Source organism: Centrocercus urophasianus, unplaced genomic scaffold (genome assembly GCF_019232065.1).
Source record: "Centrocercus urophasianus isolate 14NV4802_14NV808 unplaced genomic scaffold, USGS_Curo_1.0 seq_25, whole genome shotgun sequence".
Taxonomy (NCBI): Eukaryota; Metazoa; Chordata; class Aves; order Galliformes; family Phasianidae; genus Centrocercus; species Centrocercus urophasianus.
Genome location: NW_024884811.1, coordinates 2312141 through 2527334, shown reverse-complemented (window position 1 = coordinate 2527334; position 215194 = coordinate 2312141). Strand labels below are relative to the sequence as shown.

Genomic DNA, 215194 nt, shown 5'->3' with positions numbered 1-215194 from the left:
AAAAAGAAAAAAGAAAAAAGAAAAAAGAAAAAAGAAAAAAGAAAAAAAAAAGATAAACAGCTTTTACTGTAATCACCTCAATCCTGCAGTGCACTTCTGAAACACCATAACAAGTCCCAGTGCAAAGAGATGCTTCAGCTGGAAGGACAGCAAAGCTGGGGGACAGAAAGGACATTTAGGAAGCTCCTTATGGTCAAGTAACTCTGGAAATGTGCTTTTTTGGCCTGAGACCCATAGAGTCCTAGGATGATCTAAAGGATGATCTAATCTGAAGTGAGGTTGAGAGTAGCAGTGCTCCTAACAATTTTACCAGCATCTTGCAGGCAGAGTGCTCATCCCCTGCAGCATGTCAGTAGCAGTCATGGTTCTGCCCAGACTGAGGTGCAGCTGAGGAAGCCATTACCAGTGTTTGAGTTGGCCCTGCTTGCCTGAAGAGGCAGAGAGTCTCAGCGTTTTCTTGAGTTTCAGGAGAGAAGAAATGAGAAAAAATATGGCAGGCAGAGCAAAGCTCTCCCTTGAGTGTCCTGGATGTCAGATTTGACATGATGGCTAAGGAGAGGGACGAGCAGTCAGGAAGTGGGAATTCCCAGAGCAGAGTTACACAACGTCTGTAAAATATGCAACCTTGGTCTGAAGTGTTCTTGCCTCCCACACTGCATGTAGACAAGGGAAAATTGCCAGGAGCTGTCTGTGCTGGAGTAATCTGGCAGAGGATGCAAGACTGGATGCTGGAAAATGGGTACAGAGGCTTCTGACCATCCCACCAGTGCTGGTTTTCAAACAAGAAGTGCTGTTCCAACCTTCCCATGTCTAGCCCCCACTTTGCCCCTGTGGATTTGGTTCTCACTCACGTGAGAGTGTGCAATGCGTTTTTCTCCCTCCTGTCCCAATCCATGCATTAAGAAAATTTGAAAAGATTATCCTTGTTTTCACATGGCATTTCTTTGCTTGATACAGGTACTTTGGAACATATCCAGCATTTGGTCTGAAAGAAGGAAAGAAATGTATAGTAATGATGCTTTGCATTTCCATAACCCCCTGTATTGATCACTTTCAAGGTGCCTCTGAGTGAGATTGAGAGATTTGCTGCTGCACATTCACTGTTCTGCCAAGCAGCATTATCCTGCTATCAGTGCTCTGCAGGCGCACACCCTTGGCTCTTGTATGTCTGTCTCTGCTGAGCACCACCACTTCCTCCCCTCTGTATGGCTGGAGTCAAGCGTAATTATGCAAAGCAAAAATGTCAGCTCATGCAACACCAATCTCTGAAAAATGAAATCCCTACACTTGCCTCTTAGCGGTAAGAAGATCACAACTCCCTGGTGCTTGATTCTGATCTCACACTTGTTTTCCGCTAATGGGATTTCTTTGACTTCAAAGGAGAAGTGATATACAAGGGAGAGAGATCCTTGTATGGCCTCATGCATATAAACTGATCTCAGACAGTCACATACACACTCTAAAGATCCAACGGAGAAATAATCTCTCCAGGATTGTGCTCTTCCTCCTACTCCATGGCCGATATCTCACCAAATGCTTGTTAACAGCAATAAGTAAATATGAATCCTTCATTTCCCAGGGTCTGACATCGCATCAGCATCAATGGGATTAACCAGCTGGACCCAATCATGGCAACAAGCACCATGATGTCAGGTTTTAACCTTGCCCTCAAATGCTGTGAGCTCAGAGGGATGAAAATATGACAACAGAATTGTGTATAATGATGCTGCCACACACAAGGGAAAAATAATTGAACATATTTGTTATGTTTGAAAAGCAGCAGGGAAAATGACTAACAGTTTGTGTGGGGCAGTGTAGTACAATCTAATATGTCTCCAGCTAGCATTTCTGAACAGGATTAAGACAAGTGGCATAAAAGCATCAGATTAAACAGTATGTGTACAATAAACTGCATGTAAATACTACGTACATCAAATACATGTAGATTATATGGCATAGCAGGAAAGGAGTGAGAAATGGATGAAAGTGTAGAACAGCTATGAGGCTTTTAACTTCCCCTTTTCACTTTTTATACAATAGCAGCCCTCTAAGTATCTCATGTAGCCAAGATCATAAATCCAACACATTAGTTACATTTTGTCAGACTTCCCCACTAGTCCAAATTATAGATAAACCCAAATTATATCACTTTCGCCGTTTTCCCACAGTGTCTCCTGGTGAGGGAAAGGAGAAAAAAAAAGCCCAACAACTTTCAACTACAATAGACTTCTCACTTTTTAAATGAGGTTTATGCTGGGAGATGTTACCTGCATGGAACTCAGCTTTCTAATGCTGCTGCAAATACAGCCTCCAGAACCACAGTGCACTGCAGACTCAACTCTCTGTGGAGTAATAATCACAGAATCATAGAATCATTAAGGTTGGAAAAGACCTTTAAGATCATCCAGTTCATCAATCCACCATCACCATGCTCACTAACCATGTCCCTCACTGCCGCATCCATACAGTTCTTGAACACCTCCAGGGTCTCCAGCACCACCCTGGGCAGCCTCTGCCACCACTCTTTCTGTGAAGAATTTTTCCTGATATCCAATCAGGCACAGTAGGTTTTTACCCTAACAGACCTAGAAACCACAGAGAGCCTGTCAGACACTTCTGCAGAGTCTGCAGAAAGCATCTGTGGAATGCAAGTCCATGACAGCAGGCTAATAATTGTTGTACAGGTGTGGGCACCTTCACTGAAAAAAAAAAAAAAAAAAAAAAGAAAAGAAAAAAAGAAAAAGAAAACAACTAGAATAACAGATATAAGCTGTGGTGGGTTTTTTTCATTTTGTGTGCATGCGTCTGGGAGTTGGGTTTTTCCTCCTAAGATAAAACAGTGTTCTGCACATTAGACAGAAAAAGAGGGTGAGGTTTTTTGTTTGTTTGCTCTTTCTTTCTGATAATAATATATGATGCATGTCAGAAATGAGTGCAGGTAGAGGATTATGAAGTGTTTGACTTTTGGTGACACTCCTACCTGTTTTGATTATTTTCAGTGTTTGGAAAGGTATATGAGACCTACCTGTCAGAGAGAGCATGAGCTATGATGGGAGTTCTGAGATTTTAGCTTTGCGCTGGAGTGGCCCAAGTGATCAGAATTCTACCAGTCTAATGTTGAGATGTATTCAATGCTCTAAGAAGGAGAGATCCAGAGAGAATCATAGAATCTTGGAATGGCCTGGGCTGAAAAGAACCATAATGATCATCTAGTTTCAACCTCCCTGCTATATGCAGGGCCGTCAACCACCAGACCAGGCTACCCAGAGCCACATCCAGTCTGACCTTGAACACCTCCAGGCATCCATAACTTCCTTGGGCAATCCGTTCCAGTATGTCACCACTCTCTGTTGAAAAAGTTCCTTCTAATATCTAATCTAAACCTGCCCTGTCCTAGTTTAAAACCACCCCCCCTTTTCCTATGACTATCCACCCTCGTAAACAGTTGTTCCCCCTCCTGTTTATATGTTCTCTTCAAATTTTGGAAGGCCACAATGAGGTCTCTCTGCAGCCTTCTCCAAGCTAAACAAGCCCAGTTCCCCCAACCTTTCTTCACAGGAGAGGTGCTCCAGCCCTCTGACCATCTTAGTGGCCCTCCTCTGGACCCGCTCCAAGAGCTCCATGTCCTTCTTGTGCTGGGGGCCCCAGGCCTGGACGCAGTACTGCAGATGGGCCCTCACAGGAGCTGAGGAGAGGGGGACAATCGCCTCCCTCTCCCTGCTGACCACCCCAGGGTAGATTTATTTACTGTTTGTTTTGTTTTGTTTTGTTTTCTTCCCCTCCATGCTCTATAATGTCAGTCAAAGTGAAGCAGCTTGCTCTCGTGGCAGTATTTGCCAACCAATGCTCCTGTACCAGGCAGGTAATTGCTGAGACCCGTGTTTGTTCTCTGGTTTGCCCCTTACAATGATCCACTCAGCCTGCAGTAAGGTTGTTATGTATTTTAAGGCTGGCAAAAGTGACAAGAGGCAGGAAGGAAAGGATGAAGCGAATGCTGGAATTCATGCCTCCATTTGTTTAAATCCTGGCACACAGCAGTTATCCACACAAATACTTAAAAGCAAATTAAGTATGAGCAGCTACGCAGCACCAGGTAATACTGTATTACCACTAACTGTGTAATAGCACACTATCAGACCATATTAACCCTGGCTGGTGGGTGTCAGAAAGCCATTATGGTCTTTGTTATTATTAGTTTGTGTTTTATGACTTCACCCTTTACCTTACAAAAATATACCTTAATGCACCTTAAAATACAAAATGCCCTCAGAGGCAACGGGTGTGTTTTTCTCATGCAGCTACAGTCCCTGTGGCTCCCCAGTGCTCCTCTCCCATTCTCTGGTGTGTCTCAGATGCTCCTGCTGATGAGAATGAGATAGAGCTTAATGGTGGGGAAGGAGCGATAAGGATCTAACACTCTCAAAGTGTGTAATCTTGCTGTCCAATTCAGTGTGCTACAACTAAGCCAAACTTTGATATGATAATTAGCCTATGGCCCCTTTGTAGCCAGCTCTGCTTAACAAACTGGAGATTCTGAAGATTGCTGCAGTTCTCCCTCTCATTACAGCTGCCGCCTCTGAACACTAACATCTCCACAAGTAGGAGGACAGGGAGAGTCTGGGCATGCAGAGTTAAATCAATCCAAAGATTATTTGTATCACATTAAACTTTTCCTGTCATTTGCTTCATACAAAAGAAGAGGCTCCCAGATGAGGTAATGTGCATGGAAGGCACTGATAATATATTATGACAGGTAAAGTAAATTAATTTGGAGGCTTCTCTAAACAGTGTGAGAACATTGGTTTTATTGCAGTTTCATCTGTGGAAAGATGGCAAAAATATATCTTTTCTTAGTAATTTAAGAGATTGTATTTTCTTCCAAAATGTGTTGATGAAAACTTCAGCTTCTTAGACAAGGGAGACTCCACTTGACTGGACAGAATCCAGAGAAGCTTTAGCAAATTAAACCAGCTGAAACCATGGCCCGTAATACTGTGTTTACACCCTCAGCCCTGGAGAACATTTAAACAGGACAGATCCAAGTTTCTGCAGCCAGTGGAAAGACTAACATTAATTTCAGAGCTCAGCTGAGCGACTAGCCAAACCAAGTTGATTCGTTTTAGACAAAACAGAGGTATATATGAAAACAAGTAAGTCTGATTTTTGGTTTTGAAGTGCAAGTTTCAGGAGGTGAGAGAACTTGTTAGTGAGACTGCTCAGGCGAAAGTTACATGTAAAATGCTTCAGGTAAGGAAGACTTGGAATTTCTTTTAACTAAAAGTTTCAAGAAAATCTCTGCAATTTGAATTACAGGAGGAGGAAAAACCTGCAGGAAAGGGCTGCAGACCAAAATGGATGGAGAACAACATTATAAGTCTGACAAAGTATCTCTTTGGAAGGGAGGAAGGAGCTAATCAGCAAAGAAAACTTCATTTGGAGGCCAGGAAGCATAAGGTTGGAGTAAACATTGCCAAAAGTCAAACTGAGTTAGAAGTCTGGGGAGGAAATTAAATAGGAAACAATAAAGTTATTTAGCTATTGAAACACAAAGATTTTAAAGCAGAAAAGATTTTTTTTATACAGGGAGGATTAGACCTAGCGTAGGTGTGTTAATACAGTGAAACTGTTTTGCTTTTCTGTAAGAATATTACAATCTAGAGAAAAGTGGGACAGATATGGGACGAGTGTCGGAAAACCGAAAATATCTCCTCTAAGGGAGTGGCAAGACTGAGATGTGGATGTGCTCAGCCAATGAGGAGCCAATCCCTCCGAGCAAGACTCCTCAAGACTTGGCAGAAACTCCAAGTAATTTTGTCAAACCATGGTGGGAAGGGATCCACATGACTTGGGAACAGTAAATGTAGTAACAACAATTAAGTGAGTGAACTTACATTGAAAGTCATGCTAGCCTGATGGACAAGGAAATTTTAAAGGAAAAGAATAAATAAAGAGACGATAATCAACCAAAGCCTGGGGAAGGAACAGGCTTGTCCTGCCAGATAGAGGTTACCAGGTCAGCTGTACACCTTTCTTCTGTAAAAGAGCTGATTGCTTTATTGTGCAAAGCAGTCTGGACAATCAACAAAGCGCTTGTGATATGGGCAATCATTAGTTCAAGTGGAAGAGAAAAAAGGGAAAAGCACACAAACGACTGCCAGAAACTAAGAAGTGCCCTTAATGGGAGGTGACAGTGCGTTGTGCTGAAGAAGAACCCTGGGAATTGGGAAAAGGGGCCTGCTCTAGCTGTTTCCATTAAGGTCTGTGACTGAAAAAGAAGCACGCACCAGTGGAATTTGCTAGCAGATCTAGGCAGAAGAATCCTTGGCACAGAAAGACAGTGGAACATGGTAGCATCAGAAAAAGATAACCTGCAAGCTTGGAGTAATATTAAGAGTGAGAAACAACACCAGTTTTCGAGTCCAGTTTTCACGTCCTCTGCAACAGGAGGACTCTGAGGATTCATCAGTCAGAAATGATAGAGAAAAAGCCAGAACTAGGAATTTTATCTGCTCTCACGAGTTACAGTGAATGACCAGGGTGACACAGATGTACAAAATGCAGATGTGATCCTTGAATTTATTTGGGAAAAGTACTACCAGTAGAAATAGGAAAGCGTTCACAGTTTTGTTCAACACACTAATCAGGGGTTTCAAATATTGAGAATTGGACCAGTAACTCACATTTGAGATAGAAACTGCCATTTGAGAAAAGGTTAAGATGAAAATTCTCTTCCGTGTCAGGAGACCTGGAAAATCTAACTTAGCAAATGAAGAATGCTTGAAGTACTGACTTCTTGGCTGAGTAGACTGCATAACATAGTATAATAGCATAGCATAGCATTTCACATAGTAGAATGCACCTTTGAGATTCAAAATCCCAAATATGTCCTCTAGGGATCAGTCCTCATTTTCTAATCCTAGTTTCATTAGATAGCTCTGGGAAGGCATGTAACTGAAAGTACCTATCTCCACCTTTGGTAAAGTATTCTTCTCTACCAGGTTTGGCCTTTCTTACCTGACAAACCCAAAGAAATATGAAGACATAAATTTAAGATTAATGTATGCAGTAAAAATGTATGCAGTAAATTAGAGAGATTGCTTTGAAATTTGCCATCATGCCTGGACTTAGGTACCTTAAATATCCCTCTGGATACATATAACCACAGGCCTGACTTAAGAAGGCTGAAAGTAGGATACATCATTCCTGCTTTAAGGCCTGGATCCAAGAGTATGCATTCTCATTTTCAGAAATGGTGTTAGAGAGACTTCTGGGGTGTTATTGATACAACAGTTTGACATTTAAAGGACTTGCCCAGACAATGAGTGAGGTGAGATCAACCTCTAAAGTTCAAATCTATATTTTCATTTGTCTCAAACAAGAGAGTGACCAAACCTCTAAGCTGTAGGTGTGCTTGAGATATGGGAACAGTGCACCTCTCTTGCTCAAGCCATGTGACTGAGCATCTGAGAACTGAGTACTTGTGAGACTACAGATGGATGAAAAGAAAGGAATGTTGCTTATTAACAGAGCTTGGCTGAGAGAAAGATAGGCAGGCAGAGCAGATAACATGAGTGTTGTTCCCTTAAGAAATTTGAATAAATATTCATAAAAGTGAAATCTGCCCAGTCCTGACAACAGGAATGCAGACTGCTCTGTAACCTTTGTTAGAAACAGATTGTATTGCCTTAAAAACCTGGAAAAGAAATATGTGCATGCTTGTGCATAAGATCACAGGATGAAATGAGAATGGGTCATATCCCTCAAGGTGCTGCATTCAAAGACACAGTTAAAAGGCACCTATGTATTGGGGAAGTGTAAGTGTCTGCAGCACCTCTGATATCAAGCACTTGGGTGGGCTTACTTGATTCAAGCCCTCAAAAATATTACCTAAATTGCGTTAATGGCAAGTAAGGATTCAGTGTGGAATTCGTGTCACCTGATCAACGTGGGGCACCTGGTGGAAGCCAGTTCTGCAACTACCCTCACAGTAAATGAAGGGATGATTCACCACTCCTATCTGGTAAATGCCTTTAGGTGTCTCTCTTCTGGTTACAGGAAGAGCTGGACAACTTGCTTACATGACACACCTTAATGAGAGCTAATACTGTGTGGGACAAATCCCTCCATGTAGAGGGAAGTGGAATAAAGATTCAAGTCACAGACATTTAGGCTCCTTTAGACTTCAGATACTTTTGAAGATTGTACCTGGCAGAAAGAAGGAAGGAGAATGAAGACCGGCTTGCCTGTGAGAGACTTCAGGCCAAACAGCTATGGATCAAAGTGTTTAATAGCTCAGTTGGCAAAGATGATAGATTTTTGTACATTCAGCAAACCTAATCTCGGTATTTAACTTAGAGAATTTACAAGTTCTCCTGGTGCAGTTGGTGGGATTCATAACCTTTGTGATCAGAATAAGCCAACAGAACATACATGTGCCAATTAATTCAGATGTTGCTTTCCCTCCTTGCTCCTTTAAAATGACATGAAAGTAAAAGTAAACAATAGCTTTCAAGATTAAAAAATAGAGCTTTCCAATGACAGGAAATCTCCCAAATCAGAAATCCTACAGTAAGAAGTAATTCAGTCACTCTTATCTTCCTGCTTTCTCTGGAAAGTGTTTGTCATCAACATGCAACAAGAACACAGGAATTATCATTGCCATTCTGTCTGCAGTCTTCATAGTGTCACAGAATAGAATAGGTTAGAAGTGGCTCTTAAAGATCATCTTGCCTCTTCTTGATTTCTCAACCTGATTTTTTTCATTAATGTTAATACTTCACTTTTCATTATCCTCCTATTGGGGAATGACTTGACACAACAGTTAGGAATGCCAGCTTGATGCAGGAGTTTGTTTACCACAAATGTACTCATTTTGCTGTTTGTGTTCCAGGACTCTGCATACATAGATAAACAAAGAAGATCCTGTATGTTTGGGAATAAATCAAATGCAAAGAAAGAAACAGGTAACCCAAGCTAACTCCTTGCTGCCAAATAGATCTGAGTCCACTGGATACATCAGTAGGATAGGAACTGAAGTGTGTTACCAAGAGAAATGCTTAGGTGGAGCACTTTGAGGAGATTATACCTAGTCTGAGCACAGAGAGCTGCTTTGACTGCTTCAGATCTGACAAAGGCAGTGTTCACAAAGGAAGGTACAGCAAAAATCAGTTGTCAGTGCATGTGGCACCTCTGCACTCAAATATCCCCATCAAGTAAGTCTATTTCTTATGCACACCACTGGTACAAGCTACTCATGGACATCCTCTACAACCTGCTTTGAGGTGGGTGAGATTGGGCAGCAAGCATGATTGATTTGGAGACCCTTTTTAAGGCAGTAGGTTGCTTTTCAGCTTGATTGAGAATGGTCCACCTCAAAATACTTCCTCGAGAATAGCAAATAAAGTTCAGCAACTCTTAAAGTAGAAACTCTGGCACCAGCTTCAAAGGCATTTGTGGGGAGAGTCTGAGTCAAAGCGCAAAGTGGGAAGAGATTGGTCACAACCCTTCTTGTGTGGGCAGACGTATCTAGCATTGCACAGGTGCCATCAGAGAAGGAAGCAACTTCTTTCACCTCTTCTCCTTCAACTTTTCATCCTACCATACTTGCGGGGTTGCTTTAACCAGCGCTGTCTTGTGTTTCTGATTCTTGCGCAGGGGTGTAGCTCGTGCTCCAATGAACAATACTCTGAAATATCTTAGGTTAGGCTTAAAATACATTGCTTATCCAAAAAGGTCCCAGGGTCCCAGGGCCATTGCAGTTTCACAAACACCTGACTATCTCAAGAAGGTTAATAAGTATTGGCTCCAGGGAGTCAAGATCTGTGAATGTTGTCTGGAAGTGCAAGTGTGACTCTCAGACCAAGAAGGTCATCGTGAGGAGGCAGCCACAGTTTTAGTGCTTCTCTGTCAACAACTGTGAATTAATTAGTGAAGCAGGGTTTTTGAATCTGGATCTAGATCTGCATCCACATTTTCACAAAATCCAGCACAGTTGGAACTCGGGCTTTGCTTTCAGCTTACCTCCAGAAACCTTTGTCTTCATGTCTAAACTCAGTTTTGAAGCTATTCCACCATTTGTTCTTACACACTTATGCAAACATATGCATACGCACATACAGATTTCCATTCCACCTTTTTGAAAGAGCTTCCATCTTTTTATAACTAAAATTCTTGCTGAATGCTTACATCTCACATCCAGAAAGCAGGCAAACTGGTTATTTTTATGCCTATTTAGCACAATTTCCTAAGGAAACAAGAAACCTTGAAGATTATTTTCTCTGGTGAAGGCAAAGTGCTCAGGGCTACTTGCAGGTAAGGACACAAGAATCATAAAATCGTAAAATCATAGAATAGCCTGGGTTGAAAAGGACCATAATGATCATCTAGTTTCAACCTCCCTGCTACATGCAGGGTTGCCAACCACCAGACCAGGCTGCTCGGAGCCACATTCAGCCTGGCCTTGAATGCCCTCAGGGATGAGGAATCCACAACCTCCTTGTACAGCCTGTTCCAGTGCATCAGCACCCTCTGTGTGAAAAATGTCCTCCTTATATCTAACCTACCTCCCCCCTTCTCAATTTAAGACAACCAGGCTTCTCTTCTCCAGGCTAAACAAGCCCAGTTCCCTCAACCTTTCTTCATAGGAGAGGTGCTCCAGCCCTCTGATCATCTTAGTGGCCCTCCTCTGGACCCACTCCAAGAGTTCCATGTCTTTATTGTGCTGGAGATCCCAGGCCTGGACGCAGTACTGCAGATGGGGCTCACAGGAGCCGAGTAGAAGGGGACAATCACCTCCCTCTCCCTGCTGGCCACCCCTTTTTTAATGCAGCCCAGAACACAGTTGGCCTTCCGGGCTGCAAGCACACACTGCTGGCTCATGTCCAGCTTCTCGTCCACCAGTATCCTCAGGTCCTTCTCCACAGGGCTGCTCTCAAGGAGATTTTCTCCCAATCTGTATAAATACCTGGGATTGCCCCAAACCAAGTGCAGCACCTCGCACTTGGCCTTACTGAACCTCATTATGTTGTCATGGGTCTAGCCTCTCAGGTCCCTCTGGATGGCTTCCCTTCCCTCCAATGTATCAACTGTACCACTCAGCTTGGTGTCATTCACAAACTTGCTGAGACTGCACTCAATGCCATCGTTTATGTTGCGGATGAAGACATTGAAGAGCACCAGCCCCAAGACCGTCCCCTGAGGGACACGCTTGTGACCGGCCTCCACCCTGACACAAAACCATTGATCACGACCCTTTGGCTGCAACCAGCCAGCCAATTCCTAATCCATCAAACAATCTATCCTTTAAATCCATGCCTTTCCAATTTAGTGAGAAGAATGTGGTGAGGGACCATGTCAAAGGCCTAGCAAAAGTCCAGGTAGATTATATATATCACCCTTCTGCCATCCAGCAAAGCCATCACTCCACCATAGAAGGCCACCAAATTGCCCACACAAGATCTATTCTTGGTGAAGTCATGCTGGCTGTCTCAAATCACCTCTTTATCTTGTGTGTGCCTTAGCATAGCTTCTAGGAGGATCTGCTCCATGATCTTTCCAGGCACAAAATTGAGACCCACCAGCCCATAGTCCTCCAGGTCTTCCTTTCTCCCTTTCTTAAAAATAGGAGTAATGTTTCCCTTTTTTCAGTCACCAGGGACTTCATCAAACAGCCAGAAAGAAGAAGGAAGGTGGAAGGGAAGATGTGGGAGGCAGGGGAAGATGCAGGCACTTCTCTGGGGCCTTAAGTGTGAGGCACTGGGCTGATGCTGATCTCACATACTGAAACCACACTTGAGAGTATGCCACATACTGAATTCAATAAGAAACATGCAACAACCCAGCTACACTGAATACAAATTAAATGGTATCTCACTCTCTTCAAAGAGTGTTGATGCACTTAAGCAGTTCTCAGACACTCGTTGGTTTTAGCAAGGCAAACTCCCATTAATATCAGCACTACTGGGAGTGGACCAAGAATGTACCACTTGGAAGTGATTTTTCTTTTTCTGAATGAGGGACAATTTTGCCTTTTCTGCCTCTTCCTCGTTGGTTGGATTCACATAAAAGTACCTGATTCCTGTGGCTAAGCATGTGATTAACTTGTATGCAAGCCATAAATCCCTCTCTTTTTGATATTTTTCTGCAGCTGAAGAACAGAAATATTTCTCACTAGTCCCTTGAATTCAGCTATTTATAAATGAAGGTAATGCAGGGATGTTTTTTGCCATTCTTTTGGAATAGACAACAAGAGGGCATTGCTGACCAGTAAATCAGTTTCAGGTCAAGCCTTTTGCAAATTGTACAATATTAGTAAGATAATGCAGTGTTAGTAAGGTAAATCTTTGTTTGCTTGTTCGTTTGTTTTGTGAGTGCATTCACACTTTCTCTTTGACAGATTCAAACTTCCACTGCTGCTGCCAGCAGTAAGCTCAGATACACACTTAAGCATCAGCTTTAATACAGATGCTCTGCATGCTCCAGCACAAAGTTATTCTATTTCCCATTTCCTGAATCCTGTATACATTTGCTCTTAGTGACCTGGAGTCAAGCTTCGGTCTGCTTTTTCTCTAGCAACATTCTTCTGTTGGACACACACAGTCCTTTCAGAGATCAGTGGAGGAGACCTCTCGTGGCCAGCTGTAGCATTTTCAGCAGGGAAGTGATAAATGCCAATGATGGGTGATGCTGCTAGGTGCTGAGCTGGCCCTCCTTGAAGAACGTGAGAAGGGAAGATGAAGTGATTTGATCATGATCACAAAGTCTTTACAGTACAGTCCTCTATCTTCTTTCTCTCCACTCCACTAAAATTTCATTATTACTTTTGAAGTTCCATCATGTTGATTTTGTTGTCCATCTGGTCTGAACCAGTGGCAGCTATGTAACCTATATGACAACTTCTTTTATTCTTATACATAGTAGCAACTAAAATTCACTACCGTTTTTCCTATCTGTGTCCTCACATCAGGTCCTAAGCAGACCTCTTCCTGCAGCCTCTCAGGACAGCCAGAGCATACACATCTCTGGTCATTCCCATACATGCCACATCATGCCCATCAGAAGCAATCAGCATCAGAAATTAGATCTCAGCACAGCAACAGCCTCCTAAAAACAAACAGTAATTTGGGTATTTTTGGTAAATTTACTCTTTAGGAACTTAGGAATTGCTACGGCTCATTCTTATGGAAGTGTAAGAAGGTCAAATTGCCCAGCTCCTGATTCATGTTCTCCATGAGTCAGGTTCAACCTCTCTGGGAGCCCACTGTTGTCATCATAGCTTGGTCTGGACCCAGGTTGAAGGCAATGAGAAAAGTGCTAAAGGCACATGCTGCATTTTTGTTCTAACCTGCTAGACGTATGAAGGCAAGTGAGATGATGTGGTTAATCTTTACCAGGGAATAGTAGTGAGAGGATCCTGAGCTATCTAGCTGCCAGCTAACTGTGTAATGGGCAATGGCCTGTACTTGAAGGGCTTCAAGAAAAGATGTAATCAGGCATTCGCTATCTTTCTTCTTTCCATTAAGTTCAAAGTACTACATAATCACTTCAATTTTCTTTCAGCAGTGATAAGGCTCAAGAATAAACCACAAAGCCTGAACTCTCAGTCAGCCTCCGTGTTTTATCCAGGATTTATCTCCAGCCATCATCAGGTGCTGTGTTTCTGCCTGACCCATATGGAAACTGGCCTCCAAGGAGGGTCAGGCATTCACTTTCATGCTCCTCTGTGCTGAAATGCTTTTCTTGGCAAGATTAGATAAAGCAATTCCCTTTCATTTGGGGCCATCCCAAGTAGACTCTTCAGAAAAAAAAAATAAAAATAAAAAGTCTACTTTAGACTAATTCTTTTTCTTATTTGCTGTAAGTTCATGGCTTGAGACTACGGCCAGGCTATTTTTGCATTCACTGTGCCAGGAATAAAGCCGAGTAATTTTCTCTGCCTATGGGAAAAAAAACAGATTTTTATCTTAAAAGAGGTATTTAGAGGATACTGTCAAAGACTCTTCTCCTGACCACTACCTGGTCAGAATCTGCAGCATGGCTCTGTGCCAGACCTAGCACAGCTTGGTTTCTTTGCCCTGAAGCCTCAGGGGAGAGAATGAGAGGGCTGCCATTTTCTGCGTCACCTGGAGCATGGACATAGGCTGTGACACTCCCATCAGACATCAGAGATGAGGGTTTGTGCCTCTGAAGGGGAAGTATGAAGCATTTTCCTTTCTGTGCTAACATCCTCAACACTTGGCTGTCACTGAGTCTGACATTTAAGAATGGGAATTACCCTTTTAGAAAGCTTCTACTGACATATGTGAAGTCTGGAGCACTACTGATATGCAGGGACTCATTTACACAGCGTTGCTTCCCCCTGCCCAGATGGTCCCTGGTTTCTCAGGGCCAGAGCTGCTGTGCCCCACAGCTCCTGCCCTGTACCTGCATAGGGCGTTTGCTCCAACCCATGACCCAAACAGGAGCTGGGGCTGAGCAGACGGGCACTGCAGCTTGTCTTATGTCTGGCCACTGGCCAAACAAGCACATGCTGATGTACGCAGTTCACTTCAGCTTAGCAGTAACGCTGCACTCCTAAGTGATGCTGCTCTCCTTTCCCTGTGCTGCAGTGGAGCTGCAGGGCCAAGCTCTGTTGTGAAACTTGTTGAACAGCAGGGCACAGCCATGGCTCCAATGTGAAATCAGTCATGCAGCAAACACCTCCAACATCTGTGCACACACACATGTACTTGCATACACACGCAGGCACACACTTTTCCCTCAGTGCACATGCAGGTCCAATCCAGCAGACAGAGTACACCCCAGAAAAGAAATCTCTCAGAGTATCCACAGATCAGCACCAACTGGGAGCTCTCTGGTGTATATCTGTGTGACAAGCTGTGCAGCAAGGACACAGAGCTCATTTAATCTGCTTCAGACAGGTGAAATAAAACATAACCAGGAGGGCTGGTACCTTCACCCATTCTTAAGGTTACCAGACACCTCTCATTTTAAGACCATGTTTGCAGTTCTTTATATGCCAAATGTTGACCATTTGTATTTGTTTTCATGCGTGCTAGATGTTTGCATCAAGTTTCTGTACTGCTGTTTTCTACAGACGGAGAAAAGAAAGAGTTCAGGCACTTTTGAATAGCAAGGTAGGGAAGACGTGTTGCTTTGATTTTCTTTGAAAAGCATTCCAGTGGCCTTTTCTATGAGCATCTCAGGGTGCCCTGGTACTTTGAGAAAGAATTGTCAAGCTGAATAAAACTGCTTCACTACCTGCACCTGCCTTCTGCCATCACAAGAAAACATTCCCAAATTTGTCCAGACCATTGGCTTAAAAATGATCTCTAGTAAGTGATTTTCTCAGCTGAAGATTTGGGAACTATTCAGACAGGACTTGTCCCCACACATGCTACAACATGCGCATACCTGCAGAGCTCCTGCGTCATCTGTACCAGTCCATCACCTGAGCTGAGTGACCATGCCTAATGGAGGAGCAAAGACAGTTCTTCCTTTTTCTGCCATGACCAGGGAGTGTAGATCAGAAAGCCCCAGACACTAGAGAGAAGCCAAAAAACCTCCCTTCCATCTGTGCTATCTCCCATCATCCCATCTGGAATAAGAGGGACTAGGTGAGACCAAGGAACATGCTTCAGCTGATGCAGGAAGGAGGGTCTAGTGTCTACAGGGGAAAAAGAGAGCCCTATATATTAGGAGCCACAACATACATGATTGTGCTTCCAAGATCTCACCCAACTGCATCTTGAAAGTACCTTTTTTTCCCATTGCACGGGTAGAAGTCTGCTGCATATTTCTCTGATGCTGAAGTTCTTCCTTTAAATTATGGTCTGTAAGTTTTTGTGGGAAGTTTGTAACCGTTTGTTTTCATGCCAATCTATCCTTTAACTCAAAAAGTGGCTTTCTTACTTAAGTATTTTTTCTTGTCCATGTTTGTAGGCTGCTCCAATCTTTGTAGGCTGGGCAAAGACAGAACTATGGTGAGGAACTCTAACCCTAACTCCAAGGCAGAGATGGGATAGGTGGTTCAGGCTGTAAGCCTTGCACTGCAAGCACTCATGTTCCTCCTCTAACAGCTACTCAATAATCTCATATTTTTCTTAGGGGAGGAACATAACCTCAAATCAATGGACTTCATGTAACACCCTTAGCCAGAGCTTGCCAGCTAGGCAGCAATCATAATGTGGAGCAACCTTCAGGTACACAGTCACAATCTTTTTTTTTTTTTTCAATATTATCCAGTGTGCAGAATAGGCCAAACTCAAGAATGAAACAAATGTTTTCCCTCAGAACAAAAGATCTGGGACACAAAAAACTCAGGCTATAAATACTCTACTATCCTGCATACTCAAAACTAAGTATCTAAACTTAGGGAAGACTTTTGATCCTGGTCAGTTTATGTTTCAGCTTGCCAGCTCTGAGACAGAAATAACTCTCACCATCATCCTGCAGAGCTAGGGGGAGGATATACTCATTATTTCTGTGAAACATTCAGGCTTCATAACAGTAAGTACCACAGAAAAGCCCATAGAGCAGTTAATATCTTCATCCTCACAGCAGGATTTACAGGGATGAGTAATAAGTAAGATATAAAGCCTCATATTAAATAGCAAGGACAGAATAAAACAGTGAATAATTGCTCACTAAGGAAACTCTTCACTGTGTACTTACTGAGGTTTGGGTCCGTGGGTAAATTAATATCTGAGTTTCTTAAAATTAAATCATGCTGCATAAAACATAAACTCAACAGTAATGCACAGGAAATCTGCACTCTGGCATTTCCTATGTTTTGATTAATTGATACCATAAATTTGATAATGTGCTTTGACACAGCTTATTGTCTGTGCATGTGTTGTGATACAAATGGAGGAGAAAAGATAGCTGTGCTTTCATTGTGCCATTCACACTGCCTTACCCTCACTACTCTTTTATTATTCTAGAAAGCATTTCACAGGGTTGATGTGTAGCTCAGATTTCCAATACAATATCCTGGTTTTAGGCGCTTGTCCCACAGAAAAAAATGTGACAGTGTCACAGGCTGCTTAGCAAAGCAGAGAGGAGAGCTGCAAAGCTGGAGGCTTTGCTGGAGTTATTAAGACTCTTTCTCATGAAAGTCACATCTGTTCAAAAGATATTTTTCAAAAGCCTCAGAGGAGGATGGACTGTCAGAATTTGCATTCTGTCACTACTTGCTGGGCCAGCAACTTTCCCCACACTCACCCCCATCTCTGTCTGAGATGGGTTACTGGCAGTGGCACTGACATGTGTGCAACTCAGTTCTGAAATCACTCATTTGCCCCCTGCCTGATTACAGAACTGACTTCAGAAACTGCTTCTTAGAAAGCAGTGAGCACTGAAGGTAGCTGAGCTCTGTTCGCAGCCGACTCAGGTGTGGTGGCACCCAGTGGCCTTTGTGCCACCTCTGTGCAGTGTGGCTGCCCTTCTGGGCAGTGCTAGCACAGGCAGGAGAAGGATCGGGGCATGATCTGACCTGATGGCTGCTGGGATCTGCACTACCTGGGGGATGCCCAGTAGCTCTGTGGTGTCTCCTGAGAAGGTATTGCTCATCTGAAGAGAGCTGCTGCACTTCAAACAAAAATTAAAATGAACTGTGCAATTTGTTTTTCAATTAATCGAAACAAATTGCATCAGGCATCACGAAAGCCAGGAGTATAACACTTCATGCATACACACACACACATATATATGTATATATTTACTTAAATATGTCTGAGTGTGTATTTTATGTGCAGGAACATAAAAGCACTTGTGAGGGAGACAGCAAGCTGCCCACAGTCACACAGCCCCCTGAGGATGGTTCAGCCCTGTCCTCAGGACTATCCTATTCAGTATCATGGGAAACCAGCTTGTTAACAGGACTGGCAACCTGCAGCTCCAGCCTCCCATGATAATTACATCGTGACTGTCTACTGCCTTGCAAAAGACTAGGAACTTGGGCAGCACACAAAGAGGAAAAGGCTCAGACTCTCAAGAGCACAGAAACTCAGGAGCAATGATGTGGACACAGTTGTCCGAGTACACAGCCCCAGCTCAGGTTTCCGAGACAATATCCGGCTTTTAATGTGCTGATGTCTCAAAATATAGGTCCCAGGCAGTCTCCAAGTGTGATGGTATAGATTCAGTGTTATGTTTAAGGTCATTTTTAATATACGTTCTTTACAGTTGTTCTTTCCTTTTTTATTTTTTCTTCTGTGCTGGTATACATATTTCATGTGGTTTCTTTGTTGTAGTTCCAAATTTTATAGTTGTGGCTCTTTTTTAAAAAAATTCTTTTTTTTTTTCTTTTTTTTTTTTTAATATTGGTGAACTTCCTGCTCTGTTGCTGCTTATTAAATTATTCTTTTTTATTTTTTTACAGGGTGACTTGCATGGTTTCCGCTATCTCTCTCTGGAGATCAGGGTTTCAATAAATATATTTCAAGCGGCTCTTACATTGTTTCTCCTTTCTTATTTCCTACCCAAGGGATTAAGAGAAACAGGCCTGGAAATCAAAGAACATTTCCAAAGAGATAAGTAAATGTGGGAAAGAGCTCATTTCCTCTGAATCAACAGCATCAGTTACCTACAACTCCCGCAGAGACCTCCAGGACCAAGACAGGAGATAAGGCAGTTATAGCTAACGCCACTCTTCCTTCTTTCTTTAGAACTTGTTGGCTGTGGGCACTTACTCAGGTTTTTCTGAGCTAGTTCTTTCAGGTCTCTCAATAATTTATGCTTCAACAGTGAAAACTGCCCCAATAGATTTACTAATGACACTTCAGCTTTGAAAGCGGAGATCACAAACCCCTTCCAGTGATTTAATGCCATACTTCCAGCAGCTTTCAGAGACTTACATGGGCAATTATAACTGTCCAGCCTGGCTGACAGATCCCTGAGCAGGAAACAGAGCTCCCTTTTAGAGTTCTTCAAAACTCCACCTGAGGGCTGCCAGTAATACACAGTAGGTCGCAGAGGCTTCTCCCAAGCCCTGCGTTATTACCGCCATCATGGTAAGAAGCGCTGTCTGCAGTCACCACTGAATGTATGCCATCTTCTTTTCATTCAGCCCCAGAAGCAGGTGAAGCCAATCCTGGCAGCTGCTGGTTCAGGTGACAGTGGGTGCCGTCACTGCAATGGAAAAGTTGTGAAGGAATAATTCTCTGCCCTCAGGTGTGTGTGAGAGGTATGAAGATATCTCATATGAAATAGGCCTCGTATGAGACCTCTGTGCTGCAGATTGCATGCAGTGTCCAATAAAATATGAAACATTTAATTAGAGTGAGTGTTTACTTTCATTTGCTCAGGACTCCAAGAGCTGTAGTAATTTGATGAAGGAAGATATGAAAAATGAAGTGTGAGAACTGTAATGCCTTCATGCAACACCTACAGGGGTGATAAAAGGGGGAAAAAAACAACACTGCTACCTAAACAAGGGCACTGCAATTTATTTTTTTTTTTAAACTGCAAGTCTTCACCCAAAATAAAGGCATCTCCTTTAAAAAGAACATGACCAAGATACAACAAACAGCCCTGGTTACAGCTATAGGCTTCTCTATGGATTTATTATTTTTTCAAGATTAGAATGAACTGACTGATAAAATCCAGTGGGATGTGATCTTTCTATTAATCAAAGTTATTGTTCACTTGAAAGTTTCCTATGGGACAACCTGATTGTGCATCTTTCTGTCAGCCCTGGACATGCCTTTACAGAATCAGAGTTACAACAAATGCGTGAGAGTTACTTTCTTATCACAAAGACATTTTAAAACAGGCTTAAAGAAGAAAGAGCTGAACAAACCAAAATCACAGGTGCTATAGGGCTGTGGTTCATCTGTTTGGCTGTTGTGTGGAAGGGCTGACTCCCTAATCAGGGCTCTGAGAAGGGTATGTAAGTGGCACAGCAGAGGAGGCACACACATTGCCACAGGAGGAGGGCCATGAAAGGAACTCTCAGAGGATGCTAGCACCACACTCACCCCTCTCCTTCAATGAGTTTTGCTTTGTGGTCTCCCCTCTATCTCAAGATAGCACTACTTGATGGCAGCCACTGAACAGCAGCAGTCTGCTTCTTCACACGCAGCCCCTTGACTTGCCCATGGTAATCTACTGCTGGACAGGCAGTAGTATGGCAAGCCAGGAACACAAGCAGCTGCTTTGCTTATTTAGAAGTAGGATAGTGGTTCATGCTCCTTCAGGAAGCAGTTCTATAAGTAAGACTGGTAATGAGTCATCTATGCAAGGACCGATGCAGCTGTGGCAGGATGTACCCAGATGTCTTTAATGCCCAGCACCCAAATCCTAGGAGATTCAGCTGCTGTGTACCAAAGGGATGTGGATATCTGGGTACCAATCTTTTAACGTGGGGACTCTGGTGTATGGCCAAAATTAGATATCTGTCCAGCAGTCCCCTACATTTTCTCTGTTCCTCAACTCCATTTCTGGCTCCTGATGCTCTCTTCTGAGTGTAAGCACATTCCCTCCAAAAAGGCTGTTCCTTCTGTCTTGCACAACATGCTTGTGAGGTCTGTGATAAAGAGGAGCAAGCACAGATAAAGCAAGCCTTTGCAGAAACTGTAGACTCTGCTACATTCACTTAAAAAATAAAGCACAAGAGATCAGATGTCATTGGCAAAACAGCCCTAAGTCTACCCAGCCAGCTACTGTCTCCTCAGAGGTCCTTGGACCATCAGTCAGACATCTCCAATCCTGCATGACAGCCCAAGTCAGTTTTATTAGACTGAAAACAAGTAAGAAATGATCTGCTCATTCATATCAGGTATCTTTTTGATCTGTAGATAGAAATACGGCCTTTTTGAGCTCTGAAAAAGGCAAAGGGAAGGAATTCATCTTTATTCTTGATGTGAGGTGAGATATTTTTGCCCATAAGCCTGTGCCCAAATAACATTCCCTGTAGAAACCAGCCATTTTCAGGAATAATTTTGAGTCAAAAGTACATTGTCTCTTATGCAAATATAGATCAACAAATCTTCTTGCAGAGACTTTAATGCTGGATTTAGATACACACATTTCAAGTGCATTTATTTGTGCTATTGTAGCATTTGTAAGTTGCTTGATACTTGCTAGTCATGGGCTTTGCAGACCTAAATTTCCTCACCACAAGGAATGTATGTATCCAGACTATTTCCCCCCACTGCTCATCACACACCTAGGCAGACTTCCAGTGCTGGGAGACGCCGAGTTAGTCATGTGACACTGCTTGTGGCAATTAGGAAACAACTCATGCATCTGTTTTCTTGGCATCAGACAAAAAAATGGGCTCACACATCTGAAACCTGTCTCTTAGGAACATTAAAGGTGTGCTTATTGTTTAAACCTAACCACTGCTGTTGAGGCAGCTTTTGATGCTTCGCTCTCTTGGACTTCATGTACAGCTGTGTTATTCCTCTAGTGGAAGGAAGCCTCTCTCCCAGCACCAGTGCCTGCTCCTATTGAAGTCAGAGGAGAGCACGCCATTACCTTGGGCGAGTCTGAAAGGGTGTAAATCAGCATAACGTCTTTCTCCACTATGCTGGAGATGTGCCAGTTTGGGCTGGTTGCAGATCTGCCCTTACAGGTTCATACTTCATCTGCTCTGTGGTTTGCTGATTTCTCAGACTGGAAGTGTGAAGCTCGGAGGACACTCACAGAGGTGATGAGCACAGTCCTAGTGCTGCACAGCATGGCTATATTTACTTTGCAATGCTACACAAGCTGCAAGTTGCCGGACAGAAACTGATGTGATCTGGAAAAAAAAATAATCTGTAGGAACATGCCAGCCTTCTACTCTATCAGAAATAAGGACTTGTACTTCCCTTTCAAGCTCATCTACTCATGACATGCCAATGTTGGTAGACTTCAAAGTCTTCCCTTTTTTTCTGCAAGGATCAGTAGTTTCTTAGCTCAGGGTGGGATGAGTAATCAAAGCTTTGCAAGCATGCCATAGAATTTACAAGGGGCATAATTCATATGGAAATAATATATATATTCACAGTTTTGCTCTGAGCTTCTTGTAGTGCAAGAGCAGTGAAAGAAGAGAATCAACATAAACCTCACCAATCTGATCTGTCATGTTTTACAGAACAAAGCTGCTTGTCCCCAGAGTGTAAGTAACTCCATACATGATACAACCAGGTGAGGGAAATCAGATATGAGTACACTGCAATCATAACTGCCGGCCTAAGTGCTAAGAATGAAGGTCCAGTGGATGAATCAGGCTCTGCACCTGGCTCTGGACAACTTCCTGCTTGCTGCAGTAGCATTTGCGATGTATTTTAAAATACCTTGCAATAATCCATCAAAAGTTGGATACACAGTGTGCTGGCCACATTGTTCCCTCAACACAATGTTTGCTTTTTCTTCCCTTTCTCACTCCACTTCATTTCCCAGCCTTCCCTCAGAACTGTCCCTGCTGTGAATACTGGCAGGAGAAGAAATGCTGCCCTTTCAGTAGCAATTTTTTCAACACATTTCCCCTATTCATGCCAGCCAAGATGATTCATTTTAGGAACCACCTTGTGCTGCTTATTCAGTAATCAATTGTGAATAACAGAGAAACTTTTCAAACTTACTGGTTTGTTTTGTTTTGTTTTGTTTTGTTTCTCTTAACAGAGGTATGTGTAGTGGCAACAATTGAATTACTTCTAACCAGCCCTAGTAAAACTAAATATGAGTATGGTACATGTGAAATTTCATGTCCCGTTCCCATATGTTGACATGTTGAAAAACATAACGTTCATCTTCTAAACTAACAATCAAACACAAACATTAAGCTTTTTGCCATGATGCCACATGAGGGATAAAACTAGGAAGTAGATTTGAAGAATGCTTACCTACAAGGAGAGAAAATTCAGAAGAACGGAACAAGCATGCATGTTGCAGAGAGATGTGTCAGAAAAGAAGATGGGGCCTGGCCAACACGTCCCAGCACATTAGACTCAGATTCTGGCATGCAGAGAACTGTCATTACGGATTTACCAGAGTGGTTCCTGGAGGAAGAGGCCTCTGAATTATCAAGGAACCTTCCCGAGGCTCTCACAGGATATCCCCCACTCAGGAATATCAAGAAAAAATATGCATTAAAAAAAGCAGAAGAAATGCTCTGAAGGCCTGTGATGATTAGATTGCAGTTAAAATTGTCCAGGATTTCTGAGCCTTACAAGTTACATTGGTGAGGAAGGCAAACTGGTGCCAGGCTTTTTTACTAGGTTGTGCTACTTGTGAGGCTTTGCCAGCCCTTGCTACAGTTACCAGAGATGATTCCAGCCTCAAGCAAAACACAGCCTAGTGTCCCAGTAATCAGGGGAACATGAACTAGTGAGATCATCCGTTTACACACAAACATGCATAGCCCCTGATCAGAGCCTCCCCTTCCGCCCTCAGTTGAGCTGGAATTGCCAAAAAGGACTTGTCCCCTCTGTGAGCTACTTCCCACTTCCTTGCAGCTAGGCTGCTGCAAAACACTCGGTGCACCCTCTTTTGAACATTAAGAATGCAGCTACAGCCGTAAGGTTGCAAGGCAAAGAAACATTCAGGTGGCAAAAGAGGGTTGTGAGATGGGACCAAATAGAAAAATTGTCCTTTTGCAGTGTCGTGGCTTAGGTTCTGGAGTGGGGCAATTGAGGCTTTCTTTTGTATCAGGTAACAATCTCATTGCTGAGAGAACATCATAGTCTGTTGTCCCAGACTGATTGTGTAGATGTTATATGGAGGCATGCTGCAGCTCTTTACTCCAGCAATTAATCATGTTCCCTAAATACTGTCGACAGAGGCTTGTTTCTCATTAAACCACCTGAAAGCAGACCTCCTGACTGTCCCAAGAGGAAAATAAAGAAGAAAGGTATTTGTTTCCAGACACAGTTCAAAGGCAACAAAGCTGAGAACTGCTGAAACAGAAACAATTACCATTAAATTTTTTTTCTGCAGCCTGAATGAATTCCCCAAGCAAGATCCTACTGAATGAGAGTTGCACAGCTGTCTGCTAAGATACTTGACTGCTCTTGCATGCTTTCCCCATGGGGTGACAGGAGGTAGCTTGAGGAATGGCAAATTTGTGAGACAAAAAGTTACTTTCAGCTCCAGAAATGTAGATGGGCATTCACAGCCAGAGTGTTGTGCCTGTTCTTGGCTCCTCGGTACAAGAGAGGCATGAATATAACTGCAGAGAGCACAATGGAGGGCCACAAAGAAAATGAAGCATCTTTTCTATGGTGAGAGGCTGACAGAACTGGAACTGTTCAGCCTGGATGAGAGCAGACTCAGAGCAATCTCTTCAATGTCCATCAGCACTTGAGAGGAGGGTGCAGAGGATAGAGGCAGACTTATTTCAACGGTGGTCAGTGTTAGGACAAGAGGCAATGGGCACAGACTGGAACAGAGGAGGTTCTTCTGGGATAACAGGAAACACATACCATAAGGATGCACTGACACATGTTGACCGAGGACACTGTGGAGTCTCCTCCTTGGAGATGTTGAAGAGCCACCTGGACATGGCCCTGGGCACCCTGGTCTGGGTGTCTGCCTGAGTAGAGGCTGGGCAGATAGACTCAGAGGTCCCTGTCACCCTCAGCCATTCTGGGATTCTGGATAAATTCCTTGAGGTCAAAGATACAGTTGTAAGCATGATACAAGTTACACCAGCATGATAAAGGTCCTACAGCAGCTCAGTGTACATTCTCACAAGAAGATACACAGGTGGTTAAACTTTGATTAAGACATAGATAAAAAGACAGACAGACAGACAGTGATGCACTTGAATCTTCCTGCCCCCTCACTGCCAGTACGACTGGTGGACCCAAAGCAATACGATTTGAATCAGCAAAATGGTGAACATCACAGCCAGAAGTGTCAGCCCTTGCAAGTAACAGGTTGAAACTCTTGCAGCTGGTGTACATACAGGAGGCTTCACGTTTGCTGCAAGCCCTTTTTTTTTTTTTCTTTTTTTCTTTTTTTTTTTTAAATTATATTTATACATATTCCCTCCACACAGGTTAAAATGCACCTGATTTTGTGAAATGACAAAACTGCACTTCCTCAGCCTGAACTTTGAGTTCATTGTTTCCCAGAGTGTGTCTTATCTTGATGCTTTCCTGAAAAATAACTGCAGTCTTCATGCCAAAGAGCTCAGTTGTATCCAGGCAGAAAGGAGGATCCTGAGATATGCATGCAGCAAGCATGTCCCGGAAGAATTTCTGGCTGTTAGCTATTTGTTGGCCTTGGCAACTCCATTACAGCTATCCTGGACCCTTAGTTTTCTGATACATGGCATTTTTGGGTGGTCTTGTGTGGAGGCAGGAGTTGGACTTGATCACAGAATCACAGAGTGGCCTAGCTTGGAAGGGACATCAAGGATCATGAATCCTGCCCTCTATGCCCAGGAATATCACAGGTAGTATGATTTTCCAATTTTCCAATTTGTTCTCAGTCTGTCATAATGCTCATGATCTCTTCTTTGCTAGTATTTACAAATCAGCTATGCCTGCCCTTAAAGTCTGTGCTTACACCATCAGCCATGAATAAAGCAATACCCAAACACCGGAGTTTTTGCCATTATGTCCTTAACCCTTAGCAGCATTCCCCAAAGCTGAAGGTGAGGCTGTGGCAGAAGGAATCTAAATTTTTCAGACAGAATATTAGTACTCAGCATGCAGGATTGGCATTCACTCTGAATGGATCCAGCTCTATATCCAGCTCTCAGATTCTGCCTTTCTGCACCATAGCCAGAAGTGATGGCAAATACTCAGCACTCTTAAAGAAACATCCCATACACTGCCTGGATGCTCATCAAATAATATGATATCAACCCCTCTTGCTAGCTCTGACTGGGAGACAATCTCACCAAGGCCAATGAGGGAAACAGATGACCATAGAATGGTTTGGACTGGAAGGGACCTTCAAGATCATCTAGTGCCAACCTCCTGCTACAGGCAGGGAATCCTCCCACTAGACCAGGTTGTTCAAAGCCTCATCAGTCTGGCCTTGAATGCTTCCAGGGAGGAGGCATCCACAACATCACTCGGCAATTTTTCCAGTGCCTCACCACCCTCACAGTAAAGAATTTCATCCTGATATCCAGTCTAAATCCACCCTCTTCCAGTTTCGAGTCATTTCACCTCATCCTGTCACTGCATGCCCATACAAAATGTCCCTCCCCTGCTTTCCTGAAGGCCCTTTCAGGTACTGGAAGGCCATTATATGGTCTATTGGACCCTTCTTCTCCACGCTCTCATGGTCACCCTTGCAGACTACACACCATGTGGTGAGACAGTGGCTTTTCCTCCACTGGTGCTTCTGTCCCTGGTAAGTAAAGGAACAGCTGTGTGTGCCTGGTTGGTATCTTTCCCAAATGCTCCCATCAGTATTTGTTTTGAGTCCACTGAAGCCAATGCAGTTCTTCCCTTTTCTTTAACTGGCCTTAAAAAGCTTAAAAAAATTTTTTAAAGTAACCTTAAACTTGCAGTTGAATCAGTGCAAGTGGAAGAATTTGAAATTAAATCCTTCATATTTAAAAAAATAATTATCAGGATTCAAATTATAAAAAAGAGATACAAATTACTTTGAGACTGTATCATACATTTGTGTGCAAAAATACTTATTAAGATCACAGGTTTTCAGCAACAAATTGCATACAGCATTTTATTCTGTAGCTTTGATAAACTGACACAATGCAGACTGATGTTTATCATGCTTCAGATCCTCTATTGCCTCAGGTATTATTTCTAGACATCGTGTGAAGCCACGGCTTATGTTCTTCAGTCCAAGAAGAATATTTTAAACGAAAGTATTCCAACCCATCTTCTGAGCCCATTGCCTGCAGAAGATCAGCTACATTGAAGATGAAACAAAAATAACCCAGAGAAGCAAAATACTTTTTCAGTGTTGTGTCCAAAGTAACACAGTTTTGTATCATCCTTTGCAGAGAACAATAACTGTGTAATAAAATCCAGGTAAAGAACAGTCACCACTAGAAATACTATCAGTGAAAAACAACTCTGAGTAATGTTGTAATGTGGAATTTGAAAAAAGACTAGAAACTTTCTGTTCACAGTAATAAATTCTGTTATATGCCTTCCAAGTCAGAGCCTGAATGAAGGAGGTGGTAAAAAACAAATGATATGCCAAGACACCAGGAGAACAATACAGACAATAAAGCTTTTATAGTCTGGCAGACAGGATGGGCAGAATAGATGTGGTAGTAATTCCTATGAAATCAGTGGGTGACCTTTTGAAAGAGATCTCTAGAAGTGTTTGCTTCCCTCAAAGCAGGATTATGTTCACATTAAATTAACCTACTAGGGTTCTTGAATATTTGCCACTTCATCTCTGCACGTGTCCTGGCACACATCCTCCTTCCCATCTCATCATGTTGAAAAGCTCTTTCTTTAAACATAGTAGAAATTCCTCTTGCTGTTGTTTACATGTGCTGCTCGCTTTCAATGTGGATCTCTGAGAGAAGTCTGGCTCCATCTTCTCTGCATCCCCTATCAGCCAGGTGAGGGCAGCAGAAAGATTCCAGTGCATCACTCTTTATAGTGGACCAAACCATCCTGGTTGCTCTGTATTCTCCATGTATGACATCCTCTCCATGCTTCTGTAGGCTCCAAACTCCAGTTTCCTGATAACTTCTTGTACTGGTACTCCAAGATAGATCCACTATTCTTGATGTAGCCTCACAAGTACTCAGTCCAGGAAAATAATTGCTTCCTTTGACCTGCTAGCTATGCTTCTGATAACTGAATTTGAAGGTCAACCTTCTGCACTGTAAGAGACTGCTGACACAGCTTCATCTGGTCCACTAGGGCCAGTGGCTATTTTTAAGGTAAGCTAGATGCAAGACTTTACGTTTGTCTTTGCTGTTGGACACCTGACCAATGTAGTTTAAAGAACTGCAAGAGAGACCACATTGAACACTTTGCTAAAGGAGTCATGTATGGAATCATAGAGTCATAGAATTGTTGGAAACAACCGGCAAAATCATCAAGTCCAACTGTGCTGCCATTCCACTGCCACCACAAGCACCAAGCCATATCATGCAGCTCTTCATCCAGACACCTCTTGAACACTGCCAGGGACGGTGACTCCACCACCTCACTGGGCAGCCATTCCAGTGCCTGACCACTCTCTGGGAGAAAAAGTTCTTCCTTATGCCTAACCTAAACCTCCTCTGGTACGACTTGTGGCCATTTTGTTTGTTGCCTGGGAGAAGAGGCCAAGCCTGTCCTCATCAAAACTTCCCTTGAGGAAGTTGTAGAGTGCAATGAGGTTTCCCTTGAGCCTCCTCTTCTCCAGACTGAACAATCCCAGCTCCCTCAGCCGCTCCTCATAAGGTTTGTGCTCCAGACCGCTCACCAGTTTCGTTGCCCTTCTCTGGACACGCTCCAGGGCCTCGATGTCTTTCTTGTAGTGAGGGTCCCAAAACTGAACACAGTACTCAAGGTGTGGCCTCACCAGTGCTGAGTAGAGGGGGATGATCACCTCCCTGCTCCTGCTGGCCACACTATTTCTAATGCAGGCCAGGATGCCATTGGCCCTCTTGGCCACCTGGGCACTCTGTCGACTCATGTTCAGCTGAGCATCAACCAACACCCCCAGGTTCCTTTCCTTTTCACAGTCATGTAGTTAAGTCCAGTTCTAAGTTGCTAGGAAAACAAATTCAGGCATTGATGCAGAACATGAGTTTCTGTTCTTGTCTTGTTTGACAAAGTTTTAGCAATAAACAGCCCCTGAGAGACTTTGGGCTTTTTTGACCTAGAAGATGCAAAACTCCTTAACAGTACCCAAGCTCTATTTCTTTAAGTTGGCTTGGATACCACAAACATCTTAGAAACATCTGTATGGCAATCACTACAGGTCATTTTCCCTGCCAAAGAGTTTAGCACATGCAGAGCTTGAGGTTTCCACAGCTGTATTTTGTGTAGCGTCCAAGCCAGTTGATTTATATCTAGGAGAAGTCTTTTAATGGTGTTGCTTTGTGCAGCCATAGTACAATATCTTCAGATATAAAAGGCGATTTCAAGACTAGTTTCAAATTTCAGTAAGGAAGACAGACAGCTAAGGGCATGTGGGAAGATAATTTAATGAAGAATTGTAGGAGAACTTTTGTGTGAATAATGTAAAAGCATAGTAAGATTTTACTATGTGATTACTATTGGAAAGGAGAAATATCCCTGATGGAAAAGATGGCAAACAGCTGTAAGATTAGCCAACAACTTATAGATGCTTAGAATTAAGGAGTAGGGATGAGGCAGGAAGGTAGTTAGGCCTACCTAAAACTAAGAAAGTATCTAACTGAAATCCAGTAAATGTTAACTAAATGCACATGCTCAGAAACTATACGTATAAGAAAAGTCTGATGTAGGATATTATGAAAGTATGCTCTGGGTGAAACTATTTTACTTGTTTAAAGAGAGTGTGAAGACAAGTCTACATGTACTTGAAGAAATGGTACAAGTTTCTTCTTTAATGCTATTGGACTGCGGCGGAGATTTGCAACCTGAATTCGCTCACAAAATCGTGGACACTCCTGCTCAATGGTTCATTGAATGTATAACTGACACGGTAGCTGAATCAATATCTGCACTCTATTTCAGACCTTTCTATTAAAAAGGTTTTCTGTGCTCAATTTAATTTTATCCATTTTATCAAATTCATTCATTCAATCGCGTTAATTTTTCATCTTTCTCTTAAAGATTTATTTCTTCATATTATGGATTAGATGGTGCTTTTCTTTCTGCAAAAAAGTTTTCTAAATCAAACTGAGAACAAGCAAGCCTCTCATTAGCAACAAGAATAACACAAATAAATCTAGACTCATTCAAAAAGCAAGTTGTAGTCTTTTCTAATTATTTCCATAACCCTAAGGAACCCACATTTCCCGGGAGAGCATCTGAGATAATCCTTGAATATTAAGAAATAAGGAGAAAGTGCAGCAGATTTAGCAGGCAAATTGGAAAGAGAAAGAGGATTGAGCACCTGGGAAAGAGACGTGCTTCAGCATTCATCAGACTGGCTGTTATTTCTCGCAGTTGGGAAAAAACATCCATCATTTTTCATTCCTCGGTCATACAGATGATTCAGAAAGTTTTACACTACAAATAATGCTGTTTAAAAAAATAAGTTTTTCAAGTACCTGATTGTCATATGAGCAGCAGACTGGGGTATGAAATTTCGCCAAGAGTGCTTAGAAAATCATTTTTAAAATAGGATCCAGGAAACAAATTGTGCCATGGAAATATTTTATTTAATAGCTCTCAGCAAGTTAATATATTTGCGCTTGCACTCTACTTTTGATGAAAATGCTTAATTTTGTCTAAATACTAGAATATGTAGATTTTTTATTTTATTTTTTTTTAATTAAGAAAAGCTGGATACTTGTCCCTTATAACATGGAGTTCCGAGGCTTTCACAAAATTTCAACTGGAAACATTGCAAAGATTTTCCTTTCACTCTAGGCAGTGTGTGCAGTTCTGAGGAGGTGACTGCTCTTTTTCAATGAAATGCACTTGGGAAACACTGTGAGCAATTTTTGCATTTCTTTTTCAATCAGCTGTGGTCCCAGTCCAAGAAGGTATTCACCAGTCAGCAATAGCTACCCCAGAGCACTATACTGCCACTTCTAAAAGCTCAAACGATCATGCTCAGGTAACATTTTTTCTATTGCACAGCTTACTTTATTTTCCCCTCCATGCTTTTGAGTGAGGCTTCAAAAATTCCAGACAGTCCATCTCCCCACGCAGTGGCAGCAGGAGAACAGGAGTGGTGGTGGAAGAAACGATGACTACTGCTAGACTTAATCTCTGGATGAAGCCTTTTCTATGAGTGGCCTCTTATTCCCAAGCAACAGACCCTGTGAAGCTCAGTGCATGTCCTGACGCACCAGATGACTGGGCACTGTTCCCTCCCTGTTAGGCAAAGAGGAAAGAATTCAGTGTTGTCTTAGCGATCTCAGGTTCTATTATAGGCATACAGCAAACCTCACTGAGTAAAGGGGGAAGGAGAAGGTTTGGTAGTAATTTTTTGGTACTTCTTTTGAGCTCAGCAGTACCCCATAGGCAGCAAGGTGCCCTAAACTTTACATTCATATGCACTTGCATAAGCTTCCCTTCTCTCTTTGCATGCTTAAATTTATGTATACATATAAATGGCCCCAAAAGCTATGATACATCTGAGGTTTTTCAGCCAGCATTAAATGCTACTCTTTAATCTTGATCTATTTCACAGGTGAACAAGCTCTTCAGAATTCCTGGATTTTGTAGGAAGAGGGAGGGAAGCTTGTGTGTTTGATTTTGGCATTTTTATGTGAAATATGATGACCCAGATACATGCTGATTTTAACAGTCTCTTTTTTTTCATTATTTGTATTTTCAGCATGTAGAGGGCATCACTCTTTGTATATCAATAATTCATTTTACCCATAACATTAATTAAGGTGGTTTGCTTTCTTTTCCTTTGTTTTTCATTCATACACATGCAGGCACAGGCACACATGCATATTAATTACAAGTGGAAAGTGCAAATGACACTACATACTACACAGCATCTGCTCAATCCTTAATTAACCAACCTTCAAGTGGTTCCCATGGCAACAATGCTTAACAGACTCCCCTGACTTAGAATATTCAATAGAAAATCTTACACTACATATTTTATTCAAATTGTGGCCATCAGATTACGTTTGCGTTAGCATTGTAGTGGCGGTGTTGATGGGAACAGAATGAGTCCTTGCTCTACTTGACCCCTCCACATATATTACCTCATTAAAATGTATAATAATGCTCAAGCTAAGTCACGTTAAGGCAGACTCGGTCTTTTTCAAAGGCTAGGCAGAAGCCCATTACCCCTTTTTTTGTTTGTCAATTTTCTCAAGCTTCAGAAAATGAACAGGAATATTTTTCAACCCTGCTCTTGCAACAACCATCCTAAGGGCAATTATGAAATTCTCAACAGCAAAAAGGCATTTCCTTGGTGTATTTCCTATCTCTCTATTTCTCATTTCTTATCAGCAGTCTCCAAGCATATGTTTTAGCAAGGTATGTTCCCCATTATCCCAAGGGAATGTGGATTAACACTTGCTGTTATAGCTAATGAAAAAGCAATATATTTTGGTGACTCATTTAGCAAGGGAAGCCCTATTCTCATTTTTGGCCACATCCTCTGTGGCTTTCTTCTAGATGCACAGGTCTCTCTACACTGAATGATGCACTATGATGGTGTTGGACTGCTCCACTAGCTAGACTTCAAGACCTTTTTCTGGTCAAGAATGAAAAGCTACACCCCACAGGAGAAAAGTCCTGATTGCCATGGGCCAATTGTGACCCATTGACAACATGGCCCTTCCCGTACCCAGCACAGCACCTTGCAGCAGGCCATTTGGATGAAAACTCTTAGCAGAGAATCACAGAGGGAGGCAGGAGCCATCCCTGCTGTTTTCTACCCTGCTTATGCCCAGAAAGCTCTCTCCCCAGAGACAGGGATAGGACAGAGCCCTCTGAAGGCCAAGAAGCTCTGCTCCTTCAGGGACAGGCTCCACTGGTAGGCTGGGGCAGGGAGCTATATGGGGCCATAATCACATCCAACATTTTTTGTCCTGTAAGAACAGTCATGAATAGTGGGAATATGGGAAAAACCAGCCAACCAACCAATAATGGGATAACAGGACAAGTGATTTGAGAAGGGTCCTGGGTAAAATGAGAAGAAGGAGGCAGGAGCAGGTGACTTCAGGCCATGACTGTACACTAGTGACAACTGGAAGGTAGGGCATGTTGGCTTGCAAAACCTCTGTGTCTTTGCATTTCATAAACTGCTGTATCTTTCCTCTGGGCATTAAATTACAACTTTAAATACTGGCTGCATACGGACAGAGTTGAAAAGAATGATTTTGCTATTGTACGCAGAAAACTGTATTGCTCTCAAAGTATGTACAAATTAAACGTTCCTCTGAGTTCAGGGATAATCTAATTATTGCTTCCTTTTGAAGTAAGAGAACAATATTTACTCAGTAAATTATGGACCTTTAAAGGTAATACTTTCTTTGAAGATTAAACAACACACATGTTGTCAGTTATTATAACCATATTTGACCCCTTTTGCTCCGTAAAAATAGAAATGAATTTTGAGCTTTCACAGAGTTGTTACATTTCAGAAGGCATTTCACTGCTTCATATCCCTGTCAAATGCCTTTAATGAGTGACTGAGAGGGCGAAGTATCAGAAAATCTGTTTGTGTGATGCGTGCAGTGCACAGCTACTCTGCAGTTCACAAGAACTTCTCATTTTAGCATGGAGGGCACATCAGTGGCATGGAGAAACCATCCTCAACATTGGGGTTGGCAGCAGGTCGGGCTCATAAGTCAGCAAGTCTGCTCTTAGTGACAGGAGTCTAGGGTACATATGTCTTCTGGAAAGGATGCAGAGCATCCTAGTTTTGTGCTAGGGGCTGGTCACAGCATAAGGAAGGACCTAAGTGCAAAACCTGGCATCTCCAGGAGAGTTCAGCAGGTCCAGCAGGACCAGGCAGTGCAATATCATGCTTCACAGCTGTGGATCCTCAATGCATCCAGCCAATGCAAAGGCTGCCATAGACAGAGATGATCCTTCCTGCAGTGAATTCCTGAAGTGATTACATCAAGCTTAATTTTCAGCTCTGAATAGTGTAATTTCATGGAATTCCCATGTGGACTTTTTTCTTTACTAAATTCCTAAATAGTGTATAGAAGCTTGAAAAACATAGCATTGAAGTGGAACAGTTTGAGTCTTTCAAGTTCAGAATAAGTTCCAAATATCTGAAGGCCCTTGGATCTCTTTTATGTTCAGGCCCATCTTTGTAATTAGCCAAGAATTGCTGACAGAAGTTATAGAAATAATAGGTTGGAAACTTCTGGGCAATGTTTAGGGAAATGTTTCTGCTTATCAGAAAGCAATCAGGAAATTAAGCGGTGAACACTAATCGAGTTACATTTAATTGAAATTATAGATGGAAGGACTGCATTCCGGGGAATTTCAGATGTTCTAAGCTCCAAATTTCTCAGAACGAGGAAAATTTTGAGTGCTCAGGTTGCATGTTCAGAATATTTGAGAAGCATTTTGAAGCCTTGTCATCTCACAGGGCATTCGGTTGTAGGACTATGACGCAGTCCTGCCTGCAGGACAAGCAGGAGTGACTAAGCCTTTGCAAAGATGTTAAAATGTTTCTCCTCCTTTTGGTGGTTTCCCACAATGCTGATATGTTGTCTTTGAAAGTTTTTCTCCTGATCTTTCTGAAGAATTATGCTATAAATAGAATGAAAACAGCTCGAGTCAGAATTAGAAATTGAGACAGTGTGCAAACTGAGACTTCTAGTGAAACAGCTGAGGAGTCTTACCCTTCACTACTAATTACTTTCAACTGTGAAGTACCCTTCAGCAGACAGCATTCAGCCTTGGGTACTGTGAGCGGTCTCCCAGTGCTGTTCCACCTTCTGCAACCTGCACACAACCAACTCAGCTCTAGGTAGGCACCACAGGGATGACAGCTAAATAGGTGGTTGGCCTGTGTGATTCAGAGGTTCCTCTGAGGTCCTGCTGCTCTCCTGTGTGTTAAAGCAGGGTTGAGTGTGGCACCGGTGATCCAAGCCTCAATGGCATCAAACAGCTTGTTCCTCTCTCAGCTAGGTTTTTGGATGCCAGCCTGCACTGTGTTGCTGCCAGACATGTGATAGCCATTAGGAAACAGATGAGAATGCCCCACAGATCACCTACAACCCATGCATGGATTGGCCATATGCAAAGTTAGCTTTCTGTACCACTTCACCTTATGGTAAAAAAATAATGCAATTCCAGAAGTAGAAAAGCACCTATCTTGTTCTCTGTCCTCAAGCTTTACATATATACTGAGGACTTAAAGAAACTGATCTTATCAGTTCAACTTCCAACAGAAACCTTGGGCAGCAGCTTGAAGTCAGTCAGATTTGTTTAAGTTACAAGCCACAGCATTCAACAGGAGCAATGGCATTTCCAACTCATGACCTACCGATGAGAAATTTTATACATCTCTTGTCTAGATACAACGTGGAGGCTAGCTGACCCAGGACATCATCTCCATGGTGGGAAAGAGTCTTCAAACCATCTTGAAGAAGGAATAAACTATGTGCAAGACTTTTCTGTCTATAGAAAATCCAGAAGCACTCCCAGATCTCAAAGTAAATGACTGATTTGATGTATACTTCAAAGGAGGCCACACCTTAGCTTTGGAGCCTCTGAGTCCTTCCTTTGCCTGCGGCATTGCCACTGTCCAGCCTTCATTGAGATACAAGCTGTTTCAATATGACTTCAGAACGAAGCACTTGGAGATAATTTAATGAAGCCTGGGCAACCTTGTCAATCCACCAAGTGGCTGCACGCTGGTTTTAAATCAGACCACAGCTGGCACCTGCAACTCTGCAAGGAAAGCAACATCAGCAGAGCAGCAGTTTGACTCCCTCTGATGTTATCCATTTCACTGACAGCCAGAGCACCTCGCCCCGAAACCCTGCTCCTTGCACAAGTGAGACATCAATAACACATTGTCAATAGCATCAAAAGTGGCAGAGTCCCTAGAGGATGATAATGGATACCCTCCACTGCCTTTGTATCTAGATGGGGCTTGGATGAGGATATTTCATAGAATTTACTCTAGTTTATTTGCTTTAATTATTTTTTTCTAACTGGCCTATAATTAACTCTCAGCATTGCTAGGCCAACTGTGTGCAAGTAGAAAAGTTTCACTGCAGGTTGGATATTACATACTTCAGCCAGAAGTGACACTAATTTCACGTGTTTTTTGCATCTTTACCTGAATGTCCACCCAGGGCTGCTGATCCCAGGGTACTGTCAATCCACTCACCTAGGAGGGCTGGGGACAATCTATCTTCAGCTCATGAGGTACCTCATCCATGCAGAGCATACTGGTGAAAAATGATAAGCATGGGTGACTGAAAGGTTCACACCTTTGCACAGCTCCTTTAGGCATGATTTGGCAATGCTATAGAAAGCTGCTAAGAAGGTTTTCTTGAGTGTGATAAACATCCTCCAGAGGAGAAATTCTTTGTTTCAACTTGCACTGTTCACTGTCACTTTTGTAGATATCTGATTCTCACTCTGTCTGGCACTGGTTTTCAAAATATCTAATTCAACCATTCTCAGATTATCAAGCTCACAAACAATAAGCAGTTCAATAGTTACTGATTGTTTTTCCCCAAGTGGAAAAGCTTGTTACATTATGGAGTTTATAAAACATCCCAGAGACAGGATATAGTCTTCCTGCATCCTCTGTTTCCAGAGTGTTTTTTTCATCTTCCTTTTCTTTCCTTTGTGATCTTTTGAGTCCCAACCTCAGAACTCAGTAGGAGCTACAGATCTCTGTGAGGCTGAGTCCCTCTGTGCGAGGGATGGGGATGTCTTTAGTGGGGCCTGAGAGTGAGTTATCTGAAGAAGAGGTGGGAGCATCTATCTAGCTGAATGATAAGAAATGTTCCTGGGGAATTCTGGAGACAGCTACTGACTTGGCTTGAGCTGCCATCAACACTGCTTTAAATGTCTGTGAAAAATTTTGACATTCCCAATGACAGTATGGAGAATTTCACTGCTGTGGCCTACAGAATATGTTCAAGTTCCTCCGTGATCCTCTTAGTTTCTGGTAATCTCCTGATACAAAAAGCCAAGCTGCCTATTTTATGATGCATTTTTGCAGAACAATGGACAGTATTAATGATAATTACTTAGGTAACTGCTAGCAAGGATATGTTATGAGGTTTGTCATTTAAATTGAAGAAATGAAATGGTCTAGTTTCATACCAGCCTACTAAAGGAAGCCTTTGTGCAATCATTCAAGACACTGAATTTAAGCCATCCTTGTAGTTGCAACTCAGAACAGGGCAGAAAGTGAAACATGAAAACCTTGCTGGAGGCTAACATCTAGTTGTCATGACTAAGATTGCTAAGAATATTCACAGCTTCTTCTGTAGTGCTTCCACATTCAGGTCTTTGACAGGGAAAAAAACCAAACACAACAAATTACTTTGGCAAGAAAGTCTTGAGGACTGCAATTCAGTAACAGAAAGAGCAGACATCCAACCTGTTACAGTATGCTGACGCCCCATAACCTATGCCATTTCTACCTCATACATAAAACAGGAACATTGACTCTTCTCTGGAAGGATTTGGGGCTGCAATTCTTTTCAAACAGAGTATTAATTAGAAGGTATCTGAGAAGTCATGTTATTTCCCCATTTGTCATCAAATGCATACGGAGAACTGCTTCATCAGCAACTTTTGCCTGCATTCAGAATTCAATCATTGGCATTTCCAGGAAAGATACTGATCACAGCACAGCCTCGTGATTATTCTCTGAACAGACAACTCCACAAACATGGTTTTACTAACAATACAGCACGTTACTACAGAATTTGCGTCAACTTAACTGAGATGCAGTGAAACATTTTGCTAGTTTTTTTATGGACAGCATACAAAACAATGCAGCCAACAGGTCACAGTGAGCAAAATGATTAATGTTGCAAACATTAAGAGATTTTTTTCTTAGAATTCATCTTTATAAATAATCTTCGAGGAGTTTTGCTGAGAGCCTCATCTGTATTTATTTTGGACATTCGAAAATCACATCTGTGCATGGACTGGCTTATTGAAAAGTCTCTAAAACTGCAGCTGAGTTTACCCTAACACTCTAAACAACATCCAAGCACTTGCTCTATTCTAGCCTCATCTTGTAAGTAACTGAGTGCACAAATCTAAAGCTGTTGATTCAGCTCGCTGTAAGCTTGAGACCTTTTGTTTACCATCTTACAAAAATTGACGAAGAAAGGTTTGTTGTGAACTTCAGTTAAAATCTAAAGCTATGAAATAAGGCAGCACTACTAGTATCCAGCAATATCAAGGAGAAAGTGCGGGACAAAGTCTAGACATATAGTGAAGAAAGCCCTCTTTGTTAAGGATGGAATAGCATTAACAAAAACAAAAGGAACAAAGAGAAAGCCCAGTGTAGTGGAGATTTGCAGTAAAGCACTTGTTTCTTTAATTTCAACACAAAAATAAATGACTAAATTCAATTTTGAGCTTTCACAGTCAAGATGTCTTGACAAGCATATCAAAAAAGCAAGCACAATACGCAGTAAGAGTTAGAAAAAAATACAACAGGCCATGTGAATATACCCATTTCAAAGGAGAATAAAGAAGCTGAGGCGTAGAAAGTACTTCTGAATATATATTTCTATTTAGAAAAGAGTAGGAATCATTAATACATGACTGACAGTGACTGAAAGTGCAACCCCCTAAAATGATCGAGTCTCACTGGGGCTTCATTTAAATTCTGCAATGTATTAACAAATGCCTGAATAATGGACAGAGTTCAGGGGCTCATAATACATCTTGTTATAAAGAACACCTGCCGAGACCATACTGATCTGTAGTTTAAACATCTTATACAATTAAAATACCTAAATCTAGAAGCCACCTGTTTCCTTTACCTTCCCCAAGTGCCTTAGGTTTTACTGTAAACACAGGTGAGCAAAATAAGATGCTGTCTGATATTAGGGGACTCGAGAAATTTGCACAACAGCTGAAGTCCCGGTCAGTGGCTTTTGAACTCCCAGCCCCCCAGTTAAAACTGATGAGAGAAGCAGAATCCTCTCTTTCTCTCTCTCTTTCCTTGCCACTTACAAGGCAATTCCCACACTGGTTTGGGACAGCAGCTATCCATCCAGCAGTTTGGATTCGACAGCAACCAGCACCAGATGTTGCAGTAGAGGCATAATAAAAAGCAGAATGAGCAACTGTGGAGGAAACTTTTTAATTTTTCCCAAATTCCCAGCAGGGCAATGTGCTTATCCCAAGACATGCTGTATCCCAGGAACTGAGATACCTGTTCACAAATTTAGCAAAAGCTAAAAAAGCTGTCCAGACAGCAGCCCCATCTCCACTGATGATCAGTGAAGTGAGGCTGTGGTCTGCAAGATCTCTAACAAGAGGCTGTATTTCCCTTCTAATTTTAGTCTAGCTGTGAAACAGAAAGCACATAAAGCACCTTCTGAAATTCTACAATGGTGCTTTGCTGTTTTGTTTTGTTTTGTTTCTCATACATAGATACCAAAGCAGCGCAGGTGAGTAGGAGCCTTGAAGGCTGGAAACTGAAACTGAAAAATACACTTGCAGGCCCAATCTTTCCACAGTGAGACTGGCACACCAGTTAACAGCATCTGGGAACCAAGATCTATTCACAGGAAATGTCAGTTGCTCCACTGTTAGCCCAAGACATCAACCAACCACTATTCTGACAGCACAGGGAGAAACGACTCAGAAAGCACTGCTTTTGATGTTCTCAAACAGCACAACAGCCTTGGAAAAGAAGCCTCCATGAACAAGAAAGCCTTGCTGACAAACATCTGCTATCCAAGCTTGTGCTCCTTGCAGATCTTGCACAATGCAAAGCTTTGCAGAAAGCCTTCAAATCTACACAAACAACCCTGCACTCCCCTGTGCCAAAAGCCACGAGCTAACCCAGAGCAGCACAGCTGTGCTCCTTCCATGTCGCTTCCATGCTGCTGCAGGACATGCGTGCTCCTGGTTTTACAGCGGAGGTGCCTGGAGTGCAGTTTTGGCAGCACTGCACCAACACAGGAAGTGGACAAGGGGATTTAAGTTTTTCCTCCTGTTTTCAAATTTCTTTGGAAGACCCAGCACTGCAACAGAGTTACAGTTTTGCAGAAAGGCGTGGAGTATTTATTAAATTCAGTGAAACTATACAGACATTTCTGAAAGACAAGAAGGTATAAAACAGGCCCCATTTCTTACTACCTATTGCTGATGATCCCATGAACCTGAACACAAGAAGCTAGCTGGCTCCCACACGGGAAAGCAGCAGTTTCCAATGGGATCAATTAAACTGAAAGCCTACTATTTTGCCCAGAGAAGCTGTGGATGCCCTTTCTCTGGAAGCAGGTTAGACGGGGCCCCGGGCAACCTGATCTAGTGCAAGACCGCCCGGCCCATGGCAAGAGGGTTGGAAGTAGGTGGCTTGTAAGTTCCAACCCACATCATTCTATGCTTCTGATTCTACAGTTCTATGATCCTGTGATTACATGATTCTATGATTCTATTTATCCCCTATTTCTTCCTTTGAACAGTGGAGTTTCATCTGCTAAATTTTAATGCACATACTGAAATAAGTTATAACACAATAACAAACTGACATAATAGCATCTCTGCACAAAGCTTGGCAATAGTACCGAAACGGTGATAAGCTCTGGGACAAGAACAAACACTTACTAGCAATTACACTGATACCATAAAAAAATCCCCTTCTAAGCAGTTGCAGAGCCAAGGGATAAGAAAAACAGCCCAATAATTAAGGATACATAGCGCATTTCAGAAGAGATTATAGTTATAACTCGCTAGTTGCTGTCTTTTCACATAGTAACTCTACAGTTAGAAGGCTACTGATCCATACCCTGAATTCCCAAACAGTAGGCTCATCTCTCTTAGTTTGCCCTTTCCAATAGAAGTCTCCAGAGAAATGGAACAGTCACATTCATCGCCCTTGGTGGCATCTTTGTAATTCCAAAATGCTCCCTTGCTACCCACTGCTTCTTGCAAAGCATTTGAAATCACATCATAAATTAAAGATCATAAAAAAGGCTCCAAAATAACTTAATTGTTATATTTATCATTGGGAAAATCTTGCATTGGGTATTAAATACTATCCTTAAAGCCACTTGGTCATACAGAGAATAACTACAAATATTTAGAAAACCAAACACAATTATATTTCCAAAGTGCTATTGAAATTAGACAGTGAGCCATCAGAGGTAAACAATGTTTTCCTCCCCTCCATCTCCACTTTCTGCATCCTGCAGGCTCTCAGGCTGGTGGTTCAGCAGCAGCGCTTCTACTCGTGGCGGCTGAATGGATCCATGGTTTGGACTGTCTGCCTGGGGACCCTGGATCTGTGATGCATTTAAATCTGTAAGAAACAAGAGGAGGACATGTGACAACACATCTTTTATGCCCATGCAACCACTAAGAGCAAATTTTGACTTTTTGATTAGCGATGTGCTAAAGCACCATCTCCAAGAAAGTCACATCTGTCCAGAAGGAAAAACACTCCTGTATTATTTAATTATATGAAAGACTGGTGAGAAATAGCATGCCCAAAACTACTGAAATCTGTTCAAGTCTTTCCACTGTCATGAAAGAGCTTGAATCGGTCTCACTATTTTTACAACAAAAGACATTTACATCCTTACTTTGCCAACCAGAAGCACACTAGTGAAAATGTATACAGACTGTCAGAGTTGGGCTGGAGTGAAACATACCGTAGATAATCAGTACCCTTATTAGTAAGATAATCCAGTTATTAAACTAATATAGTTTCCGTCATTACATAGAATTATGTTTGCAAGACTATTTTCTTATGGATGTGAAAGTTAGCAAAGTCCAGTTAAGAGACTGCTTGACTTGCACTTGCAGTCTGTAACAGATAGGTAACTAGTCAGTTTCTTCCACCGATTTCATCTTTATTTCTTTGAGCAAACTACTTACTCTATTCTCGTCTCAGTTCTTTAGCTGTGGAAATATTAATTCTACCCAAGCACTACGAAATTATTTTATAGGACCTTTCATTTGTTATCTTCCCAATTTTCTCCTACAAATGCAGAGAATCAGGCACTTTTTTTTTTTTTTCCTGCAGAGCTCTGAAGGCTTTTGCAATCATCTGTAAGTTACTCAAAAAACAAACAAACTAACTAACTAACAAGTAAATAAATAACAACGACAAAAAACACCCACATGGTTGAATTCTCTCTCAGTGCCATTTCAGGACATCAGGAACTACATTATAGAAGTTAGTTCTTCCACAACTTTGTTTCTACAAATCAACATTTCCCATATGAACAAAATGCATGAGAAGGGAGCATATACCATCATATTTGGTATGAGAAAAGCCTGCGACAGACAAACTGCAATACTTGGCCCATTCTCATTAATACAGGACCAACCCAACCAACCTCTGCTACTACACAGGATTAAGGGCTTCGGAAAAACAACTCCACAGGAGGAAGCAGCATCCATGCAACAGCCATCACAGGTAACATCAGAAGCAAGCAAACCCAGCATTGGGTCCTTTGAGCCTTCTGTCACTCATGCAGAAGCTAAAAAGACATTCTGAGCCCACCTCTGTCCTCATCCCTTCTCCCTTGTGTGCAAAGGAAATCTCTTATAAAGAAGATAATTGTTTTTCTTACTCACTGTCACTCTAAATGATCGTGATTTACAATGATACCTGCCCACAGCTGGCTCTCCCAAGATGCATGCAGCTTTCATCAGTCTTGTTTATTAAATTCATGGAAACATAAGTTTGCTGGCTAACTAAACTCAGGCTGCTCACTACCACTGGGAATGCGGAGCAGTGCAAGTCAGCTGTGGGACAGTGTATGAGAACAAACTGTACTGCTGCACTGCCTTCAGTACATTCTCCACTCTGATAACCTGAGAGCAAACAGACTCCAGTACTTCACTCCAGTGCAAGCGGTACGTAGGCAGTACCTGCTGCTGAGATTGCAGGGCAGGTGCCAGGGCCAAGGCATTTATATTATATATCATCAGTGGTTGGTCAGTACCAGGGTGACACAGAATGCAAGAAAATGCAGCCTAAATTCCCCTCCTTTTATTGTTTTACACTGGATTTAAGTGATCGAGTTTCAGTCTCTGCAAAAATCCACAGTAAGTTCTGACTGCAGGTGCACTACTCTGGATTTGCAGAATGTAATACAGGAGGACTGGACTCCCTTACTCAAACAGCTTAGCTTTGTTAGTTGACATCTGCACTTTTTTTTAATAGCCATATTAGAAAAAGATTACAATTTGCTGACTCAGATTCAAGAAACCAGAAATATCCTAACACCTGCTTGTCTTTATGCAAGCTGGATGCTTCAGTTTTATTTATTTAGTAAAAAGAGTGAAAGGTTCTCAATCTCTGAACGCTTGTACTGAAGGTAATTTTGCCCACATTAATATTCCTTTCAAGTCCTGTGAGTCTGTTCGTCTTAACAAAGTTACATGCATAAAAATATCAGGCAGTAAGCATTTATGTGAAAGATCTTCTTCCAAAGTTTATGAAGTACATAATTGGAGAAGCCTAATTACAAATTTGAAGAAACCTAGAAAAGAAAAGAGAAACACCTTACACACAGTTTATTTTCTACCATCAAAACTAAACAGTAATTGCTTCACCAATTAAAGCAGTAGCTGTTTCCAAGCCATTTCTCATGAACTGGTACAATGCTAAATGGCAGACCTAAGCAATGAAAACTGACAATGTTCTGGAAAAACAAATCACATGCAGTCACTGTTGGAATAAGTGATTTATTGGCAGTTTAGTTGCTTTTCTATTCTCTTATTATTTTTAAGCCCTTGCATTCTAAGAACCTGAACAACAGGAGAGTTTCAGATTGGATATCAGGAAAATGTTCTTCACCAGAAGGTGGTTGGGTGGAACACTGCCCTGGAACAGGCTCTCCAGGGCAGTGGTCACAGCACTGAGCTTGTCAGACTTCCTGAGATTCCCCTCCAGATATTCTGGAGGGGAATATGTCCATGATGCTGTGACTCCGTGATCCAGGGAATGACAGCCCAGACACCATCACGGTTGATACACACTTTGGTGAGGTGGAAAGGATCTGCTTTTCCAGCAAACGAGGGAAGGGAACAGTTTCAGATGCACTAGGCTCTTCCTCACCAAGGAACAGCATCCTTGCTGAAGCCTCATCCTGCTATGGGTGCCACACTGCAGGCTGCCTGGCAGGAGGCAATGCAGTTTGTCATGCAAGCAGAGAGAATGGCTTGTCAGTGATAAGCCACAGGTGAAGGGGCTGCTGGTGGTAAGGGACTGCCCAGAAACTCTGTGCTGGCAGTCAGAGTGGCACTGGGGAACCAAAGCCCGGCCTCTCTGCAGTGCTGTGATGGGCAGCCATGGCTTGGAGGGGATTTAGAGCTGGGCCAGTAAGGACCATCTGCCTTTGATGAGCCTCCTCTTCTTTTTTTTTTTTTGCATAGCTCCAGCTCAATGAGGCCAGGTACCAGGCAACTGCAAAGAAGACTTTATGACCATAAAGTATATTTTTAGACAACAAAAATAACAACACAAGCCTGTGAGGCAGCTTTCACATTATTTCCAGGGAGGACCTGAGTTCTCAGATCAGGGCCTGGTCTCCAATGCAGAGAACCAAAAGCTCCTGGCTTAAAACATGATCCAGGAAATGAGAAATGTGGCATTCTACTTGCTAACTGCCTTATCCTACCCTTCCTGTAACACCAAAAGACAGGATGACTGGCATAGCACAAACCACTTAGAGGTGAAAGACAAAGCAACGGAATTTGCACAAAGCTGAGATCAATAGTAATTTGCACAAAGCTGAGATCAATACATACCAAAACAAACACAGGGTCAGAGACTGGTGGTGGGAAGCCAAGTAAACACCTTATTAGTCACACTGATTCTCACCTTCTGTCTGTTGTCACAGGATGTAAGCATTTCCACATCAAATAAATGCCACAGATTTTCTCCTTCACCTCTCCCCCTTGGAGGACAAGAGCTCTGCAGGTAAGCCTGGAGTGCCCACAGTGAATGTTACAGGGAGGATGGGATGATGTTAACAAGGTGCTAGAAAATACTTCAGGCAGCAATCCCTGCTCAAGTGTCTGTGTTTTAAATAGAAAGCCCTTTCTCTTCCAGCTCTGACCCCAGTTTTTCAGCATCACAGGATAAGTCACATTGCAAAGGATCTGAGAAAGTCTCTGGCCCAAATTGAGTCAGTTCTAAGGTCAGCACAGGTTGGAGGCTCAGTGCTTTTCAAAAGAGAACAAAGGAAAAAAAAAAAAAAAAAAAGGGAAAAAAAAAAAGAAAGGAAAAAAGGGGAAGAGAAAAGGGAACTCATCACATGGACTATATTGCATAAACAGTAAATGCACTGAGTGAATTTGTTATGACCTTCAGAGGCCTGTGTCATATGTTGGCCCTCTTTCGAAAACAAACTGTCATTATACGAAGAAAGAGATGTGCCACTTTGAGCAACATGTTAAAGATTTTTAAATCAATTATTCATCTGTGGATAAAGAAAAAAAAACAAAAACAACACAAAAAAAACAGAATAGAATTACGTCTTGGTTTTACCATTTCTTTCTAATGACCTATTTTTATACCAAGTTCATCCGGACTGACAGCTGACACATCAACTTAAGGCCAGAGCTATATGAAATGGCAGAGCTGCTGTATTTAATCCCCCACTCCCTCGGGCACTCATGCATAATGCAAAGCACGGGCAGACACCTAAAAAACAGTGCTAACTCCACCAGGACTGGGATATTCAACGGAATTCACGGGAAACAGGCTCCTATTTGCCATCACTGTTCAACAGCAAATGGCAGGCTAGCTCCTGTAAGCTCCTCTGGAAGTGTCCTTCAGCAACAATAGGGCAGCTCTTTGTAAGAATGCTCCCAGAGGTTTCCACCCTGATTCCTTTGCAAGAGCCGATTTTCCAGGGAACTCTAAGCATCTCAGCCTCCTTCCCTTTCCTCCCAGCAAACAACACTGTGATCGGTTTTGATTACTTTTTTAGTGTGACGAAAATTGTGATGAATTTCCCGCTGAACAACATGCGGCAACATCTAACCTGCAGGACATCTCACCCCTTCACCACGGTGTGACCAAGACCCCAGCTCTCAGCAAACACCGGGAAAATATTCTGACCTTGAAGTTACCATGGAAAGAGGAGCCTAATTCATTCCTCAACTGAATAAGTAAGGCAGGAAATCAATCCGAGAATGTTAATGCCTCTATTTACTTGTAACCAATCCTAACAGGAAAAAGCAGTAACTGCATTTCTCAGGCAAACAAGCACCTTCATGAATCAGAGGTCTTTTCACAAAAGGTAGATGACCAATTAGGCTTTACTGGATTCTAGATTAATTAGTCTCATCACCTTTTGGTGCATTATTTTGTTAGGAGACAGAGAACAAAAAGAATCCAAAGCCTCTGATGATAAAGGTCTGAACTGTAACTCTTCTTCGTGTCGATTCCTTGGATTTTTGATATTACAAGAGAAGTCATTATTCCGCGTGTTCCTGTTCTTTGTTTAGCTCTTGGTGTGGTAAAACAATGGCATTTGCTTTTCTGGTTTTCTCTGATGCTTGTCCTATAGCCCCAGGTTTTGGGGCACGTGACAATTCAGCCCTCTTCTCTTATTACTGCTCAAAACAGTATCTATAACAAGGTTATATCAAAGAAAATATTTAAAAGCACCTCAGTCTCAGACACTATTAGTGATAACTTCTCTAACATCAAGTTCATATCATGCCATAGGTCAAAATTACTTAAGTTTTAACCTCCATACACAGCTATGTTATCAGCTGTGTTGGATTTAAAGCACACAGCTTCTAAACCGTTCTTTGCATGCTATTTCTTTAATGCACATCAATAAGAGAGACTTAAAAATAGGTCTGACATGAAATTGTAACTTGTTTGTACATTAAATGCTCACAGTCCCACCTTGGCAGAACACACTGCCTGCCAGCTGTCTGCTTCTGCTTAATCTTCATTTATTTAGGTATGAATTCCCTATTAAACTGTCTTTGCGCTAAGCTTTGAAGCATTAGTTGGTCAATTACTGACGCACACATGGTCCAACAGGTATTTTGCTAACAACGAACACATGTTTTATTGATCTACTTCTTTTCCAGCTCATTAAACACAGCTGCACTCAAGTGATCAAGAGAGAATAACCATATAACCCTAAGAACACCCTTTCTACAGAGGATCACAAAGAATGGCACCAGCTGCCTGCACAGAGCCGCTGCTATGCTGGCATGGCCACAGTTTGCACCTCTGCAGAGGCAGACATCCATCCAACTGATGACAAAAATGATTGCAACAGGTAAACACCTAGAGCCTCCTCCTTCAAGATCGTCATGCAGACATACCGGGTGATCTGCAGCGATCTCCTCTTGATCTGCATGACCCCATGATCTGCAGAAGACACATGACCAGCAGCTGAAGCTACAATCTGCAGCCAGGAAGGTAAAAGCTCCAACTTGAATACTTGCTGGAGAATTGTTAGAGAAAGTTACAGACAGAAACAGTTTGACAGCAGATGAAACCAGCTCACCTCTCTTCCACCAGCCAGCAAATTCCCATGCTTTCCTTGCCAGCCCACACCAGTTTGCACCCCACGAGTAACACATTGCTATGAAGCTTCTTCTCCTTTCCTCCCAAAGACACAGCATTAGCACTGAGAAAAACAGCATCTCTGGCACAGGAATTCACTCCCTTTGAAGCAAGATGGGACATTTGCACATCAAAACTATTCTGTTGAGCTTTCTGTTACCACTGACAGGCATTACTGTGCTGATTAACCTCACTTCATATTTTATGGTGTTGTGTTTTGCTTTAAAAAAAAACAAAAAACCTTCAAGTTTGCTTTGAAATAAGCATTAAAACAAAGACCTTGGAAAACACGGTTTTGACTCTCACTTTTGGCCACTTTCTCAGGTGCAACACAAAGAAACTGTGCTCTCAAATTCGGTAACATTTTCCTGAAGTAACAGGAGGGCACTGCTTTGTAACAGAAGCTGGAGGGAGAGGTCATTATAAAACACTCTGAAGCCTCCACCTAATCACCTTGGCTTTATATAACAGTTTCCTGACAACAAGCCAGCTCCATCTTTTTTTTACTTTTTTTTTTTTTTACTCTTTAAGGCTGACGATGTAAAAATTCTGAGCAAGTGGTGTGAGAATACTAAGCCAATATAGAGAGTTGCTGCAAAAGCAAAAATAAGGCAAAGCACTTCTTTCAAATCAATTACATGCTATCTGTACCCTCTAATAGAGGCTCCTACTTAGTGATTAATACAGAAAAAATACAGGCATTGCTATGAGTGAGCATCTGACAGAAGCCTCTTAACAGATGGTCACAGAGATACTTGGTCTCCACTGAGCTCAAAAGTCAGGGAAATGTTCGCTAATTTTTAAGCGCAATTCAATTCAGCCACTTTTATCTGTTCTTAATTGAGTTAGCAGGAAGTATACACACTGACATTTGTTTCTTGCAGTCAATTAATAAAAAAAAAAAAAAGAGGAAAAATTGAACAGATGCACGTTCTAAAAGTTCTGCATTGTAAGCACGGGAAGTTTCAGGGCGTGATCAAACATTTTGAAATCAATGCCATTTTCAATTGTTCGCTCAGCACCCTGTGCACATCTAACTGCTGCAACAACAGTGCATAAAAGCTAAAAGGGAAGACCATACGTTAAAGCTAGAGTAAAGCACAATTGTCAAATAAGCATGTGCTTTCATTTCTCCAGCAAAGTGCTTTTCTCAAGTAAAAAGAATATACTCATGTCCACTTGCCTTTCTTCTGCTTCTGCTTAGCACTGCAATGGACAGCTCTGGTTCCACCTGTACATCTCAATTCATCACCACCTCCTTCCACATTGTCTTTCCTACAAGTTTTTTTTGTAGTTCTGCAGCATTATCCTGGGATACTGCTTTGGTCCGCTCCTTCCAGTGCTTTCCCATCCCCTCACTTCATGCTGCAGCTCTGCTCTGGTCTCATTCCAGCCCTAATCAGGCTATTTCCCCACTGTAGGAAAAAGTGATGCTACATTTAAAAATACCTTCCTCCTTCAATTTGAGATTCAGGCTAAAATTTCCAACCCTACTGCTGTGCTGTAATGGCAAGCTCCTTTGCATGGGAGACAGCCTCTCTGCAGTTTTTGCTGTCAGCAACAACTATCATGTCATTCTCAAACTCAATTAAAAGAAAAAAAGCACCTTTCTTTTCATCCTTGCTCTGTCATATATTCTTTAACCAAGAATATATTCAACAACTTTTAAAGGTACGTGGGTTTCTTTGATTTTTGCGTGACAGACCCTAAGCCAAATTGCATTTATTTTTATAGCATTCATGTTCTAGCACTAGATCACGCTTCCAGGGACAGACACCAAGGAATCTCAACAGGTTACTGCCAGAGATCTTCCTATTAGATTAAATTTAAAAACACCTTTCATAGCAGCATTAGATTCCTCCCTCCCTACTGCTCCACCAAAAATTTGCACCCAAAGGAGAATTTTCTGCAGCATCTGGGGAAGCAGAACAAGATACTCCGTGAAATCTCCTCTAGCAATTTGGCCAATGCCAATGTAATTTATGTGGAAGGCAACTGAGTGCTCCTGTGATGAATGCCAGTAGAAGACAGACAAGACAATCTTCCCCAGTTTCTCAATAAATATTTAACAGCAGATGCTGCTAAGGAGGTTTCATGTTACTAAGGCTTCATTACTTTTACACACCATGCTACAGGCCATTTCCTGGAATATGTAAAGCACTATACTAAATAATTAAAATGAGATTGTCCTCTTCAAAATAAGCCAGACACAATTGGTGATTCAGCTACATGATTTTCCTGGGTGTGTTTGCATACTCACTATCTTGCAAAATTTTATCATTTATAAACAGCTTCTCACAGCCATTAGGATGGATTATTTATTCATACTTGTGCATCTACTTCAGGCTCTAACTGCAATACAAAAACATATACAAAACATTTTTAATGTACTAAAGCAGGACACCTAACCAGGCCTCCACACACAGCTCATATTATCTATTGAAAACATGGACCTCCCAGGGTACCTTCTTGACATCAAACATCAATTAGCAAGGCTCTATTGTTTTGTGACTGCTCTTCCTCAGAGATCACCCTTTCCCCTGCAGAGGTTCTGTTGTACAGCCCTGAATGGCACCTGCCTGACTACAAAACAGAAAGAGCTGTCCTCAGCAAAGGACTCCCTCCACATGTTCTGCTTCAAAACTTGCTCCTTTCCCCCTCACAGGTTCTTGAAATCCAGATCCACTGGAGCAACCTTATTTAAGTAAAGAATAGATCTATTTATAAGAGATGAGGGTCCAAACCATTCCAATCTCATTGATGCCAGTAATTCCACTGGTTTCAAAAAACACTGTGCTGAAATTGCTGGAACCACAACTAGGAGCAAATTGAGAAAAATCTGGCCATCATTCTGTTGCTGTTTATGAACTCTGCAGGCAAGGCATGCCTGAGTACACATATACACCAGTGCCAGTGGTACCTCAAAAGACAGGATGGACAACCTCCACTCTATTTTCATTACCTTGAAGACATGGCACTATTTTAAACCTCCCTCCTAATGAATGAGTTATAAGCGAGAAGATGTTAAAAAGAATAAAATCTGACAGGCATTACAGAGGAAAATCTGTACTTAAATCAGCATACAGAATAAAAACAGAATATCATTAACTGACTTAATTAAAAGGTTATGCAATACCACTGCACTTACCACGGTCACATTCAGAAATGGGAAGTGTTTAGAGATGAGACAACTAGTAACATAAGTACAAAACCCTAATACTGCAGAGCTGAAAAGCATTACTTCAAATGCACTAATTGCAAATGCCATACAGTGACATACTTTTCACTTTAGTATCACACTGCCATGTGATTTAATCTCTTTTGCCATCTGCTTTAAACAAATGGCAGTGTTACTCCCAAGAGGATAAAATACTTCCCCTGTGATTCATGTCCAGCAAGTATCCCACAGATACTGATATCTAATGGCAGAGTACGAAACTCAGCATTCTGTGGTACAAAGAGGAAACAAATTTCCCATTATCACTTGCAGCATTAAGATCTTCCTCCTTCTGTTAAATCAAGGTGATTTAGAACCTGGGAGATATGGGTGCTGATGTTACTCAGTTACATATTCTTACATATTTCCATTGCATTTTATTCTAATAATAAAGTTGAACACAAAGTGGGCTGTGTCCTCTGCTTACCTATGCAGCCACCCATGTTAACAGCAGAAAGAATAAGCTGTATACAAAAGGCAGTTTCTTAATATAGAATTAATTGGATGTTCCCAGATTTACATTTACTCAATTAAAAGACAGAAAGTTTAAAATAGATCAACACCACATCTGCACAGGAGGCTTTCTGAAAACCCCAGAGATTCATAGTCATGCCACTCTCTGCTTTTAAGAGTTTCCCTCTGTTTCTCAGGTTAAAGAACTGGGGGAATTCACTCTTTATGCACAGCAAAAAATAAAAAGGAGCCACCAATGCAAATGCTGTGAAATATAGTGGAAAAACAGTATCAAAATAGGCAAAAAACCCATCTCTCCAATGCACAGGCAATACAGGGCTGATATGCTTTTGGCTACAAAGGATGCTGTTGAAACACGAGACCAGTAAAACATGCACTGTGTAGAGTATAATTAGTTCAGAGAATGAGTGAATCAAATGTATTCAAAAGGAGCTCACACAGCAGTAAAATCACAGAAATTAACTGACAATGGTCACATACACAGAACTGTATGTTGTTGGATGATGTTTTTTGTAAAAGTCATTATTTAACAGGTTCCCACTGACTAAAGTCATCTTATTCAACAATGTCCTCAACATGGGAACCCACCAACCACCACCAGTGCTGGCAGTAATTGCTATGCTTATTTGAATAAGGCCCTGAGTTACTGTGCTCCAGCCCTTGCCAAAATCCTGTGCTGACTTGGAACAACGGGGAAACAGCTTGTACATTTTCAGATGGCTTTTAACACTGCAGTACAAAGCATCTTGCATGAGATTTTTATCACACTTCCATCAGCTTTACATTATACAACTTCTGACATCAACTGAGACAAGAAGGAAAGAACCAAGTCCATGCAGCACCACTCTGTTTCTCTGCTGCAAACACATTCACATACTTTCATACATCATTAGGCTATGACTGCGTCTAAGTAGCCAAAAATAACGTGTCATTCTAAACCTCAATTAAAATATTATCAATGGAAAATAAATCTCATCCAACGTTTTAAGAACAGGTCCAATCAGACAATCAGAATTAGCACAATCTACCTTTAAGAACAGGAAAGGGATTTCCTGTAAAGGACAAAGATGATACTACACACTGTTTCTGGGACTTGTTTTTTTTTCTATTAAGAATTAAATACTTTGCAACACTAGGAGACACTTTTTTCAATAAACAGTTTCTTTTTCTACAGTCACCTTATTTCATTTTCTTGTGTGCATATATGCACAGATTTTCAAACAATACAATTGTAAATGTTGGGAAAAAAAAACTCCCATAATCAAGTTTCTGAGTAGTTTTCCAGACCTATTGCTTTTCAGCTATATTCCTGTAGATACAAGATCTGAATAATTAAAAAAAGAAGAAGAAGAAATGAAAGAAAGGCAATATTATTTACTACGATGTCATTCACTTCATAGCTTAAAAGAATTAAAATTGCACTGATTCCTGAAATCAAAGAGCTGAGTCCATAGATAAATGTTTAGACACTGATTTCAGCTAGTTAACCTGACATGTCAATTAAATGCAAGATGTAATTTATTCAATTCTCAGTCTGATCTGACACAAAACCTATACTTCCCCAATTCCTAATTAGCCAAAGTACTTGTCTTCTTTCATGCAGATAATTTCATAACCATTAGTGTAAAGCATTAACACGTTTTTCTTTCAATCACATTTTCCTCCTGTTGACTGACACACCTTTTCTAGTGAGTGTACTTGTGCCAGTTTCAGCTTTGTGGGAACTTGCCCCAAGGTCTTCAGTAAAGTTCACTCCCATACACATAAAGCAATCATACATAACCATGATGCTAGCTATGGAAAGACACATGTCTTACCTTAGAAAATATGAGCGGAAAATTATGCACTGGAGGAATGTAGTTATTTCCATTTAAACAGCATAGTATTTAACATACAGTTGAATGCATCACGATTAACTCCTCAACATGATGTTCAGGTGGTGTTTTTCATTAAATAATTTACAATTTTTTTGGCAGACCAGACTTCTTATACAATGCTTACTAATTCTACAGAAGTCAATCAAAATCGAGAAATTAAATTGGTGTTCTGAGCACAAAATTATTATATACAAGATCTGGATACGTATGTCACCTATACACTGCTATTTTCAGTAAGATACACTCAGTTGTTTTTTTTTTTTTTAATTCTATTTTAACTCCTTATTTAGGACTGATTTTGGAAAGATGACATATGCATAGAGCTGGATGAAAAATGCAGAAAAATAAAATGTCACATTTTATTGACATGAGAATGAGGAAAATTTCAACTAACTTTAAAATTCTGTTTTTTTCCTCATTGTATCCTTACTGGTTTCCATTCACAGCAATCAGAGCTGACTTTATCCTGCAGAGGAGTCAGGAAGAAAAGCCACAAGCACTTCTTAAACTCTGCTAAACTCTCTGGGGAAAAAGCATGGCCAAAAAGCATCACACGGAATCTGCTTCCTAGTATGAAATGTTTACACTATTCAGCTTGATTCCTATTGCTTAGAAATGAGCGATTTACTTCACTTCCATGTACAGAGTTTGCTGGAGCTTCGGATGCCATCTGTCATTCAGGAGGAAGCTCAGCATTCTTCTCATTCCCTGCTCCCCATATGGCATCTCCAAATACATGACAGAAGCAAGCTCGAATCATGCAGACTCATGCATTGCATGACATACTTGTCATCCTCCAAGTCACAAATGTGACTGTGGAATGTGATCCCTTACAGGGCAGGTTCCCTTCTTTCCTGCTCTAGCGGCGCACCGGGGGCTTCACAACGCAACCTGCACCACCAAGATGCCACAAGAATTTGCTGTGCTGCTTTGCCAATAGTGCTCTGTGACTCAGCAAAGGCAGTAGCTGCAGGTTTTACAGACCTGACTTTGCCAGAGAGATTTCTGCTAGCCTGCTGCTCCTCCCTCTCAGGCAGGTGTGTAGCCAGCACTGCTCCCCAGGCTGCTGGGGCTACTACACTGGTGCCCAGTTACCAGAAGGGCATCTTTACACAGAGAAGCACCACCAGCTCATTTGAGAATCAGTGCAATTACACCGATGCAAGCCAGTTTAATTAAACTAGACACTCTCATGTGGGCTTAATGCAGAGAGCATCCTGGTTAGCTTGCATTTGAACACTTGCCAGTGCAAGCTAATCCACTTTTGGGAGGTTTAAACCCACATATGTGTTCTCTTTCAAATTTGGACTAGCTTAGCTAACCTGTTACTAAAAGGACAGCTTCATTGAAACTAGAACAAGTTTCACTACACTAATTATTTAAGCATTTTTAGAAATACTCATCTCTTTTACTAATCAGCTTTGTTTGCTGATTGTGGTGATGAGAATAGTCAGCTCTGAATACAAAATGCTTTTCTGGCAATCTGTATACTAAGAATGATGTTATAGTAAGGCTGTGGTGGATGCCTGCTTAATTCTTTACAAGAAGTACTAAGGAGCAAGTTCTCTAACCAAGGACCTCCCAGTGTGTTTGACCTAAAAGTATTAGAACCACTGTACCTGCGTATGTTTTTAACTTCTGATCCTACTTAGTTCTGCTGTCCACTGATCTTTGCTGTGACCTAATTAGTGTGCAGCTTGCATGGGGACAGAAGTCATCCCACACTACCAGCTCAGAAAGATGGCGGCAAGTCACCTACAGTCTTGATTTGCCATGTGCCACCTCAATCTCTTGGCTGTACAGGAAAAACCTACCAGATCATTTCAGCTATCACACCAAAAGCATACCACTGTCTTTAATGATTTCTAGATGCTAAGGTTTTTTTACATCCTTTTCTACAACTTTCATCATAATGAATGAAAAGGCCACATAAGATCAAAACTAGACTCAGTGTGACAGGAGAGAGAAACAGACTAGGGTTTCTCATTAACACGGTTTTAAGTCCAGGGAATTCAGGGAATTTTCAGTGCAATGCAATGCTAGGATAGCATAGCTTTATGCCAACAAAGAATAGGGATACATTTTTAGCAAAAGCTGTCTATATTTGTGCTTTGTTCTACTGATTTCTCAGTTACGCTCAGCAAGAATGTAAAATGGCATGCAACTTTTTTAACAAAACTGATTACTTTCACTACTGCCAAGCTGCTTTCCTTCCTGGGACTATTCTTTCTGCCCATACTGTTAAAAATGGTATTAATTACCATTATTAAAAGCATCCTTGTTGCTTTTGCAGGAGAAAGACATCTGCTGGTAAGGGCCAGTCGGTTTCCACAGTTCATTGGTCAACGCTGGTTGACAAGAAGTATCAGCCCTGAGGTCCACCTGATTTTCACAAGTCCTTGCCATATCCAAGTTTGAGATGCCCAGCCCATACAGAACATCTTCATAAACAAGAGAAGAATCTGATCTGTTGAGGCCACTTAGAGACACGCGTACTACAGCTTCATTTAAGTAGAACGCATTTTCACCACGTAAGCTATCCAACTGATCATGTCCCATTATCTGCAGAACAACAACAAAAAAAGAAAACAGTATTTTTATCTCTGTCCAGCACCAGAAGAACCCTTATACCAGGATACCTTCAGTTAACTGTCAGACAGAAATGAGGATTCATAACATATAGTGATTTCGTTTCCCAGAAGCTAATATCAAAACATGCTGAATTCCCCATGCACTCAGGAACAAACAGCAGTAATTGGGTATACTTTGTCTTGGCCCCTCTCAAAACACAGCAATTCTCAGTAATGATGTTTGGCCATCCAAAATCAGCTAGGTAGCTGGCTCAGAGAGATGGCAAAAATAATGGGCTGGCTCTCAGCCTCCCTGCTCCAGCTCTGCTGCTGAGGTATTGGAAAATGCAGGACAGAAAAAAGCCCAGGGCATGAAGTGCATTCAGATCTCACAGTTTATTTGAAATTAAAACACATACGAGATAGTCTTACACATAACACAGTGTCACAAATGAAACAGTAGATTAAGAACTATTTTAAGCCTGTGGCTCTTTGACAATGAGAATTTCTTTATTTTGCCTCTGTCTGTGACATTCCTGGCTATCCCTGCATCTGGCTGTCATCCTTCAACTTTCCCTCCTCAGAAGAGTTCAAAAGTCCCATTGATTAAAGCTGATGGGCAACTTCAGCTTGTATTTTATCATCCACTTCTTAAGCTTGGCCAAGAAAGTCAAAGTTTTATCACAAGTTATACTACTCCACGGTGCTTCATTGTTTGAGTTGTGTGAGCAATACATAGAAAAGTAATGTTCACACCATAGTCACAAAAGCTGGATGAAAAGGAGGAGGTCAGAGGCCAATTTTTCATCTTCTCATTCAGGCACAAGCTTAGAAACTGAACGGTCACTGCCTGAGATGGGTTAGCTGCCAGCTGAAGAAGTAGGGAGGTGATGACCTGAAGAAAGGTTCTACTATTTTTCTCATGAAAATGAAAACCTCAGGGAAAAAAAAGCTACTTGAGTGAGCAGGCTTTGAACCCAGGTGACTTCTTTTGATTTTCAGGTGCTTTAGAGAACAGTAATGGAAACAAGACTCTGAACACTGGAGCAAGAGCTTCCTTCATACACTGCAAGAACTATTTTCAGTATGAAATGCTTAAGCAGCCTCAGAGCTGCTTTAAACTGCATCACCTATCAATGACCATCTCCAAGCAATTTCACTGTCCAGGTTGGAGCCACGTACCAAGGTAATTCCCTTAGGGGCTGCTTGTTTGAGGGGAGCAATATAGCTGATGCCAGGTCTGATAGATAAGGCTTCATGAGAACCAGGCTATTCCTACTCCTACAGTTTCTGCTCCTCACTGGGGACAGCACTGCTGTTCAGGAGCAAGGAGAGTATCTGAAAACCTTCACTAAAAGTGTTTCATGCCTTAGGCTTTACAATAGTATGATTTCCTACAAAAAGCAAGAGGCATGATACATCTTGCCAGAAGGTGCAAACACTCTGGTAAAGCAGAATAAAACACAAACTTCCATCTCTTGAATTTAACACTCATCAGTTTGACTGTGGCTCCCATGGGGCTCCAAAGTCAAAAGCAAGCCTAGGGATATGCTTGAACCACACACTTCCTCATGGTGCTATCAGCCAACAGACACTCTGGCATGGCAGACCATTTGTCAGGGAACATTTCTACATCTTTGCAGCTAGGGATGTAGTTACAGGGAGAAAAACATACCTCATGGCTCCCTGTGGGCAGCAGCAGGTTGCTCTGGAGACCATGCTTCCAGTGCCAGAGGAGTTTCTTCTGCACTTTGATACTGTCCCTTTTTTTCTCCAACACTTTCTGTCCTTCCTGCAACCTCTCCAGGCTCTGTTGGAACTCCTGCAACTGCAGTGCAAGGCCCTGGCGGCTCTTCTCCAGCAGCTCCTCCTGGCAGCTGCAGGCCCGCTCCCGCTGCTCCAACAGGCCTGCCCTCACCTCCTGCTCTTGCTGCCACTGCTCGCATTCACGCAGCCAGCGCTGCTGCTCTTGTTGGAACTGCTGCTGGAGTTTGCTGATGTTTGCCATCTCATCCCTTTGTTTTTCTGAATTACGGCATTTTTCTGGTTCCAGGAAGAGGGGTATCCGAGAACTATGGCTACGACTGGTCTTCTCATTCTCTTGCAGGAGTAACCTATGGAGCTCTCTGTGGCTGTCCTGGATAGCTAATGCTGCCTAGACGCCACAATGAAACCAAACACAAATGTTTAAATATTAGCATCCGCTCATTTCTGTATGTTTGTTTAAAAACATTATATAAAAATGTTTCACCCTCATGCAGAGAACTCTGTGTTCATGCCTATTCCAAGGCATGTTTCTAAAAGCATGCAAACATTTCACGCACATTTAATAAGGCTTCTGATTTGCAGCTGGTGTTATAATATATAATGTTTAGGCTACAGCTGCATGCCTTAGTTACAGTTGGGGTCCTGTTCTGTCAGATGATGTTAAGACACAGGAAAAACAATCTTTCATGGTTAAAGAGGGCATTAAAGCATTGGCCTAGGGAATGCAACACTCAGCAAAGTATTCCTAAGACAGATTTGGTGCATACAGAGAAAAGTGCACCGCTTCCTGTGCAGCTCACACAAGGCATAAGGGTCCCCTTGTAAATCTGCAGCAGTTTAGTCCTACTAACAACAGTTCTACAAACATCTTCCAAGACAGCCAGGTCGTCTTACTCCTTACATGCACCTGACCTTTGCTGCAGAAATTGGCAGTGTAGTCATGGTTTTGGTTCAAAGTTTCAGTAGCTTTTTTCACAACCAAGAGCACTTGTGTCATCCTTCACAAGGATGTTGTGACATGGCTTGCACTAAAGATTGTGACAGTATCCACTATAAAAATGAAATAAAACTGCTGGTATGTAAAAGAAAAGCAAGAAAAGCCTAGGCTTACTAATGCACTTAGTGCACAGTTGGTCTTTGAGAACTGACATGGGAAGCAGATGTTCCCAGAGAATTCCCTCAGCACCACTGCCCCAAGCCATCCACTCTAGCTTTACACAATGTGCAGTTCCCACTTTTCTTGGCTCTTCCTCAGTAATAGGTCTGCTAGTACTAGATCACTGCTTTGTGAACAGAGCAATGATAGGATTCTCTGCTTGATTCTCTGCACCTACACTGCCAGCATACACAACTTTTCATAGTCAAAACCATAAGGCATAATTCTGAGCCTACTTTATTGCCGCCAGTATTAAGCCATCTATTTTTCAATTTTTACAAAACTCTTCCTGATTTACAAGTGGTTTTTTTTTGTTTTTTTTTTTCTTTTGATTTGCTTCCACTTAATTTCTAATCCACAAGTTTCTGGGATTGCTAGGAAGTACGCTAATATCAAGGTTTAAAAGTTAAACATACTGAAAAATAAACATTTTAAAATTGATATTCAAAATTGCACCAAAGGAAAAATAAGTTAAAATGTTCTAACTTGTCAGAAAGAGCCAAACACTTCTGACTAAGGCTCTACAGAATAAAACAATAATGACTTGATGTTGAAATATCTATGAAGGTTGGTTGGTCACGTAAGTGGCCTAGGTGTGGTTTAGAAGTCACCAGGATAATATTCTAAACAAAATACTTACATCTGTATCTATATCTAAATTTCAAAATCTGTACATGAAATGACATCAGTTCAATATGAGCTATCATTTTACTCCTTCCCTAGATGTTTGGACTGTACATACTTCCTCTCAGGGAGGAAAGTGATCTCCAAGCAAGCATTATTCAGTTCTTAAAGGAACAAATCACTGACATAGAGCAAAAATATATGGTAAGACATCTTGTACAACAGTCAGTAGAGATAACATAACAACTAAAAGTAGTGCAAGATGAAAACAAGCCTTAAGAAGTAAATTACTAAAACCAATTACTCTACAAAGTTGATTGTGAAGTAGTCACCTGTATGCTGTACAAGAGACGAGTTAGATTCTGGATTGCTTGTACAATCTAGAAAACAAAAGAGAAGGATTTTCAAAGTTTTGTTTACTCTTAACTAACTACACTCTGTCTGGGGTTTAAATAAACTTACCTCTGTCCCTGTAGATCCTGGGAAAGTCATACTTCCTCCCTAAAATAAATACATGTTGCTTTAAAAACTAGTTCTTTACTTTGCAATTGTATCATCTAGGAATTTTTTTGTTTTACTAGTGGAGACATCCACACTGCTATATGCAGTGCTGAGTCAAACCTTTTTGTGAGTAGGTGAAAAAAGACAGAAGCAATAACCTAAGACTAATAATTCATCAACACTGGAGTTTCCGTGCAAATCACTAGAGATCCTAAGCACAACTGTAAAAACAAAAATATTTCATCCACAATTTAAATCCTCTTGTGACTAAAGCTACACAAAAAAAAAGACATTTCCATTCTCTCTTTGTTTACTTGACAATTTTGAAATACAGTAACCAGACTTCTGTATATTGAGCAGAATGGGTTTAGATTACATTTAGTATGATGAAAAAGCTCATGAATCTTCAGAAATCAAGGCATGAATACTGCAAGAAGCTGATGGCAGTTACATTAGTGGGTTACAGGGAGTGCCTTTGGTGTGCAGGGAGCTGAAAAAGGACTGCATACATGCTGTGCACTGGGAAACCTATCAGCATTAGGGCTGCTGTCCACTGCAGCTGGGCTTGCAGTGCACTCAGACACTTTACACTTTCCACCCCATCCTTTTTCTTAGGAAGCTTTTTTAATTTATGGGGTGAAGCCACCCATAATCCTTTCTACACAAAAAACAGCTCCTCTGAGAAAGATAAGGTGAAACAGTGGAGAAATAAAACACAATCCTTTCTGAGGCTACACTGGAAAGACTTCCTGTATGATTTCTGTTACTTCTTTTTTTTCTTTTTTTTTTTAAGGAGTGGAGGAGGGTTTGGAGAATATTTGATCTTTCTCTGATTCTCCCAAGTTCTCTTCTGAGCCCATTTCCCACCACAGAGCACAGCAGGCTGCTCCATTTCACTGCAATAACTGGAAATGAAAACAACAAAGTCCAAGCCCCAAAACACAATGAAGATGTGGTTGAGGAAAGGAAACACCAGGTGCTACATTCCCTCCAGCCCTTTCATTCTCCATCACCTCTCTTCATATTTCTGTACCCATACCTTCACCTCCTCCTCCACTTACTACTGCAGTAACGAACCAAACAATTTGCTCTGCCACCAGACAGAGGATATAATGGGGATGCTATATAGTACCTGGACAGATACAAAGTAATTTGGCCCTCCTGCACTGGACTGCTAAGATGGGCAGCAGGCAGGGAAGAGGAGGAGTGTGAAGAAGCAAGAGGAGGAGAAGATGTGGGTGAAGAGAGGAAGACTGCATGAATGAAGACCCAAAAACTGAACAGAGGTGTGGGATCAACTCTACACTTTTTTTGTTTTCATAAAGCCTGTTTAATTTAACAGAGGAGATGTGCATAAGGATGAAAGGTTCAGCTAGCTTTGTCATGGCTAAGAGGCAGCAAGTGGCTAATTCAAGCACTTGTCGCGCTCTCCTAAAGGCAGCACCACTTGAGGACTGGACATAGTCTGGATATAGGCATGGGCATCCTGCTCTTGGTGTCTCTGCTTCAATGGAAGTTGGACCAGATGGACCCAGATATTCCTGCCAACCTCAAGTACTTTACAATTATTACAATGGAAGTATGAGCAAAAGGAAGGTTTAACCAAGTCACCTAGTGATATAACAGTATCACACCACTTCAGCAGTGTCCTTTAAGCCCAGGTAGGTCAGAATCAATGTATTCAGCTGTTTAACCTGTGCTGAATGCTAATACCACCTCTCTGCCCTTCTTCCCTCTTTGTTAAGAGCAATAACAAGCAGCAGAGATGTGCATATTCAAATCCTGGTGCAAGCTGCATATGTTCCTCAAGCAACCACCTGGAGACACAAGGCAAGAGCAGGGGGATGAGATGGGGACCACGTACTACTTCCACCCACTTGGCACCCAAGTATTGCGTGGGAAACAGTCTTCCTATTATACAATGCACCTAACCCCGGAGCTGGGGGCTTTCACTCTGGCTTTCTGGCTCTTTGCCCATGCAATCTGCCTAAGCCCAGTGCTGTCATCTCACAACCTCACAACACAAACAGCATCCGAAGACAGGGGCTGGAGGACAACCCCTGCCTTTGTAAGACCTTTAGTGTTTTGTTTGCTCGCTCTGCCACCTCCTGGTCAATCTAATTTTGACACGGTTAGATGTGATAGAACAGCTTCCCAGTCGAGACCTGAAGAGTAAACTGGGATGGAAAAGCTTGCCTGAGACCCTGTAGATCCACTGATGCTCAAAATTAGCTTGAAAGTTAGATGAGGTTTTTCAAGGCCTTCTCCAGTCAAATCCCGGAAACCTCCAAAGATGGAGACTCCACACCCTCTCTGGGCAACTTGCCTCTGCTTGGTTACCCTTCCCGCATGGTGACTTTTTTCCTCACATACAGTCAGAATTTTCCTTGCTTCAACTTGTAATCTTCGATACTCACCATGTTGCTATGCACCTCTGAGAAAAATGTGGAAAAATAGACAGACACTACTAATGCTATGTATCTATCTCCTTTTCTTGCAAACTGTTCATTTCATGTCCTCTCCATTTCTTCCTTTTACAGCTTTTGTGATTTTATCTAAGCCTTACACAATTATACTTCCATTTACTTTCACATTAACTCATGTCGCTCTTGCTCTAGCGCTCCGTCCTGCTCCCTTAAATTTGCCATTTATAATTCTGCTCAGAACTGACTTTTGATTCTGCTTTTTCCTCAGATTTCTTTAAGAGCTACAGGACTTTGAAAAATGGGCAGTTTCTCTTCTGGTCTCTAATTGCTCTGTCTTATCTTAACTCAAAATTCTGAAGCAAGTTATACGCTCATTCTCAGGATGAAGTTCTTCCAATGTATATATCTTCCTTGCATTAACAGAGGTCTCTGTCATTGCATGAGACTTTCATCATCCTAAGAATAGGAGGAGGGAATAGAGGGAATACTATCAGCTCCACAGGGATGGATGCATTGAATGATGACAGCAGAGAAGCAGGATCTTAAGTGGCCCATAGAAAAGCACTGTGGCTGCCACCACACTCATTGCTCTATAAGCCTGGTAGGAAAATTGTTCTGTGCTTGGATTTATTATGGTTTTTATGTTTTGTTTTTATTTAAATGTTTTTATAAGTTCATTGTTAATTGCAGTGAATTCTCCTAAACTGAATTATCTGACTTTGATGAAATGTGCCTATCCTATGCTTTAGATTTTAGACTGATCTTCAGATATTCCATAAAAATCTGTACAGCTCTCATATTCCCAGTGCCCAGGGAGATAAGTGCAACATGAAAGAGAAATCAGTTACAATACCTTGTAGTCTACACTGGCATCAGAAATTTCCTTTTCAATAGGGCAAGCACTGAGATCAACTTCAGGTGATTCTTCAGCTTCCTTCATTTCTGCATCTAACATATAAGATCCCAAGAGGATGCAAGAAAAAGGTATCAAAGCATATTCTGACTGCAGAAACAAAGGGTACACTTTCCTACAGCTACTAACGGGATGCTGTAAATACCTAATGCTGAAGGATTCTAGGCTGGTAGAAAACAATATTCAAAGCCAGGATGGCACAAGTGGGACAGTCTTATCTTAAAAATCATTAGTATTTCGATTATGAAATATTTTGAAATACAGCCATTTTAGTAAACACGCTCCACAAGTGTACAGGACTCCATTTGCCTTTTATTGCAACAACATTATGTTGTACTTTATACAGTTGAAATTACCAGAATAGCAATCCCACTGACAAATTGGTTTTCATGCTTTGTGACAAAAATTGTCTGCCACAAAAAAGGCCTACACAGCAATATACATTTGCTGCACAGCTGAGCAACAAAAATTAGAAAACATAAATACTGTGTATGAAGATTCACAAATCGGACTCAATAATGCTGATTGCAGACATACGTTATGGAAAAACTGCAATGGATACAGTTAGTTCACTTCAATGAAATTATATGACAATTTACTCAGAATGTTTGCCCAAAAACAATTTTTATTAAATAATTTTCTACTGATTCTGCCACAGACTGAGAAGATTTTCCAAAAAGAAATCCTGTATCAATTACTTTAGTAATCTGAACATGTAAAAACATCAAATTTTACTCACCACTAGGGAAAGATTCCAAGATTTCACTGGCACTAAGTCTGTGCTTCGAACTTAATTCCTCTGTACTTTCCTCTGATGATCTGTCCATTTCATTCACTTGTGATGACGTGACAGCAACGTGGAGACTTTCGACTAGGGAAGAAAATATGAACAATTACTGAGACCCTGAAAATAGATCCTTTATGCACATATCAATGACAATGAATTGTAGAATAGTTTAGTCTGGAAAGGAATATTCAGAGATTATATAGTCCAACCCTCAGGTCAACAAAACTGGGTCACTCAAAGTCCTGTACACACAAGCTTGTGGTATGCCCAAGAATGGCCATTTCACAACACTTCTGAGCAACATGCTCCAGTTTTTTACCACCCTCACAGTATATATTTTTCCCTTTATTTTATTGGAATTCTCCATGTTCCAACTTGTTTCCTTGTCCTACTGCCATGCACATCCAAGAAAAGTTCAGCTTCTCTGTTACAGCCCTTTCAGGTGGTTGAAGTCCATCAAACCACCTTCTTTCAGAAGGGAGCTCTACCACCCCTTTTCAAAAACCATGTTCTCTGGACCCCTAATCATCTTGGTGCTCTTTGCTGAACATTTTCCAATAAGCCTTGTGCTCAGGAGTTCAGTGCTGGACACAACACTACTAATATTTCTCGCTATGGCTCAACAGAGGATGAACCATCTCCCTCAGCTTGCTGGAAACACTTCTCCCATTAGGATGTTGGCTTCCTTTGCTTGCAAGCATACACTGCTGGCTTGTAGTCAACCTGCTGTAGACTGGAACTCCCAGGTGCACTTCTGTAAAGCTGATCTACTCAGTATCCAGCCTATATCAACAACACACTACTCCATCACAGATGCAGACTTTTGCACCTGTCTTTGCCAGGCTTCTTGAGGCTTCATTCAGTCCATTTTCCCAACCTGCTGAAGTCTATCTTCAGTTGATTACTCCTCCAAGTTTGCAGTCAACCATGAATTTGCTGAGAGTTTACACAATTCAACTGTTACTTCATTAATAAATATGTTGTAATGATCTCAATATCTATCCCTTAGAGAATCCCTTAATAACACACTGCCAGCTGATCATAATCCTCTAAGACAAGAAATCCAGCCAATTTTCCAAGCAGTTATGCAGTCCTTATGTCACCAGTTCAGCTGCAAGGATATTACAGACTGCACAGGCAGTGTTGAAGGACTTATAGATGTCATGGCAGAAAAAATGTGATGCTCTTTTCTCATTATGAAAGCCACCAGGTTGCTCAGATACTATTTGCCCTTGATGAATGCATGTTGGCTCTTCCCAATCACATCTTGCCCTTCATTTGTGCTTGGAAATGTTTTGAGTCTTTGCTTTACCATCTTCGCAGAGGTTGAGGTGAGGATGACTGCTTTGTATAACCCTGCATTTTCTCTCTTGAGGAACAGTGTGATGATGTTTGCATTCTTAAGTCCTCAGGAGCCTCTCCTGATCACCATGACTTTTTGAAGACGATAGAAAGCAGTCTCAAAATGACATTGGGTAGTTCCCTGAACAACTTTGATTTATCCTGTCTTGCCCCATGGATTTGAGTGTATCCAGTATGCTTAAGTGCTCCCTAAATTTATCCCTCTGTACTGTGCTTTACTGTTAAGAGTCTACTGCTAGTTTAGGGAGTTGTATTATGGAAGTAATTCCCTATATATTGCTGTTAACTTGTTAATGTGAAATGAAAAGATAACAACAATAACACTAGAATGAAAGAAAGTGAAAATTAAGAGTCGGTAGAATCAGGTGTGTCAGTACAGATTGCCACTTTAGATAAAATGACATCTATAATTTTATCCCTCCCTTATATTCCTCACCCAAAGACGTCTATTCTATCAATAACATTGTTCTTTGAGTTCCAACCTTTCCTGCTTCTAGTTGAAATGTGGTTATTTGCCCACAGCTCTCATGCTAGGTAACACTACAATCTTGCAATACCTCTCAAAGAGCATATGGCCTATGATGAATATGGCTCAGTTTATTAGGACTCATTTCAACTGAGTTTAACAGGAATTTAGTTGAACTTCCAAATAGATAAGACACCCACAGATATTATTCCCTTCATTCCCTCAGAGGACTGCATTATAGACAGCGCAAGGCTATCTGCCCTCTGATAGTGTGCAGAGAAATTTGGCTCCTAATTATGGCAGGCATTTCTTGCAAAAATCTGTTAAGATTGTCTGCAGTTCAGTTTGTACATAATCCCACAGGATTCTGATCTGTCATCAAATCAACAAACTGTGAAGATAAGGGAGCAGACGCTGTATCATGCTGTATCCAGTGATGTACTTCACAAGGCTGTATTGCAAGGTGACCAGTTATTGAAACATTTCTCAAATGAAATCTAACACCATGGTCCAGACTGTTTATAATAAGATGTTATTCACTAAATATATCCCCACTAAACATATCTTACAATCTTCTTTGTGTTCTTTGCCAACCTTTGGCACAGCCACCTCTTGAGACTTGGAAGAACCGTTGCACAAGGTAACAGGGATATACCTTATTACCTCGAAATATCTGTTGTGTATGCCATTGTATGGCAGCTGAAGAGCCACCACTGCACACTCCTGCACAAACTCACCTTCTCTGAGTGCTGCTACCAGCAACGAAGCAGCCTGTGGAGTTTCTCCATAATCAGGTTTGACAAGGAGGTGAGGTTCTACATGAACATCTTCAAATCCACTCATATCTACTAGTTCTGCATAGATACGCAATTTGTCTTCCAAACAACTGCAGATTTGCTGGTCCTGGTTACTCAGTGATTCTGTCAACCAAAATTGAATACTGTATTAATATTTGTTATCCTGCAGGTAAAGCATATTCAAAATATTACTTCTAATATTTACACCACGTACACATTGCTAACTTGAGCTAGGCAACATACTTGTTCAATGTCTTTTATAAGTGGCCAGGAATTGAATTCATTCATAGCCTGTCCTGATGAAAGCTGGAAAAGACACTGGGTAGGTCACTGCCTTATACTAATAACGTGGCTTTGGCTGTACTCTGGCGCACTTCTGCTGAACTCACAATAAGCAACACAGGAAAAGCATTTGGCTCAGGACAGCAGAAGACATGCTGATTCAGTGTGTCAGTGTCAAAGAAGAACATGTGCTCTCTGTAGAGGATGCCTTCCCCTGTGGCTTTCCCTAGGCAGGACACTGAAACTTCTCTCCTCACAGCAGTAAAAAGATGTGGAAATTGTGCACAGGGAAGCCAAAGAAACAAAATTCAACTCTACATTTTAAAATAAAAATAAAAACAATAAAAGATGAAATGTGTCCTGGTTTCAGTCGATTTTCTTCCTTGTGTCAATTGTCTGTTTTGGCTTTAGGAGAAAAACAATGCTAAGAACACACCAATTTAGCTGTTGCTCAGCAGTACTGCACAGAGCCAAGGTCATTTCAGTTATACAGTACCTCGTACTGTCCTGCCAGTCAGAGGCTAAGGGGTACAAGGAGCTAGGCTAGAACAGAACCAGGATAGCTGACCTAAACTCACCAAAGGGATGTCCCATACAGTATGACATTGTGTTGAAAAACTGAGGGGAGTTGCCAGCCACTGCTAGGGGTCTAAATGTGTGTCGGTTGATAGGTGGCGAGCAATTGTATATCACTTGTTTTGTAGATATCTGTTTATATATACATATACACATAAACTATCATCATTACTATTATTTCTCTCTTCCTTTTCTGTGTTAGAAGGTAGTATCTATCTCAAACTACGAGTTCTACTCTTCTTTTTTCAATTCCCAGCCCCATTCCACTGGAGAAGTGACTGAGCTAAAGGCTGCGTAGTGTTTAGCTGCTTGCTAGGTTAGACCACAACAATCCTTGTGATGAACAATGACGGACTTGAAAAGTTGAGATAACAACAGATCTAATCAAAGTGCATTAAAACAAAGTTGTAAGTCGTATAACAGCTTAACAGTTGCTGGTCAAAATGCTGATCAGTGTAGTTCTATTTGCTTTCAAGCTTATTTTTCTTAATTGCTCTCAGGTTTATTGTCTCTGAGGGTAGGACTGAGCTTTATGGTTATTTATGATTTTGCTAGTTTGTACACAGCAAGTGCTCATGTTATATCAGTCTTCAATTTAATTTGGTACTTGTACTCAGTAGTGCCATCATTCTCACAGTTCTCTCAACAAATACAGTAACCTAAAAGAGTTGTTGAAAATTTTGTGTATACCTGGGATATTCAAACTAGCATGATCGTATTCCTATGTCTTCTGCATGTGTTTCCAGTTTTATTACTGGTTAAGAAACTATTTAAAAATACCACTCACTACCTTGAGGCAGGTTGATGTGGATGGCAAGTTACATCGGAGGATAAGGGCAGGCTTCTATCACAATTGTGATGGGCCTGGAGCTCACCTCTGAAGAAGTGCAGAAAGCTGACAATGTTTAAAGAAAGTTTGCCCTCATCCTGTTAAGGCCAAAAAGTTACGATTTGCTGCACTGCGCTGCAGGTCTGGCCCATATCTACCAAACACTATTCAAAACTGTGATCATCATCAAGAAGAAGACAATGCCTCTGGATCTGATGCAGCTTGTGCAATAGGCCTTGCAGCTGAACTAGAGAACCAATCTGTATCCATTGTCCCTGTCCACAAGTAGAAACAATAGACATGAGAGTCAGTTCCTTCAGTGAAAGTCATTTTCCTCAGTAAGGAAGGAAGAAGAGGAAGACTACTCCATACCACAGCCATCACAAGAAGTGGAAGAAGAGGCAGAGCTTATAAATGAGTCAGTAACCACCTCACTACAGGTGAGCAGTGGATATGTGGAGATATGTAGAAAGATTTCAGCTGTCATCTAGGTGAAGCTGTTGTCACCTGGCTGTTCCAATGCTGGACTGCGGGACTGACAGCATCAATTGAGTCAGGCATGGAAGTGAGGCAGATGGGAAGGCGGAACTGCCAAGCAAGAAAAAACTTCCCCTTCCTGTGCCCTGGACATGAATCCTGTCAGGCATTCCTAAAAGGATGATATCTGCCAGTCAAGTGGACCACCATGTAAAGAGGTACCCAGTATCTGACAGAATTAGCTGTGCTGTAGGTGATGTGTAATGCTGACCTGAAAAACGTTCAATTATCTCAAAATCTGGATAGTGTCAAGTGCATACAATCCAGATGATATAAATATGTACAGAGTTCACCACCATTTTACTCACTGGCAGTAATTACCTGGAAAGATGGAGATGAGCAAATATGGATGAACTGGCTGACTAATTCCAGCAATACAAAGAAGGTCGCTCTCTCTGCATGGGTCTGTCTCAGCTGTGGAGAAATTGGTTCAGCAGCTTGAGGAGAAAGAAAGAAAGTTTTCTACTCCACTTGTACAAACCAGTGTATCTGCTATGAGAAGTCTTCCTATGCTTGAGAGAAGGGATTTAGTAGATACACACCATGTGCTGTGTGACTACGAAGAGAATACGAGGAGGTGAGTTAGAAAATCCACTTCAACCCAAGAGGCACAGGTATGTAAGCTGCAAGAGAAAACGATCTCTCTGTTTGTTGGACAGTGCAGATTTGATGGCCTGGCACATCAGAACCACTGCAGTGAAAGGCACCAGTGGACACAGTGTATTGTACTTCAATGCCATCAAGTTATAAAGGGGTAGAATACATCTGTATTTTTGGAGTGACTGGGAGATGCCAAGAGCTATCTGTATTGGAGGCTGAAATGGGCCTAACTGAAAATGAGTGGCAAAAGCACCCCACTGCAACTTGCCCAGAAGCTCCGTGTATCCTTGGTATAGATTACCTCAAGAGAGGATACTTCAAGGACCAAAAAGGGTACTAATGGGCTTTTGGTATTGCTGCCCAGGGGATGGAGGACATTAAGCAACTGTTTACACTGCTCAGCCTCTCAGAGGACTCCTGTTGTGAGGCTGCTAAGAGTAGAAGAACAGCAGATGCTGTTTGCTACCACAGTAGTGTGCCAGTGGTAATATCACACCAACCAAAACTCCCTGATCGCCCTCCATAAGCGGATTTGTCAATTGTAGAACAAAGGAGTAATCATCAAGACTTGATCAGATGATGCTACCAACTACAAAAAGGAAACACAAGCTTTTTTATGTGTTGATGGTTTTATGAGAGTTTATATTACAGATTACAGTTTGACTGCAACCCCTCTCTATCAATTGACCCAGAAGAAGAGCAATTTCACACAGAGCCCTGAGCAACAAGAAAACATTGAACAAATAAGACAGGAGATAGTTGCAGCCGCCCTTGGACCAGTCTGGTGCGGGACAAGATGTAAAATGTGCTCTATACTGTAGCCAGGAAGAATGGCTCCATCTGGATCCTCTGGAAGAAAGCACCAAAGGAGACTTAAGATTGATGCTAGGATTTTGGATCTGGAGACAGGCCTCAAAACTTGCAATATTCCAACTGAAAAAAATATACTGGCAGCATAGGAGGGGGTCTGAGCTGCTTCAGAAGTGGCAGATAGTGAAGCACAGGTACTCTTGCACCTGATTGCTCGTACTGGGCCGGATGTTCAAAGGGCAGGTTCACTCCGTATGTCATACAGCTGATGCTACATGGAGTAAGCAGTCTGCACTGATCACACAACGACCTCCAACAGGAAACTTTAGTCACACAGGAATCATGGAAGCGATCATAGACAAAGATTTTGAAATACTGTGAGAGGAGGAGGGGATGAGTTGAAAAGGTTGTATGATAAAATACCAGAGAATTAGAAGAAATATGCCTTGTTCACTGATGGGTCTTGTATTGTGGGAAAGCATGAAGATAGAAGGCTGCTGTACAAAGCCCTAGACAACAAGGTGCAGAAGCTATTGAAAGAGAAGGTGAATCAAGCCAGTTCACAAGAATGAAGACCACACAGCTGGTTTTAGATATTGCTGAACGAGAAGTGGATTATGCTCTACTTTCATACTGACTCATGGATGGTAGGAAAATGTCCTATGGAAGCAGTGGAAACAGAACAATAGGCAGCACAGAGGCAACACCTTCTGGGCCACTGCACTTTGGAAAGATATTGCTGCCCAGGTAGAGAACATGATTGTAAAGGTATGTCACATAGACAGATGCCCAAGTACCCACAAGCCATACCATTGAAGAACACTGAAACAACCAGCAAGTGGATCGGGCTGCTAGAACTGAAGGGGCTCAGGCAGATTTGGACTGGCAACATAAGGATGAATTATTTCTTGCTCCATGGGTCCATGGTATCTCAGGTACTCATGGAAGAGATCTAACATATATGTAGATCCAGGATCAAGGGGTGGAGTTCACCATGGACAATATAGCACAGGTTATCCATGCATGTGAAATGTGCTGCAATTAAAAAAGTCAAATCGAAATCCTTTTCTGGTAGAGAGAAATATGGCTGAAACATAAATATGAAGCTTGCCAGTTTGATTATATCACACTTCCACAAACCCTCTACAAGTGCCATGTGCTTACAGTGGAGGAAGCAAGCACTGGATGGCTGGAAACATATCCTGTGCCACATAGCTGACTGAAATGCTGTCCTGGACTTTATACATGTGTATATATGCATAGACATAAAAATAATCACTAATTTCCTTTTCAGTCATGTTAAGTAGATCGTATCTCAATCTACAAGTTCTACAATTTTCTTCCAATTCTCTTCTCCATCCCACTGGGAGGGAATAAAGTGAGCAAAAAGGCTGTATGGTGTTCATCTGCTTGCCAGGTTAAACCAAAAGAAAATGCCACAAACAAGTGAAGCCATATCATTATTGAATATTTGAGGTATTTCCATGAACATGAAACTATTTGACCTCAAGGATAATTTTATAATTTCAGTGTTTATTCTGAAAAATACATTTCATTTTTGTATTCAAAATAACGTAACAAAAATATGAATTACTTTAAAAAAGGCTGTGGACACTCTATCCAAGGAGGCGTTCAAGGTCAGGTTGGATGGGGACTTGGGCAGCTTGGTCTAGACTACTAGATATGGAGGTTGGTGATCCTTCATGGAGCAGGGGAGTAGGAGCTTGATGATCCTCCAGGTCCCTACCAACCCAAGCCATTCTATGATTCTATGATGAAAAAATGATTCTCTTTCAGACAACTCACATAATACAATCAGACAACTATGGCTTTCTCTACTGACTCTGCTTATTAAGCCATTCTGACCCCATCAGCCAATATATGCATGTTATTCATCCATCCTAACCTCTCAGGACATGGGAGCTCTTAGAGTGGCAAGTAAGGTACCGCACCTTGACATCTCTGAATTTTGCATGCTTTAGCCTCAGCGATACGTCTGTCCTCATCAAATTCACCCATTTTTCCTTCTTCTTGTTCCTCTGGACAACTGTTGAAATGAAGGAAGGACAGATAAAGTCATATATAAACATATACTGATTTTCAGTACAGTGTTGCATTCATTAGAAACCACAAAATATTAACCAATTTTGGTACAGACTAGATCTGTGCCATTTGCCCACTTCTACATAAAGCAGAAACTGGGCATAAACAAGACTGAAGGATTCCTTTTTAATCATGTAAGTCTTAGCATAAGGCTCACATCTGAAGAGCAATGTCTTCTCTGCCATACCTAATGGACAAATACCAAAGTAAGACTGGGGATTTACCCAGAATGGATGCATGGGCATTTGCAAGATTCAATAAAGCATCCAGTGCCAAAGGCAAATGTAAGGGAAGCTTAAAGTGACAGTTAAGGACATCTTGGAGGAGCAGGAAAGGTCTACTGGTTCATTGAGAAATTAGAAGTAACACAATAAGTCTGATAGAATTGACGATGACGTCTTGGGGTCTACGACATCAACAAAGAATGGAAAGCACACTGCCAAAAATATCCAAATGACCTCCTTTTCACTTTGGACTACCAAAGTGAAAACAAAAGCCTTTTTCTCTACCTTTCCACTGCATCTTGAATATGCCTCATCCAGCTGTTACGCTCCTCTTTGGAGTTTGTATGAACTTCATACATCTCAGGTCCTGCAGATGAAGCACTAATCAAAAACATCCCCCTTTCTTCATTGGCTACTTCTCTTACAATGAGCTTCTGAAGAGAGATGACTGAAGGCTTCTGGTCCTGGGAAGAACAGTCACAATACACACAAAAATATATGTACCTATCATAAAATACTAAACTTTTAGAAGAAGGCAGTTTTTCAATTGGTTGAAGTAATTATCCATCAGAAAAGGGGTGGCCAGCAGGGACAGGGGAGAGATCGTCCCTCTCTACTCTGTTCTTGTGAGGCCACATCTGGAATACTGCATCCAGGCCTGGAGCCCCCAGTACAAGAAAGACAGAGCTGTTGGAGAGGGTCCAGAAGAGAGCCACGATGATGATCAGGGAGCTGGAGCATCTCCCCTACGAAGGCAGGCTGAGGGAGTTGGGCTTATTCAGCCTGGAGAAAAGAAGACCTCACTGCAGCCTTTCAGTACCTAAAGGGAGCCTACGAATAGGAAGGGAATCAACTCTTTGAAAGGGTAGATAACAGCAGGACAAGGGGAAATGGTTTTAAGTTGAGGGAGGGAAGATTTAGGTTGGATGTCAGGGGGAAATTCTTTACTATGAGAGTGGTGAGGCGCTGGAACAGGCTGCCCAGAGAGGTTGTGGATGCCCCATCCCTAGAGGTGTTCAATGCCAGATCGGATGGGGCCCTGGGCAGCCTGGTCTAGTATTAAATGGGGAGGTTGGTGGCCCTGCCTGTGGTAGCGGGGTTGGAGTTTCATGATCCTTGAGGTCCCTTCCAACTTTGGCCATTCTGTGATTCCGTGAATTCTCATCCTAGTACACTCAGCCTATTTGTGTTCCCACCAAGTGAGAAGCCTGCAAGGGTTGACTATTCAGACATCTTATTTAACCATTTTGTTAAATACTTCATAGTATTCATGAATAACTAAAACACTGGGTATGTGCTAGAAACAAATACCAGATGCTTGGTGATACTGATTCACTGTGTTTATATAGCATTTATATAGTTTGGGAAGTTCAGTTTATGACCTTTTATGCATTTTATGTGCCACTACCACCACATTTACTACCACCACATTTGCAGTCAAAATTATTATCCTGTTTTGGTTTGTTGTTATTGCTGGGTTTTTTTTTATTTGTTGGTGTTTTGTTTTTGTTACAATTTATTTTAGATAAGTGAAATTACTTGCTCTGCTTCCTAGCTTCATAATCAGATGAGGCATGTCACTAAACCTCTGCTTGTTGTTTTCATCTTAACCTTCATATTAACCTTCCATATACTGGCATATTACTGTTCTGAACATATTATCAGTATTAAAGAAATTAAACAGTGTGAGAATAACGTGGAAAGGGATCTAACTGTTGAGTAGTACATAAATAAAAAAGTAACATATATTCACAGGTCTGACAATATACTTACAACAGCTGCAAAAATGTACTTCTGATCTTTTTCTTGTAAGAACAGCAGCATATCAGTTAGAAGCAGAGCTAGGGTATCTCAAAATGAGAAAAAAGAAAATTACATTTTTAATGAAAAATATTACTATTCTGCTTAACTGATTTATCTTTGAAAAAGAAGAAACCCTGATCAGTAAGTAACTCACAGAATCCTACAGTAAAGCCAAACAAGAAATACTTGGATTATCCTATGTATTGCACAAAGCAATGGCAAGCCATCATTTTGATCCTGCTGGGAAAGACCACACTTCCTGATATCCACCCTCCTGCAGCACAGTGCTAAAGCACTGGCCCACAGAAAGAAGAAACTCTCACTCAAACACCCCCGCAGCTTCTCCAAGCTTTCAAAAGTTAGCCTACTAACGAGCACCCTACACAAGTTTTGTTTCGTCCACATAGTAAAATATACTCGCAGTTGAACATTATAATAATGAAAACATTTATGGAGTAACAGTGAGCATACAGGTTTATAAAGCTGTAAAACAAATATTAGCTAAGTTTCAAAAAAACAAATCCCAACATGTGAAAATTAGATTCTGGGCTTGAGTGTGAAAATTGGGCTCTAACCAAATGTAGCTTCAGGATTTCTTTACCACTATCTATGTCCCAGTACCACTGCAGAACAGTGATGATGGTCAGTGCTGTGAACAGTACAAATGCACAATATAAGAACATGTGTAATGGGATGAAACTACAAACTGTAGAAAAGTGGACTAGAGGAGGAAATGCAACTGAGAGTAAAATGTAAAAGCACATTTTCCCAAGCTTTGTATGCAAGCTCGTTATTTTAAACATACAAGGTGTTCTCTATATATGGCAGCAGCTTCTAGAGCTACTCTTCTAGTTTCTAGCTACTAGTTGAATATTCTCAATATCATTCCCTCAGAAATTTGTGTTTCCAGTGCAGTGTAGTAAAACACTCTTAAACCAAACAATCTCCATATGTTATCTGCAAAGGACTTCAGAACTAGGATGGAATACCTTTGAAACGACCAGTAGCTGTTTTCCAGTATACTAAACCTTCATGAAGAAGTATCCTCTCTTTCCCCATCAAGTCTTGCTTCCTAAAAATGTGTCCACTTTTCAGTTTTGTATATGTTTTGTTTTCAGTTCGGTTGAGAATTTCCATCAGTTTTTGTCTTTTCTCATACTCATTAACTTTCAAATCTACTGTTGCAATCATGTCCTTAATTAAACGAAGGGCTTTGCATAGGTCTTTATGTTCTTCTGATCCTTCTGTATGAAGCAAAACATAAACAATGTGATAGTGACTGACATATTCAAGACAAGGTATTACTCATTACTTCTGGGAACTGATGAACATAATGTGAGGCTAAAATTGATAAATCTATAATTTTGCCTTGAACCTGGCAATGTTTGCTAGAGACATTGCAGGTATTTGCCTTTGATTTGCCCACTAAAAGACAATAGACACCTCAGATTTATTCACTAGTCAAAACTATACATTCAGTATTTCTGACCTACTTATGAGCAGTTGAAATTCACTTTTTTTTTTTTTTAAATTTAAGTAAATCATATAGTATAGTACACTTCTGGTTAAGAGTTAAACTTCGAATAGGACTTCAAAGACAAAACATTTATATTTGGATATGAAGCTTTCTACAACACTAATTCATAGCCCATTTTAGGGGCAATATCTGTAAGCTAATAGCATTTATAAAATGCTCTACAAAACTATTAATGCTTTGTTTGAAAAACTGAAATGTAATTTATGAAGCATTTGCCTAACCTCACAAGACACTTGACTGTAATTCATTTCAAAAAACATGCAGAACATGCCTGAATTATTGAACAGAGGATGTGAACTATCTTTCATTAAAACATGTTCTTCTGGACTTCTAGGCCTTACCTGGATGGAACCTTGGAGATTCATAACCATGACAAAGACTTCATATAGCAGACACACTGTTTGGGCAATATCTGCCAGAACAGTAGATATTTCATTGCTCTGGTTTGCACAGAACAATGAATTTCATCCTCTGAATAAATTGTAACATTACACATTCCTTTCATTAGAAATGTATCTTAATTTCAGACATGACACAACGCTCAGCTTTTATTCACCTTTTGTGTACTGCAATATCCTTTCAACTAGAACAGGGTATTTGGTGATTCGCTGAGTGACAAGCAGAATGCACTCAGGGATTCCTCGGCGGCGTGCCAACAAATTGCTGTTCCTCAGCTGCACAGACACAGATACATGCTATCAATAATAAATTCATATTAAAGCACCAACTGACTAATAACAAATATGATCTCAATGTGTTAGAATGAACTAAAATAAAATCTTGGTTATCTGAACTATCCCCAAGTAATAGATGCTGCCCTGAGGGATGAGGTATGTTGTAACAGGAACATGCATGTAACATACTGGATGCCAAAGCTTTCAAAAACTTGAAAAGAAAAATTTATCAGCTTTCTCTTGAAAAAGGAAAAATCTTGCCCTTTTTATTATATTAAAAATAAATTATAAATAAACAAATAAATAAATAATATTAAAAATCCTGAATTTCAAGTAAAAATTACATAGTGATCATACTCTTGTGGAAGCTTACTTTAATAAAATTCTGGAACTTCTTATTTTGTTGCAACTCTTTGAAGAGATTAACAGCTTCTTTCTGGTGGCTGCAAAATTCTCCATATATTTTCTTCATTTTAGTTGCATTTTCCTCTGAAAACTGAAGAAATTAATAGTTGAATTATGCTCAACAAAAAAGCATATACCTACAGACTGTAGTATGTGTAATATTTTATAATATGTATATAAATGTATAGTATTTTACATACATACAGCCCCAGCAACTCATATGCCACTTGCTTCTCAACTTCTCTGAATTTCACTATCAGGTCCTACCAACGCAGAATAAAAACAGGCTAGCCATTTTAGGAGCAAGAAGAGGAGTGCAAGCTGGACAAGTACAAGCATTACATTCTTGCCAATAAAGTAGGCTAGTTACTGTAACATCACTTCACCTTTTTGCAAACACACTTCCTTTAAGGCTTATTCACATTCATCTGATCTCTTCAATTCTAGAGAAGAGTACAGCCAGTATAAACAGAGCCATCACCCCTCCTCTCACAAACAGCAATCCTTGATATGCCATGCGTTGAGCACAGAAAACAGACAGTTTTTTTCTTGTTTTCATTATTCACTCTTCTGCTTAGCTGCTAACAAAGCGAATCCATTGCTTTTGTTTTTAGCAATCTGTGGTATTATGGGAGCAGCTTCCTACCAAGAACAGTATCTCAAGTTCATCACTTTGTCACCTGTACCATAAATGTAGGAGTTTATTTCCAGTTCCTAACAACTACCTGTCAGCAACGATTTTCTCTTATTGCTACTTCAGCCTGCAACATAAAGGGGCCAAACTTTGAATTTTATAAGGCAATCTTAGTCCTCTTCCCACCCTAAGAAGTTTTAAACTCTGTATGTTGTTTGAGAACCTTGAGTACATAAAGAATTAACAGAACTGATGCCTCTCTACCTGTTGCACAAGGATATCTCCGATTCTGCTGATTACAAAATTACGCTCATTTCCCTCCTCACACGATTCCTGCCGTCTCTCCCTCAACCTGCAAAAGAACTGCCTATGGATCTCCAGTAGCTCATCTAAGCAGGGGAATATTCTGTCCACTGTGCTGTGGTCCAGCTGTAGTTCTTCTTTCATTCCCTTCCTGAATATTTCAGACATAATGTAGAGGGTGTGAATGTGATGCACTTCTGTTTGCATCAGCTCTGCAGTATAAAAGAAAATAGCATATTAATCATTTTAAACATTATACAGTCATTATCACTTTTTCTGTATTAGCCTAAAACCTATTAGATTATATCAGTCAGAAGTCTCAATTTATCTAGCTCGTAACTGTCCTGCACTGAGTGTACTGGGGTAGCCACTGCTTAAACTGGAGACGGGATGAGTTCCAGGGCAGGGTAGAAGTGTCTTAAGTAGTCGGCGTGTTCCAACTCTTCCTCAACTCTAGGAAACATTGTAATCTGTGGCAAAAAATGTTTTGCTCTCATTCTACCAGATATAAACTCATTCTACCAGATACAAAATAGGCCTGGTTCCCTCTATTTTTTACAATAAATTGTTTTACATGAAGCTTTGATATACTGACCAAAAATGACATCCTGCCTCTTCGCAACATCCTTTTCTTGCTTGTTACAGAACATTGGATCCACAACGAGACTCCATGATTCAGCCTCAAATTCCTGTGCATCTGAACTGATGTCAGTCCACTGAGACGAATCCACCTCAACTGTGGTAAAATACACATCTCATAAATAACAGCCAGAAAAACATTAAGGGACATTTCTTTGACTGTCTATTGATTAAGTAAGGGGGACACATCATAGGGATGAACTTCAAACAACTTCTGCAAATGCTGACAGTGCTATTACAGAAGAAAAGCTTGCCAGATGTCAACAGCATTACCAAAGTGTTGAAATGCTAATGTGACAGCAAGGGAAGAGAACAAACAAAAAAAATCTTAGATTAAATCTTTTTATCCTTCTTTGCTTGGAGAAATGATGTAGGTTAATGGTTTGCAGTGTGCACTGCTAATGGAAATGACCTGATGAGTGCAGAAATAAAGTATATTGCTTCTAAAAGGATGCCAAATATCTTTTCCCTATGATTTTCCAGTGGCAATACCATGCAAAAATATTCTAAAAGTTATTGAAGAGTTACTTTAATTGTACTTTTACTGTACCAAAAAAGTTATATTTTAAGACTGTTGTATCTGATTGTATCACTTTAATGAAGGCCCAGTTGCAACCAGTAAAAAAGATGTTCTACTTCTACTAGATGAAGTAGTTTCCTACATCAACTTATAAATTTTGCACTTTGCAATATAGGTTAAAAAAGGCAACACTTGTGCAATACTTCTCACCTTCCATCACAAAAGAATCCATTGAAGAATATGTCCCTAATGCCTGTAACATCTCTTCAGATCTTGACTTGGTCCTCCATGTGCTAGCCTCGGAGTCCTGCTCAGGAAATGGCACAGATCTTCTATGGCACAAAGGAAAGGAAAGAAAAGACATTTATTTAATTATTGCATTTTCCTAGAAATACTCAATAATGTATTTAGCATTTGGTAGCTGTCCTCTACCTTTCAAAACTGGCACCAGGGACACTTTTGGACAAGGAATGGGACTGCTGCAAGGCTTCCCTCCTCCCAGCAGATAGTCCAATAGGTACAGAGGAAGAAGGATGCACTGACAAAATCCCAGGCTGTGAAATGTCTCCAAATGACAAATCTGTGAAGCAAAGCATAAAGCAACATTTTGACAATGTACAGTATGTCATCAATAGCTTTACACTGTAAAATGTTAATCAATTTTCATATACACCTATGCCTGATAGCACAACTGTCCCTCCCCAACAGTAAAATCCATGATGCTTTACCACAGAATATAAACACAAGATCCTCAAGAAAGTGGAATAGCTCTGATGTGGATATGGAAGAAAACAATCCTCAACTATAAATACTCTCACATCACAATCTGAACCCAGGGACATCTCAGTACATATACATATGGTGAATATCATACTCAAAAGCACAAGACAGAAAAAAACGTCTATATTTGATTTCCAGTCTCACTGAAAACAAAATTTAGTAAAATTCACCCTCCTTTAAGTAGGCGAGAAGATAACTGAATTTCTTCATGAAATCCTGCTTATCTGTATCAGATGTGAGAAGCACAACTATTTTTCCTGATGATATTGAAAATGAAATACAACCACAATGAAGGAATGTTTGTGTTGTCATTCCCCCTACTTCATAAAAGAGACTTAACTTATTCACACCATATTCACACACACTCTCTAATCTACTAAATACTTACTTCCTGTGCCAACTTGAGGTTTTTTTTTGCTATGGTACCTCTCCTGGGATTTCTGAAAAAGATTTTATGAAACTACAATGAAATCACCTCTGACAACACACTCAGCAGTCAAGTTAGTAATTCACTTCCATGCACTATCATATAAAAGAGCCTCATGAAAAAGATCCTAAACTATGGTCCTAATTTCAACCAGTGTCAAATAAACCTGACAAAGTACAACATTATTCGTACTGCAACACAAAATTGAATCTGTCTATTCTAAACAAAGTCACTGAGCTACTGCTTTCCAAATTTCTATATCAGTTCTGCCACAAAGACTCCAAGAAAAGGAAATAATCTTCAGGGCCTTATATTCAAACATTCTTGAAGGATTTGTGGCAACACACTGCCTGATGGAGCTTCAGAATCAGAGGCAGAACCGACTCCCCTTCCAAGCTGTACTTTCCAAAACCTGTAGTGAAAGCTTGCCATAGTTAGACATGTATTTTCCCTGAGATGGGTCAGTAAATATTTTCTGTAACTCACTCTCATTGAGATGAGTCAGAAAGTGGCCCTTGTCTCCTCTTGAGAAATAGCTTACCAATTCCAGTACTTAAACTGCCAATTCAGCTGTCTTAGTGACCTCTACTCAGCCAGATATTTGTGCTAGGCTATAACATGACTAAAAGAAACATAACTAAAATAAATATAACCAAAATAAAAAAAAATGTAGGGTTTTTTTGAGGGGCCCAAAACTGAAAACAGTACTCGAGATGCAGCATCACCAGCGCTGAGTACAGAGGAATGAGCACTTCTCTGCTCCTGACAGCTATATTATTTCTTATACAAGCCAGGATGCCATTGGCCTTCTTGGCCACCTGGGCACACTGCTAGCTCATGGTTAGCTGAGTGTCAACCAACACCCCCAGGTCCACTCAGTCTTCCAGCCACTCTGCCCCAAGCCTGTAGGATTACCTGGGGTTGTTGTGGCCAAAGTGCACTTCGATGGCCTGGCACTTGCTCCTGTTGAACATCATACCATTGGCCTCAGCCCAAAAATGTAGACTACCCATATCCCTCTGCAAGGCCTTCCTACTTCCATGCAGACTGACACTTTCTCCCAACTTGGTATCACGTGCAATCTTCCTAGAGGATGAGTACATCCTTCAGGATGTACTCAACGCCACCACCCAGGTCATTAATAAAGATACTGAACAAGATAGACCCCAGTATTAGACCCTGGGGAACACCACTTATGACTAGTCACCACTTGGATTTAACTCCATTTACCACCACTCTCTGGATCTGACTCACAAGCCAGTTCTTTACCTAGCAAAGATTGTACCTGTCCAAGGCACAGGCTGACAGCTTCTCCAGGAGAATACTGTGGGAGACAGTGTCAAAGGCTCTGCTGAAGCTTGCATTAACAGCTTCTTTCTCACCCACCAGGTGGATTAATCATAGAAGATCTGGTTGGTCAAGCAGGACCTGCCTTTTATGCTGGCTGGGCCTGATCTCTCAGCTGTCCCACACATGCCATGCAATCTCACTCAAGATGATCTCTTCCATAACCTTCCCTGGCACCAAGGTCAGGCTGACAGACCTACAGCACCCCTGATCCTCCTTACAACCCTTCTTGTAGTTGAGAATCAAACTGGCAAGCCTCCAATCTCTGGAACCAGGAATACCGATACATGATGGAAAGCAACTTGGCAATCATCCCCACTAGCTTCCTCAGCTGAGCCTTTAAGTACCCTCAAGGCACACCATTACTCATCTTGTCCTTGTAATTTTTCAAAAATACAAGTAACTCTTCATACTCATTCCTTACCCTCTTCCAGAAATTCTTGTTCAAGCACAGTGCTTGATGATGCTCACACAAAATTTTTCCATACCCTTGTAATGCCTTGCATATAGACACTTGGTCTGGGGAAATTTCCTATACATTTTTTTCCCTTCACCATTTTTTCTAGAACCCACAGAAAGCAAATCTAATAAGAATAGCGTGGTAGAGGAAGTTACCTTAGTGCACACAGGGATACAGTCCTTACAGTTCTTATGCACAATCACACTGCAATCTGAAAGAGAAGTAGATTTCAAAGCTTGATGTAGAACACGGGTCTCAGACTGCAGATGATGTTAACTCCGCAGTTTCACTACACTTCCTCCTTCAGGCCCCTTTACTAAAATAGCCTGGACGTTGCTCCAAGCTACTGCCCCTGGCTGGGAAGGAGCCTGTTGTACTGGGCTAGAAGATGCCCACTGTCCCTTCTGAAGCTGCCACCTGCTTTACCTCCCCACCCTCCCCTGCCCAACTCAGCCCATTACATAAAATAGGTACTTCCAAATCCAGGCAAGGCTTGTTTTAAAACAGAATGCTGAACCAGGATCTCCAAGCAGGTTTCAGAGCACTGCAAATTCATACATGAAAACCACTGACTACTTACAAGAGCACTGCAATGATTCTTTTCCTAGGAGGGCCTTTTCACAGGCCATACATGGCATAACTCCAGAGAAGGTTCCATTTATAAAATTATGCCTGTTCAGCTTCTCTTTGTCTTTGGTATCTTTATTTTTTGTCTTCATCCCCAATAGCACAAGCAGGAAAAAAGGGGGAGGGGGACAGGAAAAAGAGGGGGAGTATTAGTAAAGAAAATAAAGTGATTCAACCTTAAAAACACAACAGTGTTCTCTTTTTAAGAGCAAAACATTTTGAAACATTTATTTCCTGTACTGAAAGACCTAAAACAGTATACTATATTATTATATCTAACATCATTAATAGCATTGCTTACACTGACAGTTAGGCCAGCAAACTTTAGCAAGGAAGACTGGCAGTTATAAGCCTGCAAAAACAAAAGAGCCAGAAAACAAAATTTATGAAGTCTTACCGACTGGCCACACACAACCAAACAAGTGTCAGTGTTTGCATCTCCTTGTGAAATCCATGCAAACTCATGCATATGCAATAAAAGCTATAAAATAAACTATTAATTAACAACATTAATGAATTTAATAATTTTTGCCTATTTTTACAGCACTTCTGTTGGTGTGAGTACACATTCCTCTGAGCATTTTTGGCATCATTATTTAGGAGACCACACAGACACACTCTTATGCATGGCTGCTGGACTGGACATGCATATGCACAGCCAGCTCTGCCATGTTCAAAGGGATCACTGCAGCAGCAGTTTGCCATCTTCACATCCACATATTTCATAATATCCTGGGACACAGGAGAATGCAACAGGCCAAATCCACCTCTAAAGCTGCTGATGCCATTCATTAATCTACATTTCAGGTACCGCAAAATTAACCCACAAATGTTTTAATCTACATATCACAGTAGATGTGTCTGGCTGTGAAGGCCTTGTATCTTTAATGTTAACTCTTTAATGTTAAGCAATACTTATTCATTCAAGAAGCCTTGTTAACATCAAATTAAGAAAATGTAACTGATTAAGTGCCAACGTAGAAGTTACAGAGCTGAGCACTTGCAGGAGCAATTGGAAGAACAAGACCATAACTTTTATTTAATAGGTAAAATTATTTGTTAAAAGCAATTCAGATATTTCTACTTCAAGAAGGAGTCAAATCAGATTATTCATAATATGAAAAAATGGCAAACAGTAACCTTTGATGTAATTTGGCTAAAGCTACTGTTTAAAAGAAAAGCTGTTCTTCTAGTATGAATGCCCTTTCAGGACATTCTGCATGTATTTTAAAATTAAAAGATAAAGATTGAAGTTCTCCTTATTTTGTGCTTTTGTAATAAACAATGATCTATCTTTATGTAAAAATTTAGATTCTCATCTACAAATCACACAATCATAGCATCATAAGTAATAAATAGTACATACATAAATCTCAAATTACCTTGTACTTATTCCGTGTGCTAGTCATTCTATTCATCAGAAAGCTGAAAGTTCGACTCACTTTGTATTTTTCAGACTCTGTTTTTGAAGGTACAATATACTTATCCCATTCTTCCTCCTGAATCCTAGAACACAGACCAGCAAGAAAACTCATCCCAATGGAAAAAAAGCAAAATCTGGATGGTGGTTGCCTAACATTTACAACTACAGTGTTCAATTCTGTTTTTTTTTATTTTCGTTGTTAAGAAGATTATAAATGCTTTTTATAAAAATAAATACTACTAAAGTACAGGAGGGGCTCTGGGCAAACTGACTAGGGAGGCAACACTTCCCATGGCAGGAGGGTTAAAAGCAGATGGTCTCTAAGGTCCCTTCCAACCCAAGCCATTCCATGACTGCACGTTAGACCACGTAGTGCACAGACTGTGCGATGTGTTACTTGTCATGCCTATCAGTAAACACTTCTTTGCATTCCTTGAAGTAATTTGGCTGCCTCCTCAGATTGTTCCCCCTGAGCAAATTCTGTGGCACTGTGGGACATGCACATCACAGTGAGCCCAGAAACAAGGAGCCAGGGGCTGAGCTCTGTGCAGAACGTAGGCCTGTGCGTGCAGATGACCTGACAGGTGCCTGCTTCGCTCATCAGGTGTGCACCTATATAGAGTGTTACTGGAGCTGGGACACACATGTACAACAAGCCCCTACCTTTTCTCTCGGGAGTGCTCGGGCAAGCTGTACGCTCGTTCTGCAAGACACAAGCAGTTAACCAACACTCACGTGAGGAAGTCATCATGCTCAGGGGAAACACTCAACCTTCATCAGATCATAAGCTTGTCATTAACCAATTGCAACATCACTTGAAAATTAGGGAAGCAAAAAAATAAATACGTTAGAGGCAGCTTTTCCTACACCATGTCCTACTGAGCCATGGTTAGCAGACAGAACTTGTGAGAACTGAAATGGACACCTGCAAATGCCAGTTTCTACAAACAGTCTGTTCTTAAGAACTAGAAAATTTATTTCGTTTTACTTGACAAGTCAGACTTGAACCATTTGTACTGCCATTTGTTTTTTAACTAATCTGTCATAATATATCTTAATTATATTCTTCTAACATTCACAAATGCAGCTTTATCTAGAGCCACTTTTTAAAATCCCCTTCTATACAGAAGAATATTACTAGCCTATGTTCTGCAAAAACTGGGTGATATATTACAAGTTTACATCCTGGAAAGACTGACGAGATCTCATGAAGACACTTTTCAACAAAATGTCTAAAAAGCAATAAGTAGGTAATAGATGGAGATAGATCAGTATTCTGGGTTGCTTTGAAAAATTAGAGCCCCCTCTACTATTTCCATTCTGGAAGTCATTTACTTTTGCAGAGACTGCTTGGAAGTATTACAAAGGTACTGCCAAATCTAACTTGAAGCGTTAGACTGCGCCATGTTTAAAGTTAGACACAAACGTGAACGCACTGCACGAAGTCAGTTTGTCTTCAGGCAGACATACACTTCATGTTAGTTAGAGCTGGAACACTTATCAAAGAAGCCATGAGACCAGAATAGCATTTCACTAAGCTGCCAAACAAAACCTGTGCAACAGGATGCTTTCTGAAAACACAAAGGCCACATGCCTGAGGGAGATGAAGACAGACTCATGCATAACAGCGCCACAGGGTTGTCATCTTGGTACTTACTACAGGGGTGGAGCAGGGACACTGACTTAGAGAGTGAGAGAGCCTGAAGGAGGGACCGGCCACTGTTCATGGGAACACCATCTACAGAGCAGGGACAAATCCTTTACTGTTACAGCCTGCTGATATCTTCTCAAATAAAAGCAAGTAGTTGTTCTCAAGCTCAGTGTATTGAAAAGTTTCCATCAAAAACAGACGGTTTCCCACGGCTTCCCACTTTTTCCTTGTACTCATTTTGAGAAAGATAAGCCTTCTGCCACTGTGCTTTGGTGTTTACCTCACTACAGTGCAGGGTTTTTCTGTGCTTTCCCAGCTGAGCCCTAAGCGAGACACCCCCAGCACTGGCAGCTGGGCAGAGGGATGGGGCAGGTTTCTAGAAAGCAGATGCCTGAAGGAATCCAGACACAGCTCTGCTACAGCCTGCAGAGGTCAGGGAGAGTTTCAGGCATTTGTGTCCCTCACTGCCAGCAGCTGGTGGTGCAGCACATGCCTGTTGTGCTGCACAGAGGACTGTTTCAAAAGCACGGCAAGGAGGTTTACACAATACAGGGGAATGCCCAGCACAGATTGACTTAGGGGGAAAAGAGAAAAGAATGAAAGGGACACGAACTCAAGCCTGAATCAGGTTGGAGCAGGTAACGATGTCAGAATGAAATTTAATGGTCTATGACACCAAGAGTCCCTTTGGGAAGGAGGTCAAAAGAGCTTGGTTTTAAGTCCAAGCACACATGTTGCAGTGTTTTGCTTATCAGTCATCTCATATTTCCATGACAGATTCTCCTTGTTTACTTCTTTGCTTTTACAGAGACTTCTCACTAAACTGCTGGATACAAACGATTGCAAACACATAGGTGAAGTGGCAAAATACAATGCAGCTACATGCTGCAGTAGATAATCCTCCTCACAAGACAATCTGAAGTTTTGAAGTTTTACTATGTATCTTAAAATAAAACATGTTAGAAACAATACAGAAGAAATTACAGTAAAAGGAATTCGTTTTCTGCAACACAGGAAGTGAAGTGATCGGAAGTGGACTGAGTCCACAGCACCTCCACCACTTTTAGACATTCTTCAGGGTCTAAGTGAAGCTGGGACCACCCATTCCCCCAAGGAATTTCTGCCCATCCTTAGCATCCTTGCAGTTTTCACAGGGCACACAGCAGGTTAGGGTAAGGCTCTTAGGAAAAGAAGATTATTACTCTCGTCTGCATTACTTTTTATGACTAAGCACTCTCATTGTCACAAATCTTATGTCCTCCCAAGGATTAGCTTCTATGGGTGGTGTGATGAAGCAGGACATGGCAGAAGAGCAATGGAATATGGTAGGGGTACCTAAGGGCAACTAATCCACTCTTCCACAGGCACCGGTGGATGGTTGGACTGGATGATCTTGAAGGTCTTTTCCAACCTTGGTGATTCTTGTGATTCTGTGATTCTATTATTCTGTGACTCTGTGATCTGCACTTTCACAGACTTTGGGCATGCAACTACCAGAAGGAGGGTAGGCCTCAGTAAAGAGGTCAGCACTGGGTTGAAGCACGTAAACATGAGATGGGGCTGCACATATTCAAACACAGAGTAGAGCTGGCACTGACCTTCACCTGAATCACCAACTGTGAAGTCCTGAGGAATGCGAGGTCTTCCCAATGAATCTTTGGGGGAGGAACAGGAATACGAGCGTGACCGAATTCCAGAGGGTGAGCATTCCTGCAAGAAATTGCAGCAGGTAAGAACCTGTATTGATTTGAAATTCTTCACCAGTAGAACCAAAATAAACACAAATAGAAGTGGCAGAATTTCTGGAAGAGACAGCTGATTTCATACATAACTTGCTTTTAGTAAAGCTTTAAATTTAAGTACAATTACCGAGTACTTCACTTGAATTCTTACACAGCCTGTCGTAATTTTGTCATGAAAAATTTTAGCATATTTCATGAAATAATTTTTGCTTTTAGGTCAGACTAAGAAAAAGCTTACATTTTCCTCCAGTTTCATGGCAAGAAGCATTCAGCTAATTTTGTGCACCATTATATCTGATGACAAAGTTATGTCCTCTTACTATGGAGGTCATTAATTCTTTGTGTTTTAATACTACAAGAACATTTCAAACAGGCTAACACCTTATCAGGGCAATTAGTGATAAGAAAACAGTCATCTTCTCTCTCTCTCTTCCTGCTGCTTTTTTTTGGACTGTACTTGAAAAGACATTCTGATTCCTAATTATGTCAGTGATATAGCTTGAAAGGAACTCGCCATGATTTTTCAATACATCATTTAAATTTCAAGAGGCTACTCCTAAACTGCTTACTGCCTTTGAAAGTAGCCCTAACAAAATCGACTGTTTGAGCAGGACTTTTTTCTTCCTTAATGTAATTATTTGCTGAAGTTCAGATAAAACTAAACTTTGGTAAGATGCTTGTCTAATAAAATATAAAAAATCCCTCTGAATATAAAATAACTGCATGCATGTCTGAAGTTCCCAGAAATGGCATCAGGGTCTAAAGAAAACAAAGCAGACAGAATGTTTTGGAAATTATAATCAGGAGGAGAGATTTGCACTGTTCATTGTACAAAACTCAGCTGATTCTCCTGGCGTCTGGCAACTGCTTTAAAACAAGCAGCAGCAGATCGGTTTTATCCTGTTGCCTTTTCACATTACTGCAGCTGGTTAAATATTTTCTAACTTTTTTTATTAGAAAATGCTGATTCACTAAACCTGATCTATTTCCTTTGAAACACTTCCAATAAATGATGTTTTTTTCCAAAGCTGAAGCAACTCTCCAGTGGTCCATTCCATGGGCTGCTGTCAAGCCTGCCAACAACCAGGAACACCCCCACCCATGCTGCTCCCTAAACAGACTAGCACCTGTGACTTTCACCTGGGAAATGATTTTTCCCTTTAAGATGCAGATACTTCCTCATATATTTTCAGTGACTGACGTAACAGGAAGACAACCCAAACCAAAACAGCATTGAATACCTTGGGCTGTGGACTGATAGATAAGGGCAGTGATTCCGTCCGGCTGATGCTCGTCTCACAAGGGTCTAATCCATCTCTGCTACAAGCCTTCACCTCCGGATGTTCAAGAAGAGGGTAGGGTATATTGGATCTGTCCGAAACACTTTCACTTCTGCTGTTTACTTCAAGGTCATCAAGACTTGAACTGAAGCAGACAACACAGTATTTAATTAATATATGCTCTAGGAATCAGTCTCAGTGCAACATGCAATACCTCCGTATGCCCTGCTAATAAGTGACAACCCAAGCTACCACCACACTGTCAAGTCATGCTCTGAGTGCCCTCTCACGTTTCCAGTCACCTGGTCATGAATCACAGCTTTTCATCCATCAGGATTCCCAGCTCCTTCTCTGCAAGGCTGCTCTCCAGGACTGCTCCTTCCAGTCCGTATAATGCCTTGGATTCCTCCGGCCCAAGTGCAAAACCTGGCACTTTGTTATGTTGAACCTCATTAGGTTCACCTGGGCCCATCTTTCAAGCCTACCTTTCAGTCCCTCTGAATGGCATCCTTTCCTTCCATTGTGTCAAGCGCACCACTCAGCTTGGTGTCATCAGCAGACTTGCTGAGGGTGCACTCGATTCCATCATCAATGTCATTGATAAAGATGTTAAAGAGCACTGGTCCCAAGACAGACTTCTGGGGGACATGGTACTCCGTCACCCTGCACAGGACTCACTTGTCCTGACCCTGTAGATCTGCAGTGCAGATGTTTACATTGCTGACCCCCTGTAGGACCCCACCACAGTCAGCCACCTCTGGGATAATGTTCAGACCCATGGCAGGCATCACTCTTAAAGGCGAGTGTTTTGTTTCACACCTCTCTACATACACAACACAGAGAACTTAGACAACTAATTCATATTTAATAGAAAGGTAAGTACACACACGTGGCTTTTCTCATTATATGTGCGTGCATGTGTGTTTATTTAAAATATATGATGTGGCAATTCACAAGAGTCTTCTACAGTTGTGAACAGATGGAGGATGGAAGAGGAAGTTAAAATGTATGAAGGAGAATATGAAATAGTTTATGAGGTTAATTTCAAGACCTATACTTTTAAAAACATAAAAACACATAGATATATACAGGTGATGAGACATTGAAACAGACTGCCCAGAGAAGCTGGGGATGCTCCATCCCTGCATGTGTTCAAGGCCAGGTAAATGGGACTTCAATCAACCTGAGCTAGTGGGCAATGTCTCTGTCCATGGCAGCTGAAAAAGATTATCTTTAAGGTTCCTTCTAACACCAACCATTCTGTGATTCTATAAATGGGCTGAAAAAATCCCTAACATCAGGGATCAACACATCAGATATCTAGAGATTTACTGAGTGGCAGAGGTTCTGGTAGAGAACAGGACCATAACGCTTTCCAGCGGCATCAGACTGTGACAAATCCTATGAGTCACAGTGAATGTGTATGTGAGTTCATGGTCTGTATGAATTAAATGACTGGTTGACTCCCTGGAATAACATTCCAGCCTTGCAACATAAAACTTTAAATAATGTGCAGTATTTGTAAATAGCCAGAGTTTCTACCAGGAATATTAGCACAATTCCTTCCCACACCACTACAATTCACTTTGTTAAAGACAAACCTACTAATACAATTTCTGACATAAAAAGATGTTTGAAAGATCTGCTAGCCTGCCACATTACCTCAGACACCTCGAGGAAGAAGACACTGAAAATAGATACTAATATTCTCATTTTATGTATAATACTTGATCACTTACAGTTCATTTATAAAGGTAAATCAAATCTCTCTGAAAACTGAAATAAGCTCATAAAGCTTATATAGACCTTAAAAAGTTGAAAATATTTTAAAAGTACAGAATAAAAAGTGTTTATTTCAGAGAGGCAGAAGAAGGTCATTTATAGTATTCTATGCATTACCATCATAGCTAGTTAAAAGAAAAGAGCTGGTGGGAAAGAAGCACTTTTAGCCTAATATGTGTTGTGTTATCTGTGGAAAAACATTCCTCCTGGTAGGACTTCACAGTTACTTAAGGAAAGCAAAGTTTTGATACAGGAAATGCTTTTGATTACTTTAATCAACAATGATGAACAGACATTACTGCTTCCTTTACAAGTGCTTTTATGTAAATGTAGTGCTCTAATTCCAGTTAGCCCAAGTGCTCCTGGACAATAGGAGACAGTTCCCAATTTCTTCTGTGCAAGAAGAAACCGATTTCAGGTCTCTTCTACTCAGAAGAAGCCAAAAAGCTTGTTTACTGTTGTTGTCATTTTCTTTCCCCCCTCTCTTTTTCTTTCCCTAGGGAATTAACTACTTGTTAACAACAAAAATAACAATTTCTCCTTCAAGACCCTCTCTGCCTTCCTAAAGACATTTAGTTCCTACCATAATCTAAAGCCACCTAAGGGAGTGCCCTCAGAAATCTGCCTCAGAGTTTTATACCAGCAGAAGAGCAGAAAAAAAGTCTGAGCCTGCTGGAGACAGGAGCTGTACTGTGTATTCTATCTTCTGAGGAAAAAAAAAAGTATATGCGATCAGCGCTAAGAAAGAAAATATATCCACAGAATTAGATTTTGAAACATTTCCTTAACGGTAAATATAAATGCAGAAAAGTGGGGGTGAAATTGCAATTTCTGGCAAAAATGGCACAATGGAAATTCTTACAGTAAAGAGCTGATTTTTGTTTTTTGAAGAATACATGCATAGAAAAAAAAAGATTAAAAAAGAAAGTATACATTTGCATTAAAATTAATTTACTTAAGCGTTCCCTTTTTTTAAAAAAAGAACTGTAGCTACCATACAAAAACAGATCATTAAGTCAAATATCTGTGGTTGAAAATTGTAATTTTACTTTGATAAAAACATTTATTATCTCAGATTCTGCTTCACCCTTTGAAACAAAAGGTTATCAGAAATAATTCTAACTCTGGCTGTAATATCAGGTCAGTTCCATACCTTTTCTTTTTCATAACAGCATGAAGTTGGCTCTGCTCCTTAATAAACTCATTTGTCTTGAATGGAAGGTAAGAATCTGCTTCATGCAGATCAGAAGGTGAAACAGTAGGTCTTAAGCCTGCATTTCCTTCATTTTTCACTGACATCCGATTTCCTTCATTTGGATCACATCTACACTGGTCATTCTCCTCAAGGGAATGAGATGAAGAGCTCTTTGCTACTGCGGCTGAGCTGGCGGGATTCAGACACATTTCGCTGCTAATACTATCTCCATGAATGTAGTTCATTTTTAAATCTTCAGCCTGCAGAGAAAAAGCAAATGCTGGTAAAACACAGTAACAAGACGCATCATCAAAGAGCAAGGAACATATTATTTGAACATTACTCATTATTATATGATTTGCCTTTTTATCTATTACTTTTCACAGCATGTAAACTGAAAACAAGTTATACGGCTTAAGAATTATTAGACTTTGCATTACCTTTTCCATAATAGCAGCAGTAACAAATTAATATTTGCAAGTCTAATTGAATTCTCTCTCATATCTGTGACTTGGTTAAATATATCAAATCACATTTATAGTTTGTATTTAAAAAAAATCTTCAGGTCAAGCAAAAAATATTTATAACACATTAGTATGGGGAAAATTGTGTGATTTAATTGGAAAACTCAGCCTACACATTACGGCTTTTTTTTTTTTTTTTCCCCAGCACTGGCCCTCCAAGCTTTGTAACAAATGTTACAGCCTGGAGCAGAGGTTGTCCATGGAATAAAGGGAAAGTAATCTTTCTTTTTTGTCATTAGCAGTTGCAAGCATAAAACATCCTTCTGCTTGCACAAAAACTAAGGAACGCACTTAAGAATCATGTTTACTCAGGTACAAGAATTGGGATTTAAACTCTGGCTAGAAATTACTAACTTTTTATTAAATACAGGTTGAAATCTCCTATCAACTCTATGGAATCAGCGTCAGTCTTTTAGACACTACTACTGTCTAGTCAGATGCTGAATAATAATGATTTGTCACTCAGCCCGTGAAAATGACCTTCAAAAAGCACCTGGATACGCAAGCAAAAAGAAAGGAGTGAAGGAAACCCTGGATTTTCAGACTGCTGCCTTCCTCCTCTCCAGCTCCACTTGAGACGTGTTTTCATCCTGATCATAACTATGTTTCTCATCATAAAATACAGAAAGAACTGCTGACATTTTTACAGCAGTCCATATTTCTACTCAGGTATTTCTGTGGTGCTGCACAAATGAGATGTGTGAAAGTACATTTCTTCTCCTGGGGTTCATGCAGCTGCTCCTCCCTTCAAAGTTATTCCCTTTGGGCACTGTTCCCACTTCACAGCAGAGGGATTCCCTATGGCAGCTGCAGACAAAAGCAGCAGCTCTAGATGAGCAGCACTCAAAGGGAATATCACTCCAAACAGCAATTTAATGAGGTTGAATATGGCTATGCATTGAGCTGACAGAGGGCAATAAACCAAGCCGAAAGTCTCAAAGCAATACAGTCAGATAATATTTGCATTTCTGCTGCTCTCTCCTTACAGCAGGATATTGCTAAAACTAGGGGTTGTGCATATGCATGAACAGACCTTGCTGTCTGCTCTCTGCTAGGTCATTATTTTGTGAAACTCTCAGTAATGCTAAGTGTATTTTGAATATGCAGTCCTCCAGCTGAAACTTCTATCTCAGCTGTAACAAAGACCTGGGCCTTCAGTGTATGCAGTACTTCTGTTTCAGGCAGATAAAGCTTTCTTCTAATATTTCAACCTTATCATTTCTTATTCCTACATTCAAGATTTTAACCAGAGAGAGTCCACAGAACATAACAAATACATCAGTTCAACCATCATGAAAGCCACAGCTGCATGCCATCAAAATGTTGCAGCTTTTTAACTGTACACAATGACTAAGGTTGGACTAGTCCCTCTTCCCCAAGTTATGATACTTAAATGTGATCACAGAGATGGATTTCAGGTGCAATATGATGATCTACAACACAAATTGGTCTGGACACAATCTCCAGTGCTGCTGATGAATGAGAAGCACAAACCCTCGGTCAGGAGCACCAGAGGCACAATGTTCCTTATCAACCAAAGGACACTGACTTCACCTTTTCACCTTTACCTTTAAGTCCAAACATAAACTTACTTGGTCTACTAGCATGCAGTTTGCATAGACTTCATCACTTCCATTCAGCATAGTAGAAAGTCTAGCTGCAGCAAAGAAAGTAGGTGGAGTTTTCAGCTTCTTAAAAACATCAAGGGTAGAATGTCTCTGTGCTGAAAAAAAAGAAAATGTGGAAAAAGGTAATTATTTCTCAAACCATTTTCTTCTCTTACTTATATATTGTCATAAAAAATGTAAAAGTTTAACTATTAATCACAAAATCTTAAAATTTGAGAAATATCTTCATCGCTTGTTGTGGTTTAACCTGACAGGCAGATCAGCACCACTCAGTCATTTACTCACACCCCACCACCCCACTGGGATAGGAAGGAAAATCAATAAGGAGGAAAAAAAAAAATATCAAAGGATGAGATAACAGACAGTTTAGTAGGATAAAAAAGGAACATAATAATACTAATGGAATGTACATAACAAGTAATGCACAACAGAATTGCTCAGCATCTGATGAATGAAGCACAGCCAGCCTCTAAACAGAAGCTGCCCCCCCAAGCAGTTTTATTGTTGAGTGTGATGCCACATGGTCAGCATGATCCCTGTGGTCAGTTTGGGTCAGAAGTCCAGGTTCCAACACCTCGCATCTCCTTGAGTCCCCCCAGTGCTTGTCGGCAGAGCACTGTGAGAAGCTGAAAAGGGAATCCTTGATTCCCTGCAATCACTGCTCAGCCTCAACTAAAGTATCACTTTGTGATCAGCATGTTCTCATTCCATATTCGAAACACAGCACCACAAAAACTACTAGGAAGAAATATAATCCAGCCAAGAAAATGACAGGCCTCTCAAAAATGTGCAGTTTCTTAATTGCTTAACATTTGGTAAATGTTCTTATAATCCAATAGTTGGAAAAAAAAAATCATAAAAGTTACCATAGAATGATTAAATGATAAATTAAAAATAAGTGTTCCTGTAACTTGGCAAGTAAAACCTTCTATTTTCCGACTAAGCTAGAACTTTGTACATGTCTGTGGCTGCAGAATTTTAACTACAGTAAACAGAACAAGATTTATGGGTTGGAATGAGACTGGCTAACATACTAATTATCTAATTTCTGATATATTATAATGAACAGAACACAGGTAATCTGCAGTCAAGTAATGACTTTCCTAAGGCATTCTGCTTACTGGAAGCAGTAAAATAAAATACTACTCCTGAATCAGTATGTACATAATGATTTCTAAAACAAAAAGCAAAAAAAAAAAGCAATAAAATTGTAAGAAGAATAAAAATAAAATGGTATCAATAATGCCTTTGCAGAATGACAGCTACCAATCAAGATTTGATCTCTGAACATGATGCTGAAATGTTAAGACATCACTTTTAACAGCAGCAGGGTTTGGAGTTCCCTTCAATCACCTACAATTTTGTGATTTTGTGATTAACAGACATTCAGGATTTAGTTTTCAGTAGTGTGCTCCTGACTGCAGATATTACAGAAAGCTGCATGAGCTGACTGTTTCATGGCTCTGAGCAGCAGCAAACCTAAGTGCCACAGACACCATCAGTCTGTCCTGTGGGCACGTTTCTCTTCACACTGCTTCTGATTATGAAGAGCATACGCTAATCTAGCACTTGAACTGGTAGCAAAGGCCTCCTAACATTTTCTGATTGTAGAAGGAGCAAAGCTTCACAAAGGGAAATCAATACAAGTCTAATTTTGTGAAAACACACTGCTAAAAAATAATTCAAGTTTTAATAATTTAACTTTTTTTACGTTAAGATGCTGTAAGTCAAGTATTTCCCTTGGAAGTGAACTGAGATTAGCATAAGAATAATGCGATAAAAAATAATTGTCATACTCTGCACAATAACCAAAAATCAAAACTCTCAAAAAATTTAATTCCAGTTTGACTGTTATTGAAAATTATGCAACAATTCCTTCTTAGTCTGCGTCAAGTACAATTTATTTTCTGCAAAGGTGGAAAGTAGAAGATTAGAAACTACATTTGCCAAGACCTGGTATATTTATCCCTTAAAAAAAAAAAAAAAGCTCAGACTGCTGCCAAAACCACGATTCTGTACCATAGCTTTTCTTTAATTTTAAGATCCTATCTCATAAAGCCCAAGAACAGTAAGCTCCGTATTTATAGAAAACCAGAAATTCCCATTTAAAATGGCCTACTATGAATTATTTGGTTTCTAGTATTGGCAAGCCTTATGGGATCTGATACCATTAAAAACATCCTTATACTTCTCATTTCTCCTCTTCCCTCCTTCAGGACTTCAAACATGATTTTAGTGACTGATATTTTGAGATGTGCTAGAGTTACAAACCATTTCCTTATGTCTGCCAAGATCTCAAAGCATTATATAATGCTTATATAATGTTTATAAACAGTATAAACTATTGTTTTCTACAGCAGTTAAAATCAAATGGAAATGTGATTTAGCAAAGCAGGCAGCGCTTTCTTGTGACGAGCAAAGTTTTTTGAGTGCAGGTCTTAAACTATCAACCACTAAAGAAAAGCATGCCAGGCTCTATGTCCAACCTGAGCACCCACTGCTTTCCGGACAATGCTGCCTCAGTACCAGCCTGCTGGGCACAGCTAGCAAAGGCCGCAGTCAGCTTGGTGCTCAGCTGAAGAAGCATCCCCTGAATCAGCCCAGGACTAAAAATGCCACAGTGCAAACCCCAGGCAGCTCCTCTGGGGACAGCCTCCTGCTCCATGCACAGTCCTTGCTTCCAGGGGCTCTGCAGTCAGCTAATGGACCATGCTGTGACTTACACATCTTGGGCCAGAAGCAACAAAAACCCCCTACCATGTTGTACTAGTGCTTATATAACAGTTTTTAACACCAAATTTTGCACAACTTCCTATACTAGAGTAACAACCTGAGTAAGATTTTCTGCAGGAAGCTTGTTGCAAATACCATGATATATTAACCAGAATATGCTATCTTCAGTACTTCCAGTCAGTAATCTTTATGGATTATTGCTGTAGTATGACCTATACTTTTTGGGTGATGCACCAGTTCAGTCCGCTGTTAAAGGTGAGATCTGCAAACAATCACTTTTGGGTTTGAAAAGTGAAATCACAGGGTTTGAAGTGAAAAGACAAAAGACAGAGGGCTACTTTGGGCTCCGTGACACAGTATGATCCCCTTGCACCTCCTTACCTGCACCTTCCTTGATTTCAAATATGCATGAAGAGCCAACTACATCACAGTAATTTTGTAACAGGAAAGGTATTTCAAAACTCTGTTGAATGCAGGGGACAGCATTATTAATTACACATTGACTCTGCTAGTAACTTATTTCTACTGGAAAGACCAGCTTCGTTTATAAATAAATGAAATTGTAGCAAAAGCCCACATCACACGCTGAATGCCTGCAACGCTGCTAACCAACTCCAGCCTACCTAAAGAGCAGGCATGAGTCACCAGTAATCTCTCAGGGAACACTACCTATCTTCCACCAATTTAAATGGCAGCAGGTAGTAGTACCCCATTGCACTAGGTGCCATTATCAATACCCAGCAAGGTTATGAGTAAATCTATTTTCAAAGGCAATATCTCAGAAGCCTCCCCTACCCATTCAGTATGGTTACTCTCATTGCAGATGTAAACTCCAGTAAAGTGAATGGACAGGCAGATAAGACTTCGGCATCTCTTTGAACAGTGAATGTGTCCCAAAGAGTTTTAGCTCTGAATAGCAATGGACTTCAAGGAGTTTGGTAATGGACTTCAGGGTGATTGGTGAGGAAAACATATGACACAAAAGCATTCACTCCGCCGTTGGCTACTGAAAAACCCAACAAGCACAGTGCCCTTCAAGTACTGGAAGGCTGCAATGAGATTTCCCCAGAGATTTCCTCTGAGCTAAACAAGCCCAACTCTCTCAACCTTTTGTCATCAAAGAGGTGTTCCAACCCTCTGGCCATCTTTGTGGCCCTCCTCTGGACCTGCTCCAGAGGACCCACATGCTTCCTGTACCAGCAACCCAGGCCTGGACGCAGTACTCCAGGGGCCTCACAAGAGCCGAGCAGAGGGAGACAATCAATTCCCTCTCCCTGCTGGCCATTCCTTTTTAATGCAGCCCAGGATACTGTTGGGTTTCTGGGCTGCAAGAGTACACTGCTGGCTCACGTCCAGCTTTTTTGTCCATCAGGACCCTCAGGTCCTTCTCAGCAGGGCTCCTCTCAATGAGTTCTTCTCCCAGTCTGTACACGTACCTGGGATTGCCTTGACCCAAGTACAAAATCTTGTACTTGGCTTGTTGTGAACCTCATTATATTTTGTAGTTCACAACAATATTATATTATAATATAATATTATAATTATATATATAATTATATTATTATATATATTTCATGATCCCACTTTTTAAGTCTGTCCTGGTCCCTCTAGATGGCATCTCTTCCTTCCACTGTCTACTGCACCACTCAGCATGGTGTCATCAGCAAACTTGCTGAGAGTACACTCAATCGCACTGTCTATGTCATTGCTAAAGATGCTGAAGAGCACTGATCCCAAGGTGGACCCCTGGGGAATGCCATTTGTGATCCACCTCCACCTGGACTTCGAGCCAGTGACAACAACTACCTGGCTCATAACCCATGCAATCAATACTTAATTCACCTAATAGCCCAGCCTTCAAACCTGTATCTCTCCAACATAGATAACGATGTGGTGTGGAACCATGTTAATGGCACTGCGTAAGTCCAGATAGACAACATCAGCTGCCCTTCCTTTGCCTACCCTCCATCCATCTCTTCACCATAGAAAGCCGAAGTTATTCAGCTGTCATCAGTTATTCAGCTGTACATTTTACCAGGCAAAAAAGTCATAAAAATTCATTAATTTTAGAAAACACATGATCACCACAGCAATAATTTAAAACAGGCTTTGAATTGGCATGCAAGGATGTATAGCCTTAAATGAACTGTTCTGAAAAACCACATGAACATAATACTGATTTTTCCCACAAAAATCCAAACTCAGATTTTCAGAGAGAGCACACAGCAAAGAAGAAGCGAAGTACAGCAGTGTGACCAAGGTGAGAGCCAGGAAAGAAATTATGAATTCCCTCCTCTAGATACTGTGAATAGTTTTCAGACAGCTCATCGCATTTACCCCCAGCAATCCTAACACAGGTTAATGTGTAACTGGAAATAACAGTGCTATGGAGTCAGAAAATAAAAGCAGACAACGCATGGGTCACACATGACTATGGAAATGCTCCTCTCATTCCAGAGGTAGTCATATGAATTTGGGAAAGAAAGTCCACAAATTCCTAGCTAGGCACTGACAGAAACAATAAGTATGTCTGCAGATGTTATTTGATTATTTTCAACAAAGAATCCTCATTCCTAGCTTGGGAGTCTTAGCATGCATTCAGATAGTACAACTATTCCTAAGAGCAAAGCATTCCTAAAAGCAAGTATGTAATAGCATTACACAGTGGGTAAAGCAAGGTAAGACTTTGAGGTGCCAATGTCACAGAGTTGTCACAATGAATATTTGTATGCCTCAATCTCTGGTGTGGAAATTCAGGCATTGTGTTTCCTATACAATTCATGGAGACACTCGGGGAGCTGTATGCTAGAAATTATATCCAAGATGTTCAAGATGTGTTCCTAATGCAGCCACTAAGAAACACAGAGGATAAAGGCACATATTATTCATTACCTCCGATCTTTGTCACTTAAACCTGGACTGGGAAAAAGCATCCCCATCCAACATAGGATACACAGCTCCAACCTCCCTCCCCGAAGCTGATAGTAAATGACTGAGTAAATAGGCAAAAATAAGTTGGTGTCTCATTTTATCTAACGCAGCAATGCATAAAGTACTTTTTCAAAATACAAGATGTTTACTTTCAGTTCCCATTTCAGCCTGAGAGAACTCAGCACATTATCTCCCAAATCTCAGAACAGTGGAATGGATTCATAAGGAACAGGCACTTTCTGCACCTCTGAGGTTGTTAAAGCCTGTCATTATGTTCTGCAAGTCATTATGTTCTGAGAAATTAAGGCTTACAGATACATCTGAGGGGAGGGGAGAAGAGATCCCTTTCACGACCATTTCAAATTAAGTAACAAATAATTGTAAGGGTATTTCAGCACGGAAGAAAGCTTAGATCTCAATCACTAAAGAGAAAGCCATGTTCATATTCTCTGCTGAGCTCAAGTAACCTTTAATGATGCCCTATACACACAGTCTGAGCAGGAGGGAGAGAGCCTGCAATGTGGGAGGCAGATACCCAAGGTGGGCAACCAGCACCAGGAGTTCAAGGCAGGGGCTGCACCACACAGCTGCCCCAAAAACCAGAAGGTATCCAAGCAAGGACAAAACCTGAAGTTGGGGTGGGAAACTAAAACCTGGAAAGCACAACTTTCTTCTTAGGACTTTCCCACTGGAGGTCTGCACAAATTTCCCATTTCTCAGGAGGAGCAACTCCAGACCATTCTAGGGGTTTAGGGGGTGAAGGTGAAACACCCAATACATGTGTATAAGGAAGTGCTCAAGACTTGGAGTGGGGAGGAAGAATCTCACACTACCTCCAGCCAGCTCTATGTCTTGTTCGCTGAGATCTGAACTCCTTTCTACTCAAAGGAGACACAGCTCCATGCCCCACACAGCCATATGAAAACATGCCACACTCTGGGAAGGAAACTACCAACACATCCTTCCTAAGGCAAAGTGGGGACAGATCACAAGCCTGCCATCCCCTTGCAGAGGTGCTTCAGGTCCCACCCCATGGGCACTTGGGATTTCCACTCTCTAAGCACAAACTGGAATTTATCACTGACACACACTCCTGCACCCAGAGCATCTTCTCATTTCAGCAATCCCACACGGACACCCATCTGGGCACACAAAAGACATGTGATGGTGTGCTACTAATAGGGGTGGGAACCAAGATATAACATAGAACATGTGAACAGAAGATGTGTATGCCACGCTATATAACAGGTAAGTACACAAAAATAGTAACACTAAGGTAAAATAAGGTGCTAAGGTAAAATAAAGAACAATCATAACCATGGGTGCACAGCTACAACATTTACAGATAAAACAAGTCCTCATGCAAGACACAAAGACTGCACAACACGCAACCCTTTGCACCTTTATAAATTGTGTACAAATCCATGCACACCATAGAAATTCCTCTGCACTCGGCAAAAAAACCTGACTTCCCTATGAAGAAAAAGTCTGTAAATGCTGTACATTTTGTACATGTTTTTTGCTCTAAAAGATAAGGTCAAAGTCTGAGCCTGTGTAAACAACACCATTCTCTTGGCTCACTGACTTTAATGACACTGATGGATTTTGCTTCTCTTATTTGTTCTTTTCCCTTTCTGAAGTTATTTTCCTTTCCTTCTCTGAAATACACACAAAAAAGCAATTTTATTGAAGGAATTATAAATTAACATTTTACTCCGTTCCTTCACTTCTAAACACAGGAAAAAATATCTGTCTTCATTAACACTTTCAGTGCTAATTCTTCCTTACATAAATTTGTTGCCCAGAGCCTTTCAACCTCCTTAAAACTGCCTGTATCGTATTGGCAACACTTAGAATGTTTAACTCATAGAAGCTTTTCTACCAAGGACAATAACTAATTGCACCAGGATTTTTGTAAAGAGGGTGACTGACCCTGAAATCTTTTTCTTTTACAGAAAGCAAGACTTTCATCTTCACCCTGATCAGATTTCTGTACATAATTAAAAAGGTTTCCTGTTAGCTGTTGAGACATATTTGAGTTACAAAATTCCCTTAAATGAAAACAACTGTAACTAGCAGAGCTATCTGCAGCTGCTACAACACCCTTCCGCAAACTGGAAGCATCAAACTGTTTAGTGAAAGCAACATATATAGTCCAAAGAAACTTTGAGAGAGTATAGAAATAAAAACAATTTTAATGAACTGTACAGAATTTGGAGGAAACACTTCTTACCTAACAAATTCCAGTATCATTATTTACAAAAGTGTTACAGCGAGGTAGATTTCTGATAAGAAGAAAATCTACCTCATTATAGCTGTTGATAGCCACCTGCACAAAACCAGAGGCTGAAAAACAGGCGGAGTTTGAAAGCAAAAGTTATTTAAAAGAAGACAGTTTTTTCTACCTTGTTTAGATGCCCTTCTTCGAATCCGCATCTTAGGTAGGGAAGGCCAAGAGTAATTAAAAGGTGAATCAGAGTCTGAGTCCATTATTTTTGCTCAATAAGCAGCAAGCAGATTCTCAAAGTTGCACTCTGCTGTTCTCAATAGCAAGTCTAAGAGTGATGTAAAATAAAGGAACAGACAAAGAAGGATCAAATTGCCCACTAAACACAGGGGAGGGAGAAGCTGTAAATGTTTGCTCTCTTCAGGCGTCCAGGCATGTGGACAGATCAGGCTGCAAATGTTAAGGCAGAAGCAAGGAGGCTAAAGTATGAGAGCTTTTTGAGTAGAGCTGTTGCATCGTGGTCCAGAGCTATTTGAGAGGTCATTGTGTGCCAATGAATCATTAACTCACCTTTCCATTTTGATGTAAATGAAAACAATAAGAGCTGAGTAAGGAATGAGAAAATATGTCTCAAAAGTAAACAAACCAGTGCAAGCTTTTTCAAAGCAAATCCCACGTTAAATCGGGGATTTTCAAAAACTCTCAAACTGAAGATAGGCAAAATGCTGGAAGTGAAGGAGCCAAAGATTAACAGAAAGCTAAGAACTCTAATCTACGTGCTGGACTCCACATTACTGCATGCAATGCCTCCCCTCACAGTGTTTATGACTTTGGCAGACCTTGGGATGCTGCAGCTGGAAAGCAGTAATAACCCACTCAAAAGCCTGTTGCTCCCATCTTTCTAGCTCAAATGAGTGTAAAGCTAAGTGCTATATAGAAAGATTACAGTGTCATTAGGGGAGTTCTCTTTCCAATAATATTTAGTCTGAATAGTATTTTCTGCTTTACACAATCACTGTGTTAGACTGTGAATCATAAGGATTTTGTAAAGCTGGCACCCTTACAGTGCTGGTCTCACCTCATAGCAATGCACAATACAGCTAGTGACTAATTTACAACAAATCCTCCATTCTTACAGTCTCCCTGAACAACTTGTAGGCAATTAGTATTCAGTAGGAACTCATTATCCCTTCCCCCAACATCTTTGCACTACACAAACTACATTTTTTAAATAGGCTCAAACGCACTATACAAGACCTAAAGCAAAAATAACATATCCAGTCTTTCTTAACCAGCTCCACTAAACATTTCCTTTAGTTACTGCACAATGCATGCGCTTTTGTGCTCCACATAAAAGAGGAGAGGGAATGTGGATCAACTTAAATATCAGTTTTTGGAAGATTATGACATTTGAGCTTGTTAACATTCCTTACTTCACTTCAATTATTTTTCAGGCTGCTAAGGTCTGCAGCCACTTTTTTTAGTATGTTTCAAGTGATTCCACAATCCACACTGCAGTTGGAGATAAGGTATGTGCTGAAAGAAGATCGCATGATTCAAATGCAAATTTAATTCAAAACCTATTATAAAAGTATCTGTCAGATTTTCAGGGACAAAATAATCATTACACAAACACTTTATATGAAGTACACAAATTGCACAAAGCACAGTTGAAACTGATCATTGTTCTGCCATTCCCTTAACTGAAGTCCTGCCAGCTTTGTTAGGCCTGGAAAGAGTAATTTGCCCCAGACGCTCAAAGCCTTAGACTTTCACTTTAAAAATTAGACACTCCCATAGACTTTGTTTGATTTATACATATAATTAACAGTCCTAGGGAATCACAGCAGATGATCCATGACTGAGAATACATAGAGGATATAAATCCGTGGTTTGAGCACCCACTTTAATATATGTTGGCTCCCTGGAATACCAGGTTGGAGCTTTCCTGATGAGTCCCTAGGGTGCATGGGAATGTAGGGATGGATCTACTCCTTCACACCTGCACTCTGCAGCCTCTGCCTACCTCCAGCTGCAGCCACAGATTAAGAAAAAAGGGAAGGACACAGCATATTTGCTGGATAACTTGTTTGCTTAGAAAATGTCTTCCTGGCTACTTCATCACTAAGGATTTCCCCTGTCCACAGCAGTTTTCCCTAACCAAGCTTGTTCATTCTTTCACCAGGCATGTTTAATGCCAACCCGAATAAAAACTTCATTTCCAGACATGTACTCGGGGCAGCACTCTGTGTGAGAACTGGGATTTACATTCAAAGAGCACTGTATGCTTTACACTGGCTTTAAAATTCCTCACCTTTCAACTTTGGCAATCACTCTTATGTCCATGAAAAATGTTAACTTTTTCTCTACGCAGGCCAACTGTCTTTTTTCACTTACACAATCAAGAAAAATACGTTTGTTCACTTCCACTGGCCTTTCTGCACTTCAAATTAGTCCAGGGAGGGATAAGCAGAACTGAACAAAACTCTCACCATTTGGAAATGCAGCTGATGTGTTTAATGGCATTAAAATATTTTACATGCCAAGGCATTTATTCTTCTGAATGGTCTCTGTTTGTTGCAATAAAGTTTCCACTGGCTGTTCAGCTATGCCCTGCTTTTAAATCAGCAGCATTACTTTAGAACTTCCTAACGCAAATGAGTAATTGAGGCCTGCTAAGTAATTTTTAAACATCAACCTTATTACATAACTTGTGAAGAATCCAGCTGTTAAAGTTCTGCAGTGACAAAGACTTGATCACTTACTCCTGCTTCATGTTCTCTCTTGAACAGGTCTTACATGCTTCTTATAATCTTCTGTGAATAGGATCTTATATGTGAATTTGTCAATGGCATTTTAAAAGTGCAGATAAACTATCAACATTAACACCTATTTCTGAAGGGTTAATTGAATACCACTCACATTATGTGTGTTGTTGAGGCCTCAAGAAAGATTTTTTTTTCCTGGCCCGCAGAGTTCCTCTATGCAGTCATTAAAGACCTCACGATGCTTTTTGCCATAAAGAAGGGCTTTGCCTTATTGTCTACAGATAAAAATATTTTTCTTCCTATTCTTGCACTTTTGCGGGATGATCCAATCTATGTCTCACCTGCCACTAATCATTTCCAAAGTGGCAGCATTTCAGTGGTGGCATTTGCATGCAGCTGGCACAGAGATCTGGCAGCTTTCTAGATGGAAAATATTAACCTCATCATTCTTTAAAAATGTTTTCAATTATGTATACCAAGGTATAGATGGGAAGATAAAGAACAAATGCTTTTTGTGCACATTACCTAAGGCTAATGCTTTTGATAAATACTAATGTAACGTTCTAAATTCTTTCACCCAAAGCTAGCCAAAACATGCCCGCATGATATAAATGTTTTTCAGAGACATTACAGTCTATTGTATATTGTCTGACCACCCCATCAGCTCACAGCAAGATGGAAGGAAGTACTGGAATGTCTCTACTACCCGCAGTTTGCATGGAACAGCACCCTGACTGCTCCAGAGCATGCAGAGCTTCATGGCACAGTACTGTGTGGCCTGTTCTGAAATACTGCTAAATCAGGCCCATGGCTAGAATTTCACTCCAGCAGGACAGACAGAGAAAACCCCTTTGAGTTAGGTTCCCCCTTTGCAGATGGAAAGCAGATCTGCATGTGATGGAGAACAGACCTACACTGTGTGGAAAGCAGAGCTATGCAGGGCTAACAAGTCCAGAAACAAATGCTGACCATCTCCAACCTTGATAGGGATAATAAGAATGGCTTGTGCTGGCTTTGTCAGAAATGCACTGTCGTCTGTTCTAGAAGTTATTCCCCAGTATTAAAGAATGAAGTTGGTTTCCTTCAGCTTGATTCTGCCCCAGGACTAACATGGCCTGCAATCATTTTCAAAAACTGGAGAAGGCTCTAACAAGGAAAGATACCATACAAAGAGCTATGTGCTCCTCAATAGCAACTTGTACGATCAGCAGGCATGTGTGGCTTTACTATTGTCACTTCCATGACAACATCATCGCCACACATTACCATTCCACCCGGGCAAAACATTTTCATTGCCTGACAGGAGACTTCATTACTGTATTGAAAATTCAGCAGATGCAGATAAAAGTGACTGAAAGTATAACGCTACCAGCCAGATCCCATGCACTCCAACCAAAATGCTCTTTCCACCTGCCCAAAGCAATTACAGGGTGATTTTGCAGGTTGCTTTCAGCAACAGCATCACAGTTCAAACAGGCCAGCTTGTCACACAAGTTTTACCACCTTCCGTCTCTTCCAAACACTTTGGTCTTCCTTATGAAACTTTAGACTAGATCTGCTAGAAAACTTTGTCACATCTCTGTTGCTTCCCCCTCTCCCTTTCCCAAACCATCAATAAATACACTGAAAAACACAAAAACATTGTCGAGATCCTTAAGATCTTGACATATGGACTCCCCAGCTTGCTTTTTATTATTTTTCTTACTGTTTGGTGATTCATGCATTTAGTTTACAGAACTGTCTTTTTCAGTGTATTTACTTCCTTATTCTGTGCACAAGAAAAAGAGATCTGTGAAGGCTGGTCACAGGCAGTACAGCAGCTTGGAATACATATTTCTCAGCAGTAGATTCCAAAAGGTACAGGCAGGCATTCAGTGGCTACCATCACTGTCCAAAGTTTGATAGTATTTGATCAATCCCATCTCTGTCGTTAGCATGATGTTCAAGCTCCCTGTCCCGTCTCACTTGTGAGTAGAATGGAGCAAGGAAGACCACAGGAGAGAAAGAGGGACCGGTGACCTTCCTGCACTGCAGACATCCCACTGCAAATACATTTCATGCTACAAGGGTAGTGGTTTCAAAAGAATGAAAAAGCATTAGTATTTAACATCTCAGAGTCTCTTCCTCTCATCACCAGTTTACAGAAAAGCATACCCCTGGTTGAAGGCAAACTCATCAAAGCTGTTATAAGACTAAATGGTCCTGAACCCTCAGTCCCTCATCTACCACTCGCATCTTTTCTGAGTGTTCTTCACTTTTCTATTCAAGCACCTAGTAACAAAACCTACCCAATACAGAGGTCCCTTTTCTGCAATGAGCATCTCCTACCAGTGATATGTCTGTCTATCATGACATCAGAAATATCAATGGAAAATAAAATAAATGTGGAACTATACATTTGGATTGATTTTTCATTGTCTTATTTCTTTCACTGTGCAATTTCTTGGACACTAGTATAAACCAACAGAGTAGGTTTACACAGTCCTTGCTTAGTTAGAGCAGAACTCTTGGCTTGCCTCTAAAAAGGTTGTTGTACATAGACGCATAAGTTCACTGAAGGATTCAAGTCATGGCAGGCTACTGAAGAAGCAGAGCCAGTTTGCGTGCACTGCGTTTAGGATTGCTTCAAGCTAGATTGCCAGTCAGAGCACTTTAATGCTCCATTGCATTTACTTCCACATGGACGAACAATTTTACTAACCCCAGACAGCACACACAGAAGCACAGAGTTATTAACCATCCAGACTGAAAGGAGAACATGCCATCTAAACTTATATCTTACTCCTAAAGTGTACACTAAAGATACATTTTTAATTAGTATGTGAACTATGAAATAAATTTTTATGATTGTTCTATATTTTTTTTTCTCTGACAGTAGGCTGACAGCTGCAACTAGAATAATCATGACAAGAACAACATTTTCCTGTTAAAAACACCATGCTTTTGATATTCAGTGAAAGCTGCACTGCTCTACAAAGCCCTATTACCAATACTTATCTTTTGTTTGAAAAGCAACTGTTCTTAAGTGGTGATAGTTAAATGTTGCTTCTTGGCTAAATTAAAGTAGCAATTAACCTTTAAAAATTTAAAATAATTTTGCAAAAACTATACTGCAAAATCTGTGGAGAACACCCAAGATACTGGGATGAAGAAGTGCTCACTCTACCCAGCTAAGGCAAAGCACCACCTCTACCCAACTCTGAGTCCAGTTCCAAAGAATCACTGGACAAATACACTGCCTTTGTCCCAAAAGTTGCATGTCAGCCAGTACTGTACTGCTGCTATGGTTTCACAGTGCTCCTCAGAATCAGAGTTTTCTGAAGTCTAGCTCATGACTCACTCATGCTTTCTCCATTTTTTTTTTAAACCAGTACCATTCACCTGATGTGGTTTAGGATAACGATTTCAGTGAAGGGTAACAAGCTCATTAATATACTTTCATGCGACAGCGGTCAGTATGCCCTGACTCGTGAAACAATCACTAATCAGTTCCAACAAAGCACATAAAGAGATACTTTGACTGAATGTTCTTCTTGTCCATATCTACTCACACCAAAAGGGCAGCTAGGATGTACAGTCAAATGTGGACAAAAAAGCCCATTGCTGTTTGTCTCACACCATGATGAAAAGGTCCCCTGAGTTTATTTGCAAAAAATTTGAGAATTAAGGGCTAGAGTCAACAGAAACCTTCTCCTGGTTTCTGCTGCACGGAACACTGCACAAGCCCAGGTAACACAGAGAATGCACATGGCCATACATGAAAGCATACCAAAGTTTGAATTGGACCTTGCTCACAATGAAGTTTCGCCAGTGACTTGGTTGTTGAGTCTACAATTATGCTGGCAGGCTGTGCTGCCAAAAAGGTCAGTAAAGACTCGTTCCATTTAAATTCAGTTTTCCATGTTTCAGGAAAGATTTCAGTGGCAGAGCTGATTCTCAAGGAGGAAAAAAGTTGAAAGTGTGGTCATCTGCTCATTTTCAAGGCTACAACTGTTCTCTTCGAAATGCATTTCTGGAATTTATTTCAAATTTGAAGATTTGAATTAGATATATCCCAGATTGTTTATTTGCGTTAGCATGAAATGAGTCTGGGCAGAAGACAGGCGAAAGAGCTTATTTAAACATCAGGAAAAAAAAAAGCCTCTTTTTGAAGGATTATTTTGTTGAGCAAATTTGTTTTCGATTTTAGGCAGAGAGGACGAGTTCTGGGAAGCCAGACAGCACATGTTTGTAGTTTGTTCATTTTTCTTTCTGTCTTCCTTCTGAGGTTAACTTGAATTACAATGTCTCAGAAACTCAAGAGTGGAGGAAACTCAAAGAAGTAAGAGCAAGCTTGTTTCAACATTTAATGCTGCTTCTTCCAGATTTCTCCACAGCTTATTAATTAAGCTAACTTCAGGCTCACATCCCAGGAAGACTTTACTTCCCACAACTTCTGAAGTCTCAACTATTCAGCTATCTTCAATGTTCAAGTTCAAACAAGCAGGAAAATGCTTTATCTACTGAAATAAACAAGAACCAACCGCATCTTGCTGAAAGATTGTTTCTGAAAGAGCCCCAAGTTAAGCCTCTCTTCCCCAAGATGCAAGGAACTATGCAAAGGTTTTGCACAGCGAAAAAAGCCCCACAAAGTCATTATAAGACAGATGCAGTAGTAACTCTGCAGTTTTCTTCAGATAGCTTTTTCTTCACAACTTTCAAACCAACTACTTTTCCAGTAAGAATGAGTTTTATGTATAAAGAGTCTCCTTTTACTGCAAACCAATACTCCTGAATTTTTTCAGCACATCTCCAATCAGTTTAATATTGCAGTGTCTTCATCTCATGCTAAAACCTAAAAGCAAATGATAAAAAGATAGAGAATCAAACTAGCAAATAAATAAAAAACAAAAACAGAACTGAAATATCTAACCTGAGTCAGTAGAACTAAGCATTTTGAAGACCTAATAAAAGCTGTATAAAAGCAGGGCTCCAGATAGAAAGGCTGCGATTTCTTTGTATTTATGAAAAACAAACTTTTAAGTCTTACGAATCATGGTAAGGAAATCTAATTTAAAAAAGAACAGAAAAGCAACATTAAAACCAGACTCTCTAAAGATTACAGTGCCGTCCTACTGGTTTCCACAGAGAAGAAGTTTGTTATGTTCTGTTCCTTAAACCGATCTGTGGTTAGACTGGGATTTCTGAGGAACCATGAAAATCAAAGGACAGATTCTACTCAAAATGTTTCGAAGCTGCCTGGCCACATACACAGAACTGCCAAAAACTTGGCATCGGTATTTTTATCTCCCAAAGTGAAAAACCTGGCTTGCTTGCAAAACTTTTTCACTTTTGCTAGCAGAGCAAACAGAATAGATTAGACAGACACCAGTAGGTCACTGACACTGTAACTGGAAGAGCAGGAAAAATATTTTGAAAAATTTTCCTGCCTTCCTGAAGTTATATTTTCTTGGAAGAAAAACTAGGAGCTTAGATTTTTCTTGTTGGAAAAAAGAAATCTTTGCAGCTTTGTAAATGGCCGTAAGAACATCCTCTTTCCAAACTGGCTATGAAAAACAGGAAGGAATTATAACTGTTTAAAAACACTTGCCCTGCTAACATCGTCACATGCCCAATAGTAACAGCATTCAGCTGCCACCTCCTAGAGTCTATTCCAAAGTGAACAGGGCTGCTTACTCTTGAAGATGACAATGGTTGGCAGTAATACATATGCTTAACATTGAAAGAGAAAAAAACTTCTATTTTTCTTGCTTCCCTTTTTGTTTATTTCATTCACTCTCCCCAACTGGATATTGTTTCTCCTCTCTCAATCTTTCCAGTGTGTCTTCTTTGTGTCTTCTTTCACTGAAAAAAAGTCTTTTTTTTTCTTTTTTTTTTTTTTTTCTTTCTTTTTTCCTTCTAAACACAAAACAGATCTCTAACAACTTCCAGTAGAAAGAGGAAAGAAGATTGGCAGGTGTGACTCTGGCATTGAATTCAACAGTCTGTGTGTTCGCCCTGCTCTAGCATCCTCTTGTGCTCACAGTTTGGTCCCAATCCCCCATCTGAGACATCATGTCGCTTCCCATATGCACCCTTCCTCCCCAGCACCCACCAACATGGAACCACTGAGTATACCTTCCACCTAGGATGACTGGAGCCTCTTGTGCAGCAAAGGCAAAGGGGAGCTATTATCAAAACTGAACTCTGAAACTTGAACATTGCCTGAGGCAGCCAAGTCCCAAACCAAAGATGAAGACAAGGAACAAGCTGGAACCCTATCAGTACCCTACCAACTTCTGCAAGCACCCCTGAGATATACCCCCAAAAGTTTGTTGGATGTTGGGAAAGGGCCACAGCAGTTATGTTTGAAAGGGAAAGGTGGGGAAGAAAATAGGCAGCAGGAACCAGGGAACCCTTCCTGGATCTTTGGAAAGGGCTTCTGAAACCATATGGGAAAAGCAGAGAGAAGCAGCAGACAAACACATTTATTCAAAGAGTGCTGGTGTTCTTGCTTTTAGAAGTCCTCTTTGATTTACACATCCAACTTCCCAGTAAGATTCCAGAGTTTGCTTGTTTCTATTCATTCTTCTTTACTCAGCCCCCTTAGCTGTTTTCCCGCTTCCTCTCCCCCACTGACAACCACTTCCATTTCGTTGCTTATTCCCCACTGTGTGCCCTTCCTGACAAACATGCTGCCATTTAACAACAATGCCAAGCAAACAAGTTTTTAAATAGTAGTTCAAAACAACCCAGAGTAATAAAACTATAAAATTTAGCAGTATGGTTATGTGAGTCAGGTTAAAGGATTATACAGTTTTTTATATTCAAACAAACCAATAAAAACAGCATTAGCCAACTTATACATTTTCGGTTGTCATCAAACCCTACTTCCACACTTCTTTGTCCCTCCCTACCTCCACCTTTTAGTGCACTCCTGGCAGCCCCTTTACTCTCCAGTTTGCACTCCAAACTCATCAGCTCTCACACACAGTGCAGACTGGAAGCCCTCCAGGTTCTGCTGATGTCAATAGCAAAATCTCACCATATGTCTATACTGTAAGCATTTCAGCCAAGCTCAGTACTCTGATAGAAGATAGGTGAGGAAAGCACAAGACATAGCCAGCAATGAGGCCCATGCTCCAGTCCTCATGAGAGATGAGCACATTTTCATCTATGCCAATTTACTTCTAAAACAAGAAGAACAGACTACTGAAGGTTCACCACGTAAAAGTCAATCTCTTAAGTATACTAAAAGGTAATCAAAATTTAGAAAAAAAAACACACAAAGAAACAGAAGATAGGTTCATTTTCAGATGGGAGGTACAATAGGTAAGCCTTCTGAGTTTAATATAAACTGAGCATATGCTAAGGACAAAAGATCTACATGTACACATCCATACATAGAGATATATATGAACACATTCACCTACATATTTATAATTGAATTTTACACGTACATAAGAGACCTAAGTAATACATCAAATTTTAGACACATAAATCTTGATCCAAGTTGCGTGCACATATTATTTTTTTCAACCAAAAGATCCTTTGAGAATCTACATTTCTCCACTCCTCACTAGCTGTCCGAACCATGGCCAAAGGCTCTTGCTTGCTTTCTGCAGAGGACCCAGGATTTGCCTGCAGCTCCCATTCAAGCATCCAAGAGGAGAGTGAGAGCTGGTCTGATGCCAGAGGGCCTGGCTCCTGTTCCAGCTGTCACATCCCACCCTGTGCAAATGATGCCTTAAAAGGAAAAGGCATTTAAGGGTAAGAAAGAGATCTATCAGCTAAGATTTCAGGGTGGAGAATTTCTACTCTGCCAGATTTTCAGCTATCTTCTGCCCTCTCCAGATGGTGTAACTAGAGCTGAGACTGGAGCTGATGTGGCTTCAGATGAGTAAACCATAATCACTCCCTAATGGTTCCACTCCCTCCTATGCCGAGATCCAGTCCAACACTTTGGTCTTCTTTGATGAAAACTAATTGATCATATGGGCACTACCATCTCAAGCATATGCACTGTGTTTTTGTGCAAGACAAGGACTGCTACCCTGTGCTATTCACAAAAGCACTGAAGGCAGGATAACCATGCAGGATAAACATTTTCACTACTACACTGAATACCCTTATACAGCTCCCATATTCCTTCAATAGGAGAATAGACCAGCATGATGGACTTATGGACTTGATGCAGTACAGGCGTTCGACCTAACTACAATTAGAAAATATGAGAGCTAGATGATGATTTTAATGAGAGATTGTTAAAGTAACCCATGTTCTTACCTTACACGCCTCTTAGTTGATGCCAGCCCATTTGTAGCATATAATTTCTCCATTCATGCACACGAACACACAGCAACCCTTTGTTTTGCAGCCACTGGAGCCTGCAGGTGGGTAATCTGAAATGCCATCATTTGGGCTCAGCACAGGATCACAGGCAAGCCTCTGCCTGGCACAGCAGCTCCAGAGGTGGAGCTCAGGTCCTCATCTTTTTCCTCCCTGCTTTGCCTTGCATGAGATCCTGTACGCACCTCACCATTGGAGCTTATGACAAACTTGAAAACACTCAAGTTTCCATTGTGAGTTTCATTTCCTAAATACACAGTCTTAATATGATAGAGCCCTTATGGCTCTACACTTTGCACTGTCTACACATTCCGTGCTTCATTTAATATACAGTCACATATGTTGACTATATTGGAGGTTATACTGAGGTTGAGGTCAGACTCTTCTCCCAGATAACTAGCCACAGATAAAGAAGTAATGGCCTCAAATTGCACTAGAGGAGGTTCAGGTTGAACATTAGGAAAAATTTCTCTTAACAAGCAATGAGGCACTGGCACAGGCTGTGCAGGGAGGAGGTGGAGTCAACATTCCCGGAGCCATTCAAGAGCTGTGGAGATGTGGCACTGAGGCACATGGTTAGTGGGCATGTTGGTGATGGGCTGACAGTTGACAGTGGACTAGTTGATCTTAGAGGTCTTTCCTACCCTAATGATTCTACAATTCTATTAGAAATAGTTTTCAAGACTGTAATTCATACAACAGTTAATACACTGCTGAAAAAATTTGAGGCTACCGTGATACTCTTGCATAGGCTACATATGTACACTAGAAGCATACAGAGATAGAATTCATTTGGTCTTCTGCCAAGTTATGTTGCAATGTCAGTGACATTCAGGCTTCTTAAAAACACCACCTTGCGTGTGTTCAGCATCACAGCACACATCCATAGCTCTCTGGAATTCAAAATAGTTAATTATTTCTTACCTACGTCTAACAGGACATTATCTTCAATTTCTTTACAAGGAACCACAGCACCATGGAAAGGCTAGAAAGAGAAAACATCAGCTAGATCTTTGAAGATGACTAGTTATATTTGCACTTAGTCGTAGGATGTGCTTCAGGCTTTCAGAATTCAGTTCAAGCACAGTCAAGCAGCAGTTATTTCATTTTAGCCATTTTTAAAAAGGCAACAGATACAGCATGCCGCTCCCAGACTAATGAAGATGAACTGTAGTGATGACCTTACGGGTTCAAATGCATCATCGAAGAAGAGACCATACTACTTTCCACACAAACTCCAGATTTCAGCCTATTCTTCCCCTACAAAATTCAGCTGTACGTAGAGCAGCCACTACAGCAGTCTGGAGGAAAAAGTCATTTCTGAGACAGCTCCATCTTCAGTGCCTGAATTGCCTGTGCCTACAGAAGTATTATAGGGTAGTTCACCCTTCGTAGAGTCAACTACAGCCCTTCTGCTATCTCAAAATAAGAGACAATTAATAGAATACCAGAACTTTTTAATTCCTAGTAACACTTCTGAGCTGCCACAGTCTGCCTCAATGTATGTTATCTGCATAATGCATGCAAAATGCAGAGATACCATTTTGAGATGATACAAGATAATACTAACAGCACTTGAATCCCAAAGAAATGGCCAAACTGCTTTAAACTGGCACTTCAAAAAATAACTACAGACATCATATTCAAAATCATGATGCAACAGAAGTGGCAGTCCAACATTTCCAAAGCTCAAATGTTACTGAAAAAGATCAGTAGTCACTGAGCATGAAGAGATAGTACCTCTACCAGATTTTGCCAGATTTTGTTTGTCATTCTAATTTATTTTCATTGTGCTAATAATCAATATCCTGCTTTAAAAGGTGCTAAGAAAAACAAACAAACAAACAAACAAAATAATGCTGAGACAGATTTTCTAGTTTTACAAAGAGACACATATAAGTTAAAAGCAGAATAAAAGATTCAAATACTGTTGATTAAGAAGAAAGATATTTCTCAAAAATGCAGTTTCTTCCCAAAAGCTGTTAGATGGCTCCATCTAAAAGGTAATGGGAACTGTCATTTTTCCTACAGCAAACATTTTTTCTCTGTTAAGGATTACGTTACCATAGGTGGATTGCTCTAGGTGCAGTAAGCCACTCCACCTCTGGGATGAAGTACATGCTCACAGGAGACAAATTTTGTCCCCACAGACTAACAGAAGAGCTAGAAGGCACTAGGAATGACCATAAACATGAAATTTATGGTCCAAAAGTTGAGCATGCTTCTCTGGCCCAGCTTTCTGGCCCACAACCACAGAACAGAATCCTTCAAATGACAACCATTTACACATGCAGTATTCCCACAGAATAGGAATGGACAGGAAATGTTACCTGGCACACAGCAGTCATTTACTTATTAGCTCTGGGAGGTGCTCAGGCAAGCAGAGGTTGCTGTTCCTGAGCCTAAAGAGAACTTAGTTATTTGTATAAGGAGAAATCTGTACCTTCACATCATCCTGGGACAAGTCATCAGATGTCAAACTCACAGGACCTGTAAAAGCAAAGATTCTTGCCTTCAAGAGCAAGCAAATTCAGTTTGGGTTTGCTTTGGTTTCTGCTGCTGTTCTTTCTCCTTTTTTAAACAGGAGAGGGACAACAACAAGCAAACAAACATGCAGGCAAGCCAGAACAATGGACTAGTGCAGCCCATGCATCCCCCCAAAGCAGCATTCCCGTGGGCAGCGGGCAGGCTAAGAGCACAACAAGTGCTATGTTATTGTCATGGGCCAGTTATGAACAAGCTATTGAAAACAAGGAGAGAGGCTAGGAAAACACTGTGACTTGTCAGTCAGCTGCTGATTAACCCCCATGGTGTTCAAAGAAACATTGGTTCTTGTGCTATGCCTTGCAACAGCTCTGAACAACACTTAAACTCTGCTTCTTTTCCTGAAAAGGTTTTCCGTGTTTTCCAAAACAAGATTTCACATTTTAACACACACAAAGAAAGGGAAAAATAACTTCATTTCTGTCATTCTCTCTTTTACAGTTTCTTCTCAGAAACACACATACACAAAACCAGGATCACATTTAGCAAGTTTTGCCCAAACACAGAATCCAGTGCTACTGTGACACAGCAAAAAGGAATAATCTGGCTAAAGGAATGCAAATATGAACACCAGCATCACCAGGCAACCAGGAACAGTATCATTTAATAAGTATATTTTTAGTAATAACAGCTAAAGCTATGCTGGTAAACATTTCTTTTTATACTGAATCTTCTGAATTGAGGTTCAAGTCTGTTCTCAGCTACACAAATCCCTCTCGATCCTTTATCTCCAGGAAATCATTAAACAAACTATGACTCAGTAACCGATGCACAGTGGCTTAGGGAATCACCTTAAGGAATGCTATGCTTTTGGCTACATGCACCACTAGCAGCATGAAGCACTGCTTCTGCTGACTGTGTCAGGCTGTTGATGCCCCCTCACATAGGTAATGTTGTCTCCCTGTTTTAACTCCTTATTTGTTAGCTACTCATCATAATTGTTTTCTTCTCTGAGGTTTGCTAAAAAAACAGAAGTGGGAAAAGTAAAAATTCTTAATTGTCACATTGTGGCATAAAGGGTGGTGGCAGTAAGTGTTAGCACCCAAAGGAACGTGCGGTCTAGCACAAGTCAACAAATCAACTTCCTCTAATACACTGTCATCACAGACCACAGAATCACTGCTGTCATCAAACAAAGCATCCCACGTATCGTCTTTCTGTGAGAGAGAATAGACTGTTCCTTTTCTAACTGTGATCAGAGACTTACTTTAAAGGCTTCACTGGTAGATGAGGAAAAAAGTTGCACTTTTAAAGCTCATTTCCGGAAAATTAATGTCCAGGTTTTCTCAGATACTTATTTTTTTACAGCACTGACATGCCATCATTTTTATTATTGTTGTTATTGTTATCTGAAAAATAATAACTCTCAGAATAAAGTATGTTTCCTCTACAGCTATAGTTATTCAGCAGAAGATGGCTTAGGCCTCCAAATAACAGCATTCAGTCAAATTCCAGGGTCAGGAAACAAAAAAAAAAGCCCAAAGTGGACTTGTATTAACTGAAACACCATCCACTTCACATTTTGTTCTTCATCCTAATGGATAATGTATCACTCATGTATTTTAATTTAATGAATTTGCTCTGGGAGATTCACTGCTGACTCCCTGCTTTAATTTGATTCGCATTACACAACAAGCAGAACACTGTTAGCAGTCTCTACAGGATGGAAGCTCAAGGCTTCTGATAGCATTGTATTTTGAAGGCTTATTGGTCTTGACTTCAGGCCCATCCTGAAATGACTAGCTATTGGAACAGTACTATAACAGAACCACTTGGAACAGCAGCAGTTTTGAAATCTGAGGGCTACCTGCTCATGACATTAATGCATCAAATAGTGTAGCAAGCTTAGCAGCCACTTTGCAAAGGAGCTCAATGACTGCAACTGAGAACATAAGCAAAGTATATAAGAAGTACTCCATTAATGGATATTATCATTTGTGCTTATAGAGCCAGCAATATTAATTACATACAGAAAAAAAATCTATTTGGGTTGCTTGAATGCTTGCCAGCAGAGAGCTAGAGAGCATAAACCACATTGTCACCAGTAACAATCATTAATGAACTTGCAATACCTGTATTTGGTGGTAAATAGTGAAAAAAGAAGGAAATAAATAAATAAATATGAAGGACTGGTTGATACAAAGATGGTAAACAAAGAAAATAGAAAACAGGAAATTCAGATAACTTTGCTGCCTGTTAACAATAGCTAAGGACTACTATTGTGTATGTGTAGATAATGCAGAGGGCAAAAGGTGCAAGTCTGATTGGCTTGTTACTGTTTTTTGACACTTCCAAGCCAGTTTCATACTAGTTTGTATGGTTTATTGTTTACTATCCAAATGTGGCATACTTTTCTTGCCTAAAATGAGATTATCTTTTTTCCAAAGAAAACAAAAACCAGCTCTGGTCGATAAAGACACAGAACTATATAGCTACCATTGAAAATACAAATAGAAAAGTTTCCCACCATCTTTGTGGATCCTGATACAGCATGAAAAGGGTACGAGGATCCTCACAACCGGGAACTACAATAGGTTGCTCGCACAGGTGGCAGCTGTCCTGTCTCTGGCAACATTCAGGAAGGGCTCTGAGCAACCTGATGTACCGTAGATGTGATGCCCCTGTTCATTGCAGGGGAGTTGGACGAGATGATATTTTAAGGACCCCCCTAACGCAAACAATTCTATGAACTAGAATCCCCTTCACCTTTGGTGAAAACATCGAACCAATTATCACCTGAAAGTTGCACTGCCCAAACTAGTGCTACCTATGAAGTGCAGTGTGAAGATCATGCTGGATGGAGTATGGATCTCAGAAGAATATCCAGAGTCACGTGTCTCATCACAGTTATTCGTATACCTTATAGTAAAAAGTGAGACACATACTTTGTATTGCATTGAGTTCAGCCACTCACTGAAGCTACTAGCTGACACTACCCAGAACTGTGGTCTAGCCCGGTCCTAATCCTGACAAGGGCTCATACAGGTACTTGTATCATTTCAGGACTGCATGCAGTACAACCACTCAGCCAGGGCACAGCCTCTGATGGAGCTCGCTACTTCAGCAAGCCACTACATCCCAATGTATAGTGCCAGCCACATAAGCAAACTTTTACTGATGCCTAACAGTCATACATAAATACTCCAGCTGTCATACTTCTGATGTTTAAGAATGTATTTTTGTTGTATTTCCTTTTTATCTGTAAAATGATCCTTGCTTTAGGGTACACAAGGAAGCATCCCAGCAATGAAACAGCATTCTAATTGGAAAGTACAGTTTTGCATTCTTTATGAAGGCAAAATGCTAATGCTTATTTCAGTGTCTAAATGAAATAGGTGGAAATTTTGCCACATTAAGAAGTTTGGACTCAATCCCAAAGCTAATCACACAAAACACTGCTTTTTTTTAACCCTGGCTTCAGTAACTAGATATACTTCACTGAAGTTCACAGGCTGCAGCGTTGATTCAGTTAAACACTGCCCTCTCCTGGAATCTACTGACATTTTTCTGGCTCTTGCAAAAAACTTTGTTCAGACCTTTCCAGTCACTACACATTCCATAACATTTTTTTAAAGAACAATTTCTGTTCAGTATTGGAAAATCAGTGCTTTGTAGGGAGTGTAAAGATTTGCACATCTCTCATCGTGCCTAATTTGTATGTTCCACTGTCACCTACTTACAGGTCTCTAATGTCATATGAAATGTGATCTTCCTGAATAGATGGTATATGAATTTGTGCCAACCTTCCAGAGCCTTTAGGGACTTCAACATTATGGAACAAGAAACTGTACCTTCTAGAGAGCTTGTTGTGCTGCAGTGCATTTCTGGATCTTCCACTGGCTCGAGCTGGTTTGAATTGATACTCTATTAAAGAAAATGAAGATGATAGTAATTTTATTTCATGCCCTCAACATTTATGTTAAAACTCAGACACAAAATCAGATATATAAATACAGTGTAAGTAATATACTGCAATGACTGATAAGAGATTCCACAGGATACGTTAGCAGTTTCCCTCTCTCAAGAGGAAGAGGAAAATTATCCTCTGCTTATAGTATACGAGGGATATAACACTGGTACTTCAGTGTTCATAACTTCCTTCTCCATGAGAAAGACAGCAAAGCACTACATAGAGTGGCCCAGAAGCCACATGGTACCCCTACAGAGTGAGTGATTTTTACTGGTAGGAAACATACAGGCCCAGCACAACCAGCTTCAGTGCAGGAGCTGCTCCTTCCTGGGCTGACACCTTGCTCAGGCACACACAGCAGACATCACTCCATGGGCAAGAAGGGTTCAGGTCCAGTCCCTGATTTTAGCAATTACATTCAATATAAGAGTATAAGAAATGGAGGTGGAGCAGAGTGAGCCTCCTGTCATGTAGTTAGTTCATCTCTGTTTTAGTGCTTATAGTCTTTCCCTTTTACAGACTGAACTATCTTAGAGCTGAATATTAAGAACTGAATCTGTCACCTGACAGAGCAGCAGAGAACAGCATGGTAATTAGACCACAAAACAGGAAGTCAGGGATGACACTGCTGAATTTTGCACCCAAAAAAATGTGGCTACAAATCCTACATTTCCCTCTGGGTGGGCTCAGTCATATTTTTCTCTGCTGCCATAAGTCTGATGGTTTGCAGGACTCTTTCCTACTCCTGCAGTTAGCAGGCAGAAATAAGCTATTGAAGTCAACTTTCCCTCAGGAAATCATTAAACCTGGCAACAAAATTATTTTTCCGAATTTAAATTATCCTGCTCACTTAGGATGATCATCCTGGTTTGTCCTCTTTTTTTCCTTTTCTTTTTCTTTTTCTTTTAATCCTGACATCTTTCTCTAGCAAACTGATCCCTTCCACTGGCCATGTACAGCTCTGCTGGAGGCGCAAGACAAATCCCACAGAGCTCACCTTCCCATGGCTTCCCTCTTTCAACCTTCTCTAATCCTTGAGTGCTCCCTGCAGCCTCCCTGACAGATGCTGCTACCTCCACAGGGTCAGCCTAGGGGAGTTTGCTCACCATATGAGCAATGTCACAGTCTTCATCATCTTCAGAATCTCCTTCTCCATAAAGCCCAGCAGAATCACAAGACTTCAGAGTTTAAACTTTTTTGAATTACAGAGCCCCTGAAGGTTTCCAGTGAAGGCAAATCTCCTGCATGGGTGACTAAAGCTTACCATCAGCTTTCTTTGTTTTAAGTTTTTCATTGCTCAGACACATAAGGAATACTCACGGGGCCAACAGGTACCTGCAACCAGGGGCTGAAAAGCTACTAAAAAGTTGGGGTTTTCTGGTGTGAAAATTTAGTGCTCCACGACACTCTAACTGGCACAAGTTTCCTCTGTTTAGACCATGTCTTTTTCTCAGCCAAACCTAAAATAACAATGTGAGCATTTGTGCAGTCTTGAGACAAAACAAACTAGATAGACATTTATGGTCTGCTATAAGGAAGTTGAAAGATCCAGTAGAGCAACAAATTCCACCTCTATTTTGAAGTGTACTGGAACAAATCAAACTCCTGGCAGTACATATACAAGATTATGCAGAAGATATACACAAGACTATATTTCATGCAATCTTTCAAGTCTTGATCCAAAAATGTAATGCGCTCCTACTTAAGAATTTGTGTTTATAACAAAATAAGACCCAGACCATCATAACTAAACTCTTCTACAGCAAAAGTACATAGTCTGTATTTTCTTGCTGCATATAATACACTGGGCTTGGTATCTGATAAAAGCTCCCAAGCGTTACACCAGCACAAAGAAAAATGGAACTAAATTAAATTTTTCAAAGTATCGGGACAAACAGAACGGCAATGTAATCAGAGAGATTTCAGGGGAAGATATTCACCAGAAAAGTCTATAATGAACAAGAAACATCTTGGGGTGTAAAGTAGGCTTTGATAAAGGTCTCCACATCTCTCATTCTCCAGCTCCATACACACAAAGAGCTGTATTTACTTGAATAGAAGCCTACAACAGTAATCCTTCATTACACTACCAGAAGTTAAAGAAGCAGCTCATACTAAGAGGCTATTCATGGAGAACAGCAAGGAATGACTGCCAACAGCCTGTGGCAGCCCTGGGCCAGGCTGTTCCTACCTCATGGAGCAGCAGCCTGTTCCAGAAAAACTTCCTGAAGAGCCTCACATCTGACTCCAGCAAGTGCTTGGCCGTGTGGTCCAGCGTCAGTGTCAGAGCTGCTGACGAGCGCACAAAGCGCATGCAGGCCCCCTCGCTGATCTCCACCCTGGCAACGTCAGGCGAGCGGCTGCCCTGGAAACTGGAACAAAATGCTTGTTGAGCCAGAGAAGATGCTCTGCATGCAGGTAGGGTGAGCACACAAGCATGGAATCCCTCCTGCAGCACAGCCAGCCAGCACCCCAGCATGTCCACGGCAGAAAACCTGACATATCCACTCAAAACACAGCTGGGCAAACAAATACCCACCAACAACTCCTCTCAGAACTAAAATGCAACTCAGTGTGGAAAAAAACAGTGACTGCCCTAAAAGTGCTGGTTAGTCACCAGTAAAAGAAGTTGGTAAGAGTAAGCAGTGACAATACCTACCTCTCCTCATTTCTGTAAGTTAGTAATAGCACCTCTTCCTGTTACTGTTGCCATATATAGCAGTAGGACATGACTGGCAGCTAGGTTTTGTTATCCCACCGCTGACAAAAAACAGAAAGTGTCTCAAGGGAACATGGCATTGTTCGGATGTTACAAACAATTCCTATCAAGATGTACTCCACCAGTGCATTAAGTGTTTTGGTTGTTTTCAGACAAGTTGAAGTCTACATGTGCATAACTCTAATATTAACTCTATGCTGTATGGAACTGGGGCTGAAAGATACACATTCAAAAAAAAAAACATATATATATAGCCTTGTTCTGGCCTGTTTCTGTGTATTTGCAGAGAAAATCACCAGGGAGAAGGGCTTCTGGCACTGAACATTCGGTGCTGTGAGACACGCACACCATGCAGATGTAAAGGTCCATGCAGGGCAGATGGAACTTGCCTGAAAGCACTTGCCCTTTAGTCTTTTGTCAGCCATGCAGCCCTCTGGCAAAAGCAGTCATTGCTGCACTGGTCATCAACTCTCTCTCACTAATTCCATCTCAAGACACACACAGGTAACAAAGTCTCTTCTACAAAGGGTTTTGTAAAATTCATGTCTCTGTACCTGCAAGCTTTTCAGTGCACATTTCAAGGTATGCCTTTACGGGTAAGCAGCAGGTAAGCAGTCAGCTGCAACAACTCTGAGAGAGCTACCTGATGGTCCTCTGTCATATCATGCAGACCAGGGTGGAAACAGCTCTCACAGCCTCCAGGACCCCCTCCTGTCATCAACTACAGTCTAGTTATTCAAAAGTTAGAGCTCTACCAGTAAACCCCTCAGAGCTTTGCATTTCTTAAACTTTACTTAGAACTTGAACTTTATTATTTAGTTGCATTTTCAAAGCTCAGACAGCACAAAGGAATGACTCTGCTTCCCTTTCGAAAGACTCCTGTTTGACTTAGCTGGCTCCATATACAAGCTGTGACATTATCACAGAGCTAGGTATCTCAAAAGACCAATGTTTCTTTTTTTCTTTCTTCTTATTATTTTTTATATTTCATGCTACACTCTTTAAAAATGTCAGGCTCAAATTCAGCAAATATGTCCTTTTTTCAGAAGAAGGAATATAACGTACAATCATTCTGGAGCATCCAATACAAGAAGGACATGGAGCTGCTGGAGCAGGTCCAGAGGAGAGCCACAAAGATTATCAAAGGGCTGGAGCACCTCCCCTAAAAGGACAGGCTGAGAGAGTTGGGGCTATTCAGCCTAAAGAGGAGAAGGCTCTGGGAGGACAGTGTAGTGGCCTGCCAAGACCTGAAGGGGACCACAGGAAAGCTGGGGAGGCACTTTTATAAGGACAGATAGCGATAAGATGAGGGGAAATGGCTCTAAACTGGAAGAGGGAAGATGTAGCCTAGATATCAGGAAGAAATTCCTTACTGTCAGTGAGACACTGGAACAGGTTGCCCAGCAAGGCTGTGGGTGCCCCATCCCTGGAAACACTCAAGGTCAGGCTGAATGGAGCAACCTGGTACGGTGGGAGGTGTCCCTGCTTACACCAGGTGTTGGAACTAGGTGATCTTAAAGGTTCCTTCCAACCCAAACCATTCTATGATTCTATGATTCTGTACATTGCTTCATTTTGTTAGTTTTACACTGGTAAAAGAAATAACTCTAAACACACTGTGGGAATCACTCACAGAAAGACAACAGTTTTACAACAACCTTTGGACAACTGTTCTATAGAAAGCCCAGGAACATGGATATGTGTTGCTTAATAATTTCCTTTTATCTGTTTATGAAATGCTAGAATAAAAAGTCTTCCAGCTGTACTTTAATGTTAGATGCCATTTATGAGTCAGCTTGAAAGGAAAAAACTAATAATCCCTAACTGGATGATGACAGTGGTTTAAAATCACACAGGTGTATATTTTGATACTAACATTATTAATGCACTTGCAAATGTACAAAAGGATATACATCAAAAACTTGCTTTACTTGTAAATAAAATTTTACCATTTAAAATAAATGACAAAAAGCAACAGAAACTAACACAAAATTGGCAAGACTTTTGAGAAAAACAGTACTTCTTATATTTCTTAAGAGATGAGAGATGAGGAGCATAACAAGAGCAAGTGTGAAGTCTTGCACCTGGGGAGGAATAACTGCATGCATCAGTACAGGTTAGGGGATGACCTGCTGGAGATGAACTCTGTGGAGAAAGACCTGGGGTCCTGATGGACAACAGGCTGGCCATGAGCCAGCAGTGTGTCCTTGTGGCCAAGAAGGCCAGTGGTATCCTGGGGTGCATTACAAAGAGCACAGCTAGCAGGTCGAGGTCCTCCCTCTCTATTCTGGCCTGGTGAGACCACATTTAGAATACTATGTCCAGTTCTGGGCTCCCTAGTTCAAAAAAGACAGGGCTCTCCTAGAAGGAGTCTAGCAGAGGGCCACAAAGATGATTTAGGGCATGGAGTACCTCCCAAATGAGTAACATGGGTCTGTTCAGACTGGAGAAAAGAAGACTGCAGGGGAATCTGATTAATGTTTATAAATATCGAAAGGGCAGTGGGAGGCAAACGGATGAGGCCAGGCTCTTCAGAGATGCGTAACAATATGACACAGAGAAATGGCCTAAAACTTGAAAATACACAGTTCCCTATAACATGAGGAAGAACATCTTTATGGTAAGGGTGGAGTGCTGGAGCACGTTGTCCAGAGAGGCTGTGGAGTCTCCTTTCATGGAGATATTCAAGACATCTGGATTCCTTCAGAGGGACCTCGACAGGCAGGAAAGCTGGGCTCGGGTGAACCTAATGAGATTCAACACTGCAAAGTGCAAGGTTTTGCATTTGGACCGGAAGAACCCCAGGCACCCGTACAGGCTGGGAGGAGTGGTCCTTGAGAGCAGCTCGGCAGAGAAGGACCTGGGGGTCCTGATGGACGAGAGACTGAACATGAGGCAGCAGTGCGCTCTGGCAGCTCGAAAGGCAAATGGGATCCTGGGCTCCACCAGGAGAGGGGTGGTCAGCAGGGACAGGGAGGTGATTGTCCCTCTCTACTCGGCTCTTGTGAGGCCCCATCTGGAGTACTGTGTCCAGGTGTGGAGCCCTCAGTACAAGAAAGACATTGAGATTTTGGAAAGGGTCCAGAGGAGGGCGACTAAGATGATCAGGGGGCTGGAGCACCTCCCCTATGAGGACAGGCTGAGGGAGTTGGGCTTGTTCAGCCTGGAGAAGAGAAGGCTGCGGGGTGACCTCATTGCAGCCTATCAATACCTGAAGGGAACCTACACCCAGGAGGGGAGTAAACTCTTCAAAAGGGCTGACAACAGCAGGACTAGGGGAAATGGATCCAAGTTGAAGGAGGGAAGATTTAGGTTGGATGTTAGGGGGAAGTTCTTTACAAGGAGAGTGGTTAGGCCCTGGAACGGGCTGCCCAGGGAGGTTGTGGATGCCCCGTCCTTGGATGTGTTTAAGGCCAGGTTGGACGGGGTCCTGGGCAACCTGATCTGAATGTGTGTGTTTGGTGGCCCTGCTAGGCAGGGGGGTTGGAACTACATGATCCTTGAGGTCCCTTCCAACCCGGGTGATTCTGTGATTCTGTGATTCATGTGCAACCTATTGAAGGGTATCTGCTTCAGCAAGCAACTTGGATTTGATGATCTCTTAAGGTCCCTTCCAACCTCTGTGATTCTGTGATTCTGTGAAATTGCAAATTGTTATACTTACTTTGAGAAGACTTCAACTAGTTTGGAGTGCCCGTTTTGCTCAGCCAAGTCTAATGGTGTTGCTCCATCCTCATTAGGTAGTGCTAATGCCAATATCCCTCCAGGCTGGCCCACTAAGAACTCAGAAAGTTTAACCAAGCCCAATTTCATTGCAAGATGGAGAAGAGTTTCTTTGTGCATAGGCTCTGAAAAACAGAATAAACAAATAAAATAACCACTACCAAACTAGCATTTTGTTGGCTAGGAAGCATCAAATGAAACTCTTTTATTCTGAAGCAGTAGCTCAGCTCAGGTTCAGACCTCTGAAAGCAGTTAGGCCAAATCCATCTTTTACTGAAAATAATAGGGGTAGGTACTTAGCTGTGTCTGCAGAGTTAAAGTGAGATATACAAACACCACCTATGTCCAGGAGGTAAAGAAAACATTTTGAATTATACGACTCCAGTATTTCTCTCTTTCTTTGTATATAATAAAGCATTCAGCAATGTCCTCATACATACAACAGAGGATGGCTGAGGCTATTTTCTAGCTGCTTTGTTCTGCCTCAGCAGTATAGCTAAGTATTTGATATTTTTTAAATTAAAGTGCGTGACTTTTTAAAGGAAGGCTGCTTAACATATAGACATGCTTAGCACTGCAGTGAGCCATAAGCTTGCAGAATGGGTAAAGAACACACAATAAATCTTGCATCTCTTCTCAGAAATGCAGCCAGAGCTGCCAATTTTTCCTCTTTTAACACAAAATCATCAAGTACAACAGAGCTGAAACTTAAAATAAAGCAGAAGACAACATGGATTAAATCTTGAGATGCTGGTTCTCCATCACTCAAGCCTTTCCCTTGCCTTTATGCAAAGTAAGGTCTATTTGTCTACACATATTTTCAAACACAAAGCCTTTGCATTTGAAGGGCAATAAAAGAAACTTAGCTTAAGTGGTACCCAACTTGTTCCTTACATTGACGTTTTCGTAGGAAGCTAAATGTAAGGGTAAAGTATTTAAGAATTTAAGAGCAGTTAATCTACTCTTCTCAGAACTGAAACTTATTAGGATTCCACTAACGATATTCCACTGAAAGCTATCACCCCAATTCAATAGATTTTCTACCGTGTTACCCAAACTGTTAAGCATATGTTATTCAAAATTCTATGTTTCGTTGATCAAGGGAATACAAAGTTCCCAAAGCACATATAAGTATGTGTGCTGATCTGTGGAATTAATACAGTCAAAAACAATTTCAGTGTGCCATCACATTTTCTCTGAATCAGTGTCTACAGGATAAAGCTCTTATTCTGAGCAAAGGTGTTGTGAAGTTACATACAAAAATAGTGGCTCACTGCTGATTCCCATTCTGTGTAAGTACTCACTAAAAGTATCATGAGCATTTCTTTTATATAATCATCAAAAGCAAGCTTGAGGAGTTTCAAAAGGTCTCTAGTCCATTCCCTGCCCTAAGGCAGGATAAGGTCAACCTACTCACCTCTGACAAATGTTTGTCTCATCTGTTCTAAGACCCTCCTTGTGACAAGAGGATTTCATAACCTCTGTAAGTAAACCACAGAAGGCTAATTTACCCTCACAATTATGAAGATGTGAAATGCCTAACCTACCTAACTGCCTCAGAATAAGCCTGCTGCTTCTTGCCCCATCCATTATGGGCCCCACTCTAGTCTTCTGCAGCTTCCTTTTACATAACTGAAGGCTGTGGTCATGTATCAACTGAGATACTTCCTTTCCAGACATCTTAACTGGAGAACTGCCTTCTGCAAAGCTGGGTCTTTGCAAACGTCCTCTCAGAGCTGGGAGCTCATTAACCTCTTTTGATAAAGCTGACATTATAGTACTTACATATGTTCTAAGTGAAATGGCATATATATCATATATACTTCAAAGTTTTCAAGAACATGCTACCTTTTACTTCACTGAATCCAACTCAACCATTTGTAGAACTGCTTTGATAAACAGGGCTATATCTGTTCATATATTTGTGGATAAGACAGTACGTTGCTGATTTGGCCCCAAGTATTGAAAATGTTTAACACTGGGCTGAAATACATTATAGATGCACTCTGCAGTAGCCACACGTTAAGATACACAAAGGAAATTTTCAGTATATCAAATCCAGCCTCTTCTCCTTACACTTATGTAATTTTGTGCTAGCTAGGCTTTCAAACCCTCTGACTTCTTTTCAATCCACTTTGTCTAGCAGACTCAGCATGAACAGGGCTATGTTTGCAGGAAGGGAAAGTAAGTGACGTGCCAGAAGAAAGAAAAAGCAGGGTAAAAGGGTTCCTCAAAAGAGCAGCAGTGAAGAACTTGTCTATCTGTTTATCTTCAGTGCAGACGAGCTCAAGAAAGCCAGGACAAGCTGACATTAGAAACAACATTCCTTCTCCTTTCTGTACTGGGGAAAAGGTTTCTTGCTTCATTCTTCAGCACCGCTACTTACTCAACCCAATGATAGCATCCCCTCTGCAGCCTATCCAGGGCAGCAAACCATGGCTACTACAGATGGACCCTGCCAGCACAGACTCCAGGCCTGCACACAGAGCTGTACTGGGCTATAGGCTTTGGGCTAGGCCTACAGGTCTAATGGTTGCAAGCATTAGCCAGCTGATGCTGGCTGAGAATCCAGGGTAAGATCTAGGACATATACATCTAAAAATGAATCAGCTGATCCTGTGGGGTCTGGGAGACTCAACAAAGAAGAAGGGGCCTCAGAGAAGAAATTCACAGAAACCCACACAATAATGTGACTCCAGATTTGAAGCCCAACAGAGTGCTGCTACCCATCAAACTCCTTGGTCTGCCTGGATCTGAGACCTTGTTCCACAGAGGACCATCTAAAAGAGCATGCCTCAGGCTTCTCAGAAAGATCTGCAGGCCGTGGAAACAAACAGTGATAGCAATAGCAGACCCCAGTACCTTCCAGCTTCCACCCTGGCAAGATGAGATTTGGACCTACATCTTCACAATTCTTCAGGTCACTTCTCCAATGGGAGCCTGTCCACTTTCTTACAGAGTAATTAAAAATGAGCCCCTGAGCAGGAGGAAATCTGAAGGGTTCACGACAGAAGACCAGGAAAGCAACCTGACTAACACAGAGCACAGCTGGAAGTCAGGCACCAGCACACCCCCAGCTGGCACGCATACACCAAGGAGTTATGGTTTAGATGCACAGGAAATGTTGTGGTCTAATACACTGCCCCCAAGCAAATATTACACATTTCCAGGTTAAAATTTTCATTGAAGTATGGGTTTTTGGAATTGCTCCTTGCTCTTAAGCACTTGAATTCTGACAAAGTCCCATTTTTAACCTCTAATAGGTTCTTTGGATGTTTCTGATTAGACTCTTTTTTCTATACAAGCAGTCATTGCACGCAAATATTTTAACAGGTATTAAGCACACTAAGCATCTGTTTATATACTGACCACACCCTAACCCTCAGATTGAAAACATGAAAATAAAAGGGCAAATTTTACCCTAAAGTCCATTACATGATTAAAACTTTTGTCTCGGGCCACTGAATTTCAATGTATTTATAATATTGTAAATAAGTATAAGTAAGGATGAACAGATGGTCAGATGAAAGGAGGGAAGGAAGGAAGGTAGGAACGAAGGAAAGAAGAAAGGAAGGAAGGAAAAGTAAAACAACAACAGAACACAGATAAGATGTGGTAAGGGGTAAGACAAGAGTAGGATTTTTCTGCTTGGCAAAAAAGGAGCCCTTGGAAAGAATTCCACCATTAGGAATAGCCTCCCCTATGCTTTGACAACGCAGTAAGTAAAGTTACACTTCTGGAGGCCAAATCCTAAAAATGACATAGTATGAGAAAGTCTGTCACAAAAGAATATAGGCTTAAAAATAACTTAAATAATAGCTATTGATCTCTATTGCCTTATAATCTACAGTAACATCTTCTATGAGCTCACCACAAACATTCTCTTAACTAATTTTTATCTGTCCTACCTAATAATCTATATATGTAGCATTAGCTTAAATTTGCTCATGGCCAGCTTAAAAGCATGTTGTATCAGACCCAGCATGGCAGCTCACACAGTTGTTTTCACCTCTCATGTACGTAGCTGGAAACAGCACTTGAGGAAACATCCCTCTGCTGCCTGCAATTCTACAGGCTGTAGAGTTGTTTGCTGTACTCCTCTCCTCACTACTCCCACCTTGCTTGCCTACAAGCAGCAGAGCATTGATGATCTACACTGATTATTACTAGCTTTAGAACACCTAAATCTGAAATACAAATTTTAAAGTCTTCAGGACAAAAATAAATTACCTCCTTCAATACAAGGAAAACATTTTTCACCACAATGATGGCCAAACACTAGGACAGGCTGCCCAGGGTGGTTACAGACTCTCCATCTTTCTGAGGTACTCAAAACGTGAGCCTGAGCAACCTGATCCAACTCTGATTTTAGCCATGAGCAGAGGAGAGGAACAGATCACATCCAGTGACCCGTTGCATCCAACTTCTGCTGTGATTCTTCTCCATGATTCACAATATCAAGCAGGGGAAGAAAGGGAGGGAGAGGAAAAAGAAAAGACTTGATGATTGGTAGTAAGTTTTTTTAGCTAGATCAGCCTAAAAAGTAAAGATCTTCCACTACAAAAAGTGAATCTGAAACAACTTTTTTTAACGGTGCTTTCTTATAATAATATATATATATTTTTAAGAACAGTTTCCTTTTTCTCTTACTTCTCTTCTTCTGGTTCATCAGTGTGAAGCAACAAATGGTGTTTTCCTGTATTTTTTCATTTTCATTTACACTTCCCTTAAGGAAGATTCTAAATGTGGCAAAATGGCAATACAAACAAAGCAACAAAAAAACACATCAAGAAACAAAAAATAAAGATGTGGTGAAAAACAAGTACAATAATTCATTGAACTGCATTCAGTGGCAGAAAAGGGAAGAAAACCAGAAAACAATGAAAACATAAGATTTCTTCAATAAATTCATATTGAAATGGTTATAAAGTGTCATTTTCCATCAAGACACAAAAACAGCTATGAATAACATTTGAAAGATGCACTGCTGGCTGATTCATACAGGGTTAGATACCAAAGGCAAGTGATTCTGTAAAGGGTATGCACTATCAGGATGCTGTTTTGCATCGCATCCCAGACCTCCAGCCAAAACACTCTGTTTGAGTTAAACAGAGCTGAGCCAAACACAATCTGTTTTAAGCATTAAATAAATGCCTTTGTTCTTCTTTGCAGCTGAATCCCTTCCTATGTCCAAAACAATAAACCAAAAACAAATATTTCTCTCTGACAGAAACGACTAGGCCCTTTCTGGGCTATATATCTCATTCATTCCTGGAAGGAGACTAAAAACTCAAGACTTGGGACGTGAAAAGCAGAGAGAGACATCAAAATCAGCTGACGAATTCCAGTTTTTCCAGGCTTCATTCTTTTATGCATTACTCTTCATTTTTTTTCATTTTCCATTAGAGGTATGAGAGTGTTTATAAGAAGATGTTCAGCAACACCCCACTGCTGCAGAAGCACAGGTATGCGCTTAACATGGCGAGCATTTCAATGAATGACGTCAGGGCTGAGGTGGCAGCTCCCTTTCCACTTACCTGGAACATCACATTTTTCCTTTGTCCTCCCCATTCCTCACATCATCATTTGCCCTCCATATAGTACCTTCATCAATCAAACAGTTGGACTCAATGATCATCTGTGTAAGTTCCTTCTAGCTGAAATTATTCTCACCTACACCGACGTCCTTTGATCTACCTGAGATAAAGCCAGCTAGACAGGGCCAAGGAAATGGGTCACCACAGCCAGTCCTATCTTCTGCCCTGGGTCTGGCTGAACCAGACCAGCAACCACCAAGCTGGCATCAACTCTACAGAGGGAAAGAAAAGATGATGGAAGGTGACTTTAGGGTGCCTTTATCAGCTGTCCCATCACAAGAGGCTCCCATCACCAGCCCCACATGGTAAAGGCACAGCATAGCACAATCACCTACACCTGCAGATGAAGCTTCAGTTTACCAGTGCTCACTTTACTATCACTCTGCATGTCACCATCTCCTCCATGTCATCAACCTTTCCCTGAAAAGCTCCTTCATGGTCAGGACCTCTCTGCAGATCAGGTAGCCACAGACCAGGAGACTAGGATATGTGAATGCCAGGAATCAACAGTTTCAAGCATGCTTACCAGCATCCTGCCTCGTGCCCACCTTCTTGAACAGCAGCAGGACTGGTGACACCTCTCTGCCTGCCAGTACCTGTGCTAACTTCCCCATCTATCTGCCCTACACTATTTCTAATGGGAAAAACTCCTGCAGGGACTGTTTCTCTAACGCTGAAAGCTGGCTGAGCAATACAAATATTTATATATATTCCCTCACAAGTCTCACCAACTCTATAAATTTTTTTCAGCTGTTCCCAGTATTTTCCTTTTGTCATGGAGGAAAACAGACATTTTATGCCTCTCTTCCTTTTTTTCTTTTTCCCCACAGGAAAATAAAAGTTGAAATACACAACTGAAGAAAATATACAGTCAATTATCTTTAATTTTGACAAAAAATAAGACATACACTAGCCATGCAGTGTAGCAGGACCATGTTTAGCAGTAAGCAGGAACAATAACAGGATTTACATAGAAAGAGGCTGGCGGAGGAAACCGAAAATGCCAAAAATGCAACAGAACACAGAACAGTGTTCCTGAAAGGCAAACTGTGAAGCAGCAAGGTTGGATGCTTCAGGTCATTCTGTAAAACATACTCCTAGAAAATAATTACCACTCATTTATGAAATAAAATGAAAACTGTTCATAAAAAAAGGATCAAACAAGTATAGACATTGTTCCCTTCCCTATGAGCCACAATTAATTTTCACAATTCAGAGTGTAATTTTATTGCTTCCACTAAGCCCGAAACCTAAATGAGCACACTTCCTCAAAAAAAGTAAATAGTGACAAAGCTGGCAGCATGTTTGTGTTTAACTACCACCACAGTTAGGTCACCCAGACAACTGAACCTGGCCTCACAGCAGTGCCCTTAAAGCAAACCGAGAACTCTCAGCCACTGCAGGTTCTGTGCCCCTGCACACCCACACCCCCCAAAAATAGTCAGGGGATAAAAGCCTGAGTGTACCAAGGACATAACATTTGCAGAGAAGATGCTGTGCCCATGCCTGATGGATTGTATGGGCTGCCAGTTCAGAAAAATGGCCCTAATCTGACCCTGCTGTGGGAGGCAAAGAGATACTCTCCAAAGTTCACTCTGAAGCATTTTTTCTCATCTCGATGGAACACTCCATCTTATTCTTTTTTCTTTCATAAATATTAAAAAAATTGGAAGATTCTCAATTTTTGACCTGCAACATGTTATTTGACTTAACTCTGACCATCTTCATAAATGGAGTAATCCAATCTTCTGAAAGAAAATAGCCTTTACGAAGGTGCCAATAGCAAATAAGTAGCTTCTCCCTCCCTCTCCTCCCTTCTCCCTCTCCCCTTTCCTCAAACCCACCAAGGAGTGCCCAAGCACACACCGCAATCAGTTCCTCAGTTTCTCTGGCAGCACGCTGTCTGTGGGCAGGTGGTAGGACTGTCAGATCCACTTCCATGAGCAGGTAGCTCCTGACACCACCGTCAAACAGGCACTTATGACAAGCCAGAATGAACAGGAAGTTCATGCTCTCGTTTCCTTTGTCAAACTTTAAATAATGTGGATAACAAGTCTTGACCTGTGCAATGGCACTGAATTCCTGAATTATTCGCGATGCTCCCCAGACAATTCAGTCTCTCTGTATCTGGTCCTTTTTATGCCTTAATAAGGGAACACAATCACTTTTTCCAGATACCAAAACTCTCATGAATAAATTATTCTTCTATCTTTCCATACACCTCTAAATCCTCATAAAAATGAAAGAGGTCCAAAAACACCAGATGGTACAACAATTTCCTCAGTGTGTCATTCAGAAGTAATTTTTTGTAATAAAAATAGCCCAGTATCTTTGAAAACTGAAAGAATCAACAGCAATTCAGTCTCATGGGCACAAGATCTGAGCCAGTGATGGGCTGTACTGCCCAAAATCTATTAGAATATCGATTCTGAAAGGAATATCCAGACATCGTCAGGTGCCAAGACACTATGGAACGCTCAGGGCAAGGAGTTGTAGGGGCACCTGCTACTCTTCAGCATTCACAGGGCTTGCTCAGCCACATGCAACCCATGGCTTTGGGATAAAAACACTGGGGCAGGGACAGTGAGGATGTGCAATGTGAATCAGTGCTTCTAAGGCTCAGGCTAAAGAGAATTTGGCTATGAGACAAAGCAAAAGTATGCTTTCAGAAAATAAAGGATTCAGGAGATGACAAAAGCTTACACAGACCAAAAAAAGATGAACTCAATGACCAAACAGAGAAAATACTAATTATTTGTAAAGATCTATGCAGAGATTTTTGAAGTAAAATGCTGAATAATCAATTACTGTAGGTGAGATGCCCTCCTACCAAGCTGTCTGTGTGCACACTGAGGCAGCATCTTGTTCTATCTCTGTGCAGGGCCATAATCAGGTATTTGTGCTACCCAGGCCACTCTTTCAAGAAATGCACTTTAAGAACCCTTCAGAAACATGGCCCAAAAGGCCATGTTAAGACTTATTTTCCCTGGGTCTGGAAGACTCCCCACCAGCTACCAGCATTACCACAGACACAGCAAACTCATCCCAAAGGCCAGGATCCTTTTTGTCCTGGTTCAGCCTCAGTCTTCTCTGTTGTACCAACATAATCCTACCACCGTACATTTACTGTGCTGCACAAATCCTGACCAAAGATCCCTGCTTCATTTATCAGCAATGGGTAAGGTATGAATGTCAACGTGACCCCTCAGTTAAACACACACTCCTCCAAGACAGGCTGGAATGACCACTGAGTCAGCGTGCTTTTAACAACTAGCATAACCAAATGCTCAAAAATCATGCATCTGTGTATCAGTTGCCCCAGCAGAGCCTAGTACTGCCTAGTACTGGCTGCACACCAGACCTACAATACATCCCACAGAAACTTCCCAGGTAAGCAGCTAGCTTTGCCTGAACATCTCTGATTAGCTGTGGTATCCTGATGATACTTCTTGGCCAGACTACAGCTCATTTTGACAAAAAGCTTAGCAAAGTATGTGAAAAACTACATCTGATTTCTTCAGGCTTTCGATCAAGGTCTTCATTGCTCCAACAGTCACTCCAGCCATTGAGCAATATGAACAAATATTTACTACACACCAAAATGAAACAAGTAAAGTCAATGTCTAGCCCATACTTGAGTGAGGTATTTGTTCTTATATCTCTTGAAAGAGCTGTTTACAGCAGACAGACAAAACCCATCCTTCTCCTGAGGAAGATAGCAGCAGATTTCAAGCTACCTGTCATTAAGAATTAGGAAGATTTAAGACAGGAAAAAATACCTCACCAAAAGAAATGGGCTAAGCATTGTGTTTTTTAGTTCCCAAAAGCTTGCATCAATCTCTCTTTTGGTTTGGCTCATATGGAAACTGCCTGTCCTCCAACTTCCAGCAGTTAAAAGTACTAAAAGGAAAACAGCCAAAAGTACCAAATTTTCAATGAAAAACATGTGTAGCCATCAAGTTTAACACTGTTTCCAACCCCAGCCATAAATCAGCTCAGTCTGCAAAAAAAATTATACTCTTCAGCAAAATCTAACTGCAGCCTTAAGTCTGCAATGAAACATAAAACTGGGCAAATTTCACCTGATTTTGTTACAGTACCCTAATGTAAGGTTTTGTTTATATTTTCCTTCCACTTCCCATTAAAAAAAAAAAAAAAAAAAAAAGCCACAAAATTTGTTAAATGATACTCTGCCTCAAAATGATCAAAATTGCAAAATAAAGAGTAGAAGCTGACAGAACTGTGATAAACAGTACATTTACTTTACATATCCAAAGACCTATAGCAACACATAATTCTGTCTTTGGGATGTATACTTTGTCTCCTTTTTGTTTACACAATTAAAACATATCACTTGATAGGAATATTACTGCAATTCTTGTTCATGTTTTTAAAACTGACAGCATTTAAATCTTGTAAAGGTGATGTCTATTCATAAAAAGAATTTCTTCTTTTGACAGTGAGTCAAGGTACAAAAATCTTCTAAAGAAACTGAGTTACAATACCCAGTTACAATATCTTTTCAAATTTCTGGGCACAAACCAAATCACTGACTACTGCTCTCATACTTAATATTTTATCATCAGAACCACAAAATAAACCAGAAGGTCTAGGAATCTCTGCAGCAAGCCATCACTAGAAGCCTTCCAACTCTATAATAAATAAAATATTACCTCCTTCATAGCAGCTTCCGAGGATGCTCCACGTTGATGGCAATTCTTCGTGAGCAATGGCCATCGTCAAATCAGTATCCAGGGACTGCAGATCTTTTACTGTTAGCCCAAATTTATCCAGTAGCATCTTGTGACTTGTGGCACTGACATATTCTGTGTGACTGACCAGAAAACGAGACAACTTGCAGGACAAGTTCTCCCTGTAAGTGACAGGACAGCTGCCGAGGGCCACAGGTGAGGATCCCCTTGCATACATTAACACAGAGACAGAAACTGCTTCCTGGCATCCATGGCCTGAAATCGCAAATAAAGTAATCATTAAAACTGTTACTGTTTAGGAAGTACATTAGTTTTTCCTCCTTTTCAGTCCTCTACGATGGAGGATCAATAACAATTTCATTCTTCCCTTCATCTACTTGTTTTAGGGCATCCACCAAACATTTTTTTGTGATCAGCTTGGATCTGAACAGCCAGATTCCCTGATTTTACTGACAGTTCATTGCAAAGACAGTTTTTCTAGGTGGAGGTTCTTCATCACAGCAGAATATGAGTTGATGTGACCAGAGGGAAATGCCACAAACAAAAACAGGAAAATTTCTGGTTAAGAATTATGAAAAACAAGATATCAATAAAATATATCGCTTGTAGCCCGCAACACAAACGCTAAGGAATTATCTATTTATTAACACCCATTTTGTACTCACCCAGCGTTTCCATGTGGGCCAAAATCTAAATGCTTTTAACAAATGCATGGTTTGTACCGTAAACAGGCTTGATTAAATGCTGTATCAAGTGTCTAACTTACAACCAGGCTCCTCAAAGCCAAGGGAGTCTCCCATTCAAAAACCTTACATACCACACACGTTTTTCCTCCTTCTCTGCCATCTCATCAGGAACAGATATCACACATCTACAAGCAGTGCACACTGTACACACAGCTCCCACTGGAGAGCTAACCATGAGGTACTATGTGTGTAAACCTAGACATCACAAAACAGGCCCCCAGAACTCAAAGTACTTAGGCAATCCATTAGCTGCAGAAGCCAACACATGCTTACCACATCTGCAGCTGTTTCTGAAGTGCCGTGCGTTCTCTTATGTTTAATTTGGCCGGTATAAAACACCAACTATACTAAGGATATACTTTAACCTCTTCATTTTCATCTGCTGATGGCTTCTGTTGAGATCAGGCAGCAGATTAAGCATTGTCTGTTGCCTCCTGTTTTTATTTCTACCTGAGAAGTAATTATGCAGCAGTGCCATTTCAGGACTTTCAAAAAAATGGCTTTGCTACCCTGTGAGCATCTAGAACTGCATTTTCCATCAGATAACATTTACTATTTACCAACTCAAGCAGCCACCACATATCTGTGGCAAACGTTTCCTTTTTGTATTAGTTACTAACTAGTGTGCCAATTACTTTCACAGTCTGAATCTTCCTTAGAAAACAAGGACAAACAACAAGCAGAACCTACTATGTAAGTACACCACATTTATAGCCACCTTCTCCCACAGACAGGATACAAAGCAAGTAGTAAAGACAATAGCCAGGGTTTACACCACACCAGCAAGGGGGACAATGCCAAGGCAGACCTGGCTGTGACGGAATCCCCATCACCCTCTCACAGCAAGGCACCCTTGGGTAATTCTCCCCATGGCTCCACATAGGCTCGAGAACACTGGGCAGCTGCCAGGTGAGCCCTGCAAGCCAGGCTGACCGCTGCCACAGAATACAGTGCAGACTTCTGCAGTGATGGCAAATGGCAAGAGGCAAATCATAAGCTGGATTTGTTGGATAGAATTAAGTAAATCAGGCTAAAAATTATGCCATGCCTGAAAACACACTTTCATGTACACCCAACTGTCTTTGCTCCCTTCTTTGCCTGACACCGTGTCAGTGCAGACAACTATGAATGGCACCACCACCTATGGCCAGTCAAACACAGCCTGCATCCAGCGGGCCATCACTCAATTCCTACACTCTCTATAAAGCCATAAAACACAGTTACTCAAAAAATCCAGTTGTACCCAGCTTTGGAAGGGGGCTGGGGTGTTGCTAAGACATGAAACACAAATAGCACTCACCTGGAACAAGGGACTGAAGAGCATTGTCACCAATACGCTCAGCAAACATTATGTGCCTCTTCATGGATCCATCATAAACAAAGTAAAACTCAGCGTCTTCCGGGAGGTAAATGCCTTTGTCAAATTTTGCACTTATAGTCACCTGCCCCTGAAAAATGAATAAGCTTTCATAAACATCCAGGAACTTTCCCACCTCCAACAAATTCATGAACATGTTCTTCTCTAGCAATCTTATCACAACCTTTTCAGCAGTACTACACAGAACCTCCAGTTTTTTACTTCCACTTCGAAAACAACACTGCTTTTATGCCTGTACAAGCAAAGGTGATGTAAAAATTTGCCTTTAAACAATCTTTCACCTAATTCCTTTCATCTTGATCTATGCAAATATATGTGAATCTTAATTAAAAATACCTCAGAGCAAGCAAGTCAATGAATCTGAGTGTTTTACTATTTACAAAAGCACTCGTGTTAAAAAAAGAATTAAAATCAGGAGTGCTTGAAATACTTTAGACTTCAATTACAAAACAATAGTACTGATGTAATTCTACCAATGGTAGTTCCCAGATATCTGCCCAAGTGTGTTTTTCGATATTTTGTTTTCTTTATAGTAAACAGAGCAACCAGCCAAGAAAAACCTGCCATACAATGGCTTCAAAAAAGAACAAAAAAAAGCAGGAAAAGGATCTGAGAAGCACCAAACAATAAGAGGTGTCTGACATGTCTACAGGAGGAAATTCAGATGAAGCCGTATTTCCTCAAGGCAGAGGACAGCTTGCTCCAACACTGCTCCTCACTACCACGATTGCTCTGTAACTGTCTGAACCGGAGTTTTTCGGAAAACGTAATGCAGAAGAATATTTCACCCTTTTATTCTCCCAAATGATGCTTATGCCACCCCTACACTATGCACTTACCACAGAATGAGCTCTATCGCCTGCAAAGAGCAGCATGCCAGAAGCCAGCATCAAAGCACTCTGTGCCACCATAGAAATTTCCACGGCTGAAAGGCACAGTTACAGCCAACTGCTCTGACAGGCACCAGGCTCCTTCCCGTGTTCATCATACAACAGATGAGTCTCTTTGCTCAAACATGCTGAATAACTTCTCATGGCTTTGGAAAAAGAAGCACTCAGCTGTTTCATCATCCCCATAGCCACCAGCATCCTGCAGCACTGCACAGTATTTCCCATGGTCTGCATGCTCACCTCTCCACAGGGAGACCATGGTGTCCCCTGAAACACCTCATCTTCGACCACATTTCCTAAGGATTCTGCACTGTCACTCCAAACAACACCAATCCTGATTTTTTTTTTTTCCTTTCCATTACAAATGAGTGTATGGGGCTGAAGTGGCAGAAATGACTTTCAGTCACACAAAATCTTCCTTAAATAGGACTGTTCTTGCAAGGTTAGATGCATACCATTTTCAGAGCTGAATGTTGAGAGCAAACATGCCTGTCATCTCAAAATCTGACATGTATCTCTTTTCAGCCTGAACTGCTACTATAACTAGCCAAGCATTTTCTCCTAACCGCTTTTGGTTTTTAAGCTGTTATACGTAGAATTGCTTCTCTTACTTCTACTAATATTTGTAATTTACCACCCTTTTTAAAAATCATTATCATCTTTTTATGTTAGGTGCAATCAGCCTTTTTTATCAGTTGAATATATATTCTATATACTATATACTATATATATATAGTATTATATATTATAATACCATGTATATATATAATACTATATATATATAGTATATACTATAATACTATTGTAATACATATTACAATAATATTACATATGTAATATGTAATATAATACTATATGTAATACTATATATTATATATAGTATATAATATATACTATATTCTATATATACTATAGGAATACAGAAAGAGTAAATCCCAAACATAGCTCGGATTGGGCTGCACCAAGGATTACTCCAGTATGAGCTCTGTTGTGAGCAGCCTGGTGCACAGGAGGACACTGCTTTCTTCCACATGGAACATCACTTACAGACCACATCTGTACCACTTGCACAACTACAAAGCCAGACAGTCAGCTGTCACACAACAAATGCAAGAAATAAGGGAAATATTCTGTGGTAGCATTTCTAATTTTATGAGTCTATTCTTTAAATTAAAAAAAAAAAAAAAAAAAAAATCAAGCTCAAATTGTAGCTGTTTTGCACTGATCCTAAAAATAAAAATGTCAGTTTAGACTCAATGAAGAGAGAGGAATGCTTAAGAAACACTAATCCCTTTGCTTACTGTTTACAGTTTCACGACTCCTTAACTTATGAAGTGTGGAGTTAAAAAATACAGGGAATAAGGCAGAAAGCTCATGAGGATACAAAAATCGTAATCCATACCTTACAACTCTCCAGAATAAGAAGTTACTAATAATTAAAGGAAAGATTTTAGGGAAAAAAGGCAAAAATGAATTTTCCAAATGAAATGGAAAATGCCATGTGATTCAAAAAGAGGATTAAACCATCTACTACCAGACAGATCTCAAAGACAAAATTAAGTTACTTTCATAGTGAAATGCTAGGCTGCATAATTCTTGATGCTGGATCACTTACTTTGCAAAATACAAGTTCCTGTCATCTTCAACAGCACTTCCAATTTGCCATCACATCCATCCTATTTTTAGACATCCTCATATCAAAATGGTTAATTTCAGAGCCTTTGTTTTTACTGCCCCTTTTAAACATTCCTGTTTCACTTTCCTGTTTAGGCCACTGTGTTTTTTTCTCTAGTTTCAAAATCTCTCTTTTATTCTCACCTTGGTACGTTTACATCTCCCCTTCTTACCCTCTCGTAGCCTCGCACTGCTGTGCAAAGCACTCATCCCTCCATGCTCTGTCCTATGTCAGCCCTCCTCATCCTCCCCTCTGAACTTCAGCCTTCAAAAGGAAGCTAATGTCACATTTAAATCTTAATACTTAAGCACCTCTTCCTTTACTTCAGTCTTCCTTTAATTTAGAATTACGTCTACTTAATGGTGGGTTTGAGTATAAAGCGTTGGTTCGGTTAATGGCATGAGTGACCTATGGACTGCAGTGGAAATGGAACCCATAGAATTGAAGGCAACAAGAAGAACTTCGTATTATGTTCGATCAACTCCTTTCCTATCTTTGAAAACTCTTCTAAATATTTTACTGCAATTATTTTATTATTAATATAATGATCCCAGATGTTGTATGTATAGCAGACAGTCTATATCCTTGCATATTCACACATACAATAAAGAAAGGACTGCGATGCACCTAGACAGTAATACATGTGCTTGACAGAGAGGACTACAGCCACAGTACATATGCAGTGCTGGTACAATTGTGTCTATTTCGCAGATTGTTATCACTTTCTTAATCGACATTCCTCCAGATTTTCCTGCCAGACGTTCAGTAGTGATAACACATGATAACAAGAGTATCACCAAATGTTAATAACACTGAATTTTGCAAAAGTTTTTATGGCTGCTATAAGAGATGTATCACTTCTTTCCTGAGCCAGCCCATAAACAAATAAGAAACGAATTAAACAATCTTCGGTCATGCCTGCTTTGTCAACACAATGCTGGGGCAGATTCTGACCGTAACAAATTTTCAGAGACACAAATAACTGGGTGTTTTTTTGTCTTTTTGTTAGTTTGTTTGATTGATCGATTGTTTTGTTTTCTTTTCGTATATGTTAAGGCATCGTCTAATAACAAGAAAACCTCTTGGAGTAGCTACAGAGGAGGGCCACTGAGATGATCAGAGGGCTGGAGCACCTCTCCTATGAAGAAAGGTTGAAGGAACTGCGCTTGTTTAGCTTGGAAAGAGAAGGCTCCAGGGCCTTCCAGTACTTGAGGGGAGCGTATAAAGAGGAGGGGAATGGCTGATTATGAGGGTTGCAGTGCTAGGACAAGGGGGAATGGTCTTAAACTGAGACAGGGCAGGTTTCGATTAGATATTAAAAGGAAGCTTTTCACACAGAGGGTGGTGATGCACAGGTTGCCCAAGGAGGTTGTGGATGCCCCCTCCCTGGAAGCACTCAAGGCCAGGCCGGATGTGGCTCTGGGCAGCCTGGTCTGGTGGTTGACGATCCCGCACACAGCAGGGGGGTTGAAACTACATGATCATTGAGGTCCTTTTCAATGCAGGCAATTCTATGATCCTAGGATGGTATGGATATCTGCAGTCGGAAGGGTCCCCCAAGGATCAGCAAGTCCAACCCCTCACTCCGCAGAGGACCACCTAAATCAGACAGTCCTTCATCTGCAGCATCTCGGGGCCGTGCCCACTGCCCATTGGGGCAGCCCATTCCATGCCCACCGCTCTCTGGTGCAGGCCCTTTCCCTGACCCCCAGCCGCCCCTGGGGCCCCCTGCCACAGCTCCATGCCGTTCCCTCGGGCCCTGTCGCTGTCACCAGGCAGCACAGCTCAGCGCTGCCCTCCGCTCCCTGGGAGGAGCTGCAGCCGCCATGAGGGCTGCGCTCAACCTGCTCTGCTCTGGGCTGAGCACAGCCACGGTGCTCAGCTGCTCCTCAAACACTGTGCCCTCAGATCCTCCTCCATCTCTGGAGCCCTCCTGTGGACACCCTCTCCTCGCATCTTATGGAGTGGCACCCCAACCTGCACCCAGTGCTGCAGGCTAAGGCAATGCAGGTAGACAGGGGCCACGGGTCCAGCCAGCCATCCAAGGCAGGCAGACAGGGGCCACAGCTCCAGTCAACCAGGCAAGGCAGGCAGGCAGGGGCCACAACTCCAGCCAGCCAGCCAAGGTCATCAGGAAGGGCCCGTGACACCAGCCAGGAGGCACAATAATAAAATAAACACATAAGAAATGAATTAAACAATCCTTGGTCATGCCTGCTTTGTCAATACGATGCTGGGGCAGATTGTTGCTGTAACAAATTTTCAGAATTTAAAAATAAGAAATAAATAAAAAATAAAACTGTCCTTGGTCATGGCTGGTTTCTCTTGACAATGCTATGGACGATTTTTTAAGTTTATATAGTGCTGAATCTGTCAGTTTTGACTTCTAGGGAAAGTAAATTTACATACAGGCAGCACTTCTACTGAGATCCTGCCAGTTACTTTACTTACATTTATACCCTATACAAGTACCTATGCTTTACTTATACACCACACTGAATCAGGAGATTTCTCAATTAACATCTAGGCTGGTAACAGCCAAGAACTTCAGAGCCACATTAACACCTCTGGCTGCAGAAAGCTTACACAAAAGTCTCTAGAGATTCTTGTCAATCAATTCTTGTTAACCACCTGGTTTGCTGCATGGACCTCCTATTAAATAATTTAAAAAAAAAACAAAAACAAAAAAAAAAAACTGATAAACTTTAGGTCCTTGTCATTTTATTTAAAGAGCATGGGAGAATCCCTTTGTGCATAAACGAAGAGTTTTGCCACTTGTGTAAAGATAGCCAAGACTATTATTCTGGGTTCCTTAAGTGAAAAACAAAGCAGCATCCTGCAAATTTTGCAGGCCCTGTGCACAGGACAGGTTCAAGGAGCTGTAGTAGCAGCTGCAAGGGCATTTAGAGAAATGACAGTCGTACTTCAAATGCGTTAAAGCTGTGAGCAGTTGAGTGGCAGGTTTGATATCTCTGGGAACTGTGAAGAGAAGCATACTTTTCATAATCACTCAAAGTGCTGCCCTGATAGTGACACCAAGAAGACAAGGAAGGTGTGGGATTGATTTTAATGGGATTTACAGCTGCAAGCCACCATATAGGTTTTTTGGCTGTATATTTTTATTTGGTTTCTCCAGGGTGCTTAACAGTCAACAGGACAGGCTTTGCCCTTGTTCTGCACAAAGACTCTGTGGAGGGACTGGGTAAACATCCCAGCAAGGCATCCAGCATAAGGGAGAGGAGAATGTAGGTACCTTGAGACAGAGGCATGGCAGCACCCAGGCAAGCGGCACAGGCAACAGAGAGATGGTGGTGTCTGATCCCTGCTGCACGTCACCATGCTTTCTTAATCCGCCCTTTACCCAAGTAGAGATACTTCCTTTCCAAATTCATTTAGATAATATCTCTTTCTTCACTAGCAACCAGCTCTAGCAAAGCTGGTAGAACGCAAAACTACATCTCCAGTGGTCTGCCAGGCCCAGCCCTTCATGTTAGACAATGCTGAACATTTAACAACTGAACCGTATTCTTCTATACACAGCATGCGTAAATCTATGTTCCCAGCAGTCTTTTACCATAGAAATAATTACTTCCATTCTGAGATATAGTTAGTATACATACTCATGTCTTTATGAACTATTATAAGCAACATAATAGCTTAGGAAATTGTGTATGAACACAGCGCTTTCAAGAATATTATCTGTAAGTACAAAAGAACAAGCAGACCTCACTGTTACATGCATTAAGGAAAATATTTATGCAAAGAGGTATAAAAAGGCTCTTTTTCTTTTTTTCCAAAAAATGCAAGTCCCAGCATCTTAAAAGTGAATGTGAGTCACCATCTGTTGCCTGCAGTAAGGGGACTTTTATCCCCCATGTCAGCTGCCACTACAATGTAACAGGCAGTCTCAGAATCATGTTCACTTCAGGTAATTAAAGCCAGTGCATTGAAACTGTTGTCCAACTTAAACAGTTGTAAGACAAGACCTCAACAGTGATGCACCAAACATAAGGTCATGAGATAATGTAATTTATAACACTACAAAATGAAAGATGTGAGAATCTAAGTCACTAACAGCCTCATTTTCACACACTTTTTTCAAGACTGGGTGGTCTGCTTTGTTGTATCTGAACATAAATGCATTGCAACATTTATTCAGTGCTCAAAAGGCTCACTTCATAAAATCTTGCAATTTGGTCAATTTTTAAAATATATAGGTCAATTTTTTAAATATATTTTACTGTGCTTAGGTAAGAGGAGGGGCATGATAGTTTCCCAGAGCAGCCACTGAGACTCAATGATCTTTGTAATAAAGCTTAGCTGCAACAACCAATACTTGAAGGGACCATATAAACAGGAGGGGGAACAGCTGTTAATGTAAGTGGATAATGATAGGACAAGAGGGAATGGTTTCAAACTAAGACAGGGGAGGTTTAGGTTAGATATTAGGAGGAAGATTTTCACACAGGGTGGTGAAGCACTGGAACGGGTTGCCCAAGGAGGTTGTGGATGCCCCATCCCTGGGGCCAGGCTGGATGTGGCTCTGGGCAGCCTGCTCTGAGGGTTGAAAATAGATGATTATTGTGGCCCTTTTCAACCCAGTCCATTCTATGATTTTGTGACGATGCTAAGATGACGAAGCAGCAATAGAGAAACTGTTAACACAACAGCGGTTGTTTAACACAAAAGAAATTACCTAAGTCATAAATCACACGGACAAAGTAGTAAGTGTGCCTTTCCTAATGTTCAGTGGTATTTCTGTAACATTCACCAGGCAGTTCTTATAGCCAGACTGCAGTTAATATGACTGACTTATTGAAGAAAGTCTAAGGCCTATTTTAAAGCAGTGCAATAAAATTCAAGGCTACAGAGGAAGAGCAAAGTGAAAATAAAATGGGAGATAAAGGCCAAATGTTTCTTTGTAGGCATTATATATATTTATCTAATATATATATCTAATAACATAGTAAACAAAAGAAAAATCATTTCTCCCAGTTGAACTATTGAGAATAAGGAGCAACAGAAATAATTCATTTGTTTTATATCTATAATAACAACACTTGCAACTCCACATATAGTGTAGACACAGCACGCAATGGTACAGTAATAATCAAAACAGTGTTACACATTGCCCAGAAGTATACATGTAGGCATTTGTATTCAAATTAAATATGCACATAATGGTGCTTTGAGAGAGCCAGATCCTCTACTGATATACAATGGGAAAATTTCACCACCACCATGAGAACCTCACTCATTCCCAGCAGAAAAGAGTCACTCTTCTGCATTTGTGTGTGTGAACAGGAAGTTCTCGAAACAACTGGACCTTTACGCACCAAGATTTGTAAGCTCTTTCTCAGTATGAGGTAGCTTTGTGAGAAGTGCAGAGAAAGTATTTGCACAGAAACCTCCGGGCACAGCAGAAGGCTCTGCCCCAGCTGCAGTCAGGGCAGGACAGCAGGAGGGAGTCCTGCTGACTGCTCTCAGCTCTTGCCAGAAAAGCGACAAAAAAGGGGCTGACTGAGGTCTCTGACTGCAGTCTGTAGGATGCTTCTAGCAAGGTCCCAGCACAACCCTGAGAACAAAAGCCCTAACAGAGAAATTCCTTAATGATGAGCAACACACCTACCTCTTTTAATATGGAATATCAACTAGTTCACTTGGCTAAATAAACTGCAAAAAATAAAGCATTCAGTTATGTCCTAACAGATGACAGAAGTTTGTTCCTCCAAGACAAAAAATGGAAGGTCAGGGGAGGACCAGTACTACTGGAGATATTTCCCTAACAAAGGTTTTGTCTCACCTGCCATTCAAGATCCCTGCAGGCCCTCACCCCATGCACACTCCTGGGAACTTCTGACCAAGGCAGCTCCCGCTTGGTCTCTACCTGCTCCACAGCTGGCAGTACTTCAGCTTTTCAAGGAGCTAAAATGCCTGGTCTCACAAGTCCTTGGTCTTGTACACAGTTAACAGGGCGAAATGTAATGGCCAGGGACTTGCCAGAGGGCTGCACTAAATAATTCAGCGCAGTCTCTGCTTCTGTACCAGTGTTTTCACACGCAAGTTGATCTCTAACAGAGGTTAATGCCCCTTAGGCTGGATGCTTTTTATTTATTTTGAATAGGAGAGGAGGTAAAGGGTAGTGTTTTGTTCAGTCAGGTTTTAATAGGAGATCAAGCCTTAGACTACATGGCTTTTCAAACTCATTGCAATGCTCCTCCTTTAATTACAAACTGGAGTACATTGGCTGTCATGGGAGTCTCTGAACCTGCAGGAAAAGGCATCCTCCTATAGCTGGTGCTACAAAATTAGTCACACCTTCTGCCTCCTCCCAAGTTCACGTGTAAGCTTCAATTCCACTAAAAAGAACAAATGTGGCAGCAGGTTATGTCATTTATCTGTCTGCACATCTCTATGCTGTTCTGCACAGCTGAATGATCTCTCACATTTTCCACAGAAAAGAAGCATGTTTTTAGACATATGGGGGCAATTAATTCAATTCATGTAAAAAACCCAGGTGCTCCTCAGTTCCTTATTTTCTGCGACATTATCTCATTATAACAAAATGCTCTCCTCAGCCTCTCCATTTCTGTAAGATACTCCTGTTTGCATTAATTTCAACCCTGCTGCAAAGTGCTATCTCAAACAAAGATGTCAGAAACAAATGTACTAAAAGCCTGCATTTCAACAAGATTGAAAGAGAATCTGAGCACAACATGCATTATGCCATGCAGTGAGGATGCAGGCATAAATGCGTAAGGCTGGCATGCAGATATCTCCTAAGACTTCCATGGTATGCTGCTGCACTATTCTATAAAGTGATGATAGGGGAAAGTATCAGTATGAGGTTACTGAGCTCATAAAAGAAGATCAAGAGGCACATAAATATACTATAAATCAAATGATGATCCACTGCAGAACTATATTCTAGTGCCAAACTGAGAAGTTCAGACCCTTTATATCATCACAAGTAAGCAGATGGTTTCCCCTATGGCTTTGCTGCTGGAACTCAAAATTCAGCCAAAAGTAAGAAAGCCCCCAAATGAATGCAAATAGTAAAAATGAACAGAATGAGACAAAAGAAAAAGCATCCACTAATTTTTCCTTCAGTGTAGCTTAGTGAGCGATAAGCTGCTTTTTTCAGTCTATTTAAAGGCAAGCCTGAAAGGACAGTAATCTCTCATTTAAATGCAGTTGGCAGCAAGACCATTTGCAAGTCACCATGCATCAAGCCACATCAATAACAGGCACAGTCACACAATCTCATTTTGTCGTGTAATGAGAGCACAGAAGACACAGTTTACACTGGCTTTGTGCTTTCTATGCCCACTGTATGTCAGCAGCAGCAGGAACACAGACAACACCTAATCTGACTGCTGGCACAGAGCTAACCTACACATGTTTAAACAATCTGAACCAGCAGAGCAAGTTCATACCAAATCTGCACTTTGCATCAGATGGCCAAGATTTTTTTAACCTGTCACTAGCAACCTTACAGTTGTGTTTAGTGCAACATCACAACCAAACAGGTAAAGTGAAGAAAAGTCTTCAGCTTCCACTACAGCAAAGTAAACAGTATATACATCATCATCTGGAAACAGCTGGATACAAATAAAAATAGGCCGTATGCCTTTACTGGAAGGACAAAAAAAGAGAAAGAGAACCGAAAAAAAAAAAAAAAAAAAGCTTTTCCAGAATTACATTCACACTACACATTAACATTCTTACTGATTTGTCTTGAAAATGCCATTCAGTATTTTGCTCTCACTGACTACACACTTTATGTTGGTGTATAAAAAACACATGCAGGAATTAAGAAGCCTGGGAATGAACTTTTTACATACAGAGGTCAGAAAAGTTCCACAACAAGGCACATTAAAAAAGAAATTAACTCTCATTCTGACATGCATCCATTAATTAAAAGAAAGGAGTCACCTTGTTCATTTGACATTTAAAATAAATAAATCCTAAAGAGGGGCTGCAAGTAAAAAGAGGACAGGCTTTTTAGCAGGGTCTGTCGTGACAGGACAAGGGGAAATGGTTTCAAACTGAAGGATGAAAGATTTAGACTGAATCTGAGGAAGAAGTTTTTTACAAGGGTGGTGAAGAAGTGGCACAGAGAGGTGGTGGATTCCCCATCCCTGCAGCCACTCATGGTCAGGCTGGACAGGGCTCTGAACTACCTGACTTAGCTATAGGCCTCCCTGTTCGCTGCAGGAGAGATGGACTAGATGGCCTTTAAGGGTGCCTTCCAATGCATATGATTCTATGATTTTATGACTAACATAAGTTAAAATATAAAAATACAGACACATAAAATTCAAAGTAAACAAATATTCTCATGTCTTGTTTGACATTAGTATTCTACTCTTGCTGACACTGTATGAGCATGTATTTGTACTCTACCACAGAAAGGCCTGGGTTGGAAGGGACCTCAAGGATCATGAAACTCCAACCCCCAGCCACATGCAGGGCCACCAACCTCCCCATTTTAATGCTAGACCAGGCTGCCCAGGGCCCCATCCAATCTGGCCTTGAACACCTCTAGGGATGGGGCATCCACAATCTCTCCGGGCAGCCTGTTCCAGCACCTCACCACCCTCATAGTAAATAACTTCCCCCCTGATGTCCAACCTAAATCTTCCCTCCCTCAACTTAAAACCATTTCCCCTTGTCCTGCTGTTATCTATCCGTTCAAAGAGTTGACTCACCTCCTGTTTATGGCTCCCTTTAGGTACTGAAAGACTGTAATGAGATCACCCGACAGCTTTCTCTTCTCCAGGCTGAACAAGCCAAGCTCCCTCAGCCTGTCTTCGTAGGAGAGGTGCTTCAGCCCCCCGATCATCTTTGTGGCTCTCCTCTGGACCCCTTCCAACAGCTCTCTGTTTTTCTTGCATTGCAGGCTCCAGACCTGGACACATTACTCCAGATGGGGCCTCACAAGAGCAGAGTAGAGAGGGACAATCATGTCCCTGTCCCTGCTGGCCACCCCTCTTCTGATGGAACCCAGGATACCATTTGCTTTCCATGCCGCAAGAGCACACTGCTGGCTCATGTTAAGCTTTTCATCCATCAGGACCCCCCAGTCCTTCTCTGCAGGGCTGCTCCCCAGGACTGCTCCTTCCAGTCTGTATAAATGGCTGGGATTCCTCTGGTGCAAATGCAAAACCTTGTACTTTGCTGTGTTGAACTTCATTAGGTTCACCCAGGCCCACCTTTCACGTCCGTTAAGGCCCCTCTGAACGGCATCCCTTCCTTCCATTGTGTCAACTGCACCACTCAGCTTGGTGTCATCAGCAGACTTGCTGAGGGTGCACTCAATTCTGTCATCAATGTCATTGATAAAGATGTTAAAGAGCACCGGTCCCAAGATCCCTGGGGGACGCCACTAGTTACCAGCCTCCACCTGGACATAGAATCATTAATCACTATCCTCTGTTTGTGGCCTTTCAACCAATTTCTCATCCATCAAGTAGTCCTCCCATCAAATCCACGTCCCTCCAACTTGGAGATAAGAATGTGGTTGGGAATCACGTCAAAAGCCTTGCTCAAATACAGGTAAATTACATCGGTCACCTTCCCCTTGTCCACTGATGCCACCACTCCATCATAGAAGGCCACCAGACTGGTTAAGCATGACCTTCCCCTGGTGAAGCCGTGCTGGCTGTGTTGGATCACACGCTCATTCCTCATGTGATCAAGCATGTTGTCCAGGAGGATCCGCTCCATGATCTTCCCAGGCACAGAGCTGAGACTCACCGGCCTGTAGTTCCTTAGGCCCTCCTTGCTCCCTTTCTTGTAAATGGGAGTGACGTGACCCTTCCTCCAGTCATCCAGGACCTCACCTGACAGCCACGAATTTCCAAATATGACGGAGAGCAGCTTGGCAACCACCTCAGCCAGCTCCTTCAGAACCCTGGGATGCACGCCATCCAGCCCCATAGATCTGTACACATGCTGTCTCATGAGGCAATCTCGGACTTGCTCTGCCCTTACAGTGAGGGCAGATTTACCACCCCAGCCCCCACCAAGAGCTTTAGGGATGCAGGGCTCAGGGACGTGAGAAACATTAGAATCCTGGCTGCCACTGAAGACCGAGGCAAAGAACTCATTCAGTACCTCAGCCTTCTCTTCATCTGTTGAAGCCAGTTCTCCTTTCACATTTACCAGAGGAGGTACATAATTTTGGCCTGTCTCTTCTGGCCAATGTACCTGTAGAATGTCTTCCTATTGTTTTTCACATCCCTCGCCAAGTTCAGTCCACTTGCGCCTTGGTTTTCCCAACCCCACGTCTGCGAATCCAGACAGCATCCCTGTATTTCTCTCAGGTGACACACCCTTATTTCCAGAGCTTGTACGCACCTTTCTTTGCCCTCAGTATGCCCAGCAGGTCCTTGCCGAGCCTTGCTGGTCTCCTACCTCCTCTGCCCGCTTTCTTATTCAGAGGAATGGAGAGCTCTTGCACTCTCAGAAAGGCATCCGAGAAGAGCAGCCAACTCTCCTCAGCATCTTTGTCATCATCTAAGGCTTTCACATAGAGGAAAAAATAGAGGGAAAAAAATACACTCTGGGTGCAAAAAAAGAATCCTGAGTGCCGATGAACGTGCTTTAAAATGCCCACTATATTCTTCTACATACTTTAAAATAGACCCCATTGTTTCACGTGCATTTCATGAGTCCTTCTGTGGCAGCAGCTACATTTCGAAGCAGAGACCAACCTCTGTGCACGTCCTTTTGTGTGCACTCCAACCAAGCTGCCCACAGAAGACCTGACAGTCCTACACGGGTCAAACCACAAAGCACTCAGTGACTCAGGTCAGTGTTGGACCAGGCCAGCAAACACAGCCCTGTGCACAAGCAAACACATACTGGTAGCCCAACATTTAAATTTTAAACTACACTTCTCCATTGTATTACAAAGTCACTATCTAGTAGGACAGTGATTTCAGGCTGGCTGAATGCAGAGCGTGTCCCAGATACAGCCAACAATGCTGCAGCAGAAAACCTTTCTGTTCCCACAGAAAAGAAAGCACAGGACAACAAGGTGGGCAGAAGCTGGCTTCTTTCCCCACATTCCTGGTCAGAAAAGACTGAGCATATTGCAAAGCAGAAAAACCAAAATGCTATATTCCACTCAGGGAAACTACTCCCTTCCAACCCTCCTTCCCACTCAGCTCTTCTAAGTTCAGCTTGGAAGCACAGGGAAGGCAGAGTCTGGCAAAACAGACCATCAATTGCTTACTTCAGGAGCAGTGCTACAGGCCCTGCAGCCACCTTCTACTTCCACAGAGGATTCCTAGATCAGTTTGAACTTCATGTCAATCACATTTAGAAAACAGAACACACTGTTGAATTACGTCTGTTAATTTGTTTCCATGTTCTCACACAGATGAAACCCATGCATTTGTAAAGATAATGCTTAGGGTTCATCTGCCCCTCGCTGTAGTTAGATATTCAATTACTGTATGTTAGAAAACTATTTGGAATTTCGTTCTGCCAAACAAGATGATTCACAACTTTTTAACTGCCTTACTAAGTGTTTTTAAATTCCCTCTGCTTAAGGACTTCTGATCATTTTCTAGCAGAAGATATATGCACTCAAATTATTCCTAGACAAACTACCAGAGTACAAATAAAACCCTGTTTATTTTATTGCTTTTTGCATGGAGCTCAGTGCAAAGCTGAAAAATTTCAGATGTGTTCAGGGTTGTGTGAACGTTGGAGTGCACTTTACCATTGCCTTCAACTAGGGCAACATTATCCAACACCCAGCACTTTGGAAAAATCTCAATTTTGAGGTAAAACCAGCAGAGACAAACAGAAGCTCCTGAGGGAATATAAAAATAATCCAATTCCTAGATCTACATTAAAACCCTCTTTTCAAACTGTACTATCAACTACTCTGCTTTGTGACCATTCTTTGACTCCTAACCTAAAACTTTTGTCTTTAATTTATTCTTCTGTACAACAGGTATTCATGTTCTGAATCTGGCCCGGAAGTATTTTATGTTAAGTACACAATACGAAAATCTGTAATTACTTTTCCCCTACACACTACTGCTGTGCAGACGGTACTGGTGTTACTTTAACAAAAACCAGCTGGGGGGTGAAAGGCAGGGTGAATACCAGTTTCTGGCTGAAGAGTGCTTCCCTTCTTAGTTCCTTGGCCAGTCCCTGCTGGCTTCCATCTTTTCTTAATGGATTATGAAATGAACTTATTTGTAAACTAAAACCTTTCCTAATTAATTCTGTCTCACCATGATTCCTTCCCTCACAAACTCAGGTCATTAATTTGTTGTACGTAAGCTTTTGCTTTGAAGAACCTTAAAATCTAGCCCAGGAATTCAACATTGCTGTTCTCTGGGCCCCAAGGATATGAAGTGAGCCCCTTACTTCACTTTATCTTCTCTGCTCTGTATTTAGATACCTTCAACTGCCAGGGTGCCTGTGAATAAGCAGCTGTGATTTCAGTTGAGCCCCAGGTTATCCTTGAGGAATAAAAACATTGCAGATGAACGGTAAAGATGCTAACAAACCAGGCTGTAGGCCAAGTATTTGCAGAAACATTCCTAGAAGGAAGATGTACCCTACAAAAAAGGCATTGTAAGATCAAAAGAGCTTTAAAATTGTGATGTAATATTAAGGAAATAAAACAGCATGGATCCAAGAGCTAATCAAATGAGGTAGGCTGCAATCAGATGCGCCTTTGTAGGGATGGGCTACAAGTATTTACATGTGATAGAAGAGCAGCCAGCCTCTGTCTTGCCCACAACAGCATTTAAATTCCAGTTTTGCACTCATCTCTGAAAGCAGTCAAGCTCCTGGTCAGCAGTTAATGCAGGGAAATTTTGTGAGCCAAGCCAACCACATAGCCATCTCCTCTTCCTCAGAGCACACCCAGCTGGAAGACCAGTCAAAGCCACCATACTCACTTCTACATCCTTGCTGCCACCAAGATCTGGGTACCTACCTCTCCCCCGTGGGACCACACACAGAGGACAGAGCTGGAGGCACAGCTCCTTAGGACCTCTCTTATGGTCAGCTGTCAACACAGAGCTCTGCCAAGCCATGGTCTAAAGCAGCTACTTGATGTGCCCCTGTCTCTCTCCACCCAAAGCAGCTGAGCTTGTGTCTTTTGTACCTTACATGAGAAGGGATGCACCTGAGCTATGATATGCCACAAGCAATTTGCATTAGAAGCAGTTTTCACTTGTCAAAACAAAGCAAACCACCACACATGGTAATGCTCTTCCTACAAGCATACTTAACTTCTGAAGGCTAAAAGCTGAAAGCTACAGGGGAAAAATGCTGCCTCATCCGAGCACCAGGTGAGGGTCTGAGAAACCTGGACAAGAGTATATGCTTCACCATACTTGTGTTGGCTTTTAAGCACTTGGCTGCACTTGCTTTTACAAAGGAGGTCTGAAGTGATGAACTTAAACATTTCTTGACCACAAAAGGGCATTGTGAGGAACTACACCGTGTGCACTGCAAAGATCATCAGGCACTGACATTATGGCGTTAATAGAAAACACAGGCTTCTATAACAGAAGGAATTAAAGAGGTGTCACACCACTCAGAGCAAATCTCCAATCCAAAGAAGAAAAGAGCAGGACAAGCAAAGAACAGGTTGGACTATGTGAACTCTAAAGACAAGGAAAAACACTAAAGACAAAAGCATCAGGGTAGAAAGAAACTCTAGAAAGCTTCACACAGTTCGCAGTCTGAAGCACAGGCCAGGCAATGGGAAACACTGACACACTCTAAGGTGAGACGTCTGAAGGCACTAATTTGCTCTGTAGCTTCAAGCAGTTCAGTGCTAATTCCTAACCTCGGCTATCCCTGATCCACCCAGAGGAAAACCCTAAGACTCTCAACATCTGTAAGAGTGTTTTAATCTACCAGTGAATATATAAACACTCCTCTCTCTTGCAACCTGCACTTCATTGAAGAATCTCTAACAGAGTGAAAACAAAACCTCAGCCTGAAACAAGTACAATGCAGCACTGAGGGGTGCCAGCACTGCAAAGTAAACTATGTTATCTGGGGCTCTATTAGCCAAAATACTGCCAACATGTAACAGAAGTGATTCCTACCCCTCTATTCAAGCACTGGTGATTCCAGTGGTGAAGCCACAGTACGTACTTGGAGTGCTGTGTCCAGTTCTGGGCTCCCAAGTACAAGAGAGACATGGACATACTGGAGAGAGTCCAATAGAGGGGCAGCAAGATGATGAAGGCATTGGAGCATCTTTGCTATGATGAGAGGCTGACTATTCAGCTGAGAGAAGAGGAGGCTCTGGGGGAACTCATCAAAGTGTACAAATACCTGACAGGAGAATGCAAAGTGGATGGCACCTGCCCAGTGCCAGGACAAGAGGGAAAGGGCACAAACTGGAACACAGGAGGTTCACACTGAACATGAGGCAGCACTTCCATGCTGCATCAGTGACCGAACCCTGGCACAGGCTGCCCAGAGGCTGTGGGGTCTCCTCCCTGGAGAACTGCCTGGACGAGGCCCTCAGCACCCTGCTCTGGGTGTCCCTGCTTGGGCAGGGGTTGGGCCAGAGGGACACAGAGGCCCGATAGCCTCAGCCACTACGGGATTTTGAATCAGTTGGAGGGACAAATTGGGTACAGCAGAATATAAGGGAAGTGAACTATGCTTTACCCTCATGCTCTTTTAATTGACTCCAGAGGCCGTGGCAAGAGCACTAGATATCTTAGGACCCAAGTTAATTCTGGGAACTAGGAAACAAGGGACAGTACAGAGCCAAATGGAAGTTTTATCTTCTTGAGACTCACAGCTGGGCCTCTGCTTCTTCCTGCAGTATTAACGTCCAAATACTCCTCTGAAAACAGAATTGAAACACAATCTCCAGAAACTCCTTGGGAGATGAGGCCCCTTTGCATCCACAGGGAACTGATGTGACTACCCTACAAAACTGTCCATCTCTTTATTTGCCTCTGCTGCTCCCCAGGGAAACATTTATCAAGCTTTTAGTAAAAAGTAATTTACAAACTCTTCCAGAGTCCCACAGGCTGCTTACCCCATGGCAGCAAAACATTTCTTTGCCAATGTCAAAGATCAGTGCTGATGATCAGCAACACTTCTTTAGAAAAAATAAACATAGTAGTAATGTTAACAGTCACCTACCATTAAATAAGAAGGAAGGATTTTCCACTGAAGAGATTTGTGTTTATACAAGAGCAATCTCTTTCAACAGCAGCAACAACCACATTTACCGTCTGTCATATCTGAAAAGTATTTCATCAAATACTTTTATAGTTTACAGATATCCTTTCTGCCATTTATAACGAAGTTAGCAGCTGCCTGAAGGCAATTCAGTCTTACTTTACATACTCTGTTTACTATGCTGTAAAATGAAGAGACTGAACTTGCTGTTGCCCTTGCAGACTGAACTGGACAAACATAACTTTAAACTTAAGTTTTTCTTCTCAAAGCAACATATTAGCATTGAAAGAAGAGATGTCAGTATCAGTTTCTGCTTGGCTAATCAACCCTGAAAATTAGATGGGTTTATGAAGAGTAATTTTCTGATGTATTTACCAGTGTTTTGCTGCCTAGAAGCCGGAAGCAGGCTCCTCAAATTAACTGAAAAACATGTGCTTGAAATATTTAATTTTCTGTTCCACTACCATTTGTTTTTTAAATCATGACATTTATGCGTGCTTCAATTAGATTTTAACTGTATTGCTGCCACAAAAATTATATATAAGAAGAGGTGTATCAAAATAATGCATTTTTGAACTGGAGTAATTTCATAGAGTATTTTTAAATTATATTACCCCAAAAAATCATATTATTCAGCAAAGCCCTTGAGCTTTTTGAATACATTCAGTCTTACACAACAAAAAAAATAGACAGTCATCACTCAGATGACCAGATTACACAAAATGTTAGATGCACAAGAAATTCAGCACTGACAAAGCGTAACAGTATGAAGTACTAACCCTGTTGTTATCCAAGGAAGATATCCGACTAATCTGGTTCAGATCTCTATGACAAAATCATAGTGAACTTTACCCATTAGCATCACATCCCAAATTATTTTTCCCATCAAAATTTGTCATTAAAACCTTGCACACAACTGACATCACATGAGCAGGTCTCACAAGTCTCCCTCCCACCTTTACAGATGCTGCACTCAATTTTCTTCAGCTTGAGGTTCCCACTCCCAAATGGCCAAACACAATGCAAATTCTTCGGGGTGAATTAGCAAACTCTGTTCTTTCAGTACTGCAGGGTACAAAGTATTTGCACTGCTTCACTTCCATCCTTATCACAGTAAGCAGTTAGTTGTTTGATTTCTATCTTTCATCTTATACTACCCTTTTCATCAACCCCAATTAGTACCTTAAAGAATGGAACTGTTTGAGTTGGAAGGGACCCTTAAAGGCCATCTAGTCCAACTCGATGGAGTTGGACTGTGACAGGGACACCTGCAGCTAGATCAGGTGCTCAGAGCCTCATTCATCCTGACCTTGAATGTCTCCAGGGATAGGGCATCCACCACTCAGCAACCTGTTCCACTGCTTCACACTTTTGCACTACTATCCTACACACGGATATTCACGTACCCCTGCTATCATCCTCATTGAAAACCAAGGCAGATCAAGCCAAAAAAAGATAAATTTTAGTTTATTAGTAATAGTCATTAAGTTGCCCAAGTTTCAATCCTCATCGTGCTATCTCAGTAAAATACATTTAACTACTGCACTTCCTCACATCTTTTAACACCTGCTTTTGAACTCTTCTGAGTTCACTTGTTACATCCAATCACTTCACATTCCATAGGAAAAACAAATCCTTTTTATTACCAATTTCAACCTACGAGGCTTTTTTTTTCCATATATAATTTTCTGCTTTGAGGAAATTGAAAGAACAGTAATTTGAAATTTTATAGGGGAAAAAGCATTTGTAAGTTGTAAGCTGTAACCAGAGAGTGTTATTCTTCACAGACAGTAAGTTTCTGCAAACTGCAATTGAGAACACTGAAGAAGGAAAAAATTATCCAAGAGGGACAACAATTTTATCCCAAAGAATGTATCTGCAGTATTGAAAACCACCATACCCTCACATGCTCACTTTTGACAGCAATGTTTAGCAGCCCAAGGTCGCAGACAGCCAGAAAGTGGTTTTTGGTTTCTTTTGCTATTTAGAATGAGCCAAGGAAAATGCCCCCCAGGACAGACGTTGCAGTACTTACATAAAGAGGAACTTCAGTGCAGCTTAGCTCCATTGTCGCAGCACCTAGAAAAAGAATAAATCAGTGGAATTATTACACAGCAAATCAGGAGGCATCAACACCACTGAATCCCATTTACTGCTGTGAACTAAGCTGACGTCTTTCCAGAGCTACTGAAAGAAAGCACATGGCAAGCTCTGCTCAGTGCCCTGCTGCCATGGGCTCCCCAGCAGGATGAAAGGCCAGGGGGATGATGCTGGAGGAGGAGGCAGTGTGCTGCTTGCATGATGGGCACAGCATACAGAACAGGTCACATATGGCTGATCCTGACAGTGGACATTCCTAGTGCCAGCAAGCGAAGAGCAGGGGATTACAGTACTTCTTATCTCCAGAGGTAAAGACAGGAATTGAAAAGCTGACCTACAGCTGTAGCAGCCTTTTACTCTACACCAGCAACTGGGACAGGTATTTCAGCAGCTTCGCAACAGACATCCCCAAAGCAGGTTCCCTTTAATACCCCAAAGAGCAAAATACTGACGTGTTTTCAAACTTGCTACACCTTCAGCATTCATATCTTATGCACAGCATTGCTAGCAAAAAAGAAAAGCGTACCAAAAGCTGTGTCTCTAAAACAGCAAGGTTGGCCCAGCAACTACACACAAGTCTCACTGAAACAGGTCCCTCCTGTCTCACTCAAGAGGAGGCTGCCTCCGCTCAGATGTGGCCTTGTTTTCACAGCTGAACAGTTTCTAAGAACAGCAGGGCTCAGGGCTGTGCAGTGCGCTGCTGGTTCACACATAGATATGGCCTGCTCTGAGTCAGGTAGCATTTCAGAAGTTCCCTTCAGACATGCTGCAAAAATTAAATAGTTTTAAAAGAGATGTGCTTGGCCACAAACATTCAGCCACCAGAAAAAAAATTTTATATATATGAAAAAGGAGGAGAAAGAGAGAGAAAAAGAAACTGTAATATAGCAAGAAAAAGGGTCTCAACAAACCCCAGCTAGCAGCAAGCTGCAGACAGAGGGGCTCTTATGTTCGGCAGCAGCAGGAGGAACCCTGCAGCTGACTCCAGTGTCTCACTTTAACAGGCACAGACAAAGCTCAGCAGTTTCCAGCACCAGTATCCTGAATGCAGCCTTAGGAAGCACAGCTCTGTTTGCATAGAGGGAAACACAGCTACAAGTGAAACTAAGAAACCATAGCATTACGGCTGCAAGGAGTGTTTCAAGGTGGAGCTTTTCTCAAGCGTCATGCTACAGAGCTGATGAGCCTTTCTGACTACCATCCCAGACCTGTCACCAACTCAAAATTACTGCAACACACGGATTACACACAGAGAGAGCATCATTTAAGGGCAGGATGAAGTGGGAGATATGCCAGCCAGCTGTGTGTGCACCACTGCTCCATCATGCTGCATAAAATCCCTCCACCTGTAATGCTGTCCCTCTTTCAAGGCGCACAACCAAACTACATCCACTAGCTCCTCTGTTAAGAAAATGTGAACATAATCAAATCATTATGCCATGAGAGAGGAGCAGACTTACTGCAGGTTCCTTTGGTCATATGACCTGCTGGACCTCCACTGCATCAACAGACGTACACTGCTTCCTTTTCTGCAAAGGATGAGCAAGGCAAACACCCAGTCCAGTTCACCCGTTGTGCTGCAAGCATGCCTGGGAAGACTTAATTTCACCCTTCCCTTGATGTATTACCATTATCATCAGTGCCTCAGGCTTCTTTTTCTTTTTTACTGGATACTGCAAACAGAACTCACAGATCTGATGCCATCCTGACTCCAGTTCCCTCCACTCTTCATTTAAGTCACCCTGTGAACCCTCTGGGGGTAGGTCATTCTGAAGCACCAGGTATGTAGCTCAGTACTGAGTGGATGAGCAGACCTAAGATTTACATCATTTGACGCAATCAGTACTGCACTCTTTGAAAACATGAGATATTGAACACTGCCAAGAACCACTCTGAAATATTTTATCACTATATAATATAATCAGTGTAATAAATATCAGTGTTTTTAATATAAGCCATCTTATTATGGCTTTTGCTGGAGACAAAAGTGTACCTAAGTTGCAAAAGAACCAGTAAACATCCACACAAAATCAGTCTGCTCTCCTCCCACTCTTCAGAGTGCCAGCTGTTCAGAAAAGGTTTTACACAAGTACCTCACATCTTTCCTCCGCCTGGGGCTTGCTGTAACTTGGTGTGGTTACTGGAAGTGGCTGGGAGGGGCAGGAAGAAGAAGAGGATGCACGTAGGGAGGAAATATTCAGCTCTGGCTATGGAGCTGCTCTTCGTTTCCGTTTCCATACAATCCATTTCAGATAGAGAAGCTGAATGGGACTTTGTGCACCCTGCCTGTACAGTGAAGGGCTGCTCAGCTCCCCCTGTACCACTTTCACAAGCTGTTCCAGGGTGCTGAGGAGGAGCCTGAACCTGAGCAGCAGGCTCAGACTCCAAGTCAAACTGGAAACAGTGGATACACACTCTTGTACAGCAAACAACCTGACCTGTTCCTAGCTGACAGGCAGGTCCAATTTCAGGCACCGCACACAGATGTCAGCCTCACATCTACTGCAGCAGAAGCAGGATTCATCCAAACAAAGAACAATACCTTGTCAGCTTCCAAGTTGATTCCAATTAACAGTAAATTTAATGAAAGCATTTTTTGTGGTGAGCATTTCATCCCACTAGAAGTATGCAAGACAGAACAAAAGATCTGGAAAATAAAATTAACGACCTTTTATTTTATTTTATTTTTTTAAATCTACAGTTTCTCTGTTAGTCTAGCATCAAATGCTATTTCTGATCTCCTGACAAGCTCAGGGTTGTTGTGATGGGTATCAGCAAGTTTTGTGGTTTTATCTGTTTGCTTTCCCAAAAATGCATAAATAATCCCTCTCATGATTTTCCAATATTTTCTTTATTAGCTGCTAATTGCCGGACTCTCATATATCACACAGTTAATTTCAGGATTATAGATCATGGTATTCCCAGTTATCAAGACATATTGGAAAGTCCGGAAGAAAAAAGTACTGACATTTCTATTTTCCATCTGCATTGCAACTTAACTGCACTTTAATGGTAAAGACTCTCATTATCAAATTGCTCACTCTTTTTTTCTTTCTTTTACACATCCAAGAAATTACATATGGAAAAGTGTTATCTAAGCCTCAGTGGAAAGGCATTTCTGCTGGCTGAAAAGGTGACCCTTCAGCCACCACCATTACTGCTATTTGGCTGTCCTGGCACCTACTGTGTACCATAATCAGTTTTTTCCTACACAGAAGATGACACTTCTTGATCCCACAGCAACATATTTTCCCACTCGGAATTTCATCATCTTCTTTCCCCTTCAAAGAAAGCATCTAACTGGAAAAAGTACAGAGAAGGTGAAGACTGGGCTCAGGCCTTAATGCTGCCCTGTGGTCCAGCTCTGGTATGGACCTCACTGCACTATGGGCTCAGCTGCTGCTGTGAAAAAACCCTGTGGTTTGTGCAGGCATAGAGAAATGCTGCAAAGCATAAGCAGCAGTTTGCACTCCACGATTCTCTTCCATATAACACTTATCACAGAATCACAGGATCACAGAATGGCTTGGGTTGGAAAAGACCTTAAAACTCACCCAGTCCCAACCCCCCGCCATGGGCAGGGCTGCCACCTACCAGATCAGGCTGCCCAGAGCCACATCCATAATGGCTTTCAACACCTACAGGGGCTAGGAGTTCAAAGATAGCAAATCATCTTCTCATCAACTGGAGCAACACAAAAGACACAGAGTCCACTGGAAGACAGTCAGAAATTCCCTGGGGATCATCTGCAATGCCCGACAATCCAGCATTGTCTTCTAAGCAAAACATGCAACTGTACTGAGTCTGGCAGCAAAAGCATTGTAAGAGAGCTTCCATCCATCTCTCTTCCACTGGATGTCCATCACACATCACCAGTGCAGTCCATAAAAGCCTGATGCTATATCATCCCCCAAGACAGCCTCTAAGATGAATACAAACTATAGTACATGTGTTTATACATCTCACAGCTTAATACTTTTCGATACTCCGGTATGGTGCTCAAGAAGCTAGCCAGTTCCATTAATAATGTTCATTCACACTGCTTCCTCTCAAGAAATACAGCAATCGAATCAATCCAATGTATTTTCAGATTTATAGGTTCCTTCTGAGTTATGTTATGCATCTGTATACCTCAAGGCTCACCCGCTGCTTCCTAAGGACCAGCAAATGTGCTGCTGCACAGAGATCAGATCTGATTTAGTACAGAATGTTCTCTTATGTGCAGATCCTTGCTCCGGGCCTGATTAAAAGGCCCTGGAAGATTTAAACAAAAGGAAAAAAGTAGAGAGCTTAACTGTACCCATACTAAACGCTACATTCCAAAATACAGAGATTTGCACCTTTGCAGCCAAGTTTTCTGGCCTGGATCACACACTTAGCTTTCTTGAAAATCTATAGCATGATGGGGGCAGGGAGGGGACAAAGCAAAGCCCTCAGCCAGCACTTTGCAAGCACTTTTACTTCCTTCTAACAGTATTCAAATTGACAAGTAAAAGAAACCCTCACCCACTAAATTTTTAATGAAGCTGCTTGCAGTAGTGTTGATTACTTCACCAAACATTAGTTGCTCTTGAAACAGATGAACGGAAGAAATGCAATTAAATACCTTTCTTAACAGCTCCCTTTCCAACTATTTGGGACTTTTAAAAATCTTAAATCTTCCAAAAACATCACCTGACTCATGGCTATCATACTGCCCTTTCTTTTTTTTTTCTTCTTTTTTTAAACCATATTTTCCATTAGCACGGAAAACATATTAAGATTCTCTGCAGAAGCTCACATTTTTTTTAAACTGTTAAAAGTTTGAGTTTTACAATAGGAACATCTCCATTTAAGTGCCTCTCTGAGGTTGGCAAAATGTACTCTTTATGCATTCTTCTATTAACTCCTCAATGCAGCATTTTTATTTTCGCTAAAGCCAAAACAGAGTGCCAGGTTTTAGAAACCCAAGAAGCCTTAGATAATTCGTCTTATACAAAAAGAAAAACAAAGGTACTTACAGGGCCTCTAAAACAAACTAGAATCTGTTTGATACCACTGCCAGGTATCTCTCACCTCCCTCTAATGCCAATCTTGACAGAGAAAATTGCGTTTTTAAAAGACTTTTTTTAATGGTTTAGGAATTTACCACTCCTTTCTGTGCTGTGAAGCCGTAATGCTCGAAAGGAAAAAGGAACTCATTAAAGGATTTATACAGGGTAGATGCACCGCTCACTGGGAAGGGAGCAACGAAGTCAACCAGAAATGTGGGCTTTACACATGCATTCAAACATGTTCCAGTGCTATTGGTGATGCATCATCACCGCTCGGCCCCAACCATCACCGCAGTGCTGCAACTAAGCAAAAGAGCTCAGGGACATATGGTGTGTACAACGATACCTCTGTAATTTCCACTCCACATTCATCAGCAGCCAGAATTAGTGCCCTGAGAGCACTGTTTATTTAAATCAGGAGCAGCCAAAGTACATCTCAGCTTGCTCTGTAGAGACAAGACTGTCTCGGTTTCTGATTATTCCAAGGGCGACAGCAGAGCAGAATTAAGGCAATTTGGGTGACCTTCACGCATTCAGCTACTTGGAGCACTCTGTAACACTAAACACTGCCAGACTGTTTAGATGTATTTGCTGGAAACCGCACACTTCTCTCCCCCTTGTTCAAACTGAAAATTGAAAGTGAAAGAGAGCATTGTCTGAAATTTTAATGGGTTTATTCAAATTCACAACTCTTCAGTAACTCATTTCCTCCTACAAAGCTTGCCTGTAGAAAAAAGTCTTCTTTAATATTTCAAAGTGTGTGAGCTTGAAGCTGCAGCAGATGAGTTCCACTCCCCCTCCAGTATCAGCTGTGCATTAACCAGAAGCACAACATGCTGAATCTGATTCAGCTGGGGCTCCTACTCCTGAGCACAGCCACGCAAGAGATGATGCACAGAACTGCCATGGTTCAGCTCTCTGTTCACTGACTCTTTCCCAGCCAAATGTACCCCATGTATTGTCACACAGCCTCCTCTCAAACTGCCACCACACTAGCGGAGCTCCCCAACGTCCCATTTCCTCTACTTAGATCACATTGTAAGCAGTGTGTAAGCAATTCTGCTAGTGAAACTGCATCCCATTATTATGCTGCTGACTGTGCAAGGCACGACAAACTCTACCGTTGTTAAGAAATATATTCTTTGAAACGAAAAGTCATGAGAAATCACTCTGATATTTACGGAAGCAGCTACCAGTCAGAAGAGTGACAGAGGAAAGGGACAGCCCCCTGACCAGTACTGCACATTAACAGCATCCATCGTAACGATGCTGAGCCTGAAAGACACACAGCTTAGCTGTCCGTGGGGCGTTAATCAAAAATCTGTAACTTCTGAAGAATTTCGCTGACAGCTTTGAGGAAAATTGCAGGAAGTATCCCTGAGAGGTGACAAGATGCTGCAGATACAGTGATACTCAAGCTAACGGAGAAACTCAGCAGAGAAACTCAGGCACAAACTTCCACTGTGACACACCTGCAGTCTGCTGTTCTGGGCAGTGTGAGCACTTGGAGCACGCAGAAGGGACACATAGTGCACACACCTGCCCGAAGTTTACCATATCTGTAAACTGTGCTGTATGCCCAGCGCAAGGCTGTGCAGAGCAGGCTTTCAGCCGGCAGAGCCAACGATTCAAACTGGATCCTCTGAGTCACTGTGTTACTCATAGGCCATCCTTCCTATGTCCTGGTACAAATTCTTGTTTGTGTTATGGAGATCGGAAGCATGGTAAGCCATTTCACACACCATCTCTTTCCCAAGCTGCCCCACAAAGCAACTATTCTTGGGGGAACAATAGGAACTTCTCCTGAATAACAGCAGCAGCTTCAGACTGAGAAAAAGAATACTCCCGTGTGACATTACATAACCAGATCTTGGCAGAAAAGTCCAATTTAGACATCAACTGAGAGGGGCAGAGGAGTATCACAGCAGATATTACTTACATGAGATCTTTCTTCATTGCATTCAGAATTCAAATCCTGCTTTAGAAAAACTCCAAACTACACGAGTCTTTTCATTCAATTTCCTTGCGTGAGCTTTCACACTAAATTCTCAGAACACAGATCATTTTCCAGCTAGGTGGGAAAATCCCTTATACTCAAACGCCTCCTGAAATCATACTTCTTCAAAGAACAGTAGAAAGAAAATTACAAAAGAGAAAAGAAATAATATATGTCATCTGTTAGCTTCTTATCACATCTGTGAGTCTCGCTATGCCTCAGAACTACCTTCATTCTGCATCACATCAAATGCAGAGGCAGGAGCAAGTCAGAAAAATGAAGGCTTTCATTGTCTTTTTTTCAGCGTAAAAACACGTCCCAGTTTGAAAGCTTGCCTAGCTCCAAGCTGCACGCAAAACAGTGCCATGGAACAAAACGGTACAAAGAAGCACTCCCGATCTGCTGCTTGGAACTGCACCGCTGAAAAAACTTCTCTTTCACATCCTTCAACTGAAACAATTTTAAACCTCTTTTGGCTCAGAAAGGCTAATGCTTGTAAAAGGAGGTGCCTTGTTAGAGATGAGAAGTGAGACTACGGCAAAATAAGCAACAAACAGAAACAGAGACATAGGTATAGTTCTCCACACATAAAATTATGTATCTATAGGTACATATGTACACAGTTATATGTGCACGCTTTGCCGCCCCACTGCAGGACTCCAGAAGCCAAACGGCCGCAGCTTTCCAACGAACAGAGCCCCGCAGCAGCACAGCACAGCACAGCCCCGCCGGGCCGGGCCGGACCGGGCCGGCTGCCGCCGTGAAGCAGGTGCCGCGGTGCGCTTACCTGCCGAGCCGCCCCGAGCCGCGCCTTACCCGCGCGGTAAGCGAACGTTCGCGGGCGAACGAACGAAGCGGCGCTGCCGCGACCCCGCGCACGGCGGCCGTTGGCCCTCCGGCACGGGGCGGCCGCGGGAGGCAGCCCGCCCCCGATCGCGGGAGGGCGGCGGCACCGCGGGGAGCCCCGCGCGGCCCTGGGCGGCTCTCGGAGCGTTGCGCTGCCCTCTCCCGGCCGCAGCTCAGCCCTGCATCGCCGCTTCGGGAGTCGGGGGGACGGGAGGGACGCCGCGTCGGGGACGGGACCGACGGGGTTGTTCAGCTGCTGCGCTTCCTTTAGCTGTTCTCAATTACATGGTGTTGACTCCCAAGCCCATTCGGACAGCGTATTTCATGAGCAAAGACAGTGGAGGAGTGGAGATGTAGTGTCGGGTATGGGATGCGGAGATAGTTTGTGTCCTGCTTGTTGTAGATAGACACTATACTTTCTGACAATGTGTGAGGATGAAAACAAGGTTGATGCACAGGTAGACAGTGATAGGACAAGAGGAAATGGATTTAAACTGAAGGAGATGTAGGTTAGATTTCAGGGGGAAGTTTTCCACTGAGGGGATGGTGAGGTGCTGGCACAGCTACCCAGAAAAGCAGTGGATGCGGCAATCCTGGAGGCATTCAAGGCCAGATTAATGGGGCCCTGGGCAGCCTGAGCTGGCAGGTGGTAAGCAGAGCACAGCAGAGGGCTGGGCCTCTGTGTGCCTTATGGTCCCTTCCAACCCACACCGTTCTATGGTTCTTTGATTCAAGTGCTGTAAGCAGTGCACGAGAGAATTATGCTTGACTTAGAAGCATCATATATAAGAGAGTGTAGCTCTACATTTCTTCAGTACGTTAAGTATCTGGGAAAGGAAGGGAAACAAAGGCAACCAGAGGAAGACACAAGGATCTGTCCAGTACAGAACTAGAGCTTAGCTAGCTTCTAATTTTTGCCTTATTGAGCTATGTTACTGGTTAAAATGAACTTGGCCAATAACTCCAAAGAGTTATTCAAGTCCTCTGGGAGCATCAGCTGAGATGAAAGCACACTCCTGGCATGCTTGTTTCTTGTTTCCTCTATTCTCCTTTCCCATACCCACAGGAATAACTGCAGGTCCTGACCTCTGAACTCTCTATGACCCAAAGTAGCAATGTGAGCACAAATAAAAAGAAAACAAAAACAAAAACAAAAGAAGTAAAACAATGCAAAACATGAGCAGAGATGAAAAGGAAAAGCTTTTAAAAAAGCAGCAACAATCAAAAATAAACAAACAAACATGGTATGCTGTTCTTCAGAGGTAGGAAACAAGGCCTTCCAACAGGGGCTGGGTTGAATACTAGGAAAAGCTAACAGCAAACATTGCTCCCCAGTTTCCCCAAGTTCCCCAAGATGTTCTAAGTATGGAGAGAAAAGACATTCCTTCCCTAAGGGTTTAAAGAGAAAGTGAGGTCGGATACACAGACTGACTCCTGCTTCTCTGCACTGGGTGAAGCAATGACACACCCCACACACACACCTCCACCAGTTCCCCCAGATGGGTGTCTCCATTGGATTCGCTTCCCTTTAAGGCACTTACATAGGAGTAGTAGGTACGTTAAACTGACAACACAAACTGGTATTTTAAATATGTATATATGTATATATATGCATATACACACACAGCAGCAGCACAATTTGGGCTGACATTTTCCTTATTGAACACTGGAAGGCCCACATGCCATGTATCCATCTAATTGAAAAGTTGCATCTGAGTGGTCAAAGCTCCAGACTCAAGTTTCATAATAAAAAAAATCAAGCTTCTCAGTTTTTGTTTTCCTTTGATTCCTTAATGCAGTTATACTCCTAGCACTTGCTTTCCCCCAGCTAAATGCGTGATAATTTCACAAGCATTTCTTGAAAGAATGTGACATGGCTGCTATAAAAAACTATGCAGATGCAGATTAAAATCAAAATTTAGTCTAGTACCCTTTCAAAACATATTGTTCTAAACATCTCTTCATTTTTAAGGGTGATGGTTAAAAAAAATGTAAGAGATTGAATACAAGGCTATCGTTTCTTTAGCATTGCCTTTCAAGTGTAAAATGCGTGAGATCATCCCCAAAAATGTGATCTGCAGCTAGAAAATTTGTGTTTTAAACAGCGAAATGTAATATCAGTTAAGATCTGGTGTTGCTGTTTTCTTATAAAATCTCTGACTTCTCCATTTTGCAGTTTTTCACTGAAGTGGGTTACAGACTCCAACCAAGGAATGTTAGTAAATGGTGGACAACTATGGTGGGCATCCTGAAAGCATCCCTGCTCAGTTTCACAATCATAACCTTCACACAATTCGAGTTCAAGTATGCGTACAAATCTAAATCAAGAATTTGGCAAGATTTGCTTATGTTATGCAAGAATTGTTAGGGCCACTAAGAGCTTTTTGTGTTTAGATGCAGAGACATGAAACAGCCTGGAGACTAATGATTTTGCTTTGCTGGCAATAGCAGTGAGAGATTTGCCATCCGGATGGACTGCAGTACAAGGAGGTCACCTCCACAAAACAAGGCCAAGGAACAGTTTTGGCTCACAGAGGTGAGTTTTTCCTTGTACTGCTCAAAATTTTAGCCTTTATTCTGCTCAAAATTTTTCCTGACGTAGTCCAGCCTTGTTTGGTGTTGCCAAACCCATGAGGTTTCAAATCTAAAACAAAAAATGTCTGGGAGAAGGTTGAAAGGATCAGAAAGTGCAGAGAAATCTATTCTCTCTCATAACCTCAGATTTTAGGTGTGCAATCTTGATAACAGTTTTAAGCACGTGATCTGAGTTGAGTTGTCTCAGCTCACTATTCCCCCCATTCCCCCTTACAGCCCTCCCAATGAGCCCCGCTGCCTTTTCCCCAGGGACTCTCCTACCCCTTTGAGAAAGATGAGCTCCATGTGGTGCCCTCAAACCTGGTACCATGTAGGCTAATTGGCTGTCAAAAAAATCAAAGTTATGGTGACAGCACCAGCCACAAAGCTAGGTATTTAACAATAAGATCCTTTGCTTTGTTTCTGTGTCCTCATCCAAGGCAAGGAGGGTTTTCATTTGCAGCTTCAAGCACAGACTTGTCTCCACCAATTAATCTTACACATCATATAATCATAGAATCACTCAGGTTGGAAAAGATCTTAAAGATCATCCAACCACAACCTAACCATACTACCCTAACAACCCTCCACTAAATCATGTCCCTGAGCACCACATCCAAACGGTTTTTAAACACATCCAGAGATGGTAACTCAACCACCTCCCTGGGGAGCCTATTCCAGTGCTTAACAACCCTCTCTGTAAAGGATTAATCAATCCTTCAACCAGCCAAGGATTTACAGGTGTGTTACCCTGTTGTGTTTTATTCTTATTATCCCTTTGCTCTAAACTAAGTAAAGATGAACTCGCTTCTTTTACTTGGTGTCTGTGTCCTCTCATACTGACTTTGTCCACTGGCAAAACAGCGTTGCTTCTCAGCAGTGATAACAATGACAGTGGTCACCTCCTCTGGTGCAGATTTTTATGAGTGCAGCATGCAGGCTCTTATTTGTGGCTGTTAGAAATGCATAGCTAACATTGGTGATTATGTTGAAAAACAGAATTTTGTAGCTGAGAATTTGCTCTATCAAATAGTGTTATTGTGTTCTTTGTAGCTTTTTTAGTTTCCAGGGAAATAAATAGGAGGCATTAGTTTCAGAGCAACCTATGTATATCTTATAACAGAGATTTGAACAACTTGAGTAATTCAATTTAGTAAACTAGCAGCACATACTTTGAAGCACATCTGTTGAAAAAGAAAGTTTTTAACCTTCAGGAAGGCTGAATACTTGAATAGCTCAGCTATTTATTATAAGTGTCACTACTCAGCACAGGCATCTAGGGAAGAGAGATCAGTGGCTTTCCTGAGAAATGCTTAGTGTTAAGCCTTGGTAAGAGCAACCAACTAACCAGCTCATTCTCCTTTTATCCCCTGCAATTTAGCTGACAAAAGATAGGAAGGTGCAAAATTTACTCTTCTTTTTGAAAACCAATCTATTTCTGGTTATACAGATATCAAGAAGCATTTTTTTTCTGGCAATTGTCCACATTAAATGGGAGGGAAAGTTATCATGTTTCCTGCTTTCCCCTTCCAAATAACCAGATGAAAAGAAGTAGAAGATGCTATCTGTCTAAAATTTGCTACTCCGGGAAAAAAAAAGTTAACTATACTTCAAAGCCAAATTAATTCTCAGATGACCTGCAAGTCTAGGAAAATGCTGTCTTCAAGAAATACCCACCTTTCCATACAGGCAGAACTCCTTTTCTGAACAGGAAAACTCATCTAACACTCTTTCCAACTCAGTGAACAATTAGTTGTTCTAAACATTTCAGTGAATGACATCTTCATGCTTCAAAATGTTAGATCCTGTGTTATAAGGTAATGCACTGCTGGGAAAGTAATCACATTGAAAACCTTAGGTTCACATTTAGGACAAAAATATTCCTGATTGGTGCACCATCAGTGCATTTTACTAAACATCAGCTAACAGAAACCACTGCAAAAAATGTCACCTGAAATAATTTTCTGTCTTCTTTGAAGTTTTACCTTAATATCAAAATTAAGGTAATAATATAAAAACGGTTTCATTGTTGGTGGGAATAACGCTTTATTTTGGCTCCTCTGTAACTTAACAGCATAGGTAACAAAAACTTGCCTACTGAAAAAAAAATCCTACTGAATGAAAAAAATTCCATATTTTTAGTAACAGACAAGAGCAGGATCACAAACAACAGACAGGTTTCACAAGCAGATTAGGTTTCACCTGAACAAATACATCAGAGGGATAGTAAATTCCCAGCAGAATTCATTACACAGTTTGGTACTTTTACTGAAATAGCAGAAAATGATTGGCCAGCAAGGCAATAACCTACAAAAATTCATTTTAGTAGCATTCTTAGAAACGAAAGCCTGAAATAGCACTAAACTGTGTAATGAATTTTTTTTTTTCTTCCATCTTTTGAACAGATTTCTTTTTGTAGATTGCACCTCACACCATGGCCAGTTCCCTTGGTATAACCAATTGCAAACCACACAATAAAACAAACTAGTGAAAAAAAATCAAACTAACCTGCTAACTTAATGTAACTTCCTCCTGCACACATGATGTCTTATGTCTTCAAAATACTACTAGTAAATCCCAGTAGCCAGGAATATATATTGGTCAAAGATGAACAATCTTCTACTATGTTACACCACTACCTACCTTTTGCTGTCAGACATGACATAAACTCCTTCTGAAGGAAATTCATACTGAATAAATTTATTTTGCACTTTGTGTTCCTTTAGACGCAAGATTTTTCTTCAAATTTAAAATTCAAAAATGTCCATTTCTTCTATTGCACTAAAAAAAAAAAAAAAAGACTACATGTACTCTTTTGTTTGCTACTTTGTTTGTTTCGTATGAATTTCTGGAAGTTTGATGTGGAGTCAAAGCAGCAAGAAAAAACACAATACAATCAAGTATTATCAAACACACTCTTGGTTTTTATTCCTTGGTCTTCCAAGTACCTGAGATGTGAGATTAATCTTAAATAAGAATGATTACATGTTCAAATTACACAAATCTGAATTATTTTCTGGTGAATAAAAAGTAAAAATTGTTGACCAGCTCTTTCAATTGAACAATGATTTAGTACTGGATGCACAAAGCATGCTTTAGAAGTTAAATAGCTTTGGAATGAAATTTTAAAATCCTGTTGATCGAAAAATATTACATGGAAAATCTTGAACAAGTTCTTCTTCCTATCTTAAGTATCTCAGCCTTTCCAAAATTGCACCCAGGAAGCAAGAACTTCAGCAGACAGTCCAAATAGCTTTTTTTTGACTACTTGTTGTGTCAGATGACATTCAGATACTTATGTCCCGGTCCAGAGTCTTTGTAAGGCCATTATTTTCGTTCTCTTCCAGGTAAGTAGCTCTTTTTTCAGTCAAAGTAGCAAATAGTGCATCCATCATTCCTAAAACTTCTAACAGTTCCTCTTGATAGTCAATTTCTCTTCCTATGGCTTCCTGAAGCCTCAAGAACTGTTTATCAACAAGCGCTGACTGTCCAACCACAGGCTGATAGATGTCTGTAAAGAAAAGAGTATTTAGGACCCCTATATCTAGTAAAAACATAAAAACTACTGGCTACTTAAACAGACATTTAAGGAATTTGGCACCAGCCCAATACCATGTGCAAATAAGACAACTTTGCTGATGTTGTGAAAACAGCATAAATTATTGATGCATACTCACATAAAGTACAAACTAACAGAAAAAGAAGTTTCTGCTATCTCAAATGCTATTTTTATTTCACCTGTAGTCACTTGTACTACGCAAGTGTGGAAACATGAAGAATCAAAAAAATTGGGAGATTATGAGAAGCTTCCTATATAATGCAAATTAGGTACTGATCGTGGTCAAAGTTATCCAGCAAAATTTCTTTTCGGGTCATTTTCTTGCCACTGAGTTTATACTTATACACAAGCTTGTAAAAGTTTAGTTTCTTAAAAGCATAACACTTTTCATCTTATATTCAAGCTGGCTGTTGGGCTCTCTTTTTGTGCTGTACTTTTGTACTTACCAGTGATCATCTCTGCAACAGTTATCAGTACTGGAGTAAACCTAGGTTCAATTACACGCCTGTAAAATTAGAACACATCCATATTTTTGTTTTTGTAAAAAGCAAGTTACAAGCAGTTTTATCATGCTGGCATGCAGACACATTTTTTTCCCCCTTGATGAGAACTCACAGAACTGCCCTCAGGGATACGAGTCAAAAGAGTTACATATGGCATGTAAGCTTCAATTTTCACAAGGGCACTGTGGCTTCGAGGAATGGCAAAAATCTACCTCAGGTAGATGAAGACGTGAGTTGCATTGAGGAAATGGAAAATAAAGGACTATGGACAAAATGTCTGCCAAAGGAGCAAGGTAATCTCTGTTTATGGCTCTCCTAGCATCAGCAAAATCATTTCATGCTAATACAAACTATTTCAGTGCTGCAGCTGAAACCCCAGACCTTCACTTTAGAAAGCAGAACGTAATTGAGATTGCAAGTAGAGTTCCAATCATGATGTCCCCTATGGCCTCTGTGGCAAAGGCCATTAAGAAATACAAGTCTCAAGATGTCAGAGAGAACTTAAGGCAAAATAGTACCTTGTCACAAAGGTAAGGAGGAGACTAATTTGCTTCTCATCTCGGCCTGCAAGCGCGCTCCTTAATGTTCCTCTGCGATTTAGTTCCTGCATAACTGCAACCGTAACTTCAGGAGTGTAAAGCCTAATGTGTGGCTGGACATACATAAGAAGAGTTTAGTACCAAAGCAGCTTCTGTGTACAGTAAACAGGGGTTGGTATCAATTTGCAAAAAAGCAAAATGAAAAAAAACATACAAGGAACCCAGACAGATTTGATTCCATGCTAGTCATACATTGAAGTTAGCTTGAGATACAGAAAAATCTACTATTGATGACAACATACAGATTTGCTGAGACAAAAAAATTAAAAAGCCTTACTTCCAGTACAGCATCCAGGGCCTTGGATGACTGAAAGCTCTTAAGCAGCTTGTCATATTTTTTCAAAATACATCTTACAGGCTTACTGATGTAGAAATCCTCCTGGAATTGAAAGACAAGTTCTGAATCATACACATGCACCTACACAATTAGATAGCATAACACAGACATATTACTACAGACAAGCTTCAATGTCTTTGTATCTCCCCGCCCTTCAACTTAACATACAAAATGAGAAATTTTGATTGCTTCAGTAAACATTTGCTCACTACATCCTACCTGTTTTGGCATATAATTTCTTCCTTTCACATAAGTTCTATATGCTGGCTGTCTCTTCTTCTGAGACTTTTCTTTGCTTTCTTCAGGTTTTCTGTGTTTCACGTTCAGCACCCCATTGGTCATGCCTACAATTATAGTTTCATCTTCAGGCTAAAACGTAAAAATCACAGAGTTAAGAACCTCATGTTTTATCTGATGATACATGTCTTATTGTTGTGGCAATGAGGTCACGGACTCTGCTGCATTTGCATAGCGAAATCCTTTATTATCTGCATCTATGGACTTTTATACCTATACTAGCTTGACCTGGTAATTTTCCACTATTCTTTGCACCCCAAAGCTGCATATGCAGAGCAAGCAGTTCACAATCATGTTGGAAATAAACAGTTACAATTCCCCGACAATTGTTGCTAAAGTGTAGGCTCTTTCTCCCCTGTATTCTGGACATGTCCTTAGTTCTCAGCCTTGTCTTCTCATGTTGTTTATTTTCCTCAGCAGCCTCTGCCCTGAATAGTCTTGTATTCCCATATACTATCGTGTAGATTTCTCAGTTTCTATGCTTAACAATAAAGCTCTAGTCACAATATTATAAGATTACCTAGTTGGAAAGTACCTCTATGAGATCCTACAGTCAAACTCTCCATTCGTAACAGGACCTGCCTCAAAGCTATAATCCTAAGCAATATTAGACATAATTAAGCCTCCAATAAACACCTACAGAGATAGCAAGTGACTAGTTAAGCAAGGCTCAAATTTGTTCTAATATCCTTCTTACTTAGGCCTCAAGCAATGCATCATTTCTAACAGTTTATCTCAAATGGCATGCAGCTGGCCTTGGCTATTACAGACTATACGAACATGTGAACAGTGTCTGTGAGAAAGCTCCTGTAAAGCAGCAGAATTCCCAGAAACAAGTGAAAATTGTTCAAAATATCAGTCATTGGTGCATGTTCTACCTACACACCAAAGGTTTCATGCATTGATGACAAGGGTTATAACTTTCAATGATGCATTAGAGAAAAACTCTAATTTTACATATAAAAAGGTGGGTTCTGACCTTTTAGTACAAAAACATTAAACATGTTCAGCTGAATGCTGGACAGCTGTGATAACAAAAAGTAAATAAGAAATTGGGAAGTACTACTAAGAAATAAAAAAATAAGAAGGCTGATACGGCACTAAACAAATTCATGGCATGTCCAAATCTTAAATCCTATGCATATCATATTCTCAGATAGCAGCAGCAGATTTAGAATAGAAGAATCAAAAAACCCTAAGGAAAATAAGAAGTTGGGTCTGACTTAAGGTAGAACTCTACTCCTTAGTAAGGAATTTAGTGAAGGTTAAAACTTTGTACAAGGAGAGGCTGAATAGGCTTATGTAAGAGAAATTATTTGAGTGAGTTACACAGAAACTGCATTCTAACCAGCAAATTTTTCATCTAAAAATGTCCATGGAATTTGGGAGAACATTGGGAGATTTATCATACACAGTTTTCTTGCTTTCAGTTTTACATAAGCATCTGCTAATGGCTATAGCTGAAAGCAGAATCTAGGACAGACCAACTTTTGGCTTGACCTAACAGAATCAGTTCTATGTTCTCATTCGATCTTGTGATTTCCAGGTGTCAACCAGAAACAAAAAATTATGTCTCAAAATATACATACACAACCACACAAATGCCAAACCACAAGTACTGCACATGTTTTGCAGCTGCAGCACCAGTCCAAAGCACATGCATTTTGTGGTTGTGTGAAACATACACCCTGTGACAGTCTTCATTCAAAACCCAATTAACTCCAGTTCTCTGAGGAAGAACAAGGTGGGAAATACATGAAGGAAGATCTCTTGACCTCCACAGCCTGTTTACCCTCAGTTTCAGAAAAGCAGGACAATAAAGTAGCAAAGACAGTAAACAATCTTCACTGTCTCTTTTACATAGCTTCCAGAGGCTACATCATGATAAGGCTGATCTAGAAAGCGGTGCCCACCTTCACAATTTTTTGGTTATCCATCAACACTCAAATGCTGCAGAGAAATAAATATCTTTGTTTTCCTTTTCCAAAAGGAAAATACATGTGCCTCAGCAAATGCATTTGTTTATGCTCATACCCCAGGCCTTTTCCTTTTCCTCAGATGAACCAGGGAGGTGGTGGAGTCTCCTTCTCTGGAGATGTTCAAGACCTGCCTGGATGCCTACCTGTGCGACCTGCTGTAGGGAACCTGCTTTGGCAGGGGGTTGGACTCGATGATCTCTGGAGGTCCCTTCCAACCCCTACAATTCTGTGATTCTGTGAACTTGTATGACAGATTCATCCTATTCTAAATATTTCAAACAACATTTTAACTATTTTTTCAATTTATCATCCCTGTAGGAGAAGAAATACATGGGTCCTGAAAAGCAAACAATGAGTAACACTCTCCTGAAAAATCAGAAGGACTTCCTTACAGACTTCCTCTATGCTACATACAGTCCCTGGTAAACACAAAATTTTGTACAGATCTAATCAAGTAACACCTGGGATATTAACCTGTTATATTTAATACCCTTTCATGCAATCTTACTCAGAAGAAATACATTCACTGATCCTAGTTCTCAAGTACAGTGTTATTGTGAAACATCTAAGAGCAATGAAAGCAAAATGAAACCACTTCAGTAACCTAGCTGTTATCAATAATTAAACAATTTCTGAAGCACTTACCGACAATGCAAGACTAAGGATGGATGTTGCATAGTTAAAGCTGTGGACTACTTTGTAGGAAGTTGTGCTGTAGATCTTCACATGCCTGCATAAAGCAGTGATGATTAAAAAATTTGTTTTTAAGGCTTTACTGATGAAAATTCTGTTTTTACATTCTCACCTTTTAGGTAATCATTTCAGAAGACTGAATACATAAACAAAGCTTTTTTCCCATTACCTGGAAGCATCTTAGCTTTTACCCCTTCTGCAATGACAGAAAGTCTCAAAAAAAAAAAAAAAAAAAAAAAGATCCAGAAAAGATAAGAAAGTTTTATCTTTACGCCAAAAGATGAAAACAACCCAAGGACAGAAAAACAAACTGAAGGCAGATGTAGCTGCAATCCGACTTCAGTAATGTTTATTACAAAACATTAGGACAGTATTTCCTCCAAACTGTTCTTAAGCTTTAAATGGAGGATTTATTGACAATTTCTGGAAGTAAGTTCATGCATATTCTTGCATCCTGCTGCCCTTTAGTGATTTGAGTGACAGTGAGAAGAAATTCACAAGTTGGGAAAAGAAAAAACAATGATCCTGAAACAAGTATGAGCTCTGCTGTTAGGAGCACTGTATGACAAATATCTACATGGCTGGTGTGATCCTTCACACCTCACGCTTCACGACTGATGGCTTGAGGAAACCCACTGCACTCCCTGCTGCAGTTCCTGGAGAAGCAAGCTAACAGACCACTGTCATTTCAGACCACTTCATATTTCTGATATGTCAGGGACAACCGGTTGAGTATCTGAAATCAGCAATAGAATTTAAAAAACAAAAACAAAAAAAACCAGCCTTACAAAGGAGAACACAATGCACCTCTGCACCACCTTGAGTACACTCCTATTGACAATCTCATTTCAAGGGAGACACAGTATATGTTTTTAAACAAATTACACCCCTAAAAGCTAAAAGGGTTTAAGCTTAAACATGTACACAGCTTCAGGCTGATGTAGAATTCCTTCCAAAGGAAAAAAAAAGTCTAAAAAATTTAAATCACAAAAAAGTCACAAAACATACTAACCTGTCCAGGGATCCTGACAGTAACCTTTGTCCAGAGCTGTTCAGGCACAAGCAAGTTACGGTCTTATGATGATTTTTAAGTGAAACTAGTAATTGTCCACCCTTCAGTACATCCCAGACTTTGACATATCGACCTCCTATGAGAAAGAAGTACACAGAAGAGCTGGGCAGACACACAGAAATTTATGCTTGTCTGAAGTTTTCACACAGTGATACAGTGCCACCTTTGCAGCACAGAGGTTTCTGCACCTACTCACCTTCCCAGTCCGTTCCTGACTACCTTCTGGGACAAGACATGTTACTGTCTCCTTTTTTTTTTTTTTTTTTTTTTTTTTTTAAAGGTCATTCTGCAGACACAACTGAATGACTCAACATACTCTCTACAAAAAGGATTTATATGCCACTGGATCATAAGACCCCTCATGCAACAGCAAGAAGAGTATAAAAGTACCTGCAGACACTAGAAGACCTCCAGAAGGGAAGAGAAGCACACTCTCCACAGGATGGCCATGTTCTATCGTCATGACACTGCTCTTCGTTCGTGCATCAAATACCTTCACAGTGTGATCATAGGAACCTGAAACAACACCATAGCTGGTTTCAGTTACATAATTTCAATTACTTCAGGAACTAAAACAGCCACATGCTACAATTTAAAGGAGTTCCTGCCAAATGGAAACAGCTTTAAACCATGTATGTAAAAATTCTAGTGGTTCACTCAAGTTAATACACCAGAAAAACTGCTGAAACCTAGCACCTTGTGACCTCTAAAGTCAGAAAAATCTAGATTTTTTCGTACTACTTTAATTTACAGTTTCAGTACAAATTAATAAAAAGTTGCTGGTATGAAAACCAAAAGCATCTGATTTTAAATACTTCTCATACGACTTTGTCATTTCTGAGTCTGCAAGTTTTAAGGTGTACAAACCATAGTGGAACTAGTGTTATTCTGAAACATCACAAAACACCAGATTCAGTGAAAGCACACATTCACAGCTTTTCTTCACAGCTTTTTGCTTGAAAAGCAAGCAAAAGAACAACAACACATTAGGCCCTGAGCTGGAAAACACATTCTTCACGTTTAAAATAAAATAAACATGATGCTACTGTTATGTATTAAAAGCTTCCTACGTTTAAATTCTGTTCTAGCCAGAAGAAACATATATGAAAAAAGAAAACCAAACCTGTTATAAAGACATCTCCATTCAGTTTACTTGCACAGCCACATCTCACATAGTCAGCATGCTCACTGTAGGACACTATTTCTGCAGCACTCGGAATATCCCACAGCCTCGAGGAATAATCATCACCACCAGAAAATATTCGGTACTTATCAGACAGGAAGCCCACCACGTGAACAGCTCTAGAAACCAAAGTCCAGAACATCCAAAGTTAAAATATTCTGTCATTTCCATAACACTGCATCAAAAGCTTGTTAAAAGAAGGCATTCTCTCTAGCCTGAAGGCACAAAACATTTGCTACTGGAAGCTACAGACCCTCACTTCAGAAGTTAAGAACAGTTTAGGTTTTATAGTTTCAGCCAGGAAAGGATCTTTCATCTTGGATCACAGCAGATGCACATGAAAAGTTTTAGAGGACTACCACCTGCTTGCTCAAGAGATGTAAATCCTATATTTGTTACTTAGAGGCCTGTGAGCTAGCTTAATCCTTTAGGTCACATTTACAATATTGAGCTTTAAGTAAGACAAGGTTGGACACTTCGTGGCCCTTAAAATCACTACTGGAATTACTAATATAACAACAGAGAATGATTTCAACAAATAAAACAGGTTAACCTAACTATAATAAAATTTATGATACCTAAGAGTCACAACATAAAGTAACACCTTATCTAAAAGCAGAGAGCTCAAATGGAAATACAGTCTCAAGTTCTCTGTGGGTGCTCTCTCCTGAGGGAGGATGATTGTTGCTTTCCATAAAGATAAGTCACTCACAGGTCTTGAAAGGGCAGCAATTTGTCAAATCAAAGTATTACCACTCTTTTCTATCTGGAACATTGGAACTCCTCTTCCAAATTTTTCCCCACCCAGATGTGTTGGGTTTTTTTTTGTTTGTTTGTTTTGTTTTGTTTTGTTTTTGCTGTTTTGATTTTAAGTGAAAAAGGTGCACTTTTTATAACTGTTCCTCCTAGCAACAAATAAAATTTGTCTGTCAGCACATGCAGGCATGAGACTACATCTATGCAACACATTAACAGACATCTCCCTGAATTAGAGTACATACTTATTATTCCATGTACTCAAGTCATACTTAGAATGAAAAACAACGCTGTCACTGCAATTCATAACTCGATTTTAAAATCTGTTTTTCGGTAATACGTGCAACAGTTGCAAGCATCTGATTAATAGTGCTCAGATTTTTAGCAACGTGCAAAGCAGACGTATGTAAACACACAAAATAAATTTATACATGCAAAGAGCAAGACTTACTTTGTATGACCATCAAATTGCCTCAGGGGTGCCCTTCCACTAATATCGAAGAGGCGAATGCTGCCTTCCTCGCTGCCAGCAACAAGCAATTTTCCATCATCCCTGTATGTGGCACAATAGGCGGCATCTTTGAAGCGAGAAAATGTCTTAACTGGTTCCTGAGAATAGCGTCCATAAATGTGGACCTAGCAAAACAAGAAGACATTATCTTCACACAAGGGGCATCAGTTGAAAAGAAGCAACATAGCAACCTTACAGACAGCCACTCACCCTCGAAGATGCTGTGACAGCGTAGTTATACGGAGGAACTGGAGAGAAGTCTATTTTATTTATTGCACCAAACTCCTTAATCTGAACAGGTGTCTAAAAGAGTCAAAATAAAGACAATTAAATACACATCGGCACACCATCAAAAATGACAACAGTGTAAAGAAATCTCTTCTTGCCGCTGAGCTTAAAATGCAATTGGGAACAAAATTATCTCTGAAGCACCATCCTGTTTTTCCCTAGGCTGTTTCTGCTCTCGTGCTCTTCACACATTATAACCGACCCATTAATTACACACTTTGTCTGAAAGGGAAAAAAAAAAAAAAAAAAAAAAAAAAAAAAGTTCTATTCACTCCCAGTACTCCGCTTACTCCAACAGAAGCAGTAAGAAATACTTTAGGACAGCCAGGACTCCCGCAGCCCAGCCCGTGATACAGACTGCCCCAGCCGCGCAAGGAGGCGCCGAGTTCCCTTACGCCACGAGCGCGGCCCGGCCAGCACGCGGGGCAGGCGGAGCCAGCTGGAGCCCCGCGCTGACGGAACGCGACCGGCGCTGCCCCAGCTCCAGGGCCCTTCCCACCTTGTACCCCCTCCAGTACAGCGTGTCTTGCGTGATCTTCTCCCCGAGCTTCGGCACCGCTGGGATCGCGACGGGTTTGTAGGATGCCATGACTGAGCCGGAGGAGGAGCCGGGAGGTCTCCGAGCGTAACGCAGAGGTGCTGCGGAGGAGCGATGCGCGCCGGGAGATGTGGGACGCGCCGGGAGATGTAGGACGCGCCGCCTCAGAGCGCAAGGAGCAGGCCGCGCCGCGCCGCCATGCCTAGCCTCGCAACGCCTCGCGGACAGGCAGCACTTCGGCGGGAGACTGCGTCATCGGCGGGCGCCGCCACCTGGCCAATCGCAACGCTGTGAGGCGGAAGTGACGTCTTACCCCCACCCAATGAGGCGGAAGTGATGCCTCACCTCCCTGGGGGCGGTAAGACGCCGCTTTCTCCTCATCGCGGGAGGCTGCGCGGGGAGCACGGCCTCGGCCTCGGCCTCTCAGGGGTCCTGTCGCAGCTTTCCTCTAGGCCTTCCTCCGGCTGCTTCCCTGCCGAAAGGGGCCCGTCGTCTCCTGGGGCGTGCGCTGGGGCGCCCTTGTTTCTGTATGGTTCGCTTCGGTGGCGTATCGTGAAGGAGCAGAGTCGTTTGTGTTCTCCTTCAGGTCTAGCGCTGAGAAGACAAGACCTGGTTCACCGCTCGACGCCTTTCTTTGCTTAGGGTGAGTAAGGGTGGATGCGTTTTGTTCTTTGCCCTTTTTGTCTTGTTTTTGTTATAAACAGACTGACATCTAAATTCGGCTGGAACATCCACTTGTCAAAAGCTTTTGGGTGTAGTAGCGTTGGGATTTCTAAACGATTTAACTACCTAAAGCAAAGATAAATCTAAGCGATGCGTGCACAATGTATTTTTGTGTGTCACTTCACCAGTATCTTATCTGTGTTTGACTGCAGGTAGGATCTCCTTGGAGCTTGGCTGACCAGGGCTGCTCTTGGCTGGAAACCATGAGGAAATACTTTCCATAAAAGTGTCACACAACTGAAGCCATGGCATCTTCAGCTAACTTAGACACCGGGGCCCAGCTAATTGTGGAAGAGTGTACCACTAGCTACAGCCTTCCACCCATGCCAGACATCAAGGTGGAGCACCAGCTTGACTCCAGCACAGAGGAGGGCCCATCCCAGAGTGTGGCCATGGGCATGAAGTTCATTTTACCCAATAGATTTGATATGAACGTCTGCTCGCGATTTGTGAAGTCTCTGAATGAGGAGGACAGTAAAAATATTCAAGACCAAGTTAACTCTGACCTGGAAGTGGCATCTGTCCTGTTTAAAGGTTGAACTTTTATGGTACAAGTTGTTATGTCCAGACTGTCTCATCATGCTCTGTTTTTTAAAAAGCTTGTGCAATGTATGTGTGTTAATCAGTAATAGTTTCTAAGATATTTTCTGCTAGCATTTTTTTAATAAGCTTGATCGTTTATTACTGTATAACTCATTTCCCCCAGGATTTTTTATGTCGCACTTTTAGGTTTGTTGGTTTGGTTTTTTAATCAAAAAAGTTGAAGAAGTAACAGCACAAAAAGCTTTTAATTCATAAAGAGCTGATGCGGATTTTAAAAACAAGGTTATTTCTGGTAGCAAGATGAAAGTCTAAGATGAGCTATACCATGTTGAATGTATATGTCTTTACAAAACCTTACTTTCATCTTTCCACTATTACAATGACAGAGTAATGTCAGTCGTGCAGTTGACTTTGTCATACCCATACAGCTGTATAAAGCTTGTAATCACTGCAGTGATCATCTTGCTGATTCAGTTTGAAAGTGAATGCTTCTACTGTTCTATAAATTGTTCCCTGCAGCTGTTCTCTAACCACTTCTGTCCAGCTTCATAAGAATTGATCTGTGCTCTTTAACGACAGTGTATTGATGAGAAAAATAATTTTTAAGAATTCTGTTTACCCTTAAAAAGTGTGCTTTTTTTCAGTGTTTGATTCAGTATTCTGGACTCTGAGTAGTTTGTCATGTCATTATGTTTAATTTTACACTTTTTCTATAACGAATACACAGACCTACTATGGGTTTCCATGATTTCACTGTGTTTAAAGGCCCTGAATGCTTTCTAGCGGAGCTGCAGACTTGTACGAGGAATTTAGACCCATCAGAAGTAGGGTTGTTTTTCTTAGATAACAACTGTGAATGTTTTAGAAATAGTCCTGCAGATCCAGGGTCAAAAATCACTTAATTTGATAACTTCTGCTGCAGCTGCTTGGCAAACAAAGTGGAATTTTGAATGTATCCTGTTACCCTATTCTTACTGGCTCTCTTATGAAATTTGTACTTGGATTTATGACCACAAGGTTCTCTATACAGTGAATTCTGTGTGCATGTCGATTAGTTTCCTGTCACTAATTATAATTATAAAGAGTTTAACCCTTTAATAATTGGCTTCACAGCCACTTCTGTTGCATTTTCTCTAAGCTAGTTTGGAATATATCTATTCCTGATGGATAAACACTTACAAGACATCAGTAATGCAGTTATTTTATCTGACAGGAGTGGAAGAAGTCTTGGTGAAGACTCTTAGTTGCTACAATATTTGCATTGTATTCTTTGCACTGGAGAGTGCTAGTGAGTGTACTGAATGCCAAGGAGAACCTGATAAATCCATGCCAGATATGTTGGAGATCTAGGCAGAGAGTTTCCTCACTTAGACAGCAAATTGTCTCTGGTGACATGCCATACTTAAATGTGGGATACTAGCACTGTTTTATGTTTTATATTGAAAACAGCTCTTTGTTCAACTCACATAGTACACAGTAGAAAAAGCACATGCTACATAGATCATGTAGTGTGTGTTTGAAAGATCTTACTGTGTTGGTGCTTTCTAAGTTGATCAGAATCTGTGGCTTTGATTTAATTCTCTTCCTGGTACTAAAATTATGTCTGTTTTCTCTAATGTAGCTGAATGCAACATCCGTACTTCTCCTTCACCTGGTATCCAAGTAAGACATGTTTACACTCCATCAACTACTAAGCATTTCTCACCAATAAAACAGTCAACTACCCTAACTAACAAACATAGGGGAAACGAAGTCTCTACAACACCTCTGCTTGTAAACTGTAAGTATCCTTCTGCCCTTCAGCTAATAATTCTGTTGTGAACTGCAAGTTCACTCGGCTTGCCGAGTTTTTTCCTTTTTTGTTTTTTCCCACTTTAATAGACTTTAGTGTAGGAAGAAAACATTGTTTGATGTCACAGTGTTCCAGCCTGTTTTGAGTGCATAACTGAAGTGCTTTTTCCAGAAAAGGGTCCAGTTCTTGATTTGAAAAGCAGAGACGGTGATTTTTCCGATCCTCTTGGAGCTTTAAGCTTTTGTGCCTGATTTTCAGATTATTTATTTTATTTAATTATTTTCAGAACTTATGAAGCTTAATTGCTCCAGACTGCTGCAAACGTCATAGTTATCATGCATCTTGAAAATCAAGAAGACACTACTATTCAAGGGTTTTTTTAATGCTTAGTTTCAGGCTTTTTCTCTATAGCCAACTTCTTTAAGATTTACTTTACGTCTTATGAACTACTGTCTTTTTAAATTACTTTTAAATCTTCAGTGTGCATCCTTAAACTGAGTAAGGCCCAATTTAAACAAATTGGGAAAAGTAGATCTTGACATAGACCTCAGCCTGGCTAAAACAGGTAGTCTGTCAGAAAAAGAAATCAAGATTTCATGCACTGATCAGAGAGAAAAAAAAAAAAAAAAAAAAAAAAAGACATGGTATATTTTCATATTATGTAATCGTTAGCTGATTTTCTTATTGTGTAGACCTGAGATCATTTATTGTGTATATTTCTTCCTGAGCATCTTTCAGATTTGCCCCAGGTTGTGATTGTCAGAACCATGCCCTTGTGCAGTATTTACTATGGGATCAAAGAGTTCTCTTTCATAACTCCTTAAAGAGTTCTACTGTCTTTATGGCTTGGCACTTTTGATTAAAAACAAAAAAACTCACCACTTTATTCTTCCTTGGTAGGTGTCATGTACAGAGTTCTGTAATGTCTGCTCTGTCCCACCTGGTAGCAAATAAGAGTCATGTTTGGGTTTTCCAGATATTTTGTGGTCTCTTCACACAATAAATGTCATTTGTAAATTACACAATCATAAAATATCAAAATAAGTTTGTTTCAATTTGATAAATGTTCTTAATATGCTCTGGGGTTGCTGACCAAAAATGGGAAAGGGTAGCACATTGCCTTCTGAGAAGTCAATGTAAAGAACCTTTTACCATAATTTCTACATTAATTAAAAAACTATGGAAATTTATGAAATTCTTTGGAAAGGTCTCACGTTTTATGATAATGATTCAGAGTAAAAGGTGATATATATCTACACTGTCATGACTGGACTCTGTATAGTTCAAGCCAATGGATGTTCCATGCCCATCTCCAAACATCAGAATGAAAACTGATGTCTGTATCACCTCTTCTTGCTTTCTTTTCTGCAGCATTATCAGTTCACCAGCTGGCTGCTCAGGGAGAAATGTTGTATCTGGCCACACGTATTGAACAGGGTGAGTCTGAGGAAAGGTTAAATACCTCCCTCTTTATCTCGTGCACTTATATCCTGCTACACTCAGCTTTTTCTCAGAAGATGCATTAAAGAGATCTCCAAATCTGTTGAGAGTCCCTTCCAACTTTTGACTTTTGAGATACCTGTTCTTTGCAGGTGAACTGTTGTTTTCTATGACTCTCGTTTCACTCAGTGCTTTGATTTGCATTTAAAATGAAACATTAACATTGATGGAAGTTGAGAAATCTGTTATTTTCCTTGCTTCCAGTACCGTGGGTGATCTGTAAACTTTTAAGAGAATGTTAGTTCTATCAAAAGAGGTGAAGTTGGCTTGGTTTTCTTGATTTTTGTTGTTGTTATTTATCATTTAAATGCATACTGTTAATTGAAGCTTTCTGATTCTATTTAATTGATCAACAATAGGGAACTGTATGTTGGGAATTTAAGCTATGGATCAAGCTTGCTATATAAGAGCACTCATTCCAAGTTGTACTGTATTCTTCAGCATGATAGTTGTGTCTATAGTACATACAGAAAATTTCAACCTTTATATCTGTATTACATTGAATTGAGTATTGTTCACAACGTATGCTTACTCTGTTATTCATAACCAGGCTTGTTTTCAGTCCTTCTGTTAAAACTTTCACAAAAAGCAAGAATTGAATATCTGAGTGTGTATACCTTCTCAGTGAGTTGTCTATGTGGAGGTCAAATTGTTTTTTGAATTGTTAATAATCAATAAAAATGCTTATTGTGGTGCTACAGTAAGAATGAAAATTTAAAGGATTTAAATCCAACTAATTCAATTGGCTGCTTAAGAAGCTTCTTTACTTTTCAAACAGGACTTCTCTCCAAATATGAAACCCATATTAGAGGCAACTTAAAACTTTTTTCTGAGTAAAAACAGAGCTGGGTTTATAGAACCTAAAAACAAAAACTCAGCTACTAAATTTTACTTTAGTCTTTTTTTTTTTCCCCTTGGACAAGGATATTTTCATCACCACTGTTATAGAAATGTATTTTTGAAGTTAAAATTTGAGTGACTTTAGAACATGCTCCTACCTCAGTTCATTCACAATGGATATGACTAAACATTCATTCTACCATATATTATGAAAGGGATTAATAAGTGGTATATTTTGCTTTGAACAGAAAATGTAATCAATCATAAGGATGAAGAAGGATTTACCCCTCTGATGTGGGCTGCAGCTCATGGGCAGATAGCAGTGGTGGAATTTCTCCTCCAGAATGTAAGGAAAAAGAGCACACTTCATTTTAAATTTCTTGATTTACTTTGTAGTTTATTTTCCCAAAGTTTTGTCAGTTCCGCTATATATTTAAAACTTGTAAAGTTCTCTGTAAAATCTCACTTCAAAACAAATTGGTTAGCTTTCTTTTTTTTTTTTTTTTTTTCTTTTTTTTTTTTTTTTTCCCCATTACTTCAGGGTGCGGATCCTCAGATTTTGGGGAAAGGGCGAGAAAGTGCCCTCTCACTGGCTTGCAGCAAAGGGTACACAGATATTGTGAAAATGCTGCTCGACTGTGGAGTTGATGTCAATGAGTATGACTGGGTATGTCTCTAGCTTGAATTTACATCAGCGTATGCCTGGTCAGAACTTTGAAGCAGAGCATTGGCTTGGATTTTAAAACTGTTCTCCCAAACTTACACAGGATGTTCTTTGATAACATAAAAGTTGGTGCTGCTAATTCTGACTTACTGGTAAAAAAGAAAATGAAACTAATGCTGAGTCTGATTAGAGGTGTGAGAGTATAATGTCACTGTTAGCTGAAAAAAGATGGAAGTTTTAGAGAACTAAAACTGATAACCTGATTTTTGTGTAAAACTCATGAAGTCTTGTTCTGATGTCATAGAATAGCCTGGGTTGAAAAGGACTCAAAGATCATCTAGTTTCAACCTCCCTGCTGTGGGCAGGGTTGCCAGCCGCTAGACCAGACTGCCCAGAGCCACATCCAGCCTGGCCCTGAATGCATCCAGGGATGAATGTGTGATATATGGAACTATACTGGTATGCTAAGGAATTAAAATTCCAGGCCACTCAATTGCTAAGTGTCTAAGGCTCTTTACTGCTTTTGCAGAATGGAGGTACGCCTCTACTGTATGCAGTGCATGGGAACCATGTGAAATGTGTAAAAATTCTTCTTGGTAAGCAGCCTATCCAAAATGAATTACTGAATGGATGTGTTACCAGTTCTTACTGTCAAAAATCTGACTTGGTTTTCTTTTCGTGTTTTGCATAGAAAGTGGTGCTGATCCAACTATCGAAACAGATGCTGGCTATAATTCCATGGATTTGGCTGTAGCCTTGGGCTATCGGAGTGGTAGGTATTGCAAATGTACATTCCTTAATTTTTGGTTTTGCTGCTCCTTGCTCATGCAGCTGCGGTAGTGGCCTAATAGAGTTTTATTAGTTAGAAAGCTGAAAGAAAATCCCTATTCTCAGAGCCTTAACACACCTAAATATATCAGCATAAAATTAGTACTTTTCCTTATTGGTTCAGAAAGCCAAGTCCCTGATGAGAGAAAATGGCACTAATGTGAATCTACATCTGTGGGCATGTATAAGGGAGTCTGTGGGTCTGTTGCAGTCATAATCCAGTCAGGGAGAGATGAGCTGCTCCCCAGCCCTGTGCAAGGACTGTGAGTTGTACTGGGCAATAATAACAGTGCATCCAGCCCTTCCAAACCACTCAACCCAGTGCAGTGTTTAATTGGAGTGTGATGCAGTTGGCAAAACTTCTTGTTTGTACTAGCTCTGGCTTGCCTTGAAGGCAGACATAAAGAATGAAGAGATTAATGAAGTAGGCTACCCTATTTGGTTCTGGAAGACAAAGAGGCAAACATTGGATTCTTCACAGATTTATTTTTTTTTTCCCCTCGTGATGCCTTCAGTTTGAAAGCTGTGAAGTATCTGTTGTTACACAATCTGGAACTGAATCTAAAATAAGCCAGAACTGCACACGTTGCTCTTCCAAACAGAGTCCTAATACACATGTGGGGGAGCCAGTAACTTCAGAGGTATTTAGATGTAGGGCTCCTTCAAGAGTTCAATCTCAAAATGCTTAAGAGATATAGTTTCTAATAAGCCATTTATACATTTTGAGATTTGCTTGGCATATGCCTATTCAAACCAGAGAACAGATCATCATCCCCATCTGCCTTCAAACTATTTATGTCGTTTTTGATTATATGAGGTGCTTCTTTTCTGAAGGAATGTAAACTGCCTCCTCAGAGTGAATTAATTCCTGCCTGTCAGTATCTGCCAGAAAAAACAGTACAGACCTTAAAGACTTGAAAAAACATTGAACCCTGATTAACCCAAATCATTTCTTGGCTTTAGTTCAACAGGTTATTGAGTCTCATTTATTAAAGCTACTTCAAAGTATCAAGGAATAACAGCTGGATCTTTCGTGGCTGTCAGTTGTCGTCTTCGAGGTTTTGACTCCATTTTAGCCCCGTAATCACTGAAAAGAGGTGTTTGTTTTGTAAGTTTACCTCAGTTCAGCTATTTGCTGGTTTTACTTAAGCCAGGCATGTCCAACCTGTGGTCTGCCCCCTGCCTCAGACCATAATGTCAGTGGCTCTGTCAAACAGTATTACTGTGCTCTATGTATCGGTTGTAGTCTCCCAGAAAATAAATAGGATACATTACTTTTGAAACAGACTACGTATTTGCATCCCAAAATAATTCTTATTCACCCAGTTTGACCCAGACAAACCAACAGGTTGGACACCCATGACTTAAGCTTTTAAATATGCTTTCTCTTTCATAGAAAAATGTGACGTCATCCTTTTCTTAAATGTATTTTATATAACCTTGAAAGAAAAGGTCTGTTCTCAAGCATGAAAAACTGAATAAAACCTGTTTTCACCCTGTAAGTGTTCACGTAGTGCACTGGACAGCACAGTGCCAAGAGTTCTCCTTGTTCCTGTCATTGATCCATATTCACAGGAAGATGATTGTTTAGATATTGAGGTATGTCACCATAGAAAAAAGACTTTTTTACTTTTAGTAGTATCCAAATGTGTGCCATGTGTGATTGTTCTCAAGATCTTCAGCTAATATTATTGTGTCAACTATTGTCTTTGTATGATTTTTTTAAGAAGTTAATAAATTTAATGACCTTGGTGGTAGTTTTGATTCCTGGGGGATTTATTTTCATATCCTGCCTTCTTCTTGTATTCGTGGAACAGCTGGACCGAAGTGTTCTTCATATTAACTTCCCTGGTATAAGGAAGTCCAAGTGTAGAATATTTAGCTCCTAAATATCCTCCCTGCACTGGCTGAGCAGAAGATATCAACAGTGTGGGTAAAGAAGCCAGAACATACTGCAGTCCAGCTGCCTTCAGCTGATGTGTGGCACTTTCCTTATCCTGATGTAGCTGCTTGAGCTAGAACAGCACTATGGATTTGAACAGTTGAAAAAGTAGGTAATGTTGAATGATTTCCTGAGACCCCACACTTAGAACTACACTAGAGTGATGAACGCCTTCTATTTTTACACATATAATGAGGGGGTGGGAACACACAAGTCCACAAGTCTTACAGAGAGTGGCTGAAGAAATAGATTGTTTAGCCTAGAGAGGAGAAGATTCAGAGGAGACATTATTGCTCTCTACAGTGACCCAGTTGTGGTTGTGGCGAGGTGGAGGTCGGTCTCTTCTCCCAGGTTACATTGGTAGAACAGTGACAGACTTAACGGCCTTAAATTGCATCTGTGGAGATTGGGGTTGGACATTAGGGAAAATTCTCAGAAGGAGAAACAAGGTACTGGAACAGGCTGCCCAGAGAGGTGGTGGAGTCAGCATCCATGGAGGTGTGTAAGGAAAGGGTAGCTTTGTACTCAGGGACATGGCTTGACATCTGTGGCAGGTGGATGGTTGGACAGGAGGGTTTTAGAGGCCTTTTCCAACCTTGATGATTTTATGATGACTGAATATACAGTAGGAGAAAACGTAGGGAAAACAACGTGGATTAATTCGTGGCCTAGTTTGTCTTTGTAGTGAGACTTGTATGGTGTACACAAGATGTATATGAGGTCAGAATTAACCTCTGAATTGTGGGTTGTTTTTTTTGTGAGAGCCAATCAGGAGGTCCATTTATTTCCTAAAGCTGAAATCTAAAATGTAAAGAAACATTTAAAGAAAATTTTGAAGGAAGAAAATGCAACTGATCGTGGAAGTGTTGGTGAAACCTCTGCTACACGTGTACTCTTCCCTTTTTTATGTAGGGTTGTTAGCAGTTCTATCATATTATGCTTCAAAGTATGATTTAACCAAGTTAAATACTGTTAATCTGATGTGGTTTGAAAGCAAAGAGAAAGATCGTTTCATAATTGAAATCTAGAAGGAAAAAAAAATTAATACATAGGTTGCTCTGAAAGCAACATGTACACAGAACTACAACAAAGAGAACAATAACACTATCACGCAGTAAATTCTCAGCTATAAAACACTACTTTTTAACTAGTCACCACCATGAGCTATGCATTTTCATCAGTGACAAACAAGAGGCTCCATACTGTGCTCACAAAAATGTGCACCAGTGGAGGCGACCACTGTCACTGTCATCACTGCTGAAAGATGCCACCTACATCTCACTGTGCTCCCATCCACTGTTTGATCTCCAGAAACATTCACTAAGTGTCAATGAATGTCAGTGGGTGCCACTTTTTCTGCATGGGAGAATTCAATTCTGCACCTTTGCTTCAGACACCAACATAATAAAATAGGAGGCATTACTTTTGGAGCAGCCTTGCTGTACCAGTAATTCTAAAATAGTATGAAGTGGCAGTTACTGCAAAATTGCATATTGGAAACACTGAGATTTAATGGTCTGTGTAAAAATAAACGTTGAACTTCCGTATTTGTTGAGACGATAAAACGCAAACTATTTCTTACAGTATCATAACTCAGCCTATTTCTAAGACATCCTTTGTAAAATCGTGGTATTTAGTACTTAAGTATCCGTAAGGAATAAAACTTCCTTCTTCATCATTTGTGTTAAGGGAAAGTAGTTGTTCTAGATGATGAACATTCAGTACCTGCTTTGTATTTTGTCTTAACCTTCAGTCCACACTGAGTTTATATGAAATAGATTGACTAATAGTTATCTATTACTTGAAAACGTATCCTAGAATTTTTTTTTTTTTTCACAAAAGATGGAAAAATAGAGGAATGTGGATTAAGATAGTAAAATATAAATTTTTCTTGCCTGCTTTTTCTTTTCCCTGTAGAATTTCAAGCATTGATATCAGACAATCTCTAAGCATCCCACAGAAAATGGTTGCAAGGGTGAAAGTGGTTGTCCCTTCAAAAGATCTTTTCCTGCATTAAGAGCCCTTTCCATAACATAACATAGTTCTGCTAAAGAAGTGAACATCAAAGTGAACTTTCCTGTGGCCTTCGTGAGGATCTTATGGGGAACAACTGACAGTATTTCATAACCAGATTTTGAAGTATCAGCCTGCTGGTTCTCAGTGAGCAGTTGCCACAGCTGCTGGTACAGAGAGAGGACATCAGGAGTTACCTTGGAACCACCAGAAGCCTTGGGTCTGGGTGCTGCACAGCATCTCCTCACTGCAGCACGCCACAATACCTGAGGAACTAGAAACTTCTGAGATCAAAATTTGTTTCTCTGCAAGCCTCTTGCTCATTCCCCGAGGTAATTTCTTATGGGAGTATTAAAATATTTACATTTGAAGGTGAATGATAGCGAGCTGCATTTCAAATTACTGACAAACATGTTGTCTTTTCTGATTAAGGAAATTATTTTTTGCAACATTGCAGCGTGACCACTGAGCTAAAGAACTGTGCCTCCCAAAGTAGATTCCCTAACACAGTTTGATGTAGTAATAATAGCCAAATACTTCAGAGCAGCATAAAGTCCTTGTCTCATTCACTCACATGATGTTGCAGGTTACTGTGGTCTGTTTCACAGAGAGCGTACACAACAGATGAACTTCAGCCTGCAATGCAGTAGGCAGGATGCTTATCACAATCAACATTCATTTACAGCTGCTTCTGTCTGAAGTAGATTGGAAACCATACAGTGAAGGCAGACCACCTTTATCTGTCTGGCAGAGAAGTAAGTGAGAGCCAAAGAAGAAAGCATTTCAGTTAGAGCTACAAATGGGAATTTCTCCTGCCAAGGAGAAAACAGAACTTTACACATTAGAGCTCAGGGAAACTGCTTTCTCACAAGCAATAGTCAAGACAGATACTGAAGAACAACCAACAAAGACAGACAGCAAAGAACATAAGCAAATTGTTCATGTTTGATTAAAAGAAGCCAAGATTATATCTCTAAGGTGATTTTATTATAAAGGAACACAAATTTAGATCTACACATCTCCATCCACGCAGTTGAGTACTACGCCAGCATTAATATTTGCATGTGAATTTGATGAGTGCTTTGTAATGCTCCTCCTTGCCTGCCCTGTTTTTCTCCAAGACCAGTCGCCAGTTCCACACTGTTGCTCTTTGTTCACCTTCCTCCCTGTATTCCCCACTCAAAGTTCTGAGATGATCATTGCAGAAAGCTGCAACCTTCTGCCAGACCTTCCCAGAGTGAGGCCTTATCACTCTTCTTCCTCCCATAGGTTCTCCCTTGGTTTAAAATGTCATCAGCACCTCACGCTGTCCTCACGTCCCTAGAGAGCTGGTGGTCACAGTGAGGAGCCAAGGGCAGGACAGGATGGACCTTGTCACAGTGATCACCTGCTCTGGGCCCAGGGACAAACACTGCCTGTGATAGAGGGTCTCTGTGTCACCTTCCTTCAGATAGAACACAGCAAGTGGTACCAAGAGGATACTCCTGCAGAAGGACACACTCCTGCTACCTGGCACTAAATGCAAAGTCATTACTTCAAACTCTTCAGCAAAACAGCATTCTGTCCAGGGAAGGTTGTTGCTCCCAGATAAGCAGGACATCTGAAGTTTCAAAGCACAGTTTCAACATTCCACAAGCCATGAGGAGGCACACTATCTCCTGCTAGGGCTAGGCACCATAACAGTGCTGACATGCTAATTAGAACTTATTCAGCAGACATACATATTTGGGAAGGAGAAATTCTATTTGTAATCACTGTAATGGAATTAAGTTTGTGGTGCATTTTGCAAGAGGAAGCTGAGCATGAGGGGCATTCCAGCAGAGATTTTCCTGGGCACTGTGGACCATATTTTTTTCCTTAAGAACAATGGTATAAATCACTGCAGTGCAGACAGGGCTGTCATTAGGCAGATCATCATTAGCACTCTTACAGCCATTCTGTTCACATGCACCTCCCACTGTGCATCACACATGCTTTCAGGAAGTACACAGTTCTGTCTGGCAATGAAAGTACAACAGGGTGAAGGAGATACCTGGTCACCAGGAGCTCTGAAGATCACAGAAGGAGTGCGGGGTTAGATCTAGGAACAATGTCTGAATAGATTTTTCTGATGAGGCTGATCTGTCACCAGATAAAGCCAGCAGTTCTTAAAGCATGCAGCACAGCAGAGCACATCTCTGTGTTTTCAGCAGATGCAGTCTGATGGAGCCAGCCATGCACACAAACATCGGCACACTGGGGAAGTTCTCAGAATACAACAGAAAGAGAGATGTAAACTGCATGGCAACAAGGTGAGCTATGACTGGGGCTGCACTACATAGTTCATCCTTTGTTCATCCTTTCCATGCAAGCAGCAGCCACGTAATCCCGAAATAATCCCTTAAAAACACAATGGATTGAATATCCTGACTTGCAATGTGGGTAATATCGCTTTGATTCATGTGCCCTTTTTCTTTCTTTTTAAAGCACTTAAACCAAAACATGGCAAATGCAGCTTTATGACTCTTCAGCATTTGTTTCATAAAGAGCAAATACGGCTAACAGTCCAGTGCCATTTTCACACAAATCACAGTATGTGATCAGATATTTAGAAGTACTTCAGGAGGACTCATCAACACTTCTGAATTGCCATCGATAAGAGAACTCTGGATGTTGTTGTAGGCAAGTTGACATGCCAACCCTTAGCCAGGCTTCTAGAACAGCTGAAAAATGGGCAAGGTCTGGCTAAACTCTATAAATGCCTGCATCCTGAATTCATCCCCATCTGGATGCACCTAGATTGTCTTCAGCATTATAACCTACAGACTCAAAAAACAGTTGCTTCCAAAAATACACAATAAAATCAGCTTGCTTTACTTTCCTCTGTGTTACAAGACCTATCATGAATACTGGGTAAGATCATAGGACTAGCAACGTTGCCATTGTTTACAGAAAGGATTTTGTTAAGAAGCTTTGTTTGCCTACTCACATAGAAGAAAACATACACCTGTGTTTCTCTACATTAGTAGCTATATTTTGGAGGCTCAAATTTCCCTTGGAGTTAAACTTAGAGCCTGTTGATACAGTCTGTCAAACACATTGTATTTCCTAATGAGACCAGAGAGCTGGAGATGGAACATAAACGAAAAGACAGGTAAAAACAATTGCATGCTTTGAAACAAATGACAGTGCTTTCTTTTCTAGATACAAATATTTAAAACGTGCTAAAATGTGAGAGGCATATAACGTAGCAGTAGAGGGCCTGTTCTATGAACACAAGAAGGCTGACACATTTCAATGACATCCCATCCATTCTGCAGCTGCTGACAAAGGTCAGTTTGGATGTGAGTGGGGATGCGTGCAGGGCTGCACCTCAGCAACCGTGGATTTTGTATGGTATAAGAGGATGACTCAGTGGGCCCTAAAACCTCCAAGCTACACTCTGACTTCTACCAACAGTAAAAATAATAAAATTCTTGAAGATCATCACCCCCAGGCAGAAATTACTGGAGCATGAAATGCTGCAAATGTGCATGAGTATTGTTTATCCAAACGCTGCCCCCAACATACGCTGAAGGCTAACGCTGGGTGCATGAGCTGGCTGTGCTGGTTTCCCTCTACCCATGATCTTCCCTAAATCACAGAGCTGCACCTGATTACTAACACAAGTGCTGCAATTCATCCAGAGAGGCAAATGAATTTTCACATTAATTGCTTCCTGCTGCTCTGGATGCCAGCTGTCCCAGGGACAGAAACTTGTAACAGACACCTCAAACCGATGTGCCTGCCACTCCACTGCCACAGCTGTGCAGTTCTCATTTATTCTCATGTTTGACTTAACACAGTCCTTGTGTTCACATTGCCTTTGCAGAACCATACACTGTCTCTCACCACATTTTTTATGTAAGACTCAAACCCAGCAGGGACTGAGGAATCCCAAAGTTACAGAACAAAATGTCAAAGGACGGATCACTACAGATGAAAACAAAAGAAGAAAGAAAACTGCACAACTGACAAGTGATTAAGATGTAGCTGATCATAATACATCTTGTAAAAACAGTTCCCACCCACTCAGAAGTGGCTCTGAGAAGGCATCACTGCTTTTAACTCTTGCAGAGACAGCAACTCCTGAGATAGAAAGCAGATTTTAATTCAACACAGAAGGAAGATCTTAATTCATCACATGTATTGCCAGCACCACCGTACAGTGACTGCCAGGTGCACTGAACAAGCACATAACACCACCAGAGCCAAGACAACATGCTAATTTCACAGAGCTAACACTGCTTTGGGCCCACACTACCATTCACATTACCTTTGTCCCACACAGCCCCAAGCTGCTAGGAGTGCACGAAGCCCTCCTGGACCTCAGTTATGTCCTTAAAGGTTGCAGTCTTACCTGTACATATTAAAAAGGAGCTCAATGGAGCTCAGTGCAAAGCAGCAGCCAGCAAAATGCTGAAGAGTATCCAGCCTTTCCAACTGCCTGATGGAAATAACAGCAAAGAAATACAGCAGCACTAGCCACAGCTCCTGGAGCTAGGCTTAAATCCGTGACTTCAAACAATTTGAATTTCTGCATTTAAAAGCATTAAGAAAAGCAGGTGCAAACATTTGCCACAAGTTGCACGCTGCTTTTTCAGCAGGACTCTGCTCAGACAGACATAGATGAAATTGTTCAGATTCCTGCTTCAGCCCACCAGACATTACCTCAGGTGCAGCACCATGAACAACTGCATGGTTCTATCAGAGAAAATAAAACTCAACTTCAGGCATCTCCTAAGAATTCATAGAGCCAGTACCTAAGAAAACCCACATTACTCATACTTCAATCAACAGAAATGCAGAATTGGGGGTTCAAGTGCAACAGATACTTCCACCAGTGTCTGTTAGTATCTTCCAAGCACAGAAAACCCCTGAGTAAGAAAAGCGTTGCAGATATTAGTTACTGGATATGTGAAGCAAAGGCATTACGTGTCGCATGATTAGTGATTAATGCTTACATTGCTAACTGCCTATGATTTTTTCAGATCCATTAGTAACTCAAAAGGCTGGGTTGTAATCCTCCTGCAAAGGCATTACTAATACCTGTTTTTGTTAGAATGGCTTATCATTGCCAACTTACCTTTACTGCAATGGAGAGGAAATGTACAAATTTTACCTGTGAAGCCTGTATCAACAAAAAGAGACAGATTCTAGGAACACAGTACCGTATTACATAAGCTCTCTTTCTCCTTTGGACTAACTTTTCTTTACTATCATCCATGCATGAAGTGACAAAAAGTACAATATTAACAGAGCAATTAATACTTGCGTGATGAGGGTAATAACGGCTTTTGTACCAAGAAAGATCACTAGAGTACAGAGGAATAGTCATACTCTTGGCTCTCAGAGCTTCTGCATACATCCATTTTTCATGCAAAGTTCTTACAGTTCTGGAGGTCAGTTCACAGTCAAACTAACCATGACGCTCCCACATGCTACGATCATCTTAGGAATGCAAGATTGGCTCAGTTGCACTGTTGGCTCCTCGTCTGTAAGGAGACTTCATCTCAGACCTCAGTTTGCTGTGTGGTAGGATCACATCAAACAGAAACCCTTTTCAGCAACCCACAAACTGTTTGATGAAAATGAACTAGCTTAGGAAAATCAAGAGCCGCATTCCACACGTTTCTACAAGCCCATGACATGCTAAGAGTGCTTCTCAATGCTTCAAAGAATCTCAAGAATCTCTCTTCTTGACACATGCAACAATCTCGCCAATTACTAAAGGCTGCAACCTAGCCACTGTCATTACAAACCTCGCTCTGTGCCGTGCCTTTTCTACCTGCGTTGAATCATCAACTCTCTTGTCTTACAAAATATTGGAATCCATCCTTACAAACGGGATGTTTGGCCATTTCCATGTTCTAGCTTCTCAAGGACAGCTTTTTTCCCCCAGCCTTGAAAAATATTAACCTCCGCCTTTAACACACACATACTTACTACCAGCCCAGGTTCAATCACATCATTTTCCTTGACTACCACAGCACATACTGCATCCACCCAAGTATTCCAGCGTTTCTTCAAAGTCTTTAAGGCATGAGTTTAATGATTATGAAGACATTTCTAAATATCCACTGAAAAAATTGATGAAGAATTTTGTTAGATTCATTACTGCAGCAAAACCAGTTGTCATTAAGTTGAATAGGGCAGAATCTGAATACTCTCTTAGGAAAATTTAAATAAACCATTTTCAACAGTGACCCAAAACCAAAGGCCTGCATTTCTGTTGTCCAAAATATTTGTAACAGCAATATGAAGCTGTTTTTCTTGAGGAAGAATATACATGAATCCCTAATAGCAATTAGTGACATATGAGAAAGACTTTAACCAAAAAGTCCTTGCTGAGAGGAAATAATGACAATGCCATACAAAGCAGAGTATTTAAGTGTTAGAAACAAAGACTGCTATTACGAAAAGAATGAATTCCATTTAGAATCTTCTATAATCAAGAACACACTCTGAACAAATCTTGATCCTTGTTCACAATCTCAAGATACACCAGTATTTCCTGGCTGGAAATGTACCTTCCACAGATGCATCGTATAACTGCTTATCGCCTGATTTGTGTTATTTTGCATGTCAGAGTTGTTGTTTCACCAAGCTCTGTGTTTTTTGTTTTAAAACCACGTGTATCAGATAGTAGGGAAAGGGTAACACAGTCTAGAATATCAGAGCAAGCCACTAAGTTACTGCACAAGACAAGACTTGGTATGAAATATTTCAGAATCATGGGCTGCAGTGGTTCAATAGAGTATTTCTGAATTACATGACATGGCTCATTTACTGATTTAACAAAAACAATCATAACCACCACAACAGAAAGTTTTTCATCTTTCGTGGGGTTGTTAGGTTAGGGTCACCACATCCATTTCAACACTCATTTGCATAGTGTAGTTTTTCCACCTTCTTGTCAGAACTCAATGAACCTTCTTACTTGAATTAATTTGAAACAAACAAACAAAAAAATAGTTTACTGACAAAGAACTTGCAAACTGAGACGAATGAACTGAAATTGTTACTGTAAATTCTTCCACCTGATGTCGGTGGTTACACTCACATCCAGCTCCTTGAAATCACAGGAGCTGCCTGGCTTGGAACAAGTTCCTTCACTCTTTCCCAATAGCTCACTTACATCATATCAAACATGCCTAGCAGGTCAGACACATCCCCACCCTTCCCTGAGTACAATGCAAACCTCATATTATGGTTATCTCCTGTCCAAAGTTTTGCCATGGATTTTTTTCTTCGCAGGACAGGATGAATTTGCACTTCAGCAGTATTTGCACTAAAGAGACAACCTCATAAGAGCACTCAACCACCAGCCCTGCATACAAAGCTTAGGTTTTATTATGGAAGCTGTCTGACCTATAATTGGCAGCAAAGACTCACAAATCTAAACAGCTCACTCTAGGAGCACCATATAGACAAAAGTCACACTGGAACTTAAGAAGTTTTCCTTGTATCCAAGAAACCAGTTCTCTTTCTCTCAAACACACAAAAACAATGTAAAGAACAGATCCCCAAACATCATTATTAGTCTATCATTATAGAACACATCCCAAACATCATTTGCTAAACATAAACTTAAGAATGATAATCAATTCTATAAAGGCTTTTTGCTCCTTCCAGTATCTCACACCCCTACGTAATTGACTTGCATAAATAAGTGAAATGAAAATACTAGGTGTCCTACTCGGCTAGCATAATTGTCTCAGCAGCTGATATGGTGCTCTGTTTTGAATTTAGTATAAAAATAATCAACACACCAAAGTTTTAATTGTTACTGAGTAGTTCTCACAAAAGCCAACTTTTCAGCTTCTCACACAGCCCTGCTTGCAAGGGGCTGCGAGACAAAGAGCCTTGAGCGGACAGAACGAGGACAGATGACCTCGATTGCTCAAAGAGTATTACATACTATCCATGCAGTATCCCGAGGAATAATAAAACTGCAGGAGTTAGAGTGAAGGGAGGAAGCAACTGGCTAGGCGGTGAGCAAATGCACCACAAATTTCATGTTTTTATATACATACATATTCCATTTTTCCCCCTTCTCACTTTCCAACCCCACCACGGGAGGGGAATAACAGCTGCATGGTGCTTAGCTGCCTGCTAGGTTAAACTGCAACACCGAGACAGTAGCATACAAGCATCGTTAGGTAGCTGTACTCTGGAAAAACCTGTTAAAAACTCCCTGAAGACAAAGCATAGAATCTGAGTACCCCCAACATGCCAATGTTAACTGCTTGCCACCAAACTAAAACACCAGCAAGTGTTTCAGAAATACATACGTTTCTTAAATTCAGTAAATTATTAAGCACCTGAAAGTCAGTGCATGTACTCTGAGATATAAGCACTGGAGATTCACATTTTAAACCCAAAATGCTCACTTGCGCAGAGAATTTTTTTTCTTAAAGCTAGTTTTGTTGCTGCAAAAGGAAAACGCTCTGCAGAAAAGCAAGACTTCTGTAAGTTGCTTAATACTTACAACCAATATTTCTTCTGCTTTTTCTGACAAAAAGCCACACTAGAAACTCTACTATATAGATTTTTTATTGTATGTCAAAGTTCATTAAAGATACGGTTTTGCTTGTATACAAGTTACTCAAAAATTTTGTCTAGGAAGAAATTTATTAGCAATTATATTTCAAAGCAGAGGTTTGTTCAACCAGGCCACAAAAACAATATAGTGTACAAGCAATAACTAGAAGGAGCTGCAGGTTCAATAAATTTCCAAATGTTACAGATCCCAAGATCTTAGAAGAAAAAAAAAAAAAAGCAGTCACAATATAAAACAGCAGCTCCATGTAGCTTTTTCAAGTTTTAAGTTTATTCAGAAAGTAAAATTTATTTCAGTTTGCTTCGTTCTTTGAAGCTTCATCAAAGTTTTCAACAAGATCTAGAAAAAGAAAGACAACGAAATGTGAATTGGACCTACTTCTGTTTTGCCAAATACATTTTTCTGAAGTTCTACTTCATATCAAGTGCTTAAGACATTAAAAAAAAGCCTTACAAAACACAGACTGAATAACATGTAAGAGCTTTCAGAATTCACCTTCCTCGTTTAAAGAAATGTTTTAGGTGGTTCATTATAAACCAGAATTCTAACATAACACAGCTTTCCTATAACCATACCTAAGCAAAGTGATACTGAAAATGCAGTTTCTTCCCAGCCCTTTTACTGAGGATTAAACAGTGATCCTAGCCATAGCATTTCTGTCCTGTCTAAGAGTAACAGCTATTTCAAACCAATTATTCAATTAATCTACTATGGCATCTGAAAACAATGAAATTCTGCCTGGAGCAACTGCACAACGGCCAATGATCAGTCTAGGACAAGGACTCTCATTCTCCTTGGCCAAATCTTATGCTACATATGCCATCTCTAAGCAAAATTCAATTCCTCTTTCTCAGGTTTCATGTTTGTTCTTACCTGGAACTTCATCATCATCATCTTCACCAGTAGCAAGAGGTGCTTTTCCATCCACAGCTGCAAAAGCAAGTATTTCAAAAGCATTATTTCAGCTCACACAGGTACTCTGACAAATTTGTGGGGTTTTTTTGTAAGCATTATCTAAGAGTCCAAGCTAAGCTGCAGCGCTCTGCAAAACTTTCCTGCCAAATAAAAAAATCTAAAACTAGTCAAGCAGTTCCCATTGCCCATATATTATATAAAGTTCACTAGTCAATATCTTGTATCTAGATATCCCATGCTTTGCATGATAGCAGTGTTCTGCCAGTTTCCCTTGAAAGTATCTTTGTTTACAGAGTAATCTGTGGCTCTCAAAGTTCATCTTTTTTTAAAACACCATTAACTCACAAGGAAAAAAAATGTATCTGAATCCTTACGATCCTAGACATTCCAGAAAAAAAAAAATACTGCAAACCTGTGGAACACTGAGCAGACAATTAGAGACATTAAGAGATACTGCTGCTCTCTGAAGAATTCAGAGAATCAGATGCACAATTTTACACCTAATAGGCCAAGGCAACAATGTGTTCTGGCCCACATCTCTATCAATACAGACTTAACCTCTATTATATTTGCCAGAGCTACTGTGATTTAACCATGCTCATCTCCACAGATCAGCAAGCATAGGTGAAACTGCAGTAGTACTGGAACAGGCTACCCAGATGTTGCAGAGTCTCCTTCTCTGGAGATATTCAAAATCTGTCCAGATACTTTGCTGTGCAACAAACTGCAGGGAACCTTCTTTAGCAGGGAGCTGAACTAGGTGAACTCCAGAGTTCTCTTCCAACCCCCACATTCTGTGATAATGCTAAGAATAGGTACCTAAGGTCCCTAGGTGCCTGTGCCACTGCTTTTACTGCTATTCTTGGCTGTACTACCTAGGTTAAGCTGCACAAAACTTTTTAATACTTCCATTTATTCTAATTAATCCTTCTGATTTCAAGAAAAGCATTAAGGAAAGGACATTTACATCAGTCGCCTGAAATCGCTTTACACTGATATCCAGAGAAGCAGACGAATACTTGAAATTTGGTCAGAAATGGCTTGTGACAAGGACAGTGCTAATTCTTTTGTTTCTAACAGCAGAAAGCTGACACAGCTTGAGAGCATCTCAAGTGCTGAATATGACATTTTAATATTATTTTCTCATAAACTGTCTTCATATTCACTCAACTCCGAGACCAGACTAAATTTACTTCAACACCTGCAAATGCAGTCATTGCAGACAGTTCGCTCTTTGATGTCAGGTTTCCAAACCTGCAGACAATACCAAAACCTAGTTTTGTGCAACTGCTTTGGCATTCACCCAAAGTAAAAACAACCGTTTAACAAGTCATGCAAAGCAAGCACTTTAAAAACAGGCTTCTCTAGTATTAAAACTGTGCAGTTTAGATTATTCAGAATAAATCCATCTCGTTATGAGACTCAAGCTTCAAGCTTTCCCTTTTCTAAGCCCCACCACTAACAGACAGAAGATAAAAATGATGTTAGGAAGAAGGAAATTGAGCTCCACAGGGAAATAAGCAGTTTACTTCCTCCCAAAAACTAGTCATAGCAGGATTTTTTATCTGGGAAATTGACCTAACGAATGCAAAGACAACCCCTTTTTTCCTTGCGGCAAAGCACAGAAAGAAGAAACACAACAAGTTCACTACTGCCTGAAACTGCACACATTATAAGCTTTCTTCATTTCCTCCCTTTAGCATGTTCTCTAATTTGTAAGCAGTGGAATTAACATTCTTCTTTGAGAAGCAGGAAGACTATACGAGCAGAAAATGAGGAACATTCTCAGAGTCAGCAAGCCTGTCCTCCCCTAACAATTTCCAAATATTCAAATCTAAAATTTATGTAATTTAATGTTCATACCAGTTCTGCATTCTACTACATACACAGGAATTAGAACATCTTTTCTTCCAAGTAGTGTGATTTTTGCAAGCCCATGCAAAAAGTATCCTCACCACATCCACGAGGGTACAAAGCAGAAGCAAGATATCTGTACCCGAGCCTCTCCACCCCACACCACCATATTTATGTTTCCATTCAATTCATCAAAATAAACACCTGAAGTTTATCCGTCTAAATCCTAACTCTTACCAATGATCTATCTGGCTTTAAAGAACTATGTATGTAAAAATATGGTAGCCACGCATGGAAGTAAACCATCATAAAATCAATTCTGGCTACAACACCCTAGACCTAGACCAGCTATGACTCTGCTTTATTTTGGTCGTGCTCTTCACTGGAATTGACCTATAAATAAGACCTCAGAGCTCTGTTTCTTTTTGCCATAATACGCCTGCAGACAGAGTGCACTGAACTTCACTGCAGCTATACAAATAAGTCCATGTTAGCTGCCAGCATCAAATGCATTAAAGTTTCAACTTACGTTGCTTGGGTAAGGCTTCTGCCAATCTCCTCAGGCTGGTCAGACTGTCAGCTCCAAGCTGATTTAAGATACTAGGAAGCATTTCTGTCAGCTGCTTTGTTTCAGCATGGCCAGTGATAGTGAAAGTGTTAGCAGCCAGAGATGCCTGAACTTTAGGATTATTGAAGTGAATAACTGTTCCTTGGTTGGTAAACATATTTACCTGCAAGATAATAAATAATTCAAGTAGTTTAGCACTTTTTTTTTGTTTTGTTTAGCAGGAAAACAGCTGTAGTTCCTAAAACTCAAGACTTACTGATTTACAGACAAGTTCAAAGTATAATTTAGCAGAATTCTAACACTGATATATTTTACATATAGAAGAGTACTTCCTCCTTTGAAACAGTTACCTCTTCAATGCCAGAAATATTGTTGACTCCAAGTTTCTTTAAAGAAAACTGAAGTTTCTTATCATCTGCTGTGGCTGTTCTATGGACAACCTTCTTCTTCCTACGGGCAGTACCCTTTGCAAAAAAAAAAAAAAAAAAAAAAAAAAAAAAAAAAGAAGTTACAAATCAATATTTAAATAGTTTCTCACAAACTCTAATCCTAATTCATATAACTACTCTGGTCACGTATAAATCAAAGTAATACACAAAGTTCAATTCTTGAGTTACAGCACATGCTTTTCCAACTGCGTTACTGCCAGCTTTGAATGCTTGTGAGAAATGTGAGATTTTAGGAAGCAGTTCACCAGAGACACTGTACTTCACAACTCTGACTGGAGATTTTCCACTATCCCACTTAAAGAAAAACTGCATACTTACCTTTGTTGTCTTTGGTATAACACCAAAGGCTGAGTACAGCCTTCAGTAATTTTTAAAGCTTATGAATTCTTCTTTAGTTCGCTATTCTGAAGTTGTAGACAAATTCTGATAATGAAGTCAGAAACCATAGTTATCTGTATCATTAATAAATGAGAGCACCCCAAAACTGTTTTATTCCAAAGCAACACCCTCATCTGATAGGCCAACCCATGCATTAAAGAACACATTTTGTCAAAATATTTGCAGATACATTTAAAAATTTTCACATATATTTTCACATGGTATTTCAGACTACCTCAGTTCAGAAAGCAAAAGCAAGGTTTAGATCCCTAGAAACACAGAGCTGTAATAAGGGACAATTACTTCCATGGAGAAGTCTATATGAAGATACCTATACCTACGAGAAAGGACGCATCATTCTATACTTCCTTGCACCATAAGACCTGACACAGAATGAACAAGGGTGTGTGAAATTGCATTCCCTTTTCATACTAATCCAAGAAGAAAATGTGTTGCAGCTTCGCTGCATAAATCAATTCCTGCATTTCTTTTTGAACGAAATGGCTGAAGTTAGAAACCTGGCTGATGCTAATACTTCTAGCATAATCCAATAACAAATAATAAAAGACAACAACAGATAAAAATTTATGTGAAAATACAGCTTTGAAGAACACAGCTCAAGAGTTTGGTCATTTGTCTAGAAAGCCTGATCTTCATTCTCTGCTCCCATCAATCTGGAACAGAAAGCAACGTGAGAAATGGTTTCATTTTAGTACCTTAACTAACCTGTAACTGAGATACAGTTACAGGATAAGATAAGGCCTGTATTACATTTCTCTGGACAAAAGACATTTCAGTCAATCTTAAAATATTATGCCTATAATGAAAAGCTATGCAGGAACACGCTGCCCGCACACTTTTATGTGCATTAAGTACAGACATCAAACTTCAGACAATCCGATCATTTAAATTAAAAGCTGTTGCTTTCATCTCCACAGATTTAAGCTTCTACAGGTCTTCAGTAAGCAAACTCTGCCATGATCATGCCAAGACACGTTGTCCACGTACCTCTACCACCTGTATATTAGACAAGAACGGGTACAGTAACCCTCAATTCACTACATTCAAATACACATTCACCTACCAGGCCTCTAAAACGGTTTGGAGTAAGTGGCATTCAGCCACACTGATACCACACACAACAGCTATAAGTTTCATATAAGGGATCACAGTACATTTCAGTGATTTTGCAAGTCTACAGCTGTGCAGCGTAGTTAAAGCCTGCCAGCAGAGGCAATGCGCAGCCCTTTCTAACAAGAAGTTACTTTTCCCTTTGCCTCCTCCACACCCACAGTAATCAGCCACCTCCGCTCACATTGCAATTTTGTTGTGATGAGTTCCAGTAACCAACTCCAGTCGTAAACCAAAATAAAAACCCGGCTCACACCTTCAAATTATTTCACAGACCCGTCTGAACAACGAACGACAACATCACCAGCACATCCTAAGCTCCACACGACGTTTCTGCGGGACGAGCAGACCACAGACAGTGAAGAGCTGCAAGCTGCAAGCACACTCTTCAGCCACCGACGCCGAACGCCTCCGCGGCCAGCACACACACACCCCAGCGACGGACGCGCCGTCAATAACACAGCAACTCTCCAGTAACCCACGCGAAGCACACGCAGAGCCACTCAGACCGCAGATCCCCATTTCATCCCGACTTCAGACTGCCCGATCTTCGGCAGACGCCAAACAAAGCCCCGTGGAATCCTCCGTTGTGAGCCGCGCCGAGCAAACCCCCTCCCCGCAGCAGCAGCAGCAGGGCTGTGCCAGCCCCGGCCGTGCCCTGCCCTGCCCCCCCAGCGCCAGCCCGGCGCGGCACCCACCTTGCCGCCGATGCGCACTTGCGCTTGGAGCTTGGCGAGCTTCTCCTGGTTCATGATGGTCTCTTTCATCTACGGGAGCAACGAGAGGACGGTGAAGCGGGGCTCACCGCAGGCTCCGCCGCCGTGTCGGAGAGAGGGGTCAACCCGCCCGCCCCGTCCTCCCTGCCTTCGGCCAGCCAGCCCGCTACCCGCAGCAGGAGGGCAGCCCCCTGCGCAGCTCCCGACCGCCCCCCTTTACCTTCCCGGAGCGGGCGTAGCGCTGTCGGAGCGGCGGGATCGGAGCGGGCGGGGCGCGGGTCCGGGCACAGCACGCGGCCGGGAGCGAGATGGCGGCCGGAAGGGAGGCACGCCGCGCCGAGCTGCGCATGCGCCGCTGCCGCATCCATCGGCCCCGGCAGGGGGCGCCCTAACTCGTGGCGGGGCCGGGAGGGTGAGCGGCGGGGCGGGCTCCGTCCCCTCCGCCCACAGAGCGGGGCCGCGGCCGGGGGTCTGCGGCCACAGCAAGGAGACTGAGAGAATTGCTGGACGGGCGCTGCACGAACAACTTATTGACCTGCTGTGATGTAACTGCACCGATGGACGAGGGAAGAGCACTGATATTGTCTGTCTGGACTTCAGTAAGGCTTTTGGTACAATCCTCCATAATATCCTTCTCTCCACATTGCAAAGGTGTGGATTTGATGGGTGGTTGTTCGATGGACAAGGAAGTGGTTGCAAGACTGTGCCCAGAGATTGGTGGTCAATGGCACAACGGCCAGATGGAGGTCAGTGACAAGTGGTGTCCCTCAGGGGTCTGTACTGGGTGTGATGCACCCAAACATCTTCATCAGTGACATTGACAGAGGGATCGAGTGCACCCTTAGCTAGCTTGCTGAGGACACCGAGCTGTGGGGTGCACATGGCGCGCCTGAGAGACAGGACACTGTCCTGGCAGACCCAGACAGGCTTAGCAGAGGGCCTTGGAAGACCTCTTGAAGTTTAACAAAGCCAAATGCAAGGTCTTGCTCCTGGGTCCTGGCAACCTCAACTACAAACTGAGGGATGTAAGAACGGAGCACAGCTCTGACAAAAAGGACTTCCAGCTACTGGTGGATGGAAACTGGAGATGGGCCAGCAATGTGCTGTCACAGCCAGAAAGTCAACTGTGTCCTGGGCTACATCAAAAGAAGCATGGCCAGCAGGGCAAGGAAGGTGATCCTGCACCTCTGCTCTGCGCTGGTGAGGCCTCACCTGGAGTACTGCATACAGATGTGGAGTCCTCAGTGCAGGAGAGACATGGGCTTGTTGGAGTGTGTCCAGAAGGGCCGCAAAAGTGATCCAAGAGATGGAACACCTCTCCTACAAAGATGGGCTAAGAGAGCTGGGGCTGTTCAGCATCCACAAGAGAAGGCTCCAAGGTGAACCTTAAGGAGCCTTTCAGTACCTAAAGGAGGACTATAAGAAGGAAGGGGACAGAATCTTCAGCAGGACCTGTTGTAGTAGGAAAAGAGGAAGTGATCTCAAACTAGAAGAGGGGAGATTAAGGCTGAGTATAATGAAAAAGTTTTTTACAGTAAGGGTAATGAAGCACTGAAGAATATTGCCCAGAGAGGTGATAGATGTCCTGTGCCTGTAGCATTCTAGGTCATGGCTCTGAGCATCCTGATCTATCTGTAGGTGTTCCTGTTCAGTGCAGGGAAGTTGAACTTGATGACCTTTAAAGATCTCTTCCAACTGAAACATTTCTATGATTCTTTGAAAATGTTTAAATGTCATACTTTCAGACCTGTTTATGTATGTTTATCTCCTATGACCATGTCTTTATTTCAGCCTGCCACACTTCTCTCTGGGCTTGCCGTGGTCCCTTTGGGTTGGGGCCCACCTGGCATTCATCTGGCTCTGAGGACAATCCCCATGTTTCCCACAATCTGTACAGTGTAACCCAGTACTGAGTTCAGCATCTCACTTTGTGTTTTAATGTCTCCTATTTGAGTTGTGCTCTGGAATATCCTCAGTAAACTATTCCCTTTCTTCTTCTTTCTATCAGACAGTATTAAGAATATCCTTCTATGTTCCTTAATGCTAAGACTTCCATGTTAGTAATTCCCATTGTGAGTCCATATCCAGGCTTAAAATGTGTGTGCAGACTTAATTTGCTCTGATGATCTCTCCTTGCTGTTTCAGAGCTGGGTATTGATTTGGAAATAAGTTGCCAAGCACAGAACACTTTTTTTGTTGTCAAAGAGTAAAATTCTTGCTTCTGTAACTATAACAGGTATATCCAACACACATCCCACTTGCTGAATGAGGCCCAGCCCGGCCCATCCTGCAGCTCTTCCCTGTCCTGCACCATCATGGTGGCAGCTCTGCCCTGCTAAGTGGCCCAGCCCTCACCATTCAACAGCAACCAAACTTCAGCGAGCAGTTGGAACAATCTGGGCTGAAAATGGGCCATGGGGAGGACAAAGTGCAGTGGTAACTCAGGGTAAGCAAATAATCTTATGCGTTATGATACACTGGGTAAACACAGTTCTGCTAACAGAGAAAAATATGCAGTCACGCCTTCCATTTTGATAAAGGGATTTGATAATATCTTTCATGATTGCACCAAGCCCCTCTCCCCCCATTCCCTTTCTTTTTAAATGTATTTACAACTCCTTTTTTAGATGACATAAATATATTACCTGAGAATTGTCAAGTGCAACGTATAGAGTTGCAATCAGCAAAAAAAATTGATCATGTCTCTTTATCAGACTTCTGTAAGCATTATCTTAGCAAAGAGAGATATCCCTTGCTTCACAGTGATGCCTTATTCATGTCATCGCTTTTTGGTAATACGTACATTTGTGAACAACTGTTTTCATGGATGGAGTCCAGAAAGTAAAATTTCATCAAAAATCTCAGACAAATAGCTTGAGAACTCACAGAGAAGTGCAACTACTTCCATCAAGCCAGCCTGATGAATTAGTTTCACAAAAACATGATCAAATATCCCTTCAGTCTTATGGTTTTGCTGCCCTCCTTTTTATATTTTAATCAAATATATACATATATATGTATGTATGCATACATGGATATGTATATAAAGTTTCCTTACTTATATGCATTAACTATATCATATATATTTTATATGCCAACTGGGACAGTTCCTCTTCTCTTACTGTGGCCCAGGCTAGCCGGAGGTTTGGATGCCAGTGCCCTAAGGAGAACAAATGAAGAACCCTCTTCCACTCCATCTAGTGGTGGTAAGGGGTGACAAAGCTGTGCTGTTCCGAAGGCGCTGCTGGCACCAGTACCTCCTATAAGGCTTCTATCGCTTCTGAAAATTAGAGGAAAGTGAGACAGCTGTGGAGAAGGAATACAGAAATTCGTTGCAGGATATCTATGACATTGGAACAGCAAAACTTCTCTTTTCTAAGAGAAGAATGAGAAAAAGACCATATTACCAGATCTGAACAAGCAAACCCTCGAGCTGATTCAGAAGGAAAGGGAAAAACTGAACTCAGGAGGAGTGGGAATTGGGGAGAAATTTCAGGAGGACTGAGTTCATTCTGAAAGGAAAGGAAAGGTTATGAATTGATTGCAAGATGACATTGACAGTTACCTGCAGCAAAAAAGGAATGTCGCCCAGATAGAAAAAAAATAGGGAAAGAAAAGTAACTGCAGGAAGATTGAAAGTAAAAGCAACAAATATTTCACCTTCAGATTTATCACAGCCAGCCATCAGTATGTAAGAGGGATTTCAGAATTACCAGGGCAACTGATGATTACAAACATGCAGAATGTATTAATGGGCTGACTTACTGAAGTGAAAATGGATCACAGAAAGATTGTTCCAAGATAGAAGCTGCAGAAAACGCAGCCCCAGCTGTCAGCCTAGGATTAACTGGAATGGAGGTATGATCTCACGGTCCCCTATGAGAGATTTGGAAGACAAATTATGCCTAAAACCACATCACTGAGTCATATCAGGAATCAACTGAAGCAGTTCAAGAACTGAATTTGAGAAATTCTGTTAGATTTGGTTACATTTCCTGGAGCAAACAGAGACCTTCAGAAAATAAACTTTACATCAGAGAATAAGTATTTTAGAAGGCTAAAATAGCACTGGCTTGTTTTCTCCATTCCTATTTGTGTAATTGCCTAATGGGAAACATAAACTTAAGCCTGGTTTTGCTTGTACTCGAACAACTTCTGTAGAGGGCAAAACAGATACAAAACCAATAGTACTGAAACAAAGCATGAGCTCGGGGAGCACATTATGAGTTCTCAAAAAGGGATGAAACTTAGAATCTCAAAATCATCAAAGAGTATCAATTACTAAATAAATGTTCACTAGCTGCACAGAAGCATAGGAATGGAAAAAGTGAGTTAAATGGTTGGACCTGAAAATCATCTCCTGATTTGTGTGCAAGATGAAAGGCAAAAGAATGGCAAAAGCTCCTGTCACAGTGCCAGAGGGAAACTTGTCCAGGAAGATGTGGCCAGTGCTTTGTAAATTATAACAGGGTATACTGAGAAGAGGTGTTAATTTAGTATCATGTTCTGGAAATTAATCTCACACTGTAGCCATAAGTAATAAGGCTGAAATGAAGTAATATTTGTTCTGATTGCCAGTGAACACAAAGAGCACATATTAAGTGTATTTTCCGACAGTAAAGGGAATCCATCTGACATTCCGTGTCTCTTTAGAATGTGTTTGTTCAAAAGAATGCTCTGCTCAGCACTCAGGAGGGCCAAAGTACGTGGCATGTCAGCAGTACTACGAGAGAGATGGATCAAAAATAAACCATCTCCAAAAGCCCTGATATCATTCATGAATTAGGAGCTCACAAGTTTTGTACAGATACTAAAGGTATGAACACTGAACGGGGAGCCCAGGAAATCTGAACTTAAGGGCAGCACTGTTTCCATCTCAGGTACTGCGATGCTGTATCAAGTGCTGTTGATTTGTATGGAGAAATCCGTAACAAACTTCATTGTCTAGGAAGAGCATTTACTGGATGCTTACAGTTGGTGTTAAACAGACTGGCAAAGGCTTGCCTAGAAAAGGTTTCATCTTGCTGGAGCATAGAGAACAGCCAGAAGTCACTATATTCCTCACTGGCTGTATGTGGAATAAACAGAACCTTATGTTTATGCACAGGTGACAGAGAATTGAGCAGATGGATCCTGCACACATCCTGTATGCAGAATTTGAGGGAATTCTTTCATATAAGGCACAGAAGAGCTTTGACCCTCGGTAAGACAACAGGTTACACATCAGAGAAGTTGGTGTAACGTGACCCCAACACAGCACTGTCTCTTCCAAGGATGGCACATTTAGCCTAGGGTGAATCAGGACTAAATCTGCCCTGCTTTCAAATGTGCAGCTCTCAACATGCTGCCGTGGACGTGCTCAGCATGCTAATGCCCTGACAGCTGTGTGGGTGTGATTCATTCCGTGTTTTGCCTTTGGCTGTCCGGCCTCTGGGGTCAGCTCGGTGCTCAGCAGGAGGTAAGTGATGGGCGCAGGTGGCCAGAGGCGGGGAGGGAACAAGGACTGTCCTACCTCCACAGCAGCAAGCTGTTAATTCTGCTTCAGTCCTGGCAGGAGCCCAACACCCCCTTAATTTTAGATGGAAAATCGATCTCCTCCATCTTTTACTGCAGTGTAGTTAATCCCCAAGGACTTGTAAGTGGAAGGAAAGTATACCTGCCGGTACTCACCAGTTTCATGAATGGGTTTGTACTACTTCATGGCTTACTCGAATCACTGCAGAATTAAATGGAAAATACCTGAAATATCCGATCCATTAATTATGGAATCTCTCTCTTACTTTGCCTGTCTGCAACAAATAACCCAGGGGTGATGTTAGAAAGAATGTAAGGGAGAATGTTAGAGAACTTTCAGTATCAAGCAGAGATGTGAAATCAAATGTAATCTAAGCAAACTAGGAACTAGTTACTGTGATAAGTACTCTGCTGTATCAACTAGATCTACTGGTGCTCTATTCTGAATGTCAGATGTCCTTCTAGTAACAGGAATAGATTCTTGCTTAATTTTTTTATTATTATTATTTTTAAGAGTACGTTCGAATGAAAATTGTAAAAGCAGATTTAGACATCTTGTGCTCTGCTAAGTGATTGTTTAGACGTGGTTCTTTTTGCAATTACAGACACTTGTGAACAGCTACCAAATGGGCTGACATAGAAAAGGTGTAGAGAGATGGATGGCCAAGGTTATCAGCAGTGCTGTTATTTCTGCACTAATTCAGTGCTTCTGAGACAGAACACTTCAGAATGAAAATGAGACCACCAAACAAGATGTGATAAAAAGAAGTCATGAATGGCAGGGAGAGTTTGGCTGAAAATAATTAATTGTTCACTTCCTCTTCTGGTAAGAAAATGAGGGAGTGTTGCCTTAAATGAGCAGGTAACTGGCTTAAAGCAAACTGATGGAGACGCTTCATATCATGTGTGGCTAAAGCTGGGAAACATTTCACCACAGAACATGCTCAGTGGTACAGATGTACATGATGTTATAAACTGTCTGAACAAATTCGCAGTGGAAAAAAACCATCACAGCCTATTAAATTCAGGGGCTATCTTTGGCTTAAAAGAAACAATAATGCCAAGATTTCTGGCTGCTACAAAATATTTCTACGCATTTTTATTGTCCTTTATTCTTCCCTAAACATTTGATGTTGGCTACTGTTGAAGGCTTATTTGGTGTTAGATGGGTCATCTAACTTGAAACAAATTCTGTTTGTATTCTTGGGAGATTTTAATCAAATTTTACAGTAATTAAAGGCCTTTATGAGCCTTACAAGAAATGGATTTCACAAGTCACAGCAGAAGCACTTGCCGTGCAGGAATTATAGATCAAAGAAAAAGCAAGAAGAAGGAAAGAAGAGAAAAAAAAAAAAAAAAAAGTGGAACGTGATAGGGGTGGATGGTAGGGCCATCTCCAAGGGTGAGAAACTCCTTTCCAACAGTCAGTATGGTAGGAAGCCCCACATTTTCCTTCAGCCTTCTTCAGCTTTTCACGTCTGATGCATTGCCTTTATGCATGGCCAGACAGACCTGGCTGTAATTGCAGAACCTTCAGATCTCCTAATGGTGGCATTACTCTCACCCAGAAATACACAGCTCTAAACTAGCATTGGAAGAGTGGGATGAATAATGCAGGAAAAAAAAAAAAAAGAAAAGAAAAGAAAAGTGGGGCCGTGCTGGTAGCTTCTGTGACACTGGGAAATGAAGACCACAGCTATATCTGCAATGGCCCCTGTCAGGCAGCACCATCCTGTTCCACATCACTGCTGGAGGATGTTTTCTTTCCATACGACAAGCAACACAGCATACACTCCAATTTTTGGCGCAGGGGGCTATATTAGTGCAAATTGCATGTTTTCCAGGAATTTTTTTATTTTTATAGTGGAAACTGGGGTTCTGCAGGAAGGACTTAAATTTGGGTGAGAAGTATAAGGATGCGCCAAAATAGCAACACATTTGGGGCTGGAGTTGCAAGGTGCAGCAGTGCCAGGATGGGTTCTTCAGCTCCAGCAGGGGTAGCTGGAGGCCAGAGTCAGGCTCGCTATGTGCAGGCTGTGCTGGCTCACCTGCAGGTAGCGAAACACTCAGCAAACACCTGGGGATTGACATTGTCCATGTGATGCTTGGGAGAGCTCTGCCATCCTGCTGCACGATTGGGAATTGCTGCAAAAAACTCAGACTGCCCCAGCCAGCACACAGCATGACTGCACCCCAGACCATGGTCTGTGGAGCTCTGTGAAGCTCCATCCTTGCGGCTTCTGCAGGAGCTGTGGGTGCAGGCCCCCTGCCCACGTAAAGGGCAGGAGTCACCCAGACTTCCTTTGCGAATTGCCAGAGCAGTTTGATCCAACATATGCACCACACTGATAAAATGTAGGGATGCTCATATCCATAGGAATTCTCTGAATTATGATTAATTTTTATTTATATTAATTGTACACATTAGTTATTTTGCTTACTTTTGATAATTAAAAGAGTTATATATTTTTTTATTTAATAAGAAAGAAACCTGAGCAATGAATACAACCCTGCCTACATGCCTGCATTTCGTATCTTGGCTCTGTGCTACAGTTGTCTCAGTTTTATGCTATCTCTTTCACAACCAGCAGGAAATCACTGACGGCAGCACCCGACGTCCCAGGCTCACCCTTTTGCAGCCCCTCTCCTCTGGCGGTGGAGCTCGGGGCATGCAGGGGTCGGAGCAGCTTCAGCCTTTGTGGGAGCCGATCTCCCGGCAGCTCTCCCGAATTCTCACAGAAGCACAGAATGGCTTGAGATGGAATGGACCTTAAAGATCCTTACCCTTCCAATGTCCTGCCCTGAGCAGAGCTGCCACCCACCAGCTCAGGCTGATCAGGTCCCCATCCAGCCTGGCCTCAGACACCTCCAGGGATGGGGCACCCATTGCTTCTCTGGTCAGCCTGTGCCAGGGTCTCACTACCCACTCTGTGAAAATTTTTCTGCCTGACATCTAACCTAAATCTCCCCTCCTTTAGTTTAGTCCTATCACTATCTATCCGTGATAATAATAGTAATAATAATAAGAAGAAGAAGTCTATTTACCTCTTGCTTATAAGCTGCATTACGGGATGTCCGGTCCCCCCGATCTCCTGCTGTTCTTTATGGTCTCCCCTGTCCCCGGGCGTTATGTCCTGCCCCAGCTAAGTACCGCCGCTCTGGAGCCGCCCGGACCCTGCTCTGGCTGCCGATAGGTGGCATCGCCCGCCCGCGGAGCGCACTGCCCGCCTCGGGGCTTAGCGGAGCGGGAGCCGCCGGGCTGCCCCGCGGTACGGGGACGGACGAGCCCACGGACAAGCGATGTGTGGAGAACGGTTTCTGCCTTCTTGCTCCGACGTGCCACTGCCACTCGCCTTCCCTTCCCTCCGTTCTTTCCGTTTTAAACAGCGTCTGACAGGCTGGGGGGGAAACTAGTGCGAAAGGAGCGGCAGAACGAGGAGAAGCCGTGGCTAACGGGCGCGCGGGGACTGCCAGATCGCAAGCGTCCGCCCGAGGGCTGAGCCTGCTGCCCTCCGGACAGCCGGCTCCTTGGACATCTGCTTGAGACTCGAGAGGGCTGACTGCGTTGTCCCAGCCTGCGAGGGGCCCCCAGCGCCGTGAAAGCCGCGATCCGGGAAAAGCCGGAGCGGCCCTGGCACTGCGGGGTCGGGGTGCAGGAGAGATTCGGTGCGGACGGAGATGTTCGTGTCACTCTCCTGGTGGCACATTGTGGGCAGGGTCGGGCAGCCTGCTCCGCGTCGGTGCCATAGGCGGTTTTCCTTCCTTCCTTCCTTCCTTCCTTCCTTCCTC

The 215194-nt window shown here is 41.3% G+C and overlaps 4 protein-coding genes and 1 long non-coding RNA gene across 15 annotated transcripts; 2 read left to right on the top strand and 3 right to left on the bottom strand.

Annotated features, from left to right (window-relative positions):
* Nucleotides 1-38213: 38213 nt before the first annotated feature.
* Nucleotides 38214-165562, bottom strand: ARHGEF28 (Rho guanine nucleotide exchange factor 28). 9 transcript variants are annotated; one of them, XM_042825668.1, is made up of 37 exons: nt 165507-165562; nt 157626-157669; nt 137753-137900; nt 135668-135961; nt 125339-125522; nt 121147-121327; nt 118837-118909; nt 114945-114991; nt 113426-113486; nt 93479-93609; nt 91321-91622; nt 88347-88530; nt 86962-87073; nt 85370-85450; nt 84376-84415; nt 83672-83795; nt 82243-82375; nt 81818-81873; nt 79817-79868; nt 79081-79228; nt 78859-78977; nt 78085-78225; nt 77451-77701; nt 76521-76643; nt 76030-76147; nt 74926-75180; nt 73907-73983; nt 72419-72597; nt 71759-71853; nt 66113-66295; nt 63500-63631; nt 62701-62795; nt 59383-59421; nt 59253-59300; nt 57049-57528; nt 55065-55365; nt 38214-40980 (listed from the first exon to the last, which is right to left on the bottom strand). In XM_042825668.1, the coding sequence occupies exons 2-37, from the start codon at nt 157656-157658 to the stop codon at nt 40820-40822; spliced, it is 5181 nt and encodes a 1726-aa protein (XP_042681602.1). In that variant the 5' UTR covers nt 157659-157669; nt 165507-165562; the 3' UTR covers nt 38214-40819. The 9 variants fall into 9 exon arrangements, with proteins under 9 accessions (XP_042681602.1, XP_042681600.1, XP_042681603.1 ...); XM_042825666.1 differs by having other exon boundaries at nt 78859-78980; nt 165507-165561; XM_042825669.1 differs by lacking the exon at nt 59383-59421 and having other exon boundaries at nt 78859-78980.
* A 5478-nt stretch (nt 165563-171040) lies between these two features.
* Nucleotides 171041-180633, bottom strand: UTP15 (UTP15 small subunit processome component). Its single transcript, XM_042825932.1, has 12 exons — nt 180416-180633; nt 179839-179931; nt 179569-179753; nt 178302-178480; nt 177569-177694; nt 177119-177254; nt 176059-176143; nt 173357-173506; nt 173078-173179; nt 172720-172853; nt 172145-172203; nt 171041-171650 (listed from the first exon to the last, which is right to left on the bottom strand). The coding sequence occupies exons 1-12, from the start codon at nt 180503-180505 to the stop codon at nt 171427-171429; spliced, it is 1563 nt and encodes a 520-aa protein (XP_042681866.1). The 5' UTR covers nt 180506-180633; the 3' UTR covers nt 171041-171426.
* Nucleotides 180634-180816: 183 nt separating this feature from the next.
* On the top strand, nt 180817-189101 carry ANKRA2 (ankyrin repeat family A member 2). Of its 2 annotated transcripts, XM_042825925.1 has the most exons (9): nt 180817-181097; nt 181330-181711; nt 183342-183500; nt 184884-184949; nt 186101-186198; nt 186394-186519; nt 187046-187112; nt 187208-187288; nt 188308-189101. In XM_042825925.1, exons 2-9 carry the CDS (start codon nt 181423-181425, stop codon nt 188361-188363), a joined length of 942 nt encoding a protein of 313 aa, XP_042681859.1. In that variant the 5' UTR covers nt 180817-181097; nt 181330-181422; the 3' UTR covers nt 188364-189101. The 2 variants fall into 2 exon arrangements, with proteins under 2 accessions (XP_042681859.1, XP_042681860.1); XM_042825926.1 differs by lacking the exon at nt 186394-186519 and having other exon boundaries at nt 180818-181097.
* Nucleotides 189102-200128: 11027 nt separating this feature from the next.
* Nucleotides 200129-206255, bottom strand: BTF3 (basic transcription factor 3). The gene is made up of 6 exons (XM_042825943.1): nt 206112-206255; nt 205874-205942; nt 203568-203681; nt 203179-203380; nt 200754-200810; nt 200129-200219 (listed from the first exon to the last, which is right to left on the bottom strand). The coding sequence occupies exons 1-6, from the start codon at nt 206253-206255 to the stop codon at nt 200173-200175; spliced, it is 633 nt and encodes a 210-aa protein (XP_042681877.1). The 3' UTR covers nt 200129-200172.
* A 61-nt stretch (nt 206256-206316) lies between these two features.
* Nucleotides 206317-213979, top strand: LOC122164146. Of its 2 annotated transcripts, none has more exons than XR_006170136.1 (3): nt 206317-206637; nt 208128-208337; nt 210999-213979. It is a non-coding gene; the product is annotated as an uncharacterized LOC122164146 (long non-coding RNA). The 2 variants fall into 2 exon arrangements; XR_006170135.1 differs by lacking the exon at nt 206317-206637 and adding an exon at nt 207231-207270.
* The last annotated feature ends 1215 nt before the right edge of the window (nt 213980-215194 follow it).

Bases quoted from the DNA above. Each gene is read 5' to 3' on its own strand.
- BTF3 (XM_042825943.1), bottom strand. From the start codon at position 206,255: ATGCGGCAGCGGCGCATGCGCAGCTCGGCGCGGCGTGCCTCCCTTCCG. The intron at 203,381-203,567 runs GTAACTGTTTCA...ATTATCTTGCAG, and splicing joins ATATTTCTGGCATTGAAGAG to GTAAATATGTTTACCAACCA. The intron at 200,811-203,178 runs GTAAGTTGAAAC...TTGCTTTTGCAG, and splicing joins AGAAGCCTTACCCAAGCAAC to CTGTGGATGGAAAAGCACCT.
- ARHGEF28 (XM_042825666.1), bottom strand. From the start codon at position 157,658: ATGGAGCTAAGCTGCACTGAAGTTCCTCTTTAT. The intron at 125,523-135,667 runs GTAATATTTTAT...TCTGTTTTTCAG, and splicing joins CGGAAGCTGCTATGAAGGAG to AGCCTATGCACAAAGAAACT. The intron at 93,610-113,425 runs GTAAGAAATAAT...CTTTTTTTTCAG, and splicing joins TAATGTCCTGTTAGACGTAG to CACAGAGACATTCTACCCTT.
- ANKRA2 (XM_042825925.1), top strand. From the start codon at position 181,423: ATGGCATCTTCAGCTAACTTAGACACCGGGGCCCAGCTAATTGTGGAA. The intron at 183,501-184,883 runs GTAAGTATCCTT...TCTTTTCTGCAG, and splicing joins AACACCTCTGCTTGTAAACT to CATTATCAGTTCACCAGCTG. The intron at 184,950-186,100 runs GTGAGTCTGAGG...TGCTTTGAACAG, and splicing joins GGCCACACGTATTGAACAGG to AAAATGTAATCAATCATAAG.
- UTP15 (XM_042825932.1), bottom strand. From the start codon at position 180,505: ATGGCATCCTACAAACCCGTCGCGATCCCAGCGGTGCCGAAGCTCGGG. The intron at 179,932-180,415 runs GTGGGAAGGGCC...TGACTCTTTTAG, and splicing joins TGTACTGGAGGGGGTACAAG to ACACCTGTTCAGATTAAGGA. The intron at 173,507-176,058 runs GTAAGTGCTTCA...TTTACGTTTTAG, and splicing joins TCCTTAGTCTTGCATTGTCG to CCTGAAGATGAAACTATAAT.